The sequence below is a fragment of the Papio anubis genome, chromosome 2 (assembly GCF_008728515.1).
Source record: "Papio anubis isolate 15944 chromosome 2, Panubis1.0, whole genome shotgun sequence".
NCBI classification, from domain to species: Eukaryota; Metazoa; Chordata; class Mammalia; order Primates; family Cercopithecidae; genus Papio; species Papio anubis.
Genome location: NC_044977.1, coordinates 150008817 through 150266076, shown reverse-complemented (window position 1 = coordinate 150266076; position 257260 = coordinate 150008817). Strand labels below are relative to the sequence as shown.

Sequence of the window (257260 nt, the reverse complement as noted above, 5' to 3'; positions counted from 1 at the left end):
TTTTTGAGACAGAGTCTGGCTCTGTCGCCCAGGCTGGAGTGCAGTGGCGCGATCTCAGCTCACTGCAACCTCCATCTCCCGGGTTCAAGTCATTCTCTTGCCTCAGCCTCCCGAGTAGCTGGGACCACAGGTGCCCGTCACCACGCCCAGCTAATTTTTTGTATTTTTTAGTAGAGATGGTGTTTCACCGTGTTAGCCAAGATGGTCTCGATCTCCTGACCTCGTGATCCGCCCCCCTCGGGCTCCCAAAGTGCTGGGATTACAGGCCTGAGCCACCGTGCATGGCCTAATTTTTGTGTTTTTAGTAGGCATGGGGTTTTGCCATGTTGGCCAGGCTCGTCTTGAACTCCTTACCTCAAGTGATCTGCCCCCCTCAGCCTCGCGAAGTGCTGGGATTACAGGAGTGAGTCCAGCCAATTTTTGTAGAGACAGGGTTTCACTATGTTGGCCAGGCTGGTCTCAAACTCCCAACCTCAGGTGATTCACCCACCTCAGCACCCAGCAGATTAACTATTTTTTTAAAAAACCAAACTTCTGTTATTACTGGTGAGAAGTCATATATAGGACTTTACTTCTGAAAAGGGCAAATCAGATAATTCAGACCAACTCTTTCACTGAAGACACACACACACACACGCACGCACGCGCACACACACACACATATTAGGCAAGGAATCCAAGAGAGTCTGGGAGGAGACCCAGGCAGGAGAACATCACAGAGGCAATTATGTCTACAGGCATTTTATTTGTTAGAAGGCAGCTGAGAAGCTGAGAAACTTAACAGAGCTTTTGACAATCTTTCCAATGCTAGGAGACACAGACTTCCTGGGGAAGCCCTAATACATTTTCTTGTGCTTTGATTTGAGACCATGAAGGGTCATAGCCTAAGAACAAAGCCGAACTGCAGGTAGACAGGTCCTCAAGGGACTATAGATTGATTTCTGATAATCTCAAGTCCTGAAATTAGATTGAAGGAGGCTGGATTGCTGCTGCCCTCATGGGTCCAGAAGCATATGAAAATAACCCCTGGAAGACAATTACAATGTCTTATGCCTCAAATTACAAATTATACCTGTGAACAAGTTTGTGGGGTTTGTTTGTTCATTTGTTTGTTTTTGAGACAGTCTCATTCTGTTGCCCAGGCTGGAGTGCAGTGGCATGATCACGGCTCATTGCAGGCTCCACCTTCTAGGTTCAAGCGATTACCCTGCCTCAGCCTCCCCAGCAGCTGGGACCACATGCATGTGCCACCAGGCCTGGCTAACTTTTAGATTTTTAGTAGAGACAGGGTTTTGCCATTTTGGCTAGGCTGGTCTCAAATTCCTGACCTCAGGGGATCTGTCCACCTCAGCCTCCCAAAGTGCTGGGGTTACAGGCATGAGCCACCATGCCCACCCTAAAATCTTAATAAATGGGTTTAACAGCATTTTGATAGATATAGAGAGATAATTAGTTTAAAAAAGGACAGATCAGAAGAAAATATCCAGAAAGAATGAAGTATGAAATAATAAAAGAAAGAAAAGTCGGAAGAAAAGGTAAGAGGCATAAGTAGATAAGCTAGTCACTGTGGCTTGTGCCTGTAATCCCAGCACTTTGGGAGGCCAAAGTGGGAGTAACACTTGAGGCCATGAGTTTGAGACCAGCCTGAGCAACATAGCAGGACCTCGTCTCTAAAAAAAATAAAAAACAAAATTAATGAGCCAGATGTGGTGGCACATGCCTTTGATTTGAGACCATGAAGGGTCATAGCCTAAGCACAAAGCCAAACTGCAGGTAGACAGGTCCTCAGGGACTATAGATTGATTTCTGATAATCTCAAGTCCTGAAATTAGATTGAAGGAGGCTGGTTTGCTGCTGCCCTCATGGGTCCAGAAGCATATGAAAATAACCCCTGGAAGACAATTACAATGTCTTATACCTCAAATTACAAATTATACCTGTAAACAAGTTTGTGGGGGTTTGTTTGTTCGTTAGTCCCAGCTACTCAGGAAGCAGAGACAGGAAGATTACTTGAGCTCAGGCGGTGGAGGCTACAGTGAGCCATGACCACACCATTGCACTCCAACCTGGACAACAGAGCAAGACCCTGTCTCAAAAAAAAAAAAAGACACATAGTAGATAAGTGAGATGATGAACATATGTGTAATTGAGTCCCAGAAGGAGAAGAGAATGAGAATGGGGCAAAAGCAATACTTAACTAAACTGGTGAAAGACATAAATCACAAATCCAAATAGAGTTATTAATCCCAAGAAGGTTAAACACAAAGACAATTTAGAAACATCATAATAACACTACTAAAGACCAAAGATAAAGAGAAAATATTAAAATTAGTCAATGAAATAACACATTACCTTCAAAGGAGCTGCAATAAAACTGGTATCTGACTTTTCAACAGAAACAATGGAAGTCAGTTACCAATAGAATATCTTCAAAATGCTGAAGGGAAAATGTCAACTAAGAATTCTATACCCAACAAAAATATTTTTCAAAAATGGAAGTGAAACAAAGGCATTGTCAAACCAACAGAAACTGGAAGAATTTGTCACAAGCAGATCTTCCCTAAAAGAAATACTAAAGCACAATCTTCAAAGAAAAATGATCCCAGATGGAAGGTTGGAGGTGCAAGAAGAATCAAAGAGCCATGAAAATGGCTTTCTTATAGAACTTAAAAGAACTGACTGTTAATTTTATATGGAGATATAAGTGGCAAAGAATAAGCAAGACAATCTTGAACACGAAGAACGCAGTGGGAGAATATTCTCTAACAGATATTAAACACTTCTTATAGAGCTACAGAAATTAAGATAGTGTAATATTGCTACAAGTATACATAAATAAACCAATGGGAAAGAATAGAAAGGCTGGAAACAAAGTCTTACCTATATGGACATTTAATTATTGACAAAGATGACAATGCATGGTATTGAGGAAAAGATGGTCTTTTCAATCAATGTTAATGAGACCACTGGAGATAAATGTGGGTGACAAAGAAGCTTGACCCCTACTTCACAACATACCCCCAAATCAAGGCTGGTGGATTACAGAGTTGAAAGGCAAAACAATAAAGTTTCTAGAAGATAATATAAGAAAATATCATCATGACTTTGGAGCGGAGAAACACTTTTTTAAAAGTACACAAAAAGGCCAGGCGCAGTGGCTCACGCCTGTAATCCCAGCACTTTGGGAGGCCGAGGCAGGCGGATCACGAGGTCAGGAGATCGAGACCATCCTGGCTAACACGGTGAAACCCCGTCTCTACTAAAAATGCAAAAAATTAGCTGGGCGAGGTGGCAGGCGCCTGTAGTCCCAGCTACTTGGGAGGCTGAGGCAGGAGAATGGCGTGAACCTGGGAGGCGGAGCTTGCAGTGAGCCGAGATCGCGCCACTGCACTCCAGCCTGGGCGACAGAGCGAGACTCCGTCTCAAAAAAAAAAAAAAAAAAGTACACAAAGAGCACTAATCATAAAAGAAAAGATTGATTAAGTTAGACTCCATTAAAATTAACAACTTTCATTCATCAAGAATCACCATTCAGAGAGTGAAAAGGCAAGCCACAGAACTGGAAAAGATATTTGCTACATATATAATCAAAAAGGATTCTTAGGCAGTATGTATATATAACTCCCACACATCATTAAGAAAAACACAAATTATCCAATAGAAATGTGGTCAAGAAACTTGAATAGGCACTTAACACACACACACACACACACACAAAAACCCATCAAATAGCCAATAAAAATATTAAGAGGTGCTCAACCTCATTAGGAATGAGTAGAATTCAAATAAAAAACATGAAGATATACCAATACACAGCCACTGAAATAGTGAAAATACAAATACATCATCATGTGTTGGTGAGGAACTGGAGCAACTGGAATTTTTATACACTGTGGTGGGAGTGTATATTCACACAGTCACCTTGGAAAACTGTACTGCAATATCTACTGATTGCAAAGTCTGTGATCCAGCAGTTCCACTCTCAGTATATATCCAACATGAATGTATGTACATGGGCACGAGGAGATTTATAGAAAAATGTTCATGGAAATCAAGAACTGGAAACAACCCAAATTTCCATCAACAATAGAATAAATAAATAAATTGTGGCATATTCATATAGTGGAACACTAGGTAGCAATGAAAATGAACTAACTGTAGCTATACAAAAATAAAATATGATGACTCTCACAAACATAATGTCGTACAAATGATGAGAGATACAAAAGAATGAATACTGTATGTTTGCATTTATGTAAAGTTCAAAAAACAGGTACAACTATAATGTTTGATTATCACAAAATTATGTTTAGGGAAGAAGGAGGAAGTAGAGAATAGGAAAGGACACTAGTAGTCATTTTCTAGTCTCTTACTTTAAAAAAAAAATCCCTTATTTTATTTCTTTGAAATGTGCTAAAGTTATTTTGTATTCTGTCTAATAGTTTCAATAATCTGAATTATTTGGGGTTGATACTGTGATCTCTTGCTCCTACTGGCTCTTACTCATGGTGACACCAATTTGTGTGTTTTGTGATTTCTTTTTTACTATTAACTCATATTTCCTGGGAAAATGGTTGTGGCAATTTCCTAAGCTCTGGTTTGAAGAGAGCTTCCTCTTCAGGGCTTGAATTTGTGTCTGCCATTCACTCTGGATGCTACCATCCCAGGGTTACATTAAATTAAATTCTTGACCTGTGATTTATTTGAACCATCCAGATGGTTAATTAACGCAGGGTGCAAAACTGTATTAGAACTAGTTTGTGAGTTCTCAGGGGATATATTTTTTCCTTATATTTATCAGTCTGAGATAGGCAATTTTCCCTAAAGTCCTTTGGGAAAAAGGAGATTAGGTTTTTATTTCTAGTTATCCTTACTCGAAGAGAATAAAACTATGGCCCACTTTGTATTTGGGGTCATAACTTCATGCAGCATTTTCTGCTGGACTCCTTGTCTCCAGTGGCTATGACTTTATCTCCTATTCCCTGGACTCCACGATCCATGAAAACCAACTACTGTTTTAGTGATGCTCTCAAAGGAAAAGCTGATGTCAATGCTCTGCATACCTCACTGGGCTCCCACTTTCTCGCATTCATTGACCTTTGGGTATTCCTGGCTAAACTGCCAGCCAATCGACACATTTTAAAAAGAGATTTTTTTTTTTAATCTTTAGAAGAAAACATACAGGAAAAGCTTCATCACCTTGGATTTGGCAATTATTTCTTGGAAATGACACCAAAGGCACAGGCAAACAAAAGAAAAAGTAGATAAATTGGACTACATCAAAATGTAAAATTTCCATGCACCAAAGGACATAATCAATGAAGTGAAGAGGCAAACTTATGCAATGGGAAAAATAATTGCATGTTATATATCTGATAAAGTGTTAACATCTAGAATCTATATGTAAAAAAAAAAAAAAAACTGCTATAACTTGGCTGGGTGTGGTGGCTCATGTCTGTAATCCCAGCACTTCAGGAAGCTGAGGCAAGCAGACTGTTTGAGTCCAAGAGTTCAAGACCAGCCTGGCAACGTGGTGAAATCCTATCTCTACAAAAAAATTAGCCTGGCATGCTGGCATGCACCTTTAGTTCCAGTTGCTCAGGAGGCTGAGGCGGGAGGATTGCCTGAGCACGGGAGGTGGAGGTTGCAGTGAGCCGAGATCACACCATTGCACTCCAGCTTGGGTGACAGAGTGAAACCTTGTCATGAAAAAAAAAAAAAAAAAAGGAAAAAAGAAAAAGAAAACTGTTACAACTCAACAGCAAAACAACAAGCAACCTGATTTTTTTTTTTTTTTTTTTTGAGATGGTGTCTCTCTGTCACCCAGGCTGGAGTGCAATGGTGTGACCCATTTCAGCTCACTGCAACCTCCACCTCTCAGGTTCAAGTGATACTTGTGCCTCAGTCTCCCAAGTAGTTGAGACTACAGGTGCGCACCACCATGCCGGGCTAATTTTTAAAAAGTATTTTTAGTAGAGACATGGTTTTACCATGTTGGCCAGGCTGGTCTCGAACTCCTGACCTTGAGCAGTCCACCTGCTTTGGCCTCCCAAAGTGCCGGGATTACAGGTGTGAGCCACCATGCCTGGCCACAACCTGATTTAAAATAGGCAAGGAATTTAAATAGACATGCATCAAAGAAGATATACAAATGGCCAATACATGCATGAAAAGATGTTCAACATCACTAATCACTAAGGAAATGCAAATCAAAAGCACAATGACATGCCAACCTCATATCAACAAAAAAAAACAAGTGTTGGCAAGGATGCGGAAAAGTTGGAACCTTGTGCACTGTTGGTGGCAATGTAAAATGGTGTAGCCAGTATGGAAAACAGTATGATGGTTCCTCAAAAAATTAAAAATAGAATGACCATATAATCCAGCAATACCACTTGTGAATATATACCCCAAATAATTAAAAGCAGGATCTCAAAGAGAGATTTCTATACCCATATTGACAGCTCCATTATTCATGATAGCCAAAAGGTGGAAGCAACCCCAGATGAATGAATAAACAAAACGTGGTGTATACAGACAATGGAATATTATTCAGCCTTCAAAAGGAAGGAACTCTGACACATGTTGCAGCATGAGATGAACCTTGAGGACATTGTGCTAAGTGAATAAGCCAGTCACAAAATGACAAATACTGTAGAACTCTACTTACATGATGGACCTAGAGTAGTCAGATTTATAGAGAGAGAAAATAGAATGGTGGTTACCAGGGTCTGCTGAAAGAGGAGAATAGGGAGTTATTATTTAATAAGTAGAGTTTCAGTTTTATAAGATGGAAAGAGTTCTGGAGATGGATGGTGGTTAGGATTGCACGACAATGTGAATGCTTCATGCCACTGAACTGTATACTTAAAAATGGCTGCCGGGAGCGGCGGCTCAAGCCTGTAATCCCAGCACTTTGGGAGGCCGAGACGGGCGGATCACGAGGTCAGGAGATCGAGACCATCCTGGCTAACACGGCGAAACCCCGTCTCTACTAAAAAATACAAAAGAAACTAGCCGGGCGAGGTGGCGGGCACCTGTAGTCCCCGCTACTTGGGAGGCTGAGGCAGGAAAATGGCGTAAACTCGGGAGGCGGAACTTGCAGTGAGCCGAGATCTGGCCACTGCACTCCAGCCTGGGCAACAGAGCAAGACTCCGTCTCAAAAAAAAAAAAAAAAAAAAAAGAGAAAAGAAATACATTTTTTAAGTTACTTTAAATATGTATCCTGCAATTTTAGTTGCTTTTATTCAGAGTGTCAGTCGGGGTACCCAGTCCACTCAAGCTGGAAATAAGATGCTGTCCATGCATGTTAAAAGTGATCCTTAATATTTCCTTAAATGTAGCCCTCTTGCTAATCTGGTGGCTGCTGAGGAATTCTATCTTGGATAGCATGGTCCTTGCCCACGGCAGTACTAGTGCCGAAGGAGTGACGCACAAACCTCTGATTAGGAGCTTTAGGACCCATTCAATAACCTATTTAGCACAGACCGATGTTAACATAGGCACTGACATGCCACATTGGCTCCTCTGTCAGAAACACGGCTTGCGGCATCCAATCCAGCACTCAAACGAGGCACCTCTCATTAAAGAGGCCTTGGGCACCAACTCTGTAGTTAAGGTTGCAAGTGCCTTTTTAATCTCTGCCAAGGTATAATTTGGAATCCTATATCTGACCATGTCATTACCTCAAAAAACTGAATTCTCCAAACTCCACCAAAGCCTCTTCTAGGCTGAAATTATGAACTGAAGGGATCCTCAGGTTGTGATGGCTCTAATTGCAAAAAGGTGACCTGTCTTCTCAGGCTGCCATAATAAAGTACCACAGACTGGGTGGATTAACGAGCAGAAATTTATTTTCTCACAGCCCTGGAGGCTAGTCGTATCAAGTTGACAGGGTTGGGCCAGGTGCAGCAGGTCACGCCGGTAATCCCAGCATTTTGAAGGGGAGGGGATCATTTGAGCCCAGGAGTTCAAGACCAGTGTGGGCAACAAAGCGAGACTCCTGTCTCTACAAAAAACAAAATTAGCCGGGCATGGTGGTACACACCTGTAGTCCCAGCTACTCAGGAGGCTGAGGCAGGAGGATTGCTTGACCCCAGGAAGTCAAGGCTGCAGTGAGCTGTGATAGCACCACTGTACCCCAGGCTGGGTGACAGAGGGAGACCCTGTCTCAAAAGAAAAAAAAAAAACTTGACAGGGTTGGTTTCTTCTGAGGTCTCTCTCATTGGCTTGCAGATGGCCACCTTCTTCCTGTGTCTTCCCCGGTCTTCCCTCTGTACATGAGTGTCCAAGCTTACTCTTCTTATAAGGACACCAGTCATATTGGGTTAAGGCTTACTCTAATGACCTCATTTTAACTTAATTACCTCTTTAAATACCCTATCTCCAAATACAGTCACATTCGGAGGAACTAGGGGTTAGGATTCCCAGATAAGAATTTGGGTGGGGGGTTGGCCAGGCGCGGTGGCTCAAGCCTTAATTCCAGCACTTCGGGAGGCCGAGACGGGTGGATCACGAGGTCAGGAGATCGAGACCATCCTGGCTAACATGGTGAAATCCCGTCTCCACTAAAAAAATACAAAAAACTAGCCGGGTGAGGTGGCGGGCGCCTGTAGTCCCAGCTACTTGGGAGGCTGAGGCAGGAGAATGGCGTAAACCCGGGAGGCGGAGCTTGCCGTGAGCTGAGATCCGGCCACTGCACTCCAGCCTGGGCGACAGAGCGAGACTCCATCTCAAAAAAAAAAAAAAAAAAAAAGAATTTGGGTGGGGGGCACAATTTAGCCCATAACAACATCTAAAATAATAATCTGCAATATATCTTATCTCTTTATAAAGCTTGATGTTTCCCTTGTAATTCTTCAATGACTCTTTGTTTTAAAGGGAAAGTATTTTATTTTCATGCCACCTTTTCCTCAGATAATTAGAAAGGTATCTTGGGGCGAAAATGTTGAGGTAATTAACATGATGGACTTGTAAGCAACATTTTAAAGCACAGAGCATAGTTGTCATCATTATGTAAGCATTTTTTATATCTTGCATTCTTAGGCTTTGCTTCTGGAATCGAAGGAGCACACCACCTGCCCGTTTACCACCCTAGAAATCATTGATTGCAAAATGGATCTGTGGTCTCTAGAGCGACTTGGGAAGGCTCTGCGGTTCAGTAGTTTGCGTTCTCTTGTCCTCGATTACTGCAAGTAAGGCTGGAATTCCTGCAGGGCTCTTACTGCTGTCAGCTGAGGGAAGCAAAGATGGGGAGGGTTGAGGGGGTTGCATGTCCAGTTTCCTTGCACCTTATCAAGGCATGGCTGAAGAGGACCCTCTAAAACCTTCTTAGAGTTAATGTTTCTGAGTAAATATTAGAGTTCTCAAGAAGAGTCACTTTCATTTGTTTATTCTTTCTACAAATATTTGTTTAAGGCTAGTTTATGCAAGATATTGTGCTCAGTGCTAAGAAAGATACAAATATAGAAGGCGATGCTGCTGTTCTAAGGTGTCCTTGGTACAGTAGAGAAGAGATGCTCTTAATGCAAGGTAGAAAATCTGAAGACCACAAAAGATGCCATGTATATTATTTTGGTAGTTTGGACAAGGGAAACCACAATTCCCTAGGTGATGGGTCAATATCACCTAGGTGATGGGTCTTTCTACTTCATCAGATGAGGAGGTAGAAAGAAAACTGTGGTGGGCTGGGCACAGTGGCCCTCACCTGTAATCCCAGCATTCTGAGAGGCTGAGATGGGAAGATCACTTGAGCTGAGGTGGGGGATGAAAGCTGTGGTGAGCCGAGATCCTATCACTGCATTCCAGCCTGAGTGACAGAGCAAGACTCTGTCTCAAAAAGAAAACAGAAGAAAGACAGAAAGAGGAAGGAAGGAGGGAAAGAGGGAAGGACAGAAGGAAGGAAGGAAGGAAGGAAGGAAGGAAGGAAGGAAGGAAGGAAGGAAGGAAGGAAGGAAGGAAGGAAGGAAGGAAGGAAAGAAGGGAGGGACGGAGGGAGGGAGGGAAAGAGGGAGGGAAAGGTGTGGTGTTAGGGAGCAGTGGAGCAAGTCCTTCAGAGCTGGAGTACCAAGCATGTTAGGGGAGTGTCCACAAGATGAGAATAATAATAATACTCCCAGCTAATGGTTAATAAGTGTTTATTGTGTGCCAAACACGATGCAGGAATGAGCTCATTTATCCTCCCAACAACCTCATGAGCTATGCACCATTACTATCCCTAGACTGTGGAGGAGGTCCACAGACTTGTTCAAGGCTATTCAGCCCCCCGGGGATGGAACCTTGATACGGATCCAGGTTGTCTGAATCAGAGACCACCTCTGATCCATGACACTAGATTCCCTGGGGTCTGTCAGTTGCCGTCCACGAACAACTTCAAACTGTGTGTATGATCTGGAGTAAGTCACAGAACCTTTCTGGTCTGTAATGAAATGATCTCCCCCACTCCAGGAGTCTGTGATTCTGTGACTCTTCCCATGCAATTGAGTGGGGCCTTAAACTCAAAAGGCCAGTGGGCTGTGAGGAGAGAGGAGATTCGAGCCTGAGAAGTGGTAGCCCAGAGATGCAGAACTGGGATCCGGTCAGGGCCCTGGTGGTAAAAGCTGGGGAGAGAGTATTCTCTGTGGAGGTTCTCAGGGTTTCTGAAATGCTGGGAGGAACATCAGGCAGGGTCTTGTAACGGGGGGCAGTAGAAGCCCAAAGCACACAGGACACCATGCAGTGACTGCAGGATCTGCTTACGAGTCCCCCAGCTTCCTGCACTCTATTGGGCAGCACCAGACCCACTGCTAAGAGACCCCTCCAGGCCCTAGCTCCTGGGAGGGGCACCCAGAGACCTGCACTGGTGGGGAGAGAGAAAGAAGAAAGACGGAATGCTCTTGTTCAGGAGACAGCTTGTGGTAATAGTCAGATGACACACCTCCGCTGACGCCAGAACACCTATGTTGTCAGGGTTGCCTAGCTGGGAATCACCACCCGAGACCTTCACACTGGTAACATTGCAGGATACTGGCCTCTGGGGGTTGCAGTTCTCTCCTCGCCGTCTCCACTGAGAGGCTATGAGGTCCATCAGACAGTCCTTTCTCACACAAGCTGCATCCCCACGCCCACCTTGGTAAGTGGCTCAGGGAAGGCCCTCAGTAATTACTTGTTCATGAATTGATACATGTTAAAAGTTATTTCTGTTCATCTTACCCACCTCATTTTAAGGTTCAAGCTTTCACATTCCAAATTCCTTAAAGATGTTGCTTTCCCTCACCAAGCCTCAGTTTCTTGACCCATGGCTTTTACCACTACCTACCCCCAGAGGCTGTGGACAAGGCACAAGATTTCACTTTGCGAAGTAAAGCCTGCAACGCAAGAGGAGGGAACAGCCCTGCTGGAGTCTTTAGGACTCCACCTGTCTCTGCCCTTCCCTGTAGCTCTTCTCTCTGGGGTTTAGAGCTTGTTCTTCATCCGCTGCCTGGATTGGGTAGTCCCAACCACCTTCTGCTCCCTTTACCCAGAAGGCGCTCAAATTAGGGATCAGCAGAAATGTCGCTAATTACCCTGGAAAGGGCTTTACAATTAATAATCCAGTGAGTGGCACAGGTTTCAAAAGTCACTAATTTGGCCGGGCATGGTGGCTCATGACTGTAATCCCAGCACGTTGGGAGGCCGAGGTGGGCAGATCAGCTGAGGTCAGGAGTTCGAGACCAGCCTGACCAACATAGTGAAACCCTGTCTCTACTAAAAATACAAAAATTAGCCAGGCGTGGTGGCGTGTGCCTGTAATCCTTGGTGAATTTCTGAGCAAGACTCTGTCTCAAAAAAAAAAAAAGAAAAAGAAAAAAAGAAAGTCACTAATTTGTTTCTATTGTGAAAATTGTCAGATTAAAATGGAGTCACTTGTGTTGAACAACAAGAAAACCTGACAAATAGAGCCAGGGAAGGCCATGAAAGAAGGGCTCTCATGTATAAATGCCTGATAACAAGAACTATCACAAAAGACCCTGCAACAACCACAGCCTTGCACAAGGCCATCATAACCTTACACAAAAAAATACTTCTATGAGGACATCTACCCAGCCACTGTCCAACCTCAGTCTGGTGCCACCCTTGTTATTGATCCTTGTAGTCAAGGATAATTATCTGAAAACAATGATGTAATCCTCCTCACTTTTCATTGAAAGACCTTTGTCTTCCTCTGCCTCCCTGAATATGCGCATAGTTTACCATGGCCTGTGTATTCCCATTCCCATTGCAATTCCAGTTCTGAATAAACAGGCTTCTTTTAGACGGCCTCTCTGTTATTTAAGTTGGCTCTGTCATTTCTTTGTAGATTTGGAAAGGAAGAACTTGAGAGCATTTTCTCAGGCCTGGAGAACAACCAAAGGCTTCAAGGCCTCAGTCTGCGTTATCGTGGTGTGGGACCTCAGAGCGGGCTAAGACTGGGTTCGGTCATCAGCCAGAGTGCCATTTGGTGAGACATGTCCCCCGCTGCCCCCTTCTTATCTTGGCTTTATTCTGTCTTGATTTATACGATCTGTTATAATTCTAATCATATTTTCTCCATTCTTGTTATTTTTGCTTGCCTTTTCTTAACCATAAGAGAAGGTCCTTTAGTTAAGTTTGAAAATTAGTGGTGTCATACTGAATATATGTGCTTGGCCAGCTGACATAGTCACTAGGTCTATTTTTTATGACATGGCCTATTATTAATTAATTAATTATTATGATTATTTCTTTATTATTTTATGACTAGGTATTTTATTTCATCAGATGAAAACTTTAAATCCAAATTTGAGGAAGTAGAACTAACATAAAATAGACAATGTATTCTGCTCCCTTCTCCAGCAAGCTGTACCTTGAAGGCAATTACTTGGAATGTTCTGGAGCGCTGGCTCTTCTCAGGCCCATAGCAGACTCTGCGGAGACACAGGGGAAAGACCGGCTGACCCCAGGCTCACCAGACGCTGGAAATCCCCCTCAGCGGCTCCAAGGTAAGTGCTGGGGAACCTGGCACTGAAATCCTGTTGGGGCCACCTAAAAGAAGGACGCTTCGCTCTGTGATTAAAAGTGACCTTCTCAGTGGTCAAGTATGATTCTTCTTCTTGAATATGTGCGGGAGACAAATTAATGGCTCCCAAAGATGTCTTTGCCCTAATCTTCAGAACCTGTGACTATGTCGCCTCACATGGCAAAAGCAACTCTGCCTGTGTAAGTTAAGGATGAGATAGCGAGGTCATCTTCGATCATCCCCGTGGGTCCAGTGTAATCACCAGGATCTTTATAGGAGGGAGGCAGGAGAGTCAGAGAAGATGTGACCGTGGAAGCAGAGGTTAGAGTGATGTGAGGAAGGAGCCAGGAGCCAGGGAACGTAGGCGGCCTCTACAAGGTGGAAAAGACAAGTAAACTAATTTTCCCCAGGGCCTTTAAAGGAATACAGCTCTGCTGACACCTTGACTTTCACCTTTAAGACCTATTTCAGAGTTCAGACCTCCAGAACTATAAGATCAGAAATTTATATTGTTTTAAGGCACAAAGTGTGTGGTCATTTGCAACAGTAGCAATAGAAAACTACCATAGTTTGTTAATCAGATTATTTAGGTTAAAAGTGAAAGCAACCCAAACAAGATTAAAAACCAGTATGGGTTTATAGGCTCACATAACTGGGTCTTCAGAGATGACCGAATTCAGGGGCTCAAACCACCTCATCAGGAGACCCAGATTTTGCTGCTCTTGACTCTACTTCCCTTCCAAGGGTTGACCTTTCTCCCTCCGGTTGCAGCCAGGCTTTCTCCAAGCAGGAAAAGACAGCCGCTCTGCCTGCCAACAGTCCCGGGGCTACATCATCATGACTATAATCAAACAGAAAGTGAAAGCGTCTTTCTTCCAATGACTATGTGTCAAATCCCATACGGAGATTCTGATTGGCCCTCCTTGGGTCACATACCTACCTCTTGGCCCAATCTCAGGTCAGGGCGAACTGTGATTGGCCAGGATGCACCCCACGCCCATCCTGGGAGGGTAGAGCCCTTTGACCAGCAGCCTTGCCAGCACCACTGGATTTGCCGGGAGGAATTGGCAGTCCCTCAAAGAGTAGACAGATGGGAGGACAAATGCAGGACAGACAAGAACAACAACTGCTTACTCCTCTGTAAATGGCTTTCCATAGCTGACATTTAACTTCAGCCAACAGCCACATATTAGTGGGGTGAGGAGTAGATGGGAAAGAGAGGCTAAATCTGGCAATCCTATTCCATTCCCATCACGTGTGAACAAGGTTTCTCAGTACTTCAACTATACAATGAAAAATGGAAATAGAATTGATGCTGAACTCTGCCTCATGCTAGCAGTAATATTCAATGAATACATGAATTAATTATAAAAATAAAAGTGCACCATCTGTCTCACTGAGCAATACATTCAAAAAATTTATTTTTCTATGTAATTAGAATCAATTATGTACTTCTAAAAATTGATGAATAACTGGAGAAGAAACTTTTTTTTTTTTTTGAGACAGAGTCTTATTCTGTCACCCAGGCTGGTGTGCAGTGGTGCGATCTTGGCTTACCACAACCTCCACCTCCCAGGTTCAAGCAATTCTCCTGCCTCGGCCTCTGGAGTAGCTGAGATTATCTGTGCAGGCCACCACCATATCCGGCTAATTTTTGTATTTTTAGTAGAGACGGGGTTTCTCTACGCTGGTTGGTCTGGTCTCAAACTACTGGATGGCCGCGATCCATCCATCTCAGCCTCCCAAAGTTGGGATTACAGGTGTGAGCCACTGTGCCCAGCCTGATCCCAATAAATTTTTAAATTTGAGTATTTGTACATGTAACATTTTTATTACAGAAGAGTATAACAGGATTAGCTATAACATACTTTTTTTTTTTTTTTGAGACGGAGTCTCGCTTTGTTGCACAGGGAGTGCAGTGGCGCAATCTCGGCTCACTGCAAGCTCCACCTCCCAGGTTCATGCCATTCTCCTGCCTCAGCCTCCCGAGTAGCTGGGACTACAGGCACCCGCCACCACACCTGGCTAATTTTTTGTATTTTTAGTAGAGACAGTTTCACTGTGTTAGCCAGGATGGTCTTGATCTCCTGACCTCGTGATCTGCCTGCCTTGGCCTCCCAAAGTGCTGAGATTACAGGCGTAAGCCACTGCACCTGGCTTATAAAATACTTTTTAATGCAAGATTTTACAGAATAAATAGAATGGAAATATAAGCAAAACACAAGAAGAAAAGGGAATAATGTAAAAATGTCAATTGCTAAAGACAAGTTTGCTCATGTTTTCTGTTGTTGCGATATTCTGGTGAGTGATGGTGAGTATCAAATGGTTTGGTTTATATTCCACTTGATACGCTTAAGGGAATGATATAACAGATTTTATTTTTAAAGTCACTATATGTCATATTCTAAAAATCTCTTTTGAAAGTTTAAAAGTGATGATGGGCTGGGCCCGGTGGTTTATGCCTGTAATCCTAGCACTTTGGGAGGCTGAGGTGGGCAGAGCACCTGAGGTCGGGAGTTCAAGACCAGCCTGACCAACATGGAGAAACCCCATCTCTACTAAAAATATAAAATTAGCTGGGCGTGGTGGCTCATGCCTGTAATCCCAGCTACTTGGGAGGCCGAGGCAGGAGAATCACTTGAACCTGGGAAGCAGAGGTTGTAGGGAGCCAAGATCATGCTTGCACTCCAGCCTGGGCAACAAGAGCAAAACTCCATCTCAAAAAAAAAAAAAAAAAAAAAAAAAAAAAAGAAGTGATGATGAAAAACTTAGATACCAACCTAAAAATGTGCAAGATAGTACATAAACTTTTTAATGTTCCTCTATGTTGTTATGAGAACAAAATGTTTGAGATCACTGCTCTTTGAGGACCAAATGTTTGATCTCCTGTTCTGTGAGTTACTCCCAGGCCTCTCGGTAACTCTTCCTTCTGGCCAGAGTCAGCCACAGTGGCTTTCAGTTGATGACAACCAAAGGGGCCCAAATGCCTTAGGACCCAATGACAAGTTTGTTTTCTTAATCTTAATTACTTGCTGCAGTGTATAAATAAAATTTTATTTGTTTTTTTTTTTTTGTTTTTGAGATGGAGTCTCACTTTGTCACCGAAGCTGGAGTGCAGTCGGGTGATCTCGGCTCACTGCAATCTCCACCTCCTGGGTTCAGCTATTCTCCTGCCTCAGCTTGAGCCACCATGCCTGGCTAATTTTTATATTTTTTTAAGTAGAGATGGGCTTTCACCATGTTGACCAGGCTATTCTCGAACTCCTAACCTCAAATAATCCACCTGTCTTGGCTCCCCAAAGTGCTAGGATCACAGGCTTGAGCCACCATGCCTAGCCTAAAATACTTTTTAATACAAGATTTTGCAGAGTAAGTAGAATTGAAACGTAAGTAAAATGTCAATTTTTACATTATTCCCTTTTCTTCTTGTGGGCAGGAAATGGTGCGGGTGGGCAGGGAGGCCTGTTGGGTGGCCTGTCCTCTAGGAGAGAGCTGTCTACCCAGGTGAGAGAAGGGCAATAGCAAGGAAGGCAGCGAGAAGCAGTCAGACTCTGCATTATCCCACTTCCTAACGAATTGGATGTAGGGTACAAGAGAAAGGAAGAGTCCAGAATGACTCCAGAGTGATATGTTCTAATATGTTGCTTTAAACATGCCAAAAAAGTGTTCCTCCCTGCTACATTCTTACTAATGCCAGGGCTTTGGAGTCACTTTTATAGATGGCAGCTTTGAAATGTAAAGAATAAGCAACAGGAGGCTGGCAGGATGGTTGCTGGGGCTCTAATTGGTTGCATGTTCACCCTGAGACTTTAAGGAAAGAAACACAAAAACCACAGGACCCAGCTGGGTGCCGTGGCTCACACCTGTAATCCCAGCTCTTTGGGAGGCTGAGGCAGGCAGATCACTTGAGGTCAGGAGTTTGAGACCAGCCTGGCCAACATGATGAAACCCTGTCTCTACTAAAAATACAAAAAATTAGCCGGTGGGGTGGTGCACATCTGTAATTCCAGCTACTCGGGAGGTTAAGGTGGGAGGATCACTTGAACCCGGGAGGCGGAGGGTGCAGTGAGCCGAGATGGCGCTACTGTACTACAGCCTGGGTGCCAGGGCGAGACTCCGTCTCAAAAAAAAAAAAAACAAAACCACAGGACTGAAGTGAATGTGATCTTGACAAGAGGTCAGATCATTCCCTTTTGTGAGAAATATCTCTGCTTAAAGTGAACATAAAATAAAGGCCATAACCAACATCAAGGTGTGTCAGAAACCCATTCATTTCACTTTCAACAGGCTGCTTTTTAAAAAGTCTTTTTTTCTCGACCAGCCAAACAGAGAGGAAGTTCAACTTTGAACCAGATTACAAAATCGTCTGAAGCTGTAACAGTGAAAACTACTTCAGGGAAGAAAAAGAGAAAAAAAGGTATTTTTTTTTTTTTAGTCGTTTCAACTGTTCCTTCCACTTCCCTCATCTTCTAAATCACTTCCTCCTTTCATGAGCTGTGTGTTCCACTACTAAATAGTTGGACCAAACAGAGAAAAACTCAAGTGGAGAAAAAAGAACACTCAATGTCTTGTGACTTCATGTAAACCAAACACCAAATGGCTTTGCCACGGCCATCAGAGGAATTCATCTTTGACGTGTTCAACATTTCAAAAAAAAAGAGTAATGGGGCCTCAGCTGGTTTGGGAATATTTCTGCAATGAACAGCCTGTGGCATCTGATCAATTCAGCTCACAGACTTCCATCCTATGATTTTTACTTAGAATCAGCAACTGTGTAATCTGGAAGGAATTTTAAGAAATCAACAACTCTATAACCTCTGAACTGGATTAGACTATATGAGAAGCTATCTAAGTATTAAAGATGGGCAGCTAAGCATTAGGGACCCAGAGTGTATCCCAGACACTTCCACTAATGCCTGGTTCTCAGAATCCTCTTCTGCAAAATGAGAACTTTTCGCTCACAGGATCCTAAATTCCACCCCAGCTTTACCATTTTGAAATTCTAAAGAGACAACGCAAGACTATCCTTGCGTGGTCATGAACACAGTCTTTGGGAAGTTCCTTGTGGAGGCTAATCTAAATTTGTGTTGTTCTGTTTTAGTCCGTTTCATGTTTTTCCCTACCATGAGTTTGGGGGAGGGCAACTGGCCCTTATAATGAAGCTCGTGATCCTTTGGCTTTCTCTTCTTCAATATTAATCTGTTTTTCTGCAGTCTTTTTCTGTCCTGGAAATTGCCCTTATAACTCCTCCGTGAAATCTCATTGAATTAGAAAATTACAAATTCTTATGATCCAAAATGTCAAATGAAAATGTAAAGTAAGAAAATTCATCAAACTGGCCAGGTGCGGTGGCTCAAGCCTGTAATCCCAGCACTTTGGGAGGCCGAAGCAGGCAGATAACCTGAGGTCAGGAGTTCAAGACCAGCCTGGCCAACATGGTGAAACCCCGTCTCTACTAAAAAAAATACCAAAAAAAATTAGCTGGGTATAGTGGCAGGTACCTATAATCCCAGTGACTCAGGAGGTTGAGTCAGGAGAATCGCTTGAACCCAGGAAGTGGAGGTTGCAGTGAGCCAAGACTGCACCATTGCACTCCAGCCTGGGCCACAAGAGCAAAACTCTATCTCGAAAAAAAAAGAAAGAAAGAAAGAAAGAAAGAAAATTCATCAGACTGTCTCTGTTATCTGATATAGGATAATAAAGACTATTAATATAGCCTTGTCACTGGGCAGAGCTAATTTTGGAAAGTCTATTAAAGGAAAAAAAAGAAGAAGAAAGAACCAGGTGAGTTTATAATTTGTTTTTGACAGTGTCTTAGTCAGTTTGGGCTGCTAGAATAGAATACAATAAAGTGAGTGGCTTAAATAGCAAACATTTATTCCCTACAGTTCTGCAGGCTGAGAAGTCCAAGATGAAGGCACTGGAGGATTCAGTGTCTGGAGACGGCTGCTTCATAGATGGCTGTTTTTTTCCAGTGTTCTCCCATGGTGGGAAGAAGGCTAGAGAGCTCTCTGGGGTCTCTTTCCTAAAAGTACTGTGAACCCAGGAAATCGGAGACAAGTCTCAGTTAATTTAGAAAGTTTATTTTGCCAAGATTGGAGATGCGCCCGAGACACAGCCTCAGGAAGTCCAGACGATAAGTGCCCAAGGCCATCAGGGCACAGCTTGGTTTTATACATTTAGGGAGACATGAGACATCAATCAATATATGTAAGAAGTACATTGGTTCCATCTGAAAAGGCGGGACAACTTGAAGCAAAGGCAGGAAGGCTCAAAGCAGGGAGGGAGCTTCCAGGTCACAGATAGGCAATACACAAACTTACATTCTTTTGAGTTTCTGCTTAGCCTTTCCAAAGGAGGCAAATCAGATATGCATCTATCTCAGTGAGCAGAGGAGTGACTTTGAATAGAATGGGAGGCACGTTTGCCTCAAGCAGTTTCCAGCTTGAGTTTTCCTTAGTGATTTTGGGGACCCAAGATACTTTCCTTTCATAATACAAATCCCATTCAATGGGGTCTCTACCCTTATGACCTAATAATCCCCCGGAGGCCTACACTTCATGATTCCATCACATCTGGGTTTAGGATTTCAGCACATGAATTTTAGGGTGACACAAACATTCAGTCCATAACAGAGTTACCACACAGGAGTTGGGACTCCTGTGAAGATGAGAATAATCCGTATCTTCAGGACAAGTGGCCCTGTACTGGGCTGAATGACCTCGGAGGGGAGAGGAACGCTGGGTTGCCAATCCTAACTTGGAATCTAGGCTCAGTATCTTTTACCAGAAAGTGGTAAAAGAACAAAGGAGCATCTAACTGCATCACACTGTGCAGCTAACCCGGCACTGCAGAAAAACCAACAGGTCAAGATCTGTTTGGGAGTTTCAAGCCCTCTGAAGGCTGGGGTCAGGCCCTGACCACTCCTATTTCCTGAGCCTTCCTGATTTTAAAAACAAAAGTTAATTAATGGCAAGGAAGGTTAAATAGATGGCATAATGTTTGAAGACTTTATGTTTGATGCAATAACTCTCCTAACACACATAAAATCCCAGCGAATACCTGCATAACATCATTAGGCAACAGTACCAGAAGCTGACTGTGGCCCTTTGTAAATGTGACTCTTCCTACGTGCCATACCCCCAGGGTAGCCCTCGCAGGTGTTAAACCCCCCTTAGAAGGTGGATAGTTTGAGAGAAAAGTTAAAAAAAAAAAAAAAAAAAGAGCAGTACAACTACTCATCCTTCAGCTTTTAAATAACAGCATTGTTGAAACCTATCATGCATGTCCCTCTGAAGAGACCACCAACAGTCTCTGTGTGAGCAATAAAGCTTTTTAATCACCTGGGTGCAGGCGGACTGAGTCTGAAAAGAGAGTCAGCAAAAGGATATCGGGGTGGGGCCGTTTTATACTATCTTCTTAAATTAATAAGAAAAACAAAAGAAGATAGTGGTGAACTGTTGGGGCAGTGAAAATTTTGGGGTCTGGTATGGAGAGATAATGGGCAATGTTTTGAGTGGGATTAGGGGCGGCATGGGAACCTAGAGTGGGAGAGATTAAGCTGAAAGAAGATTTTGTGGTAAGGGGTGATATTGTGGGGTTGTTAGAAGGAGCATTTGTCATATAGAATGATTGGTGATGGCATGGATATGGTTTTGTATGAATTGAGAAACTAAATGGAAGACACAAGGTCCAAATAAGAGAAGGAAAAAACAGGTGTTAAAGGACTAAGAATTGGGAGGACCCAGGACATTCAATTAGAGAGTGCCCAAGGGGGTTCAGCATAATTACTTGCTTGGTTGGTGAGTTTTGGGGCTCTGTCCTTGAGTTTTTTATGTTGTCATATACCAGGCCAGATTGATTTTGGTAAAAACATCTAGAAATATGCAGAATCCAAGATGGCCAAATAGAAACAGCTCCAGTCTACAGCTCCCAGCATAAGTGATGCAGAAGACGGGTGATTTCTGCATTTCCAACTGAGGTACCGGGTTCATCTCGCTGGGGCTTGTCGGACAGTGGGTGCAGGACAGTAGGTGCAGCCCACTGACAGTAAGCCGAAGCAGGGCAAGGTATCGCCTTACCCAGGAAGCACAAAGGGTCAGGGAATTCCCTTTCCTAGCCAAGGGAAGCTGTGACAGACAGCACCTGGAAAATCAGGTCACTCCCACCCTAACACTGTGCTTTTCCAACAGTCTTAGAAAATGACACATCAGGAGATTATATCCCACACCTGGCTTGGAGGGTCCCACGCCCACAAAGCCTTGCTCACTGCTAACACAGCAGTCTGAGATCGAACTGCAAGGCAGCAGCAAGGCTGAGGGAGGGGCGCCCACCATTGCTGAGGTTTGAGTAGGTAAACAAAGAGGCTGGGAAGCTCGAACTGGATGGAGCCCACCGAAGCTCAAGGAGGCCTGCCTGCTGCTGTAGACTCCACCTCTGGGGGCAGGGCATAGCTGAACAAAAGGCAACAGAAACTTCTGCAGATGTAAACATCCCTCTCTGACAGCTTTGAAGAGAGTAATGGTTCTCCTAGCATGGAGTTTGAGATCTGAGAACGGACAGACTGCCTCCTCAAGTGAGTCCCTGACCCCTGAGTAGCCTAACTGGGAGGCACCTCCCAGTAGAGGCCGAGTGACACCTCATATGCTGGGTGCCCCTCTGAGACGAAGCTTCCAGAGGAACAATCAGGCCTCAACATTTGCTGTTCTGCAATATTTGCAGTTCTGCAGCCTCTGCTAGTGATACCCAGGCAAACAGGGTATGGAGAGGACCTCCAGCAAACTCCAACAGACCCGCAGCTGAGGGTCCTGACTGTTAAAAGGAAAACTAACAAACAGAAAGGACATCCACACCAAAACCCCATCTGTACATCACCATCATCAAAGACCAAAGGTAGATAAAACCACAAAGATGGGGAGAAACCACAGCAGAAAAGCTGAAAATTCTAAAAATCAGAGCACCACTTCTCCTCCAAAGGAACGCAGCTCCTCGCCACCAATTAAACAAAGCTGGATGGAGAATGACTTTGACGAGTTGAGAGAAGAAGGCTTTGGAAGATCGGTAATAACAAACTTCTCTGAGCTAAAGGAGGATGTTCGAACCCATCACAAAGAAGCTAAAAACCTTGAGAAAAGATTAGATGAATGGCTAACTAGAATAAACAGCATAGAGAAGACCTTAAATGACCTTTTGGAGCTGAAAACCATGGCACAAGAACTACGCAACACATGCACAAGTGTCAGTAGCCAATTCGGTCAACTGGAAGAAAGGGTATCAGTGATTGAAGATCAAATGAATGAAATGAAGTGAGAAGAGAAGTTTAGAGAAAAAAGAGTAAAAAGAAGTGAACAAAGCCTCCAGGAAATATGGGACTATGTGAAAAGACCAAATCTACGTCTGATTGGTGTACCTGAAAGTGACAGGGAGAATGGAACTAAGTTGGAAAACATTCTTCAGGATATTATACGGGAGCATTTCCCCAACCTAGCAAGGCAGGCCAACATTCAAATTCAGGAAATACAGAGAACACCACAAAGATACTCCTCGAGAAGAGCAACTCCAAGACACATAATTGTCAGATTCACCAAAGTTGAAATGAAGGAAAAAATGTTAAGGACAGCCAGAGAGAAAGGTCAGGTTACCCACAAAGGGAAGCCCATCAGACTAACAGTGGATCTCTCGGCAGAAACTCTACAAGCCAGAAGAGAGTAGGGGCTGATATTCAACATTCTGAAAGAAAATAATTTTCAACCCAGAATTTCACATCCAGCCAAACTAAGCTTCATAAGTGAAGGAGAAATAAAATCCTTTACAGACAAGCAAATGTTGAGAGATTTTGTCACCACCAGGCCTGCCTTACAAGAGCTCCTGAAGGAAGCACTAAACATGGAAAGGAACAACCAGTACCAGCCACTGCAAAAACATGCCAAAATGTAAAGACCATTGATGCTAGGAATAAACTGCATCAACTAATGAGCAAAATAACCACCTAACATCATAATGTCAGGATCAAATTCACACATAACAATATTAACCTTAAATGTAAATGGGCTAAATGCTCCAGTGAAAAGACACAGACTGGCAAATTGGATAGAGTTAAGACCCATCAGTGTGCTGTATTCAGGAGACCAATCTCATGTGCAGAGACACATATAGGCTCAAAATAAAGCGATGGAGGAAGATCTATCAAGCAAATGGAAAACAAAAAAAAAGCAGGGGTTGCAATCCTAGTCTCTGATAAAACAGACTTTAAACCAACAAAGATCAAAAGAGACAAAGAAGGCCATTACATAATGATAAAGGGATCAATTCAACAAGAAGAGCTAACTATCCTAAATATATATGCACTCAATACAGGAGTACCCAGATTCATAAAGCAAGTCCTTAGAGACCTACAAAGAGACTTAGACTCCCACACAATAATAATGGGAGACTTTGACATCCCACTGTCAACATTAGACAGATCCACAAGACAGAAAGTTAACAAGGATATCCAGGAATTGAACTCAGCTCTGCACCAAGCAGACCTAATAGACATCTACAGAACTCTCCACCCCAAACCAACAGAATATACATTCTTCTCAGCATGATATCACATGTATTCCAAATTTTACCACATAGTTGGAAGTAAAGCACTCCTCAGCAAATGTAAAAGAACAGAAATTATAACAGACTGTCTCTCAGACCACAGTGCAATCAAACTAGAACTCAGGATTAAGAAACTCACTCAAAATCGCACAACTACATGGAAACTGAACAACCTGCTCCTGAATGACTACTGGGGTACATAACGCAATGAAGGCAGAAATAAAGATGTTCTTTGAAACCAATGAGAACAAAGACACAACATACCAGAATCTCTGGGACACATTTAAAGCAGTGTGTAGAGGGAAATTTATAGCACTAAATGCCCACAAGAGAAAGCAGGAAAGATCTAAAAGTGACACCCTGACATCACAATTAAAAGAACTAGAGAAGCAAGAGCAAACACATTCAAAAGCTAGCAGAAGGCAAGAAATAACTAAGATCAGAGCAGAAGTGAAGGAGACAGAGACACAAAAAACCCTTCAAAAAATCAATGAATCCAGGAGCTGGTTTTTTAAAAAGATCAACAAAATTGGTAGACTGCTAGCAAGACTAATAAAGAAGAAAAGAAAGAAGAATCAAATAGATGTAATGATAAAGGGGCTATCACCACCGATCCCACAGAAATACAAACTAACATCAGAGAATACTATAAACACCTCTATGCAAATAAACTAGAAAATCTAGAAGAAATGGATAAATTCCTGGACACATACACCCTCCGAAGACTAAACCAGGAAGAAGTTGAATCCCTGAATAGACCAATAACAGGATCTGAAGTTGAGGCAATAATTAAGAGCCTACCAACCAAAAAAAGTCCAGGACCAGACAGATTCACAGCCAAATTCTACCAGAGGTACAAGGAGCAGTTGGTACCATTCCTTCTGAAACTATTCCAATCAATAGAAAAAGAAAGAATCCTCCCTAATTCATTTTATGAGGCCAGCATCACCCTGATACCAAAGCCTGGCAGAGACACAACAAAAAAAGAATTTTAGACCAATATCCCTGATGAACATCGATGCAAAAATCCTCAATAAAATACTGGCAAACCAACTCCAGCAGCATATCAAAAAGCTTATCCACCATGATCAAGTGGGCTTCATCCCTGGGATGCAAGGCTGCTTCAACATACGCAAATCAATAAACGTAACCCATCCTATAAACAGAACCAAAGGCAAAAACCACATGATTATCTCAACAGATGCGGCAAAGGCCTTCAACAAAATTCAACAGTCTTTCATGCTAAAAACTCTCAATAAATTAGGTATTGGTGGGACGTATCTCAAAATAATAAGAGTTGTTTATGACAAACCCACAGCCAATATCATACTGAATGGGCAAAAACTGGAAGCATTCCCTTTGAAAACCGGCACAAGACAGGGATGCCCTCTCTCACCACTCCTATTCAACATAGTGTTGGAAGTTCTGGCCAGGGCAATCAGGCAGGAGAAAGAAATAAAGGATATTCAATTAGGAAAAGAGGAAGTCAAATTGTCCCTGTTTGCAGATGACATGATTGTATATTTAGAAAACCCCATTGTCTCAGCCCAAAATCTCCTTAAGCTGATAAGCAACTTCAGCAAAGTCCCAGGATACAAAATCAATGTGCAAAAATCACAAGCATTCCTATACACCAATAACAGACAAACAGAGAGCCAAATCATGAGTGAACTCACATTCACAATTGCTTCATAGAGAATAAAATACCTAGGAATCCAACTTACAAAGGATGTGAAGGACCTCTTCAAGGAGAACTACAGACCACTGCTCAACAAAATAAAAGAGGACAGATACAAATGGAAGAATATTCCATGCTCATGAATAGGAAGAATCAATATCGTGAAAATGGCCATACTCCCCAAGATAATTTATAGATTCAATGCCATCCCCATCAAGCTACCAATGACTTTCTTCACAGAATTGGAAATAACTACTTTAAAGTTCACATAGAACCAAAAAAGAGCCTGCATTGCAAGACAACCCTAAGCCAAAAGAACAAAGCTGGAGGCATCATGCTACCTGACTTCAAACTATACTACAAGGCTACAGTAACCAAAACAGCATGGTACTGGTACCAAAACAGAGATATAGACCAATGGAACAGAACAGAGCCCTCGGAAATAATACCACACATCTATAACCATCCGATCTTTGACAAACCTGACAAAAACAAGAAATGGGGAAAGGATTCCCTATTTAATAAATGGTGCTGGTAAAATTGGCTAACCATATGTAGAAAGTTGAGACTAGATCCCTTCATTACACCTTATACAAAAGTTAATTCAAGATGGATTAAATACTTAAATGTCAGACCTAAAACCATAAAAACCCTAGAAGAAAACCTAGGCAATACCATTCAGGACATAGGCGTGGGCAAGGACTTCATGTCTAAAACACCAAAAGCAATGGCAACAAAAGCCAAAATTGAGAAATAGGATCTAATTAAACTAAAGAACTTCTGCACAGCAAAAGAAACTACCATCAGAGTGAACAGGCAACCTACAGAATGGGAGAAAATTTTTGCAGTCTACCCATCTGACAAAGGGTTAATATCCAGAATCTACAAAGAACTTAAACAAATTTACAAGAAAAAATCAAACAACCCCATCAAAAAGTGGGCAAAGGATATGAACAGACACTTCTCAAAAGAAGACATTTATGCAGTCAACAGACACATGAGAAAATGCTCATCATCACTGGCTATCAGAGAAATGCAAATCAAAACCACAATGAGATACCATCTCACACCAGTTAGAATGGCAATCATTAAAAAGTCAGGAAACGACAGGTGCTGGAGAGGATGTGGAGAAATAGGAACACTTTTACACTGTTGGTGGGACTGTAAACTAGTTCGACCATTGTGGAAGACAGTGTGGTGATTCCTCAAGGATCTAGAACTAGAAATACCATTTGACCCAGCTATCCCATTTCTGGGTATATACCCAAAGGATTATAAATCATGCTGCTATAAAGACACATGCACATGTATGTTTATTGTGGCACTATTCACAATAGCAGACTTGGAACCAAGCCAAATGTCCATCAATGATAGACTGGATTAAGAAAATGTGGCACATATATACCCTGGAATACTATGCAGCCATAGAAAAGGATGAGTTCATGTCCTTTGTAGGGACATGGATGAACCTGGATACCATGATTCTGAGTCAACTATTGCAAGGACAGAAAACCAAACACCGCATGTTCTCACTCATAGGTGGGAATTGAACAATGAGAACACTTGGACACAGATTGAGGAACACCACACACCAGGGCCTGTGGTGGGGTGAGGGGAGGGGAGAGGGATAGCATTAGCAGATATACCTAATGTAAATGATCAGTTAATGGGTGCAGACACCAACATGGCACATGTATACATATGTAACAAACCTGCACATTGTGTATATGTACCCTACAACTTAAAGTATAATAAAAAAAATTCTCATAAAAAAAGAAATATGCAGAGTCCTCCTGTTTCAGCAGTGAGTGAGTCAAGGCCTATTCCTGTCTTCTTATATTCATAATAAGAAAAATAAAACAAAATAGTAGTGAAGTGTTCATGTCATGAGGGGAAGAGGAAGCTGTTCAGTTCTATTTGCAAATTGAATTTTGTGAGTAAGGAAAACTAGTATGCATGTGCCTGTCCAGTTAGCAGGTAAACACATGTAGGTGGAGGAGCCACAGAGGAAGAAGAGATTTTTTTAAGGCAAAACTGGAAATGTAAAGTGAAAAGATGAGAAGAAAAACTGGTCTTGAGGGACAGAAGTTGGAAGGCTAGCTACTTCTTTAGTTACTTTATTAGCATAAGCGTTGCCTTGAGTGATGGGATCTGATGCCTGTTGATGGCCCTTTCAGTGAATGACCCTAACTTCCTTGCAAGTAGAGCAGCTTTAAGAAGAGTTTTTATTATGGAGGCATTAATGATGGAGGACGTTTGTGTAGTGAGGAAATCTCTTTCTGCCCATAAAACAACATGGTGGTGCAGGATATGGAAGGCATATTTAGAGTCAGTATAAATATAAATATTGACGTGTAGTCCCTTTGCAAGAGTGAGGGCCTAAGTTAAGGCAATGAGTTCGGCTTACTGAGAGGTAGTGAGCGGGGCAGAGCGGTAGCCCCAAGGATAGACGTGGAAGATACTATAGCGTAGCCTACCTTTGCTGGTGGGTGGTGATTGGGTCTGGAAGAACTATCATCAATAAACCAAGTGTGGTCTGGGTGGGGAACAGGAAAGAGGGAAATATGGGGAAATGGGGAGAATGAATGGTTTAGTTAGGATGGCAAAACCAGGTATCCAAAGGGGAAAGTACCTAACCATGCCTATGAAGGAAAGGAGTTGTTGTTTTGTAGAAGGGGGTTGGGGTTTGGAAGATTAGCCAGACACAATCAGCAGGGAGAGCATGTGTGTTTTTATGAAGAATTATGCTGAGACAGGTAACGGATGAGGAAGAAATTTGGGCTTGACTGAAGTAATGGGGGCTGTCCCTGAAGCCTTGCAGCAGTACAGTCCAGGTAAATTGCTGAGGCTGATGGGTGTCAGGGTCAGTTCAAGAGAAAGTAAAGAGAGGCTGGGATGAAGGGTGCAAAGGAATAGTAAAGAAGCATGTTTGAGATTCAGAACAGAATACTGGGTTGTGGAGGGAGGTATTGAGGATAGGAGAGGATATGGGTTTCGCACTACGGGGTGGAGAGGCAAGACAATTTGGTTGATAAGGTGCAGATCCTGAACTAACCTGTAAGCCTTGTCCAGTTTTTGGACAGGTAAAATGGGGGAATTGTAAGGAGAGTTTATAGGCTTTAGAAGCCCATGCTATAGCAGGCGAGGGATAACAGGCCAGGCATTCCTCCAGGACCTCCTTCCCCAGGATCTTGTTTCAAGTACCAGAAATCTGGCCACTGGGTCAAGTTATGCCCGCAGCCTGGGATTCCTCCTAAGCCATGTCCCATCTGTGTGGGACTCCACTGGAAACTGGACTGTCCAACTCGCCTGGCAGCCACTCCCAGAGCCCCTGGAACTCTGGCCCAAGGCTCTCTGACTGACTGCTTCCCAGATGTTGTAGGCTTAGTGGCTGAAGACGGATGCCTAATCGCCTCAAAAGCCTCCTGGACCATCACAGATGGAAAAGAAGGTAATGTGCAGTGGGTAGCCTCTGTATTGAGTAAGAATGGGACAGACTTACCCTCCACTGTAAGAGTTACCCAAAGCATCTGTGATAACAGGCTTTAACCTTTTTAAAGCATGCTGTGGGATGGGATATTGGCGTTGAGTGGGGTAAGGGTGATTAGGTTTTAATGGAATGATAAGGGGTGCATGATTGGTCACTAAGGTAGGTGTAGAAGTGTCTTATATTTGTGGATTAAGGTAGGGAGACACAAGGGGAGTCTGCAAAGGAGGCTTTGAACTGGGGAAAAGGGGAGCAATGAGGTGTGGCCGCCAGATGGGCCATGAACTGGGCTAGGTTTTTATATTTGATGAAAAAGAGCCTAAATGCTAACTGATTTGGGAGAGGTCGGATAAAGAAAAAGGGGCATTAACCTTGGCTATGCCTTCAGCTCCAGCCACTTCTTTAAGAGGAAATTGTTGGGCAGGTCGGGTAGGGCTAGTCGTGGAATGAAACTGTAAGCCGGACCAGGTATGAGGAAGGGAGGTGATAAAAGGATTATAGGGTCGGGGAGCGGAGGCTGAGGAAGAATTGGGACCTGGCTCGGCCTGGCGAGGAGCAGCCTGGGGAGGAGGGGAGAGGTCAGATGGGTCCATAGAAAAGGAAGATTGAAAAGACTCAGCGACACTTGGAGTTGGTGAAGGATCAAGTCAGGCATCCCCGCAGTGATCAGACACCTCTGAAATGTGAGTGAATAATCAAGCAGGCACCCTGGCAGTGATTAAACACCAAGGGAAGACTGTCTTCCAGAGTCCGTGACCGATACTGGAGTTTTGGGTTCACAGCTAAAATGCATCTCCTCTGTCTCTACCAGAAAAGGAAAGGAACTGAAATTAAGGGAAGGGAGAGATTGAAGGGTGGTGCCGATATTGAAAGGAGAAAGAGGTTGAGGGATAGTAAGAGAGGTTGGAGAAGAGAGTAAAAAGAGGCCGCTTACTCGATTTAAAATTGGCGCGATGTTCCTTGGGCTGGTTGGTCTGAGGACCCGAGGTCGTAGGTGGATCTTTCTCATAGAGCAAATAGCAGGAGGACAGGGGATTGATCTCCCAAAGGAGGTCCCCCATCTGAGTCACAGCACCAAATGTCACGTGGGTTCGTGTGAAGAGACCACCAACAGGCTTTGTGTGAGCAATAAAGCTTTTTAATCACCTGGGTGCAGGGGGGTTGAGTCTGAAGAGTCAGCAAAGGGAGTTAGGAGTGGGGCAGTTTTATAGGATTTGGGTAGCTTGGGCTCAGAGGTCTGACAAGGCCCAAGTTACAACAGTGCCTTTCAGCTACTAATACTCCATTACAGACAAAGGAGGCAGCCCTGAGCTTACAAAATGAGGGGCTTATATGGGGGAGAGAAACCCTGGGGTTGTTTGTTGGTTAACTCTGCCACATATCACCCTGTGGAGTTTATGGTACCGGAGGGTGTAGGTAAAGTTTGTCTATGCATGACCTCCCGCTGTGTGGTCCGGATGGTTTGTAATTGGGGTTTGCTTTATAGCAGTAAGGCCTGATAGGTAAAGTCTGCTGGCTTCACCGTGGTGCCTAGATAAGGGCTTAGAAATGTAAAAAGGCTTGGGGGAAGGGGAGTGGTGTTGGCGATACCAAGAATCTCTTTTGGGGGTGGTTTGTCTCTAACATTCCAGCCTTTTAATAGGTAATGGAGAGGGACAGCATTGTCGTTTGGCTACTTCCTACTGGGAAGGGGCGACGGTTATGGGGGGAGGCTGGACGGTAGGGACTGCTGTTCTTGGAGCTATTGGTATTCCTGGAGCAGCATCATATTTTGTGTTGTCCAGTGGGTGAAGGCTCTGATATGGTCCTGTAAAAACTGGATTAGAAGGCATAGGAGACATGAGCCGAATGCTAGAAAGAGAAGAACGATTATGGAAGGGCCTAGGAGGGGCATTAGCCATGGAAACCAGGTACTAAAGGACCAGGAGGGCCACGCTGGCCATCGGGGGACATTTTTCTTAATTTTTTTGTTCAGTTCGTTAGTCTTTTTACAGCATCTTGTACTAAGCCAGATTGGTTAAGATAAAAGCAACACTGTTTATCTAGAAAAAGGCAGAGTCCTCCTTTTTTGGCTGTGAGTAGGTTTAAGCCTCTGCGGTTTTGAAGAACTACTGCTGCTAAAGAATCTATTTGCGATTGGAAAGTTGTAATGGATTTAGCTATGTCTGCCAAGCTATTTGTGAGGTCTTTGGAGAGGGATTGGTAATAGGAAACGGAGGTGGCTAATCTCGCAATCGCAGTTCCAACTTCTGTAATTATTCCGAGGGCTACTGACAGAGGTATGAGTTGTATAGCATGGCGGTGTCGGATAGGGGTATCAACTGGGATTGGTAGGGGCTGGTCTCTTAGGGCAACGTTGATTTTTGGACTGAGGAAAACCAGGGTGCAGGTGCCTCTCCAGTTAGAGGGGAGGCAAATATAAGTTGAGGTACCACAGAGGAAAAGTATGCCTTGGCTTGGTAGAGAGAACTTGTTGTGTATGCTGAAAAGATATACTATTTTGTTATTTTCATGCATCCATACTTCTAGGGTCCTGGCTAGGGCTGCTGCTGTAAGTGGTTGTAAAGAAGTGTTTGGTTTCGGCTGGGAGGCTTTTGGGCTGTTTTTTCCCAATGTAAGAGGAAGGGTTTTTTTCTTTTTTTTTACTAAGATTCATGTGGAGGTGTTGCTGGATGTTGGGATAAGGAGACAGTTGCTGGTGGTGGGTGCAGGAATGGTGCATGGAGAGGGGAGCGAAGGGTAGAGGGATAAACAGGGGAGATGTGGCCATTGCAGGGCTCTGAATTTTTAAGGAGGTGGGAGGTGTCAAGGGTGGGGGTGCTAGAGAAAGGAAGCCTATCTTTATTGTTGGCAGCTTTGACAGTAGTATGTTTGGTGGAAGGTTTGAGTTGTAGGGTATAGTTGCACAGTTTGGAATTTAGGTGGCTGAGAGGACTGCCAGAGGGTAGATGTTGTTGGATGCACAGTGGTGCTGGATAAGATAAGATTGTGTGGTTGTTATGGCTCCTAATATGGGTTTTATTACAGCTGTGGTAGGGGGACAGGTTGGGGATAGGTTGCGTAAGTAGGGATGTAAGGTTGTAACAGCTGGACCAAACTCGCTAGCTAACTGGGGGGAGATTTTTGTTAATGCCTGTATGTTGAGTTTGAGGGGGCTGTTAATAAGGATTTTAGGATGGTAGGTTACTTGGGTGGAAGTTCAGTTATAGGCTGAGACAGGGATTGTATTGTATGTTGTGGAGAGGAGGGATATGCAGAGCCAGCAGTCTCTTGCCACGGAGGAACTGGAGTTTTTTAGTTTCTGTGTAGGTCTTTAGGGGTTGTAGGTATTGGTTGGGCTGAAAGAAGGGTTGGGGTATTGATTATGGGACAGTTTCGAAAGGCAGAGAGTGAGCAGAAAAGTAAGTAGTTTGATTTTATCTAGAGTGAAGCCATAGAGAGAGCCTTGGAGGAAAAGGTCGGTTTTCCACATGAAACAGGCTTCCAGGGTGTTGTTCTGTGTGCGGAACCAGGAAATATTCTGTGAGAAGCGTGAAGGAAGAGAGTGAAGTGGCAGGATAGACAAAAGCAGGGCATCTAGGGAGGCTGTGGGAATGCTTGTTTGTGAGTGATTGTAATTTTTGCTGTAAGGATAAAGATTAGGCAGAAGGCTAAAGTGAGGGAGAACTTTTGGCTGGTATCCCAATTGGAAGGAGTCACACTATATAATTTTACTGTAAACAATAGGGTAAGTAGTATAATAGATGGGGAATGCAGGCCTCCTTGAAAGGAGGCAGCAGAGCATATATGTCAGTTTGAAGTTATGTTTTTTAGTGAGGTGAATAGGTGAGGGAAGAAGTATGGGCGGAGGAGAAGATACAGGGGATGTGCATTAATATGGAAGGATTGGTGGAGAGATGTCAGGATTCTGTCAGTTTGGCCCTGGGGAAAGACTAGCTTCTGGTCCTTAACTCTCCAGCTCCCCTGGAGGAAGGCTCCTTGTAGTAATGAGGCTTTTTCAGTGGGGGAATATTGAGGTTGGATTGCAGGGGTAATGAGGAGGAGGGAGGCAGGAGCAGAAGAAAGGGAGGCTACTTTTGCTGCCTTATCGGTCTTTCTGTTCCCTCTTGAGATTTTATCTCTTCCTGTTTGATGTCACCAACAGTGTATAACTCCCACTTCGGTTGGGAGGTGTGCGGCCTGAAGGAGTTGGTAAATAAGGGGGCCGTTAGTGATGGGGGTCCCTTTGGCAGTAAGAAATCCTCTCTCATGCCAGATGGCAGTGTGGGAATGAAGAATGTGATATACACATTTGGAGTCTGTGTAAATGTTGACTCGTTTGCCTTTGGAGAGGGTTAGGGCTCTGGTGAGAGCTGTCACTTTTGTTTTCTGAGAGGAGGTGACTGGAGGTAGGGGCTTAGCTTTGATTACTCAGTTAAGGGAAGCAACCGCATACCCAGCCATTTTTTGGGGAGCCAGTGGGCCCGGAAGAGGAGCCATCTCTAAATGGCTGGTCATCGGGGTTGGTGAGAGGCTCAGAGGAAATGTTTGGAAAGTGTGGCTGCAGGTAATCTAGGATGTCAGGGTAAGAATGAGTAGGAGGGGAAGCAGATACAGAGAGTAAGGATGCTGGGTTGAGGGGAGCACTTTTGGCAAGCCTGAATTTAGGATTTTTGATAAAGAAGGCATGGAGTAATTGAATTTGGGAAGGAGGAAGGGAGCCTAACGCTCAAGGGGAGAGGAGATCCTGTATATTATGAGGACTGTAAATGGTGGTATTTTGACTGAATGTTAGCTTTTTGCTTTTTTAGAGTTAAAGTGGCCGCTGCTGCTAGCCTTTTAAGACAGGTTGGCCATCCTCCAACTGTGTTGTTTAACTGTTTAGAGAAGTAGGCTACAGGGAGCAAAGGAAGGAGGATTTCCTTTTTGTTGTCATAAGACACCAAGGGCTGTTCCTCGGCTTTTGGCAGTATAGACAGTGAAAGTTTGGGAGATATCAGGTAAGGACAGAGCTGGTGCAGTGACAAGAGTGGTTTGGAGTTTGTGGAAGCTGGGGAGTATGATATGTGAGCAATTTAGGGGTTTATTGAGAGGGCCTTTGGCCACTTTACAGAGGGGGCGAGCTAGGATGGCAAAGTTGGGAATCCATAGTTTAAAGAAGCCTGCTAACCCTAGGAAGGAAAGGATTTCGCTTTTGGAGGAGGGAGCGGGTAGACGATCTATTAATGCTGCTTGGGCTGGCCTCAGCCCGGGCATCAGGGGAAAGTTGAATTTCTAAGTAGGTCACCGTGGAGGTGGAGAGTAGTGTGGAGTTTTGAAAGGATGTCTCTGCCTAGGAGCGGAGTTGGACGTGAGGGCAGGACTAAGAAAGAGTGAGTGAAGGGAAAGGTGTGCAGGGAGCAGAAGAATGGAGCAGGGGCTCGGGGTGTGGAGACTTGTCCATCAATTCCTCCAACAGAGACCTGGGAGGACTTGGTGCGTTCTGAAAATTTAGGTAAAGCAGAGTAGGTTGTCCCAGTATTAATTAGAAAAAACATACCGGCCTACCTGCCACCATCAGGGTTACCCTTGGCTCGGATGAAGTGATGGTAGTTGCCGGGGCTTCCGTTCCAGGGAACCATCAGTCTTCAGTGGCAAGGCCAATGAGATCCTAGCAGCAGGTTTTGGCTGGCCCAGGAAGGGATGGGGGCGGTCCTTGTGGGGGCTGCTCACAGTCCAACTTCCAGTGGGGTCCTCCGCAGAGGGGGCACAGCCTGGTGGGCTTACCTGGGTTAGGGCATTGTCTGGGCTAGTGGCCTTCACTGCCACACTTGAAACAAGTGCCAGGTGGAGGTGGATTGCTAGGAGGTTTCCGTGTGGAGCTGTGGCCCGGTGGGCCTGCAGGGCCTCTGAGGGCAGAGGTAAGCATTTGAAATTCTGCCTGTTTTTGCCTTTTTTTCCTCATCACAGCTGTTAAAGACTTTGAAGGCTAAACTAAGAAGGTCTCATTGTGGGGTTTGAGGGCCGTCGTCAACCTTCTGAAGCTTGCGCTGAATATTGGGGGTTTTGGCTGGGGACTGCCTTTGCACCAGTAGGCTGGGCAGGAGCCTGGTGATGAATGGTATCAACATGTACCTGAGCTAGGGTACCGATACGGTCCCAGTGTTCTGGGGTGAGGGTGAAAGAGAGAATAACGCAGAGGTCATGCCAGGTTAGTTCATAAGACTGGGTAAGGTACTGAAATTCCCTAATATTAAGAGGTAGGGTCCTCTGGAAATGAACCGAGTCTTTTGTTAATTACAGAGAGATCACTGAGGGAAAACGGAACATGAATTTTAACAATACCTTCAGCTCTTGCTACTTCCTGGAGAGGAAGCAAGAGAGCTGGTTGCTGAGCATGTTGGGCCTGAGGGCGGGTGAGGGGCGGCAACAGAGAGGACTCAGAGTCAGAAGCAGGATGGTTAGAGAGAGGGAGAGAGAGAGGTAGAGCCGGAGTGGGGACATATGGTGGAGGATTATGATGCTCTCTGGGAGGGGGAAAATCAGTGGGGTCAAAGGAAGAGGAGTCATCGGCTGGGGCCGTGGTGGGGGGGGCAGGAGGCAAGTCAGGTTTGGAGAGGGCAAGGAGGATTTGGAAAGTAGAACAGGACTGACAGAGGGAAGGGTGGGTACGGAGAGTGAAGAAAACCTGAACATAAGGAATTTCAGACCATTTCCCATTGCAATGGCAAAAGTTATTTAAGTTTTTGAGCACGTCGGAATAGAAAATTCCATTTTTGGGCCATTAGGAGCCACAGTCCAATTTGTATTGAGGCCATGCAGTATTACAGTAAAAGATAAGCCTTTTAGGGTGGATTTCTGAATGGAGGCTGAGAGCCCTGGGACCGTGGAGGAGACACCCAAGGAGGGTGGTCTTGGAAGGGGTAGACTGAGAGGCTCTCATAGTGAATGGAAGGGGGGTGGGGTAGAGGAAAAAGAGACTGCTGGTGATAAGGACAGCGGGAGAGGGCGTCACCTTTCCCGCGAAACTTGTCTGGAATAGAGGAGGTAATCGCCAAGTCAGACGTCCCTGAAACGGAAGAACCAGAGACGCGGAGGCCGGAGGAAACCCTTGGCCCAGAGCTGGGTCTTTCGGAAACAGAGAGACGGATGGTCAAGGGTTCCGGAGAACGGTAACAGTAACAGTCTCTTTTTCATTCACCCTGGCGGAGGCTTTGATGGTGGATGAGGTCTCCAGCAATGGGAGAGTCTAGGAGATTCTCTGGGTCTTCGGCAGGTTCGGGGAAGGGGAAGTTGGCTGGGAGAGGGGTGATAGGAGAGAGAGAGAGAGAGAGAGAGAGAGAGAGAGAAAATCCTGGCCTGAGTCTATCCCCTTCCCGAGTTTCAGCACCAGAATGTAAGGTCAGCCAAGAGGCAGGACAAGAGAGAGAGACCCAAGTTCAGGCGAGTAAGTTTATTGAACCTGCCGGCTGCTCCATTACAGACAGAGGAGGCAGCCCTGAGCTTACAAAATGAGGGGTTTATATGGGGGAGAGAGACCCTGGGGTCGTTTGTTGGTTAACTCTGCCACATATCACCTTGTGAAGTGTATGGTACTGGAGGGTGTAGGTAAAGTTTGTTTATGCATGACCTCCCCCTGTGTGGTCTGGATGGTCTGTAATTGGGGTTTGCTTTATAGCAGTAAGGCCTGATAGGTAAAGTCTGCTGGCTTCACTGTGACGCCTAAATAAGCACTTAGAAATATAAAAACGTTTGGGGGAAAGGGAGGGATGTTGGCAATACCAAGAAGCGTTTTTGGGGGCAGTTTGTCTCTAACACCTCCCTAAATTATTTTATGAAGTCAGTGTCACTCAAATACCAAAACGAGGAAAGGGCATAACCAAAATAGAAAACTACAGACCAATATCCCTGATGAATATAGATACTAAAATCCTTAACAAAATACTAGCTAACTGAATCCAACAACATAACAAAAAGATAATCCACCATGATCAAGTGAGTTTCATACCAGGGATGCAGGGATGGTTTAGCATATGCAAGTCAATAAATGTGAAACACCACAAAAACAGAATTAAAAACAAAAATCAAATGATCATCTCACTGGATGCAGAAAAAAACATTTGACGAAGTCCAGCATGGCTTTATGATTAAAACTCTCATCAAAGTCAGCATACAAGGGACATACGTCAACATAATAAAAGCCATCTATGACAGACCCACAGCCAACTGAATGGGGAAAAGTTGAAAGCATTCCCTCTGAGAACTGACACAAGAAAAGGATGCCCACTCTCATCATTCCTCTTCAATATAGTACTGGAAGTCCTAGCCAGAACAATCAGACAAGAGAAAGAAATAAAGGGCATCCAAATTGGTAAAGAGGAAGCTGAACTATCACCGTTTGCTGATGATATGATTGTTTACCTAGAAAACCCTACAGACTCCTCCACAAAGCTCCTAGAACTGATAAAAGAATTCAGCAAAGTTTTCAGATACAAAATTAATGTACACAAATCAGTAGCTCTTCTATACACCGACAGCGACCAAGCTGAGAATCAAATCAAGAACCCAACCCCTTTTATAATAGCTGTAAAAAAAATTAAATAGGAATATACCTAACCAAGGAAGCAAAGACCTCTACAAGGAAAGCTACAAAACACTGCTGAAAGAACTCATAGATGACACAAACAAATGGAAACACATCCCATACTCATGGATGGGTAGAATCAATATTGTGAAAATGACTCCTGCCAAAAGCAATCTACAAATTCAACACAATTCCTATTAAAATACCATCATCATTCTTCACAGAATTAGAAAAATCAAGTATAAAATTCATATGGAACCAAAAAAGAGCCTGCATAGCCAAAGCAAGGCTAAGCAAAAAGAACAAATCTGGAGGCATCACATTATCTGATTTCTTTTTTTTTTTTTTTTGAGAGAGTCTTGCTCTGTCACCCAGGCTGGAGTGCAGTGGCATGATCTCGGCTCACCACAACCTCTGCCTCCTGGGTTCAAGTGATTCCCCTGCCTCAGTCTCCCAAGTAGCTGGGACTTGGGACCCACCACCATGCCCAGCTAATTTTTGTATTTTAGTAAAGATGGGGTTTCACCATGTTGGCCGGGCTGGTCTCGAACTCCTGATCTCAGGTGATCCGCCCCCCTTGGCTTCCCAAAGTGCTGGGATTACAGGCGTGAACCACAGCACCCGGCCTCATTTCAAACTATACTATAAGGCCGTAGCTACCAAAACAGCACTGTACTGGTATAAAATAGACACATAGACCAATGGAACAGAATAGAGAACCCAGAAATAAACCCAAATACAGTTGCAGCCAACTGATCTTCAAGAAAGCAAACAAAAACGTAAAGTGGGGAAAGGCCACCCTTTTCAACAAATGGTGCTGGGATAATTGGCTAGCCACATGTAGCAGAATGAAACTGGATCCTCATCTCTCACCTTATACAAAAATCAACTCAAGATGGATGAAGGACTTAAATCTAAGACCTGAAAGTATAAAAATTCTAGAAGATAACATTGGGAAACCTTCTAGACGTTGGCTTAGGCAAGGATTTCATGACCCAGAACCCAAAAGCAAATGCAATAAAAACAAAGAGAAATAGCTGGGACTTAATTAAACTAAAGAGCTTTTGCATGGCAAAAGGGACAGTCAGCAGAGTAAATAGGCAACCCACAGAGTGGGGAAAAAGCTTCACAACCTATACACCTGACAAAGAACTAATATCCAGAATCTACAATGAACTCAAACAAATCAACAAGAAAAAAAATAAACAATCCCATCAAAAGGTGGGCTAAGAACATGAATAGACATTCTCAAAAGAAGATATACAAATGGCCAACAGACATGAAAAAATGCTCAACATCAGTAGTGATCAGGGAAATGCAAATCAAAATCACAATGCAATACCACCTTACTCCGGCAAGAATGGTCATAATAAAAAAGTAATAAGATGTTGGCGTGGATGCAGTAAACAGGGAACACTTCTACACTGCTGGTGGGACTGTAAACTAGTACAATCACTATGGAAAACAGTGTGGAGATTCCTTAAAGAACTGAAAGTAGAACTACCATTTGATCCAGTAATCCCACTACTGGGTATCCACCCAGAGGAAAAGAAGTCGTTATACGAAAAAGAAGCTTGCACACGCATGTTTATAGCAGCAAAATTAGCAATTGCAAAAACGTGGAACCAACCCAAATGCCCATCAATTAATGAACTGATAAAGAAACTGTGGTGTGTATATATATATATATATATATATATATATATATATATATATATATATAAAATGGAATACTACTCAGCTATAAAAAGGAATGAATTAATGGCATTCACAGCGACCTGGATGAGATTGGAGACTATTATTCTAAGCGAAGTAACTCAGAAATGGAAAACCAAACATCGTATGTTCTCACTCATAAGTGGGAGCTAAACTATGAGGATGCAAAGGCATAAGAATGACACAAGGGGCCAGGCAAGGTGGCTCACACCTGTAATCCCAGCACTTCGGGAGCCCGAGGGGGAGGGATCACATGAGGTTGGGAGTTCAAGACCAGCCTGACCAACATGGAGAAACCCTATCTCTACTAAAAATACAAAAAATTAGCTGGGCATGGTGGCACATGCCTGTAATCCCAGCTACTTGGGAGGCTGAGGTAGGAGAATCACTTGAACCTCGGAGGTGGAGGTTGTGATGAGCCGAGATCGCACCATTGTACTCCAGCCTGGGCAACAAGAGCAAAACTCCGTCTCAAAAAAAAAAAAAAAGAATGACACAATGGACTTTGGAGACTTGGGGGAAAGGCTGAGAAGAGGGTGAGGGATAAAAGACTACAAATAGGGTTCGGTGTATACTGCTCAGGTGATGGGTGCAGCAAAATCTCACAAATCACCACTAAATAACTTACGTAACCAAACACCAACAATTCCCCAATAATCTATGGAAGTAAAAAAAAATTTTTTTCCAAGGAAAGATTTAGGTGAGGAAGGACTTAAGTAAGGAAGAAGGGCCTTAACAAAGCAAGCCATGAGCCTGCAGGTTTAGGTACAACAAGAGGATGTGCGGAGGGCGGCCCTTGGCAAGAGGGGAGGGTCATAGCAAGGAAGAATTTGCATGTCAGGTGGAGAGTTTGTACTTAACCTAGTAGACATTGGGAGCCATTAAAATCTTTTGTTTCCCAAGGAATTATTTGCCTCAAATCCTTTTGTATCTAATATTATACTTATTTTATAGCTTCCTTTCAGTGCAGTCTAGTGTCATGCTTTCCAGAGTTTACAAAGCAAATTAAACAACAGCTTCCCACATTGGACAACTGTTTTTGCTATCATAAAGTGTTTGGGGGGTGAGTTTGGCCTTTGGTAGAAGAGTTCTACTTGTTTCAGAGTAGAGGTTCAGATTGATTTACATCAGCCTCCTGGGTGACAAGTCCAGATGGTTTCCATCTGGCTCTAACTGGAAACAGTCAAACTATTTCCAAGCTGGCCTCTTTGTGGACAAGAGGCTTTTGGCTGCTTGGACAGTTGTCCCCACAATGCCATTGAGGCAAAACCCCCATTAGGAAACCTGATGCCCATTATTATTCCTCTCTTTTGGAGTGATAAGAACATTTAGAGCAATATAAGAACTTGACCACTTAACACTGAGCAACCATTTAAAAGTTGATAAAGGAAGCAAAATATCTTCTTTCTATGCTTGCAGGAGTTAAAAGATTTTTGTCCAAATCAGTCTTGCCTCAGTGCACCCCTGAGGATGAAGAGTTACTAGAACAAGGGTCCTCAAATTTGAGCAGCCTCAGAGGTACTCAGAGGGCTTGTTAAAACAGATTGCTGGGCGCCACCCCTCAGGTTCTGAGTGAGTAGGTCTGAGTGAGGCTGGACAGTGTGCATTTCTATCCAGTTCCCAGGGTCCTGATGCTGCTGGTTCGAGGATCACACTTTGAGAACCACAGTTTTGGACTTGAGAAAATCAGACTGTCTGCTCCTGATTTATTTTGCACAATGAAGAAAATCAGAGAGCAGACCGAGGCTCCTAGATGCCTCTTCTCTGCCCTGAAAATCACAGAACAGACAAGACCCAGTCCCATTTCTGTTCTGGCTTCTCTGTCTTCTTCTATACTGTCTTCTATACTGTCTTCTATACTTTCTTCTTCTGTACTCAGTGAAGCCACCTCTGAGCCCCATGGCTCTCTGTACCGTGGGGATACAGGAACTAGGAATCGTGGGCCTGGAAGTTGATCAGTGTTCAAGTGGATGATGTCTGGCTTGGTCTATGCCTAGTCACAAACCTGTGAGGTCCACGAAGAGCCAGAAGATAGCTGAAGGCTGGAAGTCACTGTAAGGTCGTCAGGAATAGCCAACCTCAGTTTAGATGGTTTCTCTGAGCCCTATTCAGCCAGTGCTGCCTTGTTGTCTCAAGGCTCCCAAAGTTCTTGAAAGACCCAGTGAGGACTCAGGGGTATCCTGTGCCTGTTTACTCCCAGCCCAAGCCCCACAGACAACCTCCAGGGCTGCTTTAATTCTGGAAGATTTAGGACAGGGAGAGCCAGTAAGTGACTTAGGCATATCCAACCATAAAATGGTGTGTCAACAAACTTGGGATTGATCAGAACTTTACTACAGTACCATGCCACCCAAGTGGCAAATATATTTTCCCAAATAAGGCATTGTTGCTTATATCATAGCCACAGTCCCCAGAAATACCAGTGGCATTAAGGAATGCAAAGACCAAGTTCAAAAGTCAAGATGTAATCTTCAAAACAGCTTTATTAGTTCCAAAAACAGGAAGTTGCCAGTTATAATCCTGCAATTATTTTATTTGGGGCTTCATCCTGGGGTGACAGCTAAACAATGGAAACCTTTATAGAAAGGTCCCAAGGCCCAAGGTGTGAATCATCAAACACTACTTACATTTTGCCTTCTTAAGTCCTATAATCAAACAAACAGAGTTTATGTTCTGGTTTATAAGACTAGGACTTACACAGGAAATTACACGCGTTCCTTTTTGATGGAAAAAAGCTATTTTTAACAGTTAAAAAAATAATTCAACCACAAGGAGAAGGCCCTACCAGGGCCTGCCATCCACAGATGAACATTTGAGTAGTGGTTGATCTGATGCCCCCCAGAATGTAGGATGCCCACCTGTTCTGGCGGTCCCAGAAGAGGCCAGCAAGTGAAGGATATGGAGAGCCTCTCTGGGGGATGCTGGTTCCATGAAAATTTACCCTTGACCTTTGAGTACCGGCCCATTTAGGAAACAGGGCTCTCCTCGGAAGGAATGAGAAGAGGTTTGTCAGCTGTGTTAAGAGAGAAGGTTCCAGGCAGAGGGACCACATGAGAAAAGGATAAGAGGAGGAAGGTGCCTGGCATATTAGGGATCTGGAGGGGTGACGTTCGCCACAGAGCAGTCATTGGGAAAGCGGCTGGAAATGTGACTGAAGAGGCAGTGGACCCAAATGACTGAAAGCCATGAATGCTGAGTTCAGGAGTTAGATTTTCTCCTGTGTGCAAAGGGCTGGAGCCATGATGGTTTTGAAGCAGGACAGTAGCATAGTGAGAACTGGGTTTTTGAAAAGTATCTTGGGCAGTTTTGCAGAATATGCTTTAGAGAGAGGAATAGCTAAAGGATGGGAGACTAGTTATGAGACTTTTTTTTTTTTTAGTTTAAATGCATTTTATTTTTAGACAACCTATGTGACATGTTTTTTTGTTTTTTTTTTTTTCTTAAAAAAACAAGGCCTCTACTCCACATAAATCACAGTCAAAATAAATGAAGGGCCCATTTATCTTAAGACATGGTGTTTTGTGGATGACAAGCAGCAGCCATTTATGATGATAGGTGATATATTCAAAGTAATTGCCAAATCTGTTAATATTTACCCATTTCTAAACCATTGTTAAAGAAAATCATATATAGGGTCACACCATCCTTATGGTAGTTCAGTAGAGCAACCATGCCATCAGGATTCATGTTTTCATCAAGAAAAGAACTGGTAGTTTTTGAAATTAGCAAGGATGTGCTTGATTTGTTAGGCAGCCCTACCATAAAAGGTTTTACTCTTTCTGATCTCGCTTCTTCAAGTTCCCCTTTCATTGATTTCATGTCATCTTTAATGTACTTCTTTTTTTTGTTGTTTTCTTCTTGAGATAGGATCTCACTCTGTGGCCCAGGCTGGAGTGCAATGGTGTGATCATGACTCACTGCAGCTTTGACCTCCCAGCCTCAAGCAATCCACCTACCTCAGCCTCCCAAGTAGCTGGGACCACAGGTGTGACCACCATGCCCAGCTAATTTTTTTTTTTTTTGTACAGACTGGGTCTCTTCATGTCTTCATGTTGCTCATGCTGGTCTCAAACTGGTAGGCTTAAGAGATCCTCTCACCTCAGCCTCCCAAAGTGCTGAAATTATAGGCATGAACCACCTTGCCCCACTGATGTACTTGTAGGCATCCTTTGCAAAGCTGGTTTCCTGCAAGTGAGGTTCATGGCAATATCAACACCAATGACGACTCTGGGTGCTTTGGGTACCTTCGCCCTTGGGGCCTTCAGAGGAGGCATTTCCACCAATGAGCAAGTCATCAGTGTTACCCTCTGTCCTGGTGGTTACCTTCTCCTCCACTGTCAGCCACAGTCTATCCACGATCTCCCAGATCTCGTCAATGTCAGAGGGCTCCTCATCGTGTCTGATGAGGTCCACTGAAGGAAGAGGACAACTGCACTAGCTTAGCGGGATTCTGGAGCAGTGTTGGGAGTTGGGGATGAGAGGAGAGTGGCAGGAAAAGCAGGACGCTTTTACACTGGTTCAGGCAAGAGAAGATAAAGTGAGGCTGCAGTGATAGAAAGCTGGAGTCTCCATATATTTAGAAGGAAGAGAATTGACAGGACCTAGTAGCCAGTTCAAAGAGGGTGGTGAGAAAGATTCTGACATCCAGGACACCTGGGGAAGCTTGGCAATTGACCAAAGAGAAAATGAGAGAAAGCACGAGGCTGGGAGAGTCCATACTGGATCTGTGGAGTGGCTTCCAGGGAAGGCGTGCCATTGTCCTCCTGATCCTCAGGGAGACAGTGGTAGAAGGGAGGGCACTTGCACATGAAGGTTCTTTGCCAGGTTGCTCCCATTCCAGTGTTTCAGTGACGTATGAAATCCAGAGATAACGCTGGCAAGCGAGGCACTAAAACTGTGTACTACATGCCTCTACCACCACTATTTCACAATGCTTCGCAGCCGTCCTCACAATGCTTCTAAGAGATGGGTATTATGATCTCTTTTTTGCCAGAGGAAATTTAGATTCAGAGAAGTTAAGTGACTTTCCAAGGAGTCTCATAGCATTTTCCGGAGAGAGGTTTTAAACCTGGAGATTCCGCACATCTAAGTACACCACCCTGCCTCTTGGGCACAACCAGGCATAGCTATGCCACTGCTAAGTTCTCCCAGACAGAGTGGGTAAATTGAAATGGTCATTGTTAGTGAGCTTGTTTTTGTTTTGAAGTAAAGAAATGTAAGATTAGGTAAAAATGGGTTGCTGTGAACACAGCTGGGATGTATCAAGTATTACCAGGGCTTGAGCACATACCCGCCCTTACTCCAAGGAATTTGTTTTCAACCTAAAGAAAATAATCCAGTTTTGCCTGAACTTTGGTGAAAGCCCTGGAGCAGGAAGTTCCTGTACTGAGCAATGCCAGCCTTCCTATTATCTAACAGGGCCAACGTAACTCATTAGAGGTCTACATTCTGGAGAGTAGTTTAGACTAGCATTTTCCAAACTGCTTATTTTTCATGGGAAGAGATGACATTGTGACCTGTCTTATCATCCGCTGGAGGGAGACTTTGATTGTTTCTCCCATGGGAGTACAAGATGGACCAGGCCAATCACAGGCCTGGAAGTCCCTTCCTCTCCAAGGGCACACGTTTGTGCCACACTGGCTTAGTTAGGGATGTAGACTGGCTAAGATGATGTCTTTCCTTGCAAAGCTGAGCAGCTGTAAAGGAATTTAGCTTTTGGCCTTCAGCTTTGGCCCTATTGGCCACCACTGCTTTCTATCATGTCAGAAGGGGACAAAAAGAAATGGATGCCACATGTGATCAGTATCCACATCATCCATCATTCTGGGCAGTCAACTTACATTTTCAAATGCATTTTTCTTGAAGAGATTTTACAGATAGAAAAATCATTATTTCATCTTGCTCACAAGTGGTCTCAAGGCATTATTAGCAACACTGTACTTGGAAAAGCACTGAACAGTGAGATAAAGTTTCCATAACACAATTGCACTTTACACTCTATTAGTCATTGATTCATTAATTCATTGAACAAACATTTTAAATACCTACCATGTGCCAGATACTAGTCTAGTGTGAATAATGGAGCACTGTTGTATCATTCATGACAGCTGTCATTTGCTATCATTCTCATGCCTTACTCAGATGTAAAGATGAACAAGATTTAGACAAGTTAGGCTTACCTCTAATAAAACCAAAGGATGGGCCAGTGTTCATCCCTCCAACTGTATTCTAAAGGAAAATAAATCCTGCCTATTTCTTTTTTGTTTTTCCGAGACAGAGTCTTGCTTTGTCATCCAGGCTACGCAGTGGCGCAATCTCGGTTCTCTGCAACGTTTGCCTCCCGGGTTCAAGCAGTTCTTCTGCCTCAGCCTCCCAAGTAGCTGGAACTACAGGCACATGCCACAACACCCGGCTAATTTTTGTATTTTTAGTAGAGATGGGTTTCACCATGTTGGCCAGGCTGGTCTCAAATTCCTGACCTCAAGTGATCTGCCCTTCTTGGCCTCCCAAAGTGCTGGGATTATAGGCATGACCCACCGTGACCTGTCAATCCTATTTCATCCAACGATCCAGCAGATTAGATTCATGTCCAAAGAAACCAATCAAATCTTTTTTTAAAAAGCATGCTTTCTACTCTTTTTCCCCAACCGGCAACCTAGGAAGACCTGATGTCCAAATTTATCTCCTTTTCCTGAAAAGCAAGTTTTCCCTCCAGGCTTGAAAATTTATGCTTGATTATCCTTGACTCTGCTCTCTTCCTTGCTCTAACCATGCTAGTTAACATTCACTTAATGTCAGCTTCATAAGGGCAGGGATTTTTGTCTCTTTTGTTCTCCACTGAGTCGCTGGCACCTACACCAGTGCCTGACACATAATAGCAGCTCGAAAATGTTTGTTAAATGCTGAAGGAATTCAAGTCTTGTCTAGCTGCAGGGTTAGGCTCTCGAGTCAGCATGGTGGACAAAATTAGTGTATAGTTAAATGATTCTTTAAAATTCTGTGATTTGCCCACACATTACAATATCTAGGCATATTATCTCTAAGTCCCACACAGTTTCTTCCCCAGTTTTGGAACAGATCACTTGGTCTTTCTTCGGTTGGGTCCGGATGAAGTAGTTGGTTAGTGTTTAGGGGGCTCATATAACTTAAATACTTGTAGGTCCCCAGAGAAAGATTTGAATTTGGGACAGGCAATTCCAATTTCCCATCTCATACTTACTGAGTGGATGAGCCCGCATTATGCCCATGATTATTTCTTTTCCTCCATCCCCTTCCTGTATTTTTCTTTGCCAAACTCCTAAACTTGAACTGACATAAATTAAATGTGGACCTGATGCTGTTTCCCAGCACTGACAATAGACTGTTTACAAAAGCTGTGTCTACTGACAAGGATGAACCAACCCCAGGATCCCTCAGCCCAGTCATGAATTCTACAAAGGCAGGATGGTTCTTTCTCCTTCAGATTTTCTCCTTTAAAGCTCAAAAAGGTAACAGCTTTTCAGGCTCCTTTAAAGGGCTGAATTCCTTCATAAGAGCTATCACTTCCCCTAGATCAGTGGGCAACTCATTCATCTTCTTCCAGGAAATATCTAGATACATCAGTTTTCTTCTTCAAAGTAAAGGCAACAATCTAAATCTTAGATGGAATTTCCTTTCATGCAGAGTAATTTTGGGCTTCTTGTTCTAAAGAAGGAAGGATGTACTGAGTATAAAACAAGGACTTTAAAAATTCTATGTACAGTATTTCCTTGACTATATTGCAAATGCATCTACTCACACAAGTCCAGTAAAGTACAATCTAAAAGAATAAAGTCAGCTTAGCTGAACTATTGTCTAAAAATAATAAAATACTCTGATTTTCTTATAGGAATCAAGAAGAAAATTGAAGGTCTGATGGAAGCTGGTCCTTGGTTAGTGAAGTTGCATTTGGCAGATAATGGCATAGATGGAAAAGGAAAAGAAGGAGAAAATGGTTTGTCGGAATTCATTCAAACTTTAACATAGTAAGTAGCAATTTAAGAGGCCTTATTTGTTCACCTTTTAAAACTAAGTGCTTGAATTAAATCATTGGGATAATTATTTAGCTGCACCTTTTTGGCAGTTTCCAGTGAGGTTTTACAGCTCTGAGAGCCAAGCAGTGACCCATCTTGGTCTTGGTACCTAACATGGCAAACAGTTGTGTGTGGACCATAAAGCAATCTTCAAGACCTCACTAGAAGCCCCATTTTAAGAAGTTGGCAACTGAGGAAAAACAGGACGTATGACCTCCCAATTTTTCTTTCTTAAAGTCAGGATATAATGTAAAATGTAATCGATGTGACCTAAGGAGGAAGGGCGGCCTACCCAGGAGTGATCACTTTTTTGTATTTGATTACAAAGTTGTCCCAGCCTCCTCAAGGCAGAAGGACACAGCTGTTCTCAAAAGCTTCTCAAAAACAGGATATTTCCTTGCCATGTTTGTGTTGAGAATCTTAGGTATTTCCCTGTCCAGGCCTACTGAGTCCACATCCCCAGTGGGCCAAGTAGGATTTGCAGCTACTGTAGAAAAAACTTGCTGGGTGGAGACAACTCCAAGATATATAGTTTCAGGTAGTTGATAGTGACAGCAGCGCGGCGAAAGTCAAGGGCAACAGAACACAGCCAAGGCTTGAGGCTTGAGGGCTTGATGGATGGCTACTTATTATTGTTATTATTATTACTTTTATTTTTATTTTTGAGACACGTTCTTGCTCTGTCGCCCAGCTGGAATACAGTAGTGCGATCTCTGCTCACTGCAACCTCCACCTCCCTAATTCAAGCAATTATCCTGCGTCAGCATCCTGAGTAGCTGGGACTACAGGCATGCGCCACCGCACCCAGCTAATTTTAGTATTTTTAGTAGAGACATAGTTTCACCATGTTGGCCAGGCTGGTCTCAAACTCCTGACCTCAAGTTATCCGCCCCCTTCAGCCTCCCAAAGTGCTGGGATTATAGGCGTGAGCAACTGTGCCCAGTCTACTTATTATTTTAGAAGTAAAAGATTCTTTCTCTGTCTGGGCATGGTGGCTCATGCCTGTAATCCCAACACTTTGGGAGGCCGAGGCAGGCAAATCACTTGAGGTCAAGAGTTTGAGACCAGCCTGCCCACATGGTGAAACCCCATCTCTACTAAAATACAAAAAAATTAGCTGGGCATGGTGGCAGACACCTGTAATCCCAGCTACTCAGGAGACTGAGACAGGAGAATCACTTAAACCCAGGAGGCAGAGGTTGCAGTGAGCCAAGATCGCACCACTGCACTCCAGCCTGGGCAACAGAAGGAGACTTCATCATTAAAAAAAAAAGAAAGAAAGAAAGAAAAATTTTTCTCTAATATACTTATTCAGGAAGGATGGGAAGATTTTCAACTTTAATAGCTTCTCTGCTTTTCCTATAATAATCCTATTAATAAGCTTCATTTCATTGCCCTTTTAATACAATGCTGATTTAATATATTGCTGATATATTATGCTTTTAGTATTTTGCCAAATTTTTGTTAAGGATTTTTCCATCTATGCTCATGAAGCATATTAGTCAGTTCTTTTTTTTTTGAGATGGAGTCTCGCTCTGTCGCCCAGGCGGGAGTGCAGTGGCTGAATCTCAGCTCACTGCAAGGTCCGCCTCCCGGGTTTACACCATTCTCCTGCCTCAGCCTCCCGAGTAGCTGGGACTACAGGCGCCCACCACCTCGCGCGGGTAGTTTTTTTTTTTTTGTACTTTTTTAGTAGAGACGGGGTTTCACCGTGTTCGCCAGGATGGTCTCGATCTCCTGACCTCGTGATCCGCCCGTCTCAGCCTCCCAAAGTGCTGGGATTACAGGCTTGAGCCACCGCGCCTGGCCTAGTCAGTTCTTTTCTTTTCTTCTTTTCTTTTCTTTCTTTCTTTTTCTTTTTCTTTTTTTTTTTTTTGAGATGGAATCTCGCTCTGTTGCCTGGGCTGGAGTGCAATGGCATGATCTTGGCTCACTGCAACCTCCGCCTCCCAGGTTCTAGTGATTCTCCCACCTCCGCCTCCCAGGTAACTGGGACTATAGGTGTGGATCACCACGCCTGGCTAATTTTTTGTATTTTTAGTAGAGATGGGTTTTCACCATGTCGGCCAGGCTGGTCTTGAACTTGTGATTTCAAGTCATCTGCCCTCCCTGGCCTCCCAAAATTCTGGGATTACAGATGTGAGCTACCACGCCCGGCTGAACTTTTCTTTTCTCGTAATATCTTTGTCTGGCATTGAGATCAGGGTAATTCTGGCCTTACAGAATGAGCTAATAAGTGTGTGCCCCTCTTCTATTTTATGAAATAAATTGTGTAGCATTAGCATTATCTCATCCTTAAATATTCAGTAGAATTATCACTGAAAACATCTGGCCCTGGAGCTTTCTGTATGGGAAGGTTTTTAACAACAAATTCAATTTTTTTTTTTTTTTTTTTGAGATGGAGTCTCTCTCTGTCGCCAGGCTGGAGTGCAGTGGCACAATCTCGGCTCACTGCAACCTCCACCTCCTGGATTCAAGTTATTCTCCTGCCTCAGCCTCCTGAGTAGCTGGTACTACACGCACCTGCCATCATGCCTGGCTAATTTTCGTATTTTTAGTAGAGACAAGGTTTCACCATGTTGGCCAGGATGGTCTCGATCTCTTGACCTCATGATCCTCCTGCCTCAGCCTCCCAAAGTGCTGGGATTACAGGCATGAGCCACTGCACCCAGCCTAAATTCAATTTATTTAATAGGTATAAGGCTATGCTGGATATTTTATCTTGAGCAAAGCTTTAGTAGTTTGTGTCTTTCAAGAAATTTATTTCATCTAAATTGTCAGATTTATTGGCATAAAGTTCTTCATAATATTTTCTTATGATCCTTTTAATGTCTGTAGCATCTATAGTAATGTCTCCTTTTTCATTCTTGGTATTGATTACTTGTGTTCTCTCTTTTTCTGATTGATCTGGTTAGAAATTTATTAATTTTATTGATCTTCTCACGGAACCACTCTTGATTTTCACTACTGTTTTTCTGTTTTTAACTTTATTGATTTCATCTCTTGTCTTTATTATTTCCTTTATTCTGCTTACCTTGGGTTTAATATGCTCTTCTCTTTCTAGATTATTAAAGTGAAAGCTTAAGTTATTGATTTTAAATCTTTTAATTTTTCTAATATAAATGTTTATATTAGCACTAAGCACTTCTTTTATTGTTTCCTACAAATTTCAATATGTTATATTTTCATTTCATTCAGTTCAAACTATTTTCTAATATTCCTTTTAATTTCTTCTCTAACCTATGGGTTATTTAGAATAGCTCTGTTTAGTTTCCACATATGTGTATATTTTTTCAGATATCATTCTGTTTTAATCAAGAGATTAAGAATCTCTTGATTCTTAATTAAATTCTGCTATGGTTGGAAAATATACCTGGTGCAATGGCATGATCTCGGCTCACTGCAACCTTCGTCTCCCGGGTTCAAGCGATTTTCCCACCTCTGCCTCCCACGTAATTGGGACTACAGGTCCCATGCCTGGTGTGGTCATGTAGTCTCAGCTACTTGAGAGGCTTAAGTGGGAGGATTGCTTGAGCTCAAGAGTTTGAGATCAGCCCTGGGCAACATAGCAAGATCTCATCTCTAGGGGGAAAAAGGAACACACTTGTTTTATTTCTTTTATGCCCCAGATCTGATCTATCTTGGTAAATGTTCCATGTGCATGAGAAAAGACTGTATTCTGCTGTTACTGGATTGAATGCCCCATAAATGTCAATTAGGTCAAGTTGGTTGGCAGTGTTATTGAAGTCTTCTATATATGTACAAATTTTTACATGTTCTATCAACTATTGAGAGAGGGGAAAATTGTGATGTTGTTTATATCTCCTTATAGTTTAATCAGTTTTTGCCTCATGTATTTTGAAGCTCTGTTTTTAGGTACATAAACATTTTTTATTGTTGTGCCTCTTGATGAATTGACACTCATCATTATGAAATGGTCTTCTTTATCCTTGGTGATGCTCCCTACTTTGATTGATATTAATATAGCCACTACAGGTCTTTTTTAAATGAATATTTACATAATATATCTGTTTTCATCCTTTGGTTTTAACCTATCTGTGTTTTTATATTGAAATTGGGTTTCTTATAGACAGCATTTGTCTGAGACCTTCTTTTTTTATCCATTTGACAATCTTTGTCTTTTAATTGTTTAGACCATTATATTTAATGTGATTATCTTTATGGTTTGTTTTTTAATCTATCATCTGGCCATTTGTTTTCTATTTGTCTCATCTGTTCTTTGTTCCTTTTAAACTAGTTTTCTGTTGCTTTTTGGATTAATGTTTATAATTCCATTTTTATATATTTAATTGGCTCGTGAGCGATACCTCTTAGTCTTTTATTTTCTAGCGGATGCTCTAGTGTTTACAGCCTTCATCTTTAACTTATTACAGTCTACCTTCAAATAACATTATACTACTTCACGTACAGTATAAGAATCTTACAACAGTATACTTCCATTCTCTTCCTATCCTTTGCGTTTTTGTAGTCATATATTTTACCTTTACAAGTGTTATAAATCCAAGGATACATTATTATTATGTCTATTTTAAGCAGTTGTTTTTTTAATAAGGGGGGAGTTTTTTATGTTTATTCACATATTTACCATTTCTGGCATTCTTTATTCCTTTGGCTATATTCACATTTCTATGTGATATCATATTCTTCTGTCTGAAGGACTTACTTTATACATTTCTTATAATCCTGGTTGGCTGGTGATAAATTCTCTAAGCCTTTGTATATCTAACAAGTCTATGCTGCCTTCATTTTTAAAGTGTTTTTTCTTTTTTTTTTTGTGGCAAGGTACAAAATATTTGATTGACAGTTAATACTTTTTTTTTTTTTGAGATGGAGTCTTGCTCCTGTCGCACAGGCCGGAGCGCTGTAGCACAGTCTTGGCTCACTACTACCTCCACCCGCTGAGTTCAAGTGATTCTCCTTCCTCAGTCTCTCGGGTAGCTGGGATTACAGATGTGTGCCACCACACCTGGCCAATTTTTGTATTTTTAGTAGAGATAGGGTTTCACCATGTTGGCCAGGCTGGTCTCAAACTCCTGACCTCAGGTAATCCACCTGCCTTGGCCTCCCAAAGTGCTGGGATTACAGGCATGAGCCACCATGCAGAGCAGGCAGTTAATACTTTTAAGATGTTGCTGCACTATCTTCTGTTCGTATTGCTTCTGAAGAAGCATCACTATCTTCTGCTTGTATTGTTTCTGAAGAGACATCATTTTTATCTCTATTCTTTTGTATATAATTTGTTTTTATTCCTCTGTATGCTTTCTTCCTCTTTCTCTTCCTCTTTCTTCTTCCTTCTTCCTTCTTCCTTCTTCCTTCTTCTTCTTCTTCTTGACAGAGTCTCACTGTCACCCAGGCTGGAGTGCAGTGACGTGATCTTGGCTCACTGTAACCTCTGCCTCCCCGGTTCAAATAATTCTCGTGCTTCAGCCTCCCAGGTAGCTGGGACTACAGGTGTGCAACCAATATGCCCAGCTAAATTTTTTTTGTATTTTTAGTAGAGATGGGGTTTCGCCATGTTGCCCAGGCTAGTCTCAAACCCCTGGCCTCAAGTGATCCACCCACCTTAGCCTCCCAAAGTGCTAGGATTACAGGTGTGAGCCACCATATCCAGTCTCTGACTGCTTTTAAGACTTTCTTTTTATCACTGGTTTTCAGCAATTTAAGTATGACATGCTTAGTGTGACTTTCTTCTTGTTTTTTTCAGATTGGAGTTTGTTGAACTTCTTAGATCTATGTGTTTGCAGTTTTCATCAAATTTAGAAAATTTTAGACCACTCCCTTTCAAGTATTTTTTTTCTATCACTCCTGTCTTTTATCCTTCTGAAACTCTAATTACATATATGTTAGGCTACTTGATTGTATTGCACAGCTAAATGATGTTGTGTTTTTCTTTCTTTTTTTTTTTTTGGTCTTTTTCTCCCCTGCATTTCACTTTGAGTAGTTTCTGTTGCTATGTCTTCACATATTGTCTACAATGTCTACTGCGCTGCAAAGTTCATCCAATGTATTTTTCTTATCTCAGACATTGTACTTTTTAATCTCTGAAAGTTCAATTTAAATCGTTTTTTTTGAAACAGAGTCTCGCTCTGTCACCCAGGCTGGAGTGCAGTGGCGTGATCTCAGCTCACTGCAATCTCCACCTCCCAGGTTCAAGCAATTCTCCTGCCTCAGCCTCCCAAATAGCTGGGATTATAGGCACCTGCCACCATGCCTGGCTAATTTTTGTATTTTTAGTAGAGACGGGGTTTCACCATGTTGGCCAGGCTGGTCTTGAACTTCCGACCTCAGGTGATCTGCCCGCCTCTGCCTCCCAAAGTGCTGAGATTACAGGTGTGAGCCACCGCTCCTGGCCCAATTTGAGTTTTTTCAATATCTTCCATTTTGGTCTTCTTCATGTTCATATTTTCCTCTGCCCTCTTGAATATATAGAGTATACTTAAATGTTTTAATATCTTCGACTATTAATTCTATCTTCAGTATCATTTTTGGATGTTTTGATTGATTAATATTTGTTCCCAGTTATAAGTCAGATTTTCCTGCTTCTCTTTTCAGTAGAGGCCAAACATGGTGAATTTATGTTATTGGGTGATGGATTTTTTAAGTTCCCTTTTCATTCTGTTTAATATTTACAGGCCTGTCCTCTGATGCAGTTAATTTCTTGGCAATAGTTGGATCTCTTTGAGGCTTCTGGGGTGGGTTGTTTGTTTGTTTGTTTGTTTGTTTGTTTGAGACAGAGTCTCACTGTGTCACCCAGGCTGACATGCAATGGCAGTATCTCAGCTGCAACCTCCGCCTCCCAGGTTCAAGCGATTCTCATGCCTCAGCCTCCCGAGTAGCTGGGACTACAGACGCGTGCCACCATGCCTGGCTAATTTTTGTATTTTTAGTAGAGACGGGGTTTGTCCATGTTGCCAGGCTGGTCTTGACCTCCTGGCCTCAAGTAATCTGCCTGCTTTGGCCTCCCAAAGTGCTGGGATTACAGGCATGAGCCACCGTGCGCAGCCGAGGCTTGTTTTAAAGCTTTATTTGGACACATCCAGAAGAGTTTTGGCTCTAGGATTAATTTGGTCCCACTACTGAGGCAATACACTTTTTAGCTGTCGATGCCTCATGTATTAGGAGGTTTTTACACTCTGGCTGGTGGGAATATTATCTGTTCTCAGCCCTGTATGAGCCTCAGGGGTTGTTCCACCTGCCTGTCCTGTGAATGTTTTCCTAACCTTAGTACCTTCCTCAAAAGCGTACTCAACCAAATTTTGGGGGTAAACTCTCTGCAAAAGGCACAGAACTCTCTATTTCTATAAGGCCCTCTCCTTTCCGGAATTCTGTCCTATAAATTCTAGCCACCTTTACCCAAACTCTGAAGTCTGTGTCTCAACTCAGTGAGACCAGCAGAATCTGATTGCCCTCCCTGCCTGCAGTGCTGGGGACCTAGAAAGGCTCTTCAGGCAGTAAGTGGGGCACTCACAGGGCTCACCTTATGTGTTCCCCTTCTCGGAGCTTGTTGTCCCATCCAGTCTGTTGTCCAATATTTGAAAACCATTGTTCAATATATTTTCTCTGGTGGTTAAAATTTGATTTTGGGCAGAGGGTAAATCCAGTCCCTGTCACTCCATCATAGCCAAAAGCAGAAGTCCTGTGTCACTTGATGGTCACCTATAATGCAATAGATGCTGTGAACATAGGTTTGTTACTCCTCACACCAACTCTAAGTCATAAATATCATTCCTCTCATTTTACAGATGAGGAAACTGAGATTCAAAATGGGTAAGTCACTTGCCCAGAAAGTCAGAGTTGTAACTGTAAAACTGGGTGTTAGGCCTGGCATGGTGGCTAACACCTGTAATCCTAGCGCTTTGAGAGGCGAAGGCAAGTGGATCACCTAAGACCAGGAGTTTGAGACCAGCCTGGCCAACATAGTGAAACCTCATCTCTACTAAAAATACAAAAATTAACCAGGTGTTGTGGCACGCACCTGTAGTCCCAGCTACTCAGAAGACTGAGGCGGGAGAATCGCTTGAACCCGGGAGGTGGAAGTTGCGTTGAGCTGAGATTGCACCACTACACTCTAGCTGGGCGACATCTAAAAAAAAAAATTGGGTTTTAAACCTGGGTCTTACTGACTCAAAGTCTAAGCCAAGTTCCCTGTTTGAAGCATCCCTACCCTCCCAGAACCCTGGAGTACTCCCATGTTCCCCTCTCCACCCAGCTCACCTTCATTTCACTCTGATGTTTCTTGCACCACTACTGACTTCATGATGACTGCCACCTGCCTCCTTGGTTTGTTCCCTTTCAGCTCTCCTCTCTGCTGACCTAGGCAGGCTTGAATATGTTCCACTGATTCAGCAGCTGGAATGCAAGGCCAGTGCTGAATGCTCCTGCCAGACTCTGCGTCGTTCAGGTAGCTGGGAGTAGGAGTTCGAAAGATAAAACAGGAGAACACGAGTAACAATCATCATGAATGAAATCAATAGTGGTGTAAACTATCAAAGCTAAAATAGTGAGACAGTAGCCTCATATTCAGTGTGGTCCCTGGCATTTCATACACCGGCAAATGGTAGGGGCTTGAGGGTATTTTATTGATAGTCATATAACTTCTTTCAGAGCAGAGGCCTTGTGTCAAACTTCTCTTAATCCCTGCAGTGCTACGTACATAATATGCATGTAATGAGTATGCACTCAATATACCATCATTGTCATTGCATTTGCAAAATGCTTTCATAGAAATGGCTTCATTCTGTTTTCACTACAACCTTATGAAATAGGCAGAATAGCCTTTTTCAGGCCGGTTTTATAGATGAGGGAGGTGAGGGTGCATAGGCTGCCGTGATCACATGATTTGACACATGATTTGACAAGGGGTTGAAGCTGACCAGGAGTCCAGGCCTTTGCCCAGATTTCTTATTCACTCATGATGCCAGAGTCCCAAAGACCAGTTGGCAGTCCAGTGCAAGGCTTGCACTTTAGGAAATTTCCCGTCATGGCACATGCCTGTAATTCTAGCTACTTGGGAGGCTGAGGCACAAGAATTGCTTAAATTGGGATATGGAGGTTGCAGTGAGCCAAGCCTGGGTGACACAGCGAGATCCTGTCTCAAAAAAAATTTTTTTTGCAATAGTCCTTAAAGAAATTACGAATGTAACGACAGTACAGTTCACTTTTCGTAAAACTAAAGTTATTTGATTTAAAGAGCTATCCTTTGTTTTCAGACTATGCCCTTCCTACTTTGATGTAAAAATGTTTGCTCATTTACAGTGTTGACAGTTGTTATTTCTTGACATACCAAAAGTTGCCACACCTTTCTCTGTCCCTCTAAACTTTTGGACATTTGCTGATATGTAAAATCTAAAGTAGGAAGTCCTACATTATATTATATCATACCATATCTTTTGAGTAAATAAACAAATGAAGGATTTCAAACAACCAAAAATTCTTATGCTACCAACTTACCTAGGAGAAGTATCCAAACTAGAGAGATTAGATTGGTAAAAATTGGTGTTGGGATATCTTTGGTCTCACATTGTGCCAATGCATCATCTTGGGTTTGGGGTTGGGGGAGGGGTTTAAAAAGAGAGATCATTCTCCAAAATAACTGGATTGAGGTTCTTTGAGTAACAGTGCTTGCTTGACACGATGCCTCTGTGTGTGTGTGTGTGTGTGTGTATGTGTGTGTGTGTGTGATTTTCTTTCGACAGCCTGATCAAATACTCTGCCCACTTAAGGGAAATTGACCTTGGAAACAATGTTCTGGGAGAAATGGCTGCTGCTGAAATACTTGAAGCACTGAGAGTCAGAAAGACAGGTAGAGTGTTTTCAGGTTACATGTTCCCCCTCCACCTGCCCACAGCCACTCACTCCTAAATGCTGTACTACTCACAACTTGCTCCGCTTTTTTCATTTAAGTAACTGGCCCGAACTATGCAATGACCAGGAACACTGTCACAGGCCAGCCATCATTGTGTCAATTTTCCTGGTGATTTGCACAGAGTTCAAGAATTTCTAGGATGTTATATGTAGCCTTCGATCTAAGTAACACATGTTTTTAAAGGGAAATTTTCTCTATTGCTTTTTTTCTCTCTTGCTCCTCTCATCCTTGCCTGTTCTCCAAGAAATGCTTCTCCCACTCTCCATTCTCTTCTCAGCCCAACCTGCAGAGAGGTCTCCAGATATCAGTTAGAAAATTCAAATAACACCCCCCATAAGATTTTGATGTGCTTTCTGGATCATCAAAGAATGATTAAATTGTGGTCGGCATAGGGAGAGCAATACGTCTTATGATGCTGCAATCCTTTGAAAAGGAGAGAATCACGTATGGAAGGAGTTGGTTCCTATGGCCACTCCTGCCCTCTCCATCGCCAGCATGCATGACCGGAATTAATGATGGCTGCTCGCCCTGCTAAGGCAGAGGAGGGGAAGAAATGTCATTTTAAATGAAGCTCGAAGGAAGACTTCAAAAACACATTTGAAAACGCAAATTTAACCTTAAGAAAAGTAGAAAGAACTCTTAGTGTGTTACTGGGCAGGTTAAGCTGAGAGAATTAAGCAGTCCAAGCATCGGTCTCTACCATTTCCTCAGCATGGTCTTAGAGACATAGTATAATCATAGATTGCATTTGTCTTTTAATGCTCTAGAGTTTTAGATAGAAGAATTGTAATGATATTACTATATATTGTATTAACATTTTTAAAACTAAAACTCCAGTCAAGTGATTCCATGATGTTTAAATTATGTCTTTATTTTAGAGAAACAGAATATCTACTTTCTATTCCTTTAGAGTTGAATTCAATTTCAGCAGAATTACTCTGTTAAATTTAGTTCAAATATAGCTTTAAGCTTGATAAACTGAAGGCAGGTGAATGATTTCATTTTGTTTTTCCTGGCACCATAGTAACTTTTTCATTATACATTGAGGGAGAAGATGTTACAAGTCTGCAGGCAGTCTCGTGACCATGACTCTAGTGAATGCTAATGAAAATCAGTCTCAGATGACTTGATGGAAAATGATTATCTCTGAGTACGTATTTGGAGCTGGAAAACATCATGCTTTGCTTAGTAAACGTTTTAATTTGCATAAATGAGAAGATAATTATGAAATACCCACCTGAAAATACAAATACTCATTTAGAAGGCATTAAAAAGTAATTTAAAGTTCAAGAAATCATTTTTTTCAAATATAGTAATATATATAATGAGTAGCCTTAATGCATCTATCTCTTGAGCTGAAATAATTATGGTGTTTCTGATGGAACACTTCAATTGGATTGTTAGTTTGAACACCAAGAAGATTCCTCAAAACAGGGTTAACTGCTTGGATTTTATAGGGAAAATCTCTTCCCATTTTGCCCTAACGGCATCATTTTAAACATTAAAAGCAATAGTAGTATTACTGATTATGGAAAGAAAGCTCTTTAATTGATTGTTTCTTAACATTTGCAAGTTAACAAGCTAATTTCTAATTCTAATTCTAATTCATTCGTGAAATCCAAATTAACAGCCTGAGGTCTCTTACTTGGCTATCAAGGAGATCTTAATAACCTGCCTTTAATGATGGACTAGGCCAATGAAATCTTCCTGAGAGAAATTAGCAACCTCATTTCATTAAAAAAAAAAAGCTAGTGAAACAGGAAGCTGTTATCCTGTCTTACTGCTTTTTCACTAATAAGAAAACAGAGTACTGAAGGAACACTTCATTTATTCATTCTTCTTTCTTTATATATTTGTTAAATTCCTATCATGTACCAGGCCCTGTTCTAGACCCTGGAGAGGGGAGTCATGAATTCCTGCCTTCGTGAGGCATATATATGATTGTATATCTGATGGGGATCATACTTAGAGGAAAAATAAAGCAAACAGGGGGGTAAAGTGTGTGTCAGGGTGTGGGGGTTGCCATCTTAGTGAGGGTAGCCAGGGAAGGCATTGCTGAGAAGGGACACTTGAGTAAAGATCTAAAGGGGTGACAGAGAAGGCCACGTGAATATCTGAGAGATGAGCATTCTGGCTAGAAGGAACAGCAAGTACCAAGGCCTTAAAGTAGAAGCCTCCCGGTGTGTTCAGTAAAGCCGCCAGCATGGCTGAATGGAGTGAGCTAGAATGGGAGAGTCAGAGGACAAACAATTTGAGATGCAAGTATGCAGAGCAGAAAGCATTCTAGACCCTTGTGAGGACTTTCAGGTGTAACTGTTGACATGGAAAGGCTTTTGAGAATGATAAACCTAGAAGTAACCTAATGTAACCCACATTTTAACAGGATTGCTCCAGCTCTATGTTAAAAATAGACTATAGGGAAGGGCCGGGCGCGGTGGCTCAAGCCTGTAATCCCAGCACTTTGGGAGGCCGAGATGGGCGGATCACGAGGTCAGGAGATCGAGACCATCCTGGCTAACACGGTGAAACCCCGTCTCTACTAAAAATACAAAAAACTAGCCGGGCAAGGTGGCGGGCGCCTGTAGTCCCAGCTACTCGGGAGGCTGAGGCAGGAGAATGGCGAAAACCCGGGAGGCGGAGCTTGCAGTGAGCTGAGATCTGGCCACTGCACTCCAGCCCGGGCTACAGAGCAAGACTCCGTCTCAAAAAAAAAAAAAAAAAAAAAAAAAATAGACTATAGGGGAGGCAAGGGCAGAACAAGGATTCTAGTTAGGGAGTTTTCTCTGGAAAAACTACACAGGGCCTTTCAGCAGACCCAGAACACCCAGCAAGGTGGAAAATGTGGGTTGGGGAGAAGCTACAAATATGAGAATTAAGGAAAATTGTATCCATTGAGCAGTTGAAATTCAGTCCTTACTACCGCCCCAAGCTTATCTGCCCTGCTTCCAGAAGGCTGACAGCCCTGTAGAAGATTGGGGTATTCCTTGAGAAATTGAATAGCCCTAGAAAAAGAAATTCTAGATGCTGACAACTGGCCATCTCCTCACCATTCAAAGAAGCCTAGCAGGTCAGCAAGCCCTGAACATACATGAGAGCTGCCCATCAGCCTTTGTATGTCTTATGCTTCATTGTGAACAGATACCTGAGGACCTCCAGACACTTGAGGCAAGTAGCCAACAAGAAACAGAGGGAATAAAGGAACCCTGAAGATATGGAAACAATGCAGAAAACTAAAGAAAAACAAAAAAGCTATAACATTGTAACATTCTGAATGGAAGAAAAGATAAGGCATCCATAAAAAAGGAATGGGGTACTATGAAAAAAGAACAATTAGAAAATAAGAAAAAGTTTTTGGAAAGTAAAAAAGATAGCCAAAATAAAATATTCTGGGAAAAAAAAAAAAGGTTGACAGTTAAAATCAAGAAAGTCAGGCCTCTGCTCCTCCAATTCGACAGACAACTGCATTTTCTCACGCAGCACCAGCTGCGCCCCTCAGACACCAGGGTGAAAGTGAAGGCCAGAATAAACAGATGTGTCCATAGTAGGCCCTGGTCACCAGGACTGCTTTTAACTCTGGCAAAGTGGATGTTGTCACCATCAATGACCCCTTCATTGACCACAACTACATGGTGTACATGTTCCAGTATGAGCATGTTCCAGTATGAACAAGGCCAAATTCCACATGACCTCCAAGGAGTAAGACCCCTGGACCACCAGTCAGAGCAGAGAGGACGAGGGAGGCCCTCAGCTGCTGGGGAGTACCTGCTGCACTCAGTCCCCCACCACACTGAGACTGCCCCCTCCTCAGTTTCCAAACAATTTGAGATGCAAGTATGCAGAGCAGAAGGCCTTCCAGACCCTTGTGAGGACTTTAGGGTGTAACTCTGTTGAGATGGAAAGGCTTTTGAGAATGATAAACCTAGGAGTTACCTGATGTAACCCACATTTTAACAGGATTGCTTTAACACAGACCCCTGAAGAGGGAAGGGCTGAGGAGCCCTGCTTTGTTGTGCACCATCAACAAAGTCCCCTGTACTCAGCTCACCCTCACCCAAAGAAAGAAAGTCTTCAGAAGTAAAACAAAAGATAAGAAGATGAAAAATTGGTGAGAAAATGTAAGAGACAGAGGATCAACTTACGAACGTCAGCGTCTAACTCAGAGTTTTCAGAAAGAGAAAACAGAGAAAAGTGAAGACAGGGAATTATCAAAGGAATAAATAAAGAACTGTCCCAGAACCAAGGAACGTAAATCTGCACATTGAAAGAGCCCAATGGGTGTCCAGCACAGGGAAATATAAAAAGTACATCATGATGACATTCAGAACACTAGGAATAAAAAGGGGATCCTAACAACTGACTGAAAGAAAACAATTTGCATCCAAAGGACTGGTAATTAGAATGACATCAGACTTCCTAACTAGAAGTTAGGGGCAATAAAGTCCTACTATGACAATTCTATGAGAAGTCTATACGTTCCCAACTTCTAACCACATATGAGGCCAAAATAATGATGTTTTCAACATGCAAGCATTCCAAACATGCACCTCCTCTGAGTCCATTCTTAGGAAACTTCCAAAGAACATGCTTGAGCAAAATGAGAAAACAAAACACGAAGACAGGCCAGGCGCGGTGGCTCATGCCTGTAATCCCCACACTTTGGGAGGCTGAGGCGGGTGGATCACTTGAGGTCAGGAGTTCGAGACCAGCCTGGCTAACTTGGTGAAACACCCTCTCTACTAAAAATACAAAATTAGCCAGGCATGGCGGTAAACACCCATAAGCCCAGCTACTCAGGAGGCTGAGGCAGGAGAATCACTTGAACCCAGGAGGCAGAGGTTGCAGTGAGCCGAGATTGCACCACTGCACTCCAGCCTGGGTGACAGAGTGAGACTCTGTCTCAAATAAATAAATAAATAAAAATAAAATAAAGTAAACCACAAAGACAAAGAATGCCAAGTTCAGAAATCAGAAGGCCCAGTACAGGACAGTAAAAAAGCGAGTCCCAGATGATGGCTGAGGTAAATCCAAATTGGAGCAGAAAAGTCGAAGATTTCAGAAAGGAGAGAGACTTGGGTAAAAACTGAACTTATACAGCATGTGAAATACTTAAGTGTTTTATCAACTGAGGTCAGGAGTTCAAGACCAGCCTGGCCAACATGAGGAAACCCCCATCTCTACTAAAAATACAAACAAATAAATAAAAAAGAAATACTTAAGCATTTTGAAAGAAATATTGATAAGTATATGAGAAATGACAGAAACCTGTGGGAAAATATTTAGAATAGGTACACAGAAAACTCTGCAAATGAAAAAACAGGCAATTATTAACTTAGAAGATAGACATACAACGAAATATGTACAAAAAAATACCAATGAATACACCAAGTGTTGATTTAACTAAAAATTGTGATATATCTTTATTGGGAGGCTTGGCAAGAGGAAGTTACAAAAATCAATATTTACATATTTTAAATGGAAATATCAAGAAATAATATAATAAGCACTTTGCTTAAAATCAGGCAGTAAATATCATGAAAAACTGCTGAATAAGTTGAAAGTGGATGCCTCTGCAGAAGAGGACTTGGGGCCAGGTGCAGTGGCCCACGCCTGTAATCCCAGCACTTTGGGAGGCCAAGGTGGGAGGATAAGTTGAGCCCAGGAGTTTGAGACCAGCCTGGGCAACCTAGGGAGACCCCATCTATCTCTACAAAAGAAGAAGAAGAGGAACAAAAGAGGAAGAGGAAGAAAGAAGAAGAAGAAGGAAGAAGAAGGAGGAGGAGGAAGGAGGAGGAGGAAGAAGGAGGAGGAAGAGGAAGAAGAAGAAAAGAAAAGAAGGAAGGAAGAAAGGAAAGAGAAGGAAAGAAGGAAGGAAGGAAGGAAAGAAAGAAAGAAGGAAGGAAGGAAGGAAGGAAAGAAGGAAAGAAGGAAGGAAGGAAGGAAGGAAGGAAGGAAGGAAGGAAGGAAGGAAGGAAGGAAGGAAGGAAGGAAGGAAGGGAAGGAAGGAAGGAAGGAAGGAAGGAAGGAAGGAAGGAAGGAAGGAAGGAAGACCGGCCAGGTGCGGTGGCTCACGCCTGTAATCCCAGCACTTTGGGAGACTGTGGCGGATGGATCACGAGGTGAGGAGATCAAGACCATCTTGGCTAACACGGTGAAACCCTGTCTCTACTAAAAGTACAAAAAAAAATAGTCGGGCGTGGCTGTGGGCACCTGTAGTCCCAGCTACGCAGGAGGCTGAGGCAGGAGAATGGCATGAACCCAGGAGGCGGAGCTTGCAGTGAGCCCAGATCCCGCCACTGCACTCCAGCCTGGGCAGCAGAGCAAGACTCCGTCTCAAAAAAAAAACAGAAAAAAAGAAGGAAGGAAGGAAGGAAGGAGAAGGAAGGAGGGAAGGAAGGAAGGAAGGAAGGGAAAGGAAGGAAGGAAGGAAGGAAGGAAGGGGAAGGAAGGAAAGAAAGAAAAGAAAGAGAAAGAAAGAAAGAAGGAAAGAGAAAGAAAGAAAGAGAAGAAAGAAAGAGAGAGAAAGAAAGAGAATGAAAGAAAGGAAGGAAGGAAAGAAGAAGAAAGAAGAAGGAGGAGGAGGAGGAAGGAGGGGGAGGAAGAGGAAGAAGAAGAAGAAAAGAAGGAAGTAGAAAGAAAGAGAAAGAAAGGAAATTGGTCTGTAGCCAAGGGAAGGGAAGGGAAGGGAGGGGAAGGGAGGGGAAGGGAAGGAAGCAGAAAGAAAGAAAGAGAAAGAAAGAAAATTGGTCTGTTGCCCAGGCTGTAGTGCATTGGCATGATCTCAGCTCACTGTATCCTTGAACTTCTGGGCTCAAGTGATCCTCCTACCTCAGCCTCCCAAGTACTTAGGAGTACAGGCATGTGCCACCATGACTGGCTAATGTTAAATTTTTTGTGGAGATTAGGTCTTGCTGTGTTTCCAAGGCTGGTCTTGAACTCCTGAAACCCAAAGTGCTAGGGTTGCAGGCATGAGCCACTAGCCACTGCACCCAGCCAAAAATATTTTTAAAGTGAGAATTGAAAAGTGCCTAGCTTTCTCACCAGGTAATGTGTTGTTGTATAACTCCAGGCCAATACCTAATGCTAGCTTAAATCATCTTAGTCTCCACAAAAGAACAGGAACTTTTTCCCGTATCATACACTTGGGATATGCTTCACTGAAAAATGAGCAGAATTTTATAAGTGGAAAATAAGTAGAACGGATGACCGTAAGTGTGGCATCCAGGAAACATAACAGTCTTTTGTGAGCTTAGGTGACACATGAATCCTGTGAGGGCTCAGCTGGCCTCCATTCCACACTGCTGGCCCCATTTCAAATGGTCTGTAGCATATGAAACACCTCACAGCCTGCGTCATGCATCCCACACTGCCTCCTTGCCTCAGTGGTCAAGACTTTGACCTTTGTTTGCCTACTGAAGGCTTTACCTTCCCCTGCTTTGGACCTGTCCTCTTTATATTTCTAACTCTGAACTTTGTTTTTCTCCTTGACCACGATTTACCTGTTTCCGATTAAACACTGTGTCACATAGAGATAGTGTTTGGCTACAGGTAACAGAACCAGCTACAGTGCCCTACACAGTAGAAGAGGACTGGGCAGGTACAGCTACTGCCCACATCATCAATGTCCCAGATTCCTTCTCTCCTTCTCCACCATCGCCTCAGCAAGTGGCCCTTATCCTCATGGCTGCAAGGTGGCTGCCACACCTGTAACCTCTCATCTCCATTCCAGGCCAGAAGAAAAAGAAGGAAAGGACAAGGAAGAAGTGCTAGTATCTGATTTCTGGCCCGTTCCAAGTTGTGACTTTTTTTTTTTTTTTTTTTTGAGACAGAGTTTCGCTCTTGTTGCCCAGGCTGGAGTGCAATGGCATGATCTTGGCTCACTGCAACCTCTGCCTCCCGAGTTCAAGCATTTCTCCAGCCTCCCAAGTAGCTGGGATCACTGGCATGAGCCACCATGCCTGGCTAATTTTGTATTTCTAGTAGAGACAGAGTTTCTCCACATTGGTCAAGCTGGTCTCAAACTCCCAACCTCAGGTGATCTGCCCTCCTCAGCCTCCCAAAGTGCTGGGATTACAGGTGTGAACACCGCGCCTGGCCTCAGGTTGTGACATTCTAAACCACATTGTCTTACACCTCCAGGTCCCTTTCCACATTCATCCACCTTGCCCTCCACTGCTCTTTCCTGTGCCCAGCCTGATTTGAGCTCATACTTGTACAACCATTTTCGTACTTCAACCTCAATTTACCCTCTGGAGCTGAAATTCAGTACTATTTTTGAAAGTTCTTGTTTTTCCTCTCAACTATATTTCTTATTTTCCTTTCTGCTTTTGGCCTCTCCCTGGAGAAGCCTGGCCTCCGGAAACTGTAGTGTTAGGCACCTCTGGCCTTTTAAGTAGGACCTGGCCACGTGGCTAAATGAGAAGCAGGAAGGAGGAGAAGGCAGAGTGCCATGGGAAAGAATATGGAGGAGGGGTTGACATAGGCTCTCTGAATAACAATTAGGGATTTGGGTCTTTATTTTATAGGAAAATCAATGAGAACTCTGGGTTTCAAATGATAGAAAACCAATTCAAACCGACTTAAGTACAAAAGTAAATCTGTTGACTCCTGTAAGTCCAGGGTGGTTCTAGCTAAAAGTCCAGCTGGAATCAAGGGTTCCCATAATGCCACACACGTCCGTCTCCTGGGAGTTCTGCTGCTGTGTTGACTTTACTGTCAGGCAGGCTCTTTCCCACATGGGGGCAAGTTGAACAGCATTAGCCAAAGGGTTACATTCTGCCCGGTTAATAATCTCAAGAAGGAGATCTTCTTTGGATTTTCACTGGACAACCGTGAGTCACATGCACACCTGTTAAACAATCACTGTGCCAGGGAGATGAACTACACTAGACATCCCTGGGCTATGTGCATACCCTGGAGGGCAGGGGAGTGGAACCCTAAAACAAACTCAAGGTACTGTTCCAGAAAGAAGCTAAAATGGAAGCTGGGTAGGCGGAAATAAGAGATGTCTACTAAAGAAAGAGGGCCAGGAATGGTATTAGAGCTGGTAATGATAAGATCAGAATGTTGCTTTCAGATGATTAATCTGGAAGCAGGGTCCAGGATGGGCTTGGAGTTGGGGAAGTTTGGGATTAGGAAAACCAGTTAGAAGGCTACTCTATCATCCAGGTAAAAGACATGACAGTGAGAATGGGAAAGACAGGACAAGTGTAAAAAGTTACTTCAGAGGTAAATTAATTGTCAGGACCACTCACACCAAGAAGATATAAGGAAGAGGTATGAGGTCAGAGGAAAGTCGTTTGGCTAATAAGAATGTGGGAGAGCGCCTCTCTCAGAAGCCTAAGACCCACTCCCTCTAAGGTAGTTGTGAGATATCCTACCTGTTTATGATTATGTTCTTTCCCCATGCAGGTAAACTACCGGTCTTAAAAATTACAGTCACTCCCCAGATCTCTTCAGATACCTTCAGATCAATTTGGAAAAATAGCAAGAAGTCTAATACTATCCGTAAAAAGAAGAAAAAGGTAAGTTCTTGGACGTCTGTGTCAGTGAGGAGCAGCCACCAGGGGGTGCTGTGTGGAGCCTGGGCCCTTGGGGCAGATGGCACCATCAGCTGCAGGTTTTGCATTTGATTATATGATAATTTAGGTTCTAGGTCATGCTCCTCTACACCATCATTCCAGTCTGATGGATGATGATTGAACCAAGAGACAAGTAGTAAGAGAAAAACAGTTTCCTCAAAGATTGGCAGACTGGGCCTCCCCTCTTTAATTCCCACCGCTACCCAAATCCTAGTTGCTGCTCACCTATTGTGGATCTGAAAAGATAAATTTACCTTTAAATTTACCTAAACTCTTTATGAAGGCTGTGCTACCTCTTAGGAGGTAATGCTTTATGTATGTTTATTCTCTACTGTAAGAAGTTGAACTCCCTTTTTTCTATAATTTATGATGTCCTGTTTATTATTTCACAGACTAAAAACTGAATATGGGTGCTGTATTTCCATATGGATATCATCTATTTCCATGGCCAAGCAGACATGCCTAGATAGATATTGCTTATTCTATAGTAATATTTTTCACTGTAACCAAGTCCCTTTCAAGTTCTCAAATTTGATGATTATTGTATGAAAGTTTAAAGTCATGTGATAATCCTATCTTGTGATGATCCCATCACACTTGTCATTTTCTAAAATGTGGGTTTCACAAGTAAGCCTTAGTAGAAAGAGATGCAGTTCTCTGAGGCTTCATCTCTCCTGTATATGAAATTTATAAGTTGAAGTAAGTCATAATTTTATCTAAGAAAGAAAGAATCCTCTTTCATAAATATACCTATAGTTGGGAACAATAAGAATGCTTGGAAATAATAACCACTTCCTAAAAGACACCATCCCTAAAAATGAGGATCTTCCCTAAATGAGGAAACTTTTTTTTTAAGATGGGGTCTTGCTCTGTTGCCCAGGCTGGAGTGCAATGGTGCAATCTCAGCTCATTGCAAACTCTGCCTCCTGCATTCAAGCGATTCTCCTGTCTCAGCCTCCTGAGTAGCTGGGATTATAGGTGTGCACCACCACGCCTAGCTGATTTTTTGTATTATTAGTAGAGACAGAGTTTCACCATGTTGGCCAGGCTGGTGTCGAACTCCTGACCTCAGGTGATCCACCTGCCTTGGCCTCCCAAAGTGCTGGGATTACAGGCGTGAGCCACCGCACCTGGCCAAATGAGGAAACTTCAAATCCCTCTGCCCCACCATGAAGATGCAACACAGCCCCGTGAGAGATGGAAGAGGTGTGGTTGATTGATGTACGGATGACAGTGGGTGAGTTGGGTTTTATATGCCACAACAATACGGTGCAGGATGAAGAGCATGGCCTGGGCAGTTAGATGAACCAGAAGTCTCTGTAGAGGAATTGCCACTTTCCAGGTACTGAGCCTGGGCAAGTCAGTTCACTTCATGCTCCTCAGTTTCCTCTTGTAACTGAGGAACTTACTATATGTAAGATATAGTTAAGAGGAGCAGGGCTGGGTGCAGTGGCTCATGCCTGTAATCCCAGCAATTTGGGAGGCTGAGACAAAAGGATCGCTTGAGGCCAGGACTTCAAGACCAACCTGGGCAACATAGTGAGACCCCCTATCTCTACAAAAAATTGAAAAATTAACCAGCTGTGGTGGCATGTGCCTGTAGGCCTCGCTATTTGAAAGGCTGAGGCAGGGGGATTGCTTAAGCCCAGGAGGACAGCGCTTCAGTGAGCTATGATTGCACCACTGTACTCCACCCTGGGTGAGAAAGTGAGACCCTATCTCAAAAAAAAAAAAAGGAAAAAAAAAACAGTAGTGCCTATCTCAATTGGTGAGCATTGAATGAGACCACACACGTCAGGCATTTTAGAACAATGCCTTGTTCATATTATATACTCAGAAATAAATATGAGTGGCTCTTATTATTGCTGCTATCATTGTGGATGTTATAGAATTGAGTGGTTCCAGTTATTTCACCTATGGCAGCCACACAAGAAACATAGGAAAGAAATGAAAAAAAGAAGACTTAAGACCTCTTCGCTTTGAAGTAAAAATAAAAAACAAAAAAACATTTAACAAGTGCTAGCAAGTTTGTGGAATCAAACTAACTGTGGGGTAAGAATGGCATAGTAAATTAGCTCCACTCTCCAGGGTCTTAGGATCTAGTTAAGAAGACAAGATCTTCGGCCAGGCGCGGTGGCCCACGCCTGTAATCCCAGCACTTTGGGAGGCTGAGGCAGGTGGATCACGTGAGGTCAGGAGTTTGACACCAGCCTGGCCAATGTGGAGAAACCTCATCTCTACTAATAATACAAAAATTGGCCAGGTGTGGTGGCACATGCCTGTAATACCAGCTACTAGAGAGGCTTAGGCAGGAGAATCGCTTGAACCCGGGAGGCGGAAGTTGCAGTGAACTGAGATTGCACCATTGCACTCCAGCCTGGGCAACAAGAGCAAAACTCCATCTCCCAAAAAAAAAAAACCAAGATTTTCTTGCATTAAAAGTCAACAATAAAGTATATGAGTTGGAAAAATATGCGTCATTAGGCAGGATAAGAAAGGCCATAGGACCATGGAGTAACAAGATCAATGTAACAAATTTATCAGAACTGATGTATCCAATATGTGAGAGCTCCTGAGAACTGTTCCTGCTTAAAAGAAATGCAAATAGGCTGGGCGGGCGCGGTGGCTCACGCCTGTAATCCCAGCACTTTGGGAGGCTGAGATGGGTGCATCACGAGGTCAGGAGATCGAGACCATCCTGGCCAAAATGGTGAAACCCCGTCTCTACTAAAAATACAAAAACTAGCTGGTCATGGTGGCGCATGCCTGTAATCTCAGCTACTCGGGAGGCTGAGGCAGGAGAATGGCTTGAACCAGGGAGTTGGAGGTTGCAGTGAGCCGAGATCGCGCCACCGCACTCCAGCGTGGCGAAAGAGCAAGACTCTATCAAAAAAAAAAAAAAAAGAAAGAAAAGAAAAGAAAAAGAAAAGAAAAGAAAATTTAAAAAGACCTTTTTTGAAATTTGCCACACATATCCACTGGGTGGGAGTGTAAAATCAGTATACCCCTTTAGCGGGTCTTTTGGCAGTGTTTATTAAAATGAAAAATACATAGCTTTCGACCCGGCCATTCTGCTTTTAGAAATTTGTTTACTGTCACATGTGTGCAAGGAAATACATATGAGGATGTTCACTGCAGCACTCTTTATTTTACATGGGAAATAACTAAATTTTTCTCAAAGAGTTTCGGGAGAATAAATCACAGTAAATGTATGTGGTAGAATACTATGCAATCATTGAAAGAATAATGTGGATACGTAAGTGCTTATATGGAAAGGCATTCAAGTAACACCATTTTTAAAAACAGGTATAGAATATGTGAAAAATTCATACAAAAATGAATTGACGTAGTATAATCCAGCAATTTCACATGTTTGTATGTATATAAAAGAACTGAATGTAGCGTCATTAAGAGATATTTGAACACCATGTTCAAAACAGCATCATTTACAATAAATCAAAGGTGGAAGTAGCCCAAATGTCAATGGAGAGATGACTGGATAAATTAAATGTGATATATACATAAAATGGGATATTGCTCGGCCTTAAAAACGAAGGAAATTCTGACACATGCTACAACATGGATAAACCTTTAAGGATATTATGCTAAGTGAATAAGTCAGTCACAAAAATACAAATACTGCATGCCTCCACTTAGATACTTACAGTAGTCAAAATCAGAGACGGAAAGTAGAATGGTGGTTGAGAGGATGTATGAGGAGGGAGTTATTGTTTAATAGGTACAGAGTTTCAGTTTTGCAAGATGAAAAAGTTTTGGAGATTGTTTGCACAACACTGTGAACATACTAAACACTGCTGAACTGTACACTTAAAAATTGTTAAGATAGTAAATATTTTGCATATTTTACCACAATTTAAAATTTTTTTAAAAATTGATGCATCGTGTGTCTGCTTGTACATATACAGGAATTTCTGGAGAGTCTATTAATAGTACTTGGGTTTTTATTGTATTCCTGTTTTACTGTTTTTATCATTTGTGAGCTGTCAATTTTTAAAAACTTAAAATTGTTCAATAAATTATGATGAGCTTGTTAAACATCAGTAACAGCACTCTTCGCTTGCTGTGTGACCTGGTGCCAAAAGTGCAGAAGAAGCGCAGTAAATCCTGTGATTTCCTGGGAGGACATGAATATGTGGTGGTAAAGAGTGGCCAGCGAGAACACAAAGATGAGTACATTTTTTCTAAGCACAGAGGGCAATCCAGCTGAAGAAGGCAGGGGAAGTTCTGTCCGATTTTGAGGAAAAGCCAGTCCATGGTACGTTTGGATGTCTGTGCAGACCAATCTCACGAGGATCCTGCAGACGGGTGCCGGGGATGGCCTTGACAGGTAGGTCGGGGCCATATTGTGGCAGGGCTTAAATGAACAATCAGGACATTTAGATTTCGTTCTGATGATAATGTGGAGCTTTGGAACATTTTGAGCAGGAGAATGTCAGAGGAAGGAAAATTAACCAGGCATGTTAGATTGAGTGGGATTTAGACTGGGGAGGAAAGGCAGGGAAGAAGTCAGGACACCGTAATCCAGAAACAGGGTGATGAGGTTAAGATTCCACAATGGGAATGGAAAGTTTGGTTGATTCTAGAAACTTCTAAAGAAAGAATGAACAGATAATTACGTATGAAGGGTGAGGAAGGGGAAAGACTGTGGTTTCAGACCAGGACAGTTATACCTAGGAGAGAATTACATCTCAGGCAAAGAAAGCAAACTGTTGAAAGAAAGCTAAATTTTGCAAGAAAGGAAATGAACTCCCTTTCACCTGTCGAGTATGAAGCAACAATGAGTCATTCAAGCAGATGTCACCAATATCTAATAGAAAAACTCAGCAGATTTCAAAAAAGAGGTAAAAGCATACACACAGTGCTATACTCATCCACACCTGCAGCTTCAGAAGATTCAATGTAGAGCAATTTTAGACAAATGGATTAAAATCGATCCCCAAAACTCTACTTTCTCAGCAAAGTCACCAGGTTTCTAAAGAAGGCATCATGAAATTTAGGCATGGGTTTCTCTCTTTCATTTTTCATCTATTCTGAAATATTCTACGTCACTTCTTTTTTCACATCTGAAATTGATTTACGTCACACAGTTGATGATTGATGTCTTACAATGAATGAAATATAATGTTGGGAGGATTTAAGGAATTCTCCAACAAAGGCTGATTGCTTTGGTCAAATGTACGCTTTCAGTATGGGGTGTGTGTGCACGTGTGTGTGTGTGTTGGGGGAGTGGGGCAGCAGGATTAATAATTTATGGCCACAGCACTGTCATCTAAGACCAAGAGAGGCAAATGAACTGGAGGGTTCCATCTGACCAAAAAAGACCAGCAAATGCTCAGGGACCTATGGACATGAACACAATTATTTCCAAGAAAAAAGATGAGCCATAACTCTTGTCTGACAAGTGTGATGGAGAGCAGACTTGCTTAGAAGGACATTGCCAGGAGGAGGTAGCATATACATTTCAGGCTAGCTTTGATCTCTAGCCTCTAGGAACAATTTTCTTGCTTTGTCATTATAGTTCCAAACATTGGTCCCTTTGGGGAAACTACTCCAGCTCAACAAGCAAATGTCATCAGGTTTGTTTTTGTTTTTATTTCTTTCCCTAGTGCAGGAAAGAAGTCCAGAATATGCCTCTATAGCATAAGGATTATTTTGAGCGAAAGGCATTTGAGAATCGACAGATGCAGGAAGAGTTGTTTTATTTTATTTTAATTTTTTCCCTGAACTTACCTGTCTAAAAGCAATGCCTCTCAAAAGAATTCAACTGTCTTAAATTCCTTCCCAGGAATTTTAAAACCAGGGAAGGTTGACCCTATCATTAGAAACAAGAAGTTGGTACTGGGATAATAAATCAGCTAATAGACTTTGTCACAAAACTATCGTATCTCCTATCTATTCTCCCAAAGGCCTGTTTATCTTTTCTGAAAGTTATTTTCCAGAAGTGCCCTTTCTCCTTCTCCCTTTCCTTTATTTAGACAGTGTATAAGCCCCAAATTCTAATTGCCCCTTGAGTCATAACTTTCTGTGAACTCTGACTACTTCGGTGAATAAAAATTTATCTTTTCTCCTGCTAATCTATGTTTTGTTGGTTTAATTTGCAATCCCCCCAAATACTGAACCTAAGAGGGTAGAGGGAAAGTTTTACTTCCCTGACAACAGGAAAACTTATTTTGTTAAAGATGAATGGCACAGAAGGGGGAAATGATGGTTGGAGTGAGGACCAAAGAAATAACAAAAATGTCCACTTGTACTGAGACAAACTTTTCCTAAATATTTGTCAGTTAGTCCTTAAATATTTTGCTTAAGAGAAGTCCTCAAAATTAAAGAAACTACGTCTTCAATGTACTGAGCAGAAGGAATGGAGACTGTGCAGCTGAGGAAGCGGGGCCTGAAAAATAAGTGTGGGTTGTGTCCCCACACACCAAGGACTGGTGAGAGGAACAACGCACAGTGGTGGAGTGGGAACTGAGCAGGCCATGAGGAGGACAGATATTTGTTTTGCTGCATTCAAGGCCGCCTATAGTTCCTGCCCTTTGGGTGCTCATGATGGCAGACAAGCTCTCATGAAGGTGAACCAAAGGAGGGAAATCACAGGAGACCCGTTGGCCCCGCCACGCCTGAACAGCTGCTGCAGCAGCCTGAACTTTCCACCTCACTCCTGCTTTCCCTTCTCCCCATGCATGCTTGCTTGTTGCACTGAACTCCGGTGCATCACTCATTCCTGTTATCTTTGTCAGGAGAAAAAGTTCTCCTGACATGCAGTGTGTGAAAACCGTACTCATCTCCCCAATCCGCCTTCCACTTCCCGCCCCTATGCTCCCGCCTGGCTTCTTTTTTTTTTTGAGACGGAGTCTCGCTGTGTCGCCCAGGCTGGAGTGCAGTGGCCGGATCTCAGCTCACTGCAAGCTCCGCCTCCCGGGTTTTTACGCCATTCTCCTGCCTCAGCCTCCCGAGTAGCCGGGACTACAGGCGCCTGCCACCTCGCCCAGCTAGTTTTTCGTATTTTTTAGTAGAGACGGGGGTTTCACCGTGTTAGCCAGGATGGTCTCGATCTCCTGACCTCGTGATCCGCCCGTCTCGGCCTCCCAAAGTGCTGGGATTACAGGCTTGAGCCACCGCGCCCGGCCCGGCCTGGCTTCTATTCTCAAATTTTAGCGCAGCTGACACCTCTCTCCAGATTTCATGGCTCAGCAAGGGCACATACCATTCCTCCAGCAAAGCCATCCTTCTCCCTTTTCACTGTTTCATCCTTTTGTCTTTCAAACTTCTCACCAACTGGGTGCGTTTTATCCTTCTCTTTGTTAGATACCTAGCATTTACAGCCATCTCTAGGCAGATGTGTGGTCGTTCAGTAAGAAGGGAACACATGTTTTGTGTGCTCACTCCAATGGGTGTCTGGCTTATAAAGTTGGTGTGGTCCAATTCCTGTCTGCTACCACCATTGTGCTCTGCTCTGCCCAACAGCTCAGAGAGGTTTGCTCTCTCCACTGGCCCTGAAGGCCCTGAAGGCCTCCCATGTTCCCCCAGTTCAAACTTCACCTCTCCCATGAGGCTTTCCCTCACTGCATCCTGTACCCTCACAGCCCTTAACACACCACTCAACAAATACACATTTCCATCTAACCGAATGTGACCCTGCGTCCATATTTATGTTTCTATAGATTAATGCATTCTTGTTTCCCCTGCCAGGCTCCATTGGCCTGGTTACCTTTTGCCCAGGTATCAGGAGATGAGGGGATGGCGAGAGGCTCAGAACCCAAACTTGACAGAGTAGTTGTCCACCACTAGGTGACAGTGGGATCAGGCATCTCCTTAGGCTGTCTGTGCTTCTGCTTTCTTTTCAATGGAGATGCCTGCTTTCTTGGAAACACATGTGATGGTGGGCTAGCAGTAGAAGCACTACTGTAATAACAACGTGATCTTTGTCATTTCACTTCTTCGGACCTCATTAGTCCTACATATAAAAAGAGGAAGTTAAACTAGCTCAAATGTACTGAGCAGAAGGAATGGAGACTGTGCAGATGAGGAAGCAGGGCCTGAAAAATACGTGTGGGTTGTGTCGCCACACACCGGGACTCCTGGGATCCTGACCTCTTTTAGGGGTCAAAAGAGGGCAAACTAGTTGCCTAACAATATTTAGAGCTATTTCTCTCTTTTCACTCTCATTCTACGAGTGTACACGGGAGTTTCTAGAAATTACATGGTATGTGAAGTTATCTCTCTAATGATAACCTCTAATGAGGTTATTACTGTGATTTTTAATGAATACATTTAAAAATGTTTTAATTTCTTAAAAAGAAACATTAATCTCTATGTACGTGTGTATACATATACAGGAAATGTATGAATATTCATTATACATGAATGTACATATATTCATTGTATATATGTATATATATTCATACATATGTGTGTGTGTATATATATATTTATACATTTCCTACATAAATAACAGCTCTTTAAGGGACTAATAATTTTTAAGTGAAAAGGAGTCCTGAGACCAAAAAGTCTGAGAATCACTGAACCAGATTTCTAGATCTTTAAGATCATTAATTCACTCAAGAAATAATTGTGCCTCTTGTGGCCAGGCATTTTGTAGATACCGAGGACAATGTGGTGATAAGAACATGTTCCCTGCTCTGATAGAGTTTTACACTTGGGAGGGAAGAGACAAACAAATAAATTAACAAGATTATTTCTGAGAGCAGTAGTTTTAATGAAGCCATAAAGCAGGACACACATTCCAGCACAATCTGTGCGCCTGCTCAGACGTAACACCCCGCAGCGCGGCAGGCGGATTCGGCAGCGTAGCCCCGAGAAGCCCCAAGCCCGCTCGGTCGCCCCAGGAGGGCGGGGGCGGGGCCTGCCTGCCCCCCCGCCGCTGGCGTCCGGTGACGTCACTGGGCCGCGCCAGCCAATCGTGGGTGGCCGGGGTCTAGGCACCACGGTGGCCTGCGGCCTGCGGGCGGCGCTGTGGCCCGTCGGGCGGCCCGGCAGAGCCGCCCTAGCCTCCCGCCTACCCCAAGCCAACGTCTTCGCCGTCGGCTCCGCGGCGCCGCCATGGCCGACGTGGAAGACGGAGAGGAAACCTGCGCCCTGGCGTCTCACTCCGGGAGCTCAGGCTCCAAGTCGGGAGGCGACAAGATGTTCTCCCTCAAGAAGTGGAACGCGGTGGCCATGTGGAGCTGGGACGTTGAGTGCGATACGTGCGCCATCTGCAGGGTCCAGGTGATGGGTAAGCGCTGCACGCAAGGCCGGGGCCGCGCTGCGGCCTCCGGGAGCCGACTTCGGGATTGGGACGGGACGGGCGCCCGCCAGAAGCCTTGGAAAGTCCCCTGCCTTGGGGAGTGGGTGGAGGTCGCCCTGCCCGGGCGCCGGAGGAACGCGGAGCCACGATCCTGTTGCGGCTCCTGAGGGCTGAGGGGTTGTGCAACAGGCGCCCGGCGCCGGGTGGTTGGTGTTCTAGGGAGAGAAATGGGCAATAAACGGAGGTAAACAAGGTAATTTCAGGTAGTGATGGGTGTGACCAGGAAAATAAAACCGGGTGATTGTTGGGAACTAGCAGGAAACACTTCGGTTTGTGTGGCCAGCCCCTGTTCTAAAAGCTCATCGCAAGGTGGACAGAGTAAAGGCCGTGATTCAGCAGTGAACTTTAATAGTCTTGGTCACCATCAAAGTGATGCTCCTGAGTCATCTTCCACAAAACGACACCCTTAGTTCTCCTCGAGGTACACAGGAAAGTGTTCACAGCCATTGCATTTCCGGATTAGCTTACCGCCGCTCTTCGAATGGCTTTTAAATCTGGATTGATCTAAGACGGATCCGATAGCACTAGCGTGGCTTGAAGGGGACAGTGTGGTTCAAGAATATCTAAGTTTCATGGAAGCCGAAGAATTGTAAGCCCTTTTTTCAGAAATGTAGAACTTCACCTCCATTACACCCCCCTCTCCATATCGGATGTCATTTCCTGGAGAAGATACTGCCCTGCTCTGAGTCATGCCTTTGTGGAGAACCCTCTTACAAATATGTCCTCTTTCTGTGATATTTTGAGTTAAAATATTAGACCAAGCAAAATGTTTCAGAACAGCTTAATCTTGTTATATTTTATATGGTTCTAAGATCTCAGACCACTTTGAAAAGCAAGTGCTATTTAAATGCAAGTTGTATTTTCAGATAGGGCATTTAAAATTACTGTGAGAGCATCTTCAGTGGAGTTCTTTATTGAGGGTAGTTAAAGAAAACAGACATTTCTGTAGTTTGAAAACTGACTTGTCTTGAAAAATGAGAGAATTGGAGAACATAAAGAGAATTGCTGTCCTTGAGGGGGGATGAGACTTTAAACCTACCAGAATCAAGAGATTTCTCAATTTATGCTCTTTTGTCTTTTATTCTAAGGGCTTGTTTCAAAGAGGATTTACAACAATTGGATTCAGATATTTTTACCTTTTACTTTTGAAAGACCTTGTTATTAGACATGACCCACTTATTTTATATGGATCACTTGAGCCCAAGAGTTTGAGACCTGCCTAGGCAACATCGCAAGACCCTATCTCTACAATTAAAAATTAAAATTAAAAAAAGTGACCAGGCATGGTGGCCTCCAGCTACTCAGGAGGCTGAGGTGGGAGGATCCCTTGAGCCCAGGAGGTCGAGGCTACAGTGAGCCTTTTTCCTGCCACTGCCACGATACTCTAGCTTGGGTGACAGAATGAGACCCTGTCTCAAAAACAAACAAACAAAACATATTAGGCTTTAAAAGTATCTAGTTTATTTGCCAGCAGTACAGCTGCCCCTACCCTCACTTAGGAATCATAGTTTCCAGTTTGGGAAGCATTTTTTAACTGATCCAAGAGACTTTTTTTTTTTTTTTGCAATACAAGTTTTGCTAAACATTTTATCTCCTAAATAAATTTCCTTTAGTTTAAAGGAAACTAAACTTTCACTTAGTTCCTTTTCAGTTTAAAAATAATGTTTCCAAAGGGTATTTTCAAAAGATTTCTCTCCCAAAAAGCTATTTCCTCCCCGAAGGAAAAACATTTAAGCAGTAAGTGGAAATGTATAACCTGAAATAATGATTGAAACTTTGCAACAAATAAACTTTACTGAGATATTTTAATGTAGGTCAAAGTATAGGCTATAAATGACACATTTCATCATAAACTTTCTAATTATAGCAAGTATTCTGCTACTACAGGATCAGTCTTGCATATTTGCAAACAGCTGTACTTTGGGTTCAGGAAAGTATTCTAGGCTAGACCTTTGTATTTTGTTTATGAGGTGTTAAAACCCACTTAGAGGTCAGGTGACAGCAGAAGGAAATTTTTTTTCCCAGACTTCCTAGTCCTTACCCTAGCACCCTTCTAAAAGGTGTTATTGTACTCCTTAGAAATGTGCTGTTTTAGATTCTAGGAAGATCATTAAAGCAAATTTTTATCTTTTATCTGAAACTTTAGGAATTTGTGTAGATTTGGGTCAGTTTTGATAATCTACATTAGAGCTATAAGCGTAATTTAGAGATTCCTAGATTCAGCAACAAGAACCCACTTTGTTCCCTTTCCTTAGTATTTGGAATTTATCTCACACTTGTGATTTATTATACTTTCTGCTCCCAAGATTTGCCTGTCAGCCCATTCTGATATGGATAACACTCTCATCTTCGTTTCCACTATCCTCCCTTCATTCAGAAAAGAGTGATGATTGCATAGTGAGCAAGTGCTGATGAAAAGCATTGAATAGGTTTGCTAGTACAGCCAGTTATAATAGCCAGGGTAACCCTTCATGACTGTATCACCTTAGATATTTCACATAACTTTTGGGAGCCTTATTTTCCTAATTTGTAAAGAGGCAGTTGGGATCACCAACCTTAATGTTAAAATTCTGTGATTGCACAGAACTAGAGCCAGATACAGGTAGCACGTCTTCACTGTTGTATCACAACCCTCATGATATTTAGTTGTCTGTCTACGTCCCCATTTGCTGGTGAGCCCCTTGAGACCCAGCCTTGGTCATTTTAGTGTCTCCAGTGCATAACTCCTTGCACAGAGGAGTAATTGTGGGATTGAAGAAAACCTCAGGAGGCAGTGGTTGTTTTTAATCCACACTGAAGAGACTAGGGCGGTGGTGTGTTTTTAAGGGTAAGAGCATGTGGAGAGGAGCAAACAAATGCCTGAGCAAAACCCAGTGTAAGAAGAGAAGCAGGCTTCAACTCCACCGTGTTTCTATTTTTACAGAATTATTTTTCTCCTATTTATGTTAAAAACTATTTTCTGTTGGTTTGAACTTCCTTTTACCCAACACTGACTCCTCTTCCAGCTAGTGAATGAGTCCATTTTTGGTCCCTAAAATATTCTATATTACTTTTTTCATTAAGCTGATAGTATTCCAGATTGAATTTTGAAAACTTCTAGTACAGCCTTTAGGATCTCATTTTTAGTGTTTACACCTACTCCACTATATTAGAAGTTACTGTAAGCTCACTGGGCATACTCATGGACAGTTCATTTTCAAGACACCCTTTTAAATAACCCATACATATAATGTTAGTATTTGTTTATATGTACATCAAGAAATTCTAGAAGGATACCCAAGAAACCACTAATAAAGTAATTTATTAAAGTACTTTACCATTGCTGGGTAAATGCTTTGGGCTCAGACTTACCTGTAAAGGAAGTATTTTTTTTTTAAACTTTTATTTTAGATTCAGGGGTATAAGTGCAGGTTTGTTACATAGGTAAACTTGTGTCACAGGGGTTTGTTGTACAGATTATTTCATCACCCAGGTATTAAGCCTAGTACCCATTAGTTATTTTTCCTGATCCTCTCCACCCTCCACCCTCCGAAAGGCCCCAGTGTGTGTTGTTCCCTGCTGTGTGTCCATGTGTTCTCATCATTTAGCTCCCAAGCATTTTCTTACAAAGAAAAAAACCTTAGTGCTTAGGGATATCTAGTATTTACTTATTTTATCTATAAAATTCTCACCAGTATATATCATTCCCACTTAATGTATAAATACCTCACGGTATTGTCCCTTTTTTACAGATGAGGGAATTGGAGTTCGTAATTGGTCCAAGGCCATGAACCTAATAAATGCCAGTGAAATGGGATTTGACTGTAGATCTGGCTCCGCAGCCCTTGCTTTCCCCTCTGTGTCTCACTGGCTTCTCACCAGCCTTGTCTGGATGACCATCAGTAGCAACCTATTAGAAGCATACAAAGCAGTTCATTTTAGAGGAAGTCTCAAGTGTCTTAGGGTAGAAAGTAAAAAGTTGCTTTTTATGAGTTGCTGAAGGAAAACTTATGTATCAGTAAGTATGGATGACTTTAAAAAACTTGTTTATGAAAGAATCAAATTTTTTCAATTTAATTTTTATATAAGTTATATATTCACATAGTTCAGAAATTGAGGAAGGTATGTATATTACCTGGAAGAGGAGTGAAAACTCTCCTTCCCATTCCACACCCTCTCAGTAAACTTTATTATTGGTTCCTTGGGTATCCTAGTGTTTTTTGATTTATGTATAAACAAATGCTAACATATATATATGGTTTATTTAAAGGGTGTCTTGAAAATAAACTGCCCGTGAGCATGCCCAGTAAGCATATAGTAACTTCGAATATAGTGGAGTGTGGCATATTTTTCTCTAGTAATTTTCTCTATTGGCACTGTCAGGACATCTTTTCATCAGAGCTTATAAAAACAGAGGATTTGTTATTAACTGTTGTGAAATTGCTCCTGGTTATAAGTAAATTAGTAGAATGCCTTGTACTTTGTTCTTCTTTAAATAGTTATATTCAGATGAGAAATTAATAGTATGAGTCTTTACTGCCATCTCTAACCCTTAGAGCTTTTGACTTTGAAGTGTCTGGTTTTTAAAAATTGCATTCTGAGCATCAGAATGAGAATTGCTGTTTGTTTACTTTTAGATGCCTGTCTTAGATGTCAAGCTGAAAACAAACAAGAGGACTGTGTTGGTATGTTGTAATTTCGCTCTCTTGCTTTTTCAACTGAAGGTTTTCTCTCAGTAGGGATGTTTGAATTTGAAATTAAGATTGACTTTATCAATACACAAAAATAAACTGTAAAGCAGTGATCCATTATTAATATAAAATATGTTGGTTCTCAGAAGAGTTTAATGGAGTGAACCTGCAAATCCTTTTATTGCCATAATTAAGAATTGGTTATATATTCCAGACATGGTCATAATAAACATTTTGGTAATCAAAAATTAAATATTTTCTATTTAGAAAATTAGAAAATCAGAATGTCAAAACATTATTTGAATTTTGGCTATGTTATAGGTCACTTTTGGTTCTAATAAGGCATTTCACTTTTCAATACTTGTATAATACGGTATTTAACTTTAAAACCAGAGTAGAAAAATTCTAAGTCTCAAGTATGTTTTTGGAATGTGGTTTGTGTATCAAATTTTCTTTAGAGTCTTAGACTATAAAAGTTGTCGTAGGCTAAATATTTTAGGCAGTTCAAAGATTTTTATGCCCTAGTTCTTGAGGTGATCAAGTCTGGATTGCTATATAAACATGTTTACAGATTTTCTTAGAATAAAAGATCGGCTTTGTATTTTGTGTTTGCATGGTGTACATAGAACACAAATACATGATGTACATAGAACTTAATATTGATTCTTGCAGTTTTGATCCAGTTCTTCCTCCTGAAACACTTAGAATGTTTCACCCTTGCTTCCTACCCCCTGTAGCTAATTTTCATAAGAATTTTTTTTCTTTTTTTCTGCCTTATTTCTTTCATTTAATCTTTTTCTCTTGTCATATAGCTCAGTTGATCAAGCAAGGGACAGATGAATACCAAATTTGAGATTGCATTCTAGATTATGGATGATTTCCCTTGTTTTAAAGTTTTTCTTCCATGCTGCTTGTTTAAAAAGTATTAATTTGGGAATTGTGAGGGGCAGGCCACTTTCTTGGATCACAGAGAGACCTCTCTCTCCAGCCAGCCCCTTTGAAAATTTCATCGTCTCATGAGGAATTGCACTGCTTGTGGATGACCTAACAATTCATTACTTCTAGAAAACAGCTCAGCTCAGTAGATGCACAACTGAATATTTAGAAGCATGTTATTTATAATAGCCTACTGCATGCTAAAAACATTTACAACTCATTCTGTCTTGGTAAATAAAAATTGGAAGGACATTTTTCCATAAAATAAAGCCCAGAAGGTCTCTAAGGTCAGTGCATAACTGAGAAGGTCAGATCTAAGGAAGGTTCAAGTCCTTTCATCTCCTAAGTTCAAGAAGATAGCATGTGGAGCTGTGTAGGAACTAGGGGTCATCACATCACCCATAGATTCTAGAACGGGGATGGAAAGGCTCTCAAACAGTGACTTATGTCTCTGTGTAACTTACACATTTAAGTTTCTGTTTCTTTATAGATAGAAAAACATTATTTTGGCCAATTAACTGTCTTTTTTCAAGATTATTATTTGTAATATAAAATAAGCTGTAATTTTGAGTTCAGTATTTAAATTGAAATATGTAATGTCAACTCTTCTTTTTCTTTCTTTCAGTGGTCTGGGGAGAATGTAATCATTCCTTCCACAACTGCTGCATGTCCCTGTGGGTGAAACAGAACAATCGCTGCCCTCTCTGCCAGCAGGACTGGGTGGTCCAAAGAATCGGCAAATGAGAGTGGTTAGACGGCTTCCTAGTGCGGTTGTTCAGAGCCCTGGTGGATCTTGTAATCCAGTGCCCTACAAAGGCTAGAACACTCCAGGGGATGAATTCTTCAAACAGGAGCCGATGGATCTATGGTCCTTTGGGACTCATCAAAGCCTTGGTTTAGCATTTTGTCAGTTTTATTTTCAGATATTCTCTGCGATTAAGAAGATAATTTATTAAAGATGGTCCTTTCTACCTCTGTGGTGTGTGTCGCGCACACAGCTTAGAAGTGCTACAAAAAAGGAAAGAACTCCAAATTGAATCACCTTTATAATTTACCCATTTCTCTACAACAGGCAGTGGAAGCAGTTTCAGAGAACTTTTTGCATGCTTATGGTTGATCAGTTAAAAAAGAATGTTATAGTAACAAATAAAGTGCAGTTTAAAACCCAACTCTTATTCTTAATTTGTTCCTAATATGTATTTTTGGCAGGGAAAGGGAGCGGTCCATGAAATCTTTATGTGATGTGAGGATTTTAAGTTTGGGCCAGTGAATGGGGTAAATAAAATTTAACTTTTAGGCATATGAAATTTTGATTGCCGTTAAAGTTACTATTATCTGTCATTCAGCAAGGAAACGTAGATCTGTACTCACCTCACTGTTCAATCATTGAGTGGTAAAGGACAGAAGTATTTTCTAGTTCTGGTCAGATGATGTAATTTTTTTTTTTTTTTTTGAGGTGGAGTCTTGCTCTGCCACCCAGGCTGGAGTACAGTGGCATGATGTCAGCTCACTGCAACCTCCGCCTCCCAGGTTCAAGCGATTCTCCTGCCTCAGTAGCTGGGATTATAGGCATGTGCCACTACACCTGGCTAATTTTTGTGTTTTTAGTAGAGACAGGTTTCCCCATGTTGACCAGGCTGGTCTCGAACTCCTGAGCTCAGGTGATCCGCCCACCTTGGCTCCCAAAGTGCTGGGATTACAGGTGTGGGTCACTGCGCCCAGCCCAGATGATATAATTTAACTGTGTTTTAGGTAACATGTTAATAAGGGAAAATGTTTACCAGTGTAGCATTGGGTCAAAAAGTTTATTTTATCACACAGTGTTTTAATAAATGGTTTATTCTGCTTACCTTATTTGAATTGTCATTATAATTTTATGTGCAACCTTAAACTTAATAAACTAATTTGTCAAGTAAATACTTTCATTTAATTTGAAAAATTTCATATTCATTTGCTCTTTCATTTGGCAATAATAAAATTTAAGGTTTATTACCTGGAAACAGTACAAGAAAATACTAAACTTTATCAAACTGTTTCACACTAAGGGGAGGTTATTTGTAACAAATAACGGACCACAAGTTCATTTTGGATTCTTCTGTGGTAGAGTCTACTGATATGAATTTAAGAAAAAACCTTAGAATCTTAACTTTTCACATCTGCAGATTGAGTTTGCCATTCTGAATTTTTAAATCTAAGGGATGTGGATACATAGAATGTTTAAAAACGTAACAATTAGAATAAAAAATTAAAATTATGCTTTTGTATAGGTTACTTTTTATGAATCACATTTTTCTGGAAATTTTTGCTTTATATTTTTTCACAGTTGTCTCTCTAGCTACTGAAAAAATTATACAAATATCTTCGGCCATTTGAATTTATCATTGTGCAGTAAACTGTTTTAGTAACTTTCTGTTTGACCTTTTTAGAAGGTTGCATCCTTAAAATGTGAACCAGATACACAGCTTTGCATTGAAGAGGAAAGCAGTAGAATGTCAGGTTACTTTAGGCAGTGTGACGGTATGTAAATGAAATGTGGAGGATGGCGCTAACAATTTGATTTTCCACACAGCAAAACCACAGTCCTGCCACCTAACAAAGCCCTGTTTATGCTACACACCAGCATCTGAGGGAAGAGGAGGCGCTGTGACAAAGCAGCGTTGATGCTGCCCAGCCTGCCATGATCATAGGTCATCTGCACAGCCATCCGAAAGTTTAATACATACTCATCAGAAGGAATGCTGGGACAATTTTGGGTTCCAACACAAAAGTTAAGCATCGAACAGGTTTTTCTTTCCATTTGATTAAATGATGCTGATTTTATTTTACTCTTGCATTAGAAACAAACATTAGTTATCTGTCGCTATTTAATTTTCCGTCTATGCAAATTGTGTTATTACAGCTGACCGCTATCAGTAAATCTTAACTCTGTCAGTCCCATTGCTTCCTTTTTTATAAAAGTACTGTATCCCCCTTTACTGTCATGCAGTGAAATTCATAAATATATTTCCTACACATGTAATTTAAATGTATATAATTGTTATATGACAGAACTAAAAAGAACTTATAATTCAGTTGTATTTCAGTATAGAAATGCTTGGACATGGCCGGACACGATGGCTCACGCTGTAATCCAGGCACTTTGGGAGGCCAGGGCGGGCGGATCAACTGAGGTCAGGCGTTCGAGACCAGCCTAGCCAACATGGTGAAACCCTGTCTCTAATAAAATTTGGCCGGGCGTGGTGGCAAGTGCCTGTAATCCCAGCTACTCGGGAGGCTGAAGCAGTAGAATCTCTTGAACCCAGGAGGCAGAGATTGCAGTGAGCCAAGATCGTACCACTGCAGTCCAGCCTGGGCAGCGAGCGAAACTCTGTCTCAAAAAAAAAAAAAAAAAAGAAATACGAAAGTAACTGTAAGAAAAAGCACTTTGCTGCTTTTTAAGTTATTGCCATGGAGCCAGGCACGGTGGTGCATACCTGTAGTCTCAGCTACTTGGAAGGATGAGGCAGGAGGATTCCTTGAGCCTGGAAGTTTGAGACTGCAGTATACCATGATCATACCTGTAAATAGCCACCACACTCCAACCTGGGCAACATGGCAAGACCCTGTCTCCAAATAAATAAATAAATATTAAGTTATTGCCACAGGGTAGTTTGGAGTAACGAATGTTTTGTGTTCTGCAATGAAAAGGAGAAAATTTAAGTGTTTAGTAAGCCCTTGTTTGTATTTATTTTTTTGAGATGGAGTTACACTCTTGTTGCCCAGGCTGAAATGCAATGGCGCAATCTTGGCTCAACGCAGCCGCCACCTCGTGGGTTCAACTGATTCTTCTGCCTCAGCCTCCCCAGTAGCTGTGATTTATACAGGCATGCGCCACCATGCCCAGCTAATTTTTTGTATTTAGTAGAGACAGGGTTTCACCATATTGGTCAGGGTGGTCTAGAACTCCTAACCTCAGGTAATCCACCCGCCTCAGCCTCCCAAAGTGCTAGAATTACAGGCATGAGCCATCACGCTGGGCCCAGCCCTTGTTTTTTTAAAAAAAATTTAAAGAATAAAATATTACTGATTTGGCTATAAGGAAAATTAAAGTACAAATATATTTTAAATTTTAATCTATTTTGTATTGAACGTTTGAATAGTATAACAAAATACTGAAAAATGTTTGCATGTAAGTTCCTATTTTCCATCTTTAAGTCATTCCATTGGCCGGGCGCGGTGGCTCAAGCCTGTAATCCCAGCACTTTGGGAGGCCGAGACGGGCGGATCACGAGGTCAGGAGATCGAGACCATCCTGGCTAACACAGTGAAACCCCGTCTCTACTAAAAAATACAAAAAATTAGCCGGGCGTGGTGGCGGCGCCTGTAGTCCCAGCTACTCGGGAGGCTGAGGCAGGAGAATGGCGTAAACCCGGGAGGCGGAGCTTGCAGTGAGCCGAGATAGCGCCACTGCACTCCAGCCTGGGCGACAGAGCGAGACTCCGCCTCAAAAAAAAAAAAAAAAAAAGTCATTCAATTTCTGCCATCATTAGGTTTTGTTCAGCAAAATATGTCTTACAGGGAAAGTATTTTCTTTGCATTTTAATACTCTCACTTAGTGGCAGTACAGCTAGGATAACTGGATTTGAATCCTAGCTCCACCATTTATTTGTATGATTTTAAGCAAGTTACTTCACCTCTCCATACCTCAATTTCTTCATATGCAAAGTAGGTAATAATAATAATAACATTATAACAATACTTGGCCGGGCATGGTGACTCATGCCTATAATCCCAGCACTTTGGGAGGCCAAGGCAGGAGGATTGCTTGAGCCCAGGAGTTTGAGACCAGCCTGAGCAACATAGTGAGACTTCATCTCTACAGAAAATAAAAACAAAATTAGTAGACGTGGTGGTGTGCACCTGTAATTCTAGCCACTTAGAAGCCTGAGGAGGGAGGATTGCTTAAGCCCAGGAGGTCAAGGCTGCAGTGAGCCATGATCATGCCACTGTATTCCATCCTGGGCAACAGACCAAGACCCTGTTTCAAATAATAATAATACTTACCTCTTTAGTTTTTTTTGAGGATTGAGGACTAACTATATAAATTTAGCACAGTATCTAGCACATTGTTAAGTGCAACTGTTAGTTACTGTTTCATTTTAGTCATTAGAAGCACTTTTAGTAGAAGTATTACTTTAAAAATATGTTTTCAGTTATGAAATAAAACACTCCTAACTATTCTCAATAAAAATTTTATAAGAAAAAGTTAATTGTGAACATGATTAGATTACTTGTAGCACTGTGAGTTTTGGTGAATAATGGTAGTAAGGCCTCAATAACTTGCCTGTTATGTTTTTCTAATCAGTCAACATGATTTTCAGATTTTATTTTTGCATTTTTATGTTATATTTCTTATGACAGGGTCTCTGTCTCCAAGGTTGGGGTGCATTGGCATGATCATAGCTCACTGCAGCCTCAACTTCCCAGGCTCAAGCAATCCTCCCACCTCAGCCTCCCAAGTAGCTGGGACCACAGTTGCACACTACTACACCCAGCTAATTTTTTATTTTTTTGTACAGATGGGGTTTCCCTGTGTTGCCCAGGCTGGAGTTGAACTCCTGAGTTCTCAAGCGATTTTCCCGCCTTGGCCTTCTAAAGTGCTGGGATGACATGAGCCACCATACCCAGCCAAGATTTTATATTAAGAAAAGGTTTTGGTGAGGTCTCATTTTAATTTTAGGTTTTCCGTCTTGGTAGAAATATCTTGCAGTGAGCTGAGATCGTGCCACTGTACTCTAGCCTGGGTGACAGAGTGAGACTCCATCTCAAAAAAAAAAAAAAAAAGAAATATGAATATAAAAATAAATTTTTTGCATAGTTGATTTTGGGAATCTTCATATGCTTAGAAAATTAACCTTTTTCTATTAGGTTGGTGCAAAAGTAATTGTGTTTTTTTTGCCATTAAAAGTAATGGTATAAACCATTACTTCTATTAATACAACCCTCAATTTTCATTTTCATAGCCTTTCAGAGTGGGAGTAAGCTTTGCAATCAACCTGCTGCTTTCTCTTATCTGTACGCTTGATAAATCTGAGTCAGTGGTTGGAATGGGATCTGCTTTTCCTGTGTTGATTACAAGCAAGCACTTTCCCTGGGTGAGTGTAGCTGCAGTATAGCATAGAATTAAGACTACAGTTTCAGAATCAGCCCCGCTTGAAATGTTGGCTCTATCATTTACTAGCTGTGTGATCTTGCACAAAATCCTTAACTTCTCTGTGCCTGTTTCCTCAACTAAAATGGGATAACATTGTTATCTACCTCATGGAGTTGTTATGAAGATTAAATAATTGCATTTTAGCTGCAAGAACAGTACTTGAAACAGTAAGCACTCAACAAATGTCAGTCATTGTTATATAGATCACTACTGATGCTGGTAACCTCTTTGCCTTAATTATAGAATTGCCTTTAAGAAAGGAATATTGTTTGCAGAGATACTTCTTCTAAGAATTATGATGTTTGTGTGCAGCTACAACCTGTAAAACAATTGCCAACATGAGTTTTCAGGAGAGTGGTTTATAACCTTTTTTTTTTTTTAACTACCCCAACACATTCCTGTCAGCAACAATGGGTTCTCCCACAGTGGTTCCCAAAGAAGTGTGTGTGTACCAAGCAGGGCAAGGAATAGAGTTAGAAAAAACTGCTCAAGCAGAGTGCAGTGGCACACACCTGCAGTCTCAGCCATTTGGGAGGCTGAGGCAGGAGGATTGCTTGAGGCCAGGAGTTTAAGGCTCTAGTGTGTGATGGTCATGCCTGTGAATAGCTACTGCACTCCAGGCTGGGCAACACAGCGAGACTCCATCTCAAAACAAAACAAAAAGAAAAACAAAAAAACTGCCCAGGTGAAAATCTTGCTAAAAAACTCTTTAAACTATTTCAGCACAGGTGAAATGTTCTATGCCATTTGCATTTTATCCTAGCCTTTAAGGAGATGCCTACCAACTATGTAAATTTATTGGGACTTAAACTCTATAGTAGTCATTCTTATACCTTCATTGTAAATTAACCTCTGCCATACTAACTCTAGCTCTGCTTTTTCTACTTTTACAAAAATTATACATTTTTAATATTATATCTTTATAATAAAAGTTTATTGCATGCCTGCTATATATGGGGCTTCACCATAATGACAAAGAATTTTAATAAAAATAAGTCTCTCTTCAGAGACTGCAGGGTCTGTTAGGGAATGTTAGCTTTACAACAGAATTGTAAAGTATAAAGTGTTGAACCTTCTAAGAGAAGTAGAAGCAAGAAACCATATTCTACTACAGCATTACACCATATGTGACTACAAGAACCATTTCTTGTGTGGATTATAAAAACCTGTTTCTATTGTATTTAACATGTGGTAAGTGGTATGTGTGGGGTATGGGGGTCTGCCCACTGACAAAAAGACCCTATTAAGGAAGAAAATAACATAATCATTTCTTTATGTGTATAGATCTGTGTTGTCTAATAGTATAGCTACTAGCCACATGTAACTGTGTAAAATTTAATTAATTACAATGAAATTAAAAATTCAGTCCCATGGTTACACTAGCCACATTTCAAGGGCTCAAGTAGTCATATATGGAGAGTAGCTTCCATATTGGATATTACAGAACAGAATATTCCCTTCAGTGAAGAAAATTCTATTGGACAGCACAATGTAGATGATCCATTCTGTTTTATCAGAATTTCAGAATCATGGACACCTCAGTGATATATCAAAATCTGTTTTAAGTAACCTGCATATCTTCAAAAGATTATCTTGAAACTAGGATATTGAACATGAACCTTACTTTACTAATTACATCTTATCCTTAACAAAAGGAAAGAAGTGTATGTTTTTAAATCTTTAGCTGCCAAATTCACTGGACCTGGAGAAAAAAAAATACAAAGGTTCCAAATTATATGAAAAACCTCAGTGTTTACTATAAAAAGGGATTGTTGACATAGTTTCCCATTCTTTAGATTTTGTAAGAATTTCTTAAGTTTGCAAAATGACAATATTTTAAGCTATAAATTCATGTAGCTGCTTCTGTGTCTTTAATAGATGTATAGCATTGGTTCTCAGCCAGGGGTGATTTTACCTCACAGAGGACATGTGGCGATGTCTGGAGACGTTTGTGGATGTCCACAACGGAGTGGAGGTGCTACCAGCATCTAGTGGGTAGAGGCCAGGGATGCTGCTAATCGTCCACAGGGCATAGGACAACCCCACAGCAAAGAACTGGCAGGCCCCAAAATGTCATCAGCAGTGAGGTTGAGAAACCCTGATTAATAACTTCAATACATTTTGATCATATTTTTGGGAAGTGAGAATTCCCTACCAGAAATTTGCTAAAATATGGCCAGTGATGATAATCAAATATGTATAGCCTTTATTATGCATCAAATTCTTTTCTAAGAGCTTTACATGTATTAACTCACTTAATCCTTGCAAAAACCCTTTCCATTATTATGAACTCTTTCTACAGCTAAGGCAATGTAGGTACCGAGAGGTTACATAACCTGCTGCTATGGACTGAATTGTGTCTTCCCAAAATTCAGATGTCGAAGTCCTAACCCCCAATGTGATGATATTTTGAGGCAGTTGGTGGCTTTATAAGAAGAGGATGAGAGGGGTATCTCTCTTTTCATGAACATACCCAAGAAAACTATGTAGGGACACAATGAGAAGGCAGCTAGCTACCTGCCACCCCAGGAGAGAGCACTCCCCAACCATCAACCCTGCTGGCACCTTGATGTTAGACTTGCCAGCCTCCCAAATTGTGAGAAAATAAATTTCTGTTGTTTCAGCCACAAAACCCAGCCCATGACATTTTGTTTGGCAGCCCAAGCTGACTAATACCTGCCTAAGATGACACTGGCGGAAGGAAAATGGTCCGAATGCAGGCAGTCTGGCTCTGGAATCAACATTCTTCACCACTTGCTTAACCCTGTCTCAGTAGAATACCTTCTCTAAACGTATTTTCCTCCAAAATTGCTTTTTTAAAGTTTGTTCACATATTTCAGTTTTTAGTTCTGTAGAGCTACAAACAAACTTCATTTATAGAGAGATTTTAGAGCCGTATATCCTGTTTTCAACTATTGGCCCAACCATTTCGTGGTGTTGTATACAATTTTATTGTTTTAGTACAGTGGTTCCCCAACTTTTTTGGCACCAGGGACAGATTTCATGGAAGACAATTTTTCCATGGTGGGATGGAAGATGGTTTTGGGATGAAACTGTTCCACCTCAGATCCTCAGGCATTAGTTAGATTCTCATAAAGAGCACCCAACCTAGATCCCTCACATGCACAGTTCACAATAGGGTTGGTGCTCCTATGATAATCTAATGCTGCCACTGACCCGACAGGAGGCGGAACTCAGGCAGTACTGCTCGCTGGCTGCTCCCCACCTGCTGTGCAGCCTAGTTCCTAACAGGCCGGGGACTGGTACTGGTCCATGGCCCAGGCATTGGGGACCCCTGTTTTATTATACTGCTGTGATTTCTGATCTAAATGCAAATGTTCGTATGCTAAAAAGGGAATTTATGTTTGTTTTAAAACACTAAGAGCGTATGAAGATATCATTGGTAAAAAATAGCATATTAAAATAATTGGTACAGTTTTCATAAATGCTAAAACAATATTGGAGCAGGTTATTACTAACATTTATTAATAGTTTCAAATTTGGTTCCAAGAGTAGATAATGGGGTGAAAGTGTTAAGCCCTTCTGCTCATGCAGAAGTATAATGAGGTCTTAATACTGGGGGTTCCTTGAAAAATCAATTATGTCTTTGATAAAATCAGGTTTAATAAAGAGATAATGGTGCATAATATAAGCAGTTAATTTTGTGTTTGGTATGGTATCTTCTTTCAAACACTAGTGAATCAGCTGGCAATACACTTGGCAACAAATACCAGAAAACCTCTGCTGCTTAAACAGATAGGGGTGTTATTGTCTCACACAATAAGAAGTCCAGGGGTAGGAAGTCCAGGGCTGGTACAGCAGATCAGTAGTGCCATCGGAAACCAGGCTTTCTGCTGTCTGCTCTTGACCATGTCAGAGTGATGGCTTATTCTCCTGCCCTGTCTTTCATGTTCCCAAGATGAATGCTGTACTTTCAGACAGGCCTCATATTTATGTTCTTGAGAAAAATGATTTTTTTTTTTTTTAGTGAGACATTGACTTGTACTCGGTAAAGGGTTCCTCTCACCAGTGTCTTTTGTTTTTTTTGTTTTTTTGTTTTTTTTTTTTTGAGACAGCATCTCATTTTGTCACCCAGGCAGGAGTGCAGTGGTGCAATCCCTGCTCACTGCAACCTCCACCTCTACCTCCTGGGTTCAAGTGATTCTTGTGCCTCAGCCTCCTGAGTAATTGGGATTACAGGCGCATGCCTCCCCAGTGTCTTTAGTCTGTAGCTCACTGGCCAGAATTACGTCACCTGGGAAAAATCAGAGATGAAGCTTTTGTTTTTCCAGCTTTCACAGTAAAGGAAGAAAAGGAAAAGAATAATTGGGAATGGATGTTGAATGACTCAACCTATATTATCAGCCACAATTGATATTAACAATTAACAATTCCTGATACTTGGGTAGTTGCTGCTGCATATACTTTCTTTTCAGAGCCTCTTAGAATTGGAATCTTAGAGATTATTTTATCTCTGATATGACATCTTTGTGTTTATATTTTTGAATATGCCAACTTGTAAAGCAAAGTGTTTTTTTGATGGGCTTTTTAATGGACACATGTCCATTATGACACAAATTTGGACATCCTTAAATAAAATTATACATCTCAAAATATACATATGGAAAAAATCTGATGTTACATAAGCTGTAACACCACTTTCAGGTATTTTTCCAAACTTGAATTTTATGCTGAGGTTCTAGAGAGTACCTGTTCTCTGTATTTTGAAACTCTGAATTGAAATAGCATGTGGAGGCTTTTACAAATAAAATGGTTGCTTCTATATTTGTCCTGTCAAATTTAAACTGTTTGGAAAGCTCTAAATTCAATGTTCTTAGCCAGGTGTGGTGGCTTACACCTACAATCCTAGCTACTCAGGAGGCTCTGGTGCAAGGATCACTTGAGGCCAGGAGTTTGAGACAAGCCTGGGCAACACAGGGAGACCTTGTCCCCATCTCTAAAAATGAATTAATGAACGAATGAATGAATCTAATGCTCTTACCCAGCAATTTTATTTCTACCACTGCTGCCTCAATGTCTCTACAACATTTAGCTTCTCTATTAAAGAATGTGGTCAGTCAACAGAATACTGCCTGAGAGGGTCATATCCTCAACAAGATTTATTAAAGAGCTGGATATTGGGCAAAAAAATTGAAAAGATGTTTCACAGAAGAAGAAGTCTAAATAGGTAGTTGGCACATGAAAATGTGCCCATTATGCCTCATCAGAAAATCAAATTAAAATCACAATGAAACACCACTATATACCACCCTAGAATAGCTCAAATTAAGAAGACTGATAACACTAAGTCTTGGTGAAGATGTAGAGGAATCAGAACTCTTTCATTCATTGCTGGCAGGAATGAAATATGGAATAGCTGCTTTGGAAAACAGGCAGTTACTTTTTAAAGTTAAATATATACTTACCCTATGATCTCTTCTATGCTATCATCTATTCTTAGGTATTTGCTCAAGAAAAAAGAAAATATACATCCACAAAAAGACTTACAAAACAATCTTCAAAGCTGCTTTTTAAAATCTTAATATTTATAATAATAGCCCCAACCTGGAAACAACCCAAATGTTCATCAACAGAATAATGATATATTCATAGAATGGAACACTACTCAGCAGTTTAAAAAAAAAAAAAAAAAAAAAAAAAGGGTGGCAAGCACAGTGGCTGACACCTGCAATCCCAAGCTCTTTGGGAGGCTGAGGTGGGCAGATCACTTGAGGTCAGGAGTTCAAGACCAGCCCGGTTAACATGATAAAACCTCGTCTGTACTAAAAATACAAAAATTAGCCAGGTGTGGTGGTGCATGCCTGTGATCCCAGCTACTCAGGAGGCTGAAGCAAGAGAATTGCTTGAACCCAGGAGGTGGAGGTTGCAGTGAGCCGAGATCATGCTACTGCACTCCAGCCTGGGTGACAGAGTAAGACTCCATCTCAAAAAGAAAACAAAAAGGCGGGGGGCAGTGGGAACAACTGATGCAGACAACAGCATGGCTGAATCTTTATAATCTTTAGATTATGTTGAGCCAAAGAATCCAGGCACAAAAGACTACTTAACTATATGATTCTGCTCTCATGAAGTTTGAGAACAAGTAAAATTAATATATAGGGATCGAAATCAGAATGACTGCCTCTCAGCGAGGGGTATTGACTAGAAAAGGGTGTGGAAAAGCTTTCAGCAGTGAGGGAAATGATCCCTCTCTTGATTTGAGTAATGATTACATGAATGTATACATTTTCAAAACTCGTTAAACTGCACATGGAGGATGTACACATTTTACTCTATGTAAAACTAACCTGAATTTTTTTTAAAAAAGAGATGGCTACTATTATTTAAGACCATAACCAACACCCTTTTACATTTGCTACTAAATGGAAAATATAAGAAAATGCATTAATGGTGCTCCATTTGTCTTATTGTTCAACTCTTCAAGAAATCATTCAAATCAAAATAATTGTGTTCTGGTCTCCTGTGGAGGTAACCTGAGAAAGCTCCTTGGAGTTCATTAGAAGGGCCACACTTTCAAGAAGTTTCTCAAAACACAGAAGAAATAAGTAATGGAAGAAGTGATTTTTTTTTTTTAAGGGAAAATGTTTTATTAATTCCATCTCTCTTCTAGAATATGTTTCAGGGTTTTAAATGTACAAAATCTTAGAGCTGCCCCCAGTTAAAATATGAAAATTTTAGTGTAGCCTGAAATTCCTCACTGAACTCTGAACTCTCACTTTTCTGACAGCACACTTAGATCTTCTTAAGGATAAAAAAATATGGGCTTGGATTCTTCCCATACCTCATGCTTCAAATAGCCTTTGATGACCCTGAGGCCGTAGTGCTGTGTTTCTGTCAAACAACAGCCCAGAACTGAAGTTTTGTGAGTGCATAAGTCACTCTAATAAAGCATAGGAGCTCTGGAGTCCTCCCAACTTCACCATTCCCTGCTGTTAGGTCCTTAAGGTGAATGCAAAGTGAAAGGAGCAACTTTCAAAATTCTTGCTGTAGTCTCCACCCTTAGCTCTCAAACTAACCCCGCAAAGTCCAGGGGGCCTCAGATCAGCCCAACCCTCTGCCAGCTCCGCCTTCACAGATTAGGGGCCGGGGACTCAGTGCTGTGCCTAAGACCTCCTTCAACTCAGCAGTAGCCCAGTGGAAGCTGCAGGATCCCAGATCCGGATCCACTGTGCATGGCAAGGCCAGCACCCCTCCCTGCCTCCGACACTGTCCACCACCATCTGCTTTGAGTTCAGCAACCTCATCTGCCCTTTATCCTAGTTAGGTACGTTTTCCAGCTCACCTCACATTCTCCTAACTCTAATTCCAAGTAGTTCTTTACATTCCCTTTTATTCCTCCAACTCCCACCCCTTCCTGACTTCTGAAACTGGTCCTCTGTGCCCTCCAATATTTACACCAACAAAATTTCCTCCATTCTCTTCCTTTCCCTACAAATTCCCTGCATTTTGTTTTCCCTGAAACCTGGTTCTCCTCCGAGGACACTGTTTCTTTTGCAACACTTCTGCTCTCCTCATCCAACTGGACCTGGCAACATGCAAGACGTCTTCATTTCTCTTCATTGCTGCTCTCTCTCCTTCCCTAAAAACACCCAGCTTTGAATCTCATGTCACTGGACTCCAGCAGTCACTGTGTCTTCTTGCAGCCCCACAAATCACTCCCTGAGTTGCTAGCTCTTAGCTCTCCATCACTACTCTTGATAATTCTTGGTGATTTCAATACCCACACGGCTGATGCTTCTCATACCCTGGCCTCTCCATCCCCTGATCTCTTCTCCTCCAGTGATGTGCTCTCCATCCCTGCCTTGACTCACGCCAGTGGTCACACCCTTAAGCAAGACTCCTCAAGGGTAGCTTGCACTAGCTGCCTCCAATTCATTGATTCTCTGTTGAACTGACTCTCGTAAGGTTTTCATCCCACCACTTCCTAGAAACTGCTCTTGTCAAGCATCCTAGTGACCTCCAAGTTATTACATTCACTGACTAATTCTCAGTCCTTATCCCACTGACCTCTCAGCAGCATTTGCCATAGTTGATCACTGTTTCCTCCTTGCCACTCTTTCTTCCCTTGACATCCAGGATCCACATTCTGTCTCTCCTAATACCCCACTGCCCTCACCTCCTCAAACTCTAGGGCTTGGTCCTTAGACTTCTCTGCCCTCACCCCAGAGTGATCACACCCAGTCCTGTGGCTCCAACGGCCACAGGACTGGGGTAACTCCCAATGAGTATCTCCAGCCCAGGCCTCTCCCATGGTTCCAGACCCGTAGATGCTGTAGACTACTCAAGATTTCCATTTGGCTGTCTCCCTGGCAGGTCAAATTTAACAAGTACAAGACCGAGCTCTTGATCTTCCCCACACCCTGCTCCTCCAGAGGATTTCCCACCCCGTTTATGAGAAATTCATCCTTCCAGTTACTCAGGCCCAAAACCTTGGAATCACCCTTGCTCCTTTTCTTTCTGTCACATCCACAATCCATCCATAAGCAAACTATCTTCCCCCTCCCCTGATTTCTCACCGGGGTTACTGCAGTAGCCTCCAGACTGGTTTTTCTGTTTTAACCCTTGCCCCCCTCTGTCTGTGATCCTGTTAAAATGTCCATCTGATTGTTGAAAACTTCCAGTGACTTTCCATCACACTCAGAAGGAAAACCTAAGTTCTTGCAGTGATCAGTACTGCCTCACTGGACTGCTCTGTTTCCTCTCTGAGGACATTTCCTGCTGCGGGCCCCTCACTCTGGGCCACCCATGCTGGCCTTCTTGCTGTTACTCAAGCTCAGCAGGCTCTGAGCCAGCTGTTCCTTCTCCCTGAAGTGCTCTACCCTCAGGTAGTCACATGGTTCACGCCCTTACCTTCAGGAGGTCTTGACTCTCATCATTTTCTCAATGCAGTCTTGCCTGACCACCCTATTTAAAAGCGAAGCCTTCTCCCTGGTGTATCTCAGCACCTCCCTTCTTCCCTGCTTGATTTTTCTTCACAGCACTTACCACCATCTGTCGTGGGTTGGAAAACATGGCCACAGTATTTTACAGCTACTCCTATCAATCTGGGCTAGGCTTGTGACCAGTAGAATGTGGCAGAAGTAATGGTGTATCAGCTCCAGAGCCTAGAACTGAAGAGATCTTGCAGCTTCTGCCTTCACCCTTTTGGAAAACTGCCCTGAGGCCATCATGCTTTGAGGAAGCCCAGGAGGAAAGACTGCAGAGAGGCTCAACCACCCCAGCTCTCCCAGCTGAGCTCAGCCACCCACCGATCCCTCAGCTGAATGCAACCATTAAGAGTGAACCCAGGTGAGACCAGCAAAGAGCTGCCCAATGAAAGCAAATCTGTATATTTATGGGATAAATGCACAGAATGAATAGACAAATGAAAGGCCAGAGCTTTCCGTGGATTTTAGTTAATATGACTTAGTACTCAGTCCTACTTTATGAATTCTCTTTTATACATCAAAGTCATTACCTGCAATGTGCTATCAGGTATGAGGTGTTTAAGTGTCACCAGCTGAATCTGGTGTTGCATTTTCTTTACCATAGCATATGTCAAGGGTGAGGCCCACACTGTATATTGGAAATAAGACTTTCATCTTATTTGCTATTACCCAATGACTCTAATGTTACTATTGTTTATCAAAGTTGGGGTGTTTAAATATTTTAAAGTATTCTTTAACATAACTCCCTCTACCCCACCAGTGGACATTTAGCTGGGGTCTCTATGTTTAACTTAATTTTTTCTTGTAATTTCCTTATTCTCTCCACTCTCAATTACTTTTATTCTCCACTGAATGTAAAAAAAAAAAAAAACAAAAACAAAACAAAACAAAAAAAAACTCTTTAGAGCAGACTCACCGAAATTTCTAGTGAATACTTAGTACTTCTTCATTCCAGAATACAAAGTCTTTTATGCTCTACTAAAAATAACTTTGACTTTTATCCCCTTGTTTCATTCATCATTATAACCACAACACTTTTTTTCAAATAATTCCCACATTTTCTCCACATATCAAATCTATGTTTTGTGGAATTTCTTTTGCTTTTCGTTTGCTAACATTGTATTGTTTGGTCTTCTCTAATAATCTGTGTCCTCTAATAAAATCTCTTCGTTTCCGGAGAGTTGTTTAGTGGATCTTTAAAATCTCATTGTGTGAACATGTACAGTTCATCTGTATATCTGCCATAACTCATTTCCAAATGGAATCTCTATCAGGAAGTATTTTCTATTTCCTTCAGATATACCAATTACTTCATTTTCTCTCTTAGCTACTGTGACTCCTTGTTTAAGAAGAATATCCTCTGTTATGAGTACGCAGTCATTATTAAAACAATTAAAGTCTTGTTTAGAGAGGAAAATGTTTATGTTATGCCAGATTATAGATCCTAAGATTCAATATTTATGAACTTAATGTATTATAGAAAGGAGGAGTTTTAAGCAAGCATATAGATTCTTTCACCCCTATTAAAGCATATGCAACTTCTATCTTAAGTAGCCTCAAAAGCAAAATTTTTCACCATCTATTCTTGGTGTGACATGTAAGGAAGGTCAGGCTTCCTGCTGATAAGATTTCTCCTTCAGATGCACAATGATTGTTTCATTATCAGTTGGAACAGAGCTGAACTGAATGCTTAGTTTTATACTATGATACCATCCAAGCCTTATAACGAAAAATCTGTTGGTTTTGTTTTTTGGTTTTTTTTGTTTTTTTTTTTTGAGACCGGGTCTCCTTCACACTGTCACCCAGGCTGGAGTGCAGTAGCATGATCTCAGCTCACTCCAGCCTCCACCCCCCAGCTTAAGCAGTCCTTCTACCTCAGCCTCCTGATTAGCTGGGGCTATACGCATGTGCCACCATGCCCAGATATTTTTTGTATTTTTAATAGAGACGGGGTTTTGCCGTGCTGCCCAGACTAGTCTCAAACTCCTGAACTCAAGCGATCAATCCACCTTGGCCTCCCAAAGTACTGGGATTACAGGCGTGAGCCACCACACCCGGCAGAAAAGTCTGCTATTTTAAAGGGAAACAGAGGAGAAGAATCATTTGTAAATAGCATCTCAGCTTTCTCCTTTGTGTGTCACACTAGATTCTTTTACCCCCAAGCTTCTCTATGCCACAGGGACAATGCTGAGTGAAAAGTGCCCTGGAATGGACTATGAGACGCTAAGTTCCTAGTCTAAACCCAGCATTTAAGTTTTTTCTGGTCTGTTTTCTTCATGTACAGGAAGAGCTTAGACTAGGTACACACTATGATAATATGCATTGTATTTAACTCTGTGATTATTGGATAATTGGAGTTAATAGGAAAGTGAGTGGTTTTCAACTGACATTTCCTGAAAGCTGGAAAATGAATTGTTCCCTCCTCTATGTTCCCCTTGGATTTGGTGCCTACCTGTGGAGCAGCCTCTAACTACACTGTGTCATGGTTATCATGGTAAATGGGGCCACCACACATAGACCCCTTGCGACAGACCCACCCTCCTGTGCTGTCTGGAGAGCTGTCCTTCATCCTAAGGCCAACCCTTCCCCTGTGCTTTGAACATGCCTCCTCTGTCTCCTCAGGAAACTTAGGTGTTTTTCTCTTATATTTTAACATTGCCCTCTAACCTGGATCCTTCCTGTCAGCCCTTGTTTTTTTTTTGTTTTTTGTTTGTTTGTTTGTTTGTTTGTTTGTTTGAGATGGAGTCTCTGTTCCCCAGGCTAGAGTGCAGTGGTGCAATCTCAGCTCGCTGCAGACTCCACCTCAGCATCCGCCTCCCAGGTTCCAGTGATTCTCCTGCCTCAGCCTCCCAGGTAGCTGGGATTACAGGCACCCGCCACCATGCCTGGCTAATTTTTTTGTATTTTTAGTAGAGATAGGGTTTCACCATGTTGGCCGGGCTGGTCTCGAACTCCTGACCTCAGGTGATCTGCCTGCCTTGGCCTCCCAAAGTGCTAGGATTACAGGCGTGAGCCACTGTGCCTGTCCCTTGTCAGCTTTTAACATGCACAAGACACTACCGGCCGGGCGCTGTGGCTCACGCCTGTAATCCCAGCACTTTGGGAGGCTGAGGTGGGAGGATCACGAGGTCAGGAGATCGAGACCATCCTGGTCAACACGGTGAAACCCCGTCTCTACTAAAAATACAAAAATTAGCCGGGCACGGTGGCGGGCGCCTGTAGTCCCAGCTACTCTGGAGGCTGAGGCAGGAGAATGGCGTGAACCCGGGAGGCGGAGCTTGCAGTGAGCCGAGATTGCAAGACTCCGTCTCAGAAAAAAAAAAAAAAAAAAAAAAGACACTACCATTAATTTTTTTTCCTTTCTCTCGCAACCCCTGCAGCTCCCCATCATATGTCTCTCCCTCTTCATGGCCAAAGTTCTGTGGCTGCAACCTCCACTTCTCCATCTTCTTTCCCTCCTCAACCCTCTCCAGTCAGGCTGAGAGTCCTACTCCAAGTGCCAGGGGTTTCCATCCATCCTGCTTTCTTTCTCCTCATCATCTCAGCCTCTCAGCAGCGTTTGATGCAGTTGGCCACTCTCTCCTTGGCTTTTGTGGCACCACACTTTCCTGCTTCTCCCCAGTTTCCCTTCTCATTCCTTCTCAGTCTCCCTTACAGGCTCATCCTCTTATCCCTGAATGATAAACGTTAAAGAACCTCAAGGCTCAGTCCTTGTCCCTCTTTCAGTCTCACTCCCTTCTCTCTCCCCAGGTGGGTTCTTCAATGCCTACATCAATTATCACCTACCCTCCTATGGCTCCCAAACATGCCTCTCACTCCAGACCTCCCCTCTGAACTCCAGACCCTTCTATCCCACTGCCCACCTAACATCACCACTGGAACATCTCCCAGGCACCCCAAATTCTGCATGTTCCAAACTGAACACCTTCTTCCAGGTTTTCCCTGTCTTGGTGAATGACATAACCATCCTCTAGCTCTCCTAAGCCTGGATTCACCCCTCCATCTCCTTCTACCTCACCCTCCGTAATCATCAACTTCTGACCATTTTGCCTTCTGAATAGCTTAAGATTCCTTCTGCTTCGTTCCATCTTGATAGCCAGCATCATGACTCACCTGGACTTCACCTGCACCCACTCTATTCATTAAGCAGCAGCCAGTGGTATCTTTGAAACACAAATATATCCACATCGTATGGCTAAACACTCCAGTGGTCTCCCACTGTTCCTAAGAGAGAGGTCAAATCCTTAAAAGGATGGCTTCACTGATAATGGTGCAGGAGTTGGTCATCATCCTGTTTGTTCTCACTTTCTCTGACTTTGGCCTTCTCTGATCTGTATCTCCAGGGGCTCACCCCATGCAAGCTCTGCAAGTGACATTTCCCAGCCTCCCTTGCCCTCTGGCTTCTAGCCAGGCTCTGCCAATGAGGAAAGACACCAGGGCATCTCTCCCCATCTCACTCAGCCTCATGTGTGACCTCTGGGAGTGGCTGCATCTCCTATCTTTCAGCTCCCACGTGACAGCCTTTCCTGCGGTCCCAGGTCCTACCAGACAGCCCCTGTATTACTTTCCTGTGGCTGCCATAATGAATTATCACAAAGTATTTTTGAAAAACCAACAAGGTTCTGTTTGTTTGTTTGTTTGTTTGTTTTGAGACAGAGCTTTGCCCTGTCGCCCAGGCTGGAGTGCAATGGCGCAATCTCGGCTCACTGCAACCTCTGCCTCCTGGGTTCAAGTGATTCTCCTGCCTCAGTCTCCCGAGTAGCTGGGATTACAACTGCCTGCTACCATGCCCAGCTAATTTTTGTATTTTTAGTAAAGACGGGGTTTCACCACGTTGGCCAGGCTGATCTCAAGTAATCTGCCTGCCTCGACCTCCCAAAGTGCTGGAATTACAGTGTGATTAAAGCCTGTCCTAGAGGTAGGTATCAGATCCAACGGGCACATAAAGGAGGGAACAATTCATTTTCCAGCTTTCAGGAAATGTCAGTTGAAAACCACTCACTTTCCTATTAACTCCAATTATCCAGTAATCACAGAGTTTATAAAATGTGTGTTACCTTAGTGTTTACCTAATCTAAACTATTACCGTACATGAAGAAAACAGACCAGAAAAAAACATGTGCTAGATTTCAACTAGGAGCCACCTAGCGAGCCACTACACCCGGCCAACAAGGTAGTTTTGATTACTTCAAATTATTAAAAGTCTGGCCAGTTGCTGCTGGGAGGGTAAAGACCCTTTTGCTGTACTTTCCAGTAGAGGGCTTTTACTGAAAGAAAAAAGCAAAACAAAAACGAAAACAAACCTTTGCTGTGGAAGGATTCAAATCAGACGTTGTCAAAAGAAGACATACAAATGGCCAACAAGCATAGAAAAAATACTCATCACCACTAATGATCAGAGAAACGCCGATTACACAATGATACCACCTCACACCAGTCAGAATGGGTGCTGCTAAAAAGTCAAAAAACAACAAATGTTGGTGAGGATGTGGAGAAAGGGAATGCTTATACAGTTTGGGGGATAATGTAAATTAGTACAAACTATATGGGAAACAGTATGGAGACCAGGCATGGTGGCTCACACCTGTAATCACAGCACTTTGGGAGGCTGAGGTGAGAGGATCACTTGAGACCAAAGGGGTCGAGGCTGGCTGCAGTAAACCATGATCACACCACCGCACTCCAGCCTGGGTGACTGAGTGAGACCCAATCTCAAAAAAAAAAAAAAAAAGTAAAAACCAATCTGGAGAACTGCCATTTGGTCCAGTAATCCCACTACTGGGTATCTCCTCAAAGGGAAATAAATCATTATATTAAAAAGATAACTGCACACATATGTTTATCACAGAACTATTCACAATAGCAAAGATATGGAATCAACCCAAGTATTCACCAATGGGTGACTGGGTAAGGAAAATGTGAGTGTGTGTGTATGTGTGTGTGCGTGCATGTGTATGTGTATACATCCGTACATGGAATACTACTCAGCCATAAAAAAGAATGGAATCATGTCTTTTACATCAATGTGGATGGAACTGGAAGCCATTATTATGTAAGTGAAACAACTCAGAAAGAGAAAGTCAAATACAGCATGTACTCTCTCAATAATCAGTAACTAAATAACATGTACATATGTACATAGAGAGTAGAATAATAAACACTGAAGTCTAGGAAGGATGGGAGGGTAGGAAGGTGGGAGTAGGGGTAAGGGATAAGAAATTACTTAATGTGTATAATGTACATTATTCAAGTGATGGCTACACTAAACGCATAGACTTCATCATTATGTAATATAGCCATATAACAAAACTGTGCTTGTACCCCCTAAATCTTTTTTTTTTTCGAGACTGAGTGTTGTTTTGTCACCCAGGCTGGAGTACAGTGGTGCGATCTAGGCTCACTGCCACCTCTGCCTCCTGGGTTCAAGCAGTTCTTCTGCCTCAGCCTCCCAAGTAGCTGGGATTACAGGCACCCGCCACCATGCCCAGCTAATTTTTGTATTTTTAGTAGACCCGGAGTTTCACCATGTTGGTCAGGCTGGTCTCAAACTCCTGACCTCAGGTGATCCACCCATCTCGGCCTCCCAAAGTACTGGGATTATAGGCATGAGCCACTGCACTCAGCCCCTAAATCTATTTTTAAACAACAACAACAACAAAAGTTGTTAAACTATTAACAACTTGAAGCTAAAGAACAACCTGGGTTCTTTGGGTATTTTGTTTTATTTTATTTAATTAATAAATTAATTTTTCCCAAGACAGAATCTTGCTCTGTTGCCCAGGCTAGAGTACAGTGGCACGATCTCAGCTCACTGCAACTTCCACCTCCCAGGTTCAAGCAACTCTCCTGCCTCAGCCTCCCAAGTATCTGGGATTACAGTCATATGCCACCATATGCAGCTAATTTTTGTATTTTTAGTAGAGATGAGGTTTCACCATGTTGGCCAGGCTGGTTTCAAACTCCTGACCTCGTGATCCGCCCATCTCAGCCTCCCAAAGTGCTGGGATTACAGGCATGAGCCGTCGTGTCTAGCCTCTTTGGGTATTTTAATGCTAACATATTAGTCTGCTTCAGAACTTACACTGCTCAAAATAGCTTCTCTGTGTTTCTAAGACCATATAGCACTGCCCTATATTACTTCCTAATTCTTGATCTTCAAATAGATGTGCTATTGGACCATGCAGAGAATTGTGCATTTTAAAGGATGGTCAGTTTCTTATTAGAAACTTAGCTTTACTATTTTCCTTAAACAGTTAATCTTAGGATGTATTTTCAGGAGAAAATTTTAAAATTAAGAACATGTACAGCATTAATAATGCTTTAAATGATGCAAAGGGTAATGAAAGGCCTGGGCAAGAGCACTTTTTTCTTTTCCCTAGGTTACAAAATGGGTCCCAAAAATACTAAAATATTTAAATTGCTTTCTACTATCATAAAAGTTATGATTTTTCATTCAAAATGAAACATCCCTTAATCTAAAATAAAAGTTGAGGTCAGGTGCAGTGGCTCATACCTGTAGTCCCAGCACTTTGGGAGGATGAGGCGGGCAGATCACTTGAGGTCAGGAGTTCAAGACCAGCCTAGCCAATGAGGTGAGACCCTATCTCTACTAAAAATACAAAAATTATCTGGGCGTGTTGGCATATGGCTGTAATCCCAGCTACCTGGGAGGCTGAGGTACGAGAATTGCTTGAACCTGGGAGGCAGAGGTTGCAGTGAGCTGAGATCATATCACTGAACTCCAGCCTGGCCAACAGAGCGAGACTTTGTCTCAAAAAAAAAAAAAAAAGAAAAAAAATTGAAAAAAAAAATTGAAAAAATAAAATAAAAATAAAGAAATATATCCTCTTTTCATATGACAGAGGTTAGTCTTCTTTTTGTGGTGGAATATAGTAAATTGTTGAGTTACAATAGTGTGTTAGAAATCTTGCATGATGTTTAACAAATCCGACCTCCCTGTCTTCTAGCTGCATGGGGCATCACAGCTTTCCAAGGTCCCGTGCAAATACTGAATTGGCTGCGCTATACTAGTTGTGCATGGGACACAGGAACCCGTCTTCTTCTATATCCCTTAGGCCTTTCTCCTCTCCAATCTGCATATTAGAAAAGCAGAATTTTGGACTAAATTTTGATGATTGATCATCGTGATTTATTATTATTATTTATTATTATTTATTTATTTATTTTTGAGACGGAGTCTTGCTTTGTCGCCCAGGCTGGAGTGCAGTGGTGTGATCTCAGCTCACTGCAAGCTTTGCCTACCGGGTTCACGCCATTCTCCTGCCTCAGCCTCCTGAGTAGCTGGGACTGTAGGCACCCGCCACCACGCCCAGCTAATTTTTTTTGTATTTTTAGTAGAGACGGGGTTTCACCGTGTTAGCCAGGACGGTCTCGATCTCCTGACCTCGTGATCCACCCACCTTGGCCTCCCAAAGTACTGGGATTACAGGCGTGAGCCACCGCGCCCGGTGTGATGGTCGTGGTTTAAAAGCTAATACTTTTGATCACTTCTTTGTGCCAGGCATTTGGCATTTAATTCTCTCAAAGCTTACCCAAGAATCAACATTTATTATCTGTTTTATAAATAATGAAACTAAGGCTCAGAGAAGTTAAGTAACTTGCTAAAAGTCACACAGCTAGGACTTGCTAAAGCCAGGATTCAGATTTCCCAAGCAGTGCTGGACTTAGTGCTCGTAACTATTGGGCCACATCTCCAACCCCAGGTTTCTGGTACGTTTCCCCACTTGGTGCAAGGGATGCTGACTGTGCCCAGCACTTTTGACAAAGTGCGTGCTCTGCTTCTAATATAAGAATTCAATGCTGTTCTTTAGTTGAACCTATAACTACTGTTTCATTAAGTTGGGAAAAGCTCTGAATCCTATTGGTAGCAATCACAGAAAGTGTTCCAGCCGAGCATGGTAGCTCATGCCTGTAATCTCAGCAGTTTCAGAAGCCGAGGTAGGTGGATTACGTAAGGCCAGGAGTTTGAGACCAGCCTGGGCAATATGTCTCCACTAAAAATGCAAAAATTAGCCAGGTGTGGTGGTGCATGCCTGTAGTCCCAGCAAATCGGGAGGCTGAGGTGGGAGGATCCCTTGAGCCCAGGAGGTCGAGGCTGCAGTGAACTGAGATTGAGCCACTGCACACTAGCCTGGGCAACAGAGTGAGACCCTGTCTCAAAACAGAAAAAAAAAAAAAGGAAAAGAAAATGTTTCTTTTTAAATAGACCTTCAAGGAGTTCATAGCATACATATTCACCAGTGAAAGCATGTTTTTCCCCAGTGATAAGCTTAAATATCTCTGTGATATCAATGCTACCATTTTCTCAAGGTTCTACCCTCCTAGGCTGCCACTACATTCCTAAGAACCACGGGAAAAGGCATTTGTTCCTCCGAAGAAATTCTCAGACCAATTTTTCACTACTGAACAATGTGGACCGGGGTAACATAAAGAACAGAAAAGTACCAACATTTCCCGTGTGGGTTTCAAAGCAGGCAGCATGGTTCAGAGCAGTGGGCACCAGTGCAGATCACCCAACTCCACGGCAGAGGTGATAGTTTCCAGCGCAGCGGTGCAAAGCCAAAGGGCACCCACGAGTTCATTACATAATTCCTGGTAGCATGAGGCCAAGTGTGTATCTGCTCTAGGGGAACAGTCGGAGGTTCTGACAGGCAGAGCAAGGCAGTCATGATTATGTTTTCACAAAGTGTATGCTAGCGGTTGTTTGTTTAGAAAAAGACTGACCAGCTTTTTTTCCCCTCCTTCTCCCTCTTTCTTTTTTTCCCCTTGTAAACACTCTGGCATAATACTGAATGACTTTGTTTTTAAGCTGCCTTAGCCTTGCTTTGTGAAGAAAAAGCCTGAGTATCCTTTCCCTGTGGGACACAGGTTGTTATTTTTGGAGCAGAGGTTCTTAGCCTGATCTCTGTCTAGATCAATTTCTGTCTCGATGAGGCCGAGGTCTGTGACAGCTCCGAGCATCCTCTGTTGAGGGAAGCTTCCTCGCTTGGTGGGGTGCATGGGCAAAGATGTCAAGGGGCCACGTCTGAAACTTCACTGCTCTTGGTCTCCTCGCAAAGGCTCCTCAGCATTCAGAGTCTGCTTGTTAGATTGTGCCCTTGGAACAGTCGCGACCGCATGCCGGGAGTGACGTGCTTTCTGTCTTTGGGATCATGGAAAATTCTTGTCTCATTCAGAGCCCAGACACTCCAGGGCAACTCCCTTCATTTCAGGAATATGGCTTTTTCTGCTTATACTGCTTCATGGTACGTTTTGGGTGGAGATGGCCCCCTCTTTTAACCCAAGGTACTCCAGGTCACAGAATCCTCAGAGCTAAGAAGGCTGGAGGATTTTTGCAAGCTATTCAGGGTGCATCTGCACTGGCCAACACTGGAGTCCTTAGGGCCTCTGGGAACACATCTCGGGACTCAAAGCTCAAAACATCCCCTCCAACCTGCTCTTCGTGTCAGGCTGCTAGACCCTGGGAGGAAACTGCTCCTCTGCCTGACCTGCTGTTCCTAGGAGTTTACAAAGCTTGAGCCTGGTAGGAAACAAGTAAAATTAGAAACAGATTAAACTACTGCATCAGCAACAAATTAGATGACAACAGTATGATCACTTCCTTGGAACATGGTTCTAGCTAGATATTCAGGATACAGGGCTATGTGGAGAAAGACGCTAAGATGAAGGGGCCAGTGGGGGAGGTGGCCCCAGCAGGTGTCCCATCGGCTTTCGCCTTGGCAGGTGGGAGCATGACCTGTCATGTGCAGTTCCCGGCGGGCTATACATAGCCAGTCAAAGCTTCTTACAAGAGAAACCTCTTTCACACCCTCCATGGGTCCTACCCGCAGGCCACAGGGCTCACTGTAAATCCCCTGGACGTTGTCTCACCCGGGGAAGGGAAAGCAGCCAGCAGCCCTCCAGTCCTCTTGTGCTTTCCCTGGGAGTGTGCCCCGTGCTCAGCCATGGTGGACATGGGGGCCCTGGACAACCTGATCGCCAACACGGCCTACCTGCAGGCCCGGAAGCCTTCGGACTGCGACAGCAAGGAGCTGCAGCGGCGGCGGCGCAGCCTGGCCCTGCCCGGGCTGCAGGGCTGCGCGGAGATCCGCCAGAAGCTGTCCCCGAACTTCCACAGCCTGTGTGAGCAGCAGCCCATTGGTCGCCGCCTCTTCCGTGACTTCCTAGCCACTGTGCCCACGTTCCGTGAGGCGGCAACCTTCCTAGAGGACGTGCAGAACTGGGAGCTGGCCGAGGACGGACCTACCAAGGACAGCACGCTGCAGGGGCTGGTGGCCGCTTGTGCGAGTGGCCCTGCCCCAGGGAACCCACACCCCTTCTTCAGCCAGGCTATGGCCACCAAGTGCCAAGCAGCCACCACTGAGGAAGACCGAGTGGCCGCAGTGACACTGGCCAAGTCTGAGGCCATGGCCTTCTTGCAAGAGCAGCCCTTTAAGGATTTCCTGACCAGCCCCTTCTATGACAAGTTTTTGCAGTGGAAACTCTTTGAGATGCAACCGGTGTCAGACAAGTACTTCACCGAGTTCAGAGTGCTGGGGAAAGGTGGTTTTGGGGAGGTAAGTGTCGCCCAGTAGCCAGGCTAGAAGGTGAAACAGAGAGCATGAAAGGGGGTAATGCTGCCTTTCTTTTTTTTAATCTCATTACTTAGAACTAATTTCAGGACCACATGTGGAGGATTTCTAGCCCCGTCTCCCTAGCCCCCTTCCTTGTAGCCATGGTGTGAAATAAAACACAAATGGCATGAGAGAGACAAGCAAAATGTAGACTTGGCCAAGACTCTGTCATGGGTCTCCATCAGGAACGTGCTGAGATGCCCGGACACTTTGGAGAATGATAGCAACGTGTGACAGAAGATCTCCATTTCCCCTAAATTGTGATTATGAAGGTACTACCAGAAAAATGGATATTTAAGAAAACACTCTAACTAGCCAGGTGTGGTAGCATGCCTGTAATCCCAGCTACCCGGGAGGCTGAGGCAGGACAATCACTTGAGCCCGGGAGGTGGAAGTTGCAGCGAGCCGAGATCATGCCACTGCACTCCAGACTGGGCAACAGAGTGAGACTCTCTCTCAAAAAAAAAAAAAAAAAGAAAGAAAGAAAGAAGGAAAGAAAGAAAGAAAACACTCATCTTGAAGTAAGGTTGAGAACCTGTTTTGTACCACTGTTGTGCCCAGCTTTCTGTTTTTAAGTAATAAAAAAATTTCAGATAAAATTTGTTTGATATAAAACTAACCATTAACCATTTCAAAATGTACAGTGCAGTGGCACTTTGCACATATGCAATGTTGGGTAACCAACACCTCAATTTAGATCCAAGACACTCTCATCATCCCTGTGCCCATTAACAGTGCCTCCCCATCCCTCTCCTCCTCCAGCCCTGGCAACCACTAGTCTGCTTTCTGTCTCTAGGGATTTGCCTATTCTGGATGTTTCACACAATATGTGACCTTTTGTGTCCAGCTTCTTTCACTCATTAGACTGTTTTGGGGGTTCATTCACACTGTAGCATGTGTCAGTACTCCATTCCTTTTTATGGCTGCATAATATTCCGTTGTATGGATATACTACATTTCATGTAGCCATTCATCTGTCCGTGGACATTTGGGGTTGTTTTCACCATTTGGCTATTGTGTGTGGTGCTGCTATTCATGCACAAGTATTTGTTTGAATACTTGTTTCCCATTCTCTTGGATTTATGCCCAGGAGTGGAACTGCTAGGTCATAGGGTGATACTATGTTTCACTTTTTAAGGAGCCACCAAACATTCCACATTTTTTATTCCCACCAGCAATGCTTAAAGGTTTCAGTTTCTCCACATCCTTGCCAACACTTGATATTTTCCTGTATTTTTTTATGAAGGTCTGCCTAGTGAGGTGAAGGAGTATCTCACTGTAGTCCCCACTTTTTCTTGAGAACACTTCTTATTTACAGCTTCTCCTTTCTCCAATGCCTGACATCTTTCCACGCAACTCCTCCTTTATCATCTTCTCTCCACCTCTCTCCAGTATCATCTACTTCTACCTCTTTCTCTTCTTTTCTTTCTCCTTTAAGGTATGTGCTGTCCAGGCGAAAAACACTGGGAAGATGTATGCCTGTAAGAAACTGGACAAGAAACGGCTGAAGAAGAAAGGTGGTGAGAAGATGGCTCTCTTGGAAAAGGAAATCTTGGAGAAGGTCAGCAGCCCTTTCATTGTCTCTCTGGCCTATGCCTTTGAGAGCAAGACCCATCTCTGCCTTGTCATGAGCCTGATGAATGGGGGTGACCTCAAGTTCCACATCTACAACGTGGGCACACGTGGCCTGGACATGAGCCGGGTGATCTTTTACTCAGCCCAGATAGCCTGTGGGATGCTGCACCTCCATGAACTCGGCATCGTCTACCGGGACATGAAGCCTGAGAATGTGCTTCTGGATGACCTCGGCAACTGCAGGTTATCTGACCTGGGGCTGGCTGTGCAGATGAAGGGTGACAAGCCCATCACCCAGAGGGTGAGTGACTCTCCACCTGCCCCAAGTGCGGGGCACAGAGTTGGAAAAGAGGGGAGAGGGCTTTTCTATTCCCAGGACAAATAGAGCCTTGGACTTAATTCTTTTGGTTTTTTTCCTAAAGCGCTTACGTTGTCATCTTGCCTTAAGAGGAGTGGTATAAGAGGATTGGCTTCATTGGCTATTTGGGGGCTACTTTGCTCTCCTCTCACAGGGGATGGGGGAGCCTCCTTTGTGAGTTGGGGATGGCCTGTGCTTTCATGAGATGGAAAGAGCTGAATCCATAGTCAGGGTCCGGGTGTGTCCCATCAATAACCAGCTCTGTGGTGCTGTGTTCCTGAGCCGACAGAGCCAGCCTTGGTTTCCTTTTCTGGAAAATGAAGGGGTTGGACTCTAAAATTCCATGATCCTAGGAGGTAAACTTTAATCAGATAAGAAAAAGAATGATCCGGCTGGGTGTGGTGGCTCACGCCTGTAATCCCAGCACTTTGGGGAGGCCGAGGCGGGTGGATCTGCTGTGGTCAGGAGTTTGAGACCAGCCTGGCCAACGTGGTGAAACCCCATCTCTAGTAAAAATACAAAAATTAGCTGGGTGTGGTGACGGGTTCCTGTAATCCCAGTTACTCGGGAAGTTGAGGCAGGAGAATTGCTTGAACCCGGGAGGCAGAGGTTGCAGTGAGCCGAGATCACACGACTGCACTCCAGCCTGCTCAACAGAGCGAGACTCTGTCTCAAAAAAAAAAAAAAGAAAGAAAGAAAGAAAGAATAAGCAAAAGAAAGAAAGAAGGAAAACGAATGATCCTCTCACACCTAGAACATTAAAAGAAAAATATCTCCTTTCCTTTTTGGTGTGGAATTGGCAAATGTTTTGCATTGGATGAAGATGAAATTTAAATGAAACTATATAGAAGAAAACAGAGGCAACTGATGTTTATTTTAATCAGTTTGGTTCAAAGTGACTTGCTGAAAATTCTTTGGTTAAAAGGGGAATTATAATTAAGCGATTATGTTAGGTGAACAATGGAGAATCTCTGGAATTCCAACATCTTTACCTCCGAGTCTCTGTGCACAAAGGTGGGGGATTCCACAGCAAGACAAGGGCTCAAACCTGGCTCTTAAATGCTTACTTAAAACCTTATTTTTGTACAGTGTTCAGCCTACAGGGCCCCAAGGAAATGAGAAAAATCATGGCAAGTTTGAGAAACTGCTGTGGTGATTTTATGTAGCTGTGAGGGAAGGGATGTTGACAAGACTGAAGGACTGGGCTTCTATAGGCGCTGGAATGCCTTCATGTAGGGGAAGAGGGGATCTTGAAGGGTTAATTTAGGAAGGGAAATGACATGATTAGATTTCTGTCTTAAAAAGACCAATGCAGCAACAATTTGGAAGGTAGATGGTATAGGTAGGGAAGTTAGTTAGGAGGCTAAGGTAGTGAGTGGCCCAGGCAAGAGATAATGGGGGTCGGCACAGGACAGTGGGATGAAAGAAGTGGGAGCAAATTGGAGCTTTCGGAAAGAGATCTGATGGAACTTCAGGAGCAGCTGGGTGTGGGGGTGAGGGGAAGGTGAGGGTCTCTAGCGCCAGTGGCCAGAAGGAAGAGCAGATGTGTGGGCAAGCTGGCAAGTTAACTTGTGATTATGTTGTCTATGAGGTTCCTGTAGAAGGGGCAGGCAGAGATGTTCACTGGGCATTTAGACCTATAGGCCTGGTGCTGTGGAGGAAGACCTGGGAGAGACATGGAGATTTGGAGTCATCATGGTTTGGGAAGCAGAGGGCACTGCTGAGTCACTGGGAAAGAGTAGGGGAAGCAGACCAGGAACAGATGCTGAAAAACACCAACATGTAGGGGATACAGAAGAAAAGAGGCCCTGAAGAGGTTTAAGAAGTAGGAGGAAAGGCAGGAGTGATATAGTCACAGGAGCTGTATCAGTTAGAGATGAGTTTCAGGGGCATATCCTAGAAAACCCAAATAACAGCAGATTAAACAAGACAGAGGTTTGTTTTTCTTATGTAACAGGGTGTAGAAATAAGCACTTGCCAGCATTAGTTCAGCAGCTGCAGGATAACGGGATCTGCATCTTTATAATTCTAGCCTTTTCCATGTGTTGCAAGATGGCTGCTGTAGCCCCAGTCATCAGGGCCCTGTTCCAGAGAGCAGAAAGGAGGAAGGGTCAGGAGGAAATGGACATGCATGCAGCAGTTGAGTGTGGCCCCCTTTAGGAGCTTTCCTTGAAGCTCCATCCAACAAGCTTTCACTTAGATATCACTGGCTGAGACTGTGATCTGGCCACTTCTTAGCTGCAGGGGAAGCTGATAAATGACATTCGTGAAATTTTTTGGTTAAAAAGGGAATTACAATTAAGCGATTATAATTACTGAATTATATCTGGGCTGAGTAGAAGATCACCCGGCTCATGTCCAGGCCGTGTGTGCCTATGTTGTAGATGTGGAACTTGGGGCAGGGGTGAAGGAGGGGGTTCTAGTTAGTAAGGATGAAGAAAGGCTGGATATTGAGCAGGTAACTAGCAGCCTCTGCCATAGGAGCCAAAGAAGAGGATTTCAGGGAGGAGGGTGTGGTCAAAGTATCAAGTGCTGCAAAGAGGTAACGCCACCTGTGGGATTTGGCAGTTAGGAAATCAGTGTCAAGGAATGGTGAGGTCTCAACGCAGACTGTGGAGGTTGGATTGATCTTGAAGTAGATAATGAGACTCTGGAAAGGGGAGACTGGTCCCTAGACGGGGACACAGTGGCGAAATGGAGTTTTGAGATGGGGAGGGCAGAGCAGGTTTAGATGGTGAGGCAAAAGCCAGCAGAGAAGGTGTTGATCCTGTGGGAAGGAAAGATAGTAGACAATGGCAGAGAATGGGAAGGAGCTGAAGTAACACTGTGTCCTCCGTGGGCGGGAAGGAGGAGCAGGCCAGGGAGGTGACAGAATGTTTGCCTCCTTGGGACATTCCTATGAACACAGGAACGCGGTGAATCATGGATCCATGTCCGCTGAGGCTGGAGAAAACTGAAGTGCAGCACTTCACAGTTTGGCATTTGTGTTGTCCATTGTGCCGAGCAGGAGCATTCCTTCTGAGTCGCCCGTGGACATGTATCACACTAACTGTTGCTATATCTCGACCTCGCTGGAGGCTTAGGGGACACATAGAGCTTTGGCTCACTCCAGTCTCCCTTCTCAGCTCCTCAGGCTCTGTTCATGGGCCATGGCCATTTGGAAGGACAGCTTCTTCCGTGGCTCCCGGGTGCAGCTCTCTGGCTCGTCCGGAACTTGCAGGAAGCTTTCTGTGCCTCCCCAGTGCTGTCCACTACCAGGAATGTATTTAGTGGAGAGGTTCACTGTCTACAGACCTTTGGCCCTTTTACCTCTGTGTCCCTCTCTGTCCACACTTCAGGGTTTAGGCCACTTGCCTCATCCAAGAAGTTTTATGCCCCAGTTTCCAGGCCTGCCACGGAAGCCCAGGGGACCATCAGGAAGGGTGAGGGGAGAGAGATGGAGAGTAAGATTGGAAGTCATAAAAAACAAAGAGAGGAGAAAGGAAGGCCTCCTTCCTTCACTGTTTACCCTTCTACACAGCTAAGTAAACCCCCTTAGTTTCCTATTTATTGCAGCTCCCACACATATAATTGGGCTCACAAGTAGATTGTAAGGTCATTATATTCACAATATTTCACAGAAAGAAAAGACAGATAACATAGTTACAGGGCTTCTGTAACACATTCAGTTGTGATGTCAAGATACTATGTTACAGAATTACTGTGAACATTAACTCTGTGGTTTGAATGAGTCCTCAAAATTTGATGTGTTGGAAACTTAATCTCCAGTGTGGCAGTATTGGAGAGGTGGGGCCTTAAGAGGTGAGTGGATCATGAGGGCTCTGCCGTTGTGAATAGATGAATGGATTAACGGGTTATCACAGGACTGGAATTGGTAGCTTTATAAGAAGAGAAAGAAAGACCTGAGCTAGCACATCAGCACCCTCAGCCCCACACGATGCCCTGAGCCATCTCAGTACTCCTCAGAGTTCCCACCAGCAAGAAGGCTCTCACCCTCTCACCAGACATGGCCCCTCAACCTTCCTTTCCTTTTAAAATACTTTTCTTATAAAATACTCAGTCTCAGATACTCTGTTATAAGTAACAGAAAACAGATTTAAGACCGAAGAGGTAACAAGGAAAAATCACCCTGATGATGGAGGTTGAACTCTGATTGAGTCTGAGCGGTTCTTCCCGAAAAGTTAAGGCATTGTGGCTTTGGAAATTTGGCTAGTTTCTTCTCATTCAGAGACTCATTTAGTTTTGTATAAGTTGGGATTTCTTTCTGCTAAATAGAGCAGAATACCAGATTTTGATATAGATTTGGCAGTTCAGCAATCTCACGGACAAGACCTCTGTTAAAAATCTCCTGGCTTGGGCTGAGTGTGGTGGCTCAGGCCTGTAATCCAGCATTTTGGGCCCAGGAGGACAAGACCAGTCCATAGTGAGAACTCCATCTCTTAAAAAAGAATTTTTTTAGGCTGGGCGCGGTGGCTCAAGCCTGTAATCCCAGCACTTTGGGAGGCAGAGACGGGCGGATCACGAGGTCAGGAGATCGAGACCATCCTGGCGAACACGGTGAAACCCCGTCTCTACTAAAAAATACGAAAAATTAGCCGGGCGAGGTGGCGGGCGCCTGTAGTCCCAGCTACTCGGGAGGCTGAGACAGGAGAATGGCGTAAACCCGGGAGGTGGAGCTTGCAGTGAGCTGAGATCCAGCCACTGCACTCCAGCCTGGGCGACAGAGCGAGACTCCGTGTCAAAAAAAAAAAAAAAAAAAAAAAAAAAAGAATTTTTTTGTTTGTTTGTTTTAGGCTGGGCGTGGTGGTTCACGCTTGTAATCCCAGCACTTTGGGAGGCCAAGGCAGGTGGATCCGCTGAGGTCAGGAGTTCGAGACCAGCCTGGCCAACATATTGAAACCCTGTCTCTACTAAAAATGCAAAAATTAGCCGGGCATGGTGGTGGGCACCTGTAATCCCAGCTACTTGGGAGGCTGAGGTGGGAGAATCATTTGAACGCAGGAGGTGGAGGTTGCAGTGAGTTAAGATCACACCACTGCACTCCAGCCTGGACGAAAGAGAAAGGGTCTGTCTCAAAAAAAAAATTTTTTTTGTTTTAAACTTACCCAGGTGTGGTGATGCATGCCCGTGGTCCCAGCTATTTGGGAGGCCAAGGTGGGAGGATTGCTTGAGCTCAGGAGTTCAAGGCTTCAGTGAGCTATGATCATGCCACTGCACTCCAGCCTGGGTGACAGGACGATACTCTGTCTCAAAAAAAAAAAAAAAATCTCTTGGCCTTTTCCTCCTCGTCACAAGTGGCTGTTGCAACTCCAAACATTGAGTCTGCATTCCAGGAGAAGAGAAAAGAGGAGAAAAGAACAATATCCACAGATATCTGCTTATAGCCCATTAGCCAGGACCATGTCACATGTTCACCTCTAGCAGCAAAGGAGGCTGAAAAATAGAGTATTTCATTTTCCAGTCTCTGTTTTGGGGGATGTTAAAGGAGAGGAGGAGTGAGATTAGGTGCTGGGTAAGCTGAGAGCATCTGCCATACCAGGCCCCAGGAAAAAAATATTGATGAGGATTAGGAAATCAAATTCAGTTTCATTACTTGCACAGACATTGGGACTAGAGAATGATTGTGCCAATGGTGTGGTAGACAGAATTCTAAGATGGCCCCCTATCAATGACCCTTGCTTGCCCTTGTATAATCCTCTCCCCTTGAGTGTAGACAAGACCCGTGAGTATGATGAGATATCATTGCCATGGTTGTGTTATGTTACAGGGCAAAAGGGACTTCACAGTTTTAATTACAGTTACTAGTGGCAGGGTGAGTTGGCTCACGCCTGTAATCCCAGCACTTTGGGAGGCCGAGGCAGGCGGATCACGATGTCAGGAGATCAAGACCATCCTGGCTAACGTGGTGAAACCTGGTCTCTACTAAAAATACAAAAAATTAGCTGGGCGTGGTGGCGGGCTCCTGTAGTCCCAGCTACTTGGGAAGCTGAGGCAGGAGAATCACTTGAACCCGTGAGGCAGAGGTTGCAGTGAGCCAAGATCACGCCACTGCCCTCCAGCCAGGGTGACAGAGTGAGACGCTCAGAAAAAAAGAAAAGGTTATTAGTTAGTTGACTTTGAGTTCATCAAAAGGGAAATTATCCAGGTGGGCCTGACCTCATCACACCAGTCCTTTCAATATGGGTATAGAGGCTAGAGACAGCAGAAGTCAGAACTGTAAAGCACAGAGGGCCTCCGTGCACCCGGCTGGCTTTGAAGATGGAGGAGCAAGGTATGCAGGTGGACTGCAGGCACTCAGAGCTGCCTCTCCCTGACAGCCAGCAAGGAAACAGCAAGGAAACAATTCTGCCATCACCATGTACGCTTGGAAGAGGACCATGGGCTGCAGATCAGAATGTAGCCTGACCAACATCTCCATTTTATTAGCCTTGTGAGATCCTGACCAAAGAGCCCTGCCTTGCTGTGCCAGAACTTCTGACCTACGGAACTGCAAGCTAATAAATGAACTGTTTTAAGCTACTAAATTTGTGGTAATTTGTTACACATCAGTAGAAAACTCATACAAATAGTTAATAAAGGAAGGTAGCCAGGGAAATATTGTCGGGTAGCATCAAAATTAATGGAGAAGGGCTGGGCACTGTGGCTGATGCCTATAATCCCAGCACTTTGGGAGGCTGAGGCGGGCGGATCACCTGAGGTCAGGAGCTCAAGACCAGCCTGGTCAACATGGCGAAACCCCATCTCTACTAAAAATACAAAAATTAGCCAGGTATGATGGCAGGCGCCTGTAATCCCACCTACTCAGGTGACTGAGGCAGGAGAATTGCTTTAACCTGGGAGGCAGATGTTGCAGTAAGTTGAGATTGTGCCACTGCACTCCAGCCTAGGCAACAGAGTCAGACTCTGCCTCAAAAAAAAAAAAAAAAAAAAAAAAATTAATGGAGAAGATATCCAGGTGCTGGACATTGTTGGAGGGATAATGTATTCCTTTCTCACAGGGATCAGAATACCTACCACAAGTCAGGTGCTGTAACTCACACCTGTAATTCTAACACTTTGGGAGGCAAAGGTGGGAGGATGACTTGAGGCCAAGAGTTTGAGACCAGTCTAAGCAACATAGCAAGACCCTGTCTCTTAAAAAAAAAAAAAAAAAAATTACCTGGGCATGATGGTATGCACCTGTAATCCCAGCTACTCAGGAGGCTGAGGCAGGAGGATTGCTTGAGCCTGGGAGTTTGAGGCTGCAGGCAGCCGTGATCACACCACTACACTCCAGCCCGAGTGATGGAGCAAGACCTTGTCTCTAAAAACAAAACAAAACAAAACAAAACAAAAAATAATGCCTACTGCTTATTTTAATAGAACTGGAGGCTGTAATTGAATTTAGAACTCTGGACATGATTCTTCCAAGTGGGTAGCTCTTCCCTGGGTATGAGCTGTGCCTCCCTGGGGGACACAGATCCTTTCTCACCACTGAAGGACAGTCGGTGAAGTACTTTGATGTTGTTCTACAGGCAGCACGGAGCCATTGAAGGTTTGTGAACAAGAAAGTGCCAGGACCAGAGGAAGATGATTCTGACACTATTTAAAATGAAAGACAAAGAGACTAGGGCTGGGGAGAAACGGGAACCTGCAAAGAGCTACTATAAAAATCCGCACATGAGGTAATGCGGCCTTGAGGCTGGATCCTGGGCTCTAAACAGAGCTCAGTCCCCTGACCTCTTACCTGGGCTCCATCAAGATCCAGACCTTTACATGCTTCTCTTAAAATGGATCTGTCCTCCGTGGAGGGCTAGAGGACACAGAACTGCTCCTAGAACACAGTGACTTCTGCCCTGTGGGGTCTCCTGGAAGCTGGTAGCTGGGTAGTGACTCCAGGAGGTGCTTCAAGGGTGGAAAGGAGCAGGTTTGAGAAAGACTGAGGCAGACATGTGAGGAAAGGCGGGGGCTGAAGAGCATTGGCCTGAGGCTGAAACCTGAGTTCTTGTCCCAGCTTCATCACTCATTCACCATGTCTGCCCTCTCAAGTGGGCCTTAAGACATCTCTGCAATTGCTACCACTTTTGAGTCTATGAGATAGTCTTTGAATTATCTGGAGGAGAGAAGTTTGCTGGTTTGAGAGTTTCATTCTGTTGCCCAGGCTAGAGTGCAGTGGCGTGATCTCAGCTCACTGAAACATTCACCTCTCAGGTTCAAGCACTACCACGCCCAGCTGAGGTTCAAGCGCCACCACACCTGGCTAATTTTTATATTTTTAGTAGAGATGGGATTTCACCATGTTGGCCAAGCTAGCCTTGAACTCCTGGCCTCATGCGATCCACTTGCCTCAGCTTCCCAAAGTACTGGGATTGCAGGTGTGAGCCACTGCACCTGGCCTAGGAGGAAAGAAATTTTAAACTCAAAAGATTAACAGATAGAGTAGGTTACTGTGATTTACTGGACTATCAATCAGAGTTCTTATGGGACAGAACTATGTTATTTAAGAAAAATGAAATTAATGGTTTACATAACCAGGAAGCCCAGGCCTGATCCAGGTGTCTAAGCCGTGTCCCTGGGAGTCCCTGTCTGTTTCCCAGCTTCGCTCTTCTCTGTGTTGCCCTCACTATCAGGCAGGTACTCCCTGCACGGGAGCCCCAGACACTTCATACACTTCCTACCAACTGAGCGACTCCCACAGAGGGAAAACATTTCTTTATGAATAGTTCCTTCACAGTTCCCAGAGAGGGCGCTCACTGGACAAGTCGGGTCACATGTCCAACCACAACCAATCCCATTGGCCGAGACTAGATCACTGCCTGTCCTAGGAGCCAGAGGAAGGTCTGTCCCACTTAAATCTCCTGGATCAAGAGCAGAAGAATGTGTTCTCCACAGGAAAATCGCAATGCAATAAATGGGGACTGGATGCCAAACGGGCAAAAAAAAAACAAAAACAAAACAGTGGAGGCCCCTAATAACTGCTGTTACCTAAATGGTTTGAAAAGTTTAGAACCTTTCTGACCCCTTAGTCACGGGATGATGGGACCTGAGAGTTCAAGTAGGTAACTCTTTTCTACATATGAGCTGAGCCTCTTGGAACCCTTTACAAAAAGATTCTGAGTGAGGTACTGTTCTTAGCTCCATTGTACAGTTGGGAAATTGAAACCCAAAGTCACAGTACTAGTATGTGATATGATTTCAGGCACATCAGATTTAAAAGCGCTCATAGTTTTGACTCCACCTTATTGAGTTCATGCACATGGCAACACATAGCCTTATGTTTTTTTGTTTGAGACAGAGTCTCGCTTTGTAGGCCAGGCCGGAGTGCAGTGGCACAATCTCAGCTCACTGCAAACTTCGTCTCCCAGGTTCGAGCGATTCTCCTGCCTCAGCCTACCCAGTAGCTGGGATTACAAGCCCGTGCTACCATGCCCAGCTGATTTTTTGTATTTGTAGTAGAGATGGGGTTTCACCGAGTTAGCCAGGATGGTCTTCATCTCCTGACCTCATGATCTGCATGCCTCGGCCTCCCAAAGTGCTGGGATTACAGGCGTGAGCTACCACGCCCGGCCAGCATTATGGTTTTTAATGCTATAAAAGGCTTTTCACTTGGTAAGACTCAGACAGAATAAGTGCATGTGATGACATTAGCGTATCTTCCCAGTCTAGTCTGATGTGGACACCAACCACAAGCCTAAGTGAACCTCTGAGAAAGGAAGACTTCAGAAAAGGATCAGCCCAGCCTGACCTACACAGGGAATGATGGCCATTAATATTTCAGACCCAGCTTCTTACCCATAGGTGCAGTACAATTAAACATGTTCCAGCCACTGTCTACGTGCACTTTTTTTTTTTTTTTTTTTTTTTTGAGTTGGAGTCTTGCTCTGTTGCCTAGGCCAGAGTGCCATGGTGCGATCTTAGCTCACTGCGACCTCTGCCTCCAGGGTTCAAGCTATTCTCATGCCTCAGCCTCCTGAGTAGCTGTCATTACAGGCACCTACCACCACACTCCACTAATTTGTGTATTTTTAGTAGAGTTGAGTTTTCACCACGTTGGCCAGGCTGGTCTGGAACTCCTTACCTCAGGTGATCTGCCCACCTCGGCCTCTCAAAGTGCTGGGATTATAGGCGTGAGCCACCGCGCCCAGTCAACATGCACTTTTAATAAATGTGATAAGCACTTCTGCCTGTGCTCAGTTGACATCTACATGCACACAGTGAAACTAGTTTGTATCATTGTTAAATATTCCAGGTAAATATAATAGGAATATTGGGGAGCGAGGATCATGCTTGCACTTTTTAAATTCAGAATTCTATTTGGTGAGCAGTGACCTTCAGGTGTTATGCAACATGAGTCTTTAAAATTTGCTATTTTGTTAGGAATGGGAATGAGGTTACAATAGTGACCCAGAAGCTTGTTACATGTTTAGATACCTGGTCCTGCCTTGAAGTCTCTGACCAACTCCTCACATTCAGAGGGATAATGGGAGACAGAGGTTTGGTATTATATTTATTTTGAAGCATCTATTGTACCAAATACAATGCTAGAGACATACTGGAAAGGTGATTTTTAAAAGACCTCTGAACATGTTTTCTTGGGAGCTAATGCCTCCTTACGTCACAACCATCATGACCGTGCTCCCCAGTTTTTTTTCTTTAAGTGCTCACTTCTGAGATCTAGCTTAAGAAAGCCACATAGGAGAGGCATTCTGGTCACATGAGGCATGAAGTCATGATCACACTTTGGCCTGACCAAAATGATTACCACGGGCATTGACCAAATTTAATTCCTACTAACTTTTGACCCCTACAGAAATTTGAAATCTATTCTTAAATTATTTACCACTACCAAGGGCATTCAAAAATATTCATTACAGTCTGTAATTACTTTTAACATTCCTTCATCCAAAAGTCATGCCTTTATTCATTCATTCACTCACTCACTTGTTTATTCTACTTATATGTATCAAGTGTTTCCCACACACCAGGACTGTTCTAAATATGAGGGATAGCAGGGCGCAGTGGCTCATGCATGTAATCCCAGCACTTTGGGAGGTCAAGGTGGGCAGATCACTTGAGGTCAGGAGTTTGAGACCAGCCTGGCCAACATGGTGAAAACCTGTATCTACTAAAAATACAAAAATTAGCTGGGTATGGTGGCACACGCCTGTAATCCCAGCTACTTGGGAGGCTGAGGTAGGAGAATCGCTTGAACCCGGAAGGCGGAGGTATAGTGAGCCAAGATCATACCATTGCACTCCAGCCTGGGAGACAGAGCGAGACTCCATCTAAAAAAAAAAAAAAAAAACTGAAAGAAGGAAGAGCAGAAAATGGACATGATTCCTGCCTTCATGGAACTTATAGTCTAGTGGGGGAGATAGAACTTAATAAACATTCAGATTGGGCATAGTGGCTTATGCCTGTAATCCCAGCACTTTGGGAGGCCAAGGCGGACAGATCACTTGAGGTCAAGAGTTCAAGACCAGCCTGGCCAACCTGGTGAAACCCTGTCTCTACTAAAAATACAAAAAATTAGCCAAGCATTGTAGCACAGAACTGTAGTCTACTTGGGAGGCTGAGGCAGGAGAATCGCTTGGACCCAAGAGACAGAGGTTGCAGTGAGTGGAGATCATGCCACTGCACTCCAGCCTGGGCAACAGAGCAAGATTTTGTCTCAGAAAAAAAAAAAAAGAACTTAATCATTCAAATAAATATTAAATATCACTTATGATAAACACTGGGAAGACATTGTACATGGGGCTCTCCAAGGAGGATTTGACTTAATATGTGAAAATCAAAAAGTAAACCATATGGGAAATTCAACTTACATGATACTGGAAGGAAAAGAATTCACTCAGCAAAGGGGTTCCGGTGGTGTCTCAGATTGGGCTCCCTGGAAACAGACTCTGAGACAGATTTACACGTGGAAGATATTGGGGAGCAGTGATACTGTGAAATATGTATTTGGTCTTCATCCCATTTTCTGGCATCCAATTCCTAAAGTCCTTGGAATCTTTGAAGCGAAACGCATCTTTTTGTATATTAATGAGTTGACTGATGGCTGGCAGCCCGTAGGAAGCTGCAGGATGGAGACTGGTCACCAGAAAAGCCAAGGCAGGATTAGAGGGTTAGGACTTTCAGCCTATCCCCCAATGGCCAGTGATTTTATCAATCATGCCTATGTAATTAAGCCTCCATAAAAATCCAAAAGGGCAGGGTTCAGAGAGCTTCCTGATAGCCAAACACGTGGAGGCTTCCAGGAAGATGAACAAGAACGCATCCACGTGCTGGGAGTGTGGCTCACCCCAGCTCCATGGGGACAGAAGCTTCTGAACTTGGGACCCTTCCAGACTTGGTCCTGTATGACTCTTCATTTGGCTGCTTATTTGTGTCCTTTAAAATATCCCTTGTAATAAACCAGAAAACATAAGTGTTTCCCCGTTCTCTGAGCTGCTGTGGCAAATTAATTGAACCCAAAGAGAGGTTTGTGGGCACCTCAATTTATAACTGGTGGGTCAGAAGTTTTGGAGGCCTGGACTTGCCACTGGCATTCAAAGTCTGGGGGCAGCCTTGGGGACTGAGCCCTCACCCTGTGTGACCTGGCACTATCTCCAGGAGATAGTGTCATAATGGATTTGAATTAGGGGACATCCAGCTGGCATCTGCTGCAGAATGGATTGCTGACTGGTCTGTGTTTTGAGAGTATTGTGGGAGAAACTGAGTTTGTTTCTTCTACTCAGGAGTGCTCTCCTGAGACGCAGCCATGAGGAAGGCAGGACTGGGCAGAGAGAGCCTCACCTCCAATGCGGCAGGCTGGGGGACTAAGACCTCAGCCATCCTTCAGGGAACTCTGGAGTTGGGATGACTCTTCTGAGTTGTCCCAAATTGAGGTGGGGTCCAGGCTTGTGTATCCCTAAGGATGCATTCAGTGACCGTGAGCAGCTGCTGGAAAGGGGCAGAAGCCTGGGCAGTTCCCAGGGAGGGGTGCAGCTGTGAGCCATCATCAAGCAGTAGCCCCAGCCAGGTATGGCTACATAAATTTGGGGGCTCACTGTGAAATAAAAATATAGGGCCTCTTCTTCAAATATCAGGAAGAAGTCTCCTTCCATGCTCTATTTTTTAACCAGCCATGGGGTTTGGATTTGCTATTTAATGTTATACTCCCCTAGGCTCTGGGATACTCAAGGAGTGAGTGGAGACACTCACAGGCACCCAGGGCTCCATCCCATGCCTGGACCTGAGGAAGCATGTGCCTGACCCCAGCCCTCCCTGCTCCTGAGTCCAGGCCCCTACCAGGCAGAAAGTGGCAATAGTCACTGGGTGAGGGTGGGGCTAGAAGTGGGAAGTGGGGAAGTAAACAGCCATGAACCCATCCCTGGGAGGCAAGCAGGTGGCAGGAGGGGGACTGTGTGAGCTGAGGCTCCAAGCACGGCTCCATCAGCTTATTGGACTTCACTTAAAAGACACAAATTCAAAGATGAATGATTACAAACAGCATTAAACCCCAGTACAAGTATACCTCTGAGCACAGGACCCTGTCCAAGGGCACTGGAAACTGGCCTGACCCCAGCAGCTGGAGGGTGGGGGCCAAGAACCTGAAGAGGGGATTGGAGCCAAGTACCACCGTAGCCCCCACAGGTGGGGAAGAGCATTTAAGGCCATGGGAATAGTCTGGGCAAGTACCCGTTGCTTTAGGGGAAATGAAAAGGAAGCCAAGAAATGAAAAGCACATTGTCAGAGGAAATGTGGTTCAAATGAAGATGGAGAGGGGACAGGGGCCAGACGGAACCAGGCATTACGGGCCATGCAAAGGACTTTGGGTGATGGTCTCTAAGCACTGGAAAAGCTGTGGCAGGGTTTCATGAAGGGGACATGTCTCAAATTTTGTTTTGAAAAGATTACTGCGGTGAAGTGAAAAACAGATTCGAGGAGATTCAGGTAGTTTGTGGTCTTTGTCATCCAATAAGAGGTGATGAGGCTCAGACCACAGAGGGAGTAGTAGAGACAGAACGCAGTGGATGAATTGGGGCGATATAATATTTCAGAGTGAATAGGCCTCAGTGATGGTTTGGATACGGGGTTAAGGGAGTTGGGGTGTCAAGAATGATTTGTTAGATAATGCTATGTCACAAGCACAGACTTAGACCCTGAGTACTAAACAGGGAACCAGGCAAACAAAGACCCTGAATACTAAACAGGGAACCAGGCAAACAAATGCTTGCCTTCATGAAGTTCCAGGAGAGGAAAGGGACGGACGAGGACATGGGTAGTGATAATACAGTATGATCAGGGTTGTCCAAGCTGGGTACATAGGAAGGGCACCCAACCCAACATGAGGACCTGGAGTCACAGGGTCAGGAAGGGCTTCCAAGAGGAAGGGACAACCAAGTTAAGACTTAAAAGGCATGAAGCTAGACAGGTAAAGAGGAAGGAGCATGGGATAGGTAAAGGGATCAGCAGAGCTCAATAGTCTTTAATGGGGGGTGATTTTGCCAGACTTCCTGGGGATATTTGGCAATGTCTGGAGACAGTTTTGGTTGTCATGACTGGGGAAGTCCTACCAGCATCTAGTGGGTAGAGGCCAGGGATACTGCCAAACATCTTACAATGAATAGCACAGCCCCAACACAAACCATATTCAGCCCACAACCTCCACAGTGCCACAGTTGAAAACCCCTGGCATAAAGTCCTCTCAGCACGAGGCCTGGGGCTCAGTCACAGAACAGAGTGGCTTTGCAGCTGGCTGGAGTGTGGAGTCATGAGGTGGGAGGGGCAACAAATGATACAACTAGAGAGTTTAGCAGACACCAGGCCCTAGGGGCTGGAGGAGTTGGACAAGGGGAGTTTGAACCTGTTGGCAAGGGTGCTGGGGAAGCAATGAAAGGTTTTCAGCAGGCAAGTGACAAAATCAACCTTGGGGCCAGGGGTGGTGGCTCATGCCTGTAATCCCAGCATTTTGGGAGGCCAAGGCACAAGGATCACTAGAGCCCAGCAGATGGAGACCAGCCTGGGCAACACAGCAAGACTGCTCTATATTAAAAAAAAAAAAAAAAAAGCCTTGGAATTACAATCAAAGAGAAGGAGTTAGAATGAGCATAGAAAGGCTGGGAGGGAAGCAGAGTACTCAGGGAACTGTGGGCTTGCACATTGTCTAATGGAGTCACAGGAGTAAGGAGAGGCTGGGCCGGGGGTCTGCAGGATGCGGCAGGAGGGGGCTGTCATCTGAGATGATACAGTTCAGGGACCTAATGGTTGCTGCATCATCTAATCTAATATAGACACATGTTAGAAGCTCAGAGCATTCATTTAGATCATGCACAGCTGATGAAATATGGTCCTGCGGGTCAAGGAGATAGGAGCTTGAGCGTTTGAATCCTAGTTCTGCCATTTACTCTGGCTGCTGTGTACAGATGTGCAGGCTGACCCCCTGCATGGGAGAGTGGGGGCTGACGTCACACTGGAGGCTGGTTTGCTCCACGCACCAAGACATTTGGAGTGCCTTCTAATTGGCACAAACGTGCCGCATGGGCTGGCCACAGCCATGCACATGACCTTAGGCAAGTCAGACTGCTTCTCTGAGCCTGCTGAATACTGGCTGCCTTTAGTGTCGATGAGAAGATTAAGAAACAAGGTAGATGAATGCCTAGCCGAGGGTCAGCCACTTGGTAGGCACTCAAGAAATGATTGTACAAGAAGCGCCAGACCTTCAGTCACAATCCCCACTGTTGCAACTGTCTCTGCCTCACCTGACAGGCACTGCAGTTGCTCAGGTGACCTCTGCAGCTGTGCTTTGTCCTCTGTAAGGCACAGGGAGCCTGCAGGACCCCAAGGCTGCAGCAGTGGGCAGTGGGGGAGCAGCTTGCATCTGGGTTGAGTCAAGCAGACACTCACAGTTGTCTTGCTTCCTCACAGCTGCGTGAGGTTTCATTTGTGGTTTTCTTCTGAGCATCTTAGAGGCACCGTGGAAAGTGTGCCTCAGCCTGCTGCCAGAGAGATTCACAGCACAAGAAACCACCGAAGAACATGCTCAAGTGAAAAATGGGAACTATTGATCTCTGACCATGTGCCATACCCTGCCTTTCGGTCTGGTGGAGTCTTGTGTAGCTGTCCTGCCTGAGACAACCAGAACCCAGGCATGGTAACAACACCCGCTAATATCTACTGTGGTAGCAGGCCTGCTGTGCGCCAGGTTTTGGGACGACACCCAATCTGTTTTACCGTTTTAATCTTCATCGCAGTCCCATAAGGCAAGAACTGTTGAGGCTCAGAGGGGTTGAGTAAGTGGCTGTGGGTGACCAGCTTATAACTGGTAGAACTGGGATCTGAACCACAGCAAACCAACATTTCACCCCAGACTCTATCCCTGCAAAAAGCCTTATAGCGAGGACCCCTCTTTTGGGTTCCCTGTGTGGGCTCTCTGAAATGGGTGTCCTTCCAGGGGTGTCAGGAAGAGCAGGAAGCCGCCTCTGATGGGATGCGCCCTCCCCGCCCAGGAAGTGGCGGCAGAAAGCGAGCCCAGCGAAGCCAGGGGCAGGAGCGGCCTCCGCGCGACACTGCTGCGCTCTTGATTCTGCGGCCTGGGGCCGAGCACGCGGGGCGGGCGGAGCCTCGAGCTAAGCCCCTGGGGTCCCAGGGCCGCATTCCTCCGAGGTCTGCAAAGGCCACTGCTTAAAGGCGCAGAGGAGCAGCTGGGAACGAGAACAAAGCGGCCAGGCCCCCCTCGGAGGAAGGAAGGAGCGAGCCCCAGGAAACAGCTGATAGCGCTAAGCTCAGCTTGTTTTTTTCCTCTGCTCAACAGTTCTCCTGCCACGGCAAACAAAAGATGTACATTCTGATTCCCTCTTCTGTTTGGATTGTGCTGTCGACTGGATCTGGTTTGTGATGAGCTGGGGGAAGAGGCATCCGCGGGCGGTTTCTGGCTCGGCGTGGCGGTGTGCTTGGCCGCGCCGGATCGCGGAGCTTCCTCTCCCGCTCCTTTTTCCCCGCCTGCGTCGCTAATCCAGCCTGGCCCGGCCTGGCCCGGCCACCCCAAGGGCCGACACGGCCATTTCTTTTGATAGTGGAATTGAAGGTTGCCAAGTTTTCAGATTTAATGGGAGCTGGAGGGTTGCGGTTGTCCTTGACCTTGAAGGACCTGCGCGCACACATACTTTTTCATGGACTTGTAAAACTGTTAAGATGTGAACTGTGCCCTCTCAGCTCCACTAGAAGCCCCTCCCTGTTCTCTGCACTGCGAAGGTCACAGTCTGGTTCCTGGTTGTCCAGAGCCACACTGGGACTCTGTCCAGGGCCACTGGGCCCTGCCAGTTCGGTTGAGAGTAACAGCTACAGGGTCAATGGAAGAAGCCAGCACTCAACAGCAAGAACAATGTAGCCGGTATCTGGACAGGTCCCGACGGGCTTGGGATCTTAATCCCACCTTAAGGTGTCTACCTTCCCCAATGTCTGGACACCTGTAGGTGACAGGTGGCCCTGATGGGACTAAGCAATCCGCTTGAGATTACTGTACTAGAAGGACTTCCCGCTGCCCCTTAGGGGGTGGGGGAGGGGCACTGGCACTGCCAGGCATCCTAAACCCCGTGAGGTCTGATGCTCGATGTCGCCCAATGCTGGGTATACTTGGTTTTGCCTGACCAGGTGTTGACCGTGTGGGTCTGGAAAGGTCACCATAAAACCCAAAGTAAAATAAGGTAAAACCCAGAAAAGGATACAACGCACGCACACACACACCCCTCCACTAAGAGGTGCTGACACTTGGGCAATCCCTACAGCCCTGGGCATGGCGGTTCTGGTCACATGCACTGAATGAGACGGTTCTGATGCCGCTGAGACGGAGGCACACGGCCCTGTGTAACTGCAGGAGTTAAACTGAGCTGTAAGAGGTCAGCGTGGTTGGACCTGCTCCACGCTGCTTGGCGCGTTCTCTCCTCCCACCCTACTCTGAGGAGGCAGTTCACATGCAGAAGACAAATGGCATAAAGGGCAGGCAATTAATTTTTTCAGCTGGAGGCTGCGATGGAATGTGGGTGCTTAAAGTCTGGCCTGCGCCTCTAATTCCATTCTCCTAAGTGAAATACCTCTGCTCTTCAAGGAGGTGGTGCCCTTCAAAGTTCCATGGCTGACATTTTCTGTCTTTAGGACCAAGAGGTGAATTTAGTCCTGAAAATTATTTGGAATGAATCTAAGGCCTTCCTGCATGCTGTCTCATGCTCTTTCCACTACACCAGGGAGTCTACAGTGCTGTAAAGATGGCAGGCCAATTCTTTACTTATTTCCTTGGGGAGGTGGCTGCAGAGCATGGCTCAGGGTCTGATTCCATCTCCCAGAACCCTCTGCTGTGTGGCGCAACCAAGCCAGCCTGAGACAGGCAAAGAATTCACTGGGATAAGGGGAAGGGAAACATCTTTAGCAAGAATGCTAAAGATCAAGGACTTAGTACTAGGCAGATAGGGAGAGGGAAGAAGGGGACTCTACAAGGGAGAAAAGAAATCCTGAAGGGAACTTGGAGGGATAAGAAAAAGTTACTTCACCTGCTTCCATACAGGTGGAATAATGTAGTAGTTAAAAGTGCAGTCCAGGGCAGGTGTGGTGGGTCACACCTGTAATCGCAGCCCCATGGGAGGCCGAGGCGGGTGGATCACTGGAGGTCATGAATTCGAGACCAGCCTAGCTAACATGGTGAAACCTTGTCTCTACTAAAAATACAAAATTAGCTGGGCGTGGTGGCGGGTGCCTGTAATCCCAGCTACTTGGGAGGCTGAGGCAGGAGAATCACTTGAACCCGGGAGTCGGAGGTTGCAGTGAGCCGAGATTGTGCCACTGCACTCTAGCCTGGGTGACAGAGTGAGGCTCAGTCTCAAAAAAAAAAAAAAAAAAAGGTGCACCCTGTGTATGATTCTCGGGTTGGTGATCTTAGGCCAGATTTAACCTCTCTATGGCTCAGTTTCCTAATCTGCAAAATGACCACAATCTCATAGGGTTATTATGGAGATCAAATGAGGAATTCACATAAAGCACTACAGAAAATATTTAGCATGGAATAAGCACTCAATAATGTTTTCCATTATTATTTCCAATTTTTCTCTCAGCATGTGTTTCACAATCCTTTGTTCATGGCAAGGTGTGTTGTCCACTTTCACCCTACACCTTCTACTGAGCAACTTAGGTTTATCCAGTATCCTCATTAGTACATTTAATCCTTAATGTCACTCACCTTTGAAATGTGCTCATTGGATGGGTGCCACACAGAGCAAGCTCACAATAAATGTTGCTGAGTAGAACTTACTGACTGCCACGGACTTAACTTCGTTTGGATGTTGTTTATAGTCTTTCTTTATGCCTCTGCACCCCAGCAGAGTCATAAAGAACCGGAGAGAAGCAGGACCTGAGAACATGAGGCCCAAAGGAGAGCTGTGGGAAGTGAAATACTATATTCAGGGAGACCCTCAGCTCCTTCCCATCTCAGTTGCCCGAATGAAAGGAGGCAGGCTGATACTTCTCAGGTGGGGAATGGAGATATCCCACCTGATCCCTCTCATCAGTTGATAAGCTGGATACCACAAAGTTTATGGTCAGCTTTTTGGTGCTTCACTCTTAAATATGAATGAATAGACAAAGATCAATTGTCGTTTGTACAAAAAAAAAAAAAAAAAAACACTCTTCAAAATGAAAAACAGAACCAAAACAATCAGAGGAAAAGAACTTGTAGAAAACAGGAACGATGCAGGGACTAGAAGAGACCATTTTTTAAAGCTTATAATTATTATCTTTTGAGATTAAAGAGAAGATAAGGCCTCCATGAAACAAGAACAAATGCTATAAATTGAGGAACATTCACAGAACAACAAGGACATTTGGAAATAAAAAATATGTAAATACATTTGCAGAAAAACATGGACAAATCTTAAAGATGTGTTAAACACATTAAGTTGGACATGAAAGAATACGTACTATACAATTCCATTTATACAACATTCAAGGACGGACAAAACTAATCTATAGTAACAGAAATCAGAAAGTGTTTGCCTGAGAAGTGGGGAGGACTGACTGGCAAGGGGCACAAGGGAACTTTCTGGACAGACAAAAATGTTTTATATCTTGTTTGGGTGGTATTTATGAGGGTGTATTTAATTATGAAAATTCATTGAGCTGAATATCTAAGAACTGTACACATTATTGTATGTTAATTACATATCAATAACATCATAGGGCAAAAATGAAAAGTTCAGTAGAAGAATTAAGCCTCTATATCTAGCCATCAGTTTACAAGAAATGCACAGAAGAGAGGAACATGTTAAATGACACCACAGGAATGCAGTCAGCAAAATCTGACTGTGGGAAACTACAGTTTGGCCCCTTTTTTTCAACAAAAACTTGCGAGGTGGGGAAAAAAGGCAGAAGAGGAGCCTATAAAAGAGATTTAAGAGACAATCATTGTATGAACCACAATACATTGTATGAACCACATTTGATCTAAATTTAAACAGAAGTTTAATGATTGTTTAAATGATTGTATGATTGAAGTTTAAATTTTACTTTTAAAAGTTTATAGGACAGTTGGTATACAAATATGTCCAGATAATATTAAATAATATTCTTATTTTTTAAATGAGATAATGTTATTGTAGCGCTTTGTTTTAGTGTGTTTTCTAAGTGACCTTATCTTTTAGAGATTCATAGTGAAATATAAATGATGCATGACTAGAACAGTCAGGAGAAGTGGGAAGGGACATAGGTGAGACAATATTGGCCATGTGTGGGTAACTGTTGAAGCCAGGTGAAGACTAATTTGGGTTTATTATTCTACCTCTGATTTGTATATATTTGAAGTTTCCCATAATAAAATACATTTTTAAAAGTAGAATAATTGGAGGAAAAATAGAGGAAGTCTCCCCCTATGCCTCTCAAAAAGAAATAAGAGATAGAAGTGGACACTAGGAGCAAAAGGTAAGAAACATAAAGGATAATAAGTTCAATATTTCTGAAAAAAAGAGAAGAGACAAAATGGAAGGGAGAAAATGATCAAAGAAATACTATGCGAGGCTGGATGTGGTGGCTCATGCCTGTAATCCCAGCACTTTGAGAGGCCAAGGCAGGAGGACCCCAGAACCAGCCTGGGAAACAGAGAGAGACCCCATCTGTACCAAAAAAAAAAAAAATTACCTAGGCATGGTGGCATGCACCTGTGGTTCAGGAGGCCGAAGTGGGAAGATTGCTTGAGCCTGGGAGGTGAAGGCTGCAGTGAGCCACGATTGAACCACTGCACTTCCAACCTGGGTGACAGACTGAAACTCTCTTTCTCTCGCTCTGACACACACACACACACACACACACACACACACACACACACACACCCCACACACAAATAGTATGACATAATTTCCCAGCACAGACAGCCACTGGTTTCTGGATTGAGTGGCCAGCTGATAGCCATGATAGCCAGCACCATGGATGAAAAAAGCCCCACATCAAAGTATGTCCTTGAGAAATTTCGTCAGATTGGTGTACTGGACCACAAACCTCACGCACCTTTCTACATTCCCTCTACTGCCTCCTTTTCTGTCCCTCTTGGACAGCTCTCTGTCAGCAGCACATCTAGGCTGGGTTGCCCCTCCACTTTCAGAACTGGATGAAATATCATCCTGTAGGGTATGGAGCCTTATTTCCTGGGCAGCTGCTAATCAACTGGATGACATGTCAGGCAATACAGCTCTTCGGATAATCCTTGAGCAATGGAAACGGGAGATGGGAAGGACTGGGCAGCTGCATCTCCCTCGTCTACTCTCTCCTGTGCTTCCTCCTTGTGTCCCTTCCAGAAGAGTCCCTTGTGCCTGATGAACCAGCAGCCAGCTGGGCATCACATCCCCCTTCCCTCACTCTCCTTTTCCCTTCTGCATATTCTATTATAAAAACTTCCAAGCATACAGCAAAGTTGAAAGAATTTCACACAAGCACCTTTGAAATACCCATTACCTAGAGTTTATCATTGACATTTTAACAGCTTTATTGAGATACGATTTAAGTACCATAAAAACCATTCATTTAAAGTGTACTGGCTGGGCGCGGTGGCTCACGCCTGTAATCCCAGCACTTTGGGAGGCCAAGGAGGATGGATCACCTGAGGTCAGGAGTTTAAGACCAGCCTGGCCAACATGGTGAAACCCTGTCTCTACTTAAAAAAAAAAAAAAAAAAGCCGGGCATGGTGGTGCACACCTGTAGTCCCAGCTATTCAGGAGCTGAGGCAGGAGAATCGCTTGAACCCAGGAGGTGGAGGCTGCAGTGAGCCAAGATTGCACCACTGCACTCCAGATGGCGACAGATGTCTCAAAGGAAAAAAAAAAAGTACCGGTTTTTAGTACATTTACAGAGGTGTGCAAACATTACCACAATCGATTTTAAAATATTTTCTTCACCCCCAAAAGAAATCCCATATCCTTTAGCAGTCACTTCCATTACTCTGCACTTCCATCCCCAAGCAACCATTCATCTATTTTCTGTCTCTATGGAATTGCCTATATTAGACACCTCGTATAAATGGAATCATGCAGTATATGTCATTTGTGACTGGCTTCTTCCATTTAGCATGTTTTCAAGGTTCACCCATGTTGAAGCATGTATATCAGTACTTCATTCCTTTCTTCCCCATCCTCCCCTCCCCCAAGATAGAGTCTTGCTCTGTCATTCAGGTTGGAGTGCAATGGCGCCATCTCGGCTCACTGCAACCTTTGCCTCCCAGGTTCAAGCGATTCTCCTCTCTCAGCCTCCCAAGCAGCTGGGATTACAGGCACCCCCGGCTATTTTTTGTATTTTTAGTAGAGACGGGTTTTCACCATGTTGACCAGGCTGGTCTCTAACTCCTGACCTCGTGATCTGCCCGCCTCAGCCTCACAAAGTGCTGGGATTACAGGCGTGAGCCACCACTGCCGGCCAGTACTTCATTCCTTTCTATGGCAAATAATATTCCTTGTATATCATTAGCATTTTACTAGATTTGCTTAATCAAATATCCATCTATCTATCCATCCTCTCTATCCATCCATTTAATCAACCTTACATCTTTTATTTATTTTCGAGTAAACTCACTTCTCTTTTTTCCAAGCCTTTGCACCTTCAGCTTGCACACCTCTCAAATATATCTCATATCACTATCCTATGTGCAAAGGAGGCTGGGAGAGATGTTGTCTTTAGTCATCTGGCATTTTGTGATAGAGGGAGGCAAGGGAAAAGGGAGACTGGGAATAGATTTTGCTACCTAAGAATACAGTTTCTCAATCCCATCTCCCCTCCCCCCATGGCATCCCCCAGATCATGTATTCTAGAAACACCAAATTCCTTAAAGCTCCCTGAATACCTTATACTTTTTCTGACTCCATCTCTTGCACATGTTCATTACCTGGATAGCCTTCTAGGTGTTTCCCTCATATTCAGGCCAACTGTGGCTCTTCAGTGAAGTATTCTCAACACACACACACTCACACACACTCACATACATACACATTCACATAACACACACATATACACACACTCACATACACACATATACATACACTCAAATACACACACACATACACACACTCACATACACACACATGCACACACACATACACACATGCTCTCATACACATATGCTTACATACATACATGTACATTCACACATATGCTCACACCTACATACACACATACATACACATGCACACTCACATGCACATACACACAGGCACACATACATACACGTTCACATACACATGCACACATACACACATGCTCTCATACACATATGCTCATGTACACTCACATGCACATACACACACATATGCATACTCACACACTCACATATACACATACACACCACACTCACACACACACTCGCACATACACATACACTCACACGCACTCATACACCGACACATGTATACACACATACACATATACATACACCCACTCACATACACACACATACTCATACACTCTCACACACACACACACACTCATATACACACACAATCACACATACACAATCACATACGTACACATGCACACACCGACCCCGTGGGCCCCCCTGCACGTGTTCCACACTCTATTGAATCAACCTTCTGACTGTCTGTCTCTACCAGTCTCTAAATCCTCAAGGGCGGGGGCCAGGCCTTACAGGTCTCGGTATCCGTGCAACTCATTGCAGGGCATGACTCAACAAATGTTTTCTGCATAATGAATGGAAAACATCTAGTCACCGTCTTCGTGGTTATTTAATTAAAAACATGGCATGCACCAGGTGAGGCCCTGTGATAAACGCCTGGATTTGGAGACAAAGATGAGTAAGGGCCTCAGAGGTGCCTACAGGACTCTTGTCTGGACAAATGCAAAACTAGACAAGATGCCAGGGCAACAGATGTAAACCGGGACTGTCCCAAGCAAACCGGAACATATGGTCACCCAAATTATACACCAGCTTCTCTGAAAACAGCAGTGCCATGCTGACTCATGCACACCCGTTAGACCCTAGTCACTTCCAGAACTTTCTTGTTCAGGCCAATCACTTCATTAGTACTTGGATTGTTTATGTTTTTTCGTTGTTGTGAACCATGTGGAAATTATCCATGAAATTTTATATTTCTAAAGCCTTACATTAAAAAATACTTAAGCAACTAGAAATAAAACACCTAATGCACAGCGCAACACTTCCTAATGTTTTCTTCATAGAGACAGGGTCTCACTAAGTTACCCAGGTTGGAGTGCTGTGGTTTGTCTACCGCACCACAGCCTCGAACTCCTTGGATGAAGGATCCTCCCATTTCAGCCTTCTGAGTACCTGGGACTACAGGCATACACCACTGCACCCAACTTTTCCAACCTTTCCTGAAGTACTGAAATGCATAGTTGTAATCAGTGGGTGACAATCATTACATATATAAATTTCTTGGTATTAACAATAGACTCTGGTTTATCATCTTATTGATGGACCTTTGGGTGTTTCCAGCTTGTGACCATTCTGAATTAATGAAGTTATGAACATCTCAATATAGATTCCTTTTTCTTTCTTCTGAGTCTCTTTGAGGTACATACTCCAAAGTTAGATAATCTGGTTGAAAGACAGGAACAGTTTGTTACTTTTTGTTTCCCATTGCTCTCTGTCATATTGCTTTCCGAAAAGTCCGAGTCGGCCAGGCACGGTGGCTCACACCTGTAATCCCAGCACTTTGGGAGGCTGAGGCGGGAGGATCACTTGAGGTCAGGGGTTCATAGATCAGCCTGGCCAACATGGTGAAACCCCATCTCCACGAAAAATACAAAAATTAGCCAGGTGCGGTGGTGGGCGCCTATAATCCCAGCTACCTGGGAGGCTGAGGCAGGAGAATGGCTTGCATCTGGGAGGTAGAAGTTGCAGTGAGCTGAGATCAGGACACTGCACTCCAGCCTGGGTGACACAGCGAGACTCCGTCTCAAAACAAAACAAATCTGAAGTAAATATATACCTTAAAATTGCAAGGTGTGTTGTATATTTCATTAAATATTTGTTGAGTAAATACATGAATTAAAATCAATGCAGCCGTAAAAAGACAAATATTGCATGATTCCACTTATATGAGGTACCTAGAGTAGTCAAATTCATAGAGAGAGAAAGTAAAATGGTGGTTGCCTGGGGTTGAGGGGAGAAGGAATGGCAAGTTGTTTAATGAGTGTAAATTATCAGTTTTACAAGATGAGTAGTTCTGGAGATTGGTTGCACAACAGTGAGAATGTACTTAACACTACTGAACTTACACTGCAAAATGATTTAGATAGTAAATTTTATGTGTAATTTATCATACATACAAGCATATATAAATATATATGTATTATATATAGAAATAAATATGTATGTGTATATAGTGAATATGTATATATATTTAATCTAATGATCATTTGGCATACATTGTCAGTAGAAGTGTACCTGTAATACATAGTCATGCATGCAAAATGAAATTTCATGCGTGTGCGGAATTTCCTCAATTAAAATGACAGTGTTAATTATCCAGTGCAGAGACAGGCAGGAGGAGGTGTGTGTGATGTTAATGTTATTACATGGCACATAGAATAAGAAACATCATAGACTAGACAATATATGAACATTTAATATTAGTAATAAAGTGCTCAACCTTAAAAAAAATCATATGCATCTAATTTTCTATTATCTGTGAACTTTAAAAAAGGCAGAGCTTAGGGGATCTTACAGACATCCACTTGAACTTTTCATCTTAAAGATGAGGTGATGAGCCTAAGAGAGGTAGCAGATTTTCCCACATCAAGAGCAGCTACGGCTTCCCTTTTCTTGATGACCTTAGCCACCAACTCTATCTCATTGGCCAAAATGAATCTCATGGCCTCCCCTGGCTGCACCCAAAGCTGCTGGGAAAGCAGCAAAAGGAATAGGTTAGACACATTGCCACTCCAAACAAATAGGGTTCCCTGAACAAGGGAAGAAAAGGAGAATATGTATTAGGTAGGCAGTCAGCAGTGTCTGCTGCACTCACCTTATTGTCTTTGTTCTGTGTTGTCTTGTTTTTTGTTTGGGATGTTACAGGCTGGAACCAATGGTTACATGGCTCCTGAGATCCTAATAGAAAAGGTAAGTTATTCCTATCCTGTGGACTGGTTTGCCATGGGATGCAGCATTTATGAAATGGTTGCTGGACGAACACCATTCAAAGATTACAAGGAAAAGGTCAGTAAAGAGGATCTAAAGCAAAGAACTCTGCAAGACGAGGTCAAATTCCAGCATGATAACTTCACAGAGGAAGCAAAAGATATTTGCAGGCTCTTCTTGGCTAAGAAACCAGAGCAACGCTTAGGAAGCAGGTAAACTAGCAGGTAACAGAGAGGATTGCTGACACCAGTATTGTCCACAGGGATTGGGAGAATACTTTTGATTTGTGGCAACATCTTGGAATTAAGTATTATGATTTTCCTATTTTTACTTGCATATTATATGGTTAAATATTTCTAATACTTTCAAACACTATGAGCACTTTCTGTGGAACGATCTCCAAGATGTATTTTAAGGTGGAAAAGTGAGGTGCAAAACAGCTTGTGTTAAAAAAAAGAAAAAAGAATACATAATTCAAATGGTTATCTAGAATATTTGAAAGAATTTATAGGATTGGTTATGTCAGATGAAGGGAAATTGGGGGCTGGGGATGGGGATGCAAATAAGAATTCTCACTGTATCACCTTAGTTTCTTTTGCATGTTGAACCATGTTGAGTAAATAAATGTATTAAAATCACATGCAGTCATAAAACAAAACAAATATTGCATGATTCCACTTACATAAGGTACCTACAGTAGTCAAATTCATAGAGACAGAAAGTAGAAGTCAGGGCAGGGTGGCTCATGCCTGTAATCCCAGCACTTTGGGAGGCCGAGGCGGGTGGATCACAAGGTCAGGAGTTCAAGACCAGCCTGGCCAAGACAGTGAAACCCCGTCTCTAATAAAACTACAAAAATTAGCCAGGCGCGGTGGCAGGTGCCTATAATCCCAACTACTCGGGAGGCTGAGGCAGGAGAATCGCTTGAACCCAGGCGGCAGAGGTTGCAGTGAGCTGAGATCGAGCCACTGTACTCCAGCCTGGGTGACAGAGCGAGACTCCATCTCAAAAAAGAAGAAAGTAAGTAGAACGGCAGTTTCCTGGGGTTAAGGGGAGGAGAAATGGGAATTGTTTAATGAGTATAAATTATCTGTTTTACAAAATGAAGAGTTCTGGAGATTGGTTGCACAACAACGTAGTGTGAAGATACTTAACACTGTTACATACATTATCTATTCAAAAATAATTCAAACAGGCTGGGCACAATGGCTCACACCTATGAGCCAGGTATGGTGGCTCACGCCAGCACTTTGGGAGGTTGAGGTGGCGGATTACCTGAGGTCAGGAGTTTAAGACCAGCCTGGCCAACATACAGTGAAACCCCATGTCTAATAAAAATACAAAAAATTAGCCAGGAGTGGTGGCAGCCGCCTGTAATCCCAGATAATCGGGAGGTTGAGGCACGAGAATCACTTGAACCCAGGAGGCGGAGGTTGCAGTGAGCCGAGATTGCACCACTGCACTCCAGCCTGGGCAACAGAGCAAGACTGTGTCTCAAAATAATACAAATAATAATAATGGTAATAATAATTAAAATAAAAACAGAAAACTACCAGTACTGATAGTCATAGCTCTGGAAAATTCTGTTCCTTTCAAATGTCTCCCGTAGCATATCATCAGTCCTTCAAAAAATATTTACATGAGCACAAATGATGTTGCCAGCTGTTAAAATTGAAGCCAAGTTTTATGGTTTATGATATAATAATAAGATTAAGCTATTTTAGAAGGCCGGGCGCAGTGGTTCATGCCTGTAATCTTAAAACTTTGAAAGGCCAAGGTGGGAGGATCACTTGAGTCCAGGAGTTCAAGACCAGCCTAAGCAACATAGAGAGACCCTGCCTCTACGAATAATAAAAATATTAGCCAGGTGTAGGAATGCATGCCTGTAGTCCCAGCTACTCAAGAGGCTGAGGTGGGAGGATCACTTGAGCCCAGGAGCTCAAGGCTGCAGTGAGCTATGATCATGCCACTGTACTCCAGCATGGATGACAGAGCAAGACCCTGTCTCTAAAAAAAAGATTCTATAGAAGAAAAAAAGAAGTAAAAGTTGGCCTGTGAAAAGACCCTTGGCAGTGAGTGACTATGTTGTGTAGGGAGAAAATCAAGAGCTTTAGATTCACAATAGATTCAAGTCCCAGCTCTGCTATAGACTGGTTATTTTACCTCAAGCAATTGAATTGCTTTCCTTGAATCTCAATATCCTCATATATAAAATGAAGAGATTGTGGGTATTATGGTTAATTTTATGTGTCAACTCAGTTAGGCCACAGTACTCAGATATTTGGTCAAATATTATTGAGATATTTCTGGGCAGATTTTTAGATGAGATTAACATTTAAATCAGTAGACTTTGAGTAAAGTAGATAACTGTCCATAACGTGGATAGGCTTGATTCAATCAGTTGAAAGCCTTAATAAGAAAAGACTGACTTACCCAGAAGAAATGGGAATTCTGCCAGCAAACCACCTTTGCGATCCTTCCCTGGGTTTCCAGCGTGCTAAACTACCCTGCAGACTTTGGATTTACAAAGCCCTAAATGAAATCTCTCTCTCTCTTTCTCTCTCTCTCTCTGTCTCCCCTTCTCTTTCTCTCTCTCCCCATCCCTTCTTCCCTTCCTCTCTCTCCCTCTCTCTTTCTCTCCTTCTCAGAGAGATTTATATGTGTACACTCACACATTGTCAGGGAGGAAACACACTCTCTACCCTCTTACCCTCTTACATTCAGTTATTGGAGACTTACAAATTATTATTATTAGCTTTTGAGACAGAGTCTCACTCTGCTGCCCAGGCTGGAGTGCAATGGCATAATCTTGGCTCACTGCAATCTCAGCCTCCCAGGTTCAAGCAATTCTTCTTCCTTGGCCTCCCAAGTAGCTGGGATTACAGGCACCCACCACCACACCCAGCTAATTTTTGTATTTTTAGTAGAGACAGGGTTTCACCGTGTTGGCCGGGATAGTCTCGATCCCACATGCTTCACACACAATTCTGTTGACTAGAACTCATCCTCGGATCCTGCCTACGAGTGAGGGGGCTGACTAGTGTTTTCTGCGTGCCCAAGAGTGAGAATCAAATAGGATATGGTGACCACTGACAATCACTAACAATCTCTACCCTCATGGTCTTCAGTGAATATCCGAGGGTGTGGGAGCAGTGGCTGAGTCAGGAGGAAAGTCTCTTTAGATGACTTCCCCAAAGGGAAAAACACCCACTTGGATGCCTCGATTCCCACGTTTGATTTAAAATCTATCTTGGCCAGGCGCGGTGGCTCACGCCTGTAATCCCAGCACTTTGGGAGGCCGAGGTGGGTGGATCACCTGAGGTCAGGAGTTCAAGAACAACTTGGCCAACATGATGAAACCCCGTCTCTACTAAAAATACAAAAAATTAGCCGGGTGCGGTGGCGGGTGCCTGTAATCCCAGCTACTCAGGAGGCTGAGGCAGGGGAATCGCTTGAGCCTGAGAGGCGGAGGTTGAAGTGAGCCAAGATCACGCCACTGTTCTCCAGCCTGGGCAACAAGAGCAAAACTCTGTCTCAGGAAAAAATTTAAAAAATAAAAATAAAATAAAATAAATCTTAATACTCTGTAAGCAGACTTTGGATTTACAAAATGAAATATTAACAAACTTCATGAAAACGTGACCTTAAAGCACTGTAAACACCACTTTAAAGCATACTAAACACTGGTCACTGCCTGAAGCTGCTTCCTCAAGCAAAGCCTTTCTAATAAAGCATCTGTTGTTGTGACTGTTTTGAATAAGACTGTTTACAACATTAGAGAAAAGGCATATAAAAAACAGCTGTTCAGTGAAACAGAAAATCTTCCAACATTTTTTTTTTTCTTACGGCCTCTATAACTGCAGAATCTTCCAACATTTTTATTTCAACTCTTTATATTTTTAAAAAATTTAATCAAATGAGATCACGTTGGATTAATGTAGTGGGCATCCTCCAACCCAAGGCAAATGCCTCAACAGCATGTTACACAGCGGAGTTCAAATGCTCCCTCCCTGTTCCCTTCTTAAGCATTTGAAATGAATTAAAAACCCTTCTCCTTTAGACATCACTGAAAAGGATTACCTTCTTTGCCTTTATGGGTCTGGGAGTTAATTTTGCAGAGAAGCCAAAAGCTTTTCTGAGCGTCTCCAGGGGCTCCAGATGGAATCAACTACAGGGTCTTCCAAAGAAATAAATGGTGAAGACCACTTAAGTTTCTGCAGGTTTTTTTCTGGTGAGCCAGTGCAGCAGAACAAGAGCAAATAATCGTGAAAGTCTCTGACTTAAGTGCTTCTCCAACACACAATTTCATGCCAATACCTACTGTTCTTGGCAGACCAAATTCCCTTGTGGGCCTCATGTATGGGCAGGTGGTATCTTTGCTTCATTGACTATTATAAGAAAATCCATTGTAATCTCTGTGTGGGGTTCCATAATACGAGAGCCTCTGTTAATGCTCTGAAATATATTCCACTCCAATGAGCAGAAGTCCTCCCTGCAGCTGCCACTTTGGCTGTTACAAAAGATAATGCCTCCAGCAACAGCCTCTCCTATTTGTTCAAAGTGCACCGCACAATGATGGGCCAAAAGAGCCCTGCACAGAACTGCCAGGGAAAGAGGCAAGAGTGAAATAATCAGCCTGTTATTTTAATGACAGACCTGTGGTGGGAGTTGCTAGTGCAAGAGATCAAAGACATCATCTTTGTGGTGGCCCAGCCACAAGAACAAGGAATGGAGATGGGAAAGCCCAGTCTTCACTGGTAGCAGCAGTACCCGCAGACATTTCTTGGGAAAAGGTATACAAGGCATGAATCCTGCCCTCCAGGGGATTGCCGTTGGGTTATTGAAGAACATAAAGGAAACCTCAAAGTGACCCATGGTTTCCTTGTCTTTTATAATTAGTTGCAGAAGGGCTGCAGTCAGCCACCACTGATGGACAAACCAAGGCTCCCTGGGAGTGGTGGGTTTGAGATGCTATGTGAGAACTGTTCATCCTGATGTAAAGACTGGTCTGGCAAGTCTCCCAAGGTTACCAAGTTCCTGGGCAGTCTCCATTTACTGCTTAGACTGAGTTTTTAAGGGCCCTTTTGACCCCTGGTACGGTGTGTTCAATCCATGTCTGCCAGTGGTCATGGAAGCGATGCAAGTACCTTCCCTGTGGCACCTACTCCCATTCCAATGCCTTCATTCTCTTTTGAGACATGCAGGTCTGGGGCTCATTCCTGATCTATTTGGATGGCATTCTAGCTCTATCCTTCTGCCACATTTAAAAATCTGATACCTTTAAAAGGTGAATGTTTCTGTGTAAATTATACCTCAATAAACCTGACTTTTAAAAAATCTCTCTTTTTTTTTTTTTGAGACAGAGTCTTGCTCTGTCACCTAGGCTGGACTGCAATAGCCCGATCTCGGCTCACTGCAACCTTTGCCTCCCAGGTTGAAGCAATTCTCCTCCCTCAGCCTCCCAAGTAACTGGGATTATAGGCATGTGCCACCATGCCTGACTAATTTTTGTATTTTTCAGTAGAGACAGGGTTTCACCATGTTGGCCAGTCTGGTCTCAAACTCCTGGCCTCAGGAGATCCACCCACTTCGGCCTCCCAAAGTGCTGGGATTACAGGTGTGAGCCACTGTGCCTGGCCTAAATATCTATTTTTGAAGCTTACATGTATCTCAGTAACTCTCCCTCAAGGTTCTTAACCTACAAGATGTAAACCACACAGACACTGGGGCAGTCGGTTCTGGTAGATGGCAAGCCTGCATTTTCTTTCTTTCAGTTGGTGGAGACTTGGTAGAGACTTTGGGAGAAAAGACACCCCTTGTAGCACCTTTGATCCAGGTCTCCATACACAGTGGGAAAAGTCCACGAAGTTCCGGATAGACCTTTCTGGAAGTGGGTAGGGCTGGGTCACAGAACAAGAACCCAAGGAATCACTGGATCATCAGATGCCTCCAATTAAGTTTCTCTTCTCATAATAAAATTTAATTATAAATTTTCCTTTGAAAAAGTCACCTATTTACTGTGGCTTCCTCAGATGCACAGTTATTCATGAATACAGAAGCACATAAAGGAGTCAAAAATACAGGAGTTAGAGACAGGGCTGTTGTACTGGTTGAATGTAATAATATAATGAAGAGCTGAATGTTGTGTTAACTGAGAGTAGGCCCTGAATAAATGTCAGTTATCCTCATTCTTGTTATTAGTTGTGCCATTATTGGATATTGCCTCTAGTCATCTTGCTGGGCAGAGTCTGTTGTCGTTATCATCTGACATGGTGGGGAATCTCCGAAGGGAATATATGGGGCAAACTCTCAATCCTTTCCCAAAAAGCTTTTTGATATCTTGAATGGAAAATGTAAAGGATGGACCATTAATATGATTAATTTCTATTAAGGTTGACTTATGGCAGAAATTGACTTTTTTTAAAAGGAAGACATTTCTTTAAAAAAAAAATCTTTTATTTTAGATTCAGGGAGTATATGTGCAGGTTTGTTACAAAGACATATTGTGTAATGCTGAGGTTTTGGATGCAATTGAATCTACCACCCAAGTAGTGAGCACAGTACCCAACAGATAGTTTTTCAACCCTTGCCCCACCCCCAAAACATCTAGTAGTCCCCCGTGTCTATTGTTCCCATCTTTACGTCCATGTTTACCCAATGTTTAGCTCCCACTTATAAGTGAGAACATGCGGTACTTGGTTTTCTGTTTCTATGTTAGTTCACTTAGGAAAATGGTCTCCAGCTGCTTCTATGTTGCTGCAAAGAACATGGTTTCGTTCCTTTTTATGGCTGCACATTATTCCATATTGTGTATGTACCACATTTTCTTTATTCAATCCACCATTTATGGACTCCTTAGTTGATTCCATGTCTTTGCTATTGTGAATGGTGCTGTGATGAACATATGAGTGTATGTCTTTTTGGTAGAACAATTTATTTCCCTTTGGGTATATACCAGTAATAGTATTGCTGGGTCAAATGGTAGTTCTATTTTTAGTTCTTTGAGAAATCTCCAAACTGCTTTCCAGAATGGCTGAACTAATTTACCTTCCCATCAACAGTGTGTAAGCATTCCCTTTTCTGTGCAGCCCCTCCAATATGTTTTTGTTTGTTTGTTTGGTTTGTTGGTTGGTTGGTATTTTTTCGTTTGTTTTTTGTTTGTTTTTGAGACGGAATCTCATTCTGTCACCCCGGCTGGAGTGCAGTGGCACGACCTCAGCTCACTGCAATCTCCGCCTCCTGGATTGAAGCAATTCTCCTGCCTCAGCCTCCTGAGTAGCTAGGACTACAGGCACACACCGCCACACCTGTCTAATTTTTTGTATTTTAGTAGATATGGGGTTTCACCATGTTGCCCAGGCTGGTCTTGAACTCCTGAGCTCAAGCAATCTGCCTACCTTGGTCTCCCAAGGTGCTAGGATTACAGGCGTGAGCCACCGTGCCTGGCTGTTTTTTTGTTTGTTTGTTTTGTTACTTCTTAGTAATAGCTATTCTGACGGGTGTGAAATGGTATCTTATTGTGGTTTTAATTTACTTTTATCTGATGATTAGTGATAATGAGCATTTTTTGATATATTTGTTGGCCACTTGTATGTGGAAGATGTTTCTCAATCAGACCAGGAAATCTATCCACATTTTTTTTTTTTTTTTTGAGACAGAGTCTGACTCTGTCACCCAGGCTGGAATGAGCTCACTGCAAGCTCTGCCTCCCGGGTTCATGCCATTCTCCTGCCTCAGCCTCCCCAGTAGCTGGGACTACAGGCATCCGCCACCACACCCGGCTAATTTTTTGTATTTTTAGTAGAGACAGGGTTTCATGGTGTTAGCCAGGATGGTCTCGATCTCCTGACCTCGTGATCCGCCCACCTTGGCCTCCCAAAGTGCTGGGATTACAGGCGTGAGCCACCGCATCTGGCTATTCACATTTTTTAGAGGAAAAAAAAAATTTTGAATCTGATGCCACAAAACAGCCCACTTTTTATTTTGTTAAAACCTAGATTTGGCCAGGTGCAGTGGCTCAAGCCTGTAATCCCAGCACTTTGGGAGGCCAAGGTGGGTGGATCACGAGGTCAGGAGATCGAGACCATCCTGGCTAACCCGGTGAAACCCCGTCTCTACTAAAAAATACAAAAAACTAGCCGGGCGAGGTGGCGGGCGCCTGTAATCCCAGCCACTCCGAGGCTGAGGCAGGAGAATGGCATAAACCCGGGAGGCGGAGCTTGCAGTGAGCTGAGATCCGGCCACTGCACTGCAGCCTGGGCGACAGAGCGAGACTCCGTCTCAAAAAAAACAAACAACAAAAAAAAAAACCTAGATTTAAGAGTAACTAAGAGGAGTATGGTAGGCAGCCCCTAAGATGGCTCCCAATGATCCCCACATCCTGGCATTCATACCCATATATGATCCCTTTACCTTAAGTGTGGTCTTCCTTCAATAAGAAATAGAATATGGCAGAAGTGATGAGATGTCACTTCTAAGATTAGATTATTAAAAAAACTATGGCTTCTATTTTGAGCATTCTGTGTGTGTGTGTGTGCGTGTGTGTGTGTGTGATCACTGACCTTGGGAAAGCCAGCTGCAATGTTTTAAAGCAGCCCTGTGAAGGCTCATGTGATAAGGGATGGAGGCTTGACAATAACCACATGAGTGAGCTTGGAAGCAAATCCCCCAGCCTCAGCTGAGCCTTCAGATGAGACCACAGTCTCAGCCAGCAGTTTTACTGCAACCTCAGAAGAGACTCTGAGACAGAGACACCCAGTTAAGCCATGTCCAGATTCTTGACCCTCAGAAGCTGTGAGATAATAAATGTTTGTTGTTTTAAGGCACTAAATTTTGGAGCAATTTGTTACACAGCAATAGATAACTAATATTAATAATAGAGGTTACACAGTTGGGAACATGCTTTTTTCTTTAGATACTGGAATAATTTCTAGCATAGAGATGGAGGGTTTGATAATAATAATCATAGTGTTGAATACTAAATTTATGCTAATTCCTACTACTACAAATTGCTAATGGATTTTTTTAAGTCTTTAAAGAAATAACACCAAGATTATTGTGGCAGTTGGGGAGGTAAGTGGGGCTTCTGGAAATCATATCATATTACCAATAAAGAGATACGAGTGCCGCCTTTTAAAATGGGAGTGGTGGTTGTGTGGGACAGAGATATGCTTAACTTGTTCTGTGTGACCCTGAAAAGGCAATGACTGGAAGCTGCAGGCAAGCAGGTGTGGTTCTACAGAACTTTCCTACTATTTCCTTGAAACACCAAGAATAAAAGTCATGTCCAAAGCTTCACTATTTAAAAATTGCATCTACAGGTGAAAGCTGTCTGCAGATAATGAGAGTGCTGTCTATTTATATGGGAATTTGGGGTGATTTCAAAAGCTATTATTTTTCAGTTATTCTTTATGTTATTATATTGTCTTTGCAATTAAAATAAAATGTAAGAAAAGAATGCTACACACTTTGTATTGTTAGAACGTGTCCCATTTTGGTTTGTTAACTCTGTCTCAGGCTGATGTCTCCTTTCTTCACAGAGAAAAGTCTGATGATCCCAGGAAACATCATTTCTTTAAAACGATCAACTTTCCTCGCCTAGAAGCCGGCCTAATTGAACCCCCATTTGTGCCAGACCCTTCAGTGGTTTATGCCAAAGACATCGGTGAAATTGATGATTTCTCTGAGGTTCGGGGGGTGGAATTTGATGACAAAGATAAGCAGTTCTTCAAAAACTTTGCAACAGGTGCTGTTCCTATAGCGTGGCAGGAAGAAATTATAGAAACAGGACTGTTTGAGGAACTGAATGACCCCAACAGACCTACGGGTTGTGGGGAGGGTAATTCATCCAAGTCTGGCGTGTGTTTGTTACTGTAAATTGCTCTCTTTACCAGACAGGTGGCAGGAGTCTCGGCTGACATAATCCTCGAATGTTCCCAACACGTGGAAATCTGTGGAATGAGGGATAATCTGTTAGGAGGGGGACATCGCAACCACAAAACAATTCAAAGGACAGGCAAGCTCACTACTAGGACACATTTTATTTTCTTTCTCTTTCTTTTTTTCATAAAGATGAGTAAAGTCTCAGTTTTCACTGGGGGCTGGGAAAAGGAACACTCAGGTTTATTTTGATAAACTGAAAGCATCAGCCTTTTACCATCATGTCCCCGTGTATTACGCAAAGTCCTAGGAACAGAGAATGGAACTTTGCGGTGTGCCCAGAAAATGAGCATTTGCAGTTCTTAGTAAATAATCATTTTAGTTTTTCTTTGTTTATATCTTTTTTTCCCTTCATCTTTCTTCTGCTTCTATACTTATAAAAAGGATTTTGAAGCTGGAAACAAATGTTCCTGACATTCTCCCTCTAAAAAGGAGTGGGTTACAATATTTTGGCAATGTTTTAGATCACAGAATAATTTTCAGTTTCACTGACAGTTTCTTTTACAATTTTTTGGAAACAATTTACTATCCTCATATTGAAGCATTTTAAATGTAAACATCCATGAGGTCTGTGAAGTAAAGCATTCTGTAAATTTAGTTGAGTCCTTTAAGTAATATGGTAAACTTGCACTACCATATGCCATCGGTTCCCAAACTCTGCTGAACTTTGGAATCATCTAGGGATCTTTTAAAAAACGAATGCCTGACTCCCATCCACAGACATTCGGATCCCCACTCCCAGGTATGGGAACAGCTTGACCATTTAGAATTTCAGAAGCTCCCCAAGTGAGTCTACTGTGCAGCAGTTTGGCAGGCACTGCCATGCACATGTGAATGTTATTACATTCGATCTTATTTTGGTTGCTCAAAACTTCAATCATACATTTTGATGGCAACTTTTCAAATGTTCCCAAAGCATGTCATTTTAGCAATTGCAGTATAAATGAAACAAGACAATCTATTCATCTTAGAGCTTCTCTTGTCCTTGCACACTTTAGTGTCTCACACATATCTTGGGAGCTTGGTCTCTTGGCTATTTCAAAGCCTGAAGGAGACCTATGGGCTTAGAAATTGAGTTGAACAAGCCAGGTGCGGTGGCTCATGTCTCTAATCCCAGCACTTTGGGAGGCCGAGGCGGACGGATCACGAGGTCAAGAGTTCAAGACCAGCCTGGCCAACATGGTGTAAACCCCGTCTCTACTAAAAATACAAACATTAGCCCGGTGTGGTGGTGTGCATCTGGAATCCCAGCTACTCGGGAGCCTGAGGCAGGAGAATTGCTTGAACCCAGGAGGCGGAGGTTGTAGTGAGCCAAGATCGCGTGCCATTGCACTCCAGCCTGGGCAACAAGAGCAAGACTCTTGTCTCAAAAAGAAAAAAAAAAAAAAGAAAGAAAAGAAATTGAATTGAAAAAATAGTAGTCCTCATTTCAAGTGGCTGCCCAGCCAGCACTGTATGGTAGAATTAGCACTTCTCAAAAGCACAGCCGAGGTGAGAATTCTACAGCTGCGAAAAAATATTTGGGATACAAATATAAAGCTGGGTGATATTTTTAAAAAGGATGTGTGTGTGCATAATAAAATCTAAATTTATCCCAATGGTAAAAAAATCTGGCTGAAGTCAATTAAAAAGTTTTGTCCCTTGAGTTAGGGATTCAAAAACTGCAAAAGTGCTGGTCAAAAAAATGTTGGTTAACAGGAATCCAGCTAATGGTAATACTCATCTACAAGACAGCATTAACCATACCTGGAACAAGTTAAGAAGAAGCCCTCTGACAATTGAGGCCTAGGCTGTGCAACTGCGGCTCACTTTCCCACTCCTCCTCCATCCTCAGCATGCTCCCTAATGCTCCAAATCCTAACCTAGGATGCTTAGAGTTCTGTGTCACCAAAGCAGGATACAAGTATGCCCAGGAGATTTTCTTTTTTTTTCCTGAGGTAAGAAAGTAAATTAAAGTTTGGTTAAGTTTTGAACAAGTCCCTTTTAACAAAAAGCCGATTGGTGATTAACAGAAATCCAATTAACCAGAGCACTCTAATGGTAGAGTTCTCAGGATTGGGCTTTATAGACATTTAAAAACAACGTAGTGTTTATTTGTTGATTATGCCTTAAAGCTGGCAGAGGGACAAATGCAAACTAATAATTAAAGATAAATATCTCAGTTTTAAAAAGGACAAAAAAATTGGAGAGATAAAAAAATAAAAATGTCTTGTTGCATTGGTTCCTTAGTGTGAATTGCCTCTGCTTTCAATAAGGTTTAAATGGAAATCTATTTTATGTCTTAGAACTAACTCAGGAAAATAATTGAATAAGTAGTTGTATTAATCCGTTCTCACACTGCTGTAAAGAAATACCTGAGGCCAGGCATGGTGGCTCATGCTTGCAATCCCAGCACTTTGGGAGTCCAAGGCAGGCAGATCACCTGAGGTCAGGAGTTTGAGACCAGCCTGGCCAACATGGTGAAACTGTGTCTCCACTAAAAATATAAAAATTAGCCAGGTGTGGTGGTGTGTGCCTGTAATCCCAGCTACTAGGAAGGCTGAGACAGGAGGATTGCTTCAACTTGGGAGGAGGAGGTTGCAGTGAGCCAAGATTGTACCCACTGGACTCTAGCCTGGGTGACAGGGCAAGACTCTGTCTCAAAAAAAAAAAAAAAAAAAATTCCTGAAACTGGGTAATTTATAAAGAAAAGAGGTTTAATTGGCTCACAGTCCCACAGGCTATACAGGAAGCATGGCTGGGGAGGCCTCAGGAAACTTACAGTCACGGCGAAAGGCAAAGGGGAAGCAGTCATGTCTTACATGGCTGCAGAATGGAGAAGTGGGGGACAAAGGCCACACACTTTTAAACAACTGGATCTCGTGAGAACTCACTCATTATCATGAGAACAGCAAGGGGGGGAATCTGCCCCCATGATCCAATCACCTTCTACCAGGCCCCTCATCCAACATTGGGGATTACAATTCTACATGAGATTTGGGTGGAGACACAGACCCAAACCATAGCAGTAGTCAATAATTATAAAAATAGTAAATAAAAATCACCAAGTAATTGTGTCTTGAGATCTAATTATACACTGTGTGGCACTGGGGACACCATAGAGAAAAGACAACCATGTAAGAAAGGTAGTGTGGTATGGAACACAGAACGTAGGTTCCTGTTGTGTTAATATTCACATTTTAAATCAGTGTGAAATGGAAGCTTATAGAGATTTTGTACCTCAAGTCCCACAGCTTCACAGGATTGTTGTGAAGACCAGAAATCATCTATATGAAGCCAGTAGTGCATGACTTGCACACAGTAGGGGCATAATCTGTTGAAGACTGTGGCCAGTAACAGTGGGTTGAGAGGGAATGATCAGGGGACAAAACCACTAAGGCCTGAACCAGGATGCCTTAATGAAAAGTTCTACAGGAAATAAGAGAAGAAAGAGATCTGGGTCCCTGGAAGTGCTTGGGAAGGAAAATTTTTGTACACAATAAAAGAAAAATCTAAGTAGAATGAGTGGGGAAGTTAGAGTCCGAGGCTGCTCCCAGGCCTCTCTGTCATATGTGGGCTCCCATCTGGATCAAGTCCGAGTGCAGGAGGGTCGCCAAGACATAGGCAGGTGAGGGGCAGGCCTGACACAGGAGGTTAAATGTTGGAGGGTAGAGAAATGCAAAGGGATAGGTGCAGGGTGTTGTGGAGGTTAAGGAAAGATTTAAATCAGATGCAGCCAGATGCCTCATCAAAGGAAGGATGTAATTTTTGAAAAGACATCATGCTGGACCAGGCATGGTGGCTCATGCCTGTAATCCCAGCACTTTGGGAGGCCGAGGCGGGTGGATCATGAGGTCAGGAGTTCAAGACCAGCCTGGCCAACATGGTGAAACCCCGTCTCTACTAAAAATACAACAAAATTAACTGGGTGTGGTGGCGGGCACCTGTAATCCCAGCTACTTGGGAGGCTGAGGCAGAGAATTGCTGGAACCTGGGAGGTGGAGGTTGCAGTGAGCCAAGATCACACCACTGCACTACAGCCTGGGTGACAAGAGAGGGACTCCATCTCAAAAAAAAAGAAAAAGAAAAAGAAAAAGAAAAGACATGATGCTTGCTTATTTTTTAAAAGTTAAAATGACCTTATATTTTAATAGAAAAGCTCATTAAACATAATGAAATATCAGGGGAAATAAACACATATCTGAGTTAAATATTTAGACAAAGAAGAACCAGGGAGAAGTCATTTTTTTTCTTCCAGTTTATCAGGGATTATTTTGAATGTTTGTTTCTCAAATGAGGAGATGGAGTTAATAAACTGCTGGAAGGGGCTGAGAACAGCTGTGCAAGGCAGAAAAGATGAATGATGTTTTTACAGGAAATAGTATGAAGTTATTGATTTTACCTTTGCAAGCCACAAAGCGTTAAAAATTGTTCCCAATTTTTAATTTTTATTTTTAATTTTTGTAGATATGGGGTCTCACTATGTTGCCCAGACAGGTCTTTTGAACTCCTGGCCTCAAGTGATCCTTCTGCCTCAACCTCCCAAAGTGCTGGGATTACAGGTGTGAGACACTGCACCCAGCCTCAACTTTTTGTTTTAAATATAATTTTTTTTTTTGAGACAGAACTTTGCTCTTGTTGCCCAGGCTGGCGTGCAATGGTACAATCTCGGCTCACTGCAACTTCCACCTCCCAGGTTCAAGTGATTCTCCTGCCTCAGCCTCCCAAGTAGCTGAGATTACAGAAGCCTGCCACCACACCAGCTAATTTTTTGTGTTTTTAGTAGAGACGGGGTTTCACCATGTTGGCCAGGCTGGTCTTGAACTTGTGACCTCCCATGACCCACCTGCCTTGGCCTCCCAAAATGCTGGGATTACAAGCATGAGCCACCACACCCGGCCTGAATATAAATTTTAACATGTTTCTCATTTAGGTAATCAGGCATAAATGTGAAATGATTCAACAATTTTTGCTTCTCAGAAATTGCAAGGCATATCTTTTGAAATCATTAAAGTCTACCAGATGGGCCAGGTTTGGTGGTGCACACCTGTAATCCCAGCACTTTGGGAGGCCAAGGCAAGAGGATCACTTGAGCCCAGGAGTTCAAGATCAGCCTGGGCAAAACCCTGTCTCTGAAAACAATACAAAAATTAGCCAAGTGTGCTGCATATGCCTGTAGTCCCAGCTACTTGGGAGGCTGAGGCAGGAGGATTGATTGAGCCCAGGAGGCTGCAGTGAGCCATGATCACACCACTGACACTCCAGCGTGGGTAACAGAGCAAGACCTTGTCTCAAAAGTAAATAAATTAATTAATTAAAGTCTACTAGATCAATTTTAAAATATCACTATACTGCATGTATCATTAGGGCAGTTTAATAATAAGACAATTTATGCAAATTGTTCTGACAGTAAAATGTGAACACAAATAATCCTTGCTTCTTAAATTGTTTTTTGGCAATTGTAAATCTTTTTTTTTTTTTTTTTTTTTTTTTTGAGACAGAGACTTGCTCACTGTCCGCAGGCTTCAGAGTGCAATGGTGCCATCTCGGCTCACTGCAACCTCCTGCCTCCTCCGGGTTCAAAGTGATTCTCCTGCCTCAGATCCTGAGTAGCTGGGACTACAGGCGAGCACCACCATGCCTGGCTAATTTTTGTATTTTTAGTAGAGACAGGGTTTCACCATGTTGGCCAGGCTGGTCTCAAACTTCTGACCTCAAATGATCTGCCCACCTGGGCCTCCCAAAGTGCTGGGATTACAGGTGTGAGCCACTGCACCCAGCCATAAATCTTAAAAGGGAAAAAATGATATAAGGTACATAAGGAAAAAAGATAAGCACAAGTATTTTTTTTGCCTGGAAGACTGACCATATTAGCTATTTAGATTATTTAAAAAAATATATTGGTCAGGCATGGTGGCTTACACCTGTAACCATAGCACTTTGGGAAGCCGAGGCAGGAGGACCATGAGGTCAGGAGTTCGAGACCAGCCTGACCTACATGGCGAAACCTGGTCTCTACTGAAAACACACACATACACACACACACACACAAATTAGCCAGATGTGATGGTGGGCACCTGTAATTCCAGCTACTCAGGAGGCTGAGGCAGGAGAATCACTTGAACCTGGGAGGCGGAAGTTGCAGTGAGCCAAGATCATGCCACTGCACTCCAGCCTGGGCAACACAGCAAGACTCTGTCTCGAAAAATAAATGAATAAATAAAAATAAAAATAAAAGAGACACTGAATTTTCTTGAATCATCTGGGAAAAATCATTGCAGTTATTCAGATTTATTTGTTCTTTCTTTTTTTTTTTTTTTGAGATGGAGTCTCGCTGTGTCACCAAGGCTGGAGTGCAGTGGCACCATCTCAGCTTGCTGCAAACTCCACCTCCTGGGTTCAAGTGATTCTCCTGCCTCAGCCTCCTGAGTAGCTGGGATTACAGGCACCTGCTACCATGCCCAGGGAATTTTTGTATTTTTAGTAGAGACGGGGTTTCACCATGTTGGTCAGGCTGGTCTCAAACTCCTGACCTCATGATCCTCCCACCTCAGCCTCCCAAAGTGCTGGGATTACAGGCACTTTAAGCCACCATGCCTGGCCTGTTATGTTAATAAATATTGGTGTCTGTCATGTGTCAGGCTCCATGTTGGTTCTGAGACATATGCTAGGTTTTGTCTCTTTAGGATTTTTAGATTGCAAACTGTTTTTATTCCCCCTGTGTATCAGTAAATCTTTATATCTCTCTGAGTGAAGATGAATTTTGTGCTTTCCATTTCTTCCCATGTTTTCTGTACTGAGCTTTTTTTTTTTTAATTAGGAAAAAACATATGATTTAAAGCCAGGCAGGACCCGTCATCATTGGAGGGGGGTGTGACACATGCACACGCTGGCACTGGCAATAACCAACCCCCAGAGAACCCGCCCCTGCTCCCCAGAGGGCATCAGCCTGAGTACGGGAGTACGGCCGTGACTCTGGGCCCAAGCCAGCAGCCTCCCTGGACAGAGCCAGCAGCTGGTACCTGAGATTGGGCCAGGTCAGTGGTTCCACAATCTAGACCATTAACTGTCTGGTCAGGGGTGGAGTTTTTACCAAAACTCAGAGAAATGAAAGAAAGGATAATGCAGCAAGCTTTCATACGCTATTTCATATGCTATTCACTTTAAAATATGAGTAGTTAAAATGTGCTCTTTCATGAGGTGGTTATATTTGACAGAAGTAAACACTAGAGACCCTATTAACTATCCTCAAAATGTTATTTTGAAATTTTACTGACCCATAAGATCTTAAAATCTAGGAACCCCGGGGCTGGATGACCTTGAATGACCTTCCAAGTGTAGGGAAACATTTGTGTTTCAATGGAAAACCATGCATTGTCTAGAGAAGGCTCTACAACTTTTCCTGTAAAAGACCAGATAGTAAACATTTTAGACTTTGCAGATGCAACTTCTTAACTCTGCTTTGTCTTGTGAAAACAGCCATAGTAAATGTTCCAATAAAACTCTGTTGGCTGGGCGCAGTGGCTCACGCCTGTAATCCCAACACTTTGGGAGGCTGAGGCGGCTATATCCTTTGAGCCCAGGAGTTTGAGAGACCAGCCTGGGCAATATGGTGAAACCCTGTCTCTACCAAAAATACAAACATTAGCTGGGCGTGGGCATGGTGGCACATGCCTATAGTCTCAGCTATTCCAGCCTGGAGACAGAGTGAAACCCTACCTCAAAAAAAAGAAAACAAACTTTATTTACAAAAACAGGCAGTAGGGCTAGATTTGACCACAAGCAGTTTGCTGATTCTAATCATAAATTAACTCTTATTATTAAACTGACTGGGTTATCTGATTTTGTGTGTGTGTGTATGTGTGGTCACTTCTTTATGATACAAATGTACATGACACATGTCTTGACAGTCAGCCCACCCACCACCACACAGGTAGGGCCTGGCTCCCGGGGAAGAGGTGGGGTGGGAAGAGAGCTGGTGGCTGCTGCCCTCTGCCTCTCCAGCCTGCCTAGTCTGCAGCCAGGTTCCGAGGCCTCCAGAGGGTGGGACCACAGCAGGTGCAGGTAGTGAGGGTGGGTGCCGGCCTTGCAGGGATTATGGGGAGGGGACTCAGCTCTACAGCCACCAGCTGAGTCGGGGACCCCAGGGGGAGCCAGCCCCAGGCACAGGTGCTCAGTCCTCCCCCCTGGCCAGCACACATTCCCCCTCCACATGGGAGTAGGAGGAGAGATGGAGGGAAGTGGTTTCAATTTAAGTTCATAGAGAAAGGACGTGAGCAGGGGAGGGATCAGGGAGGGAGCGGACAGGATCACAGCTGGTTACCAGGCAGTTCCTGGCTGCAGGTGGGGAAGGGAAGCTGACACCCATGCTGGTCCCCTTACCCCTCAAAACTCAGATGGACCAGGCCTCCAGAACAGCACTGCTGTCCGCACACTCGGCTGGCACGCAGGGACACTTAGTGACCACAAAGTTAAAATTAAGGGGTGGGGAAGAAGAAAGGGAAAAAAAAAAAAGATTTTCCAGTGTTTGCTGCTGGGGACCCCAGCACACAGGTTGGGCCTGTGCCCTAGGCAGGGGCCCTTTGGCATTAAAGGAGAGCAGCAAGGGGCTGGTGGCTACAGGGCGGGGACATCCACGGAGACTATGAAAAAAGGAGGGGATGCCCCTGCTCAGCCCCTGATAGGGTTGAACTGACTCATGGGGGTGGGGCACGTGTAGGGAGAGCTGCCCCACTTGGAGTGCCCCACCCACCCCTTTGCGGAGCATCAGGGGCCGGGAGTGCTGCCTTGCAGGCCCCTGCTCTCTAGGAGAGTGGGGGCATGTATGGAATATGGGGGACGGAAGCTCCTGCCACCCCACCTTGCCATCCTTTGGGGCTCGACAGGGGTGGGCACGAGGGCACTTGGCTGCCAGGGAGTGGGTTATCTGATTCTAAGGGAGCTATTCTACAACTCCACAAATTATAGGTAACTAATGGGAACTGAAAATGATTCTCATCTATAGACATGCAAACAACCCTTTCATCTCTGTATTAGCGTGTCTGGGCTACCGTAATAAAGTGCCACACGCTGAGTGCCTTAAACACCCAAAATTTATTTTTTCACTGTTCTAGGGGCTTGAAGTCTGAGATCAAGGTGCTGCCTGGGTTGATTTCCTCCAAGGCCTTGCTCTTTGGCTTGTAGATGGTTGTTCTCTCGTGTCGTCTCATGGTCTTCCTGCTGTATGTGTCAAACTTAAACCTTCTTTTATAGGAACCAGTGATCCTGGATCAGGACCCACCCTAATGACCTACACATTGTGAAGTACTGGGCGTTAGGACTTCAACATATGAATTTTGAGGAACACAATTCAGCCCATGACACCTTCAAGCCAGTTTTGTATCCATTTGCTTATTCAACGTTCCTTTACTCCATATAAATTTGTGCTTTTTTTTCTTTTTACTTATCTGAACTTATTGTAACATCTTACCAGTTCCCTCATTATGGAGTCAAATAAAATCTTTAACATGTGTTCATTTTTATTTCTGTATGACAATCATGATTTTACCATTTTTTTTTCTTTGAGGTTATCGGTTAACATAACCCAGAATGTCACAATGAGATAAAAGAACCTGAGGTTTATTTTAGAAATTCTGGTTCCAGAAGCAAAAGCTCTCTGCAAGAGCCGGCTCTCCTTTTGTTCTCTTATGAAACACATATCAGACAGAAGAGCCCCGAAACGGAGGGCTGGTGGAGGTGGTGGCAACCCCAGAAGGCGGTCAGCATTTCCTTGGGAGTTTGGTTGAGGGACATGGGGCCAGCTGACTATTGTGTAATTCTAAACCAGTTCACCCCACCCTGCCTCTCCCATCTGCATTGCACTGCCAGCTGTCATGTCCATTCCTGCACCAGGAGAAGCTGTTGGAGAGGGTGGGAGGAGAAAGCCAGGAGCCAAAACAACCAGGGAAAGCTTCAGCGGTTCACCTGCTAGTTGTGCAGAGTGCTGAGCCTCAGGGGCCATCAGTACAAATGTGCATTCCAGAGGCACACCCAAAACAGGCACCACTTTAGAGTCCCTGTACTAACAACTCCCCTCCGAGGGTTGCCAGATAAAATGCAGGATATCCAGTCAAGTCTGAATTGCAAATAAGCAATGAAAAATGGTTTTCTGGTATAAGTATGTCCCAAATGTTGCGTGAGACATACTTAGTGTAAAAAATTATCATGTAGTACATGAGAATAGATAATTGATGGAGAATTGTCTGTGGTCATTAGTTAAAATGCTGGGAAACTCCTGCACACACAGTCAGGGCCCCACGTGGGTTATATGCATCTGAATCTGACATGAATCTGTCAAATCTGTCCTCGGATACAGCTTCTGGATATTTTTTGCTGCGAGTCCACGTGCGTGTTCTCACCTAAAGATTGTTGGCTGGTTGGTTCTGTCAACATCACCACTACTATCAGCAATAATAATAACACAAGAAAAGCTTCCATTTAGTGAGCACATACTATGTGCCAGGCACTGTCACTGGCACTTCTTGTCAATTACTTCCAATGTTCACAATGATCCTTTCAAGTAAGTATTATTATATGCACATTATAGAAGAAGAAAGGAAACTCCAGAAGTTAACTGACCTGCCCAACGATACAGTAAGTGCTGAGTTAACCCAGGTCTATTTGACAACACTTAGCAATGAGGTCACTGGTTTCCCAAAGTAGGAACTGCTTCTGTTCCTATTCCCTAAAATGTCTCCTAAGGGGCTTAGAAAGAGGTAGTGAGCTAAGCGCATGGAAGAAACAATTTTTGAAAAATATATTTTAATCCCTAAATGGACTGGCAGGGCTGGGATGACAGTGAGGCACGTAGGGCACAATATTTAAGGTGGCACTCCCCCTCAGGGTCGTGCGAGCGCAATGGCAAAATCTGCACAAACCTGACAGTGCAAGCATCCTTAAACTTTGCACTGTAGAATCCTCATTCCACTCACCCTAATTCTAGTCTGAGGTTGTCCAGAATTGGTCCAGAATTGTTGTAGATGATGGGAAAAAAGCACAAGGCAAACTAAGCCTAACCTGAATATGTCCCCCCACTCCCCACCCAGATTGTTAGATATTTTACATTTCACCCTATGGCTGGATATCCTTATTAGCCAATTTGGATCTATACTTTTTCTTGATTCTCTTGTTACCTTTTAATCGATGCGAGGACCAAGAGGCACAATGTCCTAGGGGTATTTAGGAACCAAACTTCAGTTTCCCCTCCTCCTTTATTCTTTAGAAGAATTTCTCCCAGGTTTATGCTTTAGAATCCTTGTTTTCAACTGTAAAATTAGGACTCGTGAACCCCTTATTACTTCTCCCTGAAAGTGGAAAGTTACAGTCAGGCTGTAAGACACATCCAGATTGCATTTCGGTGAATGCTGTTTTAACAAATGCCAGTGGAATGAGTGGGAGAAGGCTAATCTGGCGCATGTCATAACCAGTAAGGCAGCAGACAATGGAGAAAGAGCAGCTCAACCAAACAAACATTCGGATGCCCTTGTCTGCACCTTGCTTCCAGGGAGCGGTGTGCCCTCCAGGCTTGGCCTCTGCTTGGTTGTGTTTTAGGGCAAGGCCAATAAAACAGCGCAGCAGACACTGTGATGCAGAGCTTTGTCCAGACATGTGGATTTTTCAACATCATTATACCTTTTCATGTCTTTGTCAGCAACATTTACTGTTACAGTTCCATGTTTGATCAATTCTCAGTCACTTAGTTCTTCTTTTTTTTTTTTTTTTTTTTTTTCTGGAAACAAGTCTTGCTCTGTCACCCAGGCTGGAGTGCAGTGGCACGATCTCAGCTCATGCAACCTCCACCTCCTGGGTTCAAGCAATTCTCCTGCCTAAGCCTCCCAAGCAGCTGGGACTACAGGTGCCCGCCACCATGGCCAGCTGTCAGTCACTTAGTTCTGACATGCAGTTTGTGGACTATCTGGTTACCTTGACTCTCCCATCCACAGCTCATTATTGGTGATTTTGTCATTCACTGTGCCCCACTCCATTGTGTGTAGAGATGGAGAAAGGAAGAAAAATAAATGCATCCATTTGATTTTGGAACAGGAATTTAAGAAGGTCAAAGTCATTAATTGAAATCTGGATACTCTAAGAACATAAATAACATATTCTGCCTACCTTCTCTCACCCTCTTTCTTTCTTTTCTTCTCTCATTCTTTCTTTCTCTTTCTTTCTTTCTCTTTCTTTCTTTCTTTCTTTTTCTTTCTTTCTTTCTTTTTCTTTTTTTTTTTCATAGCCATAGACTAATTAGCTCAGCTAATGTGCCTTGGCCGTTGCAATGAGTTGACCATTTTCCTTCTGTGTAACACTCACATCACACAGGAGTAGATCGCCTCCATCAGCCCTTTCACATCCCCTTCATGGTGAGTGTCTGGCCAGTAAGCCAGCGTGACTTCACACAAGAAAGAAGGAAGGACAGTGGGAAAGATTGAGGAGCAAAATGGAGTTCCAACTCAAAGCGGGGACTGTGACCATGCTGAAGATTTCCTTTGGAACAGATTCCAGAGAGTGTGTTTGATGAGTTTTTCTGTCATGGAAGAGATGGCTTCTTTGCTTGGCCCCAGTGTTCTGGAGCTGATTGTGCTCACCTCTTCCGGACTCCACGTTCGGACTGACACCATATTCACAGCTTGAAACAGACACAGTGGGTGCATTTGCATCACAAAATAGGCAAATTCTACAGATTGGAATTTGTTTCTTTCTGCAGAGCCAGTTGTTAATATTTACCAGTGCATCACTGACTTGCCCCTGAAATATATTCTGGTTACTCAATTGTGCCTCTGCCCAGGACCCAGCAGGGTCTCCCCCAAGCTTTGGTTCCATTTGCAGAGAGAGGGTGAGGCTGTATGGGAGAAACCAATAGAGGAGTCAAAAGTCATCCCCCATGGGAGACACTCAGCAGGCAGAAAGGTGAAGAAGTGCAGCTCAAAAGCTGGATGCAAGGCTTCCAATATCTAAAAGATGACAGTAAGGTCATGAAAGTCAGGGGGCGAGTACCAGAGCTGCAACAAAAGGAAAGGATGCACAGAGAAGAAAACAAGGCTGAGTGGTCTGTAACCTGAGCGCACAAATTCTACGTGTTAACCCAAGAGCTTGCATCATTGCCTCACAAAATAGGTTCATTAAAAATGTTATGAAACTGGCTGGCACAGTGGCTCACGCCTGTAATCCCAGTACTTTGGGAGGCTGAGGTGGGTGGATCTTTTGAGGTCAGGAGTTCTAGACCAGCCTGACCAACACAGTGAAACCCCGCCTCTGCTAAAAATACAAAAATTAGCCAGGCGTGTGGTGGGCACCTGTAATCTCAGCTACTCAGGAAGCTGAGGCAGGAGAATCACTTGAACCCAAGAGGCCGAGATTGCAATGAGCCGAGATCGCGCCATGGCACTCCAGCCTGGGTGACAGAGCAAGACTCCCTCTCAAAAAAAAAAAAAAAAGTTATGAAGCTAACGTCAGCATGTGGTTTGATGAAAGTCACTTTGAGTTATTGGGATCTGCTACCTTCTTTCATATTCACTCTAGCAAATGTCACTTGTTTATCTGCAAAGACACAAAACACACAGAGAGTTAAAAGTGTTCCCCACTGGCTCCCAAGAAAGATGGCCTTCTGATGGGATCCTGTCCTTCACGCACAAACGTCCTTCCAAGCACCTACCACAAACCTAAGCCACACAGGCTCCAAAACCACAATCACGAGCTCCTGAATGTTACTGAGAAGACACTGGCACTCAGATTGCACTCTGTCTCCCTCCTGCCCTGTAAGCTGTCCTGTAAGGGGATTTGGAGGGTAAGGTGCTGGGATGTGTGGGTGGGCTGAATAATGGCCCCCAAAGTTATTCATGTCCTACTCCCTGGAACCTGTGGATATTACATTACATGGCAAAAGGGACTTTGCAGATGTGACTAGCTTAAGGGTTTTGAGATGGGGAGATTGTCCTAGACTATCTAAACAGGTCCAACGTAATCACAACCCTCCTCATGAAAGGGAGGCAGGGGGAATCAGAGTCAGGAGAGGAAGACAAATGCTCGCTGAAAATGGAGGAGGGACCACAAGCCAAGGAACAGAGGAAGGCACTAGAAGTTGAAAATGGCAAGGAAAGGGATCTCCCTGTGAAAGCTGCAGATACCAGGATGGAGTGACTTTTGTCAGACCCAGACAAAATAGAGCTGGGAAGGCCCAAAAAAGACATGATCTCATGTCTGAGATAAGAATTGTTTCCAAGGACTTTCTAAAAACCCTTTCACACCTTTCACTCATCTCCTGGTTTGATGAGGTTTATCACTAGACATTCTTTAGAGCTGCATTTTTTTTTTTTTTTTTTTTTTTTGAGACTGGAGAGAGGAGACAGGAGTCTCACTCTGTTGCCCAGGCTGGAGTGCAGTGGCACGATCTTGGCTCACTGCAACTTCCACCTCTAGGGCTCAAGTGATTCTCCCGCCACAGCCTCCTGAGTAGCTGGAACTACGGGCCTGCAGCACCATGCCTGGCTAATTTTTTGTATTTTTAGTAGACACGGAGTTTTGCCATATTGCCCAGGCTGGTCTCGAATTCCTGGCCTCAAGCTATCCACACGCCTTGGCCTCCCAAAGTGCTGGGATTACAGGTGTTGCCCTGCCGTGAACTGCATTCCTGAGGACTTCCGATAACACGTTCTTGAGAATACTTGCCTCAGCAACAGCATCTCCACCAATGAACTGACAACTCTGGCTCTGAACCTCTGGAATTAATGAACTCTTTTTTTTTCTTTTTTTTTGAGATGGAGTCTCGCTCCATTACCTAGGCTGGAGTGCAGTGGCACGATCTTGGCTCAATGCAACCTCCACCTCCCGGGTTCAAGTGATTCTCCTGCCTCAGCCTCCTGAGTCGCTGGGATTACAGGCGTCTGCCACCACACCCGGGTAATGTTTTGTATTTTTAGTAGAGACAGGTTTTCCCCATGCTGGCCACGTTGGTCTCAAACTCCTGGCCTCAAGTGATCCGCCCGCCTTGGCCTCCCAAAGTGCTGGGATTACAGGTGTGAGCCACCATGCCCGGCCATGAACTCTGTGTTTCTAAGCAGCTTAGGTAAATCTCTTTTTTCTAGTAAAAGCTCCCCTTTACCATTCCCTCACTGAATACACTGGTGGTTGCCTAGTGTCTTTTTTTTTTTTTTTTTTTTTTTTTGGTTCACGTCCCCTAGAAGCTCCAGAAGAAACCAGCCCAGACAACATCTTGACTTTAGCCCAGGGAATTGATTCTGGATTTCTGGCATCCAGAACTGTAAGAAGACAAATCTGTATTGTTTTAAGCCACTACATCTGTGGCAATTTATTACAGCAGCCATAGAAAATTAATACAGTGTTCTTGGCTGTGGAATTTAAGAATTTTCTGAAGCCTTAGAAGTTAGGAAAAAGAGGTCAATTATTCTATGAAGGAATAACTATAAATTTCACTAATGAGCAAACCACCTCCCCTACTCTCCAACCATGACCTTCTTCTTGCCCCAGGCCTTCTACTTTTTAGGACTTTTGGGAACAGGGACATGAGAGGTAGGAGAAAGGGGTTTATAAGGCAGCCTACCCAACAGCCATCTCTACTTCCTTCCACACAGAGGCCAAATATTGCTCAGGGAAGACATGTGCCCTTGGCCCAGGAGGTGAGTCATGATTGGTCTGAGCCCAACACCCACTTTGCCAATGATTGGTCTACGCATAGTCATGTGACCTCATCCTGGCCAATGAGAGGTAAACAAATGTCTGTGGGATTGCTTATTGGATGGGTTTTTTTGCTCAAACAGGAGCAAACCATATGAAATAAACCACTTTGCCGCCCCTTCTCTCTCTCTCTCCCCCTCTCCCCTCTTTCTCTCTTTTCTCTCTCTCTCCTCTTTCTCTCACTCTTTCTCTTTCCCTATCTCTCTCATTCTCTTTCCCTCTCTCGCTCTGTCTCTCTCTTCTCTCTCTCTTCCCTCTGTCCTCTCTCTCTCTCTCTTTTTTTTTTTTTGAGAGGGAGTCTTGTTCTGTCGCCCAGGCTGGAGTGGTGGGATCTCGGCTCACTGCAACCTCTGCCTCCCGGGTTCAAGTGATTCTCCTGCCTCAGCCTCCCTAGTAGCTGGGATTACAGGCGCCGGCCACCACGCCCGGTTCATTTTTGTATTTTTAGTAGAGACGGGATTTCGCCATGTTGGCCAGGCTGGTCTCGAACTCCTTGATCTCAGGTGATCTGCCTGCCTCGGCCTCCCAAAGTGCTGGGATTACAGGCGTGAATCACCGCGCCCAGCCCTCTCCTCTCTTTTTAAAAAATGTTTACATTATGTTATAAGAGGACAATGATACCCGACCCTGTAGCGGCCAACTTGAGGTATGACCACAGGGTATGAACTCGAGAAGCGGACCCATGAAGAGGCAGGTGGCAAGGTGGACCAGACTGCTTAAGATAATAGGCCTCTTTAGGGTTTCCATTTACACTGACAGTCGAGTTTCTGATTACTCGCCGCCAAACTCATTTAATGAATTAAAAGAGGGGCCGGGCACAGTGGCTCATGCCTGTAATCCCAGCACTTTGGGAGGCCGAGGCGGGTGGATCATTTGAGATCAGGAGTTCGAGACCAGCGTGGCCAACATAGAGAAACTGCGCTTCACTAAAAATACAAAAAATTAGCCAGGCGTGGTAGTTCCACATGTCTGTAATCCCAGCTACTCGGGAGGCCGAGGCAGGAGAATCGCTTGAACCTGGGAGGCAGAAGTTGCTGTGAGCTGAAATCATGCCACTGCACTCCAGCCTGGAAGACAGAGTGAGACCCTGTCTCAAAAAAACAAAAACAAAACACAAAAAAGGAAAGAAAGAAAGAAAGAAAAAAAAAAAGGAGGAAAGAAAGAAGGAAAAAGAAAATCAAGTGTGGGACGCGTGTCACTCCGTTTACGGAAGTGGGCTGCTAGGCCTATAAGGCAGCCAGAGCCCCCAAAGTGAGAGCCAATGGGGCGGGGGGACTCCCTGCGCGGTGGCAGGGGGTACAGAGGCACTTGCATGTGCGCGCTGCCTGCTCACCACCAACCCCTTCACAAACCCTGGGACCGGTTATCCAAGTAACAAAGTGTTACTCAGGGCTCCAGCACCAAAACCATGAGAAACGCAAGCAATTAGCAAGTCATCGTAGGAAAAACGAAAAGGTGTTTTTTTGTTTGTTTGTTTGTGTGTTTTAACTTTCTTACTGTAATTCAGAGTTGAGCATGATTTGGATTTAGATTACATACATCTATGGTAAGAGGCACCACCATATTTTCACTGTTCAGAACCTCACACAGTGGAATCACATAGTGGCTAATGGCACAGGCTCTGGGTCCAGGCTGCCTAGCTTTGAATCCTGGTTCCATCACTTTCTAGTTCTGTGACTTTGGGCAAGTCACTTGATCTCTTTTGGCCTCTTTCCCATCTCTAAAATAGGGGTGATGATGCTAACAGCATCTGCCTGTTAGGGTTGTGTGAGGCTGAAATGCCTATATACACGTAATGTCTACACAGTGCCTGGCACAGAGGAGATGCTGTAGATTTTTAAGTGGTTGCTGTTATTATTATTGTTGTTGTTGGAACTTCTATATATCTCAGTGTTGTAGGGAAAAGAAAAAAAGATTAGACTGTTACTGTTTCTGTGTAGAAAGGGAAGACATAAGAAATTCCACTTTGACCTGTACCTTAAAAAATTGCTTTGCTTAAATGCTGTTAATTTGTAACTTTGCCCCAGCCACTTTGCCCCAACCTTGTGCTCACAGAAACATGTCTTGTATGGATTCAAGTTTTAAGGGATCTAGGGCTGTGCAGGACGTGCCTTGTTAACAAAATGTTTACAAGCAGTATGCTTGGTAAAAGTCATCGCCGTTCTCTAGTCTCAATAAACCAGGAGCACAATGCACTGCGAAAAGCCGCAGGGACCTCTGCCTTGGAAAGCCGGGTATTGTCTAAGGTTTCTCCCCATGTGAGAGTCTGAAATACGGCCTCGTGGGAGGAGAAAGACCTGACCGTCCCCCAGCCCGACACCGGTGAAGGGTCTGTGCTGAGGTGAATTAGTAAAAGAGGAAAGCCTCTTACAGTTGAGATAGAGGAAGGCCACTGTCTCCTGCCTGCCCCGGGAATTGAATGTCTCGGTATAAAACCCGATTGTACATTTGCTCAATTATGAGATAGGAGAAAAACTGCCCTATGGCGGGAGGTGAGACATGTTGGCAGCAATGCTGCTCTGTTATTCTTTACTCCACTAAGATTTTTTGGTGGAGAGAAACATAAATCTGGCCTACGTGCACATCCAGGCATAGTACCTCCCCTTGAACTTAATTATAACATAGATTCTTTTGCTCACATGTTTTCTTGCTCACCCTCTCCCTATTATCACCCTGCTCTCCTACCACATTCCTCTTGCTAAGATAATAAAAATAATAATCAATAAAAACTGAGGGAACTCAGAGACTGGTGCCAGTGCTGGTTCTTGGTATGCTGAGTGCCAGTCTCGTGGGCCCACTGTTGTTTCTCTATACTTTGTCTCTGTGCCTTATTTCTTTTCTCAGTCTCTCCTCCCACCTGACGAGATATACCCACAGGTGTGGAGGGGCTGGCCACCCCTTCAGTTGTGATCCTGGATCTCTGCCACCTGGCAACAAGGAACTGACTTGACCCCATAGCCCACCAGACAGAGGCCACTCCAGGTTTTATGACTGGCAGCAGTGAGATGCTCTTTCTGTGTCATGAGGCTATGAGCTGACATGCCCAGGATTCAGGTTAGAGGCCTGAGAGGAGTGGGCCCAAGGACCTGGGGAACCCTTTGCATCCCAGCAGCCCTCTTTACCTCTGCTTCTGCCTGCCTTCCTTTGGGGGATCACAAGAGCCAACTACTTCCCACATGCACTTCTTTTTTTTTTTGATACACAATCTCGCTCTGTTGCCCAGGCTGGAGGGCAGTGGCATGATCTCAGCTCACTGCAACTCTGCCTCCCAGGTTCAAGCGATTCTCATGCCTCAGCCGCTGGAGTAGCTGGGATTACAGGTGTGCACCACCATGCCTGGCAAATATTTGTATTTTTAGTAGAAATGGGGTTTCACCATGTTGGCCAAGCTGATCTCGAAGTCCCAACCTCTGGTGATCCTCCTGTCTCAGCCTCCCAAAGTGCTGGGATTACAGGCATGAGCCACCATACCAGGCCGGCTTGTGATCTTCTGATAAGATAACAGACTAACTGCAGTGAAAGACTGGTGACAAGCTACCTCTTTGGCCTGAATGTTGCTGGGTTGCCATGTGTTGAGAACAGATACTCCTTATTTTACTTAGTATTTCCACTAAGAAAATGAAAAGAGTATACCCAGCACAGTGGCTCATGCCTGTAATCCCAGCACTTTGGGAGGCCGAGGTGGGTGGATCACATAAGGCCAGGAGTTCGAGACCCATGGCAGAACTCCCATCTCTATTAAAAATACAAAAATTAGCTGGGCAAGGTGGTATGCACCTGTAATCCCAGCTACTCTAGAGGCTGAGGCAGGAGAATTGCTTGAACCCTGGAGGTAGATGTTGCAGTGAGCCGAGATCACACCACTGCACCCCAGCCTAGGTGACAGGGCAAGACTCCATCTCAAAAACAAAAAAAGAAAATAAAAGTATAATCCCAGATTTTCCAGGTCAATTTAGACTTTATCTGAGACAGCTTCCTCATTTTACAGATGAGAAAATTCAACCCCAAGATCATACAGCTAATTAAAAATTGAAACTTCTGGCTAATTTGTGCTACAGAAGAGCTATTGTGATGTCACAGTCTTAATGACAATTAATAGTCAACATCTGTTGAGTGCTTACTCCATGAATCAATCATTTGATCCTGCCCCAACCCCATGGTGTTTGTACTATTCTATCCCCACTGGTTTTTTTTTTGTTTTTTTTTTGTTTGTTTGTTTGTTTGTTTTGAGACGGAGTCTCACTCTGTTGCCCAGGCTGGAGTGCAGTGGCACAATCTCAACTCACTGCAACCTCCACCTCCCAGGTTCATGTCATTCTCCTGCCTCAGTCTCCCAAGTAGCTGGGACTACAGGCGCCCGCCATCATGCGTGGCTAATTTTTTATATTTTTAGTAGAGACGGGATTTCACCGTGTTAGCCAGGATGGTCTCGATCTCCTGACCTGGTGATCCGCCCGCCTCAGCCTCCCAAAGTGCTGGGATTACAGGCGTGAGCCACTGCACCCAGCCTATCTCCGTTGTACTTTTAAGTGAAGGGGTGCTAAGAGGCGAAGTAACCAGCCTAAGGACACAAAGACTTTCAGGATCCCAGGTGCATTCCAAGAAATTTCTAAAGCCCAGATTTAACCATTAGATTATCAGCATAGATTCTTAACTGAGGAAGGGAAATTTTATCCCTAAATTGCTTTCAGGCCCGACTGGTCCCCACCCAATTTTACAGGAACACAAGTGTGACTGGAATCTTGTCCCTGCTATTTTATGCCACCACCCAGCCTCACCCTGTCACTGCTCACCTCTCCATAAGAGAAGGATTTTTTAAATCTAACTTCATGTGTTTTTCTTAAATTCATCTGAACGATGATTAGAAGAAAAAAAAAAAACTACGCCACCGTCCTGGCCAACATGGCGAAATCCAGTCTCTACTAAAAATACAAAAATTAGCCGGGCATCATGGCGCTTGCCTGTAAGCAGGAGGCTGAGGCAGGAGAATTGCTTGAATCCGGGAGGTGGAGGTTGCAGTGAGCTGAGATCACATCACTGTGTTCCTGCCTGGGTGACATAGAGAGACTCTTTCTCAAAAATGGACAAACAGAAAAACCACTACTGTTGCCGGGCGCGGTGGCTCACCCTTGTAATCCCAGCACTTTGGGAGGCCGAGGCGGGCAGATCACCTGAGATCGGGAGTTCGAGACCAGCCTGACCAACATGGAGAAACCCTGTCTCTACTACAATACAAAATTAGCCCAGTGTGGTGGCGCATGCCTGTAATCCAAGCTACTCGGGAGGCTGAGGCAGAAGAATCGCTTGAACCCGGGAGGCAGAAGTTGTGGTGAGCCAAGATCGCGGCATTGCACTCCAGCCTGGGCAACAAGAGTGAAACTCCGTCTCAAAAAACAAAACAAAACAACAACAAAAAAAACCCCACTACTATTCTTGAAGCAGAACCTCAGAACTTCTCAGAGTTAGCCCATGGAGGACGATGTTTGCAATGTCCCTCTCTTTCATCTGGTCAAAGTTGGATGCCCAGACTTTTCACTCTTCTGCAGCACTGGAAATGACAGACACTCATCAATTGTATATTGTGAATGGTTACTAATTGACGGCTTTTCCTGGGGTCTTCCTGTCCCAAGAAAAGAGTCCTGGCTGCACTTGGGCTATTATTGGTTGAAACAATGAAAGTGCTCACAATAACAATGAGGAAAAAGTTACTGAGCCTGGAAAGAATGTAATCTGCAAATAATCCCCAGGTCTCTTTGGAGCAAACCAAGGCAATCAAGATTTTAAAATCACTTTCCTTCTTCTGTCCTCAAAGGTAACAAAACATAATGAATCACCATGACTTAGTTGCAGGACTGGCATTGAAATGGCCATGTCCATAGCCCTCACCGCAAGAAACAGCAGAGGAAGTGGACCCACTTATGATAAAGAGTCCTTCATTTCAAATCTTTCCCGTTCTCAGGCGTAACCTACACTTAGAATTCTGAAAGACAACATGCTCATTAAAGAACAAGACAGCTATAGGCAGATTTCAATCTTATAATAATATTTTTTTTTTGCCAGAAAGGAGCACCCCACCTCATGAATCATCCAACCACTATTCTTTGTTTGGCTTTTTCTCAGCTCGTTTCCTTGGTTCTATCAATCACCAATTTTTTTTTTCTGCTTGAGGAAAAACCTTGCTTTGAGTTAATCCCCTGTCTCTGATGCCAAAACCCGCCAGCAATACAACCCACAAGAGGTAGGGTGTGTCTCCATCATGAGTATTGCAAAGGAGTGGTGGTTAACATGTCCCATGACATCTGGGGCTGTAACCTGGGGACAGAGGACCTGGACACCCTTGACCTTCGCCCTAGCATGAGTGGGCAGTCACACAGCTCCCTTGCCATGGGATAGTCTGCCAATTCACTTATTTCTAGTTGAAGCTGAGAAGGCAATTAAGGAAGGGATGTTAAGATAAAAGGGGAGAGGGCCGGGTGCAGTGGCTCACGCCTGTAATCCCAGCACTTTGGAAGGCCGAGGCAGGTGGATCACCTGAGGCCAGGAGTTCGAGACCAGCCTGGCCAACATGGAGAAACCTCATCTCTACTAAAAATACAAAAAAAAAAAAAAAAAATAGCTGAGCATGATGGCATGTGCCTGTAGCCCCAGCTACTCAGGAGGCTGAGGCAGAAGACTCGCTTAAACCCAGGAAACAGAGGTTGCAGTGAGCCAAGATCACACCACTGCACCCCAGCCTGGGCAGCTGAGCGAGACTCTGTCTCAAAATAATAATAATAATAATAATAAAGATTACAGGGGAGCGATCACCCTAGACAAACCAGCTAAATTTTTGTAACCTATTTCTATGTTCTAGTGGGCTGTTCAGACAGATCTTAATGGTTATTTGTTAAACATTATTATTTCTATCACTGTGTGCAATGCTAGTCTTTAGCATCCCTCATTAAACAGCATTGTGCCTGTTGATTATGGCTTGCTAATTCTTTTGTTAGGTGAGGGTTGCGGCTCTCAAGCTCAGAATCATTTCCAGGTTCTCCTCTTCATTCTTTTCTCTCCGTCCTCACCATCATCACCATTGCTTCATGTCAGTCCCTGCCCATTACTCTGTCCTCAGTGGTTTTACTAAAATTTCTCAATGTTCTTGAACATGGGTCAGCCATTTTTATATTTTCTGAAACTCTGAAAACTCTGAGCAAGGAAAAAAGCATTTGAAACACCTCTCAGAGATACAGGTGACCCTCACAAACATTCTGTCCACGGCACTGAATTCTAAGTAGGTGACAAAAGTTTGACTTTAAGGAGTATAGCAATTCTAGGCTGAATTTCAAAAAGATAAGTAAATCATCTTCTTGTAAATGGTCACTGTCATTGACAAATGTACCAGGCTGAAAGGCAGTAGAGGGAAAAGGAAAGCATGTGAACTCCAGAATCAGACCTGCCTGGGTTCAAATCTCACTTCTTTTACTAGCTAAAGGTCCATGGCCAAATTACCTAAGGTCCCTCCATCGGCAAAATGGAAGTGAGCAAGGTAGCCCACCTCACAGGATTGTTGTGATGATTAACAATATTTTTATAATTAATTTAATAGTAAGAAATCAATGAAAACGTCATATAAAAGTGTCTGGCACATAGTAAGCCCACAGGAAGTGTTGGCTATTTGTATTTCCAGAGGATTCTAAGATGCCAGGAGGATATGAATAGTTTGGCTAAAAAAAGTCAGTTTTGTTCATGAGCTTTTCCCAGAAGATGAGTTCATCCTTACCCCCTAACATGTTTATATTTGGTGCCAACAAATCCTGGACATCTAGAGTTTGTGTTAAAAATTCTATCCTTATTCACAACAAATTTTAATTTTCAAAGTTTAGCCTAACATTATATCTAGTTTATAAAATTATATCTACACTCTAGGTTTCATTGGATGTGCTAAGACTCTTCCAGGTCAGTACTTCCAGGAATTTCCCTTTGTTCTCCTGTGCCCCAGGCTTGGGAATGGGCTCTATTGGTCAAAAAGTAAAATCATGATTTCCACTTTTACCCACAGACATATGCCAAGTTTAAGATTTTCGCTGGGTACTGAAACACACACACATACACGTACACACACACACACACACACAGAGTCTTAAATTTGTATAATACTGGCCAATTCATAGAACCTTTTCAAATATACTCTCCTTCAATCCTTGGAATAACACTTTAGAATAAGAAGAGGAGGGACCAGGTACAGTGGCTTATGCCTGTAATCCCAGCACTTTTCGGAAGCCGAGGCAGGTGGATCACTTGAGGTCAGGAGTTCAAGACTAGCCTGGCCAACATATGGTGAAACCCCATCTCTACTAAAAATACAAAAAATATTTGGGCGTGGTGGCAGGCATCTATAATCCCAGCTACTTAGGAGGCTGGGGCATGCGAATCACTTGAACTGGGAGGCAGAGGCTGCAGTGAGTGGAGATCGCGCCACCACACTCCAGTCTCTCCAGCCTGGGCGACAGAGCAAGATTCTGTCTCAAAATATAAATAAAAAAAATAAGCAGAGCAGGTATTCTTACCTTATTTCCGTGTATATGGAACCCAACACTAAGATAAATTAAGTGACTTAATCATTCACCCACTGTTCACCAATGATGCTACGAATTTTCACACTCTGAGGCTGGGCCTGTAGTCACTCTTCTGCCTACCATGCCTCTCCTCTTCTTCAGAGGTCAGCTCAAATGTCACATTCTCTGTGAAATGCCTTCCCACTTCAGCCCGTGAACTACTCTTGCTGCATAGACCTCCCACAGTCTAGACTCCTACTATAACACAGCTAGTCAAGGGTATCCTGGACTTTAAGAGAGAAACACCGAGGTTTGAATGTCTAGTCCTCCCTTTACTAACGGATGACCTTAGGTAAGTTCCAACACCACCCAGGCGCTGTGCTTTCTTGAGTAAAATGAGGATATTTCTGACATTTATTGAGCATCAAAATGTGTCAGGCACTTTACAAATTACCTCATTTATTCCTCTCCAGAGCCCTAGAAAGAGGTATTATGCTCGGTTTTATAGATTTCTCAGGCATGGACAAGTTTTGACCTCAGGCTATCTGACGCTAACAGATGGGAACTTCTTTCTAGTAGATTATCCTCTGCCTAAACTGGAATGATTCTTTTGTGATCTCTGCCGCCCTGAGTTTAAATGCCCTGAGAGGCTTACATGAGGTAAGTATGGGAACAGCTTTGTGGCTCGTGTTTTGGGTCGATCTCCTTCTTTCTCTGCCCCATCACACAGTCTTGTTGATTGTCATCCACTAGAGTGGCCTAACAAAGCACAGACTCAGAGGAGTCTTTGATAGGCATCATAGGTGTGCACTGCAGATATGCGATATTTGAGTCAACGTGTGACATACCCGGTTAAATGCTGGCCCTTTATCTTTTTTTTTTTTTTTTTTTGAGACAGAGTCTCGCTCTGTCGCCCAGGCTGGAGTGTGGTGGCGCGATCTCCGCTTACTGCAAACTCCGCCTCCCGGGTTCACGCCATTCTCCTGCCTCAGCCTCCTGAGTAGCTGGGACTACAGGCGCCCGCCACTGCGCCCGGCTAATTTTTTGTATTTTTAGTAGAGATGGGGTTTCACTGTGGTCTCGATCTCCTGACCTTGTGATCCGCCCACCTCGGCCTCCCAAAGTGCTGGGATTACAGGTGTGAGCCACTGCGCCCGGCGGCCCTTTTTCTTTTTAAACACATACAGACACAAGAGTACACAACTACACGCATACTGAAAAATGCACAAAACATAAGGATGCAGCTTAAAGAATTACTGTAAAGTGGAAATCCATCTCTGTAACTACCTCTCGGGTCAAGAAATAACTCATCACCAGCACCCAGAAGCCACCTCACGCCCCTTCCCAATCACAGCCTCTATCCTCTCTTCTATCAAGGGTAACCACTACCTTGAATTTTATGGAAATCACAGCTTTACTTTTCTTTATAGTTTACCACTTAATAGGCATCCCTAAACTCTTGGCATTATTGAACTTTTGTATCAATGGAGTCATACAACATGTGCTCTTCTATGTCAGGCTTTTTCACCCAACATTAGGTTTGCGAGAGCCACCCATATTCTGTGTGATGGTAGCTTGGTTTTTTCATTGCTGTATAGTATTCCGTTGGACAAATACACCACAATTTATTTATCTGTTCTACTGTTGCTAGGTATAGAGATTGTTCTAACCTGGGGTTGTTATGAATAACAGTGTTCTGAAGACCTCTGGTATAATGAATCTAGTGGTCTTTCTCACTATTCTAGAGGTGTTTTCTAACACTCTACTGTCCAGAAGCAATGCTTCCCCTACACACACACTACTCCACCCCTACCACCTTGTCTGCCATCCAGCTTGGAAATGTTAAAACATTACAGTACAAGCTGGGAACCACAAGCTATTGAAGAAATTGGAGATCAAAGATTTTCTGGGGACCTTCCTTCCTTTCTGCCTCAGAGTTGACTTCTGATAACAATAGCAATAACAACAACAACAACAAAAAGAATACTTAAAAGTGTAATGAGAATTCTTATTCATTTACTGTAGGTCCGGTGGGTGGGAAATGGGGGAGAAGGTGCTGAACTTACTGATATTGCTGGTAAAACTGGGCCCAGGCTCTTAAAAGCCTCAAGCAGGGCCGGGCGTGGTGGCTCAAGCCTGTAATCCCAGTACTTTGGGAGGCCGAGACAGGTGGATCACGAGGTCAAGGGATTGAGACCATCCTGGCTAACATGGTGAAACCCCGTCTCTACTAAAAAATACAAAAAACTGTCAGGGCGAGGTGGCGGGCGCCTGTAGTCCCAGCTACTTGAGAGGCTGAGGCAGGAGAATGGTGTGAACCTGGGAGGCGGAGCTTGCAGTGAACCTGGGAGGCGGAGCTTGCAGTGAGCTGAGATCGCACCTCGGCACTCCAGCCTGGGCCACAGAGCGAGACTCTGTCTAAAAAAATAAAAAAGCCTCAAGCAGGGAAAGGGGTCCCACTTCTGCACAGGGGAGGTGACTAGAGAAGTGGCTGGCAGCACCCCCTGCTGTCTGCGCTTCTGCTCCTATGCAGGACTTGATCTCAAGCCAGTTTTCAGATAATTTGGAGAGAAGGACGGTGAGGCCTGCAGCAAAGTGGCTTAAGCTAACCACAGGCCCTCAAGCTGGCTGGGCTAGCCAGGCTATCAGCTTGCTTCATTGACCTGGCTCAGAGAAAGTGGAGCTGGGTGAGCTGAAGGTAGGGGCTCCTTTCCTGCTTACGCCAAAAGGTGCCTAAGTGAACTTTGCCCCAGTGGAGAAGGTGTATCTGACCTAATGGGCTTCTCACTAGGGAGCTAAACATGGAGGGTGTGAGTAGATCAAGACTTCCCTACAGGGTCCAAGCCAGCTCATGAGTCTCCCCCTCAACCCAGGGTTTCCCAGCTCATCTGACACAGAAACCATCCCAGAAACCAGCTGCTACAGTTTATCTTGAATTTCCATTGTTTCAATATGCTGGACTTAAATTTTTTCAAAAATAGACTGTTGGCAGGAACACAACTGGTACCGTGTTTCAGGAGGGCACTTTGGTAACAAGAATCGGAAGCCTGGAAAATGTCCTTTCCCTTTAACCCAGCAATTCCACTTCTAAGAAGCCATCCTAAGGAAATAATCAGACAATAGACACAAGAATATGCACCACAGTATTGTTTATAATATGGAAAACCTGGAAACAACCCAGACAGCCACAATAAGGAACCAGTTAAGTAAATCTCTGTACTTCCTTATAGGAATGTTATTAAAGAATGTTTAATAGCATGGAATGATGTTTACAATTTAAAAAAATTACAAAATGATATTTAATGATACGATTCCAAAGGAGCAAAGAGCCTGAAAGAATATATATCTTCATGGAAATATCTCTACAGATTAATATGTAGTTATAGGATTGGTATATACTATATGTAATTTTTTTTTTTTTTTTTTTTTTTTTTTGAGGCAGAGTCTTGCTCTTTCACCAGGCTGGAGTGCAGTGGCGCCATCTCAACTCACTGCAACTTCCGCCTTCCAGGTACGTGCGATTTTAATGCCTCAGCCTCCCAAGTAGCTGGGACTACAGGCGCATGCCACCACGCCTGGCTAATTTTTGTGTTTTTAGTAGAGACAGCGTTTCACCATGTTGGCCAGGCTAGTCTTGAACTCCTGACCTCAAGTGATCCACCCGCCTCAGGCTCCCAAAGCGCCGGGATTATAGGCGTGAGTCACCGCACTCAACCTATATATGATATTTTCAAAACTCTCTTTATTTTATTATATTTTATTTTATGTTTTGAGACGGAGTCTCGGTCTGTCACCCAGGCTGGAGTGCAGAGGCACAATCCTGGCTTACTGCAAACTCTGCACCCTGGATTCAAACAATTCTCCTGCCTCAGCCTCCCGAGTAGCTGGGACTACAGGCACCTGCCACCATGTCCAGCTAATTTTTGTGGGGTTTTTTTGAGACGGAGTTTCGCTCTTGTTGCCCAGGCTGGAGTGCAATGGCATGATCTTGGCTCACCACCACTTCTGCCTCTCAGGTTCAAGCAATTCTCCTGCCTTAGCCTCCTGAGTAGATGGGATTACAGACATGGGCCACCACGCCTGGCTAATTTTGTATTTTTATTAGAGACCAAGTTTATCCATGCTGGTCAGGCTGGTCTCACACTCCCGACCTCAGGTGATCTGCCTGCCTGTCTTCCAAAGTGCTGGAATTGCAGGTGTGATAAAACTTTATTTTTTTTTGCAAGAGTGTTACATGCTCACTGAAAACATTCGAGGTAAAAGCATCACTCTGTCTTGATCAATGACTTTTCCATGGACATAACCACTATCCATCACTAACTTTGGTGTATTTCCTTCCAGGCTTGTTTACATTTGCAAGTGCTTTACAATTTATAAAACAAACATCACTTAATTTTCACAATAACCCCTATGGCATAGTATTTTTCTTTTCCTGACTCTTTTTTTTTTTTTTTTTTTGAGACAGAGTCTTGCTCTTTCACCCAGCCTGGAGTGCAGTGGCATGATCTCAGCTCACTGCAATCTCCGCTTCCCAGGTTCAAGTGATTCTAATGCCTCAGCCTCCCAAGTAGCTAGAACTACAGGTGCACACCACCAAGCCCAGCTAATTTTTGTATTTTTAGTAGAGACAAGGTTTTGCCATATTGTCCAGGCTGGTCTCAAACTCCTGACCTCGTGATCCGCCCACCTTGGCCTCCCAAAATGCTGGGATTACAGGCGTGAGCCAACGCGCCCAGCTATTTTCCTGACTCTTACAGCTGAAGAAACAGGCTCAAAATGGTTAAATCTGAAACACTATCACTATTTTCTGGAATGCAAAATGGATCATCAGCATAAAGGGTCGTGTCCTTGACTGACGCCCTAGAACACTTTCTACGGTCAGTTCTCGGTCCCACGGGAGATTAGATTTGGAAGAAATTGTCAAGATGATGGTTTTCAACTCCCTCACAGTGCAAGAGTTCCCTTTGCTCCATGCCCAGAGGTGGCCCTGCAGCTGCTTCTTGCACATGCCCAGCGACAGGGTACTTGCTTCAGTTCATGGAGCTGAAATCTGCCCATCTACAACTTGAATTCCCTCACCCCAGTTTCTCTTCTGTGTCCAAGTCCTGTGGGTGGATCTTGGCAAACCCAGCAGGGTATGTGCCATAACGATGAAGGAAAAAGGAGTTAGGCCAGAGGTTGGATCAAGGATCAGGTTTTTTAAAAAAAGGATCAGGGTTGAAAACCAGCTTCCAGGCCTCAAACAGCAAATGAATCAGGTGGACCAGGCATGGTGGCTCATGCCTGTAATCCCAGCACTTTAGGAGGCCAAGGCAGATCATGAGGTCAGGAGGAACCAGCCTGGCCAACATGGTGAAAACCCGTCTCTACCAAAAATACAAAAATTAGCCGGGCATGGTGGCATACGCCTGTATTCCCAGCTACTAGGGAGGCTGAGGCAGGAGAATCACTTGAATCCAGGAGGCAGAGGCTGCAGTGAGCCAAGATCGTGCCACTGCACTCCAGCCTGGGAGACATAGTGAGACTCCATCTAAAAAAAAAAAAAAAAAAAAAGAGCCTGGTGTGGTTGCTCACGCCTGTAATCTCAGCACTTTGGGAGGCCGAGGCAGGTGGATCACGTGGTCAGGAGTTCAAGACCAGCCTGGCCAATATGGTGAAACCCCATCGCTACTAAAAATACAAAAATTAGCTGGGTGTGGTGGCACATGCCTATAGTCCCAGCTGCTCAGGAGGCGGAGGCAGGAGAATCCCTTGAACCTGGGAGGTGGAGGTTTCAGTGACCTGAGATTGTGCCACTATACTCCAGCCTGGACAACAGAGTGAGACTGTCTCAAAAAAAAAGAAAATGAGTCTGGTGAACTAGAGGTTGAAGAAATTACACACACACACACACTCACACACAAACACAGCAGTCTACAACTGGCCTGTGTGTTAGGGCAAGGATACTGGTGTTGGACTCCATCCAACATGTAGCCCTGCATAGACAGTCTAGGTACTTGCTTGAATGGGACATGGGGAAGCCTTCAGGGGTACTGGAAATGCTCTACATCTTGATCTGGGTGGCAGTAACACAGGGATTTACATATGCAAAAGTTCACCAAACAACATATTTTAGATTGGGGTTCCACACTGAATTTACAGTAAATACATATTTTAAAAGTCTAAAAAAAATAAAAATGATTCAGAAAAAAGAGGCACAATTGCTGGCATGTGTGAGGGGTGAGAGGGGACGGGCTACAGTGCAGAGGTTGCTTGGGTGGTTGCAGGAGCACATGGAGTATCTTTTTTTTTTTTTTTTTTTGAGACAGTATTGCTCTGTCACCCAGGCTGGAGTGCAGTGGTGCAATCTCGGCTCACTTCTACCTCTGCCTCCCAGGTTCAAGTGATTGTCCTGCCTCAGCCTCCAGAGTAGCTGGGATTACAGTCATGTGCCAAAATGCCCTGCTAATTTTTGTATTTTTAGTAGAGACAGGGTTTCACCATGTTGGCCAAGCTGGCCTTGAACTTCTGACCTCAAGTGATCCGCCCGCCTCGGCCTCCCAAAGTGCTGGGATTACAGATGTGAGCCACCGCGCCCAGCCTTGAGTGGCTCTTTTGATTGCTGATATCTTGTTGGAAACAGGCAGCTCAGGTAGAAGCTGATAAGGAGAAGCGGGAGGGGGAGGAGGAGGGAAGGGTTAAAGAGAAGAGAAACTGGGAAACAGCATTCTAGAATGGAAATGGAGGAGGATTTCCAGCAGTACTAAAGAAAGGCCAGATGGTGATTTCTTTTCCATCCAGTTAACCTTTCTTGACTAAGGTGCTTTGAATCTTTTCCTTGCTAATTTGATTTGAATTAGCCATGAATTCTTATATAAAAGGAATTCAACATGTTTGCTTGTTAAAGTGAGGCAAGTAGCGTGGTTCTGGGTATCCACATTCAGCTGAGTACAGGTAGAAATTCTCCACTGCAGCTGTGGTTTTGCTAGGAGACACAGTCAAAGGAGGCAGGGCCAAGGAATTGAGGATGTATGAAGGGAGTAGAAAGCGGATGATGAGGGCCGATGAGCAAGGAGGAGAGTGGGGCCAACACATTACTACAATTGCAGTATTAGAAGAAAGGAGCTGAAAATATGGCAGGTGAGGAGAGAAGGAGGATTGAATAGAGGTTATGGAGGAGGCAGAGCTATTGGTAATAACAATATCTGACCATGGAGGGTGGTAGTCAAGGTTGTTTACTGGTACAAGCTAATTGTTGTAACAAACAATCCCTCATTCTTAGTGGCTCAGCACATAAAGGTTTATTTCTTATTCAAATCACAACCCCATGCTTGTTGGTGGGGTGGGGGTCTGCTCCCTACTGTCATTCAGGGTTCTGGGCTCTTTCCATGGAGGCTTGGACTGCATTGTTTAATACCGTAGCCACCAGCTACATGTGGTTACTAAACATTGGAAATGTGACTTGTGCAACTAAGAAACTGAATTTTTCATTTAAAAAATTTAAATTTTGGCCAGGCACGGTGGCTCACACCTGTAATCCCAGCACTTTGGGAGGCTGAGGCGGGTGGGTCACGAGGTCAGGAGTTTAAGACCAGCCTGACCAACATGGTGAAACATCATCTCTACTAAAAATACAAAAAAATTAGCCAGGCATGGTGGCATGCACCTGTAATCCCAGCTACTCAGGAGGCTGAGGCAGGAGAATCGCTTGAACCTGGGAGGCAGAGGTTGCAGTGAGCTGAGATCACGCCATTGTACTCCAGCCTGGGCGACAGAGCGAGACTCCATCTCAAAAAAAAAAAAAAAAAAAATTAATTTTAATTTAAAATTTTAAAAGTATGTTTGGAACAATTTGGATATGTGCGACTACTTTATAAAGTTAAATACAGATTGGCTGTTCTGCCTATGGAGTAGCTACTCTTTCATTTCTTTACTTTATTAAACTTGCTCTCACTTTACTATAAAAAAATTAAATACAGGTCAACTTTTTGTTGTGATTTTTTTAAAGAGATGGGGTCTCACTCTGTGACCTGGGCTGGAGTACAGTGGCACAATTACAGCTCACTGCAGCCTCCAACTCCTGGGCTCATGTGATCCTCCCACCTCAGCCTCCCGAGTAGTTAAGAGTACAGGCTCACATCACCATCCCCAGCTAATTTTTTAAATTTATTTTTGTGGAGATGGGGTCTCACTATGCTGCTCAGGCTGGTCCTGAACTCTTGGCCTTAAGCAATCCTCCTTGGCCTGCCAAAGAGCTGGGATTACAGGTGTGAGCCACCATAACCAGCCCAGATCAAGTATTTTTGATGTAAACTTAACATTTGAATTGATAGGTGCTGTAAGTGTAAATTACACACTAGATTTCAAAGACTTAATATGAAAACAAGATATAAAATACCTCACCTAATTTTTATATTGATAACACATTGAAATGATACTTTTAATATACTGGATGAAATAAAATGTACTATTAAAATTAATTTTACTTTTTTTTTTTTTTTTAAGACAGAATCTCATTCTGTTGCCCATCCTGGAGTGCAGTGGTGCAATCTCAGCTCACTGCAGCCTCCGCCTCCCAGGTTCAAGCTTTTCTCACGTCTCTGCTTTCTGAGTAGCTGGGATTACAGGCATGCACCACCACATCTGGCTAATTTTTGTATTTTTAGTAGAGATGGGGTTTTGCCGTGTTGGTCGGGCTGGTCTCGAACTCCTGACCTCAAGTGATCTGCCCGCCTCTGCCTCCCAAAGTGCTGGGATTACTGGCGTGAGCCACCACGCCCAGCCACACCTGTTTCTTTTTTGCATTTTGAAATATAGCTACTTGAAAATTTAAAATCACATAATGTGGCTTGCCTTCCATTTCTATTGGACAGCGCTGTTCCAGGGCCTTGGAACACTCCATTGCATCCTCTCCATCTGGCTAGCAAATAATGAGAGAGCAAGCAGAGGATTGCAAATCCCTTTGTCCAGAACTCAGTCATGAAGGCATTCCTACAAAGCAGAAGTGCATATGTAGTCTGTCCAGAGAGCAGAGGAAACAGATTTGGTGAGCAATGAGCTGGCCTCTGGCACAGGTCCAGGGAAGAATGACAACACTGTTGGAGGTGAGGTGGTCAAGACACTGGCAGGCAGGGCATTTGGAAAGACTGTTTGTGAAGTCACCAAGAATCTGAAGTGACAGGGAATGGAACTCTTCAAGGAATTCAGAGCAGTGACCCCAGAATATATAGTAAATATTCAGATGACAGCTTCAAAACTGAAAGCTTTTAAGGAGAGAGGAATGGTGCTCTTGAAGCAGCAGTTGGGAGAAATGAGGATACCTCCTTTGCCTCCAGGCCAGTGATCCAAGATGAGTAGGGGAGAGAAAAAAGGCCCCATTTGAAAGGGTGTCTGGGAAAGAAGTGTCCTTATGGAGAATAGGTTTTAGTACATGACCTTAACCAAGTTATTTAACCATTTTGTTTGAGGTTTCCTTGGTTTAAAATAGTGATAAGAATAACACTTATATCACAAGGTTGTTGTATTAAATACTGAAATACAGATGCTCCTCACCTTATGATGGGGTTACATCCCAATACACTCATGGTTAAGTTGAAAATATCATAAATCAAAAATGCACTTAATATACCTAACCTGCCTAATGTCGTAGCTTAGCCTAGCCTACCTTAAACACAATCAACGTTCTTACATTACCCGCAGCTGAGCAACACAGTTAATGGTGTGGCTGACAGCGACTGGCCCAGCATGTCAAAAGAGTATCATACAGCTTTCTACTGAACATATAGCACTTTCACGCCATCTTAAAGGTGGACCATTGTCAGGGACCATCTCTACCTGCAAAATATTTAAGATGTCGAAATGGCTATGTTAAATAATTTTCTAACATTGTACTAAAAGCACGCTGGTTTCTCTTTTTTTTTTTTTTTGTTACTTTTTTGTTTTTTGTTTTGAGACAGAGTCTCACTGTCATCCAGGCTGGAGTGCGGTGGCACGATCTCAGCTCACTGCAACCTCCACCTCCCAGGTTCAAGCAATTCTCCTGCATCAGCCTCCCAAGTAGCTGAGATTACAGGTGCATACCACCACGCCCGCCTAAATTTTTTTTTTTTTTTTTTTTTTGAGACGGAGTCTCGCTCTGTCTCCCAGGCTGGAGTGCAGTGGCACGATCTCGGCTCACTGTAAGCTCCGCCTCCCGTGTTCACGCCATTCTCCTGCCTCAGCCTCCCAAGTAGCTGGGACTACAGGCGCCCACCACCGCGCCCAGATAATTTTTTGTATTTTTAGTAGAGATGGGGTTTCGCCATGTTGGCCAGGATATTCTCCATCTCCTGATCTCGTGATCCACCTGCCTCGGCCTCCCAAAGTGCTGAGATTACAGGCGTGAGCCACCGCGCCGGGCCCTAATTGTTGTATTTTTAGTAGAGAGGGGGTTTCACCATGTTGGCCAGGTTGGTCTTGAACTCCTGACCTCAAATGATCGACCCACCTCAGCCTCCCAAAGTGCTTGGATTACAGGCGTTGAGTCACTGCGCCTGGCTTCTCCTTTGTTTCTCTCTTCTTCCTTCGCATATTAACTTTCCTTTGTGTATGCCTTCAATCTGGCCTTGCTCTCAGATAAATGAAGGCAATTTATTAACTTTGCCCTTGTTCTAGGACATGATGCACTGGCAAAATTCACTGGGTCCATGTAAATTTATGTTGCAGAAGAAAGTGGTCAGCTTGGATGTAATGTGAAACTGATGTAATCTTAGACAATAGTTTGAGAAAGAAGCACACATTTCTTCCTATAAATAGAATACAAATTTCATTTTCAAAAGGAAAAAGCTTTGTGTGTGAAGAAGGAAGTTCTGGAAGGAGGGTGTGGCTACTTTCCAGATTACAGTTAATACAATTGCACAGACTTTTCCTTTTGCCTAATAGAGACTTGTCTATGAATGGCAAATGAGGAATGATCCATTCTTTTACACCATTTCCAGAGCAGTACTCTGAGAATCAACTGCTTCTGTTAATGCTGTCTACGGTAAGATCTACACAGAACCTCCTAGGAACAACAATTAAGTTAGTGCTCTGTATTATGGCTTGCTTTCCAGAGGTGACACTCCACAAATCCCTCTCCAAACCTCACACTAGAAACTCAAGAGCTCACCACACCTTCCTCTGAAATATGACTGTGTCAGGGGCCTGATGCTGGGCAAAGGGTTGGGCTGGGGAAGGAGGCAGGTGATTCTTCTGTTCCCCATGGCTGGATAAAACCAGCACACCCCAGCCTCTCAGAAAGCTTCATCCTGTGCATAATTTGTAAAAATTGCTTAGTTACTTGTTCTTAGAGAGGGGAAATCTGATGCCTTGTGATGGAAATTTGTAGTTTCCATCCACGCCTGGCCTGCCGAGGAACTCTGCTGAGCAGTGGCTGCATCTGCCAGGTCTGCCTGTTAACCTCACCGGCGCTACATGTCCCCGTTTAAAAATTGGAACTGAATCTACAGAGTTCAAGGCATTTTCAGAACATGAAACATTTTTGACGTAATCATTTTTTAAAAGTTTCTGCAGGGCACAGTGACTTGCACCTATAATCCCAGCACTTTGAGAGACTGAGGAGGAGGATCACTTGAGCCCAGGAGTTTGAGAGCAGCCTGGGCAACAGAGTGAGACGCTATCTCTTTAAAAATAAAAATAAAAAATTGTTTTCAAAGTTTCACTTACATGGTGCTTTTTTTTTTTTAAATGGAGTTTCATTCTTGTTGCCCAGACTAGAGTGCAATGGCATGATCTCGGCTCACTGCAACCTCCACCTCCCAGGTTCAACCAATTCTCCTGCCTCAGTAGCTGGGATTACAGTCACCCATCACTATACCCGGCTAATTTTTGTATTTTTAGTAGAGACGTGGTTTCACCATGTTGGCCAGGCTGGTCTCGAACTCTTGACCTCAAGTGATCTGCCCACCTCAGCCTCCCACAGTGTTGGGATTACAGGCGTGAGACACTGCGCCTGATCCACATGGTGCTTTATATCATCTTCATGTAGGTTCTCATCAAACCCCTATAAGGGATGTTTTCTTGTCCTTGTTTTACAGATGAGGGAGTTGAGTCTTGGAGGATGGCGTCTCTCCTAAGGTCACATAGTCACACATAGCCATAGAAAGGCAGCAGAGGCTGGGTCATAAGGACCCTCTGACGTCACGTCCTGTACTCTTGTACAACACCCATCCTCTCTTGTGATTAAAAACGAAACCAAACCAAAATGAAATTAAATACTGCTTCCTCGTCTAGCTAATTTTGTCATGGAATCACTGTAACCAGTGATTTGGAGTAAATGGCACCCAGTTTCTCTACTGGGAGGCAGCCATGGCCACCAGTGGCTCCTGCATTCTTCCAGAGATAATCTGTGTGTAAAATCTTAGACGTGCACATCTAACACAAATGCAAGGAAACTGCCCTGTAGGTGGCTTTTTTTCACTTTATATTTTCTCAATGATTCTTCCGTATTAGTCATCCATAAATTAGAAGAGGGGAGTGGATTTCTGAGCCTGATCCTTACAACTTAAATTCAAAAGCCTGGCCATCATTCCCTCCCGCTTATACTGAAAACATCCACAGTAGTTCTCTATTACTTACAATATCCCATCCAAATGTTTAGCCAGGAATTCAAAGGCATATATAATCTGGCCATAAAACACTGAAGTTTATAGGCCAATAATCCTATATAAAACTCTCTTTCCTCTCCTGCTGGTACTCCCTGTCCCATGGGCTGGGTACTACCCTCCCAACCCCATCTTCATATAATAAACTACCACCCAGTCTTCAAGGCCTCACTCCAACCCCATCTCTTTCAATGTAATGCCCAAGACCTCTACAGCTAAAAGGGCTTCCTTCCTCTTTAGAGTCTCAGTAATGCTGACGGCTCGATAGCTAATATTTATTGTCCCATCATCTTTCTTTTTCATTTTTTTCTTTTTTAGACAAGATCTCACTCTGTCACCCAGGCTGGAGTGCAGTAGCCCAATCTCAGCCCCCTGCAACCTCCACCTCCCGGATGCAAGTGATGCTCCCACCTCAGGCTACCAAGTAGCTGGGACCACAGGCACAAGCCACCACACCCGGCTAATTTTTGAATTTTTTATAGAGATGGGGTTTTACCATGTTGGCCAGGCTGGTCTCAAATTTATTTCTTTTCTTCTTTTCTTTCTTTCTTTCTTTCTTTTTTTTTTTTTTTGAGATAGAGTTTCACTCTTGTTGCCCAGGCTGGAGTGCAATGGTGTGATCTCAGCTCACCACAACCTCCACTTCCCGGGTTCAAGCAATTCTCCTGCCTCGGCTTCCCGAGTAGCTGGGATTACAGGCATGAGTTACCATGCCCAACTAATTTTTGAATTTTTAGTAGAGACAGGGTTTCACCATGTTGGCCAGGCTGGTCTCAAACTCCTGACCTCAGGTTATCCACCTGCCTCGGCCTCCCAGAGTGCTGGGATTACAGGCATGAGCCACTGCGCCCAGCCTTTATTTTTTTTGAGACGGAATCCGCTCTGTTGCCCAGACCAGGGTGCAATGGCGCAATCTCGGCTCACTGCAACCTCTGCCTCCAGGGTTCAAGCGATTCTCCTGCCTCAGCCTCCAGAGTAGGTGGGACTGTAGGCACATGCCACCACGCTTGGCTAATTTTTGTATTTTTGGTAGAGATGGGGTTTCACCGTGTTGGCCAGGCTGGTCTCAAACTCCTGACCTCAAGTGATCAGCTCGCCTCAGCCTCCCAAAGTGCTGGGATTACAGGCATAAACCATCGTTCCTAGCCCTATTGTCCCATCATCTTAACAGTAAATATTTGTTAACTCAGTGACTATTCCCAAATAGATTGTTTATTTTTATTTTTTTAGAGACAATGTCTCCTTGTGTTGCCCAGACTGGTCTCGAACTCCTCTGAGCTTAAGTAATCCTCCTGCCTCAGCCTCCTGAGTAGCTGGAACTACAGCTGTGTGCCACCACAGCCTGGCACCAAATAGATTGTTAATCACTGAAGGAAGGTGTGCAACTGGTTCTTTATCTCACCTACACAGTGTGTTAGCTTGAAGGGGCATGAGCTGGTGAAGCAGTTTGGCTGTTTAGGTGAACCGTGATGATTTTGGGGTGGTTCTTTCTAAGAGCTAACATTGCCCGTGGCCCTATGTTTTTTGGAGTGCTACAAGAAGGGACAAATCAGATTTCTGTTGTACACAGAATCTGATGCACTGTGATGCACTGTGCCCCTCTCAGGCAGACTGTGGCTATGGTCCTGCCTATCTGTCTTGTGTTTTCTCCCCTTTTTATCATTTCGAGTGTCATATCACTTACTGAGTCCAATGACTGGTTTATGTGCTTTTGTTTCCCCATGTGAAGAATTCTACTAGGATTAATAATTTCACTGGGGGACGGGCACAGTGGCTCATGCCTGTAATCCCAGCACTTTGGGAGGCTGAGGCAGGCAGATCACAAGGTCAGGAAATCGAGACCATCCTGGCCAACCTGGTGAAACCCTATTTCTACTAAAAATACAAAAATTAGCTGGGCATGGTGGCACGAGCCTATAATCCCAGCTACTCAGGAGGCTGAGGCAGGAGAATCGCTTGAACCAGGGAGTCGGAGGTTGCAGTGAGCCAAGATCGCGCCCCTGCACTCCAGCTAAAAGAGAAAAAAAAAATCGTTAGGGATATCATAAGAAATACTTTGAACATCAAAAAAGAAAAAATTATTATGGTTGATTGAAACACATCAAATCTCCAAAAATCCAGAAGTCTATAACAGTAAGAGAAAGCCAGGGAAAAAGCTTGTGTGTCACCATTTGAAACAACTGTTCACTTTGAAAGTGGATAACGAGGAAGAAGTAGGCATTTATCCTGCCTTTCCAGTAGCAACTCTACTGCAGAAACCAAAATGACCCCAGATGACAAAGGAAAGCTCTACATACATACATTTATACATTTATAGGTTACATTTACATTTATACCGTTACTTTACACTGAAAGAATCATTTGCAGTACCTAAGGAAATTATCAATTCAGGCAAGGATTATCAGTTGATCTTAAAGCTCCAAGAATGGGAAACTGGTTACTCATGCTGTACCAAAGTTATAGCACTTGGGTCACTCTCTGGTCATAGGAGATAAAAAACATAATTATATGATGGAGGCCTGGTCGCTTCAAAAAATCAGTGTAATAAGAAAAGAGGTTGTTCTAGTTTTAAAACAGTTAAATAATTAATAATAATAATAATAATTAAATAGAATATGTGGTTCTGGGTTAGTTCATGATTTGTACAAACCAGCTATAAATGACATTTGGAAGCCAAATGAAGAAATTTGAGTATGTATTAAGTATTAGATAATATTAAGAAATCGGGCTGGGCATGGTGACTCACGCCTGTAATCCCAGCACTTTGGGAGGCCAAGATGGGGGGATCACAAGGTCAGCAGATTGAGACCATCCTGGCTAACATGGTGAAACCCCATCTCTATTAAAAATACAAAAAATTAGCCGGGTATGGTGGCACAAGCCTGTAGTGTCAGCTACTTGGGAGGCTGAGACAAGAGAATCGCTTGAACCCTGGAGGCAGAGTCTGCAGTAAGCTGAGATCGTGTCACTGCACTCCAGCCTGAACAACAGAGCGAGACTCCATCTCAAAAAAAAAAAAAAAAGAAATCAATGTTAATTTTGTTAGATGTGAAAACGTTATTTTGACTATATAGGAAGACGTTTAATTCTTTAGAAATGCATACTGGAGAATTTAAGACTGTATCAGGAGATTACAAGAGATTTATTTCTCCCTCGCTCCATCACCATCCCAGGTCAGCTGTCACGCTCCTTGTCATCTGCAGGCTGAAGAAACAGCCCTGTGTGGGACACTGCTGGTCTTGTGGTAGAAAGAAAAGAAAGATGATGGAATCACACTGTGATTCAGATTGTGGGCTGCACTTCCAGTCATGTTTTCTTGGCTAAAGTAAGTCACATGGTAAAGTCTTCTATCAGTGGGGGTAATTTTCCCACAGGGTTGGGCAGTGGGATTATTTAGAAATCAGTGACAAGGAGGACAAAGCATCTCAAACTCTGAGAAATAACAAAATTGTTTATCAGGAAGAAAATTATAACGTTAAATCCAGATGTTGAAAAGCAAGAAAGGTTGAAAATAAGTGAACTTAGCTTTCAACTCTAAAACTCATCTTTCATGCGTCGAGAATGTAAAAAGGAATATCACGACAGATAATATAAATAAATCATCATCGGTGATGTTTTAACTTTCATCTCAAAACTTCTCGCCATGCTCTGTAAATATGAACAAACAAAAGGCGAGCGGAAAACAGGGACGGGAAGGAAGGGAGGAGGAGGAGGAAGAGAAGGGAAGGAAGGAAGGAAAAGGAAGGAAGGAAGGAAGGAAGGAAGGAAGGAAGGAAGGAAGGAAGAGAGGAAAGAAAGAAAGAAAGAAGACACAATAACATCAAAAAGGAAAACAAGATGCAGAGATTTCAGATTTTTTAAGTGCTATGTACAACTTTATTCCAATGAATTTGAAAATCCAGACCATGAGAATGGCTTTCTAAAGAAATATAAATTACCAAAATTGACTCAAGGAACAGAAAGCCTGAACTTATCAATAGTAACATAAGAAATAGTCAAAGATCTACCTTCAAGAAAGAAAACAAGTCCATATGGTCCATAATGTAAGGTTCTACCAAGAGTTCAAGGAGGAGATGAACGCCACATAATGTGAAAGACGGAGAGTTTACCAAGAGCAGACTATCACTTTTCAGCTACAGATGCTGTATAACCAAGGTCTGGTCAATATAAATTACGAAAATTGACTCAATGGGGATGACTACGATTCTGAATTCTTAAGCTTTTGATCTCATGAAAACTAAAACAGGAGCCTTGACCAGAATGGTTGTTACAGCAGGTTCACATATTATTGAATGTTTGCACTTGTTGTTCATATCGCATTGATAATAAGTTTCCTTTTGCTTATGTTATGAGGTGTTAGGTGATACTACCATTTATTTAGCCCGTCTTTTTTGTGTTCCTGTCAGCTGATGCAATTCAATGTTAACAATTAAGTTATTTTCAGTGAGATTCAGGGCATTTAATAAATTAATAATTCAGTTGTGAATTTTTCTGCTTATTAAAAACTTTAAAAAATTAAGGCAAAGTTAAAATCTATGCCCAAAGTGAAAATATGAACACTCTTATACTTTGTTAGGTGAGTGGGCAAGTCATTCTATGCCAAGGACATCTGAGATATATGGGAATGACTCAGGCATAGGAGTTTAGGACTCCAGGCCAGGCGAATCTAGTTACTAGTGGGGACAGAGAACAACCACCTCATTGAGAAACTGGGAGGGGACTGTAATTACCAGGGACTTAGGAACAGAGCAGGGGTCAGCCAGGAACAGGAAGGTGAGGCAGACACCAGTTACTATAAACCTGGAAACTAAGGCCAAGGCAGTGGCAGGATAGAGTCAAACCAACCCTATCCTAAGCATTGACCCCAGTGTTAAAGGAAGTGCTGAGCCTGGAGAGGAGGTGGGGATAGTTAAGAGACAGGCAGAAGTTCCCAGTCACATTTATTGCACCAGACATATTAACTGCTTCCTTAGAATCTCAATTGCTGCCAGAAAAGACTGACAGACCACTGCTGTGAAAAGACTGACAGACCACTGCTGTGAGAAGAAGACACCTTTATTTCCTGGGTCCCTGGAAAAAAAATGATGAAGACAACAAGCCTTTTGTTTGGTGTGTGCACCCGCCTTCCAACCCCGAAGTTAACCCCAGAAATCAAAACACATTCACTTTAAAAGACTCGCACATCTAAGAAGCCCGAAGTGCCTGAAGGGCATCATGTAACTAAGCCCCCTTTACAAAGACTTGGCGAGTCAACACTTTGTTCTAACTTCCAAAGTAACAGTTTGAGGATCAGTTCTATATGTAAATCTGGGAACCACAAAAGGAAGTTAATCTCTGCTAGTACTAGCTTGTTGGAGAAAGTCCATCCCCAAAGGCCACAGGCAGTAAGTGGCTGTGTCAGTTCAGAAGCCATACTCTTGGGTAATGTCCCACAGAACACAACACAAGGCCAAGATGCACACTGAAGCTAGGATTTGAGTTTCTTGGGGGCCAACTTTCATTTGTTGTAGAAATAACATCCCACCTTTGTACTGGACTGCCATTTCCTCCCTCAGCACTATGTGTAAGACTCCTGTTCACATGTTTACTGTGGTTTCGAGTTGAATCCTGGGGAGAATCAAAGGACATTTTACTTCCTATCATTTTCCAAATTGAGTTCCCAGGCCTGCTATTGTCTTTCTTGAGTTTTCCAACTTGGCCTCCCTTTTTCAGTTCTTCTCTCACTTTTTACCTTTACTTTAGGTGTGCCTGCCCTCAACCCGGAACACTGGAACAAGCACCAAAGCCTTACGAAGAGGATCAGGACATCCTGCTGAGTGCCAGAACATTTTTTTCCCTAAGAAAAGGAAATACAAATGGATTTATTCTCAGGGTCTACAGATTTAGCACCAAAAAAAAAAAAAAAAAAAAGCTGCACTTAACACCAGGCCACTGTACAATCACCAGGACCTTTCTGGATGTGGAGCAACTTCATTTGGTTATTTCAGAATGCTTTGTAAACAGCGCAGACATGGACAAAGCATGGTTGAAGTATTTCAGTGGTACTTGTCTCTCATTTTCTACACGTGTTTTCCCAAAGGCTGCTTTCCCAAAGGGAGCCTGGGGAGAGGCCTTAATCATCTATTATCTCTCTTGCAGCTTCCTGCTCAGCCAGTGGCAACATCCAAAATATATACGAGCGTTTCCTGTTCTTTCTCATTTTGTATAACCCACATGCTAGAGAGATTGAGTTGTCCGATCTAGCTCCACATAGGACTTAGGCGGCACGTGGGAACCTAAGTCCAACCACTAAATGCTCTAATTACCCCTCTTCTTAACCTAGGTAAAGGGTGATCTCTTTCAAGACTAGAATGTGCTTATCTTTCCTTGGACATTCAAAACAAAACAAAGCAAAACAAGAGTCCGTTTTTAAATGTCAATGTCAAATCACAATATCGTTGTATATCTTGTATCCAGAAAGGATCTTAGTGAATATATATACCACCAGGCTTAAAGAGGGGCTGAGAATAGGTTCGGAGGATATGCTTGGGTAGGGCTTGTGGGAAGGTGGATGGTTGTTTCTCTTCCTTTCCTAGATACCTGAAAATGTAAGGAACCAGCCTAAAAATATGGAAGTTTTTGGGAAGCCTGTTTTCCTAATCGCTCTCATAATTCTGTTTTCAGTCTGAGGACAAGTTCTTGGTGCTTACTCTTAAAGAGGAGCCTGGAAATGGAGTCAAGACCTTGCACATAGTGAACCCTGAAAAAATGTTTGTTGAATGGGTTAACAAATGCATGAATGACTCTAGGTTGAAATGCTAGTTATTAAAGGCATTTAAATAGAAGGTTGTGGCCAGGTGCAGTGGCTCACACCTGTAATCCCAGCACTTTGGAAGGCTGAGGTGAGTGCATCAAGACCAGGAGTTCAAGACCAGCCTGGCCAACATGGTGAGACCATGTCTGTACTAAAATTACAAAAAATTAGCTGGGCGTGATGGCAGGTGCCTGTAATATCAGCTATTCGGGAGGCTGAGGCAGGAGAATCGCTTGAACCAGGGAGTCAGAGGTTGCAGTGAGCCGAGATTGCGCCATTGCACTCCAGCCTGGGCAACAGAGCAAGAATCCGTCTCAAAAAATCTAAAAAAGTAATAAATAAATAAATAAATATTATAAATAGAAAGTTTTAGGATTTATCTTGCCTTCCCTCTTTTTGACACTATTCCAAATTTCTGCATGATGTATTCAAGGGACACTGACTCCACTCCCAAGGTCAAGATTAGATCCTGTTGGGCTTGACTCAATCAACACATTCCACCTCTGATCTTTAATGATTAGTTTAGGATGAACATACTAACCAAGTCAGGGCAGTGCTCACACCTGTAATCCCAGCACTTTGGGATGCTGATGCAAGATGATCACTTGAGGCCAGGAGTCCGAGACCAGCCTAGGCGACATAGCAAGATCCCATCTCTACAAAATAAAATTAAAATTAAAAATTAACCAGGTGTGGAGGTATGCACCTGGACTCAAGAGACTCAAGAAAGACCCTTGAGTCAAGAGACCCCTTGAGCCCAGGAGGTTGAGGCTGCAGTGAGCCATGATCACACCACTGCACTCCATCTTGGGTGACGCAACAAAACTCTGCCTCAAAAAAAATTTTTTTAAGCTATTGATTATGCTAAGTCTCTCTTTTCTATTGGATTTGAACCTGAAAGCATGTAGGCTCTGAAGCTTCTGGAAATTAACCCTGAGGTGATAAAAACCAATAAATGGAAAGCAGGAGTTCAGGATTTGTTCATATCATTGGGGCGCTGGATCAAAACTTTCCTGAAGCCAGTAACCTCTAGAGTTTTCAGCAATATTCATCCCTGTAAATTTCCCTTTTTTTTTTTTTTTTTCTGAGATGGAGTCTCACTCTGTCACCCAGGCTGGAGTGTAGTTGGTGTGATCTTGGCTCACTGCAACCTCCGCCTCCCAGGCTCAAGCAATTCTCCTGCCTCAGCCTCCCAAGCAGCTGGGATTATAGGCACCTGTCACCATGCCCAACTAATTTTTTTTTTTTTTTTGTATTTTTAGTAGAGACAGAGTTTCACCATGTTGGCCAGGCTGGTCTCAAACTCCTGACCTCAAGTGATCCGCCTGCCTCAATCTCCCAAAGTCCTGGGATTACATGCATGAGCCACCATGCCCAGCTGATTCCCTTATTTTATAAGTCAATTTAATTCTGCTTTCTGTTTTCTGCTATGGAAAAATAATTGACTAATACAAGCTTATGTGATTTGCAGGTAGTTGAAACATAATATGTATTCGTGGATGTTTCCTAACTCCCAAACCAACATTTAAACAAAAGATAATTTTCCTCATAATATTCCCAGTAAGGTAGAGTTATGTACTTGTATACAATGCATTAGAGATAGTGATTTATGTAAAAGTAATTAAGCTATGATCTTAGAGTGAATCAGTTGCAACACAATAACTAGAATCAAGGAACTTGAATTCCCATGCCCCTGGAGACATTATCAAGTCTCTTAGGAAATATTGTTGTGATATTGCCTAGACATTTAAAATTTCCCTCATGTTCCTCATAATAAGATTGTGAAAGGTAGTTCCTGTTTAAAAGAACGTAGTCACTTCTCTGACACAATTATTTTCCGCTAAAAACAAAAAGTCAACCTGATAGGAAAATGAATTATTTAAATAATGTTAAGTCAGTTATTTCTCTTTTTTTTACCCCAAGCCAAACTGTATCCAGCTTTATTAAAGATACTTTCCATAAACAATCATGGTATTTCAGGCAGGACCTAGGCAGACAATCGTTACCAGTATACAACTTTCTTGGGTTTTTTTCTTTTTTTTTTTTTTGAGACAGAGTCTCGCTCTGTCACCCAGGCTAGAGTACAGTGGCACAGTGGCGTGATCTTGGCTCACTGCAACCCTCCGCCTCCCGGGTTCAAGTGTTTCCCCTGCCTCAGCCTCCAGAGTAGCTGGGATTACAGGCGACTGCCACCACACCCAGCTAATTTTTTTTATTTTTAGTAGAGACGAAGTTTCACCATATTAGCCAGGATGGTCTCGATCTCCTGACCTTGTGATCCGCCCACCTCAGCCTTCCAAAGTGCTGAGATTACAGGTGGGAGCCACCGCGCCCAGCCTATAACAACTTTCAAACTCCCTTCTTTAATGGATTACCAAAAATCAGGAAGCTACTATAAAACCCAATGAAGTCTTCATCCGATGCTCTGAACAGGAAGAGTATAGAGTGAGGGTTGACATTTCTCGTTTAGCATGTTGGTTAAGAACTTTTCAGGAGCCAATCCTGACTTTCAGAAAGTGAAATGCAAATGGCAGAATTTATCTGAAGATCCACAATCTAGACATGGAACCACTGCTCTTTTGAGGGGTGCCATCTCAGTGGCATCACCGGAAAGTCCAGATTGCCTGACACACTGGTAACCAATGACTGGGGGTCAGGTCCCAACAGATGTCTGGGTTTAAGGGAGTTAAGCCTGTGCTGAAAGGTGGCAAGGGAGAAGAGGACATAAAAATGAATTTGTTTTTCCATACCACAAGGCTTTTGTGCCAAGGGGCCATGTGTGTCAAAGTCAGGGAATCCCTCCTCCTGGGAGCCAAGAGGAAGTCTCTCAAAACTAGGAGGGAACGGTGTTTTCCCCACATCAATCCAGCTTCAGAGACATTCTGTTAGGGACATATGCCCCACCCCCTTAAAACAACAATGAAGTGTTCTGTGTGCTCACAACAAAGTTTGTTTTTTTTTTTTTTTTAAAAAGGTAAAACAGAATTACGCATTTTTCATAAAACTTGATTAAAAAAATAGTATTTCAAGCTGTATGGTCACCAGAGGTACACAGTTATCAAAAATGCAGACACTTCACTTGGCATCTCCAGCACTTTCAGCTTTCTGTGCCTGGTCTGTTTGGGCATCTCCATTTTCTGCAGGGTTATTCCCCTCCTTGCCAGCATCAGCTTTTCCCTTTTTCCCTTTGGGTACCTTCTCTCCCTTCTTTGCGGGGGCCTTTTTAGGCTTGGGCTCTGGCTTTGGAGGAGCAGGTTTAGCAGACAACCTCGCAGATCTTCTTTGTGGTTCATCCTTCACCTTGGCCTTATCTCCTTTAACATCCCCTCCAGCCTTTCTCTTGGGCATGGTGGCAGCATTGGCAGGACAGGCGCAGGGCGCGGGATGCAGCGGGTCGTGGGCTTTGGTTGGTCTGGGGGTCATTCTCCCCTCTTCACGCTGCTCCATCAGTTATTTCTTAATAAAATCAGATAACACAATCCTAGCAACTAGGAAATTGAATTCAAATTTTGAATTGCTCCAACTTTCCGCTAAGCATTGTCTAGCAGACACGCCCGAAGCCCATGACTTGTTGGAATAGAAGGAATGAGTTCTGATCACTATGTGTGAGACATCTTTGTTTACATAAAGATGGAATGCGAAAGATAGGTCCTACTTCTCTTTTAGGCTACATTTCCTTATTCATAGAAGGATGCCCTAGACTTCAGGATATGGGAAGTATTTTCTTTACCTTCATTATCCCAGACCAATGAAGGGCTTTTAAAATCATAGACTATTAAAGAATCATGATCGACCAGGCACTTTGGGAGGCCAAGGCAGGTGGATCACTTGAGCTCAGGAATTCAAGACCACCCTGGGCAACAAGGCAAGATCCCCATCTCTACAAAAAAAATAAAAATAAAAAAATTAGCCAGGTCTGGTGGTGTACACCTGTAGTCCCAGCTACTTGGGAGGCTGAGGTGGGAGGATCACTGGAGCCTGGGAAGTTGAGGCTGCAATCTGCTGTGATCATGCCACTGCACTCCAGTCTGAACAATAGTGTGAGACCCTGTCTCAAAAAAAAAAAAAAAAAAAAAAAAAAATCATGATTTTTCAGGTTTACAAAAGTACATTTTAGACTTCTTTTTTTTTTTTTTTCAGATGGAGTTTCATTCTGTCACCCAGGCTGGTGCAATCTTGGCTCAAAAAACAAAATAAAAAACAAACAATGATGAAGCATAAGACATCATTCTTTGATCTGCTTTGCCCTTTCAGAAGGAAATTCTTTCTGGCCCATCTTCTGCTTCCTAGGTTCAAGTGGTTCTCCTGCCTCAGCCTCCCCAGCAGCTGGGATTACAGGGGCTTGCCACCACGCCCAGCTAATTTTTGTATTTTTAGTAGAAATGGAGTTTTGCCATGTTGGCCAATTTGGTCTGGAACTCCTGACTTCTGATGTTCAGCCCACGTCACCCTCCCAAAGTGCTGGGATTACAGGCATGAGCCACTGCGTCCAGATAATTTTTTAAAGTACTGATATTTAATGTATGGAGAGTTTGAAAATTTTGATCGAATTTGATAGTGAGTTTCTGAGTTAAAGAAATGGCACGGTACATGGGCATATTGCATGATGGTGAGGTTAAAAATAGAAAAAGAAAAAAAAAAAGCACAGAATAACAGAAAGCAAGCCCCACTAGGAGCTGAGCTCTGGTCTCATTTTATGCATCTCATTGAATTTCTGTGTAGACTCAGTTTCTCAGTCCCTCTGGGCCTCAGTTTCCTCATGCATGAACAGAGGGGCTTAAGCCAACTCATCTGGAGGGACCCTTCCCTGAAGATCTAGGAGTGGATAAGACACTAGATTCTTAACCTACTACCATGTTAAGAATCATAATGTGAATGAAAAGCTACACGTCCTTGGTAGCTTTTCTTCATGAGAAATAAATTGTTCTTCATGATGACAATCAGAAATAAATTGTCGAGTTTAGGATGATAAGACTTATGAAGGATTCTTGAGTAGGGAATCAAATGCCTCATATTTGGCAGGAGCATTTGAGTTTTATCCAAAAAAAAAAGAAATTTTTTGTTTCTTTTTTTGAGACAGAGTCTCACTCTGTCACCCAGGCTGGAGTGCAGTGGCACAATCTCAGCTCACTACAACCTCGCCTCCCAGATTCAAGTGATTCTCCTGCTCAGGCTCCCGAGTAGGCACACTCAGCTAATTTTGTATTTTTATTAGAGGCAAGGTTTCACCATGTTGGCCAGGCTGGTCTTGAACTCCCAACCTCAGGTGATCCACCCCCCTAGCCTTCCAAAGTGCTAGGATTACAGGCGTGAGCCACTGTGCCCGGCCCTAGGGCTATTTTGAGACTCAAATACCTTCAAGGTGCTGTAAAACATTGATAAATCTCAAGAGGCAACTTAAATAAGGAAAAACAAAATTAAAAACAAACAATGATGAAGCATAAGACATCATTCTTTGGTCTGCTTTGTCCTTCCAGAAGGAAATTCTTTCTGGCCCATCTTGAGTCAGTGCTCTTCACAAAAGAAGTATATAGAAAAACTGTAGTATGTATTATTTCAGAATATTACAGGTCCAAGGGGCCTGATAATTTAATAGATACCTTCATTTTAAATTTCACTTTTGAGGCTGGGCGCAGTGGCTCACGCCTTTAATCCTAGCACTTTAGGAGGCCGAGGCAGGCGGATCACAAGGTCAAGAGATTGAGACCATCCTAGCCAACATGGTGAAACCCCATCTCTACTAAAAATACAAAAATTAGGAGTTCAAGACCATCTTGGGCAACATAGTGAGACCTCATCACTGAAAAAAAAAAAGTATAAATGAAGCCAAAAACAAAACTGGGCATGGTGGCACATGCCTGTAGTCCCAGCTACTCGGGAGGCTGAGGCAGGAGAATCACTTGAACACAGGAGGCAGAGGTTGCAGTGAGCTAAGATCACACCACTGCACTCCAGCCTGGTGACAGAGCAAGACTTTACCTCAAAAAATAAATAAATAAATAAATAAATAATAAATAAACAAATTCACATTTGAGGGAGCCTGTGCAAGCCTACTCTGGCTCAGGAAGCTACTCGATAATAATAAATAATAATAATATTTCAAATTTGAGTTAAATTTGCAGATTGTTCTATAACTGACATATTAATCAAAAGTAAATCAAAACTCACTGGAGATTGATATCTTAGTCCCTTCTATAATTAAAAATAATTTTGTGTTTTTGACACAAGTCTGTGGGGTTTAAAAATTATATTTTTAGTTAGATGGAAAAATCAATATAAAATACTAAGTGTATAGTATACAAGAGTCCATAGCTACTGTGGTTTTGGCTTCATTCATACTTTTTTTTCAGTGACGAGGTCTCACTATGTTGCCGAGGCTGGTCTTGAACTCCTGCACTCAAGCAATCCTCCTGCCTCAGCCTCTCAAAGTGCTAGAATTATAGACATGAACCACCGTGCCTGGCCCCATTTATACTTTTTAATGAGAAGAGCATACAATAAGTTGAATGATATGAAATTGCTATCTTCATAGGTCAAAATTTAATTTGGTTTCACCTAGTAGCTAGTAACTCAGTTTATTTAAATGTTCTTATCCTGTTACTAAATAACTTAATTTTTCTTTCTTTTTTTTTTTGGCTGGAGTGCGATGCTGTGATATCAGCTCACCTCAACCTTCGCCTCCCAGGTTTGTGCAATTCTGCTGCCTCAGCCTCCTAAGTAGCTGGGGTTACAGGTGCCCACCACCACGCCTGGTTAATTTTTTGTTTGTTTTTGTTTTGAGACAAGAGTTTTGCTCTGTTGCCCAGGCTGGAGTGCAGTGGCATGACCTCCACTCACTGCAACCTCCACCTCCTGGGTTCAAGTGATTCTCCTGCCTCAACCTCCCGAGTAGCTGGGATAATAGGCGCCTGCCACCACACCAGACTGATTTTTGTACTTTTAATAGAGATGGGTTTTCACCATGTTGGCCAGGCTGGTCTTGAACTCCTAACCTCAGGTGATCCTCCCACCTCAGCCTCCCAAAGTACTGGGATTACAAGCGTGAACTTAAATCTTTAAGGAGGAAAAAATATGCAGTTAGGAATTGTGGGGCTCAGAGTTCATAATAGGAGGAGCCAGCTTAAATCCATTTTTCCCAACCACTTTACTTAAACCATCAAAGTAATACAACATATACACAATTAAAAAAAAATCAAAGTACAAAAGGACTAAGAATGAAAAGTACTTATATCCTGCCTATATCCCACAGAAAAATATCCAAGATCTTTCAATCCTTTCCAGTTTTATTTCATCTGCTCTCTCTTTGGCTCTAAGCAACATGCTAATATACCTATTTTTCTATTAGTCAATTCCAAACACTATTAAGTCTCTGTTATGATAAATGAGCTATTTTTGTATTGTTCCACTTTATCCTCCATTTATATTTTGTTAATCATAGTACTATTTGGTTATTCTGTTGGTGATATTTACAATTTTAAAACTTTTACTTCCAGCTCCACCATCTTATTTATTTGAGACAGAGTCTCTCTCTGTCGCCCTGGCTGGAGTGTGGTAGTGCCATCTCAGCTCACTGCAGCCTCTGCTTCCCAGGTTCAAGTGATTCTCCTGCCTCAGCTTCTGAGTAGGTGGGATCACAGGTGTGCACCACCACACAGGGCGAATTTTTGCATTTTTAGTAGAGACGGGATTTCGTCACATTGGCCAGGCTGGTCTCGAACTCCCAGCCTCAAGTGATCCACCTGCCTTGGCCTCCCAAAGTGTTAGAATTATAGGCGTGAGCCACTACGCCTGGCCCCTGTCTTTAAATAGGATCTCTAAACTCCTTATTATGTATGAAAAAGAAATGAACATTTCCACATCTTCCTTCAACTCTCACTTCTCTATAGACCTCCAGCCTCTGTCAGCTCCACCACTACTTTTGTATTGTCAGAGTTTACAACATGGACATTTTGCTCTATGACTGGTCATTCTGCTGATCCTAAGTATTTAAAGTCAATAAACTGCAATTACATTGTTTTGATTATGTAAATAGGATTCACTGCAGAACAAAGTGCATCAGTTAGAAAAGGTAAATCTCTATCACTAATCTATGCCATTAGAAAGAGGATGCATCAAACATCAGGGCTGAATGATTACATCTTCAAACACTCAATTAATGTGCTTTATATCTGTAACATAGTTTTCTGCTGTTTTTCATTGCTTTTCCTTTTGCTTCTTAACAAAAGCAGCACATGCCTTCATCATAGGACTAAATTTATCCAGGATCTTAATCCCACGCTCCGTGGCACGGACTCCACTTTCTGCTTGCAGGCATTCTTCTCTGTTGGAAACCAGTTGCTCGCTTGGCCTGCCAGACAGCTGTCATTCTAGGCCTGCCTGACATTGCACTCCTGGGTTAGGACTAGTTTTTCTTGGATCCCAAGTTTTTCTCATTCTTGGATTCCTTTGCCTTTTTACTGGCCCACTCTTAATTGATTTTTTTTTTTTTTTTTTCAGAAAAACTTTATGAGACATGAGTTTCCTGAGTTCTGACATGTCTGAATATGTGTGGCAGCTTGACTGGATATGGTATTCTGAGACTTATTCCTCTAAAGGCGGCACTCCACTGTCTTCTGGCCCTGAGTGTAATGGGAAGACTGGTGCTGTTCAGACATTTGTTCTGTTGTAGTTGGCCTGTTGTTTGTTCTCTGGAAGCCTTCAGGATCTTCTATTAGTATTTTCTGTACTGTAAAATCAAAAGGTTATGGTTAAGTATGGGTCTATTTTTATTTCTTATGCCTGGCACCAGCATACATTTTCAGGCTGAAGACTCCTGTCCTTATCTCTGGGGAACTTTCTTCTATTATTTCTCTCATTATATTCTCCCCTGAATTTTCTTGTCTTTCTTCTGAAAACATACAAAGTGTCAATCCAGGAACTATTAGTTGAACAGCATCCTTCCTGGATTAACCCTGTATGTGTTTGGACTTCTAAAAATATTTCCATTTCCTTTTATCTTTCTGCTTTACGCTTTAGGAGATTCCATGGACCTCTCTGTTCAGTCCTTACATTGATTTTTTAATTTTAGCAACTATATTTTTAAATTCCAATAATTTTCTTCATGTCACTGATTGTGCCTAATATATATATGTATGTATATATGAGTGTGTATATAGATATATACATACATATCTATATGTTGATTACAGATATATAATCAACTTATTTTACGGATAAAGTAACTTCTTAAATTTTCCTGTGGTCACTATTCAGAATACAAGAAAAATTCTCTTATGTCCCCAGAATTATCTGTTTCCTATGACGTCAGCTTTTTAAAATATCTCCTTTTAAAAGTGTTAAATTTATACCCTCTTTTTATTTTTGAGACCATCTCACTCTCAGCTCACTGCAACCTCTGCCTCCTGGGTTCAAGTGATTCTTGTGTTTCAGTCTCTCAAGTAGCTGGGATTCCAAGCATGCACCACTACGCCCAGCCAAATTTATACCTTCTTTTGGTTATTTTTTCAAATAAAAGAACCACGAAAATGTGTATCAGGAAAATTGGCCATCCTTTGTCCCCAATTTCTTTTTCACATCTGCTCCAATTTTTAAAAGCATTCTATTATGAAAAATTTCAAGCATATACAAAGCAAACACAGTATAATGAACCTCATGTACCCATCACCTGTTGATCTAAAAGGAAGACGCTTAGGCAAAATTAATATAGAGAGTTTATTTAGGCCAAGGTTGAGAAGTGCAGCCCAGGACACATTTCCAGGTTGCCTTGGCGAGTGCTCCAGGGAACAAAAGAGAGGCTTAAGTTTTTAAAGAAAAAAGGATGAATCAGGAGAAAAGGACAACTGCAAAAGTTGTTCATCAGGAATTCACTGGTTTACAGAAATGAAGTGGCTTCAAGAGATAATGATTTAGTTCAAGGAGGAGTTTCATTCCATGGATTTAATTTCAATGCCTCTCTGGGCCTGATAATTTAAAGGGGCTAGTCTTCCTCAGATAAAAAGCTTCTTTTTGGCCAGGCACAGTGGCTCACACCTGTAATTCCATATTTAGGGAGGTCAACTCAAAAGGATCGCTTGAAGTGAAGCCAGAAGTTCAAGACCAGCCTGGACAATGTAGTGAGATTCCCATTTCTACCAAAACAAAATAAAAATTAGCCAAATGTGGCCAGGCCTGGTGGCTCACGCCTGTAATCCCAGCACTTTAGGAGGCCAAAGTGGGCGAATCATGAGGTCAGGAGGTCGTAGGAGTTCGAGACCAGCCTGGCCAGCAGAGTGAAACCCCGTCTCTACTAAAAATACAAAAATTAGCTGGGCATGGTGGCGCACACTTGTAGTCCCAGCTACTCAGGAGGCTGCAGCAGGAGAATCAATTGATCAATTGAACCTGGGAGATGGAGGTTGTGGTGAGCTGAGATTGAACCCCTGCTCTCCAGCCTGGACAACAAAGGGAGACTCCATCTCAAAAAAAAAATAATAATAATAATAATTAGCCAGATATGGTGGCATGCCTGTAGTCCTAGCTACTCAGGAGGCTGAAGCAGGAGAATCATTTGAGTATAGGAAGTGGAGGCTACAGTGAGCTATGATTGCACCACCGCACTCCAGCCTGGGAAACAGGGCAAGACCGTGTCTCAAAAAAAAGTTACTTCTTTTTTATTTCCACACACCCAGCTTCAGTAACTCAACATTCTGCTTTTTTTTTTTTTTTGAGATGGAGTCTTGCTCTGTCACCCAGGCTGGAATGCAGTGGCATGATCTAGGCTCACGGCAACCTCTGCCTCCTGGTTCAAGCAATTCTGCCTCAACCTCCCAAGTAGCTGGGATTACAGGCGCCCCCCACTGTGACTGGCTAATTTTTGTATTTTTAGTAGAGACGGGGTTTCATCATGTTGGCCAGGCTGGTCTTGAACTCCTGACCTCGTGATCCGCCCTCCTCAGCCTCCCAAAGTGCTGGGATTACAGGCGTGAGCCACCTCGCCTGGCCTACTGTGGAGGTATTAATAGTATTAGGTGGTGGAGGAGAGGTGGGTATTTGAATCCAGGTGCTGTCATTTGCTAGCTTCTTAACCATGGATGAGTTAATTTCTCTAATTTCAGTAACTGTAATTAGAGAATTAATAACAAAATTAATTACCATTTTGTAAATGCAGTTCCCTCATTTACAAAATTAGGGAAACACTACCTCCTAATTAGGGTATTTGTAAAGATTGAGAAATAAATCACACTACGCAAGTAGTACGGAGCCCAGGACTTAGTTAATTATTTATAAGAGATCTTTATTATTACTGTGGAATTCCTAAGTATCCTCTACAGGTAGGGCTGTCAGATTTAGCAAATAAAAATACAAGATAGGCCGGGTGCAGTGGCTCATGCCTATAATCCCAGGACTTTGGGAGGCTGAGACAGGTGGATCACCTGAGGTCAGGAGTTTGAGACCAGCCCGGACAACATGGTGAAACCCTGTCTCTACTAATAATACAAAAATTAGCCAGGTGTGGTGGCACACACTAGTAATCCCAGCTACTCTGGAGGCTGAGGCAGGAGAATCGCTTGAATCCAGGAGGCAAAGGTTGCAGTGAGCTGAGATCGCACCATTGCACTCCAGCCTGGGAGACAAGATTGAAACTCCGTCTCCAAAAAAACAAAAACAAAAACAAGATTTCTAGTTAAATTTGAATTTCAAACAGACAAGAATAATTGTGGCGGAGTAGCTATGTCCCAGATATTGCATGGAATGTATACCAAAAAAATATCCATCATCTATCTGGACTTAAATTTAGGTGGGCACTCTGTATTTTATCTAGCAAAGTAACTTCTCCTTCAAAGGAGAAACTTAGAGTAAAATAAACTGACAGAGAATGTAACTGTAATTAAATTTTATATTTCATCTGCTCATACTTGGTAGGCCAGTGGTTCTCAGTACACACAGGATTTTCTCTTCCAGGTAATGCTCAACTTACCATATATCAGAGAAATAAATAGTTTCCATGTTTTGGAGTAGAATGTAAAAATGTCACCAAACTGAAATCTGTTGGATCTAGTTACTATACTGAACTAGTCATGCGTTTCAAAACTGCTCACTGAATTATATATTTCTATTTAAATCCTTATTTGGAAAACCACAAAGCACTAAATATGAAAGTCATATTAATGACCATTAAACATATACAAACTACAGGCTGGGCGTGGTGGCTCATGCCTGTAATCCCAGCACTTTGGAAGGCTGAGGCGGGCGGATCACCTGAGGTCAGGAGTTCAAAACCAGCCTGGCCAACATGGTGAAACCCCATCTCTACTAAAAAATACAAAAATTAGCTGGACGTGGTGGCTTGCGTCTGTAATCCCAACTACTTGGGAGGGTGAAGCAGGAGAATTGCTTGAACCCGGGAGGCGGAGGTTGCAGTGAGCCAAGATCCGAGCCACTGCACTCCAACCTGGGCGACAAGAGCAAGACTCCGTCTCAAAAAATAAATAAATAAACACATACAAACTACAAATCCTTGACAGCAGCCAATCTGTTTGAAACACTATTTCATAATATTCTTCTTTACCACGTTTTCTTTGTGTGCCAGGTAATTAGTTATCAAAGCACGCTTATTATTAGCACACACACATGCACACACATAATGTAAATGAAGTGGACAGGTTTTGTTTCATTCTAAATATTTTCCATTTTACCTGAATGTAAAAGCCTGTTATGAACTCTACCAGTATTTTAGGTCTCCTCTAACCTGTAGTTATATTTGTAATGAGTTGAAAATAGTTAACTACTGCCATTTTTTTTTTTTTTTTTTTTTTTTTTTGAGGCGGAGTTTCGCTCTATCGCCCACGCTGGAGTACAGTGGCGGAATCTCGGCTCACTGGCTCACTGCAAGCTCCGCCTCCCGGGTTCACGCCATTCTCCTGCCTCAGCCTCCGGAGCAGCCCGGACTACAGGCGCCGGCCACCACGCCCGGCTAATTTTTTTTGTATTTTTAGTAGAGACGGGGTTTCGCCGTGTTAGCCAGGATGGTCTCGATCTCCTGACCTCGTGATCCGCCTGCCTCGGCCTCCCAAAGTGCTGGGATTATAGGCGTGAGCCACCGCGCCCGGCAACTACTTCCATTCTTTAGTTCTTTCAATCTTGCCTATGATTTAAAGAAGTGCATTCCAGTCTGCTTGCATGGTGCTTTGCTATTTCTAATACTGATTTCATGCCAAATTCTCCAAAATGCTTCTACAAATCTTTTGGTGTCATTAGCTCAAAAGGTAAATGGATTTTGGTTATTTTCAATGTCATAATTATAAATTTAGCTCCTTAAGCGTGAAAAAAAGCACTTCATAGTAATGTATTTTACCACTTTTCCATTTGTGGGAGATATAATTCATTATTTCTTGCTTTGGTAAGAAAAGTGAGGAAAAAGAAAAATTTATCCATTTGCAGGCTGTTTAAACTTCCAGAGAGATTATAATTCATCATTCCAAACAATTAAGCTGGCTGTTACATTTCTCCATAATTTTTATTTGCTAATAAAACGGAGGCAGCGTTTTTTTCCTAAAGATAAAATAAAATAAAAATAAATAAAAACAACAACAGACCCCCCCTCCGCCCCACCCCGTACCTTCTATGCAAATTCCTATTAAGTCATTTATCCTGTCAGTGAGTCTGAGGGCCCCGTACTCGTCAGCTCCATCTCGCGGAGGAAAACGCTATCGGCACCCTCAGCTCCGCCCAAGGGCCGCGATCTCTACAGGGGAGATGAAAAGCCGGCGACGCTACACAGGCGTGGACCCTCCACGAGTGTCCATTTCCTGTGGGTTAAGAGTAGGAGCGTCTGGGCAAAAGCTGGGAGCTTTCAGTTGCCAGGGCCCTTGGGAAAGCACGTATTTAGATTTCATTGATAAATTCAACTGAATCCGGAGAAAAATTATACTCCATTCACTGGCATATTTAGAACGGAATTCCCATTGACCCGAGGCTCCCGGTTGAATCCTTTAAAGGAGCCAAGCGAGGACGTTCTCGGAACAGCAGTGCACCGTGTACACGGTGGGAGCCCCGCGCGATCGCCCGCAGAGCGTCCTGTAGGAACGTCACAGAGCCCAGAGAGCGTCCTGTAGGAACGTCACAGAGCCCAGAGAACGCCTGGGGACGGTCGGGGAGGCAGTTCGGGGAGGGGACGGTTAAGCTCCCTCGAAGAGGACGCCGCGGGCCGACTGGAGTCTTTTTCGTGCTCTCCGCGCCCGCCCGCCGCGGGTAGCATCTTCTCAGCGCCCCGGCGCCCAGGAACGCCCAGGAAACCCAGTCCTCCTCCTAAGCAACCTGCGGCGCGGGGACGCCCGCCTTTTGCTATTGTTATAAAAGTGCGTGCGACTAAACCTTCAGATTTTTAGACGTACTTCTCGCTTCCTCTGACCCGGGCTGAGGGAGCCCCCAAGGCTACTGCGGGGCGGGGCCGGGGCCGGGGCGGGGTGGGGCGTCCTAGCCGCCTCAGGCAGCGCCCCGGCCGCGGGCGGGAGGCGGCAGCGGCGCGGGCCGAGCGGCGCGAGGATTGGCTGCGGCAGGCAGAGACGTCAGGCTCCCGCGGCCCAAGCGGCCGCCCGGCGCGGCGCGGCGCAGTCGGCTCGAGTACTCCCAGTAACGAGGAGGTGTTCTCGGCCGTCCCACCCTCCCCTGCTGTCTCCGGGTTGCGCCGCCGGAGCCGGGACGCGCCTCCGCTGCCCTCGCCGCCTCCATCCCCGCGGCCGCATCTCCCCTCGCCGTCCGCGCGCGCACCATGACGAAGAACGAGAAGAAGTCCCTCAACCAGAGCCTGGCGGAGTGGAAGCTCTTCATCTACAACCCGACTACCGGAGAGTTCCTGGGGCGCACCGCCAAGAGCTGGGGTGAGCGGGCGGCAGCTGGGCGTCCGGGGCCGGCCTCGGTCCCGGGGGCGCCAGGCGCGGTCGGGTGGGAACGGAAAGGCGGGAGGCGGCTCCCCACGCCGGGGCCCCAGACCGCCCGACCCTAACCCGGGCGGCGGCGGCGCGGTGCGGCCCCATTCATTGCTCTCCGGGCCGGCCGGACTGGCCGTCGCTCGCTCCCGAAGCAGCGGGGCCCTCGGGCAGCCCGGCCTGTCCGCGCCGGTTCCTCCCTCCCTGCCGGGAGCAGGGCGCACGTGCTGCCCGGGCCTCCCGCCCGGCGCGGCGCCGGAAGCCGGGGACCCCTGCCCAGAGCCGGGCCCCGAGCGTGCGGGAGCCGAGCCCCCGGGCCTCCTTTGTACGGAGCGCTCCGACCCGAGAGGCCCTGGCGGAGGCGCCCGGCCCGCTGAGCGGTTCGGTGAAGCCAGACCCTGCCCCACTCCAGGGGAGAGGAAATTTCCACTCCCGCCGCTATCTTGTGACTCGTCCACGCTGCCACCCCGACCGGTCGGAAGAGTGCGACAGAGTGTTAAGTGTGGGTGTGGGTTCCTTAAACGTGTAGCGGTGAGTTAATCACAGAAGTACATTGTACGAGAAAATGCACTTGAATTTGGACAGTGAAAAGGCCCATAAAAAGGTTGTTTCCTCCCGGATTCCTTTTTAATTACAGAGATTTTCTTCCTTACAAATTTGCTCCTTTGGGGAATGTAAATCCTGTCTGAACAACACAGGTTTTTGTTTTTGTTTTTGTTTTTCCTGTGTCTTCAAAACAGGAGAGTGATGGTTGTATGTCAGCAGCTTTTTTCTATGCGTGAGCTCTTTGTTTTAAAGTATTTAAACCATCTACCGTGTAGAGTTGCTTTAGGGTGCCTTTTTTTCCTAAAATTGTATCAATATCTGAATGCAGGCTAGAGCTTTTTTTTTTTTTTTTTTTGCCTTTATACTTAAGTAAACTAATTTTACCTTTTTAAAATCTTTTTGAAACATATTTTGTTAGTGTGTCTTGAAAGACCATTTCTTTCTGAGTGAGAATAAATCTGGAGAGCTTAGAACTATTTGGGCACAGCATTTTTAGGATAAGCATGGAGAAATAAGCTATGACTCAGAAAATAAACTGTTGCTGTGGACTGAAGTGGACTCCTTCAGGGTGAAAAGGCGACTTGAAGTCTTATCACAAACTGAAAGGGGCCTTGGAGGATTTTTAGCCCAACCCCCACGTTAGAGAGATGAGAAAAATGAGACCCAGAGAGGTTGTGATTTTTGCCTTGTGTAAAATTACATATGCCACAAAGCCAAGAAAAGAACCCAGTTCTCCTTTTATCCTAGTCCAGCGGTTGTATTATTTTACAGATGCCTTGCCTAACTGCATGGTAATCACTCAAGATTTTTATTTAAATTGCTGTCTTCTTTAGGGAACCCACTAGTGTGATGAAGAAATAAATCTGGCATCCAGACTTACATGGGAACAAAAGAACAAAGAACATTTAAGCTTCATTGCTTGTTTCTCGAGTGTACTAACTTTTTGCTGAAGAAACTTTTGAGTGGTGGAGAGGGATTAATTTTGATAGGCTACGTTCCTCCCTTTCTCCCTTCCCCGGTGCTTCCTCATTTCCAGAACAAAGTAACTCCACTTTGTGTTAGAATGACATTTCTTACTGCAGACAGTGCTCTTCAACCTTTGTATTATATGACCTAGGGTAGAGATTTTATTTTATTGGGTCAGTGCATTTAAATAGATAACATGTGCACAAATAAGTATAGGGCAATGTGTAAGGACTGTAAAAGTAGTACAAGTGAAGTTGGGATTCATTTTGGAAGGATTAAGCCAATCTCTTCAAAATCGATAAGTATTACTCTTATCAGTAAATTTTTTGTTTATTGTAATAATAGTAAGTCAATGAAGAATGGCATATATAGGTGAAAATTTACCATAATCCTGTCCCAGTATACGGATATCCCTCTAAGGATATGTGAGGGAGCCGTGAGAGGAGGCCGAAATCCGTATTCAGGTTGCCAGGCTGTGTACCCTAGACCATGGTTGGGTCTGCCTAGAGAAGGGGCACGTTGTTCTAATTCTTGCAAAGACAAGATCAGTTTGGAGAGCTCTGTGCCTCTGGGGTTATATCTGCCAGGAGGGGTTCCTTTTCTGATTCTCTCAAAGGGACTGTAGGGGCTTGCTGCCGGATCTCATCATACCTCAGAGATACTATAACATTCTGGTATATATCTTACTGAATTGTGTATAATATTTGCTTTTTTTTTTCTTTTAACAAAAGGATCATAAAGTGTTGTTTCATATTCTGAGTATATTGTGGACATCTTTCCATGTTACTAAAGATTTATTTTTAGAGACAGGTTTCCCTATATTCACCCTTTTCACGTACATTTTTGCAAATTTATTTCCTTGGTATATATTTATACCGATGGGATATCTAGGCCATTCATATGTACTTTTTACATTTTGAAAATTTGTTTTCGTATGCCTTCCAGGAAGTTTCTAACAATTTATACTTCCAACGGTATGTAGCGGTGTCTCACACCTTCATCAGCACTGAGGCTATTTTTACCCGTGTTATCTCTTTTAAAACTTTACATTTTTTGGGCCGGGTGCAGTGGCTCACACCTGTAATCCCAGCACTTTGGGAGGCCGAGGTGGGTGGATCACTTGAGGTCAGGAGTTCGAGACCAGCCTGGCCAACATGGTGATACCCTGTCTCTACTAAAAATGAAAAAAGAAAAAAATAATAGCGGCCGGGCGCGGTGGCTCAAGCCTGTAATCCCAGCACTTTGGGAGGCCGAGACGGGCGGATCACGAGGTCAGGAGATCGAGACCATCCTGGCGAACACGGTGAAACCCCGTCTCTACTAAAAAATACAAAAAAACTAGCCGGGCGAGGTGGCGGGCGCCTGTAGTCCCAGCTACTCGGGAGGCTGAGGCAGGAGAATGGCGTAAACCCGGGAGGCGGAGCTTGCAGTGAGCTGAGATCCGGCCACTGTACTCCAGCTTGGGCGACAGAGCCAGACTCCATCTCAAAAAAAAAAAAAAAAATAATAATAATAATAATAATAATATTAGCCGGCTGTGGTGCCGCCTGCCTGTAACCTCAGCTACTTGGGAGGCTGAGGCAGGAGAATTGCATGAACCCAGGAGGTGGAGGTTGCAGTGAGCTGAGATCCGCAGCACTGCACTCCAGCGTGGGCGACAAAGCAAGACTCAATCTCAAAAAAAAAAAAAAAATCTTACATTTTTTGGTAACAGCTTTTTTTTTTTTTTTTTTTAAGAAAAACAGCCTTTTGTTATTTTGTAAATTTTTTTTCCAGTTGTCTTTTTGACTTTTTTTTTTGAATCAAATTTTATGTAGGTGGTGGTGGTAAAAGATTATGTGTTTGTTGTAGGGGGTAGAAGGAAAAAAAATTACATCTTTTTTGACCTTGTAAAGTTCCTAAGACTCCTGGTGTGTCTACCCCCAGGATTTTATCATTCATTTAAGATGTTTCCCGGTTTTGTTTTTAGACGTTTAAGTCTTTAGTATGTTTGTCTCGTTTTGATCTGAGGTTCCTCTCCAAGTGCATTGGATACGTTAAAAAGCACACATCTTTAAAAGGTAGTTGTGCTATTTACATTTTGGATAAAGTGAAAGTGTTGCATGTTACATTGCATTGCCTTATTTAAAACAGCTACATAAAGATTTTGAGTGGCCGCTTTATTGTGTATTTGGCTAATATCTTACAGGTGGTTACAGCAGTTTCAAAATGCTTATACATAAGTTACCTCGTGATTTTCACAGTAACCTACAGCCAACTAGTTGGGTGATCCAAGTGTACTTAGCACTGCTTTTCAAACTGAAAAGTAAGTATACATCAGCAATAAATAGTTGCCATTTATGAATACACAGGACAAAGAAAATTGAGCACCTAGTGGCTGATGTTGCAAAATGTTAAATAACTTAAGTTCATTGAATATAATTAGAGTCAAATAAATGAAGCTTAGAGATTGTCCAGTGTTATTGAAACTACTAGTAGTGGGCCATGTGTTGCTATTAACATTTTTTTAAATGATGAAATAGAATAGTAAAAATATGTTTATTTTACCTAATAGATTTATTCTAGCTTAAAAAAAAAAAGTTAGTTCATGAAACTTTTGTGTATTTTGCATATATAGATACCTCAATGTAAACTGTATTTGTTACTTTGGCTCATAGTCCAAAAACTCTTGAAAGCCACTAATCTAGCCCAGTGCCTTCGTTTCGTAGGTGGCAAAATTAAACCTGTGGGTCATGTGATTTGCCAAAATTCAGTCAGGGAGTTAGGGATGAAATCCTTGGGGCTTCAGACTCCAGGGCCAGAGATTTTTTAAAAAAACAAAACAAGGCTGGATGTGGTGGCTCATGCCTGTATTCCCAGTACTTAGGAAGCCAAGGCAGGCAGATCACCTGAGGTCAGAGTTTGAGACCAGCCTGGCCAACATGGCGAAATCCGTCTCTACTAAAAATACAAAAATTAGCCCGGCATGGTGGTGGGCGCCTGTAATCCCAACTACTCTGAAGGCTGAGGCAGGAGAATTGCTTGAACCCAGGAGGCAGAGGTTGCAGTGAGCCGAGATCGCACCACTGCACTGCAGCCTGAGCGACAAGAGCAAGACTCCGTCTCCAAAAAAAAAAAAAAAAAGAGAAACCAACTATGCCATGATGTGTTGTCATTTCATAACATCTACTTGTGAGCTTCTTCAGGGTTCATTATCTTTATTAAGGTGGTCTGTCAGTAAATGCTTTGTATTAACATTAACTTAAAACTCAAGTCACTGATTTCCAAGCCTAGTCAGAATTCTGGACCAAAACTGTTAGCACCTATATTTTGTTTGTGTGCCTTTTCTTTTACTGTAGGTCCATGAAGTGCCATTTTCTCAGTCACTTCTGGGTCATGGCTCAGTAATTGCTCTGCTTTGGAGATCAGACTTCATCCCATCTGGGGCGTCTGACAGTAGGGGAGAAGGCAGATGTTTGTTTTTCATTGTCACATAATTGTTGTAAGATGGTGTTCTTTGTCCTGTGGAGTGTGCCATTAACCCATTTATGCTGGAGGTTGCAATTTTTTGAATTTTTGCAATCAGACCTTGGCAATGACATTGAGCAGTAGGATATAACTCCCACATGCTTAACGTTCCAATAATGGAACACAGGCATAAATAGAAGCTTTACAAACTTTACAAAAATGTACATCACTGGGAAAGTAACAGGACTTACCTTACCCTGTGTGCCAACTATAAATGCAGGCCAGGGCCGGGCGCGGTGGCTCACGCCTGTAATCCCAACACTTGAGGCCGAGGCGGGCGGATCACAAGGTCAGGAGATCGAGACCATGGTGAAACCCCGTCTCTAAAAATACAAAAAATTAGCCGGGCGCGGTGGCGGGCGCCTGTAGTCCCAGCTACTCAGGAGGCTGAGGCAGGAGAATGGCGTGAACCCCAGAGGCGGAGCTTGCAGTGAGCGGAGATCGCACCACTGCACTCCAGCCTGGGCGACAGAGCGAGACTCCCTCTCAAATAAATAAATAAATAAATACAGGCCAATGTTACATGTGATGGCAGCAGAAGAGCAGGGCAGGTACTGAGCCATCATCTAGCAGGAGAAAGTACCTCCTGAATTGTCCAGGAAGTAGTCCTGTGGTGGGAGGGAGAGAAAGGGTAAGTGTATGTGTTGTGTTATAATACCATTGTAATTATGGTAGTACGAGTGCTTTAAAGTTATTAAAGAGCCTCTCCCCACCCCTGATGTAATTTGATTTCTTTGAAATTGACTTTTGGATTTATATCTATACAATTAAACTAGTTTTATTAAAAGAAGTCTTAAAAGCCCTCCTATCTGTAGTAACAACTTTAACATGATTTTATCATCATTTAATTAAGGACCAGTCATTTAACACTGATTGTGAAATAGGAGGAAACACACATTTAATCTTGAAAGATAAATTTATTATTTTCTAGTTTTGCTTTCATTCTGTTGGTTTTGAAGAAAAGTCACCTGTAATCTTTAACCACTTAATATAACTACTGTTAACATTTTATGTCTTTTTCCTATGTATAAATAAGTTTTTAAAACATACCTGAATAAAGTTGTTTTTTTTTTTTTTTTTTTTTTGAGACGGAGTCTCGCTCTGTCACCCAGGCTGGAGTGCAGTGGCCGGATCTCAGCTCACTGCAAGCTCCGCCTCCCGGGTTTACGCCATTCTCCGGCCTCAGCCTCCCGAGTAGCTGGGACTACAGGCGCCTGCCACCTCGCCCGGCTAGTTTTTTGTATTTCTTAATAGAGACGGGGTTTCACCGTGTTAGCCAGGATGGTCTCGATCTCCTGACCTCGTGATCCGCCCGTCTCGGCCTCCCAAAGTGCTGGGATTACAGGCTTGAGCCACCGCGCCCGGCCTGAATAAAGTTTTAAAATGCATAATTACATACCTGATCTTATCATTTAACATTTAAGGAGAATGGTCTTTATTCCTCTGCCTTTTTCCTGAATGTTGATGTGCTGGAGGTGTCCTTAGCTCTGTCACCTTTGTGGTGACCATATACACTTCCTGTTGAATTTATCTAAATTTCTCGGGTCTGGTGGCTTAGTTACTCTCTCTGTTGGGACTCCCAAAGCTGCATATCTAATCATGCTTTTTTTTTTTTTTTTTTTTGAGACGGAGTTTCGCTCTTGTTGCCCAGGCTGGAGTGCAATGGTGCGATCTCAGCTCACCGCAACCTCTGCCTCCCGGATTCAAGCGATTCTCCTGTCTCAGCCTCCCAAGTAGCTGGGATTACAGGCATGTGCCACCACGCCCAGCTAATTTTTGTGTTTTTAGTAGAAATGGGGTTTCTCCATGTTGGTCAGGCTGGTCTCAAACTCCCGACCTCAGGTGATCCGCAGGCCTTGGCCTCCCAACGTGCTGGGATTACAGGTGTGAGCCACCGCGCCCGGCCTCATATGACTTTTTAATGTTGTTATAACCACTTGCCTATCAGAAATCTCCAGTTGGATGTTTCATAGTTATGTCTTCATGTAAATCTGTGGTGTTCTCAAGGGCTCCTTAGCGTGACATACAAACTCTTTAAAATCTCAGTGGCTTACTTCTCTACTGTCATCTTTCTCTACTGTTCCACATCGTTATTTCCTACCCCTTCTGGGCCGTTTCCTAGCTTCGGGGCCTCTCATCCCCTTATTCCACGTTGGTCTGGCTACTCAGATGTCAGCTTTGATAGTCTGATCTCCAGAAAACGTCTTTGAACTCCTCTTTGCAGTAAGGCAGGGTGCAGTGGCTCTTGCCTGTAATCCCAGCACTTTAGGAAGCTGAGGTGGGCGGATCACTTGTGGCCAGGAGTTAGAAATTGGCCTGGGCAACATGGTGAAACCCTGCCACTACTAAAAATACAAAAAATTAGCCAGGTGTGGTCACGTAGTAAATGTTTGCAATCAGACTTTGATGATGACCTGTAGTCGAGCTACACGGGAGGCTGAGGTGGGAGGATCACCTGAGTCCAGGAGGTCGAGGCTACAGTGAGCTGTAGTTGTGCCACTGCATTCCAGCCTGGGTGACAGAGTTAGCCTATCTAAAAGAAAGGTTAAGATTCAATAAAATAAAATAAATAAAAGCTTTTTCTATCATAGCATTTGTAACTTTATATGTTGTTGTTGTTGCCTGTTTACTAGACTATAATCTTATTCGTGTCTTATTCCTCTTGGATTCTCTAAGCCCTGGCCTGTTCTAGCACTTACTAGGAATGTAATACAAACTGGTTGAATGAATGAGCAGTAGTGTGAATGTTTCCATGAAGTTAGTCTTCTGCAGTATTGTTTTTAACATCTTCACAGCGTCTGGCGTACCATAGTATAATCGTCCCCTTAATTTTGGGGCATTTTCCTTTTTCTTTTGCTAGAGTACTGATGGGTTTTCATGGAAGTTCAGTGTTCAAAAGAAGCTTACTGATTTTTCCACTTAACTTTCTTATTGGAGACTCACCTGAGTTTGTGACATGCCTGGATTGTGCACCTGATAATAGTGACAGAACCAGGGCAAAATTTTATTTAGGTTTGCTTCCTGCTTTATTGCTCTTTTCAGCTTCTTATACTGCTTTTATGAGACCCTCCTAAAGTCTTTTTGTCTTTTAACTTACCTGCTCTCAAATTTAATGGGAGTTTATTCAGTAGTGCCCTTCTTCCCTGATGGGGTGCTATTACTGATAATATTTCTGAAAAATTTTTTTTAATGCAATAACCTCCCACATACCTGTTTAAACTTTGTTACTGACTCATTTGTGGAACTTGCTCTTATTTGTGACTTCTCAGGATTTTGCTGGGGCGGTGGGTAAGATACGACTTCAGAAGTGACCTTCCTGCAAGGCATGGGGTACTTTTCTTTTGGTTTTAGCATGTTGGCAGTATCTGGCTCATAAAAAAGTGGCCCTTTACATACTCCTGCTCCCACTCCCTAGCTTTCTAACCATTCCTTTCCTGATTCCTCCCTGTTTGCTCTTCCTGTCTTCTAAATGTTTGTGATGGTTAATATTATTGAGTGTCAACTTGATTGGGTTGAAGGAAAGAGAGTATTGATCCTGCGTGTGTCTGTGAGGGTGTTGCCAAAGGAGATTAACATTTGAGTCAGTGGGAAAGGCAGACCCACCCTTAATTGGGTGGGCACCATCTAATCAGCTGCTAGCGAATATAAAGCTGGCAGAAAAACTGGCCTAGCCTCCTAGCCTTCATCTTTCTTCCGTGCTGGATGCTTCCTGCCTTCAAACATCAGACTCCACGTTCTTTGGTTTTGAGACTCAGACTGGCTCTCCTTGCTCCTCAAGGAGATACATACATATCTCCTATTTAGTTCTGTCCCTCTAGGCCCTGACTAATACAATGTATATATCTCAGGTGCTGTCTTTGGCCTTGTTTTCTCTTCTTCTTTCCTGGCAATGTCATATAACAACTGCAAAGATCATTCACAGATTTTACTTCTTGGTCGACATCTCTCTCAGGTTCCAGGCCCCTGTTTATTCTCAATTGCTTTCTGCATATCCCACAAATCTGAGTGTGAGGCTTAGATGTCTTTTTTTTTTTTTTTTTTTTTTTTGAGACGGAGTCTCGCTCTGCCGCCCAGGCTGGAGTGCAGTGGCCAGATCTCGGCTCACTGCAAGCTCCGCCTCCCGGGTTTACGCCATTCTCCTGCCTCAGCCTCCCGAGTAGCGGGGACTACAGGCACCCGCCACCTCGCCTGGCTAGTTTTTTGTATTTTTTAGTAGAGACGGGGTTTCACCGTGTCAGCCAGGATGGTCTCGATCTCCTGACCTCGTGATCCGCCCGTCTCGGCCTCCCAAAGTGCTGGGATTACAGGCTTGAGCCACCGCGCCCGGCCGGCTTAGATGTCTTAACTAACTCTTATACCAGATAACATCATCTGGTACATAGCTCATTTCACTTCCTCCACTGAAGTTCTGTATTGCTCCTATTTTGGCAGTTTTAAAAAACAGCTTCACTATCCTGTCATCTAGGCTCCAGACTTAGCCAAATTGTGCCGGTCCTATTCAGTAACATTGCTTGAATCTTGAATCTTTGTGGCCCATACTCCCATTACTAGCACTACACTTATTTTAGGAATTAATTTTCTTTGACTTAGTCACCATTTTCTCTTTACCCCCATCAAAACACACATTCAGAGGACACCTGAGATGCTCATTTTTCCTAGCTTCATAATTCTAGCCACCTGTTCCAAATTTCATTAACACTCCCACCAACCTTGTCCTCATTTTATCAGGATCCCGTAGTGCCTTTTCTTTTCTTTTCTTTTCTTTTTTCTTTTTTTTTTCTTTTTTCAGATGGAGTTTCACTCTTGTTGCCCAGGCTGGAGTGCAATGGCACAATCTTGGCTCACTGCAATCTCCGCCTCCCGGGTTTAAGTGATTCTCCTGTCTGCCTCCCAAGTTGCTGGGATTACAGGCACATGTCACCACGCCTGGCTAATTTTTGTGTTTTAAGTAGAGACAGGATTTCATCGTATTGGTCAGGCTGGTCTCGAACTCTTGACCTCAGGTGATCCGCCTGCCTCAGCCTCCCAAAGCACTGAGATTACAGGCATGAGCTACCATGCCCGGCCAGGGCGTGCCTTTTCTTATAAACTCTCTAATTAAAAAACTTGAAGCACCAGATGAAGATCTTTGTAATTTTTTCACAGTTGTTCCAGCTTCTAATAGATGATTGGCTTTCCAGCTTTTATCTGCTGCTTTAAACACACACACACACCCCCCCACACCCCTGTAGTGTTGGTGACCCTGGGGAAAGTGGGTCTTAACTGTTGGTGCATCTCCAGTAAGATCCAAAGAATCAGTGAGAACATTGTGACTTAAGCAATGTAGCCCTCTGCTGTCAGGTTATTTCTAAAGCTGTAGCTTTGATCGTATTACCCTCTGTACCCCAAAATTGTGTTTGGGTCTCTGCTGCTTCCAGAAAGTTTAGGTAAGTTCCGGATAACCTGGCATTCCAGGTTTATTGTATGTGGGCGTGGAGCTGTTTCCAACCCTAAATAACCCATCATTTCCCACCTCACCTACACCCCATTATGCACCCTATGTTGTAGCCACATAGATGTATCTGAGACCCTTAGTCTGGCACCCCTGTCTGTTCCTTCCCACATCTCTTCATTCTGTGCACATGAATTCTTCCTTATTTCACAGACCTAGCTTCAGTGCTGGCTCTGCCATAAGCCTTCCCTGATATGCTCAGGTGGAAATAATACCACTTATTTCCTATAATGTCGAAAATGTTGTATCTGTACATAAAGGCATAGTTCTATCACCCAGCTTACAGTGGCTCTGCTCTGCTACATTTCTAATTAATTTTTGAAGTTTCCAGAGAGGGCATCATAATACAAAGTGAACTGGTAGGCTTATATATTTTTACTTGATGCATCTTAGAAGTACACCAGTATACTGAGAATATGACCAGATAGGACTCGTGGACCTAAATTCTAGTTCCACATCTCTGTTAAAGCTTAGATAACTCAAGATCTCTTAGCCTTGTTTCCTTTATAAAAGAAAAAAGTTCAGACAGGCATGGTGACTCATGCCTTTTAGCCCAGCACTTCGGGAGGCCAAGATGGGAGGACCACTTCAGTCCTGGAATTCAATACCAGCCTGGATGACATAGGGAGGCCCCATCTCTACAAAAAATAATTTAAAAAATTAGCTGACTGTGGTAGCGCACATCTTTGGTTCCAGATGTGTGCTACCACAGCCAGCTAATTTTTTAAACCGGGAGGTTGAGACTGGACAATTACTTGAGCCTGGGAGGTTGAGACTGCAGTGAGCCATGATTGTGCCACTGCACTCCAGCCTGGATGACTGAGTGAGACCATATCCCCCCAAAAAAGAAAAAACAGTTGTATGAGATAGTTTCAAATGTAACTTTGAAATTACAAACAAAGCCTACTTATATAAATGCTTTAGAATGGGAGGCAGCAAGCTTCAAAGGACCGTGTTATTGTAGGCTTTGCTGACCACACGGTGTTTGTTGCAACTACCCAACTCCACTACTGTCACTTGAAATTGACCATAGAACTAACGGGCATGGCTAGCATTTTGTTTACAAAAATAGCAGCAGCCGTGGTTTGCTTTAGAAGTTAGAGTTGGTGAGTGGTCATTTTAGTCTGACTGAAGAAATCTGAACTGGTCTTAAATGGGATGTGGACTCTTGGCTTTGTTCTTTTCATATAACAAAAGTAACACCTTTGTTTTTACAGTACAGATGTGAATATCAGTAAGTCCACCATCATTCTCAGCTTCTTCCCTGGGTAGCCCCTGTTAAGTGTATAAATCGTTTTTGAAAGGTAATATGTGGCATGTCCATAAAGGTCTGGGAGTGTCTTAAAAAGGTAAATATATGCCCACCCCCTGAGCCAGGAGTTCTGCTCTTAGGTGTGTTTTATCCAAGAGAAATGAAAACATACATTCACAAAATACTCTTGTACAAAAATATTCATAGTAGCTCTATTCATAATAGTTCCAGACTTGGAACAATTCAGGTTTTTATCAGCTAGGCAATAGATAAACTTGCATGTCTACACAGTGGTATACTACTCAATGGTAAAAAGGAGTGAACTACTGATGTACAAAATGTGATGAATCTCACAGGTTGACTGGGAACGAAAGCCTTACCAAAGAGAGGACATACTATATGGTTTTATTTATGTGAAATTCTAAAATAAGCAATTCTTACCTATGCTGGAAAAAAAAACCCAGAACGGTGGTTGCCTTTAGGGCAGTGGACAGGGAGAATGACTAGGAAGGGACAGGAGGGAACTTTCAGGGTGATGATAAGTGTTCTGTATCTTGAATAGGGCTTTGGATCATAAGTGAATGCATTTGTCAAAACTCATTAAGTGGTATATTGGAGATTTGTGTATTTCACTGAATATGCATTTTTTCTCAATTTTAGTACGCATGCTGAAGTGTTCTCTGATGTTTGCAACTTGAAATGAATCTTAAAAATGAGATAAATAGGTGGGAATTGAACAATGAGATCACTTGGACACAGGAAGGGGAGCATCACACACCAGGTCCTATTGTGGGGAGGGGGTAGTGTGGAGGGATAGCATTAGGAGACATACCTAATGTAAATGACGAGTTAATGGGTGCAGCACACCAACATGGCACATGTATACATATGTAACAAACCTGCACATTGTGCACATGTACCCTAGAACTTAAAGTATAATAAAAAAAGAAATGAGAGAGATACAGCAAAATGTTAAATGTAGAATCTTGATGGTTTATGGGTGTTCACTTTTAGGTTTCACTCAACTTTTCTGTGCATGGGTAAACATTCCTAATTGAGCGTTGGAGAATATGAATACACTTCGTGTGTTTCTCTCTACCTCCTTCACCAGTCTCAGAGTGTTTCCTACAGATGACTATCAGGTTTCCTGTCAGTCCTTTTTTCAGCACCATTTTTATATATGTATATAAACATGTTTCTGTATATATGTGGAGTATGTAGAAATAAGTAGGTTCTTGTCTACCTTTACATGAGTAATAGGACACTCATATGTTCTGGAACTTGATTTTTTTTTTCACTTAATATGTTTTGGCTGTATGTATAGGTTTGTGTCATTCCTTTTCATAGCATAATGTATTAGTCCATTTTCACATTCGTACAAAGAACTACCTGAGACTGGGTAATTTATAAGGAAAAGAGGTTTAATTGACTCACATGATATGGCTTGACTGTCCCCACCCAAATCTCATCTTGAATTGTAGCTCCCATAATCCACACATGCCATGGGAGGAACTCAGTGGGCGGTAATTGAATCATGGGGGCAGGTCTTTCCTGTGCTGTTCTTGAGATAGTAAGTCTCTTGAGATCTGGTGGGTTTTATAAATGGGAGTTCCCCTGCACATGCTCTCTTGCCTGCCACTATGTAAGATGTGACTTTGCTTCTCATTCACTTTCCCCCATGATTGTAAGGCCTCTCCAGTCATGTGGAACTGTGAGTCAATTAAACCTCTTTCCTTTATAAGTTATCCAGTCTCTGATACATCTTTATTAGCAGCATGAGAAGAGACGAATAAATACACTCACAGTTCCACATGGCTGGGGAGGCGTCAGGAAACTTACAGTCATGGCAGAAGGTGAAGGGGAAGCAAGGCACTTCTTATTCTTACATGGTGGCAGGAGAGAGGGAGAGAGCCAAAGGGGAAGTGCCACACACTTTCAAACAACCAAACTCATGAGAACTCATCACGAGAACCGCAAGGTAGAAGTCGGCTTCCCATGATTCAGTCACCTCCCACCAGGCCCCAACATGTGGGGATTACAATTTGAGATGAGATTTGGGTGGGGCACAGAGACAAATCATATCACGTAATATTCCATAGTGTGGAGATTATGCTATAGAATATATATATTTCTTTCTGATGAATGTTTAAATTGTTTTCAATTTTTATCTTAAAAATTGCTGCAGTGTGACTTTTTATCTAGAATAAACTGAGAAATGGAATTGCCAGTTTATAATATATATTTATTTTTATTAATATACTGTTCTGAGTGGGCGCAATAGCTCATGCCTGTGATCCTAGCACTTTGGGAGGCCGAGGCAGGCGGATCACCTGAGGTCAGGAGTTCAAGACCGCCTGGCCAACATGATGAAATCCCATCTCTACTAAAAATAAAAAATTAACTGGGCATGGTGGCGGGTGCCTGTAATCTCGGCTACTTGGGAGGCTGAGGCAAGAGAATCGCTGGAACCCGGGAGGCAGAGGTTGCAGTGAGCCAAGACTGCACCACTGCACTGCAGCTTGGGCAACAAGAGTGAGACTCCGTCTCAAAAATATATATATATGTACACACGCACACACACGTATATATACATATATGTGTGTGCATATACGTATATGTATATATTGTTCTCCAAAAAAGCTGTACCAGTTTGTACTGCCACCAGCAGTGGATAGAAGTACCTTTTCTCCTCAAGCACTGGATATTATAACAATATTGTACAATCATACAAAAATATTGTACAGTTTTTTCCATTTTGATAGGATGCTGGTATCTGGTTGGTTTAATTTCTAATTTCTTCAATATTTTTATATTTGCACAATTTTAATTTTTAAAAAATGCCTGTAATCTAATTTTTTTCTTTTGTGAGTTTTTTTGTTTGTTTTTTTGTTTTAAAACAGGGTGTGGCCTGGTGACCCTAGCTGGAGTGCAGTGGCATGACCTCGGCTCATTCTCCCTCCTGGGCTCAAGCGATCCTCCCGCCTCAGCCTCCTGAGTAGCTGGGACTACCTGTGTATGCCACCATGCCTGGCTAATTTTGGGATTTTTTTTGTTTTTTGTGGGTTTTTGTTTTGTTTTGTTTTGTTTTGTTTTGTTTGAGATGGAGTCTTGCTGTATCACCCAGGCGGGACTGCAGTGGCATGATTTTGGCTCACTGCAACCTCCGCCTCCTGGGTTCAAGCGATTCTCCTGCCTCAGCCTCCCAAGTAACTGGGATTACAGGTGCCTGCCACTACGCCTGGCTAATTTTTATATTTTTAGTAGAGATGGGGTTTCACCATGTTGACCAGGCTGGTCTCAAACTCTTGACCTCAAGTGATCTGCCCACCTCAGCCTTCCAAAGTGCTGGGATTATAGGCGTGAGCCACCACACCCACCTAATTTTTGTACTTTTAGTAGAGACTGCGTTTCGCCATGTTGCCCAGTCTGGTCTCAAACTCCTGAGCTGAAGCGATCTGCCTGCCTTAGCCTCCCAAAGTGCTGGGATCACAGGGGTGGGTCACGGCCCTCTAGCCTGTGTTATGTTCTTACTGGTTAAAGGAAATTTTGATACACTTTGAATAATAAAGCCTTTATTATACTTGTAAATATTCTTTATGGACTCTTTTTGCTCTGTTGTCTCTTAACTCTTATTTTGGTTTATTTTTTTAATTGTAATGGTTTTAAATGAACATTATCACAGATATAACAGTCCTCTGTGGGCTTTTCTTAATCACTTATCCTTATATATTATATAGTCCATCATTTCCCCACTGATTTGAGTTGGCAACTCTGTGAAATGAAAAATTCTATTTTATATGGATTCTCTTTAGGACATTGTTTTGTTTATCTGTATCTTGATTTCTGTGTATCATCACACTATATAGTATTTAGACTCTATATTCATGATTGTAAAGTAAAATACATGTGTAAATTTTGTGTCAATACTATCTGTTCAGTTTTAGTATCCAACTAGTGTGAGCCTTATAAAAACCATTAAGGTAACTTACAGAGCGTACAAAAAGAATAGTTTATGTATGGAAAATAGTCTATTCTTTCCATTTTGAGAGAACCAACTAAAGTCATTTGGACTTGGTGTCTCCTACTGGGGTAAAGCTCTTTTTTGTAAAAATTTATGGTTTGAACCTTTTAATTTTCCGAAAATATTTTGTATTTCATCTGTTTTCACATTTACTGATTGAAAACACTTTTGATCAAATTGATTTATTATTTAAATTTATTGAATGGTTTTGGTGTGGTTTTTCATTACATTTTGTGTCCATTAACTTGTGTTTTTATCTTAAATGTCTCCTACTTTCTTTGGATTTATTTTAGTCTTGAGCTAAAAATCCGGCTTTTTTGTTAGTCGTGTATTTTAATGATGTTTTAATGAATGCATCTAAGGCTATGGGTTTTACTTTGAGTTCTGCTGTGATTACATTATTGTTTTGAATTTTTGGATATTTGTTTTTATTGTCTTTTTAATTCAAGGATTAAGACACAATTTTCTAAATTTGTATTGTTAATTTCTAATGTATTTTGAGATGTTAGAGAATGTGGCCTCTTTTTTTTTTTTTAAGTGTTTTTTAGTTTTGAATTGTGTTTTGTTTTTGTAATGTAAGTCATGGTCAGTTTGGGGGCAGTGTTCCAAGTTTGTAGAGAGTACATTTCTTGGTGACTACAAAATTCTACATATACTAGGTATCTGTTAGTGTTTTAAAAATACATATTGCCCTTTTTGTTATTCTTTACTCAGTCTGTGGGTTTCTGGAGAGGTATGTTGACATCTCTGGTCATGATTGTGGTGAATTTTGTAACTCTGCTTTTGCTTTAATCATTTGAAGCCACTTAGCATCACAGAGGTTCATGGCTGTTACGCTGTATCTTCTTGATGTGTTTTTATTTACTTTTATTAAACACACAGTATCTTCACCCTTGCAAATGCTTTTTTACTTGAATTCTAGTTTGCATACAGTAATAATGCCATATCTGCATTTCCTTTTGTTAGCCAAGACCTATTTTATTTTCTTGTTTATTTCAACCATTGGTGTTTTAATTTTAGGTTGTCTTCTATAACAGCATTAAGTGGATTTTTTAACTGACTGTGATAATGTCCTTTATTGTTTCACGACTTTTAAATCATTCCTGCCATATTATTGACATTTTAATTACAAATTATTCTTGAATGTAGGCCAGGCGCAGTGACGCACACCTGTAATGCCAGCTACTTGGGAGGCTGAGGCACAAGTATCGCTTGAACTGGGAGGCAGAGGTTGCAGCAAGTGGAGATTGAGCCACTGCACTGCAGCCTAGGTGATGATGAGGCTGTCTCAAAAAAAAGTTATCGAATATAAACAAATTTAAAACTTTAGCCTTATGTAAAATACAAATACAGCGACAAAATCATTGGCTGCCTGGTGAAGGGTGAAAAGGAGCATTTTGGATGTGATGGTAATGTTCTATATCTTCAATGGAGTGATAGCTGCACAGATTTTACAACAGTCAAAACTCAGTGGAATTGTATACCTGAAATAGAGGAAACTTACTATATGCAAATTATTCCTCAGAATTGATAAGGAAAAGCGATCAAAACATCTTATTTAGATGTTACCAGTAAATCTTAGCAGATCTCTGCTCACCATTGCCTTACGTAGTTTTCCTCTTTGCCTTATTATTATTATTATTATTATATTTTCACCCAGGCTGGAGTGCAGTGGTGCCGTTGGTTCATTGCAGCCTCCACAAGCTTCCACCTCTCGGGTTAAAGCGATTCTCCTGCCTCAGCCTCCCAAGTAGCTGGGATTACAGGCATGCACCACCACACCCGACTAATTTTTGTGTTTTTAGTAGAGATGGGGTTTCACCATGTTGGCCAAGCTGGTCTCGAGCTCCTGATATCAAGCTATCTGCCCGCCTCAGCCTCCCAAAGTGCTGAGGTTACAGGCATGAGCCACTACACCCAGCTCTCTTTATTCTTGACGTTCTAAAATTTTACCTTTTAGTGTCGAGGTATAGGATGTTTTCCAGTATTTTTTAACATTTCCAATCTAGACACAAGTTTGTTATTTCTTTGAGAGTTCTTGCCCCACCCTCTTTTCCTGTGGAGTTCCTATTAGATTTGTTTGTATTTCTGGTTCTCTCCCCAGTGTCTCAACAATTTTTCATATACTCCCTCTCTGTTAGCCCAGTGTTATAGAATACCTGACTTGATCTTTAGCTCACTGAATTTTTCTTCAACTTGACCAGTTCTCCTGAGGTTAAATTTTTGTCTTTAACAGCTTTATTGAGGTATAATTAACATACAATAAACTGCACGTATTTGAAGTGTACATAGTTTTGGCATACACTCATGTGTATGTGTGTGCATATGCTATATGCATTAAACTATCACTGTAATCAACATAATGAACATTTATCACCCCAAATATTTCCTCTTGGCCCTTTGTAACCCATCTCTGTTCTTAACTCTCCAGGCTCCAAGCAAAAGTAAATCTGCTTTTTGACACTCTGTGTTAAATACAGTCATGTCTTCTGAGAAATGTGCTTAGCTGTTTTCATTGATTTCATTGTATTATAAAGTGGACTTGCACAAATCTAGATGGCATAGCGCACTACACGTATAGGCCATATGGTATAGACTGTTGCTCCTAGCTACAAACTTGTACAACATTTTACTGGATTAATACTGTCAGCAGTTGTAACACCATGGTAAGTATTTGTCTATAAACATAGTATAGAAAAGGTACAGTAAAAATGTCATGTAAACATAAAAAATGGTATCCCTATATAGGGCACTGACCTTGAATGGAGCTTGGCAGGACTGCAGTTGCAGTGAGTGAGTGGTGAGTGAATGTAAAGGCCTAGAACATTACTGTACACTACTGTAGACTTTATAAACACTGTACACTTAGGCTACACTAAATTTATTAAATTTTTTTTTCTTCAGTAATAACCTTATCTTACTGTAATGTTTTACAACTTTTTTTTTTTTAAATTGAGATGGGGTCTTGCTATGTTGCCCAGGCTGGTCTCGAACTCCTGGCTTTAAGCGATCTTCCCACCTCAGCCTCGCAAAGCTATGGGATTGCAGGTGTGAGCCTCCATACCCAGTGACTTTATATACTTTTAATAACACTTAGCTTTTAAAGCACAAACATACTGTACAGCTGCACAAAAAGATTTTCTTTTTTTTTTTTTTTTTTTTTTTTTTTTTTTTTTTTTTTTTTTTGAGACGGAGTCTCGCTCTGTCGCCCAGGCTGGAGTGCAGTGGCCAGATCTCAGCTCACTGCAAGCTCCGCCTCCCGGGTTCCCGCTATTCTCCTGCCTCAGCCTCCCGAGTAGCTGGGACCACAGGCGCCGCCACCTCGCCCGGCTAATTTTTTGTGTTTTTAGTAGAGACGGGGTTTCGCCGTGTTAGCCAGGATGGTCTCGATCTCCTGACCTTGTGATCCGCCCGTCTCGGCTTCCCAAAGTGCTGGGATTACAGGCTTGAGCCACCGCGCCCGGCCAAGATTTTCTTTATATCCTTATTCTATAACCTTTTATTTAAAAGTTTTTTTTAACTTTTTAAACTGTTTTGTTAAAAACTAAGACACAAACATGCACATTAGCCTAGAACTACACAGAGTCAGGATCATCAGTATCACCATCTTCCACCTTCATATCTTGCCCCACTGGAAGGTCTTCAGGGGTGGCAACACATACGGAGCTGTCCTCTGCGATGACAGTGCTTTCTTCTAGATACCTCCTGAAAGATTGCCTGAGGCTTTTTACAGTTAACTTTGTAAGTAGAAGGAGCACACTGTAAAATAACAATAAAAAGTATAGCATAGTAAATACATAAACCCATAGCAGTTTATTATCATTATTAAGTATTATGCATTGTACATTGTTGTTACGTACTACACTTTTATGTGACTGGTAGGTTTGTTTATACCAGCATTGCTACAAACGCGTGAGTAATGCATTGTGTTGCGACATCACAACACATAGGAATTTTTCAGCTTTATTATGAGCTTAATGGGGCTATTGTTGTGTATGCAGTCTGTCACTGACTGAAATGTTTCATGGTGTATGTCTGTATGTGGAATCATGCAGTATGTTTTTTTTGGGGGGAGGGTCTGACTGTCATAGAAGATGACAGGTCATGTGCATGTTATTGTCTCTTTTTTCTTTCTTTTTGTTTTCTTTTTTTTTTTTTTTAAGATGGAGTCTCACACCGTCGCCCAGGCTGGAGTGCAGTGGCACGATCTCAGCTCGCTGCAACCTCCACCTCCTGCGTTCAAGCAATTCTCCTGCCTTAGCCTCCCAAGTAGCTAGGATTTACAGGTGCCTGCTACCACACCTGGCTAACTTTTTGTATTTTTAGTAGAGACCGGGTTTCACCATGTTGGCCAGGCTGGTCTTGAACTCCTGATCTCAGGTGATCCGCCTGCCTCAGCCTCTCAAAGTACTGGGATTACAGGCATGAGCCACTGTGCCCCGCCTCTTTTTTCTTTAGCATAATTATTTTGAGATCCATCTATGTTTCCATGTGTATCCGTAGTTCTTATTGCTGAATAGTATTGCATTGTATGGATATAGCCAAATTTATTAATTCATCTATTGGTGGATATTTGGATTGTTTGCAGTTTTCAGTGATTACAAATAAAGTGTCTGAACATTCGCATTTCCCTGCTGTGTGAACATGTGCTTTTATTTTTCTTGGGTAGATATCTAGGAGTAGATTGGCTGGATCTTTTGGTAGGTGTGCTTGTTGCTAACTTTTCAAAAGATTGTGAAACTTTTCTTTTCTTTAAAAAACAAACAAACAAACAAAAAAACATTCCCACCAGCAGGACGTGAGAGTTTCAGTTGCTCCACTTCTGGGTCATTACATGGTATGGTCAGTCTTTAAAATTTCTAGCATTCTGGTGGGTATGTAGTGGTCGCTCATTATAGCTTTGATTTGCCCTTTCCTGGTGACTAATGATTTGGAACACCCTTTTTATGGACTTATTTTTGCAATCTTTGTATCTTGGGGAAGTTTCTGTTCAGATCTTTTACCTGTTTCAAAAAATGTATCTTGGACTGGGCGCATTGGCTCACACCTGTAACCCCAGCACTTTGGGAGGCCAGGGCGGGAGGATCACTTAAGCCCAGGAGTTTGAGAGCAGACTGGACAACAGAGCAAGATCCCCCTCTTGGCTGGGCATGATGGTTCATGCCTGTAATCCCAGCAGTTTGGGAGGCCGAGGCAGGAGGATCACTTGAAGTCAGGAGTTCAAGAACAGCCTGGCCAGTATGGTGAAACCCCATCTCTAGTAAAATTACAAAAAAAAAAATTTTTTTTAAAGACCCCCCCTTCTCTACAGAAGAAGAGTTTGTTTTTAATTAGCTGGGCATGGTGGTATGTGCCTATAGTCCTAGCTACTGGGGAGGCTGGGGCAGGAGGGTTGCTTGAGCCCAGGAGTTTGAGGCTGCAGTGAGCTGTGATTGTGCCACTGCACTCCAGCTTGGGCAGCAGAACGAGACCCTGTCTCTAAAATAAAATAATATGTTTTGTTGTAAAAGTTCTTTGTATATTCTAGATATGAGTGAGGCATTTATTTTATGTTTTGCAAATATTTTTTCCCAGTCTTTGGTTTGCTTTTTCATTTTAGTAACTGGGTTCTTCTGTAGTTTGATTCTTCTTCAGTTAAGCTTCTCTACTAAGTTTTTTATTTCAATAATCAGAATATGATACCTGATTTTTGAAAATTATCCTTCACCTTCTACGGTTTTAATTATGCTTATTTTTCTTTGTTCTATTTGCTGATACGGCCCAGTGTTTTCAGGTATTGCCGTCTTCGTTGAGTTTCGTACTTTTCTTTATGGATTAGTTGTATCTTGAATGTGTGATAATAACTGGTTTTGTGCTCCTCTTCTTGTGTTTAGACTTTCCTGTTACAACATTCGGGGATGGAGGTAGCCTGTAGAGCCAAGAGCAGCCTGGGTGTGGAGGCTGTCTGCTCCTTTAACCTTTCACCAACCCTTTCAGAACATTGCCCACTTTTTCAGCCCAAGCACCCAAGCTCCCTGTTCCTACTTCAAGCAGATGCTGCTGCTACTGTTGCTAGTTGCTTGGCACCAGGGACTCATGCATACTGAGAGAAGCAAAGCTGTGCTCATCTGACTGCTCCTGCTCTGGTACTCCATCTCATAACCTAGTCTTTGACCCAGAGCTCCCTCCTCTCCATCTTTGGTGAACCAACTACCTTATTTCTGGGTGGCCTTCTCTGATGTCCCTTTTCTTCCTCTCCCTGCTAGAGAGGATTCTTTTTCTGTTTTTTTCCTAGCATCCAGTATCTATAATTCATTGTTTACATGTCTGTCATTTGTAATAACTGAACTCTTATAGAGAAGCAGCAGATATTATTCACATGTGAGTGTCTATCACCCTGAATAACACAGACTATTTGAATGAGACATTTTTATTTAGAGAATGGGAGTTTTAATTAGAAAAGACAATAGAGCTTGAGACTCCCTGGGAGAGCAGGCCAGGTAAGGTACCACATGGAGCAACAGGCCAGGTAAGGTACCACATGGAGAGATACTGGTCTGTTTCTTTTACTGGTAGGTTAATCTTAGGTTATTTAATCTTGTTTAATCTTTTTATATTACAATAATTTTAATTATATAAAATGTGAGAATGTGTGTATACATACATATATCTGCATACATTTTATTAAAACAGTACATGTTCATTGGGTTTCGGTTTTTGTTTTTTGTTTTGAGACAGAGTCTCACTCTGTCACCCAGACTGGAGTGCAATGGCACAATCTTGGCTCACTGCAATCTCTGCCCTCCCAGACTCAAGTGATTCTCCCACCTCAGCTTCCCGAGTAGCTAGGATTACAGGTGCATGCCACCACGCCCAGCTAATTTTCATATTTTTAGTGGAGACCAGTTTTCACCATGTTGGCCAGTCTGGTCTTGAACTCCTGACCTCAGGTGATCTGCTTGCTTTGGCCTCTCAAAGTGCTGGGATTATAGGCATGAGCCACTGTGCCTGGCCAACAAATGGTTTTTTAAACAGTACTGGGACAACTGGATATTTCTATGCAGAACAATGAAGGTGGACCCCTACCTTAAACTGTATACAAAAATTAACTCAAAATGGATAAAAGACCCAAACTTGAGAGCTAATTTATGAAATTCTTAGAAGTAAACATAGACGCAAGTCTTTATGACCTTGGATTAGTCAGTGTTATTTTAGATATGCCACTAAAAGCACAAGCAACCAAAGAAAAAATAGATAAGTGGTACTTCATCAAAATTAATAACTTTTTTGCTTAGATAACATTATTACGAAAGTAAAAGGATAACTCGTGGAATGGGAGAAAATAATTGCACATTATATATTTGATAAGGGGCTTGCATCTATATATAAAGAACTTTTAAAACTTTGGGAGGACAAGCTGGGTGGATCACTTGAGGTCAGGAGTTTGAGACCAGCCTGACCATGGCCAACATGGTGAAACCCCGTCTCTTCTAAAAATACAAAAATTAGCCAGGAGCGGTGGCAGGCGCCTGTAAATCCCAGCTACTTGGGAGGCTGAAGCAGGAGAATCACTTGAACTGGGAGGCAGAGGTCACAGTGAGCCAAGATTGTACCACTGCACTCCATCCTGGGCAACAAGAGTGAAACTCCATCTCAAAGAAATAAAATACTGATGTTTCTTCATCATTTAAGTCCATGTTAGTTTGTTTGTTTGTTTTTAGTTTGGTTTTTGAGATGGAGTCTCATTCTGTCGCCCAGGCTGGAGTGCAGTGGCATAATTTTTAGTGCACTGCAGCCTCTGCCTTCCGGGCTCAAGTGATCATCCCGCCTCAGCCTCCCAAGTAGCTGGGACTATAGGCATGCACCACCATGTCCAGCTAATTTTTTGTATTTTTAGTAGAGACGGGGTTTCACCATGTTGGCCAGGCTGGTCTTGAACTCCTGACCTCAACTGATTTGCCCGCCTTGGCCCCCCAAAGTGCTGGGATTACAGGCGTGAGCCACTGTGCCTGGCCCATGTTAGTTTCTTTAGTTGGATAATGACTTAAGGAAATTTCTTGAAAGATTTTAAACTAACTAGGGAACGTTAGTAATATGATAGGCACTATTTAGCCTGTGTTTGCTGTTTTCTGCTTACATCAAGTAGCACTGAGGCGGGCATGGCACATTAAACAGGTTCCATGAACACTATCCATGACTAAGTCAGGACGCCACCCTTTAGATCCCCATCAGCAAACTACATCTGAGTAACTAACTTAACTGACATTTTACACCTGGGTAAGAGTAGCAATTTACAACTTCTGTTTTTATTTTCTGGTATTTTTTCTCTTAGTGGGGGAAGAGGTAGTTGATAAAGTATCATATTTATATGTGAGACTAACTAGTTTAAGTTTTTAAAAATTAGGTTTGGTTCTTGGCAGAAGGATCTTGTTCAAGTAAGGAAAATTCACTTTAGTGCTGGAAATAACTTTTTTACTTGTTTCTAATGGCCACTAGTATATGGCATTAGATTTGGGACATAGCTATTAATTTGTGTACATATTGTATGAACGTAATTCTTTATACTCATTATTTTCATTGTGTAATTGTTCTTTAGAAAGCAGATTTGGAGACAGTTTGTTCATATCTGCTATATATTTATTTGCTTTGTAACTATTTTGTAAATATAATTTACATTATTTTCCTAGAAATTTAAAATCAAAATGTTCAAAACAGTATTGTGATAAGAATATTTTAAGATGACTTAAAAACACTGCTAAATAAACTCTTAGCACTTTTGTTTCAGACATCTCCACTTTAGTGTCAACTGCATGGGTCAACAAACTACTGTGGCCCCAATCTGCCTATTTTTGTAAGCAAAACTTTATTGGAATACAGCCACACTCATTACATTTATGTTTCTGTCATCCCTGGTGTAGAGGATTTTATCCCTTCATTCCTGCAAATACCTGGATCTCAAAGATCTTATAAGATCTTTAATAAGATCTTATTTTAATAAGATCAGTATCTTATTAAACTGGCCTGTGGGCTTTCTGTGTGTTTCATTTCTCTCTATAGCAAACTGATTACTTCTTTGAGATTGGTCTTCCTTTTCTTTTTCTGCAACAGGATCGCAGTATGTGGTAGGGAAGTGATGCTGTCTGAAGGTGACATCCTGTTCTCCTCTCTTCTGTCCTCTCGATCCTTATTTTGGCCACCTGGTAATTGTGGGGGAGGGGTAGAATGCTCGTCTAAATTATAAAATGAAATTGCTTGGGGTTGGGGGAGATTCCTGCCATGCAGTTGAGAAATAAAAGTTACCTGGCTTTCAGTACAATCTGTTTTGGGGTCATGGGGTGTTTTGAGAATCAGAAGAAAGTTGTGGAACCACTCCCCGGGGGGCGGGAAAGAATATATTCAGAAATGTATTATTACAGAAATCTTTGATCAGTTTTTAAACATTGAAATACAAGTGACTTTACCAATGTATTCTAATATACTTGTCGGCAGCCACTTCTGGTGTTAGAACTTTGAATATAGACATTTTAGAAAAATAATTGATTTTAAGTGTTCCCAGAATAAGTCAGTGGTTCAGGATAGATCTATCTTAGTGTTCCCAAATTGTGAAAGGAAAAAGATTAAGCCCTTAATGTTGAAACGTGTGTCTGCCAAATCTTGCATTGTGCTTGGCAGTAGAGCTGTGAAATTCCGTTGATCAGAGGGCTTGTTTCTGGCCTTGTTCTTTTTTCACTTCTGCACGAGCCCTTCCATTTGACCAGTGTGTCCTAAACTTTATTCATTGAATGCTATCTTCATGAGTTTGCCTTCTCTGCATATTTCCTGATATTCTTTCAATGAACTCAGTTTTAAAAATATATATATGTAAAATTTTTAAATATGGAACGACTCACAAATTTGCATGTCATCCTGGCACGAGGGCCGTGCTAATCTTCTCTGTATCGTTCCGCTGTTAGTATATGTGCTGCCGAAGTGATCACTTAATTTTTTGTAAAGACAAAGTGTTGCCTGGCCTGGTTCCAACTCCTGGGCTCAGGCGATCCTCCCATCTCAGCCTCTCGAAGTGCTGGGATTACAGGTGTGAGCCATCAACTCATTTTTTAAAACTTAAATTTAAGCAAATAATTACTGTCTGTGAAATATGGGTTTCATGTACTAATTCTTTTATATTCGCCACTTAAAGGAACATGTAAATATTGGGGGTTTTGTTTACCTAAAACCATCTTTTATCTTTTTAGAGGGCATCAACTTCATTTTGGGAAACATTCCCTATGTGCTGGAATTTTAAAGCTTTGATTTTGAACCAGAGTATGAATGGTGGAAGCTGCTTTAACTTGGAAATACCAGAGGAAAGGAGGGATCATGGGATGGGTGGGTGCTGCCTACTGAAATACCCCTTGCTTGGGCAAATTTATGTGTCCTGAATATGAGGATATTTGGCTATGTGCATGGCAAAGCTTGGGATCATACCCTTGCAAGAATAGTTGGTTTGTTCTTTAACCTGGCCAAACATGTATACACACACACATGCGTGCACATTTCATACATTTTATTTTCTTTTACAGGTTTGATCTTACTCTTCTACCTAGTTTTTTATGGGTTCCTGGCTGCACTCTTCTCATTCACGATGTGGGTTATGCTTCAGACTCTCAATGATGAGGTTCCGAAATACCGTGACCAGATTCCTAGTCCAGGTAATTATCTTGCAGTTATGACTTTTTTTTTTTTTTTGAGACAGAGTTTTGCTCTTGTTGTCCAGGCTGGAGTGCAATGGTATGATCTCGGCTCACTGCAACCTCCGCCTCCTGGGTTCAAGCGATTGTCCTGCCTCAGCCTCCCAGGTAGCTGGGATTACAGGCATGCACCACCACACCCGGCTAATTTTGTGTTTTTAGTAGAGAAGGGGTTTCACCATGTTGGCCAGGCTGGTCTCGAACTCCTGACCTCAGGTGATCCACCCACCTCGGCCTCCCAAAGTGCTGGGATTACAGGGGTGAGCCACCACACCCGGCCTAAACAGTCTTTGAATGCCAGCTCTCCCTTGGTGATTGAACATGACCCTTGTCCTCAAGATGCTGGTAATTCTTAGAAAAGTAAGAAATAGTAATGTGCAGAACTTCAGTGTCTGTAATTCCAAAAACTGTAAACTAACTGCTCGAGATGACAGAGAAAGGAAGGTTCTACCTAGAGAAGAAGGTTCAGTCCTGGAGGAGCGGGATTTAGAGGGCAGGAGAGTGGGGAATCAGGCCAGGAAGGTGGGAGTCTAGCAGGTTTCTCTCTAGAGCAGCGGTTTTCAACCACTGGGTCATATGGCAGCATCTGGAAATATTTTTGGTTGTTACAGCTGGAGAGGGTACTGTGAGTAGAGGCCAGGGATGTTGCTAAACATCCTACAGTGCATAGGACAACCCCCACAACAGATAATTAGCCCAAAATGCCAATAATGCCGAGATGGAAGCACCCTTATCTAGATCCTTGCTCACTGTATAGACTTCTGAGCTATATCACCAGCCAAACTGAACTAATTTCCTCAACTGTTTTTTTTCCTAGAAGAACAATTTTTTCTAATGATTTCTTTTGTTTACACCTAATCTTAGTCTAAATATCCTGAATAACTCTTTAAAAACTCTTAGTGTATTGGAGCAAGGGTCAGAGATTAGCTCCGATGCTACTTTTCCCCCATCTCTCATTGTAGTCCTGTTTTTTTTCTACCTTAGACTAATTCTAAGATTATTCTTTACTTACTATTTAAGTGATGTGACTTACCATTGAACATAGTCTCATCTATTTCAAAACCACTGAACTCTGTTTATAATTGTATGAAATATGTAAGTATATGTGTTAAATATTTTTAAGTACAGTTTTAAACTGAGTTTCTTAAACTTATTTGTCGATTATTTTAGTACTTAAAGTATCGTTAGTTTAAATATATATACATGCATACACATGTACATATGTATATATTACATATGGGATATATTAAACATTTCCATATTTAATATAGCACATGTGTACATGTAATACATATATAATATGTATGTGTTGTATATTATATACATATAATATGTATTATATGTACATGTGTGATATATTAAGTATGGGAATGTTTGAAGACTAGAGAAAATTTTAGGATTGTTTTAAAGCCTATGTGCAAGGTTGAATTAATAATCTAGATCTAATGCTTTTTGTTTTGTTTTTTCGTTTTTTTTGTTTGTTTGTTTTGTTTTTTTGAGATGGACTCTCGCTCTGTCACCCAGGCTGGAGTGCAATGGCACGATCTCAGCTCACTGGAACCTCTGCCTCCCGGGTTCAAGCCATTCTTCTGCCTCAGCCTCCCAAGTAACTGGGACTACAGGCATGCGCCACCACACCCGCCTAATTTTTGTATTTTTAGTAGAGACGGGGTTTCACTATGTTGTCCAGGCTGGTCTCAACCTCCTGACCTCAAGTGATCTGCCCGCCTCGGCCTCCCAAAGTGCTGGGATTATAGGCGTGAGCCACTGCACCCAGCTGGTCTAATGCTTTTTAAACAAGGAAAGCTTATATTAAAGTTGGAAGCCTGATTGTTTCTTACCGATAAATCTACTTGCCTTTTCTTCATTAGTAAGCTTAAGCAACGTGGTCTGTATTACATGGGCGTCGACTTCTGATAGGAATTGTTGGTGGTTATACTCCAAATTCAGTATGTGAAAACCACATTTTGATTACAGAGCAATATCTGCTATTGAAGGAAGAATATTTGCCATAAAGTTTAAAATGCATAGACGTTGTTCACTGAAAAGGAGTTAGCTGTCTTATGAATGTTTTCATACAGTTGTAATTTAAATGACAAAAGTACTTAGGTTTTGATTTGCTAAAATTATTTTCTTTGTATTAATGGCACATTGACAAAACCTAAAAATGTTATTTGATTTTTTAAAAATGAATATAGAAAGTTCAAAGTAAAATTGCATCTTTTAAAAAGGAAGATTATAATTAACTGTAGATAATCAAATTTAGGGATGGTTTCTAATCGGTAATGTCTGAGATAGTTTTGAAGGTTTGAATTCTTTTTAATTTTAGATGTCTGTGCCTTCATAATTAGAATTGGGAAGTTCTTGATGGTTTCAGCATACTGTCAACACAATTTTCCATGTAATTTGCTGAGATCTGCTTTTTAGAGATAAAAGTAAGGAAAAGAAGAGAAGGAAATTTGATAATCTCTCCCTTTTATCTCTTTATAGGACTTATGGTTTTTCCAAAACCAGTGACTGCATTGGAATATACATTCAGTAGGTCTGATCCAACTTCTTATGCAGGGTACATTGAAGACCTTAAGAAGTTTCTAAAACGTGAGTATGTTTTCTTAGAGTAAGGTCAGAGATTTTAATTATAGAAATTAGTACCAAATTGTGGGGCAGGCACGGTGACTCATACCTGTAATCCCAGCACTTTGGGAAGCCGAGGCGGACAGATCACCTGAGGTCAGGAGTCTGAGACCGGCCTGGCCAACGTGGTGAAACCCCGTCTCTACTAAATGTACAAAATTAGCTGGGTGTGGTGGCATGCGCCTGTAATTCCAGCTACTCGGGAGGCTGAGGCAGAAGAATCGCTTGAACCTGGGAAGCAGAGGTTGCAGTGAGCCGAGTTCTCGCCACTGCACTCCAGCTGGGCAACAAGAGCAAAACTCTGTCTCAAAAAAAAAAAAAGTGCCAAGTTTGTGATTACATTTAGAGACATCATTCTTAGAATGTGTATTACCTTTTGGGCCGGGTGCGGTGGCTCACACCTGTAATCCCAGCACTTTGGGAGGCTGAGGTGGGTGGATCATGCGGTCAGAAGATCGAGACCATCCTGGCTAACACGGTGAAAAACCGTCTCTACTAAAAATACAAAAAATTAGCCGGCAAGGTGGCGGGTGCCTGTAGTCCCAGCTACTCGGGAGGCTGAGGCGGACGATGCAGTGAGCCAAGATTGCACCACTGTACTCCAGCCTGGGCGACAGAGCAAGACTCCGTCTCAAAAAAAAACACAGCATGTGAAAGAATGTGTATTACCTTTTATTTCCTTCTGTTAAACAGACAACTGAACAAGTGCATTTTATAATTACTTGTGAGACTATTCTAACTATAGAAAGACACAGGGGCTTACTAATGGGCAGTAGATTTGATTTTTCTGCCTTTAATAAGTACACTAAGTTTCTTGAGATGTAACATTTATTCTGCATTAAAACTAAATATTTTAATTAATAGAGCAAATCTATATTGTATGAAATAGTTCCTCTGAGGACTTGGATCTTTTGCGTCCAATGTAGTGTTTGTGTCGGGGATGGGAAATGGTTTATTATTTTAAAGTTATATCTGTGTCTGATTTTTAGTACATCAGTTTTTCAAAGTTACCAGTTTGTAACGTTGTTTGATAGCCATCCTAGCCCAACTTTTCCTCCTGTTTTGTTTGGCCCAGCCATTTATGTGAATGGTGTTAACAGTCACATGAGTAATCATCAAATACCCTGGCCTGCTGGTTCGTGATCAGCTCATCTCTTCCTCAGCCACACACAACTGCAACTGCTCCCTAGAACATTACCTTGTCTCATCTCCCACCCCATCTTCCCTTTTATGTAGCTTAATTCCATGGCTTGTATTTCATTTTTACTTTTACTGGTGCTCTAAAATCCCAGACCTGTCAGTCTTCATGTCACACCCTGTGGCAGAACCCCACTCCTGGATAAAGCCATATAATTACTGGATGTAGCTCATCCTTCTGTGCCCCTGCCCCTGAGCAGATACTGAGCAGGACTGATTAGCACTGTGAGTATTTGAGCACCTCCCTCAAATGGACTTGCTTCACTGCTTGGTAATCCTATGGAATTTCTCTGGATAATTCTCTGAAAGGATTATTTCCAACTTTCAAGCCTTTAACCCCTTACCTTTTTCCTTATAACTCACTCTCTTCATATAACCTGATTTCTTGCTTCAAGAGATAATAGAAGAACTCAGATGGGAGCTCCTCCAGTTTCCCCATTACCAGTAAAACAGATCTACAATGGCAGCCATTTTATGTCACATTCCTCCTGCTCTGATCGGGGGCTGCCCTTCCTCTCACTTGAGGCCACCTGTGTCACTCCTGCTTTGGATCTCATCCTCTCTCAATGTCTAAGAAACATACTATGTACTCTCTCTTCTTGTGTGTATTTAGCCTTTCTGTCTTTATTGGATCCTTCCTATCAACTTGAAAAAAATCTTCAACTCTCTCCTATCTTAAACCAAAAGCTGCTTTTGATCCCACATTATCTACTATCTTCCTAATCTCTTTTCCTTGACAGTTAAATATGTATTATTTTAAAAAGACTTTTGTGAAAGTATTATCCATGGTTTAATAGCTAAAAAAGTCTGCAGTGAAGTGTTCCCTGCCCTCCTCCCTTCTAGCAGAAGTCCTATTAATTTATTCACATATTTTTTGAGGGCCTGCTTTGTGGCAGGCACTCATTTGGGTTCCAACAATGAATAGAAGAAAAATCCCTGTCTTTCTGGAGCTTAGTCTCGTGGTGAATTAGAAGATAATACGTCTTGAGGGGGAAAATAAAGCAGAAAAAGGAGATAGGGTAAGTTGGGAAGGATTGTGGTTTTACATGCAGAGTGGTCTAGGAGAAAGCCTTATTGAAAGGGAACCTTGAGGGAAGAGCAGAAGGAGGTGAAAGAAGTAGGCATGGAAATGTCCAGCAGAGGAAGCAGTAGGTGCAAAGGCCCTGAGGCTTATGGTGCTGATGTGTTGAACATTCATCAAGGAAGCAAGAGGGGGTGAATGGAGTGAGCCAGGGGAGAGTAGTAGGAGATTGAGGTTAGGGAGTTAAAGGAGGTCCAGACTGTAGGTCCTTAGAACCCATTGTTAAGTTCTTTGGCTTTTACAGTGACCATGATGGGGAATTTTAAGCAGTGAATAATAACATGATCTAATTCAGATTTTTAAAGGATCCTATGAGCAGCTCTTTGAAACTAGACTAGAAGGGGGAATTGGGGAAGCTAGTTAGGCTCTTACAGTAATCCAGGTAAGTGGAGACGGTGGCTTGGCAAGGGAGAGAGCAATGGAGTTTGTGAAAAATAGTCTGATTCTGGACACGTTTCTTTTCTCTTTCTTTCCTTTGTCTATTTGTCTGAGATGGGGTCTCTCTCTGTCACCCAGTGGCATAATCACAGCTCACTGTAGCCTCAGTCTCCTGGGCTCAAGTGATCCTCCTGTCTCAGCCTCTTGAGTAGTTAGGACTACAGGCTCACATCATCACACCTGGCTAATTTTTTAATTTTTTGTAGAAATGGGGTCTCGCTATGTTGCCCAGGCTGGTCTTGAACTCTTGGCCTCAAGCGATCCACCCACCTTGGCCTCCCAAAGTGCTGGGATTACAGGCATGAGCTACTGTGCCTGGCCTCTAGATATATTTTTGGTAGGGAATAATTTCATGCTTCTGAACTTTTTCTTACGGTGTTTTCCTTCTGTATCTATAAATATTACACTTTTCCTGCTGGTTCTTGATTTTTTACTTCTATACATTATCACTTTATTATCACTTTTATACATTTTCTTTACTTAGTTCACATGTCTCAGACCTTCCTCCCTTTCTTAATTGATTACTATTTTCAGTGTCATTATTGGTTGCTTTTTTATACCTGGTCTTTATATCTTCTTCTATCATCTGTAGATACTCTCTTCTGACTTCCTTATTTGTAAACTATCATTTGAGGTATTTTCTTGAGTCTCTTTTTTCTGGAAAACTACTTCCTGGAGTCCTTTCCCTGCTGCAATCTGTACTATTTCTACATCAGCCTTTTACTCCCAACTGTCCTTTGGGGAACTTCCTTTTGCCACTTTCTTTTGTTGGACCCACTGTTTCTTGGCTCTTGCCCTTCCCCCCCTTTTTTTTTTTTTTTTCCTCTTAATTTACTCCTTAGTTTTGATGGAGTACGTTCTCAGGTAATTTTATAAGAAAAGACACCAGAAATGTAAATTTGGACCCTTTTATTTCGGAAAATGTCTTGTTTCTGCCTTTATATTTGCTAGTGTACCTCCATGTAGAACTCAGTTCTTTGTATTTGCCTTTTTTCTTCTGAAAGTTTTTCATTTTCTTTTTCAATTTTCTCTGTCTCTTTTGGGTTCTAAAATTTCTGTCTGGATCTCTGTCTCTAAAATATTTTGCTGAGACTTGATTGCAGGTCTCTCAGGATGAAGACTTAAGTTCTTCAGTTCAGGGAAGTTATCCTCTGGTAACACTTTGATAATTTCTTCAACTCAATTTTCTGGTTTTCTCTTTCTAGAACTATTCTGTTTGTTGTGTCTTAGACCTCTTGTTTTTCTCTTATTTTGTTTTGACTTAATTAGACTTTCTGGGGGATTTACTTTAATTTTCAACTCTTTTTTTGTTTCTTAAAACATTCAACTGCTGTTGATCCTTATGTGCTCCTTTTTCATGTTTGAAAGATACTATATCTGGTTAAAACATAATGTCTTCTCTGTTTTTTTCCTGCAGATACTAATTGAACCTGAAGTTTTATTTTGTTCCAGTTATCTCTTTCCTTTAGGGTCATTCATTCCTCCTGTTATCTTGGTCTTTTTTGTTTGTTTGTTTCCTTCATTAAGACAGTCTTACTCTGTTGGCCAGGCTGGAGTGCAATGGCTTGATCTCAGCTCACTGCAGCCTCACCTCCTGGGTTCAAGTCACCCTCATGCCTCAGCCTTCCAAGCAGCTAGGATTACAGGCTTGCGCCACCACACCTGGCTAATTTTGGTATTTTTAGTAGAGACAGGGTTTCACCATGTTGGCCAGGCTGGCCTCGAACTCCTGGCCTCAAGTAATCTGCCCATCTCAGCCTCCCAAAGTGCTGGGATTTCAGGCATGAGCCATTGCACTTAGGCTTTGGTCTTTCTTATTTTAGGCTTTCTTCAGATGCATAGGGCTCTTTGGTTACTCTGGGTTCAGTGACCTTTCTGTGTTCCCATCATGCCTTCTGCATAATCTAACTGGTCGTCATACAGTTCCTTACACTTAATAGTATGGAAGTGGAAGTCAGCATAATGAAAAAAAATACGAAAGGTCACTGATGAACTGACCTAAATCAGCAGAGTCTATGCAGTAGAAGCCCTTGGGGAAATTGGTGAAGGACTTACATTTTTTTGCAAAGTGTTGAGTGTCATGATGCTGTTTTGTTATAAAGTTTATCTCTACCCCCACAAAATACCTGAATCATTCTTTGCTTTTAAATGAGTACATAGTTCCCACAGTAATCTAGTTTCGGATAAGCATAAGATGAAACCAAACATTTTGACAGTGATTTTTTCCCCCCAAGGTAAAGACTTTACACTTCCTTTTTTGAGGCATACTCTTTGAAATTTGGTTCTTATTTTGGTTGAATTCAATACCTTTTTCTGGTACCAATTGCACCCACACACCAATAGTTCTTACTGAGGCACTGTTATATCTTAATTATTTATTAGTAAGTGTTGTTCACTAGAGTAAGCTCATTGAGGGCAGGGATCACATCAGGCTTGCTCACTGTGTGCCTCTTGGACTAAACACTGCCGAGTACAGAGCAGAATTGTATTGTCTGTTGCATATTTCTCCTCCCTCTTCCCTCCCATTGCCAAGTTCTAACCATTTTACTCCTTTATCACTTTAGACTCCATCTCTGCTAAAAACCCCCTTCTATGAGCTAGTTGTCTCTCACCTGGGCTGTTTTAATAGTCTCCTAACTTGTTTTCCGGGTCCCTTCTTTTTCCCTTCTGGACTGACCCCACAGAGAAGTCAGAGTTAATTTCATAAGTATGTTCATACTATCCACTTGCCCTGGTTTAAAATATTTTAGTGGATTGTTAATTGCTGTTTGGCAGAACACTCACCCGCACCCCTCAAAATTCTTTAACACAGTTTACAAGACTGTGTGGTCTGGCTTCTACCTTCCTTCATTGGAAGTGCTTCTCCTAGCTTCATTAACTACCACATTCCCTTCTGCATTCAGCTCAGTTGCTTTTTTTTTTTTTTTTAAGTGTAGGTTGTCATAACACTATGTCTTCATACCTCTGCAATTCTGATTTTATACTCACTTAATGTCTGTCTTCCCCACAAAACCGTAAGCGCCATGAGGGCAGCAGCAGTGCCTTTTTACATCCTCTCCATTGTATCACCAAGCATGCAGAAGGCATTGAGATAATGCTTTAGCCATGGCTGGTACCGCCACCTAATGGTGACAGAAGAGATGGATCTATAATCCAGTTTGTATGATTATTGAAATGCAGTAACTTTAGAGCACTAGTTAGCTGTTAAAAGGTAAAGGGGCAAACTTAACATTCTTTCCCTAAAGTTATCTGGTAATTGACATTGCTGTTTTTGTCTTTGAAGAACATTTTCCAAAGGTTTATATATTCCTGGTTGTTTTTAATACCTTTTTTGGCTGATCTAGTGCACATGTATGTTTCCTTTTTAGCGTATACTTTAGAAGAACAGAAGAACCTCACAGTCTGTCCTGATGGAGCACTTTTTGAACAGAAGGGTCCAGTTTATGTTGCATGTCAGTTTCCTATTTCATTACTTCAAGCATGCAGTGGTATGAATGATCCTGATTTTGGCTATTCCCAAGGAAACCCTTGTATTCTTGTGAAAATGAACAGAGTACGTACATATTTTACCTCTGCTGCTGCTTTTTTTCTAGTATTCTCTTTTAAGGAGGCAACTATTTTTAGATTGTTTGGGTTGGGTTAATGGTAAATAACTTATTAAAAGTTATCATTGGGGGGGTAGCTTGCTTTAAAGGCTAGCAGTAATGTTTACTACTCACTGGAAGAAAGTTTATATGGCAAAAAAAAGAGAGGTTCATAGATTAATCATGGAGTAAGGAGTTAAAGTAACTTAAACTTTTCTTCTTTGGAAATGCCTACATGCATTTTACCAGATTAATGCTCCAAGGGGCAAGTGTTCTCCTTGTCATAACCAAAGCAGAGTCTTGTTAGGGTGCAGTGCTCATCTTTGAATCCTGTGTTGTGAAATAATTTAAAATTCTGCAGACTCCATAAAGTTTAAGCTTATTTAACTTTTTCGAAATACTCAGCGAAGCATTGTTTTATAGTATATGTATATGTGTATGTAATTAAGTAACAGAAATACAAATAAATCCCATTCTAACGAGTTCAGTGGGATGTTGCACTTGTATCCAAAGTAGCAGCATTTTGCTGTTTTACAGAAGGGCTCCCTGAATTGTATAGTAGTGAGCAAAGTAAGAAGCTAATGAATTAGGGTCATTGTGCAACAGAACCTGATAACAGCTTTTCTTGAGTCACAAAGTGATCCCTAGCCCCTGTGCCTTGCTGCTGTGTAAATGTACTTCAGAGTTGTATTCTGATGCACTTACTGTTTTGAGGCCTGCAAGGTCTGAGTGAAGTCATTCCTGGTCATTTAAACAGGTCTAGACTTCTCAAAATCATGAGTTTATAAGTCATCATTGGTGAGCAAATTGCCACCAGCCTTAATAAAAGTAAAACTTGAGTCTTTTGAAGTTGGCACTGCTAAATAAGGAGCTTCCCTGTAGGGAGAACCAGCTAGGCCCTGAGGTGCCCAGACTGACACCCCTCCAGCCTCTCCTTCATCCCTTTGGGAGGCCTTGGATAACTGACAGCTTCCAGATTGTCCCATAGCATTCTAGGTGCTCAGTAAATGACTAGTGGGATGTTTCAACTAGACTTTATTCAGAAGTAAGAATTGAAGTTAACAAAGTAAGCTGAAAGTAATGTGAAACTAGATCTAGTTTATAAAATGAATTAAGTTTGTTTTAACAGAGATGCCTTTTGTAATCCCAGTCTACTAGAAGTATCCTCACAACATCTAGGTTGCTGAAAATTTGTTCCCAGTAGAAAGCCAGGAGAGGATCAACCTCGGGGGTTTGTTTTCTTTCCCAAGATGGCCTCTTTGAATGATAATGGTCTGAGACCATACTTGCTGATGACTCAGGGCCTGGCTTTGGCAGGAGGACAGCATCAGACACAGGAATCAGTGATGAGATGAGCTTATGTAGTGTAGCAGGGGGTTTCATACCAGTACAGTTCCCAGTTAGCACTATTGACATTATTATTAGGTCACAACAATACTTGTCTTTGGAGAGCAATATTTAGATTTTACATGCATTCACATGGAAACTGCATATAAATTCAGAATGCCAAAAAATTATCTCACAAAATGTATAAATATGTTAGGATTCAATTCTGTCACCTACATACATGAAAGGAGTCTTAAAATAGGGCTCTCCCAGGGCGTGCCTTTTGGGGAGCAGATGGGTTATGAGATACAGTGAGGCTCAGTGGGGCCCTCATGGAAATATGGAGAGTGTGACCTAATATAGTTTTGTGAAGAACAGTTAATTATTGTGCCTCTGCAGTTCTTATTATTTACATTAAATTATTTGTTCATATAAATACTAATAATTAGATTTAAGGGTTTCTGTTTGTTTGTTATTTTAAGGGTAGCAAAGGGTACTTTTGTTTCAGTTAAATCTTTGGTAATTGATTTATTTTCTAAATTGCCCAGGACAGTAATAAGATACCTGATTGCTGAAGTTATTTTATTTAAAAGTTCATTTTAATCCCCTCAAATAAGATTAAAGTAAAAGGCAGATGTAACTCACTGGGTTAATATACAGTTGGTGTTAATCTCAAAGTCTTCATCCCTTGTCCCCAGCAACAGAGGGAGGAAGTTCCATTGCATACTTACGTGATGTTTAAATTTATCACTATTTCTTAACCTTAGATAATTGGATTAAAGCCTGAAGGAGTGCCAAGGATAGATTGTGTTTCGAAGGTTAGTATTCAAAAAATAACTCCTGTTAAATCTTTGATGTTTCTTAAAATACTTTAAAAGTCTAAGGATTTAGTCGTCTTTTTTCTTCCCTGTCACATTTTAAAGTCCTTTGTAGTGCCTTAGAATAAAATTCCACCAACCTTTTTGAGAGTAGTCCTTCTCTTCCTTAATAATAATTCAGAAAGACATTTTCCATGTGTATTTGATTTTGCACACATTGCCTTTATTTTCACATATACCATATTTCATCAATTCTAAGATTTACTTTTTTTCTGCCAGCTCAGTAACACTGAAATTGGGATTACCCTTATAATTGATGGTGTCTTAATACTGTATCATGACATTTTTCTCTTTCTTAATAGTTTGTTAGTTGGCATGCTAGCTATCAGTGCTATCTGAGATTTAATGAAATATGGTACATTTTCCTTAAGGTAGAAGCATTATTTATCTCCCCTGTCCCTGCTTAATTTTTTTCCAGAATACTGTGCAGTTTTCATCTCATAACTTTCTTTTGTTTTCTCTCCATGCTGCAAATGCCACTAAGACAAATAATGTAAAAGATGGGTAAGAGTTCTGAGGAGACATTAAGTTCTAAACTTATCATTGTGCTAAATATTAACATTTCAACTCCGATAGTAGGACAGAAATATTTTACTTAAAATGTTACATTGAAATCACTTTTAAAGTTGTGGAAAAAAAATTCTTTTTACTGTTAATGGGCTTCTTACTTGGGCAGAAACTTCTTGCTCAGTGGCTCTCAAACGATCGTTCATCAGAATCACGTTGGCTTGTTGGGCTCCATTCCCATAGTTTCTGACTCAGTAGGTCTGAGATAGGGCCCAAAATTTGCATTTTCTTTTTTTCTTTTTTTGTTTTTGTTTTTGAGACAGAGTCTCACTCTGTCACCCAGGCTGGAGTGCACTGGCGTGATCTCGGCTCACTGCAAGCTCCGCCTCCCGGGTTCACCCATTCTCCTGCCTCTAAGTAGCTGGGACTGCAGGCGCCCACCACCACGGCAGGCAAATTTTTTGTGTGCTTTTTTTTAGTAGAGACGGGGTTTCACCGTGTTAGCCAGGATGGTCTCAATCTCCTGACCTCGTGATCTGCCGGCTTGCAGGCATGAGCGACCGCGCAGGCCCAAAATTTGCATTTCTAACTAAAGTTTCCAGGTGATGCTGATGCTGCTGGTCTGAGGCACACATTTTGAGAACTCCCGATTTGGAGTGTCCTTACTAATATTTTAAGAGTATTCACTGTTTAGAGTAGCATAAAAAGCCAGGAAGTTTATGGTTTCTCATCTGGGTTGAAATTATGTGTGTGTGACCACTGGCAATTCACTTTACCTCTTTATGCCACAGACAGCTCAGTGGGAAACTTGTACAAAAGGCCAGAGTCGGCCGGGCGCGGTGGCTCACGCCTGTAATCCCAGCACTTTGGGAGGCCAAGGCGGGCGGATCACGAGGTCAGGAGATCGAGACCATCCTGGCCAACATGGTGAAACCCCATCTCTACCAAAATACAAAAAATTAGCCGGGCGTGGTGGCGGGCGCCTGTAGTCCCAGCTACTCAGGAGACTGAAGCAGGGGAATCGCTCGAACCGAGGGGGCGGAGCTTGCAGTGAGCCGAGATCACGCTTAAAAAAAAAAAAGCAAGCCAGAATCTCACTTAAAACCAGATACTACATCTAAGCTGAGCTTTTCTTTTCTTTCTTTCTTTTTTTTTTTTTTTTTTTTTAATGGGAGCGGAGTATCGCTTTGTCGCCCGGGCTGGAGTGCATTGGCGCGATCTCGGCTCACTGCAAGCTCCGCCTGCCAGGTTCACACCATTCTCTGTCCGCAGGCTCCCGAGTAACTGGGACTACAGGCATGAGCCACTTCACCCTGCTCATTTTTTGTATTTTTTAGTAGAGACGGGGTTTCACCATGTTAGCCAGGATGGTCTCCGTCTCCTGACCTCATGATCCGCCCGCCTCGGCCTCCCAAAGTGCTGGGATTACAGACATAAGCCGCCACGCCCGGCTGAGCTTTTCTTGATACATTCTTATAAAAATCTAGTGGGCAGCATATACTGTCAGCTCTCAAGTCAGAACATTATAGCTACAGGATACATTTAGAAAAAATGTTGGGTAACCCTTCATGAGCCTCAGGGCTGGTTCACAAAGCTTTCTGGTAGGAAGTTCTTGGGGCTTGGGTGCTGGGCTTCAGCTGGGTGGAAGTGCTAATTTCATGACAGTGCGCCTGTATACAGGAGCCTGTGAGCAGGCGGCATGGATTAGCTTGGATGGAATCCTGGGTCTACAAAGCCAATATCACCTGAAAGGAAAACACATTCAAGCCAGAAGCGCAAAAGCTTTAAATTATTTTCCTAAGCTTTAAATTGTGTAAGGCTTTGGCCAGTATAAACAATTCCATATACCTCTTCCCTTAAGATGTGTGTTTTTTGTTTTTTTTTTTTTGAGACGGAGTCTCTCTCTGTTGCCCAGGCTGGAGTGCAGTGATGCGATCTCGGCTCACTGCAACCTTCGCCTCCCGGCTTCAGGCAATTCTCCTGCCTCAGCCTCCCGAGTAGCTGGGACTACAGGCACGAACTACCACGCCTGGCTAATTTTTTGTATTTTAGTAGAGATGGGGTTTTACCATGTTGGCCGGGATGGTCTTGATCCCCTGACTTTGTGATCCGCCTGCCTCGGCCTCCCAAAGTACTGGGATTACAGGCGCGAGCCACCGCTCCCGACCCCCTTAAGGTTTTAAATGCATTGTTCTTGTTGTTTATCTATTATGTATCCTTCACTTCTAGAATAGTTGGGGGGAGTGTTAATGAAAAATCCAGATTTAATGATTCCGATTTCAGTTAGCTTTCCCTTTTGCTTTGGAGAGATGTGTGTGAAGTACATAAAATAATCAAAGCAGGTGGGTTTTAAATTTTGTTTATTTAGTAGTGGAATTTTTTTTTTTTTTTTTTTTTTTTTGCTTTTAGAAAAACACAAAAGTGGAAGAAATGTTTGTAAAATCTGGCATTTTATCCCTGGGCTAGTTACAAGTAACAAACCAGTTAGAACCCATAAATTTTAGAGATGAGGCTCTCCAGAACAGAAGGAAGCATTTATTGCGTATCATAATTGCAATTTGCTATTAGATTTGTCTGTATCAAGTGTTCTTTAAATTCTTTAGTTCTTTTTTGTAATACGTCTTTTATTTGTCTTATATTGATTTTGTTCTGCCTTAATTGCTTTTATACAAGTTAGAGTCCTGAAAATACAAACACTGACCATACTTGGAGGTGCTTTTTTTTTTCTCTCTCTCTCTGTAGAGACAGGGAGTCACCATGTTGCCAGGCTGGTCTTGAACTCCTAGCCTCAAGCAATCCACCCGCCTCTGCCTTTGAAAGTGCTGGGATTACAGGCGTGAACCACCGCAGGTGGCCAAGGTGGCCTTTTAATATATATCAACTTAAAAGATGATTCCTGCAAAAGGTGTAATGTTCATATTTATGACATTTTTTTCCCAGTATTTTAATTTATTATGAAAATGAATCATATTAAGAAAATCAAAAGTGGGAAGAAACAAAATGCATTATTTTTTAAACTCCATTTTGTTTTGGTGGAACTTAGTGACCATCAGTAGGTTCTTAGAGTTAGTTGTTCATAGTTTACAATATGATACTATTGCCCGGCATGGTGGCTCACACCTGCAATCCCAGCACTTTGCGAGGCCAAGGTAGGCGGATCACCGGAGGTCAGGAATTCGAGACCAGCCTGGCCAACATGGCGAAACGCTGTCTCTACTAAAAATTTAAAAATGGCCTGACGTGGTGGCACGTGCCTGTAATCCCAGCTACTCGGGAGGCTTAGGCAAGATAATCACTTGTACCCAGGAGGCAGAGGTTGCAGTGAGCCATGATTGCACCACTCCGCTCTATCCTATGCAACAGAGCGAGACTCCGTTGCAAAAAGAAAAAAAACATGATGTTATTCATATACTTAGAAAATTATGACATATATGCTTCACCCTGAGTATCTCATTATTCAGATACTCATTTTAATATTTCACAATTTCTAAATGTTTATTTTCACAGAAGGTATAAATTAAAAGATTAAGAAAAATCCTGCCAAGAGCATGGTTTAGGCCCACACTGAGAGAGCAGTTGAGCGTCTGCCACACCTGGTGGTCTTGAGCACCTGGCTTAACTCTGAGCCCCAGTGCCCTGCTCTGTCATTGATGCTGCCCACTAAGACTTGTTAGGCCTGAAGGAGGGAAGTGTAAGCTAAGTGTGGTATCTGGTGGGAAACACTGGGCTGGGCGTGGTGGCTCATGCCTGTAATCCCAGCACTTTGGGAGGCCGAGGCAGGCGGATCACTTGAGGTAAGGAGTTCAAGACCAGCCTGGCCAACATGACAAAACCCCGTCTCTACTAAAAATACAAAAATTACCCATGCATGGTGGCACACACTTGCAATCCCAGCTATTCAGGAGGCTGAGGCAGGAGAATCACTTGATCACTTGAACCCGGGAGGAGGAGGCTGCAGTGAGCCGAGATCGGGCCATTGCACTCCAGCCTAGGCAACAGAATGAGACCTCTGTCTCAAAGAGAAAAAAAAGAAAGAAAAAGAAAGAAAACACACTCCAAGGTACTCTAAACTGTTTCTCAAAGAAAAACCTTTTTTTCATTTTGGGGAAATGCGTTCTGTAAATGAAGGTCATATATTAAGGTAAAATAGGTTCAACAAAAGCAATTAATGCAGAAAAACACTGATATCAAAGTGACTAGTTTTTCTCTAATATAAAATGTTATCTTTGATTTTAAGCTTATTTTTTAAGTTAAAGAGTACAAATGAAGGGTGGAGTTTGAGTAGTGACTGAAAATTGCTTTTGCGATTTCTCCTAGCATTGTTACTTCCTGCCCTTTCCAAATATTCTTCATCTGGATCATTAGAGCTTGTCTGGTGGGTGGGGCGCATCACCACTCTGTGCTTTGTGCTGTCTGGCCGGTGCCTTTCATCTGTTTCTTATCCCACCCCACAGCCATATGCTGCTTCATAATGAAACGAAATGAGCAGAATCTACAACTCCTTAGAGTGGATTCTTAGTTTTGTTTTATGCTGTTTCATGTGTGCTTTCAGCCCTGTCTCAAAAAATTTTTTTAATATATAGATATAAAATTCAAGTATTTAATAATGTTTTATTGTAACTAGTGCTCCGTAAACCCAGCACTGATTTTAATCATTGTGGTCCGTTTGCTACTACTCAGTCTGTGTTAAAGTTAACTCATTAGAATTAGGCCCATTTGGAAAGTGTTACATGCGAATTTTCATAAATTGCTAATTTATCATGAATGATACTAGAAATAACTAATAGCATGAATGAATTGGATTATAGGTGGTGCTTGATTTATATGTTGATAAGCATGGAATATGTTTATATGTGTTGGTAAACATGGAATTCCAGTAGACAAGTAATACTTAATGATTTGTATATGCTCATAAATTTATCCCTGAGAAATACAGTATTTAAATTTGTCAAGAAGAGTTTTGCTGGGAGTACCTTAAGTTTTCCCTCGTGCTTCCCTCTGGTTGCAGTTCTGGTTGTTAATCACATGAAACTGACACCTGCTGTCTCCCAGGCCTGAGTGCTGCATTCTAGGTTGGCGCCTCGTGGTGGCCATTGCTTTCCAGTCTGGAAGCACAGTATTTTCTTCATTTCAGGAAAACACTGGTCCCAAACCTGCTAGTGCATTCCTGCTGTTAGTAGGTAGAAAGGCTGGCATTTGGTATTTGGAGGGCAGGTAAGATTTTACCGGAGTACATGAGTGGAACTGGCTATAATTAAGAAGGGACTCTCATGAAAAAGAGTATAGAGTGTATCTGGAAGCATAAGAATCAGGATAGTTCATGTGGAAGGGTTTAGTTAGATAATATTTGCAATCAAGATGAGTAAGTTTCTTCTCAGAAGTACACTTGTAATGATAATATAGTAAGAGCAGCATTGTAGTTTCTCCAAACTGTTCATGATTGATACTGCTTTAATTATAAACATAGTTTTTAGAAATTCTTTTTGTGACCCTAAAGAGGATTTCTTTTGTTTTCAACTTTAGAATGAAGATATACCAAATGTAGCAGTTTATCCTCATAATGGAATGATAGACTTAAAATATTTCCCATATTATGGGAAAAAACTGCATGTAAGTATTTAGAAGTTTGTATGTGGTAATTACTCTTTTGGGAAGCTGGAGCATCTGTGGGCATACCCCTTATCTGGGGTAGGTAGACCCAAGCCCTGTTTAATTTGTGCATCATCTGTTCAGGTTTTGTTTTATTTTAATGATGATGGTAAATGGAATTCCCACATCTACAATTCAGAACACAGAACCCAAGCAGATAAATTAAAGTTAGATGATTATTTCTAAAATGTCATTTTCTTTTTCAATATAGAGGTAGTAGTATATGCTTATGTAGAGAAAGTAGAAAAGTACTTAAAAAGAAAATCAAGGCTGGGTGCGGTGGCTTACTCCTGTAATCACAGCACTTTGAGAGGCCAAGGCGGGCAGATCACCTGAGGTCAGGAGTTCGAGACCAGCCCAGCCAACTTGGTGAAACCCTCTCTCTACTGAAAATACCAAAATTAGCTGTGTGTGGTGTCGTGTGCCTATAGTGCCAGCTGCTCAGGAGGCTGAGGCAGGAGAATCGCTTGAACCCAGGAGGTGGAGGTTGCAGTGAGCCAAGATTGTACCACCACAGTCCAGGCTGGGCGACAGAATGGGATTCTGTCCTCACCGTCCCCCCCACCCCCACCCAAAAAATAAAATCAAGGCCAGGCGCCATGGCTCATGGCTGTAATCCTAGCACTTTGGGAGGCCGAATTGGGCAGATCACGAGGTCAAGAGATGACCATCCTGGCTAACATGGTGAAACCCTGTCTCTACTAAAAATTACAAAAAATTAGCCGGGCATGGTGGCGGACACCTGTAGTCCCAGCTACTCAGGAGGCTGAGGCAGGAGAATGGCATGAACCTGGGAGTTGGAGGTTGCAGTGAGCCGAGATCGTGCCACTGTACTCCAGCCTGGGCAACAAAGAGACTCCATCTCAAAAAAGAAAAAAAGAAAACCAAAAGCTCATTGCGGCTGGGTGTGGTAGCTCACGCCTGTAATCGCAGCATTTTGGGAGGCCGAGGTGGGCAGATCACCTGAGGTCAGGAGTTCTAGACTAGCCTGACTAACAGTGAAACACCATCTCTACTGAAAATACAAAAATTAGCCAGGCATAGTGGTGGGTGCATGTAATCCTAGCTACTCGGGAGGCTGAGGCAGGAGAATCACTTCAACCTAGACTTCAGTGAGCCAAGACTGCACCATTGCACTCCAGCCTGGGCGAGAAAGCAAGACTCTGTCTCAAAAAAAAAAAAAAAAAGTTAGTGGACTAGTGAGTTACCATAGGAGTGGGACTAGCGGCTTTATAAGAAGAGGAGGAGAGACCTGAGCTAGCAGCATGCTCAGCCCCCTGGCCATGTGATGCCTTGCACCACCTCAGGACTCTGTTGAAAGTCCCCAGCAGCAAAGAAGGCTCTCACCAGATGCAGCTCCTTGATCTTGGCCTTCTCAGCCTCCATTAACTGTAAGAAATAAATTCCTTCCTTTATAAATTACCCAGTTTCAAGTATTGTGTTATAAGCAACAGAAAACAAAGACGATAACCATAGTACAGTTAACAAAGGAAGGTAACATATAGTACTCTTATGAATCTGTAGACTTCATTGAAAATCCATCAGTTGTTGCAGTAATATTCTTTATAGTGAAGTACAAGAGTGTTTTCCTGATCCAAGATGTCACACTGTTAATATGTTTAGCAACCTATAGTCTGGAATATTTCCTCAGTCTGTTCATGCCTTTGTACTCTTCAAGAATAAGTACAGGCCTTTTTTTTTTTTTTTTTTTTTTGTATTTTTTAGTAGAGACGGGGTTTCACCGTGTTAGCCAGGATGGTCTCGATCTCCTGACCTAGTGATCCGCCCGTCTCGGCCTCCCAAAGTGCTGGGATTACAGGCTTGAGCCACCGTGCCCGGCATGTACAGGCCTTTTATGGCTTATTTTATGTTCATTAGTTTGAGTTTGGTGGTTTTTCATGATTAAATATAGGTTGTGCATTTTGGCATGAGTGCCTCAGAAGAAATGTTGAGTTCTCAGAGTGTCAGGAGGGACATGGTATCATTTCGTTCCATTAATGGTGATATTACCTTGATTGCTTGGTTAAGGTGGTGTCAGCCAGGTTTCTACAATATAAAGTTACTTTTTTTCCTCCGTCATCAATAAGTATCATGTGAGGAGAAAATAAAAAAGCTCGTTACTGCCTGGCATGGTGGCTCACGCCTGTAACCCCAGCACTTTGGGAGGCTGAGGTGGGCGGATCACCTGAGGTCAAGAGTTCGAGACCAGCCTGACCAACATGGAGCAACCCGGTCTCTACTAAAAATACAGAATTAGCCGGGCATGGGGGCACATGCCTGTAATCCCAGCTACTTGGGAGACTGAGGCAGGAGGATCCCTTGTACCTAGGAGGCAGAGGTTGCAGCGAGCCTAGATTGTGCCATTGCACTCCAGCTTGGAGAATAAGAACAAATCTGTCTCAAAACAAATTAACTTAAATTAATAAATAATAATAAAATCTTTTAAGTTCCATAAAGTAGAAATACATTACAATTACAATCAATACATTGTGATTACAATGCAATAAAGCTAAAAATTATTAAAAAGACCCTTCTATATGGGGGGAGGGAAAAGTGGAAACTGTCTCTTAAACAACTTACAGATGAAAAGGTAAATTAAAATCAAGATTATAGAATATTAAAAATTAAGGCCGGGCACAATGACTCATGCTTGTAATCCCAGCACTTTGGGAGGCTGAGGTGGGCGGATCACGAGGTCAGGAGCACGAGACCAGCCTGACCAACATGGCGAAACCCTGTTTCTACTAAAAATACAAAAATTAGCTGGGCATGGTGGCACCCTCCTGTAATCCCAGTTGCTCAGGAGGCTGAGGCAGGAGAATCGCTTGAACCCGGGAGGCAGAGGTTGCAGTGAGCCGAGATTGCACCATTGCACTCCAGCCTGGCAACAGAGTGCAATGTCTCAAAAAAAAAAAAAAAAATAGGCTGGTGCGGTGGCTCACGCCTATAATCCCAGCACTTTGGGAGTCCGAGATGGGTGGATCACCTGAGGTCAGGAGTTCGCAACCAGCCTGGCCAACTTTAGTAACAATGGCAAAGCCCTGTCTCTACTAAAAATATAACAATTAGCTGGGTATGGTGGTGGGCACCTGTGATTCCAGCTACATGGGAGACTGAGGCAGGAGAATCGCTTGAACCTGGGAGGTAGAGGTTGCAATGAGCTGAGATGGTGCCACTGCACTGCAACCTGGGCAACAGACTCCATTTCAAAAAAGAATATTAAAAAATAATGATAAGGGTAGGGTGCGGTGGCTCACGCCTGTAATCCCAAGCCGTTTGGGAGTCTGAGGTAGATGAATCACGAGGTCAGGAGATCGAGACCATCCTGGCCAACATGGTGAAACCCTGTCTCTATTAAAAATACAAAAGTTAGCTGGGCGTGGTGGCGGGTGCCTGTAATCCCACCTACTTGGGAGGCTGAGGCAGGAGAATCACTTGAACCCGGGAGTCAGAGGTTGCAGTGAGCCGAGATTGTGCCACTGCACTCCAGCCTGGGTGACAGAGCAAGACTGCGTCTCACAAAAAAAAAAAAATAATGATAATAGGCTGGGTGTGGTGGCTAGGATCATGCCTGTAATCCTAGCACTTTGGGAGGACAAAGCAAGAGGATCACTTGAGTTCAGGGGCATGAGCTGTCACACATAGCCAACATTTTTATCAGTAATTACAGGTATGGACTTATGGCTCAAAAAAATTAAAAAGAATGCAGAGAACAGAAAATAATAGATCTAAATTATTTTATTATTATTATTTTAATTTACAAGCCACATGTGGTGGCTCACACCTATAATCCCAGCACTTGGGGACGGCATGGTGGAAGGGCCATTTGAAGCCAGGAGTTTGAGACTAGCCTGGGCAGAGAGACCCTGTCTCTACAAAAAAATTTTAAAATTAGTGGGCTGTGGTGGCATGCGCCTGTAGTCCCAGCTGCTTAGGAAACTGAGGTGGGAGGATTGGTTGAGGCTTCAGTGAGCCATGATTGCACCACTGCACTGCAGCCTGGGCGACAGAGTCTCAAAAAGAAAATGTACAGAATAAGCCAATTCCTGGTAGAGAAAAGTATAAAGTTTCCATAGAGTTTGAATTAATGTCTTTTCCTTTTATTGCCAGGTGGGATATCTACAGCCATTGGTTGCTGTTCAGGTCAGCTTTGCTCCTAACAACACTGGGAAAGAAGTAACAGTTGAGTGCAAGATTGATGGATCAGCCAACCTAAAAAGTCAGGATGATCGTGACAAGTTTTTGGGACGAGTTATGTTCAAAATCACAGCACGTGCATAGTATGAGTAGGATATCTCCACAGAGTAAATGTTGTGTTGTCTGTCTTCATTTTGTATCAGCTGGACCTTCCATTCTAGAATTATGAGACCACCTTGGAGAAGGGTGTGTGGTACATGACGCTGGGTTACATCATAACGTGCTTCCAGATCATAGTGTTCAGTGTCCTCTGAAGTAACTGCCTGTTGCCTCTGCTGCCCTTTGAACCAGTGTACAGTCGCCAGATAGGGACCGGTGAACACCTGATTCCAAACATGTAGGATGGGGGTCTTGTCCTCTTTTTATGTGGTTTAATTGCCAAGTGTCTAAAGCTTAATATGCTGTGCTATGTAAATATTTTATGGATATAACACTGTCATATTTTGATGTCAACAGAGTTTTAGGGATAAAATGGTACCCGGCCAACATCAAGTGACTTTATAGCTGCAAGAAATGTGGTATGTGGAGAAGTTCTGTATGTGAGGAAGGAAAAAAAAGAAAATAAAAGTGTATTTGAAAAATATTATCTTGGGTTCTTTGTAAAATTTATTTTTTACATGCTGAATTAGTCTGGATCTTTTTGATTAAGAGCACAAACGTTGTAAAACCTGTAAAAAAAAAAAAACAAAACTGGGATTAATTTTTAGTGCTGGAACTGTCTCTTATAAAGTATTTTAGGCTGTAGATAAAATAGCATTTTTAGGTTAGCCAGTATGACTATGCACCTAATTTTTTATGAGATTAAATTCATAAGACTTAATTTGTACAATAGTTTGTGAAATATCTTGTTACTGCTTTTATTTAGCAGACTGTGGACTGTAATAAAGTATATAAATTGTGAAATATAAAAACTTGGAACTTATTCAAATCTTCAGAGCAAACAACAGTTGTGTGTAAGCATTCTTTCCCCTCCAGTGTTAGGTGTGTTCTTGGTAGGATTATTCGTCATAATTTGGGTCACTTTGTTGAGAAAGTTGTGCTTCCCATATGATCTGTGGTGATTCTTGGTTTTTCTTAAGGCTATTGTTTGTTGTTACTTTTCTCCTTTTAAAAAAAAAAAAAAAAATAGGCGGCCATGTGCCTGTAATCCCAACACTTTGGCAGACCAAGGTGGGTGGATCATGAGGTCAAGAGATCGAGACCATCCTGGCCAACATGGAATCCCATCTCTACTAAAAATACAAAAGTTAGCTGGGCGTAGTGGTGCGTGCCTGTAGTGCCAGCTACTCAGGAGGCTGAGGCAGGAGAATTGCTTGAACCTGGCAGGCGGAGGTTGCAGTGAGCTGAGATCACGCCATTGCACTCTAGCCTGGTGACAGAGGGAGACGCTCTGTCTCCAAAAACAAAAACAAAAAAATGCAAAGCAGATATTCTTGAGGTTTTGTCTGTGGTGGTACATGCCAGAAGGGGTGGGACCCAACCCAGCTGGCTCAAGAATGACCGTTTGGAGTAAATGTGAGGGCTGTGGGTGGCCTTGCCTGGCCAGATGGGCCTTGGTGGCCTGGTGGCAGCCTCTGCCCTTTGCTAGTGGGCACTCAGCCCCGCGTGAGAGCTCTGTTTGTCCCTCTGTCACTAAAATCATAGTGATAAAGAGATTTTCACTGAAGGAAATTATTCTTGGAGTGATTACAGCAAACCTTTTCTGCGTTTTGATTTTCTTTATGCTATCGCTTAAGAGTATAAAACAAGGATAAAAGAAGGCTACAAGGTGAGAGAGGTGACATGACTTTAGTTGAGCCAGTGTGACCTCATCCTCAACAGCTGTAAACTTTGGTGCCTGTGAAATTCATATTAAGTATTCTATTAAATTTGCATTTTTGAGTCTTTTGAGGTAAATATGGATGGAATTTCTGTTTTAATGAGCTTAGATAAAAGACTCATTCTCAGAATTTAAAAGAAGAATTGAGATGGCATCCAACATAAGGTGGGTTTTGGAGAGAAACAAAAATGGCACACATGTAAGTCACCAAAGCATCTTGTATGCCTCCCCGGTTCAGAAGTTTGGATGTGGATCAGCCCGACTGCCCAGTGATCTTAGCTGATCTCCCCAACTTTTCCTGGCTCTGCTTGCTTCATCTATCAAAATTAAGGGAGTTTAACAACAATTTAGCAGACCTGCTATATACCAGGACTGGAGCAGCCAGACTGAGGTCTCTCAAAAGATCTTAAACTAGGAGGGAACAGCCTCTGAGACACAACACGTGGCGTGATGATGGTGATGGCGCTTATATGCGAGGGGCCGTGAGGTGGGGAGACAGGATTATTCCAGAGGCCCCACCCTTCCCTAAAGTTTTATTTTTGTGAAAGGTCTCTAGAGACAGGTGGTGCTTGAGGGAGGAGGAAGAGTGGCCGGGAGCTGGGTCTGTATGGGCCGGGTAAGGACTGGACTAGGAACGAAGGATGCCTGGACACAGCTGGAGTCCGCCTTTCTGCTGCTGATTTTGGGTTTTCCTCAGGATTTCAGGATGTGCTCACAGATCACCTGGGTATCTCATTAAAATGCAGGTTCCAGTTCGCTAGGAGGGATTCTATAGAGGTAGCAATTCCAAGGTAATACCTACCACTGCTCATTCACAGACCACAGTTTGGAAGGATGCAACCAGCTTTGCATCCTTGGCCGTGGAGCCTAGCACCAATTTGATTTAGTAGATGGAGAAGATTGAGCCATCATTTGACTTTAGCTGGTATGTGGAAGTGTGTGCACTCCTGCTAGCTGGCCACCTGTCTGGGCAGGAGAATCCTGAGAATACCCGAAGACTGCGCCACTCGCCCGTGGGAGAACCCGAGTGGTGGTGCTTCTGGGGTTGCTGCCCGGCAGGTCACATTCCCAGGTTGTGCTGAGGGAGTGTGGGGTGAAATGAGATGTGTCCCGTTTTTCCACACGAGCGTTGATGATCCTTTTTTCTGGGTGGCTGAGAACAGCTGGGGATTGTGTGGAAAGCTGGAGTTTCCTGCAGAATGATGCGCGTCCTCAGGTAAGAGCTCTTCAGGGGCAGGAGGGAACTGGGATGTGCTGAGAGGCTGTATGGCAGCATGGACAGTGGGCGATGGCTAGATGGGATCAAACAGCCAGAGTCGGGGAGGAGGAACCCAGTGGGGTGTGGCCGGCGGAGATGGCCGAAACTTCAGCTGGAGCGCTTGAGACCACCCTTCAGAGATTCATCCCGAACTGGACCTGCTGCTGATGAAGTCACTGTGGTAGGCAGAATTTCGGCCCCCATGACCTTCACCTTCTCGGGCCGTGCCCGTGGTTACGCTCTATCACGTGGCAAGAGGGGCTTTGCAGCTGAAATTCAGGTAATTGGTGGGTTGACCTTAAAATAGGGAGATTATCCTGGATTATCCAGCAGCCCAATGTGATCACGGGAACTATAAGCAGAAGTGAGACCTGAAGCCTCTGGGTTTGGACACATCCTTGCTGTTTTCGATGTGGCCGTGTGGGAAGTGGAAGGAAGTGCATTCTGCCAACAGCCAGCGAGCTTGGAAGCCAGATCCTCCCCAGAGCCTTCAGAGCCCAGCCCTGAGGCCCTGTGTAGAGGACCCAGCTGGGCTACATTGTGCCCAGACCGCTGACCTACAGAAATGGGAGATTATGAGTATTGTTTTAAGCCACCAATTTCGTGATAATTTGTTATGGAGGCAAATAGAATGCTGATATGGTCATCTCAGTGACGATTACTACTCCAACCCACTGCTTCTCAAACCAGTCTATCAAGGGCTCATGTTTAAAATGCAGATTCTGATTGGACAGTGCCCAGGGTGGGGCCCGAGATTCTGCTTCCTAACAGGCTTCCAGATGCTGCTGTTGCTTAGAGGGCTACATCTGAGCACAAGGCCCTTTTGTGTACGACTGTGGTTGGTGTAATGCCTGGAATTCAGAACCCAGGTAAGGAAGGAGGAAGAGGGATCTGAGAGAAGAAAGGCCTGGGATAGAATTTGTTCAGCTACGAAATAGC

The 257260-nt window shown here is 43.1% G+C and overlaps 4 protein-coding genes, 2 long non-coding RNA genes, 1 other non-coding gene and 1 pseudogene across 10 annotated transcripts; 4 read left to right on the top strand and 4 right to left on the bottom strand.

Moving 5' to 3' along the window:
• Nucleotides 1-8782: 8782 nt before the first annotated feature.
• Nucleotides 8783-67433, top strand: LOC101025235. The gene is made up of 8 exons (XM_031663718.1): nucleotides 8783-9195; nucleotides 12318-12458; nucleotides 12833-12978; nucleotides 17317-17412; nucleotides 46873-47008; nucleotides 56773-56879; nucleotides 66351-66463; nucleotides 66913-67433. Exons 1-8 carry the CDS (start codon nucleotides 9116-9118, stop codon nucleotides 66922-66924), a joined length of 831 nt encoding a protein of 276 aa, XP_031519578.1. The 5' UTR covers nucleotides 8783-9115; the 3' UTR covers nucleotides 66925-67433.
• Nucleotides 67434-75468: 8035 nt separating this feature from the next.
• On the top strand, nucleotides 75469-83308 carry RNF7 (ring finger protein 7). 2 transcript variants are annotated; one of them, XM_003895015.5, is made up of 3 exons: nucleotides 75469-75776; nucleotides 80465-80512; nucleotides 82080-83308. In XM_003895015.5, exons 1-3 carry the CDS (start codon nucleotides 75602-75604, stop codon nucleotides 82196-82198), a joined length of 342 nt encoding a protein of 113 aa, XP_003895064.1. In that variant the 5' UTR covers nucleotides 75469-75601; the 3' UTR covers nucleotides 82199-83308. The 2 variants fall into 2 exon arrangements, with proteins under 2 accessions (XP_003895064.1, XP_009199856.1); XM_009201592.4 differs by having other exon boundaries at nucleotides 75474-75769.
• A 22443-nt stretch (nucleotides 83309-105751) lies between these two features.
• Nucleotides 105752-147884, top strand: GRK7 (G protein-coupled receptor kinase 7). Its single transcript, XM_003895014.4, has 4 exons — nucleotides 105752-108171; nucleotides 109667-110104; nucleotides 136699-136973; nucleotides 146301-147884. Exons 1-4 carry the CDS (start codon nucleotides 107560-107562, stop codon nucleotides 146635-146637), a joined length of 1662 nt encoding a protein of 553 aa, XP_003895063.1. The 5' UTR covers nucleotides 105752-107559; the 3' UTR covers nucleotides 146638-147884.
• Nucleotides 147885-187552: 39668 nt separating this feature from the next.
• On the bottom strand, nucleotides 187553-190938 carry LOC116273670. Its single transcript, XR_004181990.1, has 3 exons — nucleotides 190897-190938; nucleotides 189294-189398; nucleotides 187553-189169 (listed from the first exon to the last, which is right to left on the bottom strand). It is a non-coding gene; the product is annotated as an uncharacterized LOC116273670 (long non-coding RNA).
• Nucleotides 190939-192601: 1663 nt separating this feature from the next.
• LOC110742476 lies at nucleotides 192602-194238 on the bottom strand (annotated as a pseudogene).
• Nucleotides 194239-198503: 4265 nt separating this feature from the next.
• LOC108584680 lies at nucleotides 198504-204786 on the bottom strand. The gene is made up of 2 exons (XR_001900067.3): nucleotides 203953-204786; nucleotides 198504-199080 (listed from the first exon to the last, which is right to left on the bottom strand). It is a non-coding gene; the product is annotated as an uncharacterized LOC108584680 (long non-coding RNA).
• Nucleotides 204787-204900: 114 nt separating this feature from the next.
• Nucleotides 204901-253830, top strand: ATP1B3 (ATPase Na+/K+ transporting subunit beta 3). 3 transcript variants are annotated; one of them, XM_009201591.2, is made up of 8 exons: nucleotides 204924-205213; nucleotides 230132-230223; nucleotides 231586-231714; nucleotides 234244-234351; nucleotides 240472-240656; nucleotides 242781-242831; nucleotides 248922-249008; nucleotides 253158-253830. In XM_009201591.2, the coding sequence occupies exons 2-8, from the start codon at nucleotides 230157-230159 to the stop codon at nucleotides 253326-253328; spliced, it is 798 nt and encodes a 265-aa protein (XP_009199855.1). In that variant the 5' UTR covers nucleotides 204924-205213; nucleotides 230132-230156; the 3' UTR covers nucleotides 253329-253830. The 3 variants fall into 3 exon arrangements, with proteins under 3 accessions (XP_003895060.1, XP_009199855.1, XP_009199854.1); XM_009201590.3 differs by lacking the exon at nucleotides 230132-230223 and adding an exon at nucleotides 208962-209078 and having other exon boundaries at nucleotides 204934-205213; nucleotides 253158-253828; XM_003895011.4 differs by lacking the exon at nucleotides 230132-230223 and having other exon boundaries at nucleotides 204901-205213.
• On the bottom strand, nucleotides 230894-231000 carry LOC116273917. Its single transcript, XR_004182420.1, has one exon. It is a non-coding gene; the product is annotated as a U6 spliceosomal RNA (small nuclear RNA).
• Nucleotides 253831-257260: the final 3430 nt, after the last annotated feature.

Coding starts and splice junctions, on each gene's coding strand:
- LOC101025235 (XM_031663718.1), top strand. CDS start 9,116: ATGGATCTGTGGTCTCTAGAGCGACTTGGGAAGGCTCTGCGGTTCAGT. Junction 17,413..46,872: donor GAAGAAAAAGAGAAAAAAAG/GTATTTTTTTTT, acceptor ATTTTCTTATAG/GAATCAAGAAGAAAATTGAA. Junction 56,880..66,350: donor ACTGAGAGTCAGAAAGACAG/GTAGAGTGTTTT, acceptor TTCCCCATGCAG/GTAAACTACCGGTCTTAAAA.
- RNF7 (XM_003895015.5), top strand. CDS start 75,602: ATGGCCGACGTGGAAGACGGAGAGGAAACCTGCGCCCTGGCGTCTCAC. Junction 75,777..80,464: donor CTGCAGGGTCCAGGTGATGG/GTAAGCGCTGCA, acceptor GTTTACTTTTAG/ATGCCTGTCTTAGATGTCAA. Junction 80,513..82,079: donor CAAACAAGAGGACTGTGTTG/GTATGTTGTAAT, acceptor TCTTTCTTTCAG/TGGTCTGGGGAGAATGTAAT.
- GRK7 (XM_003895014.4), top strand. CDS start 107,560: ATGGTGGACATGGGGGCCCTGGACAACCTGATCGCCAACACGGCCTAC. Junction 108,172..109,666: donor GGAAAGGTGGTTTTGGGGAG/GTAAGTGTCGCC, acceptor TTCTCCTTTAAG/GTATGTGCTGTCCAGGCGAA. Junction 136,974..146,300: donor GAGCAACGCTTAGGAAGCAG/GTAAACTAGCAG, acceptor CTTTCTTCACAG/AGAAAAGTCTGATGATCCCA.
- ATP1B3 (XM_009201590.3), top strand. CDS start 205,105: ATGACGAAGAACGAGAAGAAGTCCCTCAACCAGAGCCTGGCGGAGTGG. Junction 240,657..242,780: donor TTCTTGTGAAAATGAACAGA/GTACGTACATAT, acceptor TCTTAACCTTAG/ATAATTGGATTAAAGCCTGA. Junction 249,009..253,157: donor ATTATGGGAAAAAACTGCAT/GTAAGTATTTAG, acceptor TTTTATTGCCAG/GTGGGATATCTACAGCCATT.